The sequence below is a fragment of the Colossoma macropomum genome, unplaced genomic scaffold (assembly GCF_904425465.1).
Source record: "Colossoma macropomum unplaced genomic scaffold, Colossoma_macropomum, whole genome shotgun sequence".
Classification (NCBI taxonomy): domain Eukaryota; kingdom Metazoa; phylum Chordata; class Actinopteri; order Characiformes; family Serrasalmidae; genus Colossoma; species Colossoma macropomum.
Genome location: NW_023496051.1, coordinates 2328405 through 2550793, shown reverse-complemented (window position 1 = coordinate 2550793; position 222389 = coordinate 2328405). Strand labels below are relative to the sequence as shown.

Sequence of the window (222389 nt, the reverse complement as noted above, 5' to 3'; positions counted from 1 at the left end):
AGATTGATAGATGTGTACAATGACAGACAGACTGATAGACAGATAGACACAGACAGATAGACAGAAAGATAGATGGGTACAATGATAGACTGATAGGCAGACTGACATAAATACATAGACAGACACACAGGCAGATAGATATATGGATAAACAGACAGACAGGTGTATACAATGATAGACTGATAGACTAGACACACAGGTAGATAGATATACGGATAAACAGACAGACAGGTGTATACAATGATAGACTGATAGACTAGACACACAGGTAGATAGATATACGGATAAACAGACAGACAGGTGTATACAATGATAGACTGATAGACAGATACACAGGTAGATAGATAGTGTGATGAATCAGGCTGGGTCGGAGGCACGCAGATGCAAAGTGTTAAACTTTTAATGAAAACAGTAAAGTCCAAGTTACACTGTTAATACAGGCCAAGATCAATGCCAAAAAACAGCAATCATGAAAACATGAGGCAAAGAGCAAAAACCAGAACAGTCCAATAACAAACAAGGGAAAAACAGTAAGTTAAAACTACAAAAAGGCAGAGCAAAAATCGAAGTCCAAAAATACAGGCAATGGTCAAAAACATTGAAAAGACCAGCCAGAAAAGAATGCTCAGTATGCACAGGAACGAGATCACTGGGGCATTAAAAGCGCCCATTAATAACAAGCAGGTGAGCCAGATCTCTGTAATGGTTCATGATTGGCCAATAGCTCTGGTGTGTTAGGAGTCCAGGTCGGCTGAGCAACAAGGACGCCCACAGCGACCACCGCCCACACGACTGGAGGCCTCAACAGAAGAACCAATGGAGCGACCACCGACTCAACTGGGCTTGGAATTGAAGGGACAACCCCTGGGATGACTCCAAGGATAGGGAGCAGGCCGGTCAGGGAACCACCGGTCAAAGTCAACTATAAGTGTGGGGTCAAGAACATCTCAACACTGCTCCTCTGGTCTGTATCCTTTCCAGTCCACGAGATACTGAAGGGTCCCTCCACGCCTCCTAGATTCCAACAGCTGTCTGAGCTCTGTCAACCTCAGTTGGTGGGGGTGGCATACCATTGGGTGAGGCCCCGTCCAGGGGACCTGAAACATCAGGTGAAACACAGTACTGAGCAGGTAAGTCTAATTGGTAGGTAATGTCATTGATTTTTTCCTAAATCTTATAAGGACCAATAAACTTGAGGGTCAGTTTTTTACGCCCTTCAGCAAGGACATAGAAAGGTGTTTCCCTCCTATGTCGATCAGAACACTCTTGTAGTGTCGCAGAGTTGATTCAGTGTGTTGATGCGTCTCCTCACAGACTTCTTCACTATGATGCATTCATTCATTTACCGGCAGAACATTCATGCCATGGTCTGACCAAGAAGCAACTGGACATTTCTGTCACAAATTCTGTAATTCCATTCAGCAGGGGTAAGCTTATGTGAATAGCATGCGACTGGGTGTAACTTGGATTGTTATTGGTACGTGGATTGCCTAAGTGCTGGGAAAGAAGAGCCCCGACACCAGTCTCAGAGGTGTCCACCTCGACCATGAAGGGTTCAGCCAGGTCAGGATGTTTCAAAACGGGGGCTGAGGTGAACGCTCCCTTGAGGGTGCCAAAAGCCGCCTTCGCCTCAGGGACCCCTTTTAACAGTGCTGTGAGGGAGGTAGCGATACTGCTAAAATTCTGTATGAATTTTTGATTAGTTAGCAAATCTAAGAAACCTTTGAAATTCTTTGACTAAGGCAGGACACAGCCAGTTAACTACAGGCTCTACCTTTTGGTCATCCATAACGATACCATTTGAGCTGATAAGGTATCCCCGACACGATATTGTCTGCAAATGGAATTACATTTAATTACATTACATAATAATTTAATTTAATTACAATTACATACAATTACATTTCTTTGTCTTTTTGATTCTCCAAGAGCCTTTTCAACACAAAACCTGTGTAATATGCATATCAAAGTCTGGTAAGTAAACTAGAATGTCGTCAATATAAGCGATCACATACTTCCCTGTCATGTCCCTGAGAACATCGGTGATAAAGAACTTAAACACCAAGGGGGTGTCACTGAGCCTGGATGGCATTACACAGCACTCATAGTGCCCCCTAGTGGTGACATGTGGTTTTCCATTTGTCTCCCTCCCATTTGTCTTTACTCCTAATCAGGTTATAGGCACTACGGAGGTCTAATGTCGTAAAATGCTTGGCACCCCTGAGTTGTCCTAGCACTACATGAAAACAAACGTAGTGGATATGTGTATTTCTTGGTGATTTGGTTTAAACCGTGATAGTCAATACAAGGCAGAAGATCCCCTATCTTTTTTTTCGCAAAGAAAAACCCTGAAGCTGAGGGGCAAAGTGGAAGGTCTAATGGGCTAAGGCCTCCTGAACGTACTCCTCCACTGACCGCTCCTACTCCTGGATGAGAGGATAGACCCGCAGACTTGGGTAAAGTAGCACCCTCTATGAGATCAATAGCACAGTCGTAGGGACAGTGTGGTGGTAATTTAAGCCCAATCCCATTTCACCCCTCACCCCTACCACTTAGCCCTTAGCCTTTCATTTTGCGCGTTCATGTCTAGGGGTAGGGTGTCCTGATTCTCGTTGAGATAGAGGGGTAGGGCGAAGTGTTCGAGCTACAGGGCCCTGAGCTTTTTTCAGGCACACTCCAAACAGAGTATTATGTGAAAAAGAAAGAGATGGCTGCACAAGTGACCAAAGAAACCCACAAATGTGAGAATTTTCTCTGTTAAAAAATTACGATATTGATTGTATGATAAGATGAGATAAGATAAGATAAGATAAGATAAGATAAGATAATCCTTCATTAGTCCCACAATGGGGAAATTCTGAATTAACAAGCGATTAACTTTGTTAATTACTTAACATGGTTTTTACAGTTTGTGTTACTATATAGACAATATATACAATACTAAAAATAAAAAATAAGATAAAAATATAAACTCTAAACTCTGTTCTTCACAAAAAATTAACAATATAAAGAATTATAAATAAATGTAAAGGTAAGATCTTAGTTTAAAGCCATTTGAATGTATTATGGTCATTTTCTTCATAACAAGCATAAAAAATCTCTAATAGTATGCTAATGTCTTGATAGCTACCTAGCTAAATTTCCCGTTCCACCTTAAATAGTCTGGCAATACTGACCCCTGAAGTGCCAGAATGGAACTGATCCATCATTTAAGATGGAACGAGAAAATTCGAACAAGCAATTGGTGAATATCTGACTTCAGCTTCATATCACTGAAGAATTAGGGGTGGGTGATAATAAATAATTGCCCCCCTCTTTGAAGGCATATGATGCCCTAAACGTAACTAAAGTCCCAGCAGTGAGGAGCTGAACTTTACCCTCCTCTGCTGTCACTGCAGACTGGCAGGGTCGCCTACAGAGCAGCGCTAGTAGCTGTTAATGAAATGATGATCTTTTTATCTGAGGGTCTCGTTTCATAGAGGAAGATTTCAACCACTACCCATGTAACTCCGTTCTAAGGGACAAGGAGACACTCGGAAACAAGGGGTAGGGGTAAAAGTGAGAAATGGGACTGAGCCTTAGTATCATTATGTTTGTTGAAAACCTCCTGGAGCATAACAGATTGACAGACAGATGTGCAGACAGATGGATAGATATGTAGATAGCACAGAATAATTTCAGTGTTTCACATTTGGATAGATGGATGGATGGATGGATGGCTCTATCTAAAACATGTCAGTATATTCCAAAAGAACATATTGTGACACAGTATATTTCACTCTGGCAATGACAGATGGAGTAAAGGAAAGTGTGAAATATTGTCTGTCTCAGTTGTAAGTGTGTTTCTCTCTCTGATGACAGTGAGTGAGATGGGCAGTTGTAACATGTCACCAGCTGTAAAAAGCCCGGTCAGTCAATCTGGTTAAAGATAGCACTGTGGGGGCTATTTCTGGAAGAGCTGCTTTGGGCACCTCTTCATTCATGGGCCCTTCAGAAGAGCTATTTCTGACCCTGATTACAGTCATGAGAGGGAGACGTGCTCCATGACCTGAGAGAGAGAGAGAGAGAGAGAGAGAGAGAGAGAGAGATACACAGTATAGATTGAAATCCTATAAGCTAGACGTGAGGAGACATTTTAGGACCTTTTATTTAAGATTTCATTTCTTTGGGGAGTGTTGAAAAGTTATCAAGTGGTAAATAATATTCTGTAATTATTCGTTTATGATAATCAAATTCAATTAAATAATATCATATTTGATATTGATAAATCATCGGCCTGAGATTTGAGCACCAGTTTTCAAGGCGTTCTAGATGTTAATTGTGTTATAACTTCGTTCTTTGTCACACCTGCTGTTGACAGTGCCCAGTGGAGAAACATAAATGTTAAACGTTAAATATCAGGCTGAATGTCGTGGGTCTGAAAACGACGTCGTGTTTCGACAGACGTGATTCTGTAAGTTTGCTAGTGCAGTTAGTTCAGAGTTCAGCTCCAGTCCTGAAACCCCTGCACTGCATAACTGTGGTTTCCTGGTTAAAATACCTGATATTATTAGCTAATTAATCCCTTCTTGAGCTGAACGAGGTGAACAGCAGAGAGAAACACTAAACTATACAGTGCAGCGGCTCCAAACCTGGAGTGAAAACACTGAATTAAAGGTCTGCGTGTCTCTCGTCTCTCGGCTTCTGTCACGTCCTGCAGGTGAATCATTCACAAAGCTGATTGAAGGCGCCGCGCAGCGCAGTCACTCCCTGATTCGGTCCTCACAATTATACTATATATTATATGACTATACAGTGTGACGTCACATGAATACCCCGTGTTTTCAGCTACGTCTTGCAAAGTCTTTGTTTGGTTGTCTTCCTTCTGAGCTGTGTTCTCTTGTAGCCTTCTAGTTTTCTTGGATGGTATTTCGACTGCGATTTCTGGCGAGTGTTTTGGGGGACTGTCTACTATTGTTCCATTTTGATATGGTTGGCCTTCCCTGGCCCTTTTGTTCACCTCTCCTGATCTTGCTCTCAATAAATTGCACTTGGTGTGAAGTTCTACATGACAGTTCTAGATGTTGTACAACATCATCAGACATCAAGGAATCATCTACGTTCTGAAAAAATCTTCATTTTCTTTCTTCATTTTTCATGTCTTCATACTAATGCGATGAAACCTGAAGTTCAGAGACTCTAAGGCTATGTTCACATTACAAGCCTCGTTGCTCAAATCTGATTTTTTGCTCAAATCCGATCTCTCTGACAAGATGGTTCACACTCGTTTAGGTAAGTGACTCAAATCTGTCATTAATGTGACGAATCGGCGTCCTGAAATGACCCTCATGACCACATCCTACTCAGTAACGTCACGTGAATGAATCACGTTCATCATCAGCACAAACTAACGAGCAGAACGAGCTTCGCTGAGAAGATCATTAACTCTGATCAGCTCTCAGCTTCATTATTAGAGCGAGACGAAGGAGAAAAAGGTGAGATGAGCTGCTTTTCCACCGTTTACAGGCTTTAACTTCTGTTCGGTGCTGCTGCCATGGTAACGCTGAATGATGGTCACGCGCAGTGGAAAAAGCACATGAATCGGATCTGAGCGTCACATTAAGGTCACATGGCCATAAATCGGATACGTATCCGATCTAGAACCACATATGAAAGTGGCTCAGGTCGGATTTGAAAAGATCAGATTTGTCCACACAGCTCTGAAAACATCAGATCTGAGTCACATTAGGGCAAAAAATCGGATTTGTGCCACTTCAACCTGCTAATGTGAACGTAGCCTTGGTTTCTGATGGTTTTGTAATGTGTTTTGGCTTATGGTTTAACTGGTTACCAGTGGTTGACTCCTATATTGGCAACAGTCTCCCTTCCTGAATGCTAATATATACATGGTGACACATACAACCAGCACAAACAGTCACTGTTTACATCAGAGACATTACAAATGAGGAGACCGGCCACTGGTTGAAACATGAATGGGAATAATCGGGAATAAACAGTGTCCTGTGGGCAGCGTCCTGTGACCACTGATGAAGTACTAGAGGATGACCAACACAAACTGTGCAGCAGCAGATGAGCTATCGTCTCTGACTTTACATCTACAAGGTGGACTGACAAGGTAGGAGTGTCTAATAGAGTGGACAGTGAGTGGCCACAGTGTTTAAAAACTCCAGCAGCACTGCTGAGTCTGATCCACTCGTACCAGCACAACACACACTAACACACCACCACCACGTCAATGTTACTGCAGTGCTGAGAATGATCCACCACCCAAATAGTACCTGCACTGTGGTGGACCTGTGGGGGTCCTGACCACTGAAGAACAGGGTAAAAAAGTATGCAGAGAAACAGACGAACTACAGTCTGTAACTGTAGAACTACAAAGTGCTCCTATATGGTCAGTGGAGCTGATGGTCAATGGAGGAGTTAAACTCTTCAGACGTCTGGTTCCTATCACCACCACTGCAAGCAATTCTGACTCTGGTTTCTCCAGAATGACACATTTCACAGCAAACCACTCTGAATGACTCAGTTTACTAATTCAATTATGCACAAATTTTGAAAGGTTGGTGGAATTCCCCTTAAAAGGCACACTGGAACAGTAGTAAAAAAGCAGACTGTTTCACTCTGATAGCAAATGAAAAGGAAAAGAATTACCTGTTAAATCCAGGCATCTCTTTATGCCATTAAAATAAACAGGTTTATATTGTGCCTCATTCAGAAAACAGTAGGCTGAAACACTCCTTATAACCTCAGCGTGAATGGGCGGGGCTAAACTGCTGTAGGCTGACGGATATATGTAAATATGTTGTTTTTTGTGACATCACAAAAACAGTGACTACACAATGGACATTTGTGTGGAATGAACAGCACATTTAGAAACTTTAAACAGTTCAACTTAAACTGCTTTGCTTCCAAAAAATGAGGACAGTTCAGTTTTTCATGATATGGGCCCTTTAAGCTCGGCCTAGTTACGCTTCCCTTCAACATTGGCTGTTCTGTATTGTGCCTCGTTCATAAAGCAGTCCAGGCTGAAAACACTCCTTATGACGTCAGCGTGAATGGGTGGGGCTAAACTGCTGCAGGTAGAAAAAAAAGCAGATATATAAATTTGCTGGTTTTTGTGACATCACAGGAACAGTGAGCTCACAATGAGCTGTTTTTGCAGCTTAACTTCCCTTTAGACTGTATGGACTGGGGAGTAAACGTTAATGCTTAAATGCTACTTTAAATTCTTTTATTTAAAAAAAAATAGGGGAATATTTAGTTTTCTACGATGTGGGCCCTTCATCAGAGCGCTCGCCCGCCCTCTAGTGGCCTTTGTTAAAAATGACATGCAATGCCCCACATGGCCATTAGATGGCGACATTTGTTTAAAAAAGAGCCATTTCTCTCGCTTTAATCGTCTGCTGCGATGTGAAGCTCTGAAAACACTGAAATGAGCAGCGCTGTGATTTTTTTTTACATGAGTTGAATAAATCGGTTACATTATGATGACATAAGACGTGCATCATCTATGTTTTTTTCAGCAGGGTGTAATGTTGTTGACGGTAGTTATAAATCTGAAAAACTAAGTTTTCTTTGGGGACTATTTTGCCTCGTTGTAAGACAAAATAGTACCAAAAACGAAACTTATTGTTTCAGATTTATGACTATTTTACCATCATCAACATTGCATATATAAACCCAGAAGACACGTGGTGGTTCACTGGTGGTTTTAGACAGTAGATAAAATGGCTATATTTGTGTTGTAGACATGGTGACCCCTGGTTCCCATCACCACCACTGTAAAGACATCTGAGTCTGTAAGGTTCTCTGCAGGGAGCAATTTGACACCAAACCAGAACGAATGACTGTTTACATGTCAGCGACTGAATTATGGAAAATCGGTGGAATTGCCCTTAAGTATGTTTTTGATCTGTTGCGTTTCACTGAGGTGACGACACGTTTACTGATTAAGTCGTCGTTTTTGGGCCCCTTTATAACCTTTTAAACTCACTTTCGCTCCCTAGATACCCTCACTACGCAGCGGTGGTCGTTTCGAGATTAACGCACTCGCTCCTGCTATATTTTACCCCCCTTTTAAATAGCTGGAGGAACAGACGTTGAGTCCTTCCTGCCACAAAAGGACCCTCTGCGCTGATCTGTATACCATCCGCCGCGGGGATCGATCCGCTCGCTCGAGTTTACAGATCGGACAGAACTTGCGAATCGCCGCGAGCCCCAGTTCAAACCCGCTGTGGGACGGCGCGCGCCCGACTCGCCGCGAGACTGAATGAGAGGAACGGACTGAAAAGAGAAGTTTAAAGAGAGGCGCGATCCAGGTAACGGAACCGGCAGCCGGACTGCGCGAGGCTGAAGTCAGCTCCTTATTCGGTGGCTTCTAGTTAGGATTTCCCCGTTCCACCTTAAATGGGGCAGCAGTTACTATTGGTTCTAATTTTCCCGTTCTACCTTAAATGGTGCAGCAGTTACTGCTTGTTCGAATTTTCCCGTTCCACCTTAAATAGTGCAGCAGTTACTACTTGTTCTAATTTTCCCATTCCACCTTAAATGATACAGCAGTTACTACTTGGTCGACTTTCCCCGTTCCACCTTAAATAGTGCAGCAGTAACTACTTGTTCGAAATTTCCCGTTCCACCTTAAATGGTGCAGCAGTTAGTACTGGTTCGAATTTTCCCGTTCCACCTTAAGTGATGCAGCAGTTACTGCTTTTTCGAATTTTCCCGTTCCACCTTAAGTGATGCAGCAGTTAGTACTGGTTCTTATTTTCCCGTTCCACCTTAAGTGATGCAGCAGTTACTGCTTGTTCGAATTTTCCCGTTCCACCTTAAGTGATGCAGCAGTTACTGCTTTTTCGAATTTTCCCGTTCCACCTTAAGTGATGCAGCAGTTAGTACTGGTTCGAATTTTCCCGGTCCACCTTAAGTGATGCAGCAGTTACTACTTGTTCGAAATTTCCTGTTCTACCTTAAATGGTGCAGCAGTTACTGCTTGTTCGAATTTTCCCGTTCCACCTTAAATGGTGCAGCAGTTAGTACCGGTTCGAACTTCTAAATCTTTGCTGTCGGTTTGTGTTCAGTTCGCACTTCGAGTCGACGGAAAGCTCCGGTTTTAGCCGAGGAGAGACGAAGTTCCCAGCGGACCGGGCTTGTTGTCATCGTTTCTAATCGTCAGTAAACCGTTGATGATCCTCCGTCGGGGTCGGGATACAGACTGCGGTGCTGAGGTTTGGCGGTGTGGCTGAGCGGTCAGTGAGCGGAGGGTGAGGTAAAGTCGGTCTAATATAGACCCTTCAACACGGTTTTATGTGAGAAACTTAATGTGTGGTTTGTGTGGAAGCTAAACTGAGAGGTAGACCAGAGTGACGGTAACTTAACTAGTTCGGAGAGAGAGGAGGAGGAGGAGAAGGAGGAGTGCGGGAGGCGGTGTGGATGCTGTGTTGTGGTCCAGAGTTCAGCTGTTTGTCGCTGGGTTCAGCTTTCTGAGGTGAACTGGCTTAGAAATGGCGCAGTTAATAGAGAAAGTAGACCTGGTGTCTCTCTGCTCAGCCTCCACCTCTCTCTCTCTGCCTGTCTTTCTCTCTCTCTGTCTCTCTCTCTCTCTCAAGTTCAGTGTAGCTTTATCGGCATGACTGTAAGGTCCAGTATGGCCAAAGCATTCTAACAGTGACGACGATCACAATAACAACATAAACATATCACAATAATAATATATCAAATATTATTTATAATAACAGCATTACTGACTATGTTAAAAGGTAGAAAATATTAATTATAAATTTTTTAAAAAATGTATACTTATGTGTAGTGTTGGGGGTATGTGGGGTGGGGATCAGTAGAGTGGGGGCATGTGGGGTGGGGATCAGTAGGGTGGGGGTATGTGGTGTGGGGATCAGCAGAGTGGGGGTATGTCGGGTGGGGATCAGTAGGGTGGGGGCATGTGGGGTGGGGATCACAGAGTGGGGGTATGTGGGGTGGGGATCAGTAGGGTGGGGGTATGTGGGGTGGGGATCAGTAGGGTGGGGGCATGTGGGGTGGGAATCAGCAGAGTGGGGGTATGTGGGATGGGAGTCAGAAGAGTGGTGGTGTGTGGGGTGGGGGTCAGAAGAGTGGGGGTATGTGCGGTGGGGGTCAGAAGGGCAGGGGTCCAAAGGGTTGGGGTATGTGGGGTGGGGGTCAGAAGGGTTGGGGTATGTGGGGTGGGGGTCAGATGAGTGGGGATATGTGGGGTGGGGGTCCGAAGGGTGGGGGTATGTCTCTCTCTTCCCCTCTCTCTCTCTCTCTCTCTCTCTCTCTCTCTCTCTCTCTAACGCTCTCTCCCCGTCTCTCTCTCTCTATCTCTCTCTATCTCTCTCTCTAACCCTCTCTTCCCGTCTTTCTCTCTCTCTCTCTTTGTCTCTCTCTCTCTTTATCCCTATCTCTCCCCATCTTTCTCTCTCTGTCTCTCTCTCTCTATCCCTATCTATCTATCTTTCTCTATCCCTATCTCTCTCTCTCTATATTATGTCTCTCTGTCTCTCTCTCTGTCTCTCTCTCTCTATCCCTATCTCTCCCCATCTTTCTCTCTCTGTCTCTCTCTCTCTCTCTCTATCCCTCTCTCCCTGTCTTTCTCTCTCTGTCTCTCTGTCTCCATCTCTCTTTCTATCCCTATCTCTCCCCGTCTTTCTCTCTCTCTCTCTCTCTCTCTCTCTCTCTCTCTCTCTCTCTCTATCCCTATCTGTCCCTGTCTTTCTCTCTCTATCTCTATCTCTCTCTCTCTATATTATGTCTCTCTGTCTCTCTCTCTGTCTCTCTCTCTCTATCCCTATCTCTCCCCATCTTTCTCTCCCCATCTCTCTCTCTCACTCTCTCTCCATCTCTTCTTGTCTTTCTCTCTCTCTCTCTCTATATATATATATATCTCTATCTTTCCCCATCTCTCTCTCTCTCTGATGAGGGTATCTGAGGTCAGCGGTTGGTGAAGATGTGAGAGGGCGAGAGCTGTGAGTGAAACAGATTCAGGCCGGTTCCTCTTCTGCTGTACCCCTCACACACTGCGGGCAGGGGTGTGTCTCTGTCCCACAGCAGAGGAAGTACAAACTCTCTCTCTTCCTCCTTCACATCATCTTTCCCCCCGTCCTCACCTATTTTTCATAAGGCCTGTATGAATATTGCAGATGCTGTGGCTTCTTTTGCTGCTTTAATGCTCCTGTTTTCGTCTCTCCGTGTGAAGCAGCAGAAGCAGCACTAATCGTCCTTCGTGCTGTGGTAAAGGCACTTTTACAGGCTCTTCATCGTCTGTTAGGGGACATCATGAATATCTCATCGGATCGTTGCAGAAAAGTGTGGAATTGAAACTTGGGCAACACGGCAAAAATATAACATCGTGACACCTGAAGACGTTTTCACAGAGTAGACAGCTCTTTGAAGACAAAATCGCAGTTGAAAATAAAATTCGATTAATTGCCCAGCCCTAACGTATCCTCACAGTGAATGCATTTACATGTACTCAGTAATCCGATCTTAATCAGATTTCTGCAGTCATCTGATTATTCAAATGGTCATGTAAACAGCACACTCTGATTTCTTAGATTCCTTCTAAGAAATCTGATAAAGTGAGCTGGATTTTAGCTCAGTAATCAGATTTCTCAGTGCATGTAAACCCTTACTCTGATTTCTTTCAGATTTCTCGGTTATCCGATTATTTTTTCGTTAATAACTTTTTATTAATTTCGATAGTAGTTATCCGATTATTCAAATGGCCATGTAAACAGCATACTCTGATTTCTTAGATTGGAGTAAGGCCTAGAAATCCGATTAAGAAATCCGATAAAGAGAGCTGGATTTTAGCTCAGTAATGAGATTTCTCAGTGCATGTGTACCCTTACTCAGACTTCTTTTGGACATGTGCGAAAACAGGCCGCGGTACCGGAAATAAGCGAGCAGCGTTGCCGCGAGACGCAGCGAAACGTTTTCGTAGCGACAGTGAAACCAAACACAAAATAAAGGATGTAAATATTCTTCATCTTCTACGTGATGTATGTTCACATTATCTGGTAAAGCGGTGCGATGTTAAAAAAAAGTTTCACGTTACGTTTACGTCACGTCTTCTTCTGTGAGTTTACTGGCCGGTTGCAGAGCAGAAATCTGATTACTGCCTGAATCAGATTTTTAAGTGCGTGTAAACACACTGTCTAAGCCTTAGTTGATACAGTCTTGCTTGCTACAGTGTTGGTGAACACATTTTCTCTGATGCGATAACATTCCAGTGTCTTTCTTCCTCAGCGTACGTGTGTGTGTGTGTGTGTGTGTGTGTGTGTGTGTGTGTGTGAGAGGGAGGGAGGAAGAGACGAAGATACGTATGAAACCATTAGGAAAGCATCAGCTCTTCATCTGAACCTGTCCAAGCGGACAGCATGACTCCATCATTAGCCTCCCCCTGTGTGTCGGCCTTATCAGAAACATATGCGGCGCACACTGACGGAGTTATGGAATGGAAAGTTTTCCTTTGTTATGAGGCCGTGCACGTGTGTGAGTGTGTGTGTGTGTGTGTGAGTGTGTGTGAGTGTGTGTGTGTGTGTGTGTGTGTGAGTGTGTGTGTGTGTTGGTGGATTTGTTTTTATTATCGTAGGTTTCTCTCTTTCTCGTCGGTCTCGGGGCTCCATCTGTGTTTGATTTCTGTTTCCTGTGTTCAGGGCTGTTTTCTGACCGCTCAGATGCAGAGCCTCAGTTGTAGCAGGCTTGATTTATGTGGAGTTCCTGGCCCATACTGGACACAGGGGTGCTGACCTGGGGTCAAATGATACCTTTATACTGAAGTACCTACCTGTATTAGCGCTGGGTGTTATGACAGTGTGTTAGCGTGGACTGACCGGTCACAGTTCCAGATGAATGTGTCAGTGGTTTTGAAGGTGTTCATGTGTTGCAGATCAGTCTTAATCCTGTCTGATTAGTGATTCACAGGTGTGCATTTGTGTGCATGTGAAGCCCAACATACATTTCCAGAAATGGTTAATAAAGTTCTATTCTATTGGAATCTTTTCTATTCTATTGTAGTCTATTTTATTCTATTCTGTTCTATTGTATTCTATTCTATTCTGTTCTGTTGTAGTCTAGTCTTCTGTATTGTATTGTATTCTATTGTAGTCTAGTCTGTTCTATTGTAGTCTATTCTATTGTAGAGTAATCTATTCTATTGTAGTCTAGTCTACTCTATTGTATTCTATTCTATTGTAGTTGTCTATTCTATTATATTATGTTCTCTTCTACTCTGTTGTAGTCTATGTTATTGTAGTCTGTTCTATTGTATTCTGTTCTATTCTATTGTAGTCTACTTAATTCTATTGGAGTATATTCTATTCTATTATAGTCTAGTCTACTTTATTGTATTCTATTGTATTCTGTTCTATTGTAGTCAGTTTTATTTTATTGTAGTATATGATATTGTAGTCTATTCTATTTTAGTCTAGTCTCTTCTACTGTCTATTTTGTGTATTCTATTGTATTGTAGTTTATTCTTTAGAACCTTTGAAAGACTTTGTATGATTTGTTATTGTTCAGATTGTTTGGCATATTAAAAAAACTGATAACTTTATTGCTTCTTACAATAATCGTTAGATTAGTTGATTTCTAATATCGTAATTTCTAAACATCTCAAAAATGAGTGCTGCTGATATGGTAAAACTTCTCAGAGCACTGATCTGGGTGAATTTTGGCCTTTTACAGTTTCCTGTATTCAGGGCTGAGGCCTTTTACACGGTCAGGAATACGTTTGGGACCGGGGCCCGGATGGTAGATCAGTTCCAGCCCTGAGACACTTCATAAATACGGGCTCAGATGCTAGATCAGCACTATCACCCAGAGACTTGATAAATATGGGCACGGGCCGAACGACCACACCTAAATGGCTTTCAGATGCTTTCGGCTCAGCGTGTTCGCTGGAGCCCCTGACTTTGGACGGATATTCCTTAATGTGACGCTCAGATCAGAATTCATGTGCTTTGTTTCACTGCGCCATCATTCAGCGTTACCATGGCAGCAGCGCCGAACAGAAGTTAAAGCCTGTAAACAGTGGAAAAGCAGCTCATCTCACCTTTTTCTCCTTCATCTCGCTCTAATAATGAAGCTGAGAGCTGATCAGAGTTAATGATCTTCTCAGCGAAGCTCGTTCTGCTCGTTAGTTTGTGCTGATGATGAACGTGATTCATTCACGTGACGTTACTGAGTAGGATGTGACCATGAGGGTCATTTCAGGACGCCGGTTCATCACATTAATGACAGATTTGAATCACTTAACTAAACGAGTGTGAACCATCGCGTCAGCAATCGGATTTGAGCAAAAAATCGGACTTGAGCAACGAGGCTTGTAATGTGAACATAGCCTTATTTATTTAACTAACTAACTAATTAACTAACTAACTTTTGTGTACGGCGACACAGTGGCTCAGTGGGTAGCTGTCGCCTCACAGCAAGAAGGAACTGGGTTTGAGTCCCCGGCCGGGCAACCAGGATCCTTTCTTTGTGGAGTTTGCATGTTGTCTGCGTGGGTTTCCTCCCACAGTCCAAAGATATGCGGTCAGGCCATTTGGAGATACTAAAGTGGCCCTATGTGTGTGTGTAAATGTCTGTGTGTCTTCCCTGTGATAGACTGGCGGCCTGTCCAGGGTGTTTCCTGCCTTCCGCCCAATGACCGCTGGGATAGACTCCTGCGACCCAGAAGGATAAGCAGCATATGAAATGAATGATTTTTTACGTATGTTGAATATGTTCCCACAGTTTTGCTGGTGCATGTTTGCAAAGGTCAGAATAACAAAACATCACGATAAATATTTTGTATTGTATCAGTGCCCTCGAACATCATGATGTTCTGTTAATGCCATATCACCCACCTCACTGATAGTACAGCTTGATTAGGGCAAGAACTATATTAACTATATTAATAATCACGTAATCCATTGATTATTTTTATGATTAAACCCTTTAATGGCCTCTGGCAGGCCCAAAGTTTTATTACACACTTCTATATCCTAGGAATAGCTCAGGCAGTTTGCATTGAGGTTCCTGTAGTCACTGAATAATAAGCCTTAGTGTGTAATAAACCTAAGATTTTACAGGGTTAATAGCTTAAATAAATGGGCGTGGCTTAGGCTGTTTCTCACTGTGAGAGACCAGAGAAAGGAGGATCATGCAGATTTTGATCATTGATTTTAAAAGTAATGAATTATTAAAGTTAGCTGAGTAATCCTGGCAGTCCTAGTATTGTTGCATCCCTGGTACTGCAATAATCTCTGTAACGTGAGAATGCCAGCGGTCATGGCTGCAATCTTCCTCTCTGACGTCTCTGTGGGCGTGGCCAAAGTTCCCTGCCCAGCTGCCCCGTCCCCCCAACCCTTTCACCAGTGAAATTCCTTCAAGCACAGAACAATTTGCATACATATTGGAAAGCCTTTGGCATGGTTATGAGGTTGCCGAAGCTTTGACCAGAATGAGGTGGGATAAAGAAGCGTTTGATCGCTGTGCCACTGATGTCCTCATGCTTGATTTGAGTGACCAGCCTTTCAGTTTCAGTTAAAAAGTCCTGATGAAGAATGTTGATGTTAGAAATGCTGTAAAGGCCAGGCTGGTCAGGGCTTTTAGTGTTTAGAGGCTTGATCAGTTTGACGAAGCTGCTCAGAGTGGTCTAGTTTGATGAGTTAATGATGTTTTGGGGTGTGCGGTGTGGGCTGAGGGTGGCCCCTTCAGACACGCCAGCAGACATGTTCCAGGTCAGGGGTTTAATGAGCCCAATCACTGTCATTTCACGTCTGCTGGAAGCAGCTAAATGATTCCCATCTGGATGTCTGTCTGTGTTTCTCGCTATCTGAAATGTGGGTTAAAAGTTAATGCTTCCTTATATAAGAAAGTGTAGCATGTGTAATAATAATAATAATGATAATAATAATAATAATAACAATTTTTATTTATATAGCACTTTTCATGCCAGTGGCAGCTCAAAGTGCTTTACAGACAGGTGATAAAACATAGTTATAGAAGAAATCATTAATATTTATTTAGGATCAGAAGAAAATGAAAAAGATCAAATTAGAAGATAATCACCACGAGACATAGAGTTTTAATTAAATGCTAAGTTTAAGAGATACGTTTTTAGATGCTTCTTAAAAGTGAGCACTGAGCTTTCCTGTCTAATAAAAGGTAGAATTGAGTTCCACAGTTTAGAAGCATGATAACTGAAAGAGTCTCTCCATGTTTCTGTATTTTACAGTGGGTATTTTTGAAGGCCACTATCTGCAGATCTTAGATTACGTGCTGGAACATAAACAGACAGACACTCTGCCATGTAAGCAGGTGCTTTAAGGTCATTTTGAGCTTTAAAGACTGGTAGCAGAACTTTAAAATCTATCCTGAATGATACAGACAGCCAGTGCAGATGTTTTAAAACGGAAGTGATCTGATCTCTGTGTTATGTTTTTGTTAGGATGCGTGCGCTGCATTTTGTACAAGTTGTAAGGGATGTGTAGTTTTCTTAGGAAGTTCATTATGAAGATCATTACAGTGATCGACTCTGCTGTAACAAATGCATAAACAAGTTAGAGAAAGGCCGAACTTTAGCGACAGTTCTCAAATGATAAAAAGCTACTTTAGTGACTGTGTTTATATGCGGGATACATCAGAATCTAAGATCACACCCAGGTTTCGTACTTCAGGTTTGGTAGATGAAGCTAAAGAATCAAGTTTCTCATAAATCATTTTTCTCTGAGTTTCTGTACCAACAATCAGTATTTCAGTTTTTTCATGATTTAATTGTAGAAACTTTTGCGACATCCACTGAGAAATATCTGACACACAACTGGTTAGTCTGTCTACAGAGTCTTGATCTTCAGAATGTATAACTGGGTGTCGTCAGCATAGCTATGAAAATTTATATTATGCTTCCTAATGATATCAACTAGAGGTAGCATGTAAAAAGAGAAAAGAAAAGGCCCTAAGACTGAACCTTGAGGGACTCCACAAGAAATGGCTAATCTTTTTGATGAATGATTTCCAGGTGAAACCATGAACTGTCTATTACCTAAATATGATTTAAACCATTCTAAAACTGTGCCCGAGAGGCCGACCCAGCATTCAAGACGCTGGATTAAAATCTTGCGGTCTTGTGGTGTAGGAAATAAAACACTGTATCTAAGCTAGCTGAGTGTTTTTCTCTCCATCAGAGGTGGGAGAAGAAGAGGTGAAACATGATATTAATGATTTTTCCCTACCCGCGGGTGCGCAGTGACGTTATCAGCAATCAGAAGACGTCTTAAGGCCTCAGCATACTTCTTGCGAAATGAAATTCCCGAAGGTTGCATGAAGCCGAACGCACCTTACAGGCTTGCATACTTTCTGCGCTTTCGTGTTACCTGTCACATTAATGCACACTATGACATTTCAGCCCAATCCCATTTCACCCCTCACCCCTGCCACTTAGCCCTTAGCCCTCGTTCTGCACGTTCATGTCTAGGGGTAGGGTGTCCCAATTTTTGTTGAGATAGTATTAAATTTCAAATACTGTACTTTCATAATGCTGAATGCATTAATAAACTGAAAATGGAGACATGAACATTTTAACATAAGGCACATTTTCATCCACTATTTTTGCTGTATCAGAAAGTGAGACACCACTGTAATGTATAGAATCGAATTATAAACTTTGTAAATCGTTACACTCAAAAGTAATATACTTTGTGTTTAGATAAGCTGTTGTCCTCTAATCTTTCGTTAAATCATTCTAGCAAAAATATGCAGTTCAGTACATTTAAGCTTCAGTGAAAAGTCTAGAACTAAGGTAGCTTTGGTGTTTGTCAGTCTGAGTGAAGTGTTTTTGCCCAGAGGAGCAGTCGTTCTGGCCTTTTGTCTGGGGCCGAGCGCTTTGAACCAGGGAGGATCTAACAGAGAAAGCCCAGCCTGCATGTGGTGGCATTTCAGAGAGTACAGTCTGATCTGTGTGGAGCTCTATGGAGCGCTGCTCAGAGCTGGGTGCTATGCAGCTCTGTGTGTGAGCAAGCGAGAGAGAGAGGGAGATGTATGGTGGTTCAGTGACCCTGCCAAGAACATGCCTTTCCCCTGTCTTTCTCTTTATGGAGTCACATCTTTGTGAAATTTAATGAAGGCCATAAACATATCAAAGCTGAGTATAATGGGGCCAAGCGCTGCCAGGCTACCAAGGCCTGAGTTCATCAGGCCCGTGACGGGCCTTTTGTGCAACATGGCACAATTTAAGAGCCAAGCTTGGCGTCTGTGGCTTTTCCCTAGGGGGCAGATTTTTGTGTTTCCCAGTACTCTATTCATAGTTGGTCAAGTGCATTGTGGGGCCAAAACTTGATATGGAGGTCCAAGAGTTTGTACCACTTGCATGTTTTTTGTGAAATCAAGGGTGTTAATAGTGAGTGTTAAATACTCTTTAACTGTATTGGTTGGAACATTGCTGTGAGGATTTGATTGCATTCAACCACAAGAGCGTTCATGACAGGTACTGATGTTGGATGATTAGTTCTGGATCACTCCAGCTCACCCCTAAGGTACTGGATGCAGTTTCACTCACTGCTCCACAGCCCAAGGCTTTATACCCCTCTTGCCCGTGTTAGGCGCTGGGTGACCTCATTAGGGCTGCGCTAGAGCATCCAATTCTACTGGTCAATACTTTTCCATTTTCATTAGAGAAATAAATTAGTTATTAGATGGTAGATGAGTATGTGGTGTTTCTTCATGTGATCGAATCAAGGTTTCTTCTTCTTGCTCTCAGAGAGTTTTTCCTTGTTTCCCTGGCTTGATCATTTGTGGCTTGTGCCTTGAGGCCTGTGGCTTTAAGATCAACAGATAAATGCAAAGCGTCTATTTTCACCTCAGTTAAAGGTGGAGTCGGTGATTCTAGAGAAAGACTGCTGATATTTGATCTCAACAGCAAAACAAATACACCCGTTCCTTTCAGTGCACCTTCAGAAGCTCGCACATGACCAAAGTAAGCAACCCTGGCCTAGCAAACATGTTTTTGGCAATAGAACCCATCGCAAATGTTGTACGGACAGATATGACAACGTTAGAGCGAACGACGACACAGCAAGCAGTGTAACTAACATTGGCAAGGTTGTGGATTAGCAAACTGTTGCTACAGTTGCTGCTGCGAAGCTAACCTGTTGAGATTAGCTGTCACATTTGGAAATGGGACAAAACAATACTGACAAATTGGTTCTGTGAATCAGCAAAAGTTAATATTACTCACCTGTCAAGCAAAAAGAGAGCAGCCTCCTCATCCGTTTTCATACCTTTCACCTCTCAATGAAGCTGAAGTCAGCTTCTTTTTCGGCAGCTTCTTGTTTGAATTTTTTTGTTCCACCATAAATGGTTATATGGTTAACAATTTAAGGTGGACCGCCTCAGAGTGCCCCACCATTTAAGGTGGAACACCCCTGTTGCGTCATTCAGTTCAAACCACTTTTTTAGTTTCCCATTTACAGAGCCAGGGCTGTGTACGAACATGGGATTTTTTTTTATATTGCACACAGAATGGACAGCTAGCAGAGTGAATTTGATGAGAAGTGTACTGGACTAACATCGCTTACTGAACTTTTAACCCTACTCATTTTACTTCATCTCATACCTTTTAGCAGCAGTTAGAGAGTTAGTTAGCTAATAGCAAATGATAAATTCCCTTTCTGCGATCTAGCACTAGGCACCAGAGACCTTCTGGAGGCATGGTGCTTCTCCTGCAGTGCGCAGTAGCCTTTAGCCAGCTATAGTAGACAAAACAGATCAGCTCTAACCAAAACAGAAGGCCGAGGTTCTGCACTGCCCTCTAGTGGATTATACAGGGCCTGAAATTCATTTTTTTATACACTTTGTGGGGGGGAATACTACTTGTGAGCTTAACTATAGGTCTTACCTTGTCCCGTTCTTTTTTGAAAGTGTTTTGAAAGAAGGACACTCCAACAGTTTCATGAATTTAACCAGCCAAATCACCAAATTTTGAATGAGCCAATTCGTTTTCTGCTGTAAAGTAGGTGTTTCTGAGAAGCCCTTCGTTTCCTCCTCACACTGCAACTGCACAGCTTCAGTAGCATTAGCCATCACATTCTGTGCCAAATCTGCCTCACGCTTTCTTTTCAAGGCTGTGGTATGAGAATCGCTGTCTGAGAGACGCGTTAAAGCTGATGGTTTGTAACGTCGGCTGGTAAAAGGCGAAGCACCGTACATTTTACAAATCGAGCAGCTCATTTCACCGCTGTTGAGTTCGGTTCACAGAGATATTCTGAGCCAGTTAGTCTGACACTTGTCTTTGTGCTGCTGCTTCACCTCACTAACGTTACTGTTACCTGACTGAGGATCCTGAGGATTAACACTGTTAGCGCTGACATATCTAGCACTGCTGTTTGCGCACTTTCAGGTTCCGGTGTTTCTTTCTGAGCGGGTTCCGCTTCAGATGATGTAGATTAACGTTTTAGCCAGCGGTCTTTTTGCATGCCTTCAAGTCCACATCTTTGAAACCTGTCTGTAAATGTTAGCGGGAGGTGCTGCAGCAGCGGAGGGCGCTCTTAGGATCTTAGATAGAGGGAGAGCGAACACCAAGTGTGTAGTCCAGAGCGGAAGTTGGTCCGTTCGGCCAGTCGCCCACATTCCACACTGGTGCAAACATTGGCTGAACATTATTGATCATCGCTGTAAACGTCTGGGGGAATTTCCCGCATTGTAAGTGTTAGATTTGCGGAAATCGACGAAATTATGTGCAATACCCACAATCCTGCACTGAAATTTAGGCCCTGAGTACAAAGTTCGGGCATCTCATGGTTCTTCAGTATTTGATTGTAGAACAGTAGAGAGAAGCTTATATGCATATATCAAAATCCATATACTTTCATGCGAGGTATTTTTGATGCAGTATATCACAATCCCAATATCAGTGGTGTCTCAGGGTGGTATTGTCTGTATGCCGCCCTAATGACTGAGCACACTCTGTATTTTGGAATTCGGTTGTTTATACATGAAGCTCCCCAGTGTGAAGCCCTGAGGGTGTGTGTGCAGATGCTGCAATGTGTGTATTCCTCCCTTTTGGCAATAACAGATCAGGTTTCTCAGGAATGTAAAGGCAAATGCTGGCACCTTCAGGTGTACAGTGCAGAGCAGTCTGAGTGTGTCTCAGGAGAACATAGGTGTGCTTATCACACTCATACTGTACAAGCTGAAGAAACACCACTGTTTCTACAGACAAGCAGTGACGCATTTGGCGGCCTCTGTTAAAATCTGGCACTATAAAGTCATCAACAACACTCTGTGATTATTGTTTTTAGCCAGTGAGCGTGTGGTTTTATATGCACAGTTCACTAAATTAGTCCGACTGTGTATGTGTGACCCTCTGACCGTAGCAAAGGGTGTGTGAGGCATCCCTCCTGTGAGGAAATGTGCTGTATCAGTGCGATTGCGAAAAATAAGGGGACTATATATATAACAGCTCACGGGCCTGTGGAGTCACACCCTGCTCTTGGTTCCTGTTTGTGACGGTTTATCACTCAACAGCGAAATAGCTGCAGCACCACATAAACTAAGCCAACCTCAGCTTAGATCCACTTCCTCCTGAAAGAGTTAGGCTTCGTTCCGAGTGACTAGCTGGCAGAGCTGAGTGGAGGTCACCCTCAGAAGGGTGGAGATACATCCATTCTCTCAGTTTCGTGTCTGAACATTCGGTGAGGGTGAAAAACAGCCTTAGAATTAAAGGTGGGCGATCTGGCAAAAATATCACGTCACAATCACCATACACAAAGACATTTTTATCATACACAGAGTCACACAACCATAGATATACAATTCCTATATGCCTCCTTGTCTGTTGTTCTCTATCTAAGGCGATACGTCTGCGCGTCCGCCATGTTGGAGCGGTCACGCTTGTGAACAAATTCACTTGTATTGAGAGACGATGAGTCTCAGGATTAAATCGGCCACAACTTTCTTATTACTTATTGTTATAATCCTCAGACACAGATTAATCTAGGTTGCATGGACGGCTCTCGGTAGCTTTTATATCTTTAATAACCGATTGTGATAATTAGCCGTCCGGACCAGCAGGAAAGTATTCAGTCTGCACCTGACGTTAAAAACCGAGTTTAGTGTGAGTAAAAAAACAAACTCACACACATCAGCAGATCCATCAATGTGTGAATCACTTCTAATCTTAATACACATAACAATAACATAAACCCCCCAAAACACAGTAAGAAGGACGAAGTTTGGCTTCCTATCCGCCAGCTTCTTCTTCGAGTTTTCCCATTCCACCTTAAATGGTGCAGCAGTCACTTTCTGGTGCCTGAAGCTGCATCATTAAAGGTGGAACATGAAAACCTGAACAAGATGCTGGCTGATGCACCGTTTAATGTGGAACTCAAAAAACGTACATACAGTCCTACCCTACGTGATATTAAATTTTTCGGAGGTTGGAATGGACAGAATGTCCCAGACGAACAGCAGTGGCACTGTTACAAAAGGTTATGACAAGCTGAATACAAAGATTGTGTGAACCCCTTAAAATCTCAAGCTTAATACATCCTGAGGCTTATTATTCAGTAGCTACATGGATTAGTTATTCTAATGTCGTAAAAGGTTGGACCCGTCAGTGATTCCAGACAATTTAAGAGCTTTTTATGCTGTCCAGTCCAATCAGTCACTTGTTACTATGCAGTTTATGCAGTTATTAGCTGTCATTTATAGGCTGTTTATAATTGTGTAGTGTAATTTATCATGATAACAATAGCGTCATATTGCCCACCCCAACTCAGAATGTGTTCCCCTCCACAGTAGAGGTCTACACCTCTACCCACGGGACCTGACACGATATCTGGCGGCGTGGGACTAATTTAAAGTGTTGCTTGTGGGAGATGGCAGAGCTTTCAGTCCGACGGCCACAGCTGCCCAGCAAAACACCAAAAATAACCACTCTGGTTAATTCCTGCTTTGTGTTTACTGGGAATAAAATGAATTTTCTGCGGGAGTGGGATGAAATCTCACGGGAGAGGGCGGGAGCGGGACTGAAAAAACAGTCCCATGCAGACCCCTAATCCACAGTATTTCTGGAATGGGAATTCAAACTGTATGTCAGTTCTAGACGTCAATATGAACTCTAGAACTGAAGCTGATTAAGCTGAGAGCACTAAACCACCACTTTGTTGTGTCTGCTGGAGTGTGTACGTCTGGCACAGCTAGAGCTTTGAAATTCTCAACTGTCTGGCTGTGAATACAAACATCAGTACATGACATATACATGTATAGGTCACCTTGAAGAGAGATCTGTCCTATTTTAGGAGTGCAGTGATACATGTGTGTGTGTGTGTGTGTGTGTGTGTGTGTGTGTGTGTGTGTATGCCTGATCAAGGCTGGTATTTGGAGACGTGTTAGTCTGCAGGATGCTCATGTTCTGATGCAGGACCGGGTCAGGTTCACTACTGTAAGCTGAAATCAGATCCTGAAAGCTTAAGCACATGGTGATGCCAAACTATGTCTGGCCTTCGCTCTGTACCCAAATACACGTCACCCCGGTGCTATTAGTGGACGCACGCACCCCACTGTTTACAACAGCTTACTACATGTTGTGGATACCATGTAAGGCTACTGTAGAGACACTCTAAATATATCTATATATTAGTCTGATGGTGGCAATTCAAATGCATTGATTTTGAAATTTCTGAATCGATTATAATTCATTAGGCTTTAAAAAAGTTTAATAAAATACGGTCTCGGTGGGCACCTGTGTGGCGAAACCTTTCAAACGTTGATCCCTGTATTCAGCCACAGCCATCTGTGCAGGGACAGTATATAAAGTGGACCCAGTCACCTCGCTGTTTTCACTGGGGACCAGCCGAGGTCAGTCGTGTCACTTACCAGTCGACTCCTGGTGCAGTGGATAGCAGGAATGTGTGAGGTGCCTTAATGACGCAAATCTCCAGCGTGCAGTTCAAACCACTGTACTGTTTGTAGAAGCTGCCCAACAACATTTTGTGAACGTGTTGATGGGAACATAAATCATCAAAACCATTCAGCACAATAGTACACTTTGACCACATAACGAATTACAGTTGTTGCCTCCTCCTTTATCATTAATTGTATGTGTAAAATATATTATAAACTAGAAAACAGAACAGAGCAAGAGAACGACACAGTGTAGACAGTCTCAAAAAACATAGCTAAGTATTGTAATGATGATCATTATAAAGTAAATAAATAAGTAGTAATAGAAATAATCATAATAACTGCAAAAAATACAATTATTATTATTGTTATTTGACATCCTGCTCAGTGCTTCTGTTACAAACATTACAGTGCAGTCTTTCAAGCCACACTATCACTATCACTTTTTTTTCCCTCCAGTATTCTCCCCAATTTAGTCGTATCCATTTTCATAAGACTCCCCAAATCACACGATACCCCCAGCGCTAGAAGGGCGAGGGCTAGCACAGGCTGTGAAGCGCCACCGCATCTTTTCCAACTGCCACTAACGCAACGTCATTGGACAGCTGAACACTCTCAGAGGAAAGCGCCAACCGTCAGTTCTGTTACGTCAGCTAACAGACGCCTGCGCTGCCTAGCATCGTGCTGAGTGGTGGGTGGAGAACGGGGGTCATCCTACCCACCCAAAGAGAGCGAGGTCAGTTGTGCTCTCTTGGACTCCCGACCACGGATGGCTGTAGCATCCACTTTCACTTTTTATATAGTTTCTGTACTGTCACAGAAACGTGCTCATTTTGAAGCTATAAAGTGACAGACAGACCTGTGGATCAACTGACCGAAAGTCCACTCTTTCTAGAAGAGCACCAGGAAACTGTGGTAATCAGACTGAACCCCCTAGTGGAGGCTGGTCTCGGCCCATGAACCGTGGTGCGGTTCGGGTGAAGCAACATAATAAAGAGCAAATACGTCTTAATGGACCAAACATGGAATGAACCATCACTTTTTTGTGTGTATCGTCTTTGGTAGCTGTAAGTCTGTGCATGCATATGACCATGCAGATAATGTAATGTTTTTGTTCGTTTCATATATGTATATCAATATATATTAAGGCCCAATCCCATTTCACCCCTCGCCCTGCCACTGAGCCCTTAGCCCTCTGTTTTGCATGTTCATGCCTAGGGGTAGGGTGTCCCTGTTCTTGTTGAGAAAGATTGGTAGGGCAAAGTGTTACGACTACATGGCTGAACTTTACCCTCCTCTGCTATCACTGCAGACTGGCAGGGTCGCCTACAGAGCAGCGCTAGTAGCTGTTAATGAAGTGATGCTCTCTTTATTTGAGGGTCCCATTTTTTGCAGAACTTAACGTCAGCTAACATTACTCTGAAAAAGGAATTTGTCTCCTTCACGTCATGGCAGTTTCATGTGGCGTCACTATGATGACCAGCTACACTGAGGGAGTACTGTATCTGAGTCGAGCCGAGTCTTACCATGTAGTGTAAAAGCGGCTAAAGTAAACCTAAACTAAAATGGACCAATGAGTGCATTTGCATGCACGTTTACGTACATTTCTCATTTACATACATTCCTCAGTGCATGTGAACTCTTACTCTGATTTCTTTCGGATTTCTCAGTCTGCGCATGCGTGAGATCAGACGGTGGATGCTGCGAGACACAGCAAAACACTTTTGGAGAGGCACTGAAACCAAACACGAAATAAAGGATTTAAATATTCATCTTCTAGATGATGTTTGTTCATATTTTCAGGGAAAGCAAAGCGATGTTAAAAAAAAACGCGGCATGAAGTTTGAGTTGTACGTTACGTTTACATCACGGCATCTTCTGTGAGTTTATTGGCTGGTTGCAAAGCAGAAATCTGATTACTGTCTGACTCACGTAAACCCGGAGTTTCCACATTATCTGATCACTGATTACATGTAAACGTGTTGATCAGATTAATCACAAAACCTGATTTTCTGCAGTTATCGGATTATTAAGTGCATGTCAACACACTCATTGTACCATGTTCTGCTTTGGTCTTGACCAAAAGTGAACACAAACATAAATTTGAATCCTATTAATTGAATTGAATCGAATTATGGTAAAATTTGAGATTTCTTGCCACGTCGAATTCCTAAAGAGTCATTAGACTCTAAACTAAAGCCCTTTATTTCTGTATTTGAAGTGCTGTGCATAACACCATTCTTGGCTTCAGTGATTGGTGCTAATCCATAAAAAAGGCCGGGATTGTTATCTGGATTATTTGCAATCGTTTCAGTAGCAGTTAATGCTAATGTGGTGTGACTGCATTGTTGACCCTGATCTGCCAGTCACTGCGTTCACTCTACCCTCCCTGTAATCCCGATGGGTTTAATAGCAGTCAGCATTTATCGAGCCAGGCTGTGCGGTTGGTGCTGTGCATGTGGTCGTAGTAAGTGTTGTTGAAAGTGCTTGTGGTTAACACTCTGGTGTTTGTGTGTGTGTGATATGTGTGTGGGTTGCGTGTGGTTAAGGATGTGTAAGTCAGTTTCAGTGGTCTGCTGTTGGTAAACAGTAGCGTGTTGCGCAGCTGTGCTGTTGTGACAGTCCTCTCTGCATGTGCAGGGCAGGGACTCTTCCTGTAGTGAGATGTAAGCATGTGTCCTTTCCTATTTCATCCTTCTGAAAAAAGCACACACAACCCCACACAAGGCACTCATAGAGCAGAGCGGATCCAGTAGAGCATCTTCTCAAGGAGGAAGCTGATGTTGTTCGGAATAAAAAGAAAAAAAAACGTGAATAGTTTAACCCTATGAACTCAGTGAGCCTGGTACCAGGCCCCAGAAGAACAAAACAAAGATGTTCGCATCCCTTTTGGAAACTGTTAACACCATTTTATCAAGCTCAGTATGTGGAGCTGGAGCTTTCTGTGAGCTACGTTGTTGTCTATCAATGCATAAAATATTCCCAGGGCTTCCTTTATTGTTGGATGCACTGTGATCTTTCACTAAGCGCTTCAATAAGCATTTATTATTGTTATTAGAATACCGATAAAGCATGATGTGCCTTACATTCATACCGTTTACTTGTTCAGAAATGTAAAAATCGACAAATTTTCATAAAATTTCAACAGAAATGCCTGAAAAATTGCGTGATTACAAGGCTGAGTACAGAAACGGACCATAATGAAAAACGGACCATTTTTAAACACCTCAGTGTCACTGCTGGACTGAGAATAGTCCACCAACCAAAAACATCCAGCCAACAGCGTCCTGTGGGCAGCGTCCTGTGACCACTGATGAAGGACTAGAGGATGACCAGCACAAACTGTGCCGCAGCAGATGAGCTATCGTCTCTGACCTTACATCAACAAGGTGGACTGACAAGGTAGGAGGGTGCAACAGAGTGGACAGTGAGTGGACACAGTGTTTAAAAACTCCAGCAGCACTGCTGAGTCTGATCCACTCGTACCAGCACAACACACACTAACACACCACCACCACGTCAGTGTTACTGCTGTGCTGAGAATGATCCACCACCCAAATAGTACCTGCTCTGTGAGGGTCCATGGGGGTCCTGACCACTGAAGAACAGGGTAAAAGGGGGTAACAAATTATCAGAGAAACAGATGGACTACAGTCTGTAACTGTAGAACTACAAAGTGCACCTATGTAGTAAGTGGAGCTGATAAAATGGACAATGAGCATAGAAACAAGGAGGTGGTCAGAATGTTATGCCTCATCATTAAATATTCATTTGAAATTTGTTTACTGAGATGAGTTTGGCTACCTAATAACCACGTCCCTCCCTGCTGTACCAAGTATACCTTCTAGAGTTATGATGCAAGGATTTTTTTATTGCTCAATTTTCTTTTCATCACTTCAAGGCTCCATTAGCTGCTGTAGTTTACCATCTAGATCTTACACAAACTTGACACGGGATCAGACTTTAACTTTTCCTGCTGCAATACGATACGAACTTCTCTGTGCTAGTCTTTTTCTTTTTTCCTGCTTCTCTTCTCCCTCTCTCTCTTTCTCCCACCGCCGCTGCCAGTAGCATGCTGAAATATTATTTTTCTGCTCACCCTGAGGGCTGTGCTATGAATGGCTGAACTTTGTACGTTTGCTTTCGCTTCTTAAACCTGCCACCATAAATCAAACCCAGCTTTGGCACATCGCGCTGAAACAGCCGTCATGTTTCTACACTAAACAACTCTGGACGTTGTGCTGAGCTTGTCCCGCTCTCCGAGTGCTTCTGCCTCACCGTGACTCTTTCACGTCTACAGTTTTGCTCGTGTGGGCGTGTGTGGGAAAGAAATATCTCAGGCTTCCCTTATCGTCTCTTACGTTTCCTTATTGGGCGTGTTCGAGCTTGTGATGGAGCTCAGTATGAACCTTTTACAGCGTCTGTTTGTATCTGGAGACACTTTCACACTTCACGCTCGGTCTCTCTGCCAGGCTTTGAAGTGATACACACACCTTTTCATATCATACTCACTCTGTATCAGTCACTTTAGGGTCACGGGGTCATCGATTGCGTACAGAGTGGAAACAAGTAATGCTTTCGAAACTCGAAACCGAGTACATTAGTTGCGTAATGCTTTGCACCATTTAAACTTGCAGACTTTAGGACATTGCATGAGTCCTGTTCAGGACCTGAAATTCATTTTTCAAAATAGGCATTGGGGGGGGTGGGATTCGTATCTGACATGGATAATCTCACATGGCTATTTGTCAGATGGTGCACTGTTTGGATGCAGGAGCCAGTGTTTTAATTCCTGCGTAGTGCACTGTGTTGTGAGCCGTTTGAGATTTGATAGTGTGGGAAAAGAGACCTGAGACTAAATTGATTATAGTTTTAGTCTAACAACCTCCTTATCCAGCATTTCTTCTGAAAACCAGGGTGTTTGTCCCCATTTGCTGCAATTACAGCAGACTTTACACTAGATCTAGGAATATTGCTGTGAAGATTTGATTGCGTTCAGCCACAAGAGCATTAGTGAGGTCAAGTACTGATGTTGGATGATTAGTTCTGGGTCACTCACTCCAGAGGACACGCCAGAGTTTCACTGCTCAACAGCCCAGTGCTGGGGGGTCTCCTCTAGTCAAGCTCCTTGGGCATGATGACCTTAGGCTCATGTTTGGCTGCTCCAGGGCGCCCCCTTTTATTGGTCAGTGCTTTTGTGCGGAGATTATACAACAAGCTGTATGTGGGAAGTTTAGTGCCAGCAATGGGTGCAGCTAAATTCACCAGTTAAAAATTGCGGACATCGCAGATGTCGGATCACGGATCACGTTGGTAATCACTCAGATTGCAGCACCTCCTCAGGTAAAACGAATCCAGGTCGAATAGGGATTTAGATTGTGCGAGTCAAGTAATTGTGTTTCTTTATTTATGTATTTGTTTATATTAATGTGTGAATTCTATAGTGAAATAGTAAAAGTATAATCAATGCTGTATTTTCTCGAATGTATTGCATCAGAAGTGAGTGCGCTGGGTACTGAGAGCCAATGTGGAAGCAATACGGTGCCAAAAAAAAGTAAAAGAATTCTCTGTGGGCTCCCTTAAAAATTTTTAAGATGTCTTGTTCTGGGCTAAGAAGGTAGAATATAAACGCTACAAGAGGCGTCTTACTGCACAACTTCCAATATCACGTAGTCTTCCCACATAAACAGTGTAAGAGTCGTCATGTTAAATTACAGCCTTCCAATTCTCAATAACATTTGAAGCATTAACTCTGAGCTTCAATTCATTTCAATAAGAATTAATTTCTGCTATGTTTAGTAGCCTTTATCCTTCCCTAAGTCGGCTTTTCATTGAAAACCAGGCCTTTCAAAAGCCTTCTTAGCTCCAGGCAGCCGTAGTGGAGACACCCACAGATACCTCAGTGCTGCAGGTCACTGGCTTATCTGACCACAGTCCCCGCTGCATCACTGTTTCCACTGAGGATGTGCATGCTGAGGGAACTGATAGTGTATGCGCGAGGTGACTGATAGTCCCTGTCAGGCTCATTCTCTGCTACACATTTGTCCACTGTTCCCTCAGGAACAGGAAACAGATTCCACATCCTCTTCCACCGAGACTGGATGGACAGGACGTGGCCTTGTTTTTTGCATCAAGGATGGACAGTGATGCTCTCGGGGGCTGACAAGCTAACGGGCGTTTGACACCCCCTTTGAAATGAGAGCGAGTGTGTGGCTCATTCTCATGTCTCTGCATGGTCTCGAGGTCACTTTACATGATATTCAAAGATGAGGAACAGCATTGACTGAGGCTGAAATGTCACACACCATTGTTTGAGGGGAGAGATAAGAACGTTGACCCAGTGATGTTCAGAGCTTCGTCTCCATGGAGATGGAAGTGCTGTGGATAAGTCTGGCAGGGGAGAAGCTGATAAAGCAGTTACATTCAGGGTATATAAAGAAAGGGAAGCACGGCGGCGCTGTCGCCTCGCGGCAAGAAGGGTCTGGGTTCGACTCCCCGGCCGGGTAACCAGGGTCCTTTCAGTGTGGAGTTTGCATGTTCTCCCCGTGTCTATGTGGGTTTCCTTCCTGCCTTCCGCACTGGGATAGGCTCCAGCACCCCCACGATCCAGGAGGATAAGCGGCTTAGATGATGAATGAATATATAAAGAAAAAGTCTAATATTTTAGTTCTAAAATTTGATTGGCTGAGCCACGTTTGAAGCCACTGTAACATATGCTTACCTCACAGTTTTTGTGAGGTGCAATGTTGTGAAGTCTCTGTGCTGTTAATGGAACTGTCTTTGACTCTAATGCTGCTCACCTGGACCACAGAGTGAACTGATAAAGTAACAACCCAGTTCTTTTTAAGCTAAGTTGCTGACAACGGCTAAAAGATTGCTAACAGGCTAAACTGTACTTTAAAAGTACTTACTGCATCAGGGATGTGAAACTAGAGACTTTCTGGGCCAAAGTGCTTCAGATATTAGCATTTACCCTCATCTGACACTGAATTTAGTTCATGAAGGCCCTGCTAATTAGCCGATGAACTGAATCAGGTGTGCTTAATGAGGCAGCGTGCTGAAGTCTGCAGTGTTTTGGCCTGCGAGGACTGGAGCCTGACACATGTGTACAACATGATTCACTGTAAAACTGCATATAAAAAGTAAAAAATGTGTCCTGGATGTCTTACATGCTTCAAATCTTTGTGTCTGATCTGCCTTAAACAGGATTAATCCCAGGGTGAATCTCAAACAGCTCCCTACTCCATATAGTTAACTAGGTTATAAAATTCTACACCCAAACAGTGTGTCCTGTGTTTAATTATACAAACATGGCTATATCTCACATTTGTCAGATGGTGCAGTGTTCGGGTGCAGGAGCCAGTATTTTAATTGCGACGTAGTGCACTGTGTTGGGAGCCGTTTGAGATTTGATAGTGTGGGAAAAGAGACCAGAGACTAAATTAATTATAGTTTTAGTCTAACAACATCAGCAGAGGTGTAACTACACTGTTACACTCATCCAGCATTTCTTCTGAAATCAGGGGCGTTTGTCTCTGTTTGCTGCCTTTACAGCAGACTTTACACTAGATATTGGAATATTGCGGTGAGGATTTGATTGCATTCAGCCACAAGAGCATTAGTGAGGTCAAGTACTGATGTTGGAGGATTAGCTCTGGGTCCCTCACTCCAGGGGGCTTTAGGCCCAATCCCATTTCAGCCCTCGCCCCTAACACTTAGCCCTTAGCCCTCTGTTTTGCGTGTTCACGTCTAGGGGTAGGGTGTCCCAATTTTTGTTGAGATAGAGGGGTAGTTCGGGCTGCATGGCACTCCAAACAGAGGTTTTTCAGAGACTCCAAACGGAGTGTTATGAGAAAAAAAGAAAGAAACGAGCAAGATGGCTGAACAAGAGACCAAAGAAATACACAAATGTGAGAATTTTCTCCGTTAAAAAATTACGATAACCATTATATTATCTTAGTTTAATGCCGTTTCAGTGTATTATGGTCGTTTTCTTCACAACAAGCATAAAAAATCGCTAATAGCATACTAATGTCTCGGCAGCTAGCTAGCTAACTTTCCCGTTCCACCTTAAATGGTCCAGCAGTTCTGACGCCTAAAGCATTTAAGGCGGAACTGGAAAATTCGAACAAGAAGCTGGTGAATATCTGACTTCAGCTTCACATCACTGAAGAATTAGGGGTGGGCGATAATAAATAATTGCCCCTCTTTAAAAGCATATGATGCCCTAAATGTAACTAAAGCCCAGCAGTGAGGAGCTGAACTTTACCCTCCTCTGCTATCACTGAAGACGGGCCGGGTCGGCTACAGAGCAGCGCTGGTAGCTGTTAATGAAGTAATGTTTTTTGTTTTAATTTGATTGCCCCGGGCTGCTTTACTGTTGCTTATACCTGTCGCCTCACAGCAAGAAGGGACTGGGTTTGATTCCCCAGCCAGATGACCAGGGTCGTTTCTTTGTGGAGATTGCATGTTCTCTTTCTTCCCACAGTCCAAAGACATACAGTCAGGCCAATCAGAGATGCTAAATTTCCCCTAGGTGTGAATATGTATGGACTGGCGGCCTGTACAGGGTGTTTCCAGCAACCCCCCCTCACACCCCCCCTCTCCAAAAGGGTCTCAACAAGTAGAGAACAGAGTCTAAAATTAGGTTCCTATGCTAATAGGAACATTTTACAGCTACATGTTTTGTTGTTTTGGCTAGATTATTTAAGTAAATCATTAAGAATTATTACTTAAATTAAGTACCAATACACTTAAGCATTGGCCACCCCCCTCTGGCTAACACTTACTCACTATATAACAGTATCGCTGTTATGAGAACAAGGCCAATACAGTGGTCAGTGTCACTACAAGATGCATCTCTTTTGTCACCAAAGTCTGAAATTTCATTTTGCGCTATAGAGTGAGTGTCACCTGGGTGTGAAGTGTGCTGGGGGTGTCAGAGGTGGGCCGAGAGGGTGATCCGTCAGACCAGTCAACAGGAACAAAGTCTTTACTGTCTTCGTTCAGGTCAGTAACCCGCTGAAGTCAGACGTCCCATACTTTTACAGCGTCTCTGATCTTTGAAGGCCTGGTTATTGGCCTTGGCAAGGAGCCAGGAAGCATATCCCGGGGCATTCGTTTGAAAAGGAGCGAGACGCTGGGGAGCTTTTGATCAGGAAGGTCGTGCAGCTGTTCGAGTCTCATTTCCCTCCATGTTCCGCATTATGGAGCAGAAAGAGCAGAGCTAGGTTCTGCAGGGCAGTGGGGCGAATAAAATGATCACCCCTCTCTAAACAAAGGGAGTAAATGGGGTGACTGAAAAAGTTGTAGCCCAGTGTTTTTATATTATCGTGACAAATAACAAGTAACATGTTGAATCTGGCTAACAGTTGTGCCGTGCATGTAAACTCCTTGCAGTGCTTGTGTTGGTAGTTGGTATTATGTGAAATTATCTACGCTAAAGGAAACGTTTGGCAGGAAAACTTATTTATGTGAGTTTCCACTTAACCCCAAATGCAGCTGATCAGACAGGACACATTTGGTGTCTAGGAGCTGCTAACATTGCTAACAAACAGAGGAAGTCAATAGTCACCCAAACGGTTACTTCCCATTCAAAACTTCCCATTCAAAGTGCATCCAGGTCACACTGACACTTTCCCTGCTCCCCAATTTCAAAGGTTTATCATTATTATTTTGTTCTTTGTTTTATATTCTTCTTCTCTTTTATTCTTATTTTGTCTGTCGGATCGTTGCCGCGTAACTCGTCCTGCAGTTTTCGAGATATCAACACCGTTCCCCCTCCAGATTGTCCAGTCTGATTGTGTGATTCGGGTTTAGATACAGCTTTTTGATCAGATTCACAGCTTTTGTTCAATCTTCGTTAAATTCCGAATTTTTTCCATCCCTCGCTTCTGCCCATAGAGTCCCGTTCATTTTCGTCACCGCACAAACTCTATTACTTCGTTACCCTACAGCCACCAAACTACACGTACTCGCTAAGGGTAGGACCTCAAACTCTACTGCACAGCCACACTTTTCTGTGTGTTATTTTTCATCCCTCGTTCCTCCCATAAAGTCCCATTCATTTTCGCCCAAACCCCAGTGCTGGTTTTACTTTGCCCGACAGACACCAAAATGCATCTACTCACTCAGGGCAGGTCCCCAAGCTCTAATCCACAGCCATACTGTCCCACAATCCTCTATGTCTCGCTTTGTGATGGTATCCCAGGTGGTTGCTAAGGTGTTGCTAGGCCATTGTGATGGTATCCCAGGTGGTTGCCAAAGTTTTGCTGTTATTCCAAGTGGTTCCTAAGATGTTGCCATAGGATATTGCTATGGAATCCAAGGTGGTTGCAAAGGTGTTGCTAGGATATTGCAATGCTATCCCACAAGGTTGCTAAGGTGTCGCTAGGCTGTTGTTATGGTATCCCAGGCAGTTGCTAAGATGTTGCTAGGCTCTTTCTATGGTATCCCAGGTGGTTGCTAAGGTGTTGCTAGGCTGTTGTTATGGTATCCCAGGTGGTTGCTAAAGTATTGCTAGTCTGTGGCTATGGTTTCCCAGGTTGTTGCTAAGATGTTGTTATAGGCTATTGCTATGGAATTCGGGGTGGTTGCCAAGGTGTTGCTAGGATATTGCTATGGTATCCAAGGTGGTTGTTAAGGTGTTGCTAGGCTCTTGCTATGGTATCCCAGGTGGTTGCTAAAGTGTTGCTGTTATTCCAGGTGGTTCCTAAGATGTTGCCATAGGATATTGCTATGGAATCCAAGGTGGTTGCTAAGGTTATGCTAGGCCATTGCTAGGGTATCTCAGATGGTTGCTAAGGTATTGCTAGGCTGTTGCTGTGGTATCCTCTCTGTGTTGTTTTTTCATCCCTTGTTCCTCACGTAGACTCCCATTCATGTTTCAACAACATGTAGCTAACACTTGGCAACTCCCTACAAACAACTAAATAAACACCCCGTACACCATGGCAACTGCCTAGTAGCAATTTAGCAACCACATGGGATACCATAGCAACTGTCTAGCACCACCCTAGCAACCACCAGGGATACTTTTGCAACCGCCTAGCAACAACCTAGCAGGAAGTGGAAACGATTTAAGCTGCACAACCAAGCACAACAACTTCTGGCATGAACTTTCTTGTATTTCTTGTATGTTAAAGTCAGTGTTTCGTATTAAAAAGTGACTAAACGTTTTTCTTTTGGAAGGACTCTTATTTTCACGCCTCATGAATCCACATGTCATATTTGCATCAGTGCAGGTGTTCAGTTTCAGTTCATTTACAGATGTGTAGTCAATGTTACATAAATACTGGAAGTCTAAACTCGTCCTACATTGTCTGACCATTTCATGATGAATGGACCATTAAAAATGATCAAAACTACTTGGAATAAAACTCCTGCACTTACGTAGTTTCAAGTTTAAGCTTGTTTTTTCTTCTCTTATAATAGAGAGATCAAAGAATTTACAGAGATATCAGTGATACGGTAACAAAGACATCATCCAGAAGTTATTACACCTCTGATAAAGATAACGGATGCCGGGCGTACAGGGGAGGACACTGAAAAGGGGGATACTTTAATGAAAAATTGTACAGACATTGTGCAGTGAGTTGACAAATCCAATATTTTGTCTATGGGATTTCAGGTATAACCGATACTTTTTCATTTGGTGGTGAAAAAAATTAGTTTGTGGGGTCGGGGGGGGTGATATGAGGGGCGCTATCCTTGTTTGTTTGGCAGGCTTGCGGGTGCTCAAGAGTGACATTTGGGCTCTGTTCAAGCCATTGCACTGATTTGCATAGACAAAACACAAGAGCGCTCATGCAGAAGGAATTAAAGTGTACAGGAAGAGGACGAGGCCACCACCCTAACCACCGTTATCTCTCTGTGTGTGTGTGTGTGTGTGTGTGTGTGTGTGTGTGTGTGTGTGTGTCATGGTTCAGGAGACATCGATATGTCTCATGTCAGTTCAGTTTTATCTCTCCCAATTGGCTTTGACCTTAATGGTGCTCCCCTTTGTTTAAAGCTCCAATCAGGAATTGCTGACCGAGCGCCGCGGCCACCCTGAGGCTCAGTCTAAGTTTACTAACACAGCACAGGACACAGATTGTGTGTTTTAGTTAGTGAGTGGACGAACACAGCATTCTAATTCTACATATTTCAGCAGTGAAACGTTTGAGGTTTGCCTCTTTAGTTTTGCACTGAAGCCACAATATTTATGTAGCTAACAGTTAAAAGTAGAAGAGAGAAAGTTAAGTTGGTTTGACAAAGCTGTAGCTATGAAAACCCAGGTGGTTGCTAAGGTGTTGCTAGGCTGTTGCTATGGTATCCCAAGTGGATGCTAAGGTGTTGCTAGGCTGTTGCTAGGGCATCTCAGATGGTTGCTAAGGTGTTGCTAGGCTGTTGCTATAGTATCCCAAGTGGATGCTAAGGTCTTGCTAGGCTGCCGCTGTGGTATCCCAGGTGGTTGCTAAGGTGTTGCTAGGCCATTGTGATGGTATCCCAGGCGGTTGCTAAAGTTTTGCTGTTATTCCAAGTGGCTCCTAAAATGTTGCCATAGGATATTGCTATGAAATCCAATGTGGTTGCTAAGGTGTTGCTAGGCTGTTGCTAGGGTACCTCAGATGGTTGCTGAGGTGTTGCTAGGCTGTTGCTATGGTATCGCAACTGGTTACTAAGATGTTGCTAGGCCATCGTGATGGTATCCCAGGTAGTTGTTAAAGTTTTGCTGTTATTCCAGATGGTTGCAAATATGTTGTTATAGGATCTTGCTGTGGAATCCAAGGTGGATGCTAAGGTGTTGCTAGGCTTTAGCCATGGTATCCCAGGTGGTTGCTAAGGTGTTGCTAAGCTGCTGCTATGGTATCCCAGGTGGTTGGTAAGATGTTACTAGGCCATTGTAACGGTATCCCAGGTGGGCCTAAGTTGTTGCTAGGCCATTGTGGTGGTGTCCCGAGTGGTTGCTAAAATTTTGCTGTTATTCCAGGTAGTTTGAACGAATGCTGTGCAAACACTATAGAAGAAGAATTTGAAGAATAATAAAACGAAGAACAGAAAGTTGGCTTCATCAAGCCAACTTAAAAAGGTAACAGCACAGCGCGTCATACTGTATTGAGTTTTTGTCACAGCATACGACTATTGTGTTAGCTTGGAGCTAACATCTTAGCTTGTGGTTAAAGCGTTAAGCACAAATATTTAGTCAGATATTGTACTTTTATAATGTTGAATGGTGTAATAATGGTGTAATAAACTATCAGTGAAAACGTATCGGAAGGAATTATGAGTATTTTGAATCATTACAGCCCTATAAAGTATGGATAAAATCCGGGAATCTCTCTGGGAAATCAGCTACATTTGGGATAATGTATAAATTAGATTATTGCTTGAAGATTATTTTTTTAGCCTTCACAGCTGCCCTGCTTTACTGTAACAGGCCATAAAAACCACAGTGCTGCTAGACTGTGTGTGTGGTGCAGGGTGGGGCTGGGTGAGAAGGGCGTGGAGGGGGGGGGTGAATGGGGATTACAAAGGTCACTACGTGTTTACAACTTTAACAATGACCTTTTCCCCAACAGCAGTTCCTGGCTGGCCTCAATTTATGAGTAGGCTGCTTAGCATGGAAGAGTTTATGTGGCTTAAGCAGGCTTCTGCAGTGTACGCAAGTATTTGAATTCTTCCAAATGTTACTGTCTGGATTTATTTACAAACCAAATCCCAGTTTCATTAATAGTCCAGTCTCTTTAACACAATAGGTAAACATTACTGGCAGTAAAATAGGAAACGAAAGGAAACTCTCGCTAACATGGAGCGTACACAGTTTGTTGCCTCCGGTTCATGAGAAATCCAGCTTGTGTTTTATGTGTGAGAGAGAAGAGGTTGACCTTGCAGGACTTCCTCTGAGCACTCGAACCCTGCCTGAACTCTGAGGAAAGCCAGCGTGAGGTGAATGTAGAGATTGTCGTAAATTACCGACTTTACTGTCAGGGGAACGTGAGTCAATACAGCCGGTAACTGTTAAAGGAAACTACAGTTCCTCCAGTTTCTATTTGGCTGTGCAGATGTAGGGGTGGGCGATATCACAATATATAAGGCTGGCTTTACGCAGTGAAACTTTCATGCAACTAGTTGCATGTCATGAGTTGCCAGCAATATAATTTGTGTACAGCTTGGCAGTTACAGAAAGCAATTCAAAAACAAAGTTGCATGCAACACATTAAGTTATCCTAATAGTATTCTAATAGTTAGCATGTCGTGAGTTGCCAGCAACATAATTTCTGTGCAACTTGACAGTTACAGGATGCAGTTCAAAAACAATGTTGCATGCAACACATTCAGTTATCCTAATAGTATTCTAATAGTTAGCATGTCGTGAGTTGCCAGCAACATAATTTCTGTTCAACTTGACAGTTACAGGAAGCAATTCAAAAACAAAGTTGCATGCAACACATTCAGTTATCCTAATAGTATTATAATAGTTAGCATGTCGTGAGTTGCCAGCAACATAATTTCTGTTCAACTTGGCAGTTACAATAATTATTAATAATAGTTATTAATAATTCAGTTATCCTAATAGTATTCTAATAGTTAGCATGTCGTGAGTTGCCAGCAACATAATTTCTGTTCAACTTGACAGTTACAGGAAGCAGTTCAAAAACAAAGTTGCATGCAACACATTCATTTATCCTAATAGTACCCTAATAGTTAGCATGTCGTGAGTCGCCAGCAACATAATTTCAGTGCAACTTGACAGTTACAGGATGCAATTCAAAAACAAAGTTGCATGCAACACATTAAGTTATCCTAATAGTATTCTAATAGTTAGCATGTCGTGAGTTGCCAGCAACATAATTTCTGTGCAACTTGACATTTACAGGATGCAATTCAAAAACAAAGTTGCATGCAACACATTCAGTTATCCTAATAGTACTCTTGTAGTTAACCAAACTCAGCAGTATGTATTTTTGATACATCACATTTTTCTAACGATAAAGTTCTGATGGTCAAGCTTTGCTATTGTTATATATATAAAACTGACTTATTATTGACTGTTATTATTATTATAAATGAGCTGTTGTGACCTGAATACATTAATATGCTTACCTGTTGTTGTTTTGGCTCACTGTGGCCCATCGTTCTGTGTGACGCTAACCGTTATTCAAATTTCTTCATATTCATAGATTTCAACTATCAAATTTATCTGATTTTATTGATATATTCGGTGTATCTCTACCCAAGACACTACGCTAAGCTGATTCATCGAGAATGTAAATTTGAATCAGTTCTTTTTAATCGATTTTAACTGAGTAATCATGACTGCCTCACTTTTGTCTAGAAGTCATTGCAGGCCTCATTCTGCCTTTTATATCGTGTTTGCCGTCTCTGGTGCCTGACCTGTTTCTGTTTGCCTGCCATGTTGCGTCAGTGCGTGCAGACCGACCATCGTTACACTGTTGCAGCTGTATCTGGCGTATGAGGGTGATGCTGTTTGTCAAGCTCTGTCTCGTTTAAGCAGAGTCAACAGAAACCAGATTAGAGGCTTTTAGCAAGCGCTGCAGAGAACACACGATCGCACAGCAGCGCAGACTAAACCGCTGCTATCAGAGAAGACGGTTTATTAAGCGCTCAGATGTCTTCTTTTAAGTACTCCGAAAAAAGTGAGCAGTTGGAGCTAATGGTGCGTGAATTTCACAAAAGTATGCAGACAGATCCGACTGCCGAGTTTGGAATGTCTGCTGTTTGACCTCCTTCTTGCTTCCTAGGCTTTCATAATTGCCGGAATGGTTTATGAATATGTTTGAAGGTAGAGTGCGTTTATGGGCATGACCTGAATACGCGAATATGCTTGCCCTTTTAACAGCTACCGCAGTGCTTCCTCCTCGGGTTGATGGATGGATGTCTCCGGCGAGAGCAAGAAGGAAGCATATTGAAGTGGTTTAGTGAACACATACCTGGCCAATAATCCTGACCCGTTTGTTCTGCCTGAGCAGACTTCCTCTCTACGCTTTGACGGATCGTCTCTGGATTCAATTTAGCTCTAGTGTCTCTGAATCATTTATGAGCAGGGCCGTTCAAACGCCCAATTAGCTGTTCGATGATGGGGGGCTGGGACACCTCAGCCATGTCCAGGTCAATTTATGACCTCATTTAATGATTATTTGTATCAGAGGGGAACCCTCAGGGCCTTTAGGCCTTCAGAATAGGCCTAATGATTTCTGTTGAATAAAAAAAAATAAATGTCTGTTGTTTTTAGTTTGTTTTTATTTAATAGATTCATATTTAAATTCTGTAGGACTGTTATTTCATTGTTAAGTTTTAGTTGGAAACACAAGGATTATAGTAGTGTCTAGGTAGATACAGCCAAGCAAGCTCTCCCATTGGTTAGGACTTCAGGAGCTGAACTGAAGGCCTGACACATTACATTAACTACTAACATAATTAGGAACTGACGGTGGAATCAACCAATCATGTTTGGATTTACAGTGGTTGGGGCCAGATTTGTGAGAATAGTCATCTTTCTAGGAATTCTTGAAGTGCTAGATACGTCACAGGCTGTGAATACAACCTGTAGCATTTTAATCAGACGTAATCCAGTGACAGCAGATCTTGTGCTAAAGCCCTACTGAAGGACTCCCTGTGAATTAGCAGTAAGGTAAAATATATGTTTGTCTTTTGTAAGCATCACATATAACAAATAGAATATATTTTACAAGCTTTAGACGTTTAATATAGAACAACAAGGAAAAGTTAATATGCATCGCTGTTAGCTTAGTGCTTACATACTATTAGAATCCCATAGGGGTGCTAGAAATGACATTAGCACAGATGGGTTTTTCCTTGTTTTTGACCAACTTTTGACATTTGTGGCTTGAACTGTTGGCCTAGTTCTGATAGTCAAGGTTCTCTACTGATATATATGTATACATAACTGACTAATCTGTTGACTATTATTATTATAAATGAGTTGTTATGACCTAAATACATTAATATGCTTACCCGTTGTTGTTTTGGCTCACTTTGGCCCATCATTCTGTGTGATATGAAACTCTATCACCCCCCCACACCTCCAGTGTTGCGGTCTGTCAGAATGAGTGCATGTATCACTGGAATGTTACAGAGCACTTTAAAGGTGCTGAGAATGTATTCATATGATTTAATATTAATTAATATGAATTAATATAGTAGCAAGTGGAGGTGGGTGATATGGCAAAAATGTAGTATCAAAATACTTCAAGAAGTTTTTATGATACACAATGTTTATGCATTTTAGTCACTTTAAGGTTGCATGGCCACGAATCAGATATGTATCCGATCTAGGACCACATATGAAAGTGGCTCAGGTTGGATTTCGAAAAGATCAAATTTGTCCACACAGCTCTGAAAACATCAGATCTGAGTCACGTTAGGGCAAAAAATCAGATTAGTGACACTTGCCTGGTAATGTGAATGTAGCCATATTCTTACATGAGGAAACAGGCTATAGCTAGCTAGCATTTAACTTCACACACACAGACTGGTGACCCGTCCAAGGTGTTTTCTGCTTTCTGCTCAATGGCCGCTGGGATAGGCTCCAGCACGCCCCATGACCCAGGAGGAAAAGCGGCTGTAAAGTTACCCTTTCAGAGGTTTGTGAGGTTGTGAGGTTTACTTCTGATATTAGTGAAACGCTGGCAAATCTGTTGATTCTTCCCTTCAAAGTATCGCTGCTCTCATCGTCATCATCCAAAACATGGTCTTGATAACACAGCAAGAGTCAGAGATCAGTTTAAAGATCTATAAAATAAACTCCACCATTCTAGCCTCTGTTACTCTGTTCCAGTAATTCATACAATTATTCTGATGTTTGGTGACAAAAAACGTGAGCGTGTAACCTTTCAGTTGAGACCAAGATCATGACTGTAGCCCAAAGTATGTAAGAACAGCGCCCCCTTTTACTTTGGGTCCGCCATTTCAGGCAAAAATGGGGCAACAGTTAACATGTTAAAGATAATATTAAATATTAAGGCCTTTGCCCACCAGGCAAGTTCGAGATCGAGGATGCCTGTTGGAAAAAAAGTGTGCCACTATTCTTGTTTGACTGATCTGAGACTGATATAAGAGAAAGCACTAGCTTAGCCTGGTAGCTACAACACAAGGCCTCAGTGTTTCAATGAACAGCAGAGCCAAGACTTCCCTGGACCTGATGCTTGACATGACTGCCAGCCAGAGCTCTGTATGCGTGTCTGCCTGAAGCTCTAATGATCCACCATTGCGTAAACTGGTGGAGGACATGCCCTTGCGCTTTAATGAAGGCATCTGCAGGCCAGTCCGCACCCCGACCCCGAAACCCCCTCCAGTTCTGACTGCGGCTCGTCCTGTAAAGATAGAAACGCTCATTGTGTTGGGTCACTTCGAAAGTCGAGCGGCTAGCGTTCTTACATAATGAGCGCGGTGGAAACCAGCACACAGCGACAGTAGCCGTCACAACACTGGTCAGTTATGTTACATAAGGGGCGCGGTTATCTAACTGACTCTGACCCCGACCAGGATCTACAGCATCGAGCTATATCTGAGTGACCAGTTAGAGGATATAAACACAAACTCGATCAAACTAATTATGAGTTTATTGTAGCGTTTATTTGCTTGTCTGTTTTAAAACAACAGGCCATCTTTAAAGTTTGACTGGGCGCTGACCTGGACACACGCACACACACACACACACACACACACACAGACTGCTGTCCACAGCATTCTCTGAAAGGCCTGACTGAATTTGCTGAGTGGAGCGCTTCCTGAATGAGTCCCTTTCTGAGCTCTGCTGGCTCTTTCAGCACGACTGTTGAATTTAATCTGTGGTTTAAAGTTTGTGTTGCTGTTTAAATCGAATCATTCAGCAACATTATGCATAATGCTTGTTAGTACAGTTCAAAATACACTTTATGGACAAAAATATTGGGACACTTACACATTACACCCATAGGAGCTTTTATGACGTCCCGTTCTAAATACATAGGCATTAATATGGACTCATCCCCCCTTTGCAGCTATAACAGCTTCCACTCTTCTGGGAAGCTTTCTACAAGATGTTGGAGAGTGTTTGTGGGAATTTTCACCCATTCATCCAGAAGAGCATTTGTGATGTTAGACACTGATGTTGGACGAGAGGGTCTGGCTCACAATCTCCGTTCTATTTCATCCCAAAGGTTTTGGATGGGGTTGAGTTTAGGACTCTGTGAGGGCCAGTCAAGTTCTTCCACACCAAACTCACACAGCCAGGCCTTTATGGAGCTGCAGAAAAGGTTCTTCCCCAAACTGTTCCCACAAAGTTGGAACCAGTTGTCCAAAATGTCTTGGTGCTGAAGCATTAAGATTTCCTTTCTACTAAGGGTTTCTAGGCCAACCCCATATCATCATCCCTCCTCCACCAAACATTACAGCTGGCACAGTGCAGTCAGGCAGGTAACGTTCTCCTGGCATTCGCCAAACCCAGACTCGTCCATCAGACTGACAGATAGAGAAGCGCGATTCATCACTCCACAGAATTTCCACTGCTCCAGAGTTTGTCTTTGGTTTGAGAAATTCGTAACAGTTTAGTTTTTCCACTAATCTCTTGGGAGAATTTGGCAAGTTTTCAGAATCTGAATATTTTGACTGTTTTTGTCAGTGTCTTATTTGAATTTTCTGTTCCACCTTAAATGGTGCAGCAGTTATGTTCTTGTGCCTGACTGCTGCAGCATTTAAGGTGGAACAGAAAATTTCACAAAAAAGTCAACTTCAGCACAGTAACAGCCATTTGACGGCGTTGCTGTTTATACGGCAGGAAGCGAATCCAATCCAGAGTCCTGTCTACAATCAGACTTTCCAGACTTAGAGTCTTTCCAAGTCACGAGGTTCAAGTCCAACTCAGAGTCAGAGTCACTGGTGTTGAAGTCAATGTCGAGTCCCAAGTCTTTCTCGATTTTCTCGAGTCGAGTCTCAAGTAATCAAATTCATGACTTGAGTCCACACCTCTGCAGTTGTCACTCTACGCTGAGCTGAAAACAGTGCAGCGAGCGCTGGAGGTAGACTCATCGGTCCCAGAGCGACCTGCTCTTTGCTTTAAACGGCGACTTTCCTGAGCCTTCCTGAGGAGAAAACCTGTCTCCCGACTGTACAGACATACTATACCCATTATGGTCTGCGGGGGTGGGCTTCACTCAGCGCGTGTTTACACAGATGTGTTTGAGCGCAGATGACACAGATGGTTATCGTAATGTGTGTGTACGTGTGCGTGGTTCCCAGAGCACTCCAGGCATGATCTGGGGGTGGGAATGAGGCTAACCCAGAAAAGAATAGAGCTCTCAGACTGGATGGATGGGAAAGGGAGAGACCCTTACAGTCCTCACCTTTCCAGGCTCACTCTCTGACTCTTATTGGCAGTGCTGCACAGCTAGAGCTGGGAATTCTAACAGAATTTATCGCTATCATGATTAATTTGTCACAGTATGCTTTTCTGTGTATATTGTGAATATTGTCAGTACTTAAAAAACACTTCCCAACTGCATATTAGATGAAAAAGAGGAACATCAGTCCTAATTGGATTTAGAGTAGCACTGAATGAAATGTAGTTTGTTCTAAATTTTGCGCTGCTTCATCTGTTGCAAATGACGTCATAAAAAATAAATATTGCGATATGTCGTGTATCATGAAAACGTATTGAAGTATCGCGATATTATATTTTTGTCACCCACCTCTGTGCACACATGCTAGTATTTGGTACAGTTGTATACACATTTTTAACCCAAGGCGTGTTGAATAATCGTGCAATCATTGAAACAAATATATTATGAATCGCTCAATTACCAAATAACTCTTATGTAACTAGCAGCTTTTAAATTTAGCTTGAGATTGTTTTATGCATTTGCTAACTAACAATGAAGAGAGTAAAGATGAATAACTAATTAAAAAATTCACTGTTTTAATAATACTCTAATACAAAAGATAAATAAAACAATAATATATTCTTCCTGTCAAAATTTAAAATCAAGAATGTTACAGCAATAAAATATAACAAACCTACATCAGTTCTCTTAATCACCAACAACACAGCCTTATCAACACATAAACATCACATAAACAATAAACATCACACAGACATGAGTGTGGATCACTGCGTTCCCTCCATTATATAATCCTACCCCACTTTCTGAGTGTAATATTCTTTAAACAGTGTAATTTTGTACAGTATCTTTCTTAAACTGCCGCTCTGTAATGGTACTGAATGCAGTCCGGCAGCGATGTTGACCTCCCCAATATGGCGGCTCCATTGGCGTGACCGGCTGAACTCTATGTATGTATATCTATGAGCAGCACTATGTCCAGCCATAAGCATGAGTTGCATTCAAATTCAGCAAGCAGTGGTGAACGTTTGTGAACTTGTTCTCTATGAACAGTTAAAATTGAATGATGATTTTTGTAAACATTCCATTTTAACTGTAGCCCTTCGTCCAGCTGCCCTGCGTATTTGCGGAGAATTACCTCCTGAAACTGTTTGCGAGTGGAGGCAGACGTTAGTGGAGAACTCAAGGCTGACAGGAAACTACAGCTGTTTGCAAAAAGTTCACCGAATTTGAATTTGACGTTAAGACAGCGATGCAGTGTTTAAAAACTAGGAACGTTATCTGGAAAGTGAACAGGGTCGCTGTAAACAACAGTTACTTGCTCCTTTGATCCTTCTATTTAACGTGTTAAATAGAAGAACAATATCCGTGTAAACGCCTGTATCTGATTACATTCCCTATCTGAAAGTTTAAGTCCGTTCTGATCATGTTCGTCACGTCATAGTGAAAGTTTATACCGTTCAACAAGGCAGAGCAGAAACTGGTCTGCAGAGGAGACGAAGTTTATGCTCTGATCTTTAAAAGACGGCGGTGGGACGGACGTCCAGCTTATGTGTCTCAGAACACGACGTCTTCCTCTCGGCCTTCTTTAATAAGGACACGTGAAGGACGTTTTCCTGGGTCTGACATCATTTTAAAGTCATTAAAAACACAAGCGCTGCTCACTGCTGCTCATCTCACTCTGACTGGACTCACGTGAAGCTTGTTGTCATGGTAACATCTACACGAAGTGGTTCTCGACGCATGCATGTAATTTTGATCGGATTACTTGTAGTGAGCAAATAAACAGAGATTTTCCATCAGATTGTTGAGTAGAGTGAGAATAAACACCTCAATCTGAATCTATAATCAGAATGTATTTAATTGGACTGGCAAAAATGTAATGAAAGCGACAGACTAACCCTGTATCAGTGCTCCTGCTGCGAAGCCCACATTCTCTCTGTGCAGGGTTTACAGGAAGAGAGAGAAGGAATGTTCTGGATTCTTTGACTATAATCTCCCTCTCAGCTGATAAGTGCCGGGCTGTGTGTGAAAGATGGCACGACTGTGGTTTAAAGTGCTTCCTCCAAACTCATATTTAGGCTTTACAGTCTTTTAATATTCCTGCCTTGTGTTTTGAACTCCGGCTTTCATCTCTGGCATTCCGAAGGTTTGGAAAGATAACAAGGCGGCTCAGAACGTGAGAGCAGGCTTACCTAGTCATTTTGAGCGTGGCACGATATGGCCAGACTCTCAGACGAAAACTGTAGTTGCTGTAGTTTTGCGGTGAAAAAGATCGTAAACGCTACTGCAAACACTACTCTTGCCTTAAGACGTAATTGTGCATGGAAAAGACATGAATTTCCACAACCAACATAGTATTTAAGCAGTAGCGTCTTATTATACTATCACTGACAAAGATTTATTTGTCTGGATGTGGAGGCTTTTCATAAGCTTGAGCTTCATTGTCGCAAGATTTGTAATTATTAAGTTCATCGTAACTTTTGTAATTGTAAGCCGTGTAACTACACTTCATATTCATAACCTTGATAATTGCAAGCTTTGTAATCGTAAGCTTGGTAATTGTGACTGAAGTTTTATAATTGTAAGCTTCATATTCTTAAGCTTAGTAATCGTAAACTGTGTTATCGTAAACTTTGGAATGAAAAGCTTTGTAAGCTTAGTAATCGTAAGCTTTAGCGCAACCTTTTTTTTAGCATAATTTTTGTAATTGTCGGCTTTGTGATGATAAGCTTCATCATAAGCTTTGTAATCGTAAGCTTTATCGTAAGCTTTATCGTAAGCCTTTTCAATATAAGCTTTGTAATTGTAAGATTTATCGTAAGCCTTTTTATCATAAGCTTTGTAATTATAAGCTTTATCGTAAGCTTTATCGTAAGCCTTTTCAATATAAGCTTTGTAATCGTAAGTTTTATCGTAAGCTTTATCGTAAGCCTTTTTATCATAAGCTTTGTAATCGTAAGCTTTATCGTAAGCCTTTTTATTATAGGCTTTTTATCATAAGCTTTATCATACGCTTTGTAATCATAAGCTTAGTAATCGTAAGCTTTAGCGCAAACTTTTTTTAACATAATCTTCGTAATTGTCAGCTTTGTAATGATAAGCTTCATAATAATAAAATTTGTTATTGTATGCTTAATCATAAGCTTTGTAATTGTAAGATTTATCGTAAGCTTTGTTATTATAAGCTTTGAAATCGTAATCTTTATCATAAGCTTGGTTATCGTAAGCTTTGTAATTGTATTTATCAAGAGCTTTATCATAAGCTTTGTAATCATAAGCTTTATCGTAAGCCTTTTAACATAAGCTTTGCAATCGTAAGCCTTATCGTTAACTTTCTTATCATAAGCTTTGTAATCATAAACTTTATCGTAAGCCTTTTTATCATAAGCTTTGTAATCGTAAGCTTTATCGTAAGCTTTGTTATTAGAAGCTTTGAAACCATAATCTTTATCATAAGCTTGGTTATCATAAGCTTTGTAATTGTAGGTTTTAAAATCATACGTTTAAGTATCATAAGCCTTATTAAAAGCTTTCTTATCAAGAACTCGTAATTGTGGGCATCATAATCATAAGCTTTGTAATCATAAGCTTTAACGTAAGCTTTATCATAAGCTTTATAATTGTAAGCTTTATCGTAAGCTTTGTGGTTGTAAGCATCTTTATCGTAACTTTCTTTATCGTGAACTGCAGTTGAAAGCTTAGTAATTGTAAGCTTCGTTATTATAAACCTGGTAATCGTAAGCTTTGTTATTGTGTTTCATACATGTACGCTTTGTAATCATAAACCTCATTAGCGTAAGCTCCATAATCAAGTGCTTCATTTTCATAAGCTTCCCAGTCATAAGCTTTCTAATGGTAGGCTTTGTAAGCTTTGTAATCGTTAGCTTCTTTATCGTAGCCTTTATTTTAAACTTTGCGATTGAAAGCATCGTGATAGTAAGCTTCACAATTTTAAGCGTCACAGTAGTTTTGTAATCTTTGCACTTGTAATTTTTTCAATCATATCTTTGCATCTTTGCATCATCTTCGTAATCATATCTTTATATTCTAATCAATGTGTTTGTATTTTTTTAATCATAATCTGTGTGTTTTTTATCTTATGCTTTATGGGCTCAGACATTACTATCCCACGAACTTTATGTCTTTGTCTGTGTTGCAGGTGAGACAGCATCGCCGGCAGTAGCAGACGGTGGGACAGTCGACCTCTCTCAGCAGGTAGGGCTATATAAAGCTCAGCTTCTACTGAGAGATGACCACCACAGCTTTTATACCTGGGCTCAGGTTTTGCATCTTGTCTGAGCAGAATCAAGTGGACTGTAAATAAACTGAGCCTCGATCAGCCCATTTATTCAGGATGGCTGATGTACATGGACTGAAAGTTTTCGGCAGACCAGATGTGACGGTCAGTGATGGGAATTTGATGATGCCATCAGTCTGAAGCTGGACATTCCTGTATTGGTGTCCTGAGATATGCTGCATGTTGGCCACGTGTTAGGATCTCATTACTTATTTAAATACACAAGGCAAAAATATTCGAAGCCCCACTCGTGACATCCTGCATAAATAAAAATAATGCGTGGCCAGTAAGGCTTAGTAAGGCATGGGAACAAGATAATTAAGCCATGGCCACGACTTAGTGAGGCGTGGGAACGAGATCACGCCTTACTCGTGCCTTACTAAGTCGTGGCTTGCTTTTATATTCAGATATTATTGATCTAAAAACGAAGATATCGGAAAATGATTGAAATGCTTCTTTTGGAATCTCTCTCTCTCTCTCTCTCTGTCTCTCTCTCTCTCCCTCTCTCTTTCTCTCTCTCTCTGTCTATCTCTCTCTCTCTCTCGCTTTCTCCATCTCTCTCTCTCTCTCTCTCTCTCTCTCTCTCTCTCCCTCTCTCTTGCTTGCTCGCTCTCTGACCTCCTCAGTTGTGTTAGGAGACTTTCTGAGTGACGTGGATTTAGTAACGTCAGGCCGGCGAGACGATCGACTCTGCTGGAAAAGCACTAACGACGCTTCTAATGACCACAGCCATGTTCCCCTCCAAAACCGCCAGCTTTATAGACTTTACTCCTCTCTCTCCTGCTCTCTCTCTCCCTTCCATACCCAGCTTAATGTCCTCTATGATTTATTCATACAACATAAACACTTACTTTCAGAGAGATACTTAAAATTGCGTTCCTCCATGTATCAGCGCTCCTCTCTACATGCGTTGGCTCAATCCAGCTGCTGGATTAGTGCTTGCGGTCTTCATCCAGGTGCCGTACGTTAAGAGTGCAAAGCCCGGGGTCTGGACCTCACCCGCTGGGTGAAATGAGGCAGAGCAGAACCTCATTTCACCCACCAGAGGAGGGCCAGATCCTGGCTTGTTAGAAGGCCTGCAGAAGCTCAATCTGAAGTGGGCCTAGAACGGAGCCATGAGGGTCTGATTGCTTGCATACAGCACACGCGAAGGAGGACGGCAGTAAATCCAGGCCTGCCATGTTTCTGCAATTACTTAATTCCTTAGAAGTCACTTTCCAAGAAAATACCACACTTGAATTTAAAGCAAATTCCAAAGCAGTGATGAAGTAGTGTATGTATATACATATATTTATATATTTGGGGGGTCGTTTTATTTTTTTATTTTTTTGAAAATTTCTGGATTTTATTAAACCACCGTCAATTTGAAACAATAAACAGGAGAACACCGAGGAACATTGTGTACAGCTTGCCCTAACTTTAAATAGAATAATGATTTTGAGTGTTATAGTGTTACATGTGTAACATGTAACCCATATGTGCTTGGACATGCCATTTCAAATACATGGGCATTAATTTGGAGCAGAGAAGCCCCTAACAGTGAATTAGATGTGCTGTAATACTGGTATTGACTTCGACCAAATAAAGCTTTAGCCTATTATGGATTGAGCTATAATGCTGTCACAATATCAGGTTCAGCTAAGCTTTTCCAGATCAACTTGAATGTTATTTTTGTTACAGCCAGTCTGTAAAGCATTTCACAGCTCATCTTGTTTGTTGAATATTCTATTAGTTTTTGGTTAATTCCAGAAAATGTTGGTTGATGTAGTCTTTGTATGTAGCCTTTTGATGTAGTCTCCCAAAATTTCAGCATAACTCAATCAGTTAAGAGGACAAACTCATTCAAAGTGGTTTGATGTGAAATGGATCACTGCGATTTTTGCCAATCCGATTGAATACATTCCGGTTATAGATTAAGACTGAGGTGTTTATATAACCTACTCACTCTACACAACAATCTGAACCCCTACTCAACCCCCTGCACGTACCTCTCCACCATAAATACGTTTAAAATATGTTTTAGGCCGAAACATGATGTCAAAACTATCATAAAACAGTGTCTCAGGTCTCAGGCAATGTATTCAAACTCTTCAGACGTCTGGTTCCTATCACCACCACTGTGAACAATTCTGAGCGTAAGAATGGAGCATGTCACTGACGTTGTTTACATCTTAATAACAGAATTCTTTAAAAATTCAAAATTTCAGTGGAGTTTCCCTTTAAGCCAGTGTGGGAGAGAGAGATGTAGCGTGCTGTTGACACACTGAGGCCTTTAGATAGTGTTGCTAACCACAGAAGGTATCTGTGCTAGTCTGTTTGTCTGTGTGTGTCCATATGGTCTGTCTCCCACACTGCCACATGCAAACACTCTTTAAAGGGGAACTCCACCCATTTTTCAAAATTTTCTACTTAATTAAATGGTTGAGATGTATACAAAGTCAGTCAGAGTGGTTTGGTGTGAAATGCTCCATCCTAGAGTCAGAATTGTTCACTGTAGTAGTGATAGGAACCAGACGGCTGAGGTGTTCAATGCGTCTAAAAGCTTCTTTGCAGAAAGTTATTGTGCAGAATGGTTATAAATGCGCTGCCTGATGTCTGGGATATTGTTTTGTTATCATTTTATGGTAAAGTTTTGGCCTAAAATGTCTTGTTAATCCATTTATTTGAATCCATTTATGGTGGATGGATACAAGCAGGGCATTATAAGATAAAATAGTCCCCAAAAATAATAATTTTTCAGATTTTCTAGCATTTTAAGATCATCAGCATTACATCTAAACTCTCAGACACATGAAGGCTCACTGGTCCAAGTCTGTAATTTTCTCTTTAACAGACCGTTTCATATCCAGCCACTCTGAACGACTTTGTTCACATCACAAAGACCGAATTATAGGAGGTTTGAAAATCAGTGGAATTCCCCTTTAACCCTTTCAGTTCCCACTCAGCTCCTCACAAACACTGGAGTTTCTGTGGTGCCTTTAAAATATCGGACTTTCAACTTGCATCCAAAAAGAGTCTGTGAAGTTTGTGCTGTGTCTACAGAATTAATAGTAGTGTAATAGAGGCTTTAGACTCCGACGGTAATCTGGCTAAGTGTAATGGAGGCAGAGTAATCTGGGTTATGAAGTGGATTTGAGCTGTATTTGTTGTTCTAATCCAGTAAATCAGGCCCGTCTGCAGTGTGGAGCTTTCCCTGCTCCAACACGCCTCCTCCAGCTAATCAAGCCCTTCATGAGGTAACTCAGTGCTGTCAGAGCAGGGGAAGATCAAACCATACAGAACGGGGGTCCCCCAGGGCCGGGGGGGCTGAGAAACACAGCTCTAAATCATCGCTCTGTCGCCGGGGTCACCGCTCCGTTCTGGAAATCTGAGAGAGGTGCAGGGAGAGAGGGGAGAGAGAGAGAGAGTGAGAGAGAGAGAGAGGAAGAGAGAGGAAGAGAGAGGGGGAGAGAGAGAGAGAGAGAGAGAGAGAGAGAGAGGGAGAGGAAGAGAGAGGGGGAGGGGGGGGGGCTGTTTTTCACCTTTTGGCTCTGCTTCATGCAGAATTCTGAAGCAGTGATGCAACTTAAAAATCATCTCACAGTGAAGAACAGCAAGATTTCCTCCCTAAAGAGACCCCCGCCCTCCCTCTCTCCCACCCTCCATCTCCCTCTCTCTCTCTCTCTCTCTCTGCTTTTCTGTCTCTCTCTGATTTTCTGTCTCTCGCTCTCTTTGAATTTGTCTCTCTGTCACTCTTCCTCTCTTTTTCTCTCTCAATTGTGTGTCTCCCTTCTTCTCCCATTTTCTCTCTCTCTCTCTCTCTCTCTCTCTCTCCCTCTCTTTCTCTCATTTTATCCACCACTTCAATTCAATTCAAGCTGCTTTATTGGCATGACAAATATGCTACATTTGTATTGCCAAAGCTTGCCAGAGACTTTCTCACTTTCTCTCTCTCCCTCCTTTGCAGCCTTTTTCATTTTTTGACTTTCTCTATCTCTCTGACTCTTATTTTCTGTCTCTCTCTCCTTCACTTTTTTTTCTCTCTCTCTCTCTGACTCTTATTTTCTGTCTCTCTCTCCTTCACTTTTTTCTCTCTCTCTCTCTGACTCTTATTTTCTGTCTCTCTCTCCTTCACTTTTTTTCTCTCTCTCTCTCTGACTCTTATTTTCTGTCTCTCTCTCCTTCACTTTTTTTCTCTCTCTCTCTCTGACTCTTATTTTCTGTCTCTCTCTCCTTCACTTTTTTTTCTCTCTCTCTCTCTGACTCTTATTTTCTGTCTCTCTCTCTCTGACTCTTATTTTCTGCGTCTCTCTCCTTCACTCTTATTCTCTCTCTCTCTGACTCTTATTTTCTGTCTCTCTCTCCTTCACTTTTATTCTCTCTCTCTGACTCTTATTTTCTGCCTCTCTCTCCTTCACTCTTATTCTCTCTCTCTCTCTCTCTCTCTCTCTCTCTCTCTCTCTCTGACTCTTATTTTCTGTCTCTCTCTCCTTCACTTTTATTCTCTCTCTCTCTCTCTCTCTCTGACTCTTATTTTCTGTCTCTCTCTCCTTCACTCTTATTCTCTCTCTCTCTCTCTGACTCTTATTCTCTCTCTCTCTCTGACTCTTATTTTCTGTCGCTCTCCTTCACTTTTATTCTCTCTCTCTCTCTCTCTGACTCTTATTTTCTGTCGCTCTCCTTCACTTTTATTCTCTCTCTCTCTCTCTTACTCTCAATTTTTATTTTGAATTATTTTCTCAGTTCCTCTCATTTCATGCTAAAACGTAATCCATTTAATACATTGAAAAACAAATCTATTGCTCTCTCTCTCTCTCTCTCTCTCTCTCTCTCTCTCAGATTAATTTGTTCCATTGCTCTTGTGAATGTGATGTGAGTAATGGCAGAGGGAGGATGGAAGGAGGAGAGAGAGAGAGTGAAAGAGAAGCGAGAGGGAGGGAGACAGTTCAGCATTGCAGAGGCATTCTGTGACCACAGCACTGGTCAGACAGGAGTAAAGGTCCAGAGGGAAAAACACCCACACACCATCGCTAAAGCTTTTAACAGCAGAGCAGAGTGAAGTTACAGTCTCGCAAGGTCTCTCTCTCTCTCTCTCTCTCTCTCTCTCTCTCTCTCTCTCTCTGGCAGGTCTATAAAGACTCTCCCACTGCTCCTCCTCTGGCTGGCCCTCAGACTCAGGCCTCCTCTCCACCCTCTCCTCTCTCTCTCCTGAGCCCTTTGTAAAACCTCAGGCCTCCTCTGTGTTTTCACGCATGGCATGATGTCACTCATGTGGGGAAAACGGCTAATTCCGCTTTAATGATGTCATTCAGAGCCGAACCCCAACAATGCGTCTGATCTTGAAGCTGCAATAAGCGGATTTTTCTGGGAGAGGAGGAAGCTGTGTGAGGAATCTGGTCTAAATAAAACTTTTTAATGGTTTCTCCTCTGCTTTATGACTCCTATATTAGATTTCAGCTCACCCGTTGTTTCAGAACGGCGTTTCTGGCCCGAGAGCGTCTGTGCTTCTGTCGTCTGAGAGGGTCTGTCTGCGTTGCACTGAAGTCGTCCCAGTTTAAAATGCTAAGCTAACCGCTTGCACTGCTTTTCTTGAGTTAACTCACCTTCATAACTGAGCCAAAAGTTCACCCAACTCTCTTTTCTAGTTCTGCACCCGAGGCTACGTTCACACAGCAGGTAAAAGTGGCCTGTAGCACGTCGTGTGCTACCCCGGGCTTAAGGAGGACGCTGGAGGCAGGGCTCAAGTTCGCAGCAGCCATTTCAGTTTATTTACAAAGACAAAACAAAGCAAACAAACCAAAACCTGTGCTGGGCACTTTTCAGTGCCCTTTCAAGCACGTTAAGGGCATTCAGGGGTCATTAAGGGCAGCGTGGGCGCCTGAGCCGAGAGGGAATGGGAGCTTGTTGCTCCATCTCTTTCCTTTACGGGCCCGGAGGCGGCGTCCAGGAGGTGGGAATCGGGACTTGCACGCTGTACCCCACTCACTCGCTGTTCTCCTCTCACCGCTGTCCTGGCTGGGGTTCGTCCTTGCTCTCAGTTCGGGCCCCACCTTCCTGCCGGCTCTGGCGGCTGTCATCGGGGCCCGTGGGACAAGCGCGTGCCATGTGGCCCAAATCTGATTTCTCACCAAATCCGTAAACATTTACTGCCAATGTTAGCACAACCCACGTTACAATATATTCTTCCATAAGTTGCGTGCAGTTACACATTTCCACCAGAGGGGTCTCCAAATCCTCAAAACTGACATAGTGTAGCTCTAAGGTGTAGCATTGTTCAGCTACATTATTACATGCGTGTGTGCGTGTGTGCGTGTGTGTGCGTGTGTGCGTGTGTGTGCGTGTGTGTGCGTGTGTGCGTGTGTGTGTGTGTGTGTGCGCGTGTGTGTGTGTGTGTGTGTGTGTGTGTGTGATTATCCCGTCTCCCTCACCTGGAGTGGGACCGGCCTGTGGATCTTATCTCATGAAAACAGCCGACCCATGCAGACTGGATCACTGCCCACACAGCTACCTCTTTCCTTCTCTCTCTCTCTCTCTCTCTCTTTCTCTCTTTCTCTCTGCTCTTTCCCTTTCTTACCCACTTTTGTTCTCAATCACTCCTGCCCCCCCTCCCTCACTCTTATTTTCTCTCTCTTTCTGTTTGTCTCTCTGTCTCTCTCACACTCCTTGTTTGTGTCTCTCTCTCTCTCATTTTCTCTCTCTCACTCTTTACCTTTCGCTCTGTTTCTTTCTCAGTCACTCTTTTCTTTTAGCTCTCTTTCTCTCTTTCTCAGTTTCTCTCTCTATCACACTCCTTCTCTCTGTCTGTCCTCTGTCTCTCTTCGTCATCACCTGTCTCTGTCTCTCACTCTTTATCTTTCGCTCTCTCTCTTTCTCACTCACTTTGTTTATTCTCTCTCTCCCCCTCTCTCTCCCTCTCTCTCCCTCTCTCTCCCCTCCTGTCTCTTTCTCTCTCTCTTATGCTATCTCTGTCTCTCCCCCTGACCCCCTGTCTCTGTTTCTCTCTATTTATCTCTCGCTTTCTTTCTTTCTCATATGCTTTGTTTACTCTCTCTCTCTCTACTCTCTCTCTCTCTCCCTCGCTGTCTCTCTCTGTCTCTCTCTCTCTCCCTCTCTCCCTCTGACAGGTCTATGTTCTCTGTGTTTCTCTCTCTTCTGCTATCTTCCCCCCACCTTCTCTCTCTCTCTCTCTGTCTTTCTTATGCTGTTTCTCTCTCCACCCCTGCCCCCCTCTCTCTGAAGGTTAACTCCAGTGTGTTGGTGGTGTTGATGTGGAGTGTGAGGCTGTGGTGAACAGTGGACAGTGGACAGTGAGCTGGTGAGTGGTTTTAGGGTTAAGTCGGAGCAGCAGGATGAGATCTAATAACTCATTCAACTCAGGGCCTGATGATGGACGAATCTCTGGTCATTTTATCATGAGGTCAGAGTCGTGTGGAAAACAGAGAATGTCTAACACTGTCAAGCTTCTCTCAGTCTCTCTCGGTCTCTGTCTCCCTCTCTCTCTCTCTCTCTCTCTTTCTATCTCTCTCTCTCTCTCTCTCTCCCTCTCTCTCTCTCTCTCTCTCTCTCTCCTCTCTCTCTCTCTCTCTCTCTCTCTCTCTCTCTCTGGTAATGTAATAAAGGCTGTGCTGTAGGAACGCTCCCTTCCAGCACGCTATCTATAGACTGACCTCACGCTCACAGAATGTGCCAAAATAATGCTCACTCTGTGTGTGTTTGGAGTGAAGATCGAACTCTGTATGTGTGTGTGTGTGTGTGTGTGTGTGTGTGTGTATATGTGTGTGTGTGTGTGTGTGTGTGTGTGTTTGTGCTCACTAACCAGTGGGTGTTTCCCTGATAAACACCAGCTGTACTGACCGTGGTCTGTCCTGCTGTTACATTAGCTGAACTGTGTGTGTTTGTGTGTGTTTTGAGTGCAGCTTCATGTTCGTCTTCTGTAGGAAAGAATCTTGTTGTAAAGTTGGGGTCATGACCCCCTATTGGAGATTTTTTATATTGTTTAAAGACCTTTTGACACTCCTCCCTTCTCCACACCGCTGTCATAGAGAATTCTGGGTTAACGATCACTGGTCATCATGATGTAATCATGAGTGGGTTGACCATAGAGGGAATCATCCAAACCGCAACATTAGCCAGCAAGCAAGCGGTGTGAAGATCGAGCTGTGTGTGTGTGTGTGTGTGTGTGTGTGTGTGTGTGCGCGCACTCACAAACCAGTGGGTGTTTCCCTGATAAACACCATCTGTACTGACCGTGATTTGTCCTGCTGTTACATTAGTTGTGTGTATATATATATTTAGCTACACCGATCAGACATAACATTCTGACCACCTCCTTGTTTCTACACTCATTGTCCATTTTATCAGCTCCACTTACTATATAGGTGCACTTTGTAGTTCTACAGTTACAGACTGTAGTCCATCTGTTTCTCTGATACTTTGTTAGCCCCCTTTTACCCTGTTCTTCTGTGGTCAGGACCCCCATGGACCCTCACAGAGCAGGTACTATTTGGGTGGTGGATCATTCTCAGCACTGCAGTAACACTGATGTGGTGGTGGTGTGTTAGTGTGTGTTGCGCTGGTCTGAGTGGATCAGACATAGCAGTGCTGCTGGGGTTATGCCTGATCAGTGTGTATATGTACAAACATGCATACGTGTACTTAATATGATCAAGAACATAACCTAACAAGTAAAAAAAGGTCAAATCATTCTTGAATGCCTGACCTGTGCGTTTAGAGGAGTGACCCTACAGAGCCGTTCAGCAGGTGGAGATGCCCTTTGACCTTTACTCTCTGTATTGAAATATTGTCTAATGTCTGGAGTGGGTTTTTTATGTCTGGTGACATTTAGGTTGGTCTCACGCTCTTTCTCCCCCCTTGCTTGGCCGTGTTGGGCCGTTTCCCCTATCAACAGACTCATTGTGCTGTGCTGACCTGGTGTGCACTGGGCCGTTGCCTCTCCACGACTGGGAGAGCACAGCAGAAAGAGTTTGTGAGCTAAAGCTGTCACTGTACCAGAATTCTGACTCTGTTACTGATATCAAGAGTGTTATCACAATACTCGATACAGAAATAGTTCTAGGGCAACACATTCAACACTTAAACGCTCAGAGCTTAGTGAATATAGAAAATTAGACTGTTACAGCTCAGTTCTGATTTTTGGACTGGTGGACCACCAGTTACGGCGTGTCGTCGCAAACAAGAAAGAACACTACTCTCGCAAAGACAATTGCTCGCAAGAGGAAAAGCACACTCACACACATGAAAAGCACACTCACACGAGGAAAAGCACACTCACACGAGGAAAAGCACACTCACACACAAGAAAAGCACACTCACACACATGAAAAGCACACTCACTCGAGGAAAAGCACACTCACACAAGGAAAAGCACACTCACGAGGAAAAGCACACTCATGAGGAAAAGCACACTCACACGAGAAAAAGCACACTCACAAGGAAAAGCACACTCACATGAGGGAAAGCACACTCACTCGAGGAAAAGCACATTCATGAGGAAAAGCGCACTCAATCAAGGAAAAGCACACTCACACACATGAAAAGCACAGTCACGAGAAAAACCACACTTACACGAGGAAAAGCACACGCACAAGAAAAAGCACACTCACACACATGAAAAGCACACTCACATGAGGAAAAGCACTCTCACAAGGAAAAGCACACTCACACGAAGAAAAGCACACTCACATAAGGAAAAGCACTCTCACAAGGAAAAGCACACTCACACGAAGAAAAGCACACTCACAAGGAAAAGCACACGCATGAGGAAAAGCACACTCACAAGGAAAAGCACACTCACACAAGGAAAAGCACACGCATGAGGAAAAGCACACTCACACACATGAAAAGCACACTCACAAGGAAAAGCACACTCACATGAGGAAAAGCACACTCACGCACATGAAAAGCACACTCACGTGAGTAAAAGCAAACTCACGCACATGAAAAGCACACTCACGCGAGGAAAAGCACAGCCTTGCGAGGAAAAGCACACTCACACACGTGAAAAGCACACTCACAAGGAAAAGCACACTCGTGAGAAAATGCACACTCACGCACGTGAAAAGCACACTCACACAAGGAAAAGCACACTCGTGAGAAAATGCACACTCACGCACGTGAAAAGCACACTCACACAAGGAAAAGCACACTCGTGAGAAAATGCACACTCACGCACGTGAAAAGCACACTCACACAAGGAAAAGCACAATCATGCAAGAAAAAGCAGTCACACACATGAAAAGCACACTCACACACGAGGAAAAGCACACTGACGCGCAAGCAGTTCCCTTCGCATACGCGAGAGTGGTTTTGTTGATGCGACTACGGTCTTCCTTGCTTGCAAATTTTGAATTGGATTTGACACCATAACTAGTGAAGCTACACATGCCTTCACAACAAAACCTCATTAAAAAAATTAGGGCATCTCAAAACTATTTTAAACAATGTCTCAGACATCAGTCAGTGTATTCATAATTCATAACCATTTCATGGAATGACTTTCTGTGAGGGAGCTTTTAGAGGTGGACGCCTGGTTCCTATCACCACCACTGTGAACAATTCTGACTCTGAGGTTCTCTAGAACAGAGCACTTCACACCAAACCACTCTGAAAGACTCTGTTTACATCATAATGATGTAATTATTCAGAAGTTTTGAGAATGTAAACATCACCAGGATGTATTCCATATGCTAATTAGCTCATCTCTGCCAATTCAAGTCAAATTAGCATATGCAATTTGATTCGTCTACAGTCTGAACATAGTGTCAATGCATTGTGAGGCAATTTGAATAAAGCACTGAAGGTTAGACTATTGGATTGTTTTCCATGTAAAGCACTGAACTTTTAACATATCTCATCTCTAGCTGAGCTGCTTCCCCCTCAGAGGCTGACCCTGGCAGAGCGCTGAGCCTGTGTGGTTGTCAGGAGAGGAGTGGACACTGGAATGTGAGCCTCTCTCCCCTCTGGAGAGCTCCACGCTCTGTCTGATAGAAGATGGCTCTAAATTCTCCCCGGGCTCAGGGCTTCACTCCTCACTGGCACTGTCAGCATCTCTGCCCGCATTTGATTGACTGCAGTGAACCACCACACTACCCACAATTCCTTTAGATTCATCACCAGAAGCTTGTGCCAAGAGGATTAGTAGCATTACAGCCCTTATCTGGATATCGCAATTACTGTGTTTTCCTTTACTGTAGCTTTATCTTCTGTTTCTCACAGTCCAGAGACGCTGGATTTATTAGCGTGTCGTAACAAAACTTCATACCTCTGGATTGGTAGCTTTAAAAACTGTTAAATGTAGTTAAGTTAATGTAACCAAACTTTATTTGAAGTAAGTTTCTGTTGGTTATGAATTGCTCAATGTAATGTAATGAGTTGGTGGAATTTTTCAAATGATGTAAAAAATAATTAAACTTTTATTATGGTGGTGAAAATGTACTATAGATATGAAAACATTGTAACTCAACTGATCGTGTGTTTTTGTCTTTTCACCACCAGCTGAGCTTAATTCATGACGAGTGGACCAATAGAAACGGTGAAAAAAGCAAAACGTGAAAACAGTTTAAGGTTTAACATGTTAAAACCCCGGTTTATTCATTCTCATAATGTTTTTAATATGAACTGGCAGAGAAAGAATGACGTTGGTCTGTTGAGCGACTTTTTTTTCTTCAAATCCAAGACAAAACACCCAAAAAGCAGCTAATTTAAAGGGGAATTCCACCAATTCTTCAAAAAATTCGGAGTAATTCAGTCTGTAAACAGTCATTCAGAGCGGTTTGATCAGAAACGGTTCATTGTCGAGAAACTTACAGACTGATTTCTTTGGCTACGTTTACATTACCAGGCTGAAGTGGCACGGATTGGATTTTTTGCCCTAATGTGAATCAGATCTGATGTTTTCAGAGCTGCGTGGACACGCAAATGCAACCTGAGACACTGTCAAGTGTGGTCCTAGATCGGATACGTATCCGATTCATGGCCATGCGACCTTAATGTGACACTCAGATTGGAATTTCTGTGCTTTTTTTTACTGCATGTGGTGAATTCACACGGGTGAATTTGTTCATCTTGACCGCTCCAACATGGTGGACGCGCAGAATCGCCTCGGATAGAGAACAACAGACAACGCGGCATCTAGGTATGGATATCTGGATAGTAGCTGTGGAAGGATTCCCAATGATTGCATGACGTACATGTGCAATGCACTCTGGGTATTGTAGTGAGATAACAACCTTGTATTGATGTAAACAAAAAACGGTCAAATTCTGTGAAACTGTTGATGCCGAGGGACTTCAAAACATGGCAGATAGCATGTCTAATGCAAGTTTTAGGCCCGTTTAATGAGTCAGTGGCTCAGTTATCAGCTGTTTGTGCTATTTTTCTCTGACACTGCGTTGACTGTGTACATAAGGCCTCTTTTATCTGGAAGAAAGATTCATGAGAATTATGTAAATAGCATTAAGAACGTATTGCCTTAGGTGAAAGTCGGTGAACCTAGTTTGGTGGTTGTTCTCCTGCCTTGGAAGACGTGTCTGGTACAGCATTGGAGCTCCAATGCTGGCTGTTTTTGCCAGGTGTGTTGCATAATTAATGGTTCATAACTGAGCTTGGGCCGTGAGAACGGTGCCAAAACACACAGCTAAAAGCACAAATCCAGTCCAGCTTTTTCACACAAATGCGCTGCCGGCCAAGACAACGTTATCAGGTTTAGTAAACCGTGTTTGTCTTGGATGGGCCTGCAGAGATGTTACACTTAAAGGTATGCACTCTGGCTCTAGATAGAAGTGCAGTTCTTGGAAAGGAGCCAGTTCCGCATGCCGAAGTGTTCGCCAGACCCGTCGCCTGAGTGACCCTCAGGCTGTACGTTTGCTCTGTTAATGAGGCTGACCAGTCCAAAGCTGTCAACAAGTATAAACGTTTAAAGCGTGGTGCTGCAGGAAGTGGGGCAAGGTGCTGCCTTTAGGCAACAAGTTTACACTGTGCTTCAAAGCAAAACCACAAAATTAGTCAGATGTGTGACTAAAGTGCAACCTTAAAGGAGTTTGGCAGCTAAAAATAATGGAATGTAGCGAACAAGAAATGGAAGCTTATACTCTGCAAATTAGCATCGGGCTAACTGCATACCTACATCAACACTAGTGTCAGACGGTGGCGTAGGGCCGCCACCCGCTGCCCTTTACACTGTGGGCACAACACATGATGAATAGACCAATAGAAACTGATATAGCAACCATTGCAACCATAGCAACCTGTTGTAAACTTGCCTACTCACCTCCTACAGCAGATCTTTAAGGCTGCGTTCACATTAGCAGGTTGAAGTGACTCAAATCAGATTTTTTGCCCTAATGTGACTCAGATCTGATGTTTTCAGAGCTGTGTGGACAAATCTGATCTTTTCAAATCCAACCTGAGCCACTTTCATATGTGGTCCTAGATCGGATACGTATCCGATTTATGGCCATGTGACCTTAATGTGACGCTCAGATCGGAATTCATGTGCTTTTTTTCCCACTGCGCGTGACCATCATTCAGCGTTACCATGGCAGCAGCGCTGAACAGAAGTTAAAGCCTGTAAACGGTGGAAAAGCAGCTCATCTCACCTTTTTCTCCTTCGTCTCGCTCTAATAATGAAGCTGAGAGCTGATCAGAGTTAATGATCTTCTCAGCGAAGCTCGTTCTGCTCGTTAGTTTGTGCTGATGATGAACGTGATTCATTCACGTGACGTTACTGAGTAGGATGTGGTCATGAGGGTCATTTCAGGACGCCGGTTCGTCACATTAATGACAGATTTGAGTCACTTACCTAAACGAGTGTGAACCATCGCGTCAGAGAGATCGGATTTGAGCAAAAAATCGGATTTGAGTGACGAGGCTTGTGAACCTAGCCTAATAGTTGCTAGAGCAGGATTTCCTGGTGTTTTACCCAACGTGGGAAAGTTAATGTACACCACCGTTAGCTTGGCACTGACTCAACACTGCATATTGAAAAGAATGCTAGCAGAAATAAGCATTACTGTACTGTATAGTGTTGCAGAGTGAAGGGTTCTAGCGCTTGACGTTAGAACTAGTGAGGGAACAAATTACAATGACAGCGCTCTACTATCTCACCTCTCCCACTCCAGGCCTTCACTCCACAATGACTTCATGCTCAGTGTGATGTCAGAGGGGGTTCAGGGGAGGGGCTGATGGATACTTGGTTTGCTGTGATTTAACATTTAAAGTGAGCACATTGTAGCAGTAATTCTAGGCTGGACAGCCTGTTTGGAGCATCTGAGTATTCAAGACTGAAGCCCTGAAGATGCAGCTGTAACAGCACCAGCGGTGAGAAATAAAATACTGGAAATCTCACAGTGTAAATAACTTCTTTGGCACTGACTGTATAACATGTTAATAACACTACTTATAATGCATTATATTAACAATTCATAATGTATAATAAACATGGCTGTAAAGTGTAATTCAGTGTAATTATTTTTTATAAATATTTATAACCATGTTTATAATGCCTTATGAATGCATAATAACATGTTATAAATGTGTTTATAGACGCTTACAAACGCAACATTCATAGAACGCGTTACCGAATTACATTATTTCTCTAGTTTAAAGACACATAACTCCAGTAAGTACCACATCAAGTGAATATCAGACATCCCCAAACGTTCATGCTGTAATAAACCAGTGATTCTCAGTGGCAGCATACTTAGCATGTAAAGGGGGCATGTTTTGTGTTGTAGAGGGGAAATGGGGGAACCTTTTTTGTGGTTTATAGAACCCTTTTCAAAAGGGTGCTATTAGGTGCTAGAACCATCTCTACCAATCTTCATGATGCAAAGAACCCTTTAATCTTTAAGTGTTCATGGTTCTATATAGATCCATTTTCGTTACTAAAGAACTCTTAAAGAACCATCTTCTTTAAAAGTGTAGAAGATTAGGCTTTTTGCTTATCCTGCATATCAGTGATAATACAGTACCGTTCGGTACCATCGTTCAATAAGGCTGTACATCTTTGTGCATACTTGTACTTTTTCAGCTCCACACTTTCACACGTTGGCTGTGTTCCAATGTGCAACGCTACAATTCATCCCTTTATTTGTAGTGAGTGGAACTCATGACGGGGTCAAGCAGTGCATTTCTAGGTTATTAGGGAGTGTCTGCAAAATGTAATGTTCCTTTTCTCGGAAATAACTCCTTATCTCCCTCTGTATCTGAGCTCTCTCAGAGCTTAATAATTACACACATTCCAAAATTATCATTTACGTATTATCCGATATCTGCCCGCAAAATCTTAGCCCTGATGTGGATATGAATTCTTTTCATTCACAGGTAGAGTAGGTTCACAAATGATCAAAGCTTGGAGTGTTTGAGTACTAGTTTCTGTAGTGGACACTGTTTATTAGCTGCTGGGTGGTGCTGTATCCAGCTCCAGGTATGAATTTTGGCCTCTACCTCAACTCATGTCCAGCCTCCTGAGTGCTCCCTGCAGCTGTGGAGCTCCTCTTGCTCTCTCGAGGTCATAAATTCTGGCTCAGAGACCTTGGCCTGCGCACCTGTCACTGAATGGTATGTAGAGACTGACCAATCAAAGTCAGATCCTGTGCTATGCTGGAAGCCTGCCTTGATGAAGGCCTTGCCTTTGGGATAATTAGAGGATAAGCATCTACAGAGCTGTGTAGTGGTTCACAGTGAGTGGTCGCCAGACATAATCACTGAACACGGCTCTTTTAGAGCCTACAGTGCTAATGTCTTAGCTATTTTTAGCTAATATCGGTACAAATTCTCCATTGTGGCTGGTCTAATAGACTGTCAGCCCTATCATATATTAGTTAACGCTAATATAACTAGCCAGAGTAACTAATGGCTGTTTGCTAGATAATGCTGAAGCTTCAGCCTCAAGGCTGTCATGGACACAACATGCAAAGCATGTTTTTCCTTGTCATGGCAAAGTTTTCGTTTTCATTATATGTTTTTATTCAAAATATTACCTAAATATTTGTTAGGTATAAAAATGTCATTGAATAAATTTAGGGTTAGATGTAGAGTACTGTGCAGAGGTCTGAGACCACCCATTTTTGAGGTCAGACACTGATGTTGGACAAGAGGGTCTGGCTCACAATCTCTGTTCTAGTTTATCATAAAGGTGTTTGATGCGGTCAGGGCTCTGTGAGGGCCAGTCTAGTTCTTCCACACCAAACTCACCCAGCCATGCCTTTATAGGCCTTGCTTTCTGCACAGGGGCTCAGTGATGCTGGAACAGGAAAGGTTCTTCCCCAAACTGTTCACACAAAGTTGGAAGTGTACAGTTGTCCAAAATGTCTTGGTGCTGAAGCATTAAGATTTCCCTTCACTGGAACTAAGGGTTCTAGGCCAACCCCTGAAAAACAACCCCATATCATCATCCCTCCTCCACCAAACTTTACAGCTGGCACAGTGCAGTCAGGCAGGTAACGTTCTCCTGGCATTCGCCAAACCCAGACTCGTCCATCAGACTGACAGATAGCGTAGCCTGATTCATCACTCCACAGAATAAGTTTCCACTGAGTCCATTGGCGGCGCTTTACACCACTCCGTCCGACGTTTGGCATTGTGTATTTTGATCTTAGGTTTGTGTGTAGCTGCTTGGCCATTTCATGAAGCTCCAAATGCACAGTATGAGCTTCAGTATGACCTTCTACTGCCAGTTTGTGTCTATCGAGATTTCAAGGCTGTGTGCTTAATTTTATCCACCTGTTAGCAATGGATGTGGCTGAAACACCTGAACTCAGTGATTGGGAGGGGTGTCCCAATACTTTTGTCCATACAGTATATGTTTACTGCTTTTTTCCCGATGCTGAAAAGCAAAAAACTTGGTGATTACTGGCTTGATAGGGAAGAGTGGTCTCTGATTGCACAACAGTATATACAACAGTACGTCATTCACCGTATTCATCATGATAGGGTGGGTGACTTTGATACCAATTCCTGAACTACTTTTATAGATAAAATCTTTTAAATTACAAACCAAACCTGAATACCTTAAATGGCCAGGGCCCAAAGTTTTATTACACACTCCTATAACCTAAGAACAGCTCAACCAGTTTGCATTGAAGCCCCTGTAGTTACTGAATAATAAGCCTTAGTTTGTAATAAGCCTTGGATTTTAAGGGGTCAAACAAATGTGTGTGAGGTGCTGGAAGTGGATATATATCCTGACCACAGTGGACTGCAGACTAATCAAGAAGAGCTACACAATACAGTGTGATCTGGACAACCATCCAGCAGTCTAGATTTGGGATCAGGCCTGCTTATTGGCTCATGGATGCTGACACTGGTTTTGAAGTTACTCGGTCGGCACCATAAAGGTCCTGAATTTCAGCAACCAGCCTTAATTAATGAGGCTAATTGTGCTGGAAGAAGTCTTGGCTTTGGTTCAAGACTTCCTTAAATTGCGCAAGAATCTTTGTAACCCAGACGTAATGCTGTGTAGCTTTTTTTGCAAGCATTTGGATCATCAGGTCCCTCAGGCCAGAGAAGTGGCCTTCGCTAATGCTAACCTACTGAAATTCTTAAGCTGATGTAACTGACAGCTCAGGGTTTTCCACCATCCGTTTCTCTGAGTGCTTATTCGAAGCAGGTGCATGGGATTTTTCCTGGCAGATGAATGTCATAAATGGCCAAAAAAGACCTCCCTGTTTAAGTCCAGCGCCCACGCTCTCCTAGCAGAAGTGTGCTAATGTTAGGCCGGGGGGGATGTGTGGAGTTATTTCAGGCAGGTATGTGCTGCGCTGTGTGTGTTTTAATGGCCGGGTTGCCGTGTCCAGCGACTGCAGTGCAGAGTGGCTCGAGCTCGGATTCTTCAGGATCTTATCTCCGCTTACCGCCAGCCTGAAAGCGGTCCAGGTTCTACGCGTCCAGAATTCGAGCGCGTGATTTTTCAGAAACCAAAGCCCGGGGTGTGCTCAAGATCTGCTGGAATAGACAGAATCGCGGAAACGAAATGAGGGTTTTCAGCTCCCTGCCAGACAGCGGAGTCCGTGCCAGACGGGGCCTCGCTGCGCCTGAATAATTGATTAGATATTGACTTTTTTAACGTTGCTCGAGGGACAACACGCAAAGCTCTCCAAGGCTCTCTGGTTTGAGCGTCTGCAGAAAAGCGTCCACGTCCATATTTTTTCCCCTCCCATAATTATTGTTTGTTCTTTTTTTCCTTCCTTCCTGGGTCAGCACTGCTGGCCTCAGCTCTGTCCTGCACCCAGCAATTAAAAAGGCATCAGAGGACAAGGCCGCTGCAGTGGGGTTTTGCTCTATGATTTATTAAGCGTGTTTATGCAGAGTGCTGGGGACTACCCTCCGAGCTCTGAGCTTTTCTGATTCACTGTAAGGCCTCTGTTCACCTCCACTGGACTAATCTAGAACTGGGATTGCTGGGGTTCTTGAGTCCTGGGCTCGATTTGAATGGCTGTGAAACAGTGGTCCACATGATGCTTTCAAAGCAGGCACAACCTCAACTTACTCTTCATTTGGCAGGCTTTAATTATTAATTGAAGGACTTTCATAGTGAATCATATACATATATATTAAAAAAGGGGTCCTCAGCCTTTTGCACATAAAGGCCCACCTATTTTTCACTAAAAAGCAGAGGTGTGGACTCGAGTCATATGACTTTGAGTCACAAATTTTATGACTTTAGACTCGAGAAAATCAAGAAAGACTTGGGACTCGACAGTGACTCGGACTCTGACTCGGACTTAAGCGTTGTGACTCGGAAAGGCTTGAATTCAGTAGTACTTTTCAAATTCTTTTCATATATAGTTGCACTACTCTTTGTGTATACAGTGTGCCTGTCATGGTTATCTGTGTACCATTTATTTTGTATTTTAGCTGGAAGGGTAAAAAAAATAATAATAATAAATTAATATACAGCCATACACTGCTAACATGCTGCCATTAAAAGGCTTTAGCACTGCTGCCGTTATTCAGTGTTGAGGCCTTAAATTGGCTGAAAAATGCAGACTGACTTGTTTAGGAGTGGAAGATTAGGACTGTTGACTTGGGACTTGACTTGAGACTTGCCTCCACTGACTCAGGACTAGAATCGAGACTCGACTGACTTGTGGTCCACAGCCCATGTTTCAGGAACATTGTATTAAAACTCATGTATCACACTGTATTAAAACTCATGTATTTCACAAAATATAATATTTTGCAGTTTTATCTAATTACCTGTGAGATAAAACATTGCTGCATTACTACATCCATGCTAATCCTCCTGTGCCTAACACTGACGTAACACTGTATCAAAGTAAGTCTACTATTTAGCATAACAAACTATTTCATAATAATACCAGCTTCTCCTAATGTACTATAATCTACTAATGCAAAATCAACTTAACACACCAAAGTTTGCTGGTTTGTGTGGGGCATTTTGGTGAGGTTGCCATTGTTGTAAGACATTAGTAGGGCATGCAGCAAATTTGTGTGTAGCAGAATTCATATTTTGACTCCTTAACCACCTTGTAATTCAGAGGATCCGGTGACATTCAGTGGAAAAATGGACCAAAAATATTAGATTTGCAACCATTTTTTTAACCACATTTATTTTTGCCATAAAAAAATCCAGCTTAGACCTGGACCAAATATGTCCTTATGACAACACTAATTCAGAGGTACACTGCCAAAAACCTCTCAAAATTGAGGAGCTCACAAAAAAAAAGTAAAACGTAACAATCTTACAGAAATTCTGTCAGTTCGGAATTAATTATGAGCTCTTTTTCATGACCAAATACAAACCCAATTCTAAAAAATGAAATGCAAGTATAAACAGAAAGCAGTAGAAATCAAAGATATCAATGAAAGCTCATTCTGAAACTGATGCTTGCAACACATTCCAAAAAAGTTTGATGGGGCAGTTTAAGACTAGGAACGTGGTTAAATGTTTAGAAAACGTTTTCAAAGAGACGATGTAATCATCTAATGAAAAGGTCGTCTATAAAAGACCTGGTCTTTCATAAGCAAGGATTGGCTGACGCTCACTACTTTGCCAAAAATAGACTGTTTAAGAACAATGTTCCACAACCAGCGTTTACAAGGATTTTATGTGCTTCACCGTCTACCATGCGTAATATTATCAGAAGATTCAGGGAATGTTGTGTGTAAAAAGTAAGGCCTAAAAGCGCAACTGAATGCCTGTGACCTTCAACCTCTCAAGTGGTGCTGCATGCTTCTGTGATGGACATCACCACATGGGCTCAGGAAATCATTGATGATAAACACCGTCCATAGTAGACTGTACTATGCACAGTGGAAGTGACATGTCAACAGTGTCCAGAAACGCTGCCGACTTCTCTGGGCTCGAGCCCATTTGAAATAGACTGTACTATGCACAGTGGAAGTGACATGTCAACAGTGTCCAGAAACGCCGCCAACTTCTCTGGGCTCGAGCCCATTTGAAATAGACTGTACTATGCACAGTGGAAGTGACATGTCAACAGTGTCCAGGAACGCCGCCGACTTCTCTGCGCTCGAGCCCATTTGAAATAGACTGTACTATACACAGTGGAAGCCACATGTTAACAGTGTCCAGAAACGCCGCTGACTTCTCTGGGCCCGAGCTCATCTGAAATGGACTGATGGACAGTGGAAACACGTATTGCGGTCTGATGAGTCCACTTCTCAGATTTATGAAACTAGTGGACATTGCGTTCTCTGGGCCAAAGAAGAAAGGCACTATCCAGATTGTTACCAGCATAACATTCAGAAGCCAGCATCTGTCAAGGTTTTAGGGGGTATTAGTGGACAGTTTGCATAGTTCAGTAATCAATGCTGAACACATTTTGGAGCAACATATGCCTTTTAGATGCGTTGCAGGCATCATATTTAGCATCTTGTTTCTGTACTGTTTTCAATTCAGTACAGGTCAAACATAATTTACTAATCACGGTTTTGATTGACATTTTACTTACTGTCCCAACCTTTTTGGGGTTTTTTTGGGTTTGTCGCTCCACTAAAATAACCAGGCAACACTTTCATGAAGGCACAAATTAAACTATCCTCCTTCAAAAGTTAGAGAGAACTCTTTCTCATTGGGAGTAGAAATAGTTTCCTCATTCCTCGTTCCTGTGATTAGCTTTGACAGGAGCATTTTGTCCAGCTAGGCCGTAGGCAGCTGTGGAGAGGAAGAAAAGCTGCATGTTGGGTTGCTGTGGAGGAGAGGAAGGAGAGATTTGGAGAAGTCTGTGAGAGGGGTCACTGACGGCCATTCACATGCTAATGCAGCGTCATTCCTACTGGGTTGCTTTGTGCCTCCTCGCTTAACAAAGTGACCTTCATACAACCGTTCAGGAATATTAGGAAACCATTACGGGACCACAACGAGCGGTCAATCCAAATCCATAATTCGTGTAGAAATGCCGGTTAACTCTGCCAAAACCTTGAGCCGAAAAATGATTGCTTCTGCACTTTAGATCCCGTTTTTTATGTAGCCTTCCATGGACGTTTAAAAATTTCTGCCTAATTAAATGTTCACATTTCATCATTTTGAGTGGTTTGATGTGTAGAGAACCGACCGAGTTCACAGCGTATACAGACTCCGAAGATTTACTGGTGGTTTGGGAAAGTTAATAAAGTGGCTTTATTAGCATTGTAGATGTTGTAGATCCCTGGTTCGTATCAGCACCACTGTAAAAAACATCACTGTAAAAGATCTGGTTTCTCTCCGATGCACTATTTCACATCAAACCTCTCTGAATGACTTTGTTTACGTCTCAACCACTGAATTATGCAGGAAATTAGACAGAATTCACTTTTAAAAATCACAGTTTTGATTATTTTAATCCTATTTAATTGAATTGTTTTTAGCTTGCAGATCGTTGAAACAGGCTGAGAAACTGTGTTCTGTGAGTAATGCTGTGCTCGTAAGTAAAAAGGAGATGTTTTATTATGATTTGTATTTGATTTAAAAAGTTGCTGTTATGTGCACGGCGTAGCTTTTGTGGAAAGCCCTGTTTTTGGCACTGTTGAACATTCAACAAAGTCAAAACCTGTTGATGCAGAATCAAAATCAAATGTAAACATAATTCATCATGTTATATAATGCTATATAATTAGTCATGTAGTTATGTAAATAAGCATGGACTGTAAGGGAAACCTATAGCAAAATGAAAATAACTAGACAGTAAAACAAAATGTACTTTAACTGTCAAAGTGCTGTAAAATTTGACAGTCAGTAACCTTGAAGAATTAAGAAATCTAATCGAGAAAATGAGTAAATGCATGTAAATAAACCATACGTATACTGTATTTTAACAGACATTTGCAATTATATTAATGGGTGTTCTGTTGTTATTATGGTAACTGTGTATCAGAATAACTCACGAGTTACAATAGAAGACAGTGCGTCTAAGAAATTAAATGACTAATTTTACAGATGTTTACCATTATTGAGAGAACATACTTTTTCCTGTTAATTAACGGGTTTTGTCTGTTATTGTACAGATTTATTTATTTTTTTACAGTGTAGAGTTTATAAGGGCTAAACTTTCTCTTGACGAGTAGCATAGGCAGCTGATGAACGTTTTTAGTGCCGCAGTGCATGTTTGAAGTGATAAGCAGCCCAGCATGTGAACGAGAGAAAAGAGAGAGAAAAACAGGGGGGGTAAAGGGGGCAGAACAGAAAGTGCAGAGTGCTTTGAAAGAGCAAATTTATGTGTGACCCACAGTGGCGTGTAAAGGTTACTCCCGGCCTGAACCTGCTTTGGTTCTGTGGTGTTCTCTCTCTCTGTCTCTCTCTCTCTCTCTCTTTCTCGCTCGCTCATACAAAGCAGGAGATTCCAACCTGAAGTGGCCTACTCGAGCTCTCCTTAGGGAGGGGTTCCGGATGGTCCAAATGAGCTGATCCGGGGTCAGTTTTTCTTCGTTAAAGGAACGCTCCAGCAATCTTCAGTCGAGTCCGTAGCATGCGATCGGTTACCACAGACCTTTCCCTGTATTTGGAAAAGAACAGAAAACCTGTCGACTCAACTTACAGCGGAAGCCAATTGGCAGATGGACGTTCCTTTAGCCTTGAACTTGCTCGGTCAGTGTTGGAGCCCTAGGCTGATCCCGAGTCAGTCCTGTTCCAGTGGGCTTTTTCATTGCTGGAGTAAGCAGCTGTGGCTTTGTTCTGCTCTGTTGCTGCTCATTGTTCAAATCTGGCCCTTTTTGGAGGCCAATGAATACCACATCCAAAAAGAAAGAGAGAGGATGAAAGGAAAGGAGGGAAAAAAGAAGAGATAAAGTGGGAGTGGGTGAGGGAGGTGAGCTTTTCAAGTTACATGAGAAGTTGTTCGTTCCTCTCTTCTGTGTGCAGAGAGAGAGAGAGAGAGAGAGAGAGAGAGAGAGAGAGAGAGAGAGGGAGGCTTAAATGTGAACAAAGACAGCCAGCAGCGAAACTGTAGTGGACGTCAGTGTGCCTGGAGAATTCTAATCACACTCTCTCTCTCTTCTCTTTCTCTCTCGCTCTCTCTGTGAGAAATCCTTGCTCTGTGTAGATAAGTTGTGTGCTATCTGCTGTGTGTGTGCAGTGCAGGAACAGATAAGGCTCCTGTGTTAAACAGGACTCTCCTACAGCTGCAACAGTTTGAGAGAGGGGGAGAAAGTGCGGGCTGGTCCAGTCAGAGAGTCAGGACGACTTGCATTCTGTACAGTGGTTGAGAATGCTAAAGCGGCAGGCTTCTTTCATTTTGCACTGGAGCTACAAGTCTAATGTAGCTAACAAGTAATAAAAGCTCATGGCCAACAGGGGCATCATCCCTAAGGACCCTTGATTTTCTCATTGAAACCACCCATTGTTTCCAGACAGCTATGTTCTAGAGGCCTTTGTTTCCCTCCTTATAATTTTGGAAACAGTCCTGGAGTTCCAGGGCACTGTGTTCCTGAGGCTTCTGGTTCCCTCTTTATAATTTTGGAAACAGTCCTACAGTTCCTGGGCATTGTGTTCTTGAGGCTTTTGGTTCCCTCTTTTCTTGGAAACCACCCTCTCAAGAACGTAGGGCCCCTTTGGTTTGTTCTTGATCATTTTGAAAAACAGTCCTAGAGTTCCAGGGCACTATGTTCTTGAGGCCTTTGGTTCCCTCTTTTTAATTTTGAAAACAGTCCTAGAGTTCCAGGAAACTATGTTCCCGAGGCTTTTGGTTCCCTCTTTGTAATTTTGGAAGCAGCCCTCTCGAGTCCTTTTGGTTCTTGCTTGATAATTTTGAAAACAGTCCTAGAGTTCCAGGGAGCTGTGTTCTCAAGGCTTTTGGTTCCCTCTTTTTCTTGGAAACCACACTCTCCAGAACGTAGGGCCCTTTGGTTCTTTCTTGATAATTTTGAAAATAGTCCTAGTTCTAGTCCTAGAAACAGCCCTAGAGTTCCAGAGCACTATGTTCCTGAGGCCTTTGGTTCCCTCCTGTATAATTTTGGAAACAGCCGTAGAGTTCCAGGGCTCTGTGTTCTTGAGGCTTCTGGTTCCCTCTTTATAATTTTGGAAACAGCCCTGGAGTTCCAGGGCACTATGTTCCCTGACTGAAATTTTCATGGGAATTTCAGAGGTGGTCAGGGACGCATACGACTGTGACAGATCTACCTTAAGCAGTACTGAACTCCCACAAAATGAGGTAAGGATTTGGCCATAAAACCAAGGACTGAGCGATAATGCGAAACCTCAAGGTTTTATTAAGCAATAAAATTCTTAATTCTCTCAGTTTAAGCCTTTCAGCAGTCACCACTTTGCTGTTGCCTCTTATACATAAAAAGAATATAAAGAGGTGTAATATTCAGCAGAACCCACATTCACATGACATAACATTCAACTAACTGGACCACTAGACAAGGCACACATTTATAGAATGGCGACCAGCACCATTACTACACAAGAGGGGAAAACTAGTAGTGCAAACATACAAAGCGACAGCAATGAAGGACCACCTTAGTCAGCTGCATCATCACAGCTGCATAGCTTCTTTATTCATTTCCTTTACTGGTGGTTTTAGTTGTGCGAGCAATCTCTGCAATCTTAACATGTGTAACACTACGTACATTTAGAAGAACATGGACTCGGGGACATTTTTGTCCCACATAACAAGTGCAGTGAGAGACTAAGGTGCGCAGTAGAAGTGGACAGTATGGCCCAAAATTTACATTACAGTACACATCAAAATATGTTACTTTCAAATAAAACTATTTTGGATATTTTAAATATTCTGAAACCTATTTGGTTCCCTCTTCATCATTTTGGAAGCAGCCCTAGAGTTCCAGGACACTATGTTCTCGAGGCTTTTGGTTCCCTCTTTTTAATTTGGAAACAACCCTCTCAAGAACATAGGGCCCTTTTGGTTCTTTCTTGAGAATTTTGAGAACAGCCCTAGAGTTCCAAGGCACTGTGTTCTCGAGGCTTTTGGTTGTTTCAGCTTTTTGTTCAATTTTTATGTTCCACCTTAAGCAGTAAATTCTGGCATGTGTACATGTGCCTGATTGTAACTGCTGCACCATTTAAGGTGGAATTCATTTCAATAAGAAGCTTTGTCAAATTTCATACATGCAACCAGTAAACATGCATTGGACCTTCGGTCACTACCGGAAATATTACAGTCATTTGTGCTTTAGTACCAGCTTGTCCACGGCCTGTTTCGCACACAAGGCCCCGACGTTATCTGCAACCGAGTCAGGTGGCTTCTTAGGCAGTATGAGAGAAAACAGATGCTTTAGTGTCCATGTTAGGCTAAGGCTAACTTCAAAAGACCAGCCATTCTTTTATGTCTGCTGCTGAGAGAACAAAGTGGACTTCTTCAGCTGATTGAGAGACCGCTGTATTTATATTTTCATTGGAAATGTGATTGAAACATCCCTGGCTCAGCCACTCAGCTAAACGGGATATCGTTTGCGTGGTTTGCACTGTTTGTAAGTTGCATTGTCTGTGCTTGTTAGTGGCATATCAGCAATGACAAAACTAGCACCTGAGGAAGGATTTCAACCAGTGTACCTGTTGATCCGGTATACCAACCACTACTACACTTCCTCCAGTCCCTAAAGGTCTCAGCGTGCTTCTTGCGGAGATGATTTTTGCCTGGCTTTGGCGAACAATATGACGTACAAACAGAGAAAGCAAACAATCGCAGACATCACGCGGAGGCTTCGCTCGCTGTATCGTGCACATGGCCGAACTCTGTGGATGAAGCCACTATGCAATGAAGCCTGTGATTGGTGGGTGAAAAAAAAAGGCGTGCCATGAAACAAAGATGGATTAAGTTCTTTTCACAAGAATTATGAAAGTTCTTTTCACAAGAATTATGCTGAGCACTTCAGCAGAGACACCTAAACTACACTGTTAAACATGCATTTGTTAAATAAACAGTAAATACTTCTTACATGTAAGACGTTAAGTGTGCTAAATAGTAGTGAGCACTAAAACATATTGGTTATCTTATGTTTAGGTTCATAACAGGACGAGCCTGAAGTTGGCTTTGTATTCGCAAGCTTATGGTTCAAATTTTCCTGTTCCACCTTAAATGGTGGCAGCATTCTGAACTGTGATAAAACCATTTTCCACTAGTCATGGGACGTATCATAAAATGTCATAGCGTCACCTGCATTAGTGGAGCATCAGCAACAGGCAACACGAGTATGCGAGCTTGTAAGCTCTCAAAGGCGCTTTCGGCTTTGCGCAACCCTCGCAGACTTCGTTTCGCAAAAACTATGCTGAGTGTTTAAATCTGATCATAAGAGATCACTGGAGATGCATTCGAGATGCATGGAAATGCTAGGTGTAAATGGCTAATGTTTCACTGGCCACTTGAGATCAGGTCACTCAAGGTAGATGTTTGAACAGGTTCTGGTCAGGTTTCGGTTATAGGCATTCGCCAGAGTTAGAGTTCAGTGGTAAGTCTCCATATGGGTGTGTTTATATTTTTGTCCTGGAGTGTTGTTTACTGTTTTGAACAGAATTTTTGCGGTTGTCATCATGCGCCTGACCGTATAAATAATGAATTAGCACTCAGGGAGCCTCTGCTGTGTCTCGCTCCACTGAACACAGAAGCCCACTCAATCGGGGTGGCCTCAGGGAAGAGCTTGCTTCCTGCGTATGAGAGAGACAGACCTTTGTTTAGGTCACAGGTTGTGATGTAGACAGTGGGCTTCAGTGCTGCCCTTTGCTTGAGAAATGTTGTGCCTGTGAGTTTGTCTGTCTGTGTTTGGCTTGGAAGCAACACAAACTTTACAGAAATAAACAGAAAACTTCCTTTTTTAAGGGATAAAGAACGGTATCATTCACCGTAGTAGAAAAGGGTTTGACTAAACGTGTGCAGTAGGTGATTGTTAATAAATCTGCAGAGTAACCTGCAGAGTTTTACTGCAACTCCACCTGATTCCCTCATTCCGACACTCCTGAAGACTACATGAACTCAGGTTGGGAAGGTGTGAAGAGTTAAAAACTATTTTGCGTAAGAAAATGTGAACATTTGCAACATTAACAAGTGCCTTCAACAACACAACCAACCTCGACTCTACTCATCTCGCCTTTTTTGGTTTTCCACTGGGCGAATCTGGTACTTGGTACCTGAAACTGTTTTTGGCACCACCTCTGTCGAGGTTCCAGGCGAGTACTGATTGGTTGGAGAGAATTGCTAAACACATATGCAAATGGTGGCTACCCAGGTTTGTGCAACCTATTGCCTTTTTTGAGCAACCAGAATTGTCTCATTGTCTGAGCTCTAACGCAGGTTTTCCCAAATTCTCCTGTTTTTGTCAGCAGTTGTTTGTCTTGCTTCCATCAGCCCCTTCTGAGCAAAGTGTGTCCCCTTCACATCTTGGCAGTTTCAATCGGTGTCGCTGCGATGACCAGCTACATTGATGGGGTACTCGTATGCAGTGGAAAATGAAATAGCTGGAACCATAAGCGAGTCAAGTCGAGTCAAGTCAAGTCGAGTCAAGCCATACCATGCAGTGGAAAAGTGGCTTTACTCACCAAGTTACGGTGGTGAGGAGTACTCCTTGTCTTCTCTTCCTCCAGGTCTTTCGGCAAGCAAATTTGTCCTCAAACTGAATTTTTCTAATTGCACATGCAAGCAAAAGTGTCGTACAGCTCAGCCCTGTGTGCGCTCTCCATTTCAGTTTTACCGCCCTCTAAGCAATTATAACGGCAACAATGACGAGTTGAGCATGTACAGCTCACTCAAGTATTAGAGCTTGAAGCAACACAGCCTTATCTCAGTTTTAATGGTTTGTCAGCTGACGATGAGCAGAGGAAAACGAGTTTGTGGAGTTAATAAAGAAATAAACATTGTCATACAGCGTTAATGAACAGCAGCTGAGAGAGCGAGAGCTCGGCGGAGAGTCGATGTTCATTCACTGGTGCCGGTGGTTCCACCTTAAATGGTGCCTGAGCCACCAGAATGTAACTGCTGCACCATTTAAGGTGGAACGGGAAAATTCAAACGAAAAATCAGCCTCGCGACTTTGCAGTCTTTGACCGTTTCTCTTTGCAGATTAAACGTATCAGGAAACCAGCTGAGTGCTCATAAATACAAACAAGAAAATGTCTACAGTGGCGCTACGGACCCTGACGACCCGGTCGCCCCCCTGCCGGGATGTGTGCATGTTTAGCTTATTGTTTCAACATCTCAGGCTAACATGGCTAATCTAGCGTTTTTGGTAATAGTTATTTTCACCAGTCCATCAATTTATCACTCTATAGATGTTAGCTGGTTCGTTGGTTGTGTAACAGTTCTGGACAAATCCTCAAATTTCAATCTTGGCAACTATGACAAAGAAAAAGTGAGACACCTTTCTGTGGCATGCTGAAGTGATACGAACGCCTGTATTTCTGAGGTTAGTAACTGTCCGTAAGGCCACAGTGGAACTTCCGTTTCTTGTGAAAAGGGCCTATTATGATGCATTTACAAGGACATTTTGGCGTCCTTCAAAAACACATCATTGATTGTAAAGAAGATGGTGCGTCGATGGGCGACAGACACCAGAGCACATCACAGTGTGTGAAAATTCCACTCTGTTTTCTGTTGAAAAAAATTGAGTTGAATTTTTGACAGCAAGTATTTTGATGTACTCAGTCACATCAGTACCATCAATCACACGCCTACAACAAACCAGCGGGTAATATCAAGCTAGTGTTTTTTTGATGGCTGCATTTATTGTGATGTTTGCTTTGTAAGAGTGTTATTAGCCTAAATAGAAGCTGCTATAGGCTGTAGGCAGAAACAACTGCCTTAGTGTGACAGTCAGGCGTGTTCAATGTAGGACGTGCATGTTTAGTTGTTGTTTTGGTTGAAATTCCCTCCCAGATGCCTGTACCGAGTGCAGATTTATACGCTAAACAAATGGAAAATTAGTCAGCTTGCACTGACTCACCCTCTTCAAGTCTGTTGATTGACAGCTGCGTTCATGTTCGTGTTTGTGTCCAGACCGTGCCTGCTTGTGTTGCGGCATCTTTCCGCAGGCTTTAGCTGTAAATCTCTCTCATATCCTCTCTCCAGCTCTGAAGACGCCACAATGCGCCTTTACAAAACCCACCCTCATATCCCACAACCCCCAGAGCCAGTCAAATGTTTACACAATCGCCTTTAAAATGACAGTGAGAAACAGAGTCCGCACTCCCTCCTCCATTTCTGAAATTCCTTACGGTCTCCGGACTGAGATGATGCACTTGAGGAATCTTCATCCCCTCCTCTTTCAATAAAAAACAGAAATTAAAAAAGTTTTAGCAGCGTCTGGTAACAGAAGTGCTAGTTTGGAACTTCTCGGTGGCTTTACATGGTGAAACTTTCATGAAGGCACTTGAGAACCAGTGCAACTAAATTACACTTGTGTTACATAATGTAATGTCTCCTGTAGTTCACTTGAAACGTTTGAAACTTTAATAAAAACTTTACTAAAACAACAGTGAGACCTGCAATGACATCATATAGTCATGTCATATTACATCATTTCATTTAACTGATGACTATATCAACTATATAGAAAGTGCTCAAATACTGAAATGAAAAATGAAATGAACCTTTTAGCCACCTGTGTCTGAACACATCGGAATTAGACCTCCGCATTCAACCCATCCGTGCACACACACACACACTAGGGGGCAGTGAGCACACTTGCCCAGTGCAGTGGGTAGCCCTATCCACAGTGCCCGGGGAGCAGTTGGGGGTTAGGTGCCTTGCTCAAGGGCACTTCAGTCACGTACTGTCAGCTGAGGGGATCGAACCAGCAACCTTCCGGTCACAAGGCTGGTTCCCTAACCTCCAGCCCACGACTGTAACAAATCTGCCCTGAAATAGCACTGACTCACAATCTTTGATGTGATGTTGTTAGCTGTGTAGTTCTTCCTGTGGGGTAGTAGTTCATTTGAGTAGCTTCATGGACAAGAAAAAACTGTATTGGAATACGGTTGCCTGTTTGCTGGTTAACAGTTAGCATAACTAGCTATATGGCTAGCAGGCTGGGAGTTAACATGTGCCTGTGCTCGTTCCTCTTTGTTAGTCTATATAACTATATCCTGATCTATGTGGTTTATTAATGTTCTCTTGTCTTGACGTAAAACAATCCAAAGATGCGGATGAGGGATCGCAAATGATTTTATGTAGCCAAAATGATATGATGTGAAAATATGAAAGCACTAGCTAATAATGCTGCCAAATAGGGGAATAAACAAATGTATTGCTTGCAATTGTGTTGCAACTTGCATCTATCAAGTCACTAGTTGGGTTACTACTGTAGTGGTGCGTATACACATGTATATAGCATAAACCCACCTCTTGGTGGAGATTGATTTACTGTATACACACCAAAACATGGCCTGAGATACATCTGTAAATATATATTATGTGCTTGACTTCCACTATAGTTCATTTTCCTACCATTCAGCTAATATATAGGCTTGTGGGGGCTGTAGTGGTGTTGTATTGCAACAAAATCCACAAGGAACAGGGGTACACCCCCAAATTCCTTTAGTCCATACTCTTTTAATGTCCAGAGCAGTTGACAACAAAAGCAGAATGATATAGCTAGCAAAACACTGTTGTCGGCTAACTGAATTGTTTTTGTCTTGCAGGAGGTTATGTTAAGTTTTACCACATATTATGTATCACTGCACACACAACACACATCTATGTGCTTAATTGGAGCCATGCTAACTTAAGTAACATCCATGGGCTAACAACAGGCCTTTTGGCAAAAATCATGTTTGGCCTCAAAAGACTATATATTCACTAGTCTCATAGGGCCAGACATTTCGGTGCTTGTCAACATTGTCGAATGAACATAAGTTAGCATGGCTCCAATTAAGCATATCTTTCTTGTTGGAAGAAAACCTCGTATCTCCAAACTGGTGACTTTACAGGAGAAGGAAAAAACCTACTTTACTTTTAATGTAAGTCAATGGAACCAGACTGTTTCTCAAGTCATTTTGGGCCGTTTCTTTTGGTCCATTCTTCATGAAAAACTGAAAAACGATGAAGATACGAGGTTTTCTTCCGACAGTAGCGATATAGATGTGTATCATATAGTCAGCATATAGATGTGTAAGCATGTAGATCTCGTAAAGAGAACCTGTTGAACAAGAGTAACAACAGTATGTTAACTACAGCTAAAAAGAGTACGCCCCTCTAAAATCTGCCCCCACATACTACTACTGCATGCTCTGCGTGTGTCGGAGTACAAATCTACAACACAAGCAAAACAAGCTAATTTTTATCTTCATAGTATTATATTGGCTAATAGCAAAGTCTATTTAATTTATGTTGACATTCTTTTTTATTTAGAAAAGATGTTTTATTCCAGATTTAGGTCCCATAGAACTAAGAAACTGTGTGTGTTCACAGAGGATGGTTGCACACATGTTGAGGTGGGGGTCCCTAAGATGGTGCAGCATACCTACCAACTCTGACACCACTGCACCATGAAAGTCTGACCCTAACTTGAACTTATTGTACAGGTATAGGTGCAGTTGTGGTGAGCGGTGCGTGTTACTGTGTGGAGGAGCAGCTGTGTATCTGCAGCAGAGCAGGTGAAAGTGTGTGTGTTGTGGTTGTATTTGCTGTGAGTGAGTTGTTTTCTCTCAGTGTGGGTACGTCTGGCACTGACCGCAATTACATCATTCTACACACAGCCTACAACTGCACTTACTCACTTACACACTACGGATAAGCAAGAGCATGTGTGTGTGTGTGATTTCTGTGCAGAGACGCATGTTTCATTGCGTGTGTGTGTCTTGGCAAGCTCTCGTCCCCAGTGCGTGTGTGTTTGTGCAGATTAATAGTGTTGGGGTCTGTAAGGAATGGGCCGTACTGAGTGAGTGTGGTGTTAAATGAAACCAAATGCTTTTGGATCTTAATCCATCTAGGGCCGTGGTAACAGTATGGAGAGCAGAGAATTCCAGATCACCCTGTCCCCCACAGTTTCCTCCAGCTCATTCTGGGGGACTCCAAGCTGCTCCCAGGCCAACTTGGCGATATAGTCCCTCCAGCAATTCCTAGGATGACCTTGAGGTCTTGTCCCAGTAGGTCGTGCCTGGTAAACCTCAAACGGGAGGTGGCCAGGGAAGCATCCTGATCAGACGCCCTAACCATGTCAACTGGCTCTGCTCAATGTGGAGGAGTATCGTCTCTACTCTGAGCTCCTCCCAGATGACTAAGCTCCTCACCCTATCAAGTAGAGTGTAGCCCACCACCCGGCGAAGAAAGCTCATTTCTGCCGCTCGTTTCCACAATCTCATTCTTTCGGTCATTACCCACAGCTCATGACCATAGGTGAGGGTTGGGATGTAGACCACTTCTGAGATGTTCACCGCTACAGTTCAGTACAGCTGTTAGTATGAATATGAGAAGAGCTCAGAATATTGTAAGCCAGGTGAAAGAATGTCTATGATGAAATAGTTTGAGTCAGTATCATCAGGAGGGGGAGTGGCATGCAGGTGAGGCTTTCAACACAGTACTGGACAGCAGGAAGCTTCATGGTGATCAAGCTGGTCCAGAAGGCAGGCAAGCAGGGGCACCCGATCAAGGCAGATGGCCACGATGGGCAGAAAGACTCAGGACACAAGAGTGAAGGAGGACAATTTCTTATGTCCTCAGTGGAATTTTACAAGTTCAAAGATAACAGTTCAGCAGAAATTAAAGAGTCTTTGGCATAGGCCCCGTCCTCGGTTCAGGTCTTGGAGCGTCGAGACCCTCACTGGTCCTGTCGGATAGAGATTGCAGGGGCAGAGCCTACCCCCGGACAACCAGACAGGGAACCAACTGGTGGTGGTGGGGAGGAAGGAGGGTAATGTCAAAACGTAGGCACCTGAGAGCAGCAGAATAGGTACGTAAGTCAAGTCATTTTAAAGACAGGTGTAGGCCCTGATTGGTCAGGATCAATGAATGAGTGATGTAGCATTAGAGTCTTCCTGGCAGAACTTTCACTAAAGCTTCCATTTCAGCAGAGAAACACACAGACAGTTCTGTTTCAGAAACAATATATAGACCCTATTTACACCTGGTCACTTCATGTGATTTGTTTCTGGTTTGTATCTTGATAAGATTATAGCCACATACATTTGCACTAGGTGGTCAAACACATCTCTGGTTTGTCGGACTAAAATCCGATTGCAGTGTGGGACCGAATATGCAAATCTGCATGTTACACAGCAAGCAATTACCAGTTGTTTGTTCTTTAGGCCTCTTGCTATGCTGAAGATGGTTGCTGCCTCAAAATTCATCTGTCCAGATTGCTATTAAGCAATTTGTTTTGTCCAGTCCCCAACCATGTGCATCCGCCATGATTATCGCCCTCGCAGGCACAGATCACGTGCCCAGTGAGGTACTGCAGGGGAAGGAGTTTGGGTTGTACTGGTGGGGTTTAGTGGTCGAAAGTGTCTTGGGGAGATGGATCCGTATACGCTGCTATAACATGTTGCTGAAATGTGTCTCAGTCCACCTCCTGAAGTTGTTTGAGCGTTCGGATTTGTATCTGTGTTGGGTGCCTTTACAGGTGCCAGATATAATCCTGATACTGAAGATGCGTGAAGTGACCAGGTGTAAACAGGGTCATAGTGTTAACAGAGTGGAAGCAGTGAGTCCAGCAGGCCTAGCTATTACAGCCTAACCAAAAGGGAGAACCAGAAGTTAGCAACACATGAGGACTCCACTGTCAACAAACCTGAGTGAGTGAGTGAGAGTAGTGGGAGGACAGCACCGCCATTCTCAGTTTACTATAATACTCTCAGTGAACCGCCTAGATTTTCACCCTTATCTAAGAAGAAAAAACTAAATAGCGACGGCTTGACTAAACAAGTAGGGTTGTAGGCTGAGGCTGTGTCTGAGTCCCAAACACTAACTGAAGGGCCATTCCGAAGCTGGTGGGCTTTGTGTGAGTTTTCCATTATTTAAATGTTAAAAAAGCTGCTGAGCTGCACTAACATCTGTGAACCACGGTAAATGCAACACGTCTGAAATGCACTTTTGTTGGGTTTATAAGATGTATTTAAAGCTGCACTATGTTTGTTTCGTTTGGGGATTTGGAGACCTCTCTGGCTGAAATGTGTCATTGCACGTATGGTGCAGAACATTTTGTAGCGTAGGTTGTGCTTCGGTCCCCTTCCCTGAGTGGATGAATCTGATGATCACAAGTGTGTTGACAGAGAATTCAAAGAGAACTCAGTCAGAACTTGATGAAGGACGTGTCTGCAAAGGTGTGAGTCAATTAACTACCATTGCACTGCAAAAAATAGTATCTTGTCAAGGAAAATGATCTTAAATCTCGTCAGTATATCCAATACTTCTACTGTTGAGATTGCTGTAGGCTTATTGCAAGATTATTTAACTTATTTCCAAACAACAAGCTAAACAAGCTAAATTATCTGCCAGTATATTGAGATAAATTTATTTTACTTAATAAAATTACTTAAAACAGGTAAAAAATTGTCTAGAAATAAGCTAAACAATCTTGAAATAAGTGCACAACCATCTCAAAATAAGAAATATTAGATATATCGACTAGAATTTAGATCATTTCACTTGACAAGATACTATTTTTTGCAGTGTGTCATCTTTGTCAGTAAAAAGTTGATTTCAGCATTTGAGGCCTAAACATTGACCTGGACCCTCTTTTTGAGCCTGTGCGTGTGACGTCAGTACGTAAAAGTGTATGATGCCTCTGACTTTTAAATTAGTATTTCAGGCTTTACAAGGCGACTCGCAGAAGTGCACACACACCTTAGTTTAGCCTGTTTCTTTTCTCCTGACTCAGTAACAATACTGGTTTCAATTTTAACCACGAATCTTACATAGTGCAGCTTTATTTGCGCATGTTTAGCATATCCATGTTATGGAAAATTCTGTATTATGAGACAAGAATTCTGTTTTATACCAGTGTACCTCCCAGCCCTGTCGTCATATCGCCCAGTTCTACTCTGCACCAGCTAATGTTAGTAACATGCTGAAACCATTTGTGTCTTTTGGCAGCCGTGTGGTTGTGTACTGGAGTCTGATCTTGCTGAACAGTGATTTAATCCTTGAGGAAGAGTGTGTGTATATGTGTGTGTGCATGCATCTGGTTTTGGTTTAAACTCCTTTGGGGGACTCTGCCCTTTGTCCAAACTGAGTTTTAATCAGCCACACCTCTCCAGACCTCTTCCTTCCACACACCAGGCTCTCGCACAGTGCACTGTCGGCCTGAACCGCACTTTCATCTAACTGTGTTTTAAAGGAATAAAACTCTAATCAGATTTGCAGCTCAAGCGTAATCGATCAGCCCGGGACATGTTTGGCTTATTACCTGAGTTTTGCACCAGAGATACAAGGCTAATGTCCGGTTTGGGCTCCCCTGGTCAAATGACCTGTTTAGGTGGTTTTCTATGTGAAAATGTGTTTACATGTCTTCTACACTTATGCACACTTTAATACATCATTACTTTTAAACATATCGGGTTTATATGTGTTGTATTTTCAATTAGAATATCACCAAAACATGTAACTTAAACAACTTTTGCATAAGACTCAACGCAGTTTGGGGTGAGTGTGGCCTTCAGCATGTTGTCTAGTAAGTGAGAGACACCATGTTCAAACTTTTGCATACGGCTGTAGCTACTTAGTAATTTTTAAGCTAACAAAAGTACATAGCACAGATAAAAACAGTAGCAGAATTGTGTCTCATCACAGTTTGGAGGACTAAACTGTGTTAGCAGCATTAGGCTCGTAGCTCCAGGACAAAACTAAAGAAGCAAATTTCAGACACCAAACATGTCTTGGCTAATCAGCTACATTTCGGGAAAACTTTGCAAATTTGATTTTCACAAAGTTGCTCTTTTAACATTGTAGGATGAGCATGTTGTAAACTTAACACTTCAGGTCGTTGAGTCCTAAAGGTCTGACTGTCTGTTTACATTAGCAGGCAACAGAGCGACAGACGACTAGGCATTTCCTATGGGAGTACAGGGTTTGTAGCCATGATTTCTTTACGAAACAGTGTCAGGGTGACAAGAGACAAGTCAAATTAACATTTTCAAGTGAATTCCTTGGACCAATCTGAGACACGGGGGTCCGAGGCCCCCATCTTGTTCCAAACATTGACCCCTACGTTTACACTTAATAAAAATATTAAATACTTAATTTTTTCTTTTTTTTTAAAGTGAATTTGAAAGACATAGGGTGTGTCTCAAAACCTAGTGAGCTCTCTAAGTAGACGCTGTCTACATAGGCAGCTGTCTAAGTAGGCAGCGTTCCAACCGTCATCTATCCTTATAAGATAGATAAATGAGACGCTCTAGTTAGACAGCAATGACGTTGCCACTTGTTCCTGCCCACTGCACGAGACCGGTGTTTACTGACCTCAGCCGTCAGAATCACATTTAGCCAAAATGGATCTGCTCTGGTGGTTTATATAGTGATTTTAATTGTATTTGCTCTGAATGAAACAGCAAAATAGACAATAGTTGTGGTCAAACGCGGAAAGTATAGGCTATTTGTGCACCTTTATGACTAGAAAACAGATAAATACCCCAGAAAATCAGAATAACTTACATTTGAAGATGACGTCGCTGCTTGGTGAAGCGCTTCTGCCCGCCATCTTCAAACAAAAGTTGCGCCGCGCTGCATCGCGGGATTGCCTCAGCGGCTGAGGAAACATCCGATGCTCTCTCGATATTGGGCCAAAATGAGAGACCTCAGTAGGCAGCATGTTTGAGATATCTAAGAATTGGGATGGCCTTCTTGTCGGGAGCGCATATTGTGACGTAAAATGCTGTCTATGTAGAGCTCACTAGGTTTTGAGACACACCCATAGACTTACCATGAATAATGCACACCCCTGCATTTTAGAGCAGGAAGTGAGACTGCATCCCTGTCCCTCATGGCCACATGGTGAGCAGTTAGATCACATTGTTTTGAAGTAAATATGTCACGAAATGTTCAAATCAGTGTGGAAAATTAAGAATTGTCACTACCGAAACACACATTTTATGTTATTTGTGTTTTTATTAAAGCTATATGGTTTTATGTGTGTACAGCTGTTCAAAGCTGTTTGCTGGTCATGTCCTGGCTAGCGTTTTTGAGTTCGGCCCAAAATGAGATAAAATTGTCACCACCGAAACAGTCAGTACTGAAACATTTGGTATAGTTTCTGAGGCGTTGTAGTTGTATGGATAGTGCCAAATGGAATGTTCAGTCATGTATTTTAATAAAATAAACATATTTAAGGTGCAGGGTCACTCGAAGCAAAATCATTTTAGTCTAAAATCCACGTCTGAAATGGGATATTTCGGTAGAACGAGCAATATAAGAGTTATTTTTTACATTTTCTCACACCCACTTCAGACCAACTTGCCTCCGAATGTGAATGCACTGAAAAGGGGTGGAAAGCAGTGGAGAAAAAGGGATGAAAAAGAGAGAAACAGGAGTTGGTGGGCTGCTAGACTCTAAAGGAGGATATTGCTGTGCGTGTTTTTTGAGAGTTCCTGGATAACAATGGATATTCCATTTCCCTCCCAATAGAGCAGCCAGTGACGGAGGCCCACTGCTCAGCTCAGGAACTCTGACATGACTTCATCTCTCGCACACACACTCCGCTTCCCTCCCTCCATCCGTCCTTCTCTCTTTTTTCTCTTTTCGCTCAGGCTGTTGCCTCTTTTCCTCCGCTAATATTGACCTTATGGGGTTGGTTCACATAGCGCATGTGTGGCTTCATAACCTTACATTTCCTGCCCTCTCTCTCTCTCTCTCTCTCGCTCTCTCTCCTGTCACGTTCACTCAGATCAGAAGTTGGACGTTAAAACGTAAAAGCCGTGAGACGCCCACTAATGCGAAACACGTATTTCCTTTCGATTGAGAAGCAGAAGAGTCTGTGTATCTGAAGGGCATTTCCACTTCGCCTTCATCTCCCTTAACGCCTTAATCTCCGCACCATTCTGCGAACTGAACACTCGTTCATCTGTTTGGACACTTGAAATATTGTCTGCTGCTTTGTAATGCTCAAAATCCATACCAACCAGTTGGCGGAGATTAAAGACAGGGCTCACAGGCCAGCTGTTGAAATCCACAAGGGAGTTAATGTTTACGTGAAAGGCTGAGGAGTAATCTGAGTGAATGATAAATCCCTCAACTGGTTCGACAAAAATGCCAACAGAGCTAGTGTGTCGTTCCCGTTCAGCCTAATGTTGTTTTCTTAAGGGTAACTGAGAGACCTTGTGGCGTTCACCATGTTGTCTGAATTAGATTTAGACCAGAGTAGCCCTGTAGATTTAGTAGTAACGCCCAACTGAAATGAATATGGTCAACGGTACCAATTTAAAAAAAAAGGTAAAGATTCTGCAAACCGATAACAGCTGATATATTTCTGCTCAGATATGACAGGAAAGTTTGTGAAAATGTAATATCGTCTGATTTTATCAGCCAAACCACAGTTAGGTTCATCCTTATTCTCATCACCATCAACCTCATCAACCTCGTCACCCTCGTGCTGATCAACCTCTGTCTTCATCCTCATTACCCTTCTCTTGATCAACCTCATCCTAAGCTTCATCATGCTCATTATTCTCACCATCAACCTCATCATCCTCACCCTCATGTTAATATTATTCTCATTCGCATCATCCTGATCAACCTCATTAACCCCCTCCTCATCGTTCTCATCGCCATCAGTTTCCTCATCATCAACCTCATCCTGATCAACCTCACTAACCCCCTCCTCATCATTCTTATCACCATCAACCTCATCCTGATCAACCTCACTAACCCCCTTCTCATCATTCTTATCACCATCAACCTCATCCTGATCAACCTCACTAACCCCCTCCTCATCATTCTTATCACCATCAACCTCATCCTGATCAACCTCACTAACCCCCTCCTCATCATTCTTATCACCATCAACCTCATCCTGATCAACCTCACTAACCCCCTTCTCGTCATTCTCTTCACCATCAACTTCATCATCAACCTCATCCAAATCAACCTCATTAACCCCCTCCTCATTTTCATCACCAACTTCATCATCTTCATTACCCTAATCAACCTCATTAATCCTCTCCTCATCATTCTCATCACCATCAACTTCATCAACCTCATTAATCCCGTCATTATTATTCTCATCACCAAGTTCCTCATCAACCTCATCCTGATCAACCTCATTAACCCTCTCCTCATCGTTTTCATCACCATCAACCTCATCCTCATCAACCTCACTAACACCCTCCTCATCATTCCCATCACCATCAACTTCCTGATCCTCATCAACCTCATCCTGATCAACTTCATTAACCCCCTCATCATTCTCATCACCAACTTCATCCTTATCAACCTCATCCTGATCAACCTCATTAACATCCTCCTCATGGTTCTCATCATCAACCTCACCCTCATGAACCTCATCCTGATCAACCTCATAAATCCCCTCATCATTCTCATCACCAGCTTCCTCATCATGCTTGTCCACCTCATGTTGATCAACCTCATTAACCCCACTCCTCATCATCCTCATCACAAACCATCATCCTCAGCTTCATCTTGACCCTCATCAGCATAATCATAATCATTTATCTTTACTGTCTGCTTCAGCAGCACTTCTTAAACTGAACCTCATCAACCTCATTGTCCTCATCCTCACACCCCTTATCCTGATCATCCTCATCATGCTCATCTTTATCACCACCATCATCCAACTCATCATCAACTGCTTCATCTTCATCATCATCATTATTCTCAGTACCATCAACCTGATCCTCCACAACCTCACCCTCGGTCATCTGCATCCTCCTCATCACTCTCCTTGTCCTCCCCTCTCTTGTACCTCGGTGGGTTTTGGAGGGGCTGCAGACCTGCTGGAAAACGGAGAACAGGAAACAGTGGAAGGTGTAGTGTAGAGTGAGTGTAGAAGTGTGATAGAGTGACAGATTGATGGAGGGAGGGAGAGAGAGAGTCTGAATCAGATCAGAGCTGCTGGCAGTGTGTGTTTAGTGTTTTAGCAGGTGTGGTGCTAACAGAGTGTGATGAAAGCTGTTTAGCACACAGAAAAATCTGGTTCACATGAGGAGAGAGAGAGACAAAGAGAAAGAGAGGGAGAGAGAGAAGAGAGAAAGGAGAGGAGAGAAGAAAGAGGAACAGAGAGAAAAACAGAAAAAGAGAAAGAGAAATGAGAAACAGAAAGAGAAATCGAGTGAGAAAAAAGAAACAGAGAAAGAGAAATAAGAAACAGAGAGAAAGAGAAACAGAAAGAAATGGAGAGAGAAAAAAGAAACATAGAGAGAAACAGAAAAAGAGAAACAGAGAGAAAATGACTAACAGAGAAAGAAAAGAGAAACAGAAAGAGAAACAGGGGGAAAAAGAGAAACAGAACAAGAGAAACCGACAGAGAAAATGTGAAACAAAGAACAGAGAAGGAAAGAGAGAAAGAGACAGAGAGAGTAAAAGGGTCAGAGAGAAGAAAAGGAGAGAGGGGAGAGGAACAGAGAGAGTAAAAGTGATCAACGGAGAGAAGAAAAGGAGAGAGGAGAGAGAAACAGAGAAAATGAGAAACAGAAAAAATGAGAAACAGAAAAAGAGAAACAGACAGAGAAAATGAGAAACAGGAAGAAAAAAATGAGAAACAGAAAAAGAGAAACAGAGAACGTTTCCAAGAGAGAGAGACTGAGAGAAGAAAAAGAGAGGAGAGAGAGAGAGAAAGAGAGAGAGACAGAGAAAAAGAGAGAGACAGAGAGAAGAAAAAGAGAGGAGAGAGAGAGAGAAAGAGAGAGAGACAGAGAAAAAGAGAGAGACAGAGAGAAGAAAAGGAAAGAGGAGAAACAGAGAGCGAAAGAGAGACAGAGAAGAGAGAAAAACAGAGAGAGACTGGACCGTTTACTCTCCCGCTGTGTCTCCTCCTGTAAGACACTGTTAGCTGATGACGCTGATGAAGCTTCCTCTTTTTCCTTCTCACACGAGCATTGAACACATGCAAACACACACCCAGCCCCTCTCTGTGCTTGACCTTCGACCCTGACTGTCTCTTTGTGTCTCATCCTGATTGGTTGTGGTATGGGGCGGGGGGGTGTTCTCATTGAGGCAGCTGGATTAAGTTCAGTCTGGATTATCAAAGATTAAATCTCTATTCTATCGTTCACGGCGTCTTCCTCTGCCTCTCCGCAGGAGGGCTGACTTTAAAGGGCCGCATCCTGAAAAACACTGACTGTCCTCCGTTTGATGGGTTTAGAGTAAGAAAACACTGTAAACACTGTTAAAGTCCTCGCTGAGTCTTCTCCACTAAACTACAAAACCAGCCTGTTTTAAATTCATCGCTTTCGTGATGTCACAAAAACCAGCAGCCACCTGTTCAGCCTACAGCAGTTTAGCTGTGTTTTAGCCTAGACTGCTGTCTGAATGAGTGCAGCCCAATCAGAACAGAGCTCATTTGCCTATGTCAGTCTTAAAGGCGCAGCGACAATACAGTACAATTTAGAAAATATAATCTCAATGGATTATGGTTCAGTTATGTTCCCTGACTAAAGGTGCTGAGAGGTACCCTCGAGGGTCCCACCCCAGTGACAAGAGAGGGACTGCCCCAGTCACAGTTTCGTACCTCTTTTTTGGAAAAAGTTGTAATTTTTCACATCACCAAATCCTGACCACCAGTTGTTTGCGGTTGGGTCGTAACTGGTAGCTGGTATGTTTATTATCTGAACCAATCACATTGCTCGATCTACTTGCCTGAGTTGACCTCTTGTGTTTATAACTTTTCGCCATTCGAACTTCTTTACGAGGCGCCATCCAAATGCAAAAAAGCCAGCATCGGTGGCGACCCAGTGGACGCTCTCCTGAGCCAGCCTCCCGAGTGGCGAAGCTCTGAGAGAGGGCTTCGTCGTCACCTCCAGGCCTCTGGTCTGGAGTCTGGATCTCATTTTCTCATTTCGGGGGTGCGGCTCGACTCGGTTGGGCTGGGACGGGCGAGGGACTGCAGGATTTTTGCAGCGTTATGTCAGAAAGCTGACCCAGGCCAGAGCCTCTGACTGCACGTTTCATTTCATTACAGCGCCCTGGATCGGTTTCTTTTGTCGGGACCCCATCACAGTCCAGGAAACACCCAGCTTTCAGCATGACAGCTGGAGGAGAGCGGGGGGAGGGGGGTATACAGTTATAGATAGATTGTTGGACTGCAGCTAACAACTAGATGAGGAAAGTTCATGAATGAACTGTGTTGGCTTGACGAAGGCGGCAAGTAACGCTTCAGAAGTTAAGCTGCCGCACACTGACGATTGTTTTTGAGAACTTTTATCAGACTTTTGGGTTTATATTGTAATTCCAGGCAGTTGCTTTAATGGTTTTTATGGTACTCCAGCTTGTTGTTAGACATTGCTTGGTGGTGGTTAAGTGATAGCTAAGCTGTTGCTAGGCTGTTGCACTGTACATTTTCATTCATCATCAAGGTACAAACAAAATGTACCCTCAGAGGTACAACAGTGGTTTTAAGGTCTGATTGTGAACCTTAAATAAGTTTTTCCAGGTGAAAAGTTTCGTATTTGTACCTTTTTCATAACCGAATGTATTAAAACAGAACAGTAAAATAAAAGCCTGGAGACGAGACGGGGTGTGTGGAGTCAGTACAGCTTAGAACATATCATTTCAGTGGATTATGATACAATTATGTTCCCTGACTAAAGGTACCAGGATGTACCCTTGAGGGTCCCACCCCAGTGACAGAGGGTGTGTACACGGCTGGATCGGGGTGGAGTTTGTACAGTTCGAAATCCAGTGGGAAATAAAACATTTGGACCAGAAACAGACTGTATTTACATTCACTTAATAATCCGATAACTGCAGAGAATTAGATTTTGTCAGTAAACCAATCAGCGCGTTTACATGCACTTGAATAATCAGATAATGTTGAAACTCCAGGTCTACATGAGTCAAGCAGTAATCGGATTTCTGCTTCATGCTGCAGCTTTTTTTTAAATCATCGCGCCGCTTTATCTGAAAATAGGAGCATACATCATCTAGAAGATGAAGAAAATTTAAATGCTTCATTTCGTCAAACATGTATTTGGTTTCAGTGTCGCTCTGAAAGTGTTTTTTGCCGTCTCGCAGCAACGCTGCTCGCAGACCGGTGCCACGGTCTGTTTTCGTGCCTGTGCAGACTGAGAAATCCGAAAGAAATCAGAGTAAGAGTTTCACATGCGCTGAGAAATCTGATTACTGAGCCAAAATCCAGCTTGCTTTATCTCATCTGGTTGCTAAGGTATTGCTAGGCCATTGCTATGCTATCCCAGCTGGTTGTTAAGGTGTTGCTAGGCCATTGCTATGGTATCCTAGCTGGTTGCTAAGGTGTTACTGGGCCATTGCTGTGGTATCCCAAGTGGTTTTTAAGGTATTGCTAGGCTATTGCTATGCTATCCCATCTGGTTGCTAAGGTGTTGCTAGGCCATTGCTATGGTATCCCAGGTGGTTGTTAAGGTTTTACTAGGCCATTGTTATGGTATCTCACCTGGTTGCTAAGGTGTTGCTAGGCCATTGCTAAGCTATCCCAGCTGGTTGCTAAAGTGTTTCTAGGCCATTGCTATGGTCTCCCAGCTTGTCACTAAGGTTAAGGCAATGCAATCTCACCTGGTTGCTAAGGTGTTGCTATGCCATAGAAATGCTATCCCAGCTTGTTGCTAAGGTGCTGCTAGGCCATTGCTATGCTTTCCCAGCTGGTTGTTAAGGTTTTGCTGGGCCATTGCTATGCTTTCCCAGGCTTGTTGCTAAGGTGTAGCTAGGCAACTGCTATGCTATCTCAGCTGGTTGCTAACTGGTTGCTATGCCATTGAAATGCTATCCCAGCTTGTTGCTAAGGTGCTGCTAGGCCATTGCTATGCTATCCCAGCTGGTTGTTAAGGTGTTGCTAGGCCATCTAATTTTCTCATAAATGTCTCCTTATTAAAAACTAAATACTTAATGGTTGTTTTAACTGGAAACTAAATGAAAGGTGGACTTGGAAAAAAGAGACAGAAAGAGATGAAAGATGAGACAATCAGTGGAGAAAAGGCATCGAGCAAAAGAGTGAGCGAGCCAGAGAAAGACCAGAGAGAGAGAGAGAGAGTAATGGTAATTATTCGCAGAGCTCTGTTGTTTCTCGTTGGTTCTAGTGGTGTCATTTCCTGCACAGCTGGAAAACAAAAAACAGTGACGAGAAGGACGGAAAAGTAAACATTTTGGGTGTTCCTCTCTGGAGCATCACCAAAATCACACAATAGCAGCTGAAGAGGAGAACGTTGTCCTCAGCGCTGCGGAGTCAGAGCTCTGTCTTAGTCTTTTATGTGCTCTTCAAACATCACAGTGTCATCATTTTCAAAGAGACACCAAACAAACAGAACCAACTCGTCCTGTCCTGGAGATGAACTCTCAGGGCGGACGCGCTCCAAACGGCAGAGCTGGAGTGCACAGCGGAGTGCGCACTTATCCCCAGCAGTGCAGTGGGCTTTGCTTGAGTGGTGTGGAGTTAAAGTGCAGCTGTGATCGGACTGAGGCCAGCAGGACCTCCATCCACACCAGCCTGAGCACTCAGCCGCCTCTCACTGCGTCTCTTTCTTTCTCTCTCTCTCTCTCTCTCTCTCTCTGTCTCTCTCTATCTCTCTCTCTCTCTCTCTCTCTCTCTGTCTCTCTCTCTCTCTCTCTCTCTCTCTCTGCCTCTCTGTTCTCTTTCTCTGTCTGTCTCTCTCTCTCTTCTCTGTTTGTCTCTCTCTCTTTCTCTAATTTCTATTTTCTCATGCTCTTTATTTTCTCTCGCAGTTTCTCTTTCTCTAATTCTTACTCTTAAGTTTCTCGCTGTCTTTATTTTCTCTCCCCCTCTCTTCTTTTCTCTCTCACTGTTTTCTCTCCTTCTGACTCAACTTCTCTATTTTCTCATTTGCCTTCACTGTTTTTCTTTCTCTTTTTTCACTCTCTCTACTTTCTCCCTCTCTCTGTCTCACTTGCTTTATTTTCTCTCTCTACCCCTCCCTCATTTTCTCACTCGCCCTCTCTGTTTTCTCTCTGTACCTCGCCTGTAGTTCTGAACAGTGATGTACTATGCTAAGCTAAAGGACACTGTACTTCTGGACAGCGGTGCGCTGTGCTAAGCTAAAGGACACTAGTTCTGGACAGCAGTGCGCTGTGCTAAGCTAAAGGACACTAGTTCTGGACAGTGGTGTGCTGTGCTAAGCTAAAGGACACTGTAGTTCTGGACAGCGGTGCGCTGTGCTAAGCTAAAGGACACTAGTTCTGGACAGCAGTGCGCTGTGCTAAGCTAAAGGACACTAGTTCTGGACAGCAGTGCGCTGTGCTAAGCTAAAGGACACTAGTTCTGGACAGTGGTGCGCTGTGCTAAGCTAAAGGACACTGTGTGTAGTTCTGGACAGCGGTGTGCTGTGCTAAGCTATAGGACACTAGTTCTGGACAGCAGTGCGCTGTGCTAAGCTAAAGGACACTGTGTGTAGTTCTGGACAGCGGTGTGCTGTGCTAAGCTAAAGGACACTGTGTGAAGTTCTGGACAGCAGTGCGCTGTGCTAAGCTAAAGTACACTGTGTAGTTCTGGACAGCAGTGCGCTGGGCTAAGCTAAAGGACACTGTGTGTAGTTCTGGACAGCGGTGCGCTGTGCTAAGCTAAAGTACACTGTGTAGTTCTGGACAGCAGTGCGCTGGGCTAAGCTAAAGGACACTGTGTAGTTCTGGACAGCGGTGCGCTGTGCTAAGCTAAAGGACACTGTAGTTCTGGACAGCGGTGCGCTGTGCTAAGCTAAAGGACACTGTGTGTAGTTCTGGACAGTGGTGCGCTGTGCTAAGCTAAAGGACACTGTGTGTAGTTTTGGACAGCAGTGTGCTGTGCTAAGCTAAAAGACACTGTGTAGTTCTGAACAGTGATGTACTATGCTAAGCTAAAGGACACTGTGTGTAGTTCTGGACAGCGGTGCGCTGTGCTAAGCTAAAGGACACTGTGTAGTTCTGAACAGTGATGTACTATGCTAAGCTAAAGGACACTGTCTGTAGTTCTGGACAGTGGTGCGCTGTGCTAAGCTAAAGGACACTGTGTAGTTCTGGACAGCGGTGCACTGTGCTAAGCTAAAGGACACTGTGTAGTTCTGGACAGTGGTGCGCTGTGCTAAGCTAAAGGACACTGTGTGTAGTTCTGGACAGTGGTGCGCTGTGCTAAGCTAAAGGACACTGTAGTTCTGGACAGCAGTGCGCTGTGCTAAGCTAAAGGACACTGTAGTTCTGGACAGCGGTGCGCTGTGCTAAGCTAAAGGACACTGCAGTTCTGGGCAGTGGTGCGCTGTGCTAAGCTAAAGGACACTGTGTGTAGTTTTGGACAGCGGTGTGCTGTGCTAAGCTAAAGGACACTGTGTGTAGTTCTGGACAGTGATGTACTATGCTAAGCTAAAGGACACTGTGTGTAGTTCTGGACAGTGGTTCACTGTGCTAAGCTAAAGGACACTGTGTGTAGTTCTGAACAGTGATGTACTATGCTAAGCTAAAGGACACTGTGTGTAGTTCTGGACAGTGGTGCGCTGTGCTAAGCTAAAGGACACTGTGTGTAGTTCTGAACAGTGATGTACTATGCTAAGCTAAAGGACACTGTGTGTAGTTCTGGACAGTGGTGCGCTGTGCTAAGCTAAAGGACACTGTAGTTCTGGACAGCAGTGCGCTGTGCTAAGCTATAGGACACTGTGTGTAGTTCTGGACAGCGGTGCGCTGTGCTAAGCTAAAGGACACTGTAGTTCTGGACAGCGGTGCACTGTGCTAAGCTAAAGGACACTGTGTAGTTCTGGACAGCAGTGCGCTGTGCTAAGCTAAAGGACACTGTGTGTAGTTCTGGACAGCGGTGCGCTGTGCTAAGCTAAAGGACACTGTGTGTAGTTCTGGACAGCGGTGCGCTGTGCTAAGCTAAAGGACACTGTGTGTAGTTCTGGACAGTGGTGCGCTGTGCTACGCTAAAGGACACTGTGTGTAGTTCTGGACAGCGGTGTGCTGTGCTAAGCTAAAGGACACTGTGTGTAGTTCTGGACAGCGGTGCGCTGTGCTAAGCTAAAGGACACTGTGTGTAGTTCTGGACAGTGGTGCGCTGTGCTACGCTAAAGGACACTGTGTGTAGTTCTGGACAGCGGTGTGCTGTGCTAAGCTAAAGGACACTGTGTGTAGTTCTGGACAGCGGTGTGCTGTGCTAAGCTAAAGGACACTGTGTGTAGTTCTGGACAGCGGTGTGCTGTGCTAAGCTAAAGGACACTGTGTGTAGTTCTGGACAGCGGTGCGCTGGGCTAAGCTAAAGGACACTGTGTGTAGTTCTGGACAGCGGTGCGCTGTGCTAAGCTAAAGGACACTGTGTGTAGTTCTGGACAGCAGTGCGCTGTGCTAAGCTAAAGGACACTGTGTAGTTCTGGACAGCAGTGCGCTGTGCTAAGCTAAAGGACACTGTAGTTCTGGACAGCGGTGCGCTGTGCTAAGCTAAAGGACACTGCAGTTCTGGACAGTGGTGCGCTGTGCTAAGCTAAAGGACACTGCAGTTCTGGACAGCGGTGCGCTGTGCTAAGCTAAAGGACACTGTGTGTAGTTCTGGACAGTGGTGTGCTGTGCTACGCTAAAGGACACTGTGTGTAGTTCTGGACAGCGGTGCGCTGTGCTAAGCTAAAGGACACTGTGTGTAGTTCTGGACAGCGGTGCGCTGTGCTAAGCTAAAGGACACTGTGTGTAGTTCTGGACAGCGGTGCGCTGTGCTAAGCTAAAGGACACTGTGTGTAGTTCTGGACAGCGGTGCACTGTGCTAAGCTAAAGGACACTGTGTAGTTCTGGACAGCGGTGCGCTGTGCTAAGCTAAAGGACACTGTAGTTCTGGACAGCGGTGCGCTGGGCTAAGCTAAAGGACACTGTGTGTAGTTCTGGACAGCGGTGCGCTGTGCTAAGCTAAAGGACACTGTGTGTAGTTCTGGACAGTGGTGCACTGTGCTAAGCTAAAGGACACTGTGTGTAGTTCTGGACAGCGGTGCGCTGTGCTAAGCTAAAGGACACTGTGTGTAGTTCTGGACAGCGGTGCGCTGTGCTAAGCTAAAGGACACTGTGTGTAGTTCTGGACAGCGGTGCACTGTGCTAAGCTAAAGGACACTGTGTGTAGTTCTGGACAGCGGTGCGCTGTGCTACGCTAAAGGACACTGTGTGTGGTTCTGTACAGTGGTGCGCTGTGCTAAGCTAAAGGACACTGTGTGTAGTTCTGGACAGTGGTGTGCTGTGCTAAGCTAAAGGACACTGTGTGTGGTTCTGTACAGTGGTGCGCTGTGCTAAGCTAAAGGACACTGTGTGTAGTTCTGGACAGCGGTGCGCTGTGCTAAGCTAAAGGACACTGTGTGTAGTTCTGGACAGCGGTGCGCTGGGCTATGCTAATCACTCTGTCGTTTTCCTGGCAGGTTAAGCACAGAGCTATGGAAGTTATTAACATTCCAGTACAACATGTGCTCTTGTGTTTATTATTCCACACATGTGCAGCGCTAGCACAACGCTGGAATGTCCTTTACTGTGAGAAAGAGAGACGACAAGAAAGAGAGAAACATGCGTGTCATGGGGTGACGGAGAGATGCTGTGAAAGAGAAAGAGAAAGAGAGTGATGGAGTGAAAGAGTGAGAGACAAAGTAGAAACAGAAATGGAGAAAGAATATTAAAATTAGAGAAAGCAGTAAACAGTGAGAGAGAAATGAGAGAAACACAAAGTGAGAGAGAGAGGTGGACAAACTACTGGAAATGAGAGAGAGAGAGAGAGAGAGAGAGAGAAACACTGAAAGTGAGAGAGATAGACATACACTGAAAATGAGAGAGAGAGATAGATAAACAAACTGAAAGTGAGAGAGAGAGATAGACATACACTAAAAGAGAGAGAGATAGACACACTGGAAGAAAGGGAGAGATAGACAAACACTGGAAGAGAGAGAGAGATAGATAAACACTGAAAGAGAGATAGACAAACACTGAAAGTGAGAGAGAGAGATAAACAAACACTGACAGAGAGAGAGGAAGTTAGACATGCACTGAAAGAGAGAGAGGGAGTTAGACATATACTGAAAGTAAGCGAGAGAGAGAGAAGCACTGAAAGTGAGACAGAGAGAGAGAGAGAGAGAGAGAGAGAAGCACTGAAAGAGAGGGGGGGAGAGACAAGCACTGAAAGTGAGAGAGATAGATATACATTGGAAGAGAGAGAGAGACAAGCATTGAAAGTGAGAGAGATAGACAAGCGCTGAAAGTGAGAGAGGGAGTTAGACATACACTGAAAGTGAGAGAGAGACAGAGAGAGAAATACTGAATGTGTAAGAGAGAGACAGACAAACACTAAAAGAGAGAGAAATAAACACCGAAAGTGAGAGAGAGATAGACAAACATTGAAAGTGTGAGAGAGAGAACGACATACACTGAAAGAGAGAGATAAGCACTGAAAGTGAGAGAGAGAGATAAACACTGAAAGTGAGAGAGAGATAGACATACTAAAAGAGAGAGAGAGAGAGACGTATACTAAAAAAGAGAGAGAGACACGCTAAAAGAGAGGGATAAATACTGAAAGTGAGAGAGAGAGAGAGAGAGATAGACAAACACTGAAAGAGAGAGCGAGAGAGATAGACAAGCACTGGAAGTGAGAGAGGGAGAGTCATGCGCTGAAAGCGAGAGAGCAAGAGAGAGAGAGAGAAGCTCTGGAAGTGAGAGAGAGCGAGAGAGAAGCTCTGGAATTGAGAGAGGGAGAGTCATGCGCTGGAAACGAGAGAGCGAGAGACACTTGATCTGAACACCATGACTGTCTCCATTCCATGGAACAAAAGATTGGACAAACGAGTGTGCAGAGCCAGTGGGGCGGAAGGAGAGAAGAATTAGGCCTGGTTGGATGGATAGAGATAGACGACAGCAGAGAGAGAGAGATATGGAGGGAGCAGGGCAGGGAGAAACGATTATGAGAGGAGACATCAAAGCTCAGCGTTCTCTCCATCTCTGGCCGAGAGGAGGAAGAGATGGAGACGGGAGAAAACGATGGGAAAAAGCAGAAAGAAAGAGAAGGAGGCTGAAAGGGAGGCTGAAAGGAGGCCAGCACATTGCTTCATTTTGGTGTTAATGTGTCCCAGAGAGAATGAAAGTCAGAAAACAATGTTTTATATTTTAGAAAATGATTTTAATCCACTCTTGATTTGCTGTCAGCAGATTGATTTGGGGAAAGAACTGGTCAGTTGAGCTCGCGTCCCAGAGAAAGGGCACTGTTCAGAGACACTGTTCGTACTGTAATAATACGTGGTAATACTCTTATTTCATTTTTAAGCTTTGGTTGGAAACAAAAGGGGTGAAATACTTAAATGCCTTATGGAAAAATGTCCAATCAGGAGTTTTTCTATGGTATGTAGGCAGATACAGCCAAGCAAGCTATTCCATTGGTCAGGCCTTCAGGAGCTGCACAGAAGGCCTTACGCACTAAATACTAATATAATTAGGATCTGACAGTGAAATCAACCAATTACCTTTTATTTACAATATGTTTGAGCAATTTTGTGAGAAAATAATGTCACTCTGCACTCTTAAAAAAGTGTTCCTAGGGTTCTTTAGTAAAGAAAATGGTTCTACATAGAACCATGAACACTCAAAGAACCTTTGCATGATTAAATGGTTCTTCCGATTGAGGGGGAATGTGCTGTAGATGGTTTTCAATAGAACCTTTTTGAAAAGGGTTCTATATAGCACCAAAAGTGTTCTTCTATTGTTAAAAACTTGCCGTTGTAACAAGAGCAGAACCATTTTTGGTGCTATATGGAACGATTTTCTTTACTAAAGAACCCTTGAATAACCATTTTTAAGAGTGCAGGCCTTCTGGAAGTTCACTGACTGGTTGACTGCAAACACGAGTGGTCATCTAACCAGGTTTTAGTCAGGTATTAGAAATGGAGAACAGTAGCAGTTCTATGCTAGAACCCTTTCCTGAAAGAACATGAACTGCTGCACGGTAAAACGTCCGTTACAGGCTTCAAATAAAACATGGAATGTCTTTTAGAAGCTTAAAATGTTTGTGTTTGGTGTAGAACCGCTAAAAAGTTATGTGTGCTAGTGTTAGCTTAGCCACAGAAGCACTAGCAGAAACTACTGTTATCATTTTTATGGACCAAAATAAAGAACAAGCTCTTTGGTTTATGGATCTAAAATGAATATATATATTTATATTTATATATATATATATATATATATATATATATATATATATATATACATATTTGCAGTTATATCTGTGTGCATTATATATCTTAAATATATTGAGCGTTGTCAAAGCTTTTAATTGGCTGTTTCAGTTATTAAATTGTGCCAGTCTGGTTGCACCACTTGACTTACTGGTTGTGCCACCTGACCTTTCACACTAATTTCAAATTGAACAGGCAAATTAAACATCTTTATCCTTGAACTTGAGTTTATACTTACAATCTGTCAAATAAATAAATATTATTATAATAATCACACATTTTTGTGGTTTTCCAGATCACACCCCATGAAACTGACCCGTTCTAACTCAAAAATCACATTTTTTCCAAAAATTTGTAAAAGCACTTTTATTTACAATTTTATCTAACTACATTGCCTTTTTTGATAGCTTACTTAGTCAACATATATATGGTTGGATGGTTGCACCACATGACACAGGAGGCAGAAAGAAAATAAAGTGAATTTTATACAAATATAATTGTTTGATAATTCTGTGATAATTGTTTCACAGTAAAGAAGTGCTGTTGACTAATTTGATATGTCATGTATTTATTACATAATTTTTGGGGAAAATAATAGACTTGTACACAAAAAATGCGCGACATGTCATTGACCTGTATTTGTATATTTAGCTTCAATGTTCAGCTACATGTTCATTAAAGTGTTTTCCTTGGTTTTCTTTTCCTAACTATTGTTAAAGGCACATATTGGAACTTCGTAAGTTGGATAAAAAGTGTGGGCTTTTACATTTTACCCAACGTTTGATCTAAAAGCTGTTCTACTTATCCCAGTCACGTGATGTTTCTGTTGTGGCCGCCATATTTGGGAACGAATTTCTGGCTTCGCTGCTCCGTACGAACGTAACAAGAGGTGAAAGACGACTAAAATTACTCTCCTTACTTTGGAAGAGAAAAAACGTTTCTCAACAAAATGGATAAAATAGGCTGAGATCCTTATAGTTTCCCCTGAACTCCTAGTTCCACTTAAGCTGACGGAAAAGTTTTCCTGACATTTATATTTATCTCACACTCAGCCCTTCTCACTATTCTGGAGAGTCTCTCACAGCATTTAAAAGCACAGAAGCCCACCGGCTCTTCACGTCAGGGTGGGTAAAGGATCCCATGGTGTTGCATAAAGAGGAGATAAACACTGTGATCATAGGAGGGTAACGACATCAGCTAATTAACACAGATGTGATCAATGCTGGCCTTTAGATAACTTTAGCTGATGTTAACAGCTGAGAGATGAACAGTCGCCCCCTAACGGAGCTGCAGACAGCTGGTATAACTTCACTCTCTGTTTCTGGAGAATTAAATGAGGTCTGAATGGAGAAACATTACGTTAAATATCAGACTGAATGTCGTGGGTCTGAAAACGACGTCGTGTTTCGACAGACGTGATTCTGTAAGTTTGCTAGTGCAGTTAGTTCAGAGTTCAGCTCCAGTCCTGAAACCCCTGCACTGCATAACTGTGGTTTCCTGGTTAAAATACCTGATATTATTAGCTAATTAATCCCTTCTTGAGCTGAACGAGGTGAACAGCAGAGAGAAACACTCAACTATACAGTGCAGCGGCTCCAAACCTGGAGTGAAAACACTGAATTAAAGGTCTGTGTGTCTCTCGTCTCTCGGCTTCTGTCACGTCCTGCAGGTGAATCATTCACAAAGCACAGCTGATTGAAGGCGTCGTGCAGCGCAGTCATTCCCTGATTCGGTCCCCACAATGGCAGCGACTATACAGTGTGAAACACAAGAATTGAGGGCTATCAAACTTTTGACTGGCAGCAAACATTCATATTAGTGCACACAGCAACTCCCATCTCTGAGATTATATACAGCTGGAGAGAGGAGCTGATGCCTAAAACAGAGAGACGAATAGAGAGAGAGTGAGGGAGAGAAAAGAGGAACCGGGGTGGGGGATGGAGAACAATTGCTGCTGTCATGATGCTCCAAACTCTTTTGGAATGTGCGAGGTGGCTGGATGGAAGGAAAGAAGGAAGGGAGGAGGGATGGAGAGAGAGAGTGAAGAGAGGACGTGGAATCTGTGCTATCCTGACTTGGCCTGTCGAGCCTTATTTCACTGTTATTAGGCTTATTATATAATAGAATGAATGGACAAAAGAGAGATCAGGGATGGGCCAATAAAAGGGTGGTCAATATGACGATATTTCATCGTTATCATGATAAATGATGTCACTACATACTCTTCTGAGCATATCTTGAGTATCATCAGTACATAAAGAACTCTGACCAACTGCATGAGTCGTTCCAATAAGGGCATAATTGGATTTAGTGCAGTGCAGCTTGTGAAACACTAAATAAAAATCAGTGTGTAATCATTATATTCATAGTTTTTGACAGTATTCTTTTAAATATAGCACAACTGGGGCTTTTTTGTCTGTTCTAACTTACCAAACCTAATAAAATAGCAATATTGTGATACGTATCACGAATTTTCAAGTATCATGATACTGCATTTTTGCCATATCGCCCACCCCTATGACAGTATGGAATTTCTGGACGGCTATTATTAAGTTCCTTTTGTGGCTAATACCAAAATCATTCATTAATTCAAGCCACTTATCCCCCTGGGTCGCAGGGGGGGCTGGAGTCTATCCCAGTGGTCATTGGGCGAAGACAGGAAACACCCTGGACAGGTCGCTAGTCCATCACTTTATTGCACGTTATTTCATATTATATTCTGTATATTATTGATGTTAGAACAAAACCTTGCTGTGCCAGGCACCCATCCCCCGGGCTGCGATGTAAAGCGGGGAAGGGGGGGTAGAGTGGACAGTGGGGTCCGAACCTCGACTGCAGGTGGAGCATGATAACTGCAAAGGCTGGGTGGACGGCATGCAAGTCCCAAGCCCTGCATCCTGGACACCGCCTCTGGTTCCAGACTGAGGCCACAGGGATCAAACATGGTTCACCCCATGGTCATCGGGGGCTGTCGTCTGCACTTGGGGTTTGGGCCCCACTTTCCTGCCGGCTCCCTTGGCCGTGATCGGGGCCTGGGGTACTGAAGCCTGGCACACTTATATCTCCATATTTGAGTTTTTTTAAACAAGATTTTAAAAATGTCAGCAGTCCTACAATGCGTTCAAACTTCAAGTTACCAGTTTTTGATTACCAGGTTTTACTGGGAAAACTGGGTAACTGGCTTCCTCTTCCTCGAATTTTCCGTTCCACCTTAAACAGTGCAGCAATTACAGGCGCCAAAATGTAACTACAGCACCATTTAAGGTGGAACGGAAAATTAGAAAGAGAACCTGGCGAATAAGAAGCTAACTTCAGCTTCGTAGTTTGTGCAGTAAAGGAGAGATGATGAACAGCAGTGCGTGAAGTCGCTGACTGACGGTGACGGCGTGTAGAAATTCATTAAAAGCAAAGGTTTTGAGTTTTTGAGTTCAGGGCCCACGAGCAGCTTAAAGTGCCTCTGCGTAAATGTATTGAATTTAGACATCAGGACCATAATGCCATAGCTAAGCTTGAATTTCCATATCCTAAGTAGCCTAGCCATGAAATTAGCTAAATCAGTAATTGTAGTTATTTTACAGACACTCAGAAAACGCAATATACCAGTTAATTATCGGCTGTAATTACAGTATTGGACTTATAATAATTATTAAGGCGATACGATAAATCATATTTTTATTGTTATCACAGTAAACACATGGTTAAGAGCTGCGATGACAGAACAGATCGAATTCCCTCATATGCACAGCGTCAGAGAGACGTCATTAAATTGCAGCACGAACTGTTATAAAGCTAAGGAGTGCTTCACTATGCTGGGATGGGGGGAACTTAACCATTTGGCTATACAGCCAATTATAAAACCTAAAGTACAAGTCTGTAAAAATGCATCAAACATTAGCATTGTTCTCACACCCAGCCCTGTGTTTTAAGTGTCTGAGGCAGTAGTCACTACTGTCACAGCAAACATATTTATTAAATAAATAAACAAACAAATGTATTCATTCTTGTGTACTTATATAGAAATAAAGATATATTGTTTTTGTAGCCTTTATAGAAAAGCTGTTGACTGTTTTTTGGCTTTTCAGTGCACAAAAATCTGCTTGCAGTCCTGATATTAGCAGCTTTTAGTATTTATTTTCTCTTTATTTTGCCTACTAGCGTATGATGCTTTTGTAATTGTATATTTTTCTATTTGTTTAAATAAAATTTTAGTTATATTTCTGCTTACACATCCAAAAAAAGCACTTGTGACACATTCAGTCAGAGCCGCACTATTTTAATAACATTATAGCCGCACTATTTTAATAACATTGTAGCCACACTATTTTAATAACATCATTAGACTCCCTTTGATTACCTGTTTTAACAGAGGTCTGGAAATCGAAACACATACTGCATCACCTTCTAAGAATTCTCCAGTGTGCCTCTCGCTCTCTCACGCCCACTCTGTTCGCTTTTTCAGTGCGACTCTGTTCTCAGTCGTGCATTTTCTTCGGCAGAGTTTGGTCACAAAGGAGTGGTCATTGTCCTGATCAGCAGTCCGTTGTTGGTATGGAGAGAAACAGTGGGTGTTGTTCTCTTACCGTTATTGTGATTGAGTTAACCATAATTGTAACGATGTGACTCTAGCGTTCATGCTAAACAGCGATGGTGTGGTGATTTTTCCAAAGTGCACAGATGATGTTCAGATTTAGTTGCACTTCCCAGGCCAGAGGGGATGAAGTAACACCTACAGTGTGGTCCCGCTTAGCCCATATGTACTGTAGCCAAAGCTGACATTTGCTTCTTTAGTTTTGTGCTTGAGCTACAAGGCTAACAAGCATCAGAAGCTTATGCAGCACCATTTAGCAAACTAGTTAATAATATTAGGGCAAACTGCAAACCTAAGCAGTTCGGAATTCTCTTTCAGTGCACTCACAATCATCAGATTCATCCTCTTGGGGAAGGGGTCCGAAGTACAGCCAGCGTGACAAAACATTGCATGCAATTATCCAAATCCCCAAATCCTACATAGTGTAGCTTTAATGTCAAGTAGACTTGCTTATCTGGTTTCTAACACTGTATGACACACTGTTATGTATAAAAATGGACAAAAGTCTGGACAGAATTCACAGTTTAAGATGACCGCTGTATGAAACTGTTTTTCCTATGCAACATACTTTTGTCCATTTTTGTAGGTATGGATAGCATAGCTAAAACCAGTGGAATTAACCATCCAAAAGCCTGAACCAGACTTTGCCCACACTTCTGTCCATTTTGTAGATTTTTGTATGATTTTGTTTGATTTTTCTATTCATTGTAAGCTTCCATTACTTGTTAGCTACATTAGCCTTATACTCAGCCGCAGTGAGACTTGTTTTCAGTCCGGGAGTTACATAATGCAGACCACCCCACCCCAGACTTCACACACGCAGATTTGCCTTCTTCATGCAAAATTTCTAAAATTTGCATTTTCAACTTACTTATGTGCTACAATGAGATAAGCAAGGTGGCTCGCTAGCGATAAACTGAAAACTGCCTAAAGCTCTTAAATGCGACATAATCATGAGTCAGTATGCTACAAATTAATGCTAAGTAAGTTTACATCAGTGTCTCTCACTGCCCACCTGCTCGGATATGTCCCCGTCCTCTTTAAGTAGCTGTTTTTAGTAAAGTTGTCTTATTGAGATAATTGTTCTATATATGTATATATTTATATATATATATATATATATATATATATGTATATATATATATATATATATATATATATATATATGTATGTATGTACATGCTTGTGGCCCTTTCCATTGTGTGTATGGACCAAAAGAAATGGCCCCAAATGACTTGGAAAAATGTCTGGTTCCATACATATATATATATATATATATTATATATATATATATATATATATATATATATATATTCTGGCCTGTTGGCCTATTTAAAAGGATTTCACGAAAGTATTATTGAAAAATTGTGTGTGTGTGTGTGATGGAATGTGCCCAGCCCTGTAGTGGAATATCTGTTACACAGCTGGGAAACACATCACTTCTAAACCCCCCACCCCCCCAACCCCCCCATCTCTCTCTCTCTCTCTCTCTCTCTGTCTGCCTGTCTCTCCCTCTCTCTGTCAAATTCAGATAACTCTGTTGGCCTGAATTGTAATGAGCACTTGTTGCTGAAGCAATTAATAAAATACTTAATATGGAGATAATGTTGAGGTAGAAAAACATCTATAAAAGAAAGAGTAAAAAAAATATTAATATGTATTAATATATATCTATATACATAATGTAAAATGACACATCCATACACCCATATAAACAGAGATGTGTACTATATCTGTACATACACATATACATAAAATATTAAATCACTAAATTTCTCCCTGATCATGATCAGTATAATCTGATCAATAATTGATCAGTTATAATCACTTCTGTCTCTCTTTGTCTGTCTCAATGTCTCTTACGCTCTCTCTCTGTTGTTTGATCTCTGATTGAGTGTCCTCCCTGTGACGGCTCACTGTACTCGACAAATGGGCGTTTAATTGAGGAGAAACCCAAAACTCCTCCACGCCTCTTCGCTGCTTCTTTTATCTCTCTCTCGTGTTGATGTTGTGTCACGCTCCGCCCCTCCTCATCGTTGGTGGTTGTCCTGCTGAAATAGCCTCTGAAGTGGGCTGTGCGGATGTAAGTCCAGTGCAAGGTCTGTGTTGGACGTAGACGTGGCCCTCAGCATGAAGTTCAGTTTCTGACGCTATTGCAGGATCTTCAGATGCCATATCGTAGATTCCTCTTCTACTAAGGTTATCGCTGTGTGGACATGACATTTGTTGCAGGCATTATAGGTAATCCAGCAGTTTTGGTGTGTTGTTGGGTTATAAGCCAGGAATTTGGCGTTGAAAAGCTACACTCACTGTTCACTTTATTAGAAACACCTCCACTCTTTGACCACTACATAGGTGTACAGTTGATCTATTCATGTCCATAGTTACTCTTGCTAGAATGGACAAGCTTTGTCCTTGTGTGTTGAAGGTGGTAGTAACTTCAGGCTCCTGCAGATGGTGTTGCACGAGGATGATCGGGCTATAAATATCTGCAGGGTGTGCAATGGGATTCATAGATTGAGAAAAGGTGGTACAGTGCAGTGAATGTCTCGTTCGATGTATGGAAAATGGGATGCAAGCGGGTGTTAATTTTTGGCAAAAAGTAGCTGAATTTGCAGGTGTATCTGGACTGGACTGTTCATGACTGGAAACATGTCATCTGGTCAGAGGACTGCATGCAAGGTGTGGTTCGAGCTGGAGGAGCTCTGAGATGTTCTGGGAGTGTTTTAATTATGTGGAAATGGGTCCTTTGGTTGAGGTGACAGTAAATTTTAACAACAGTGCCTACATTGAGCTGCTGGACAACCAGTTTTTGAGACAAAAGGAGCATCCAGGAAAGGCCTGTTCTTTTATGAGTGAGTGTGGGTTGAGGCTCGCCACTCTGCCAAAAACACATCAACAAAAAAATCTAACAGTTTAAAAATAAAGTTCCGCAATCAGGGAATGGATTTAAGGCATTTGACCCTCTATGGTACAAAATACCATCCGAAGATTCAGAGAATCCAGGGAAGTCCCTGTGCGTAAAGCAAAAGGCCAAAAACCACAGCTGAACATGCATGACCTTTCAGACAGCGCTGCATTAAAAATCTTTGTGCTTCTGTGATGGACATCACCACATGGGCTTGAGAAGACTTTGAGAAATCATTGTAAATAAACACTACTGTACTGTACACCATGGTTTGTACAGGGAGGGGTTTCTGATAAAGTGGCCAGTGCCGTTAGACTTTGAGATTTGTATTTGTATTACTTTTACACAGAGGAAGTTTCTCTGTACCTTGACTGTTGATGTCCTTCAATTGTTTGTGCTGTTTCAGTCCTGGACAGTGCTCTAAGCTCTGACTCACAGCCACGCCCATTCAGGCTGAACCCTTTAAACATCTTTTGTCCGTTTCTCCTGTGACATCTTTGCTTTGTTCTGGAAACGGGCTTTTCTTTACTACAAAGGCGGCAATACAAAGGCTGTTACATCATCCGTGTGTGTGGTGTAAGTATAGAAACAATAGGAGGTGCTTTGAGCGGTCAGTGTTTTCCTGAAAATTCAGGGTTGCTGTTCCTGTGCCAGGCAGCATTTCACTACTGCGTCACTTCACAGGATGTGGGAGGAAACTGCTTGTATGCATGCGTCAGTGTATGAGGAGGATCCCATGTTATTGCCTGTTCTGTGTTTCTCTTTATTATTGATTATTGATTAGGACATATTGTCTACTTTGTCTCATTTAGCCTCTTAATTGCTCTGACGTTGAGTGTTTGAAGGCGTGGTTTGACAAAAAAATCAAATTTACACAACTATTCACTCACCCTAGATGTAGTTGATCAGCCAAGACGTGTCCAAATTTTGTGTCTGAAGTTGAAGCTATGAGGCTAGTGTTGCTAACACCAGAAGTCTATAGTCACCCAAATCTTTTCCCCAAATACATCCTCGAAACGTCTCTCAGTCTGCTCAAACCGCATCCAGGTACTCATTAAAGATAAGCAGACTTATCGATCTTTGGACGCTAGATTTTGGTCACAATTTCTGTTGTTTCTATTTTTAAATAGAAATCATCTGCTATTTGCAGATGATGTTCTTTTGGCTGGATCACATGGATGCCTCCAGCGCTCACTGGAGCGGTTTGCAGCTGAGTGTGAAACGGTTGGCATGTAAGTCAGCACCTCCAAGTCTGAGTCCATGGTCCTAGCCCGGAAGAGGATGGCATGCCCACTCCAGGTAAGGGAAAGGACCTGCCCCAGGTGGAGGAGTTTAAGTATCACTGGGTCTTGTTCACGAGTGATGGGAAGAGGGATTGTGAGATCGGCTGCAGGCTGGGACAGGCGGCAGCAATAATGCGGTCACTGTACCGGACTGTAGTGGGGAACAGGGAGCTGAGCCATAAGGCAAAGCTCTCTGTTCACCGGGCGGTCTACATTCTGACCCTCACCTATGGTCATGAGCTGTGGGTAATGACCGGAAGAATGAGATCACGAAATACAAGCGGCTGAAATGAGCTTTCTTCACAGGGTGGTGGGCTACACTCTACTTGATAGGGTGAGGAGCTCGGTCATCTGGGAGGAGCTCGAAATAGAGCCGCTACTCCTCCGTATTGAGAGGAGTCAGTTGAGGTGGTTCGGGCATCTGATCAAGATGCTCCCTGGACGCCTCCCAGTGGGGGTGTACCAGGCACAGCCTACTGGGACGAGACCCTGGGGTCGTCCTAGGACCCGCTGGAGGGAATATATATCCAAGTTGGCCTGGGAGCGGCTTGGGGTCCCCCGGAATGAGCTGGAGGAAGTTGCGGGGGACAGGGTCGTCTAGGATTCTCTGCTCTCCCAACTGCTACCGCAACCCTATCTGGATTAAGTGGTTAATGATAATGAATGAATGAATGAATGTATGAATATTTTTGAATAGCCAGAAACTGAGCAGTAGTAAAGGGTTAGAGGATGACTTACACAAACCGTGCATTAACAGGTGAGCAGCAAGGTTGCGCTACAAGAAGTTTCCAATAAAGTGGACAGTTGATCAGCCAAACGTGTTTGGTGGCCACATTTGCTTCGTCGGTTTAGCGCTGGACCTACAAGGCTAATCTTCTCCTTGAAAGTTCCGACAGTGGTGATACACTAACGCAAAGCCACTGTACAGCTCAACATGCTTGGAGGAGAACCCTTAGCGTCAGTTCTGTTATGTCAGCTAACAGACGCCCACGTTGGCCAGCATAATCGAGCATCTGGACCGGATCCACTGAGTAAAGAGCAGCCCTGGTGAGGAGCTCTGGGGTCTGTGTGTCAGTGACAGGCCTGAGAGGGACGCTGATCTGGGGGTCCTGAGCGTTAACAGTGAGCGAGAGTCAGTGTGGAGTTCACTGTTCAGTGAGTGGAGCTCTGTGTTCAGTCTGATCTGTCAGTGTGTGTCTCCACTGGGACGGTCCTGGCTCACAGCCCGCGTCCCCCTGCAGGGTCCTCACATCCGGGCCTTAAAGATCTGCTGACTTTTCCAGCTTCATCGTCTCTCCTTCTCACGCCTCTCTCCTCTCTCTCTCTCTCTCTCTCATTCTTTCTTTCTCACTGTGTTCTCTCTCCTCCCTCGCTCTCTCTTTGTTCCATTCTCTCTGTGCCTCTCTTATTATTTCTTTCTCTCTCTCTATCTCTCTGTCTGTCTCTATCTATCTATCTATCTATCTATCTATCTATCTATCTATCTATATTTCTCAATCCTGTTCTCTCCTTTTTCCATCTTTTCTCTCTCCCCCTCTACCTATCTATCTGTCTGTCTGTCCCTCTCTTTTTTCTTTTCTCTCCTCTGTTTTTCTTGCTTTCTCTTTTCCTTTCTCTTTCTTTCCTTGTCTCTTTGTCTGTCTCTCTTCCTCTCTTTCCCCTTTCTCTCTCTCTCTTTCTGTCTCTCTCTTTCACCTTCTCTTTCTCCTCTCTTCCTCTTTCTCTCTCTCTTTCCCTCCCTTCTCTCTCTCTCTTGCTCTCTTTCCCTCTCCTTCTGCCTCTCTCTCTCTCCTTCTGTCTCTCTCTTGGCTTCTCTTTGCCCTTCTCTCTCTCTCTTTCTCTCTCACTTTTTCCCTTCCTTCTCTATCTTTCTGTCACTCTCCCTTTTCTCTTTCTGTCTTTTTCTTTCTCTCTTTTTCCCTCTTTTCTCTCTCTTTCCCTCTCCTTCTGCCTCCCTCTCGACTTCTCTTTGTCCTTCTCTCTTTCTCTCTCTCTCTTTTCCCCTTCCTTCTCTATCTTTCTGTCACTCTCTCTCTTCTCTTTCTGTCTTTCTCTTTCTCTCTTTTTCCCTCTTTTCTCTCTCTCTTTCTGTCACCTTCTGCCTCTCTCTCGACTTCTCTTTGTCCTTCTCTCTTTCTCTTTCTCTCTTTTCCCCTTCCTTCTCTATCTTTCTGTCATTCTCTCTCTTCTCTTTATGTCTCTCTTTCTCTCTTTTTCCCTCTTTTCTCTCTTTTCTCTCTCTCTCTTTCTGTCTCCTTCTGCCTCTCTCTCGACTTCTCTTTGTCCTTCTCTCTCTCTGTCTTTCTTTCCCTCCTTCTCTATCTTTCTGTCTCTCTCTCTGTCTTTCTCTCTTTCTCTCTCCACTCTTTCTTTCTTTCTCTTTCTTTCTTTCTTTTTTCCTCTCTTCTCTCTCTCTTCTCTCTCTCTCTCTCTCTCTCGTTCTGTCTGTATTAGAGTGAACCTCACTCAGACAGTCCTGCAGGCTGAATAGAAGTATCTGGAACACCGGGACGTCCTGCAGTGAGGCGTCTGACCCTCAGCTCCCTTCTGCAGGGTTCCGGATGGTTCTGGCTGGCGTGGAGAGACCCTGTCAGCCCAGAGAAAGAGAGAGAGAGAGAGAGCAGGGATGCGTGTGTGAGAGAGAGACAGTGATAGAGGAAGGGAGAATAAAGATGTGTGAGAGGGAGTCTGGGACTGCGTGTGGGAAAGAGAGAGTGAAAAAGAGACACAGCAAGTCGAAAGAGCTCCAGAGGTCACTTCCTGTGTGTCCAGCTCAGATACTGTGTCCAGACTGCAGCAGAGTCTTACAGAATTCACGCTGTGGCTTTATACACTCCATCAACACAGGCAGCACTGTTACTCTCTCGCTGTGCAGGATTACAGTGGAGCTCGTGTTCATTATTCTTTGGCGAAAAGTCAATCGTACAGTTTCCCTCTAACTCAGATGTAGTGGATCAGCTGAGACGTGTTTGGTGTGACGTTTACTTCTGTAGTTTTGAACGGGAGCTATGAGGCTAATGTCGCTAACAAGCAATGGAGGTTCGTACAGCACCAGTTAGCATTGTGCAAACTGCACGTCTGAATCATCACTGAATGGCCTCAGACTGTGATGAGTACTTCAGTAATCTATAATGGACTTGCTTATATGGTCTTTGATGCTGTTTGACACACTGAGTGCGTTTGCAGTAATAATCCGATCATAATCGGAATTCAAATGGTCATGTAAACAGCACACTCTGATATCTTAGATTGGAATAAGGTCAAGAAATCTGTTAAAGAGAGCTGGATTTTTGCTCAGTAATCAGATTTCTCACTGCATGTGTGCTCTTACTCTGATTTCTTTCGGATTTCCCAGTCTGCGCATGTGCGAAAGCATACGGCGGTACCAGAAATAAGTGAGCAGTGTTGCCGCGAGACGCAGCAAAACACTTTTGTAGCGACGCTAAAACAAACTACATGCGCGACGAAATGAAGGATTTAAATATTCTTCATCTTGTAGATGATGCACGTTCATAGTTTCAGGTAAAGCAACACGATGTTTAAAAAAAAAAAGTTTTATGTTACGTTTACGTCACGTCTTCTTCTATGAGTTTATTGGCTGGTTTTAAAGCAGAAATCTGATTACTGTCTGACTCGTGTAGACCTGGAGTTTCCCTATTATCTGATTACTCAAATGCATGTAAACATGTTGATCAGATTACTGACAAAATCTGATTTAACTTCGCACCACTTTACCTGAAAATATGAACATACATCATATAGAAGATGAAGAATATTTAAATCCTTGAATTCGTGTTTGGTTTCAGCGTTGCTCCAAAAGTGTTTTGCTGCGTCTCGGATCAGATTTCTAGATCGGAGTACAGTGTTTACACGACCATTTGAATAATCAGATAACTGCAGGAATCCGATTATGATCATGTAAACACACTCACTGAAACCCTGATATTACATTTAGTTGTTGAGCATCTTTTTCTATTAAATACATTTTCTGCTTTTTTCCTGATTCTGCAAAATGAATAACTTGGACTTGTTTCTTTTTCCCCTCTTGTGTTGTTATTAGCTTGTGCGCAGTTAGTGCTACACTGTCGTGCCAAGTTTTGGATAATGGCATTGTGGGATTGCAGGATCAGCTGCTTTAACTCTCTAATCAGAATTCCTCCAGATCGCTTGTTCTCCAGCCAGAGGTCCACTGATCACTTAATGCACTGTGTGTGTGTGTGTGTGTGTGTGTGGTGTGTGTGTGTGTGTGTGTGTGTGTATGGGGTGTTTTAAGACAATGCAGGGAACAATGCTGTGTTTGCACACGCGTTTCTATAGCCAATCACTTCCTTAATGGAGTAAAATGGTGTTAATTAGAGATCAGATGAGTCAAGCAGGGGCAGAACTGATAGTAAGTGGACAAGACGTGTCCAAAACCAGCTAAAACTGGACAGAACATGTATTCCATGTAGTTATGTGAGAGTCTCTACAGGAGTGTCTGCAAGTAGTAATTTGTTATGTGTTGTAGATTTTCATATTTGCTGTATTTAAGTTATTCTTGTGTCAGAAAAAAGCAGAAAATATATTTTACAGAAAATCCCACAGAGGCCTCGACACCTAAATATCATTTTTTTCAGTATTCAGTATCTCCACTCTTTGCCTTCCGTTTATTTGGGACACTCACTTTCAGATTATCAAAGAAATCTTTTCCACATCTCCAAAGTCTGAGAAGTTGTTTATATTTCTGCTTATTATAAAAAATTTGAAACATCAAAAAAGTTTTGATGGCTGAAATGTAGGTGTGTCCCTGATTTGATGTTAATTGCTACAGATTGCTACTGAATACTGTGTTATGCCCTTAAAAAGGGGTTCTTCAGTGGTTCTTTAGTAAGGACAGTAGTTATAATATCATAGATACGTCAAAATGTCAGCTGCCAAAATTTGTAATCCAAAAATGGTCGAAAGTGCTACTTTTGTGAATCCAGGCACTTCTAGGCTTTTAGACCTACAACAAAGTGCCAAATCGAAGATTTTAAAAGTCATTTTAATAGGAATGTAAATGATAAATAGTAATTAAAAACAATGTTCACTTTGATTTCCTGCACCCGTCAGTACAGACGTGTTCAAACAGTTTGAGCGGCAGCAGATCAACAGTGAAAATATGGGCCGTGTGGAACTACTTCATGGTTTTATGAGGGACATTAGCAAACTGTAATCGCTATTCATGCTGAGTATCAAGAGGCAGTGCAGCTTCTCCACTGTTTTATACCATTTAAAAAAGCTTCATCCACAGAATACAGTAAAACAGCAGAAGCAGTTTATCTTCGCTGTTCAGACAAAACTTTGTATCTTCTTTTTTTTTCGTTTTCTCACAGAATTTGAACTCGCCAGAGGCCTTTTCATTGTGTCAACACTTGATGATGAATTGATCCATAGAAAAGGTCCAAAATGACTTGAAATACATCACTTCTCTATTAACTTTCAATAAAAGTTAAGAAAACATTTTGGCTACATTCACATTATCAAGCTGAAGTCACAGAAATCTGATTTTCTGCCCTAATGTGACTCAGAGCTGTGTGGACACAAATCTGATCTTTTCAAATCCAACCTGAGCCACTTTCATATATGGTCCTAGATCGGATACGTATATTAATTTGACGCTCAGATCAGAATTCATGTGCTTTTTTCCCACTGCGCGTGACCATCATTCAGCGTTACCATGGCAGCAGCGCCGAACAGAAGTTAAAGCCTGTAAACGGTGGAAAAGCAGCTCATCTCACCTTTTTCTCCTTCGTCTCGCTCTAATAATGAAGCTGAGAGCTGATCAGAGTTAATGATCTTCTCAGCGAAGCTCGTTCTGCTCGTTAGTTTGTGCTGATGATGAACGTGATTCATTCACGTGATGTTACTGAGTAGGATGAGCTCATGAGGGTCATTTCAGGACGCCGGTTCATCACATTAATGACAGATTTGAGTCACTTACCTAAACGAGTGTGAACCATCGCGTCAGAGAGATCGGATTTGAGCAAAAAATCGGATCACAGCAATGAGACTTGGAATGTGAACGTAGCCTTTTCCTTTTAGCCTTTTGTTCCAACCACGACAGCATTTATTTTGCTTAAACTTTGTCCGATTGTGATCTAAGCTTTGATTTTGGCCAAGAATCTTCATTTCAGTGCATCGCTGCTGTATATACAACCTTGCCAACTCAAAGAACACTGAATGTTTTCCTTGTTCTTTGCGTGGTTCTTCTCCATGATGGAGGATCTGCTGTATGTTTGTACTAAAATGGTTCTGTACAGCATCAAAAAGGCACTGTACTATTGTTACAGGTCATAGAACCTTTTCTGGTACTATATATATATATATATGAGCTGTATATATGAGAATTGAATAGGGTGAGTTGTGTTGATTTGAAGTGAGTTTAGTGGAGTTGAATAAGGGAAGCAGTGCGAGTCTGTTTAGTGCCCCCCCGTCGCTCGTAAACACCGCCCTCGCTCTTGCCTGGAGGGTACGGGGGTCAAGGTCACAGCCTCGTTTCTGTGAATTGTAGTAGGGAGGTGATTTGGAAAACATTAACCTCTGACCCCTCTCATGTCCCAGGTGGCTGGTGATGCTGTCTCTATTTGCAGGGTGTTGGAGTGTCGAGCACACAGGAGTCTGATTACACATGAACGTGAGAGGCCTTCATATGATGCTATTCTTTCTTAACTCTTAATAGATACGTATAGGTACTTACATATAGTTAATACATATGGGACATATTGCTACCTGTAGGCACTCACACAATGTATAACACACAAGGCACATAGTATTATTACATATGGCCACTACATACTATTACATGTGGGCAATTAGACATGTTAAATACATAAGGACATATTATTATTATCATTATTATTATTATTATTACATGTAGGCACTTGTATATATGCCTCATCCAAAAAAATATGCCCAAGCCCAAGACATATTAATGTATAAATGTATAAAAACATGTGTATGTATAAATATGCATGTATATAAATACAAATATATATTCAAATGGTCATGTAAACAGCACACTCTGATTTCTTAGACCTGAGTAAGGTCTAAAATCCAATTAAGAAATCAGATAAAGAGAGCTGGACTTTAGCTCAGTAATCAGATTTCTCAGTGCTGTAAACTCTTACTCTGATTTCTTTCGGATTTCTCGGTCTGAGCATGTGCGAAAACAGACGGTGGTACCAGAAACAAGCAAGCAGCGTCACGGCGAGACGCAGTAAAACACTTTTGGAACGGTGCTGAAACCAAATACATGCCTGATAAAATGAAGGATTTCATTTTCTTTATCTTCTAGATGATGTTTGTTCATATTTTCAGGTAAAGTGGCTCAATGTTTACAACAAAAAAACACAGAATGAAGTTACGTTTACGTCACGTCGTCTTCTGTGAGTTTATTGGCTGGTTGCAAAGCAGAAATCGGATTACTGTCTGACTCGTATAGACCTGGAGTTTTCCCATTATCTGATTACCCAAGCGCTTTGATTGGACTGCTGACAAAATCTGATTTTCTGCAGTTATCGGATTAGTAAGTGCATGTAAACACACTCAGTGTTATTACATTTAGGTAATTATGACTTTTTAAAGTCAACAGTTATGTGATGATGATTAATTAAAGATGACGTCATGAACAAAAACACAAATTTGTATGCCTAGGCAGCCTTACTGAGGTTATTTTAACCCCTACTCCTTGTTTTCGAGGGTCTCCTTGCCCCTTGGAACTGAGTTACAGGGGTAGTGGTTGAAATCTTCCTCTATGAAATGGGACCCTCAAATAAAAAGAGCATCACTTCATTAACAGCTACTAGCGCTGCTCTGTAGGTGACCCTGCCAGTCTGCAGTGACAGCAGAGGAGGGTAAAGTTCAGCTCCTCACTGCTGGGCTTTAGTTACATTTAGGGCATCATATGCCTTCAAAAAGGGGGGCAATTATTTATTATCACCCACCACTAATTCTTCAGTGATATGAAGCTCAAGTCAGATATTCACCAGCTTCTTGCTGAATTTTCCCCGTTCCACCTTAAATGGGACCATGAAATATATTATACATATGGGACATTTGTGTGACCCCACATCCTGGTATTGTGTGAACCCATGTGTGCGTGCGTGTGTGTGTGTGTGTGTGTGTGTGTGTGTGTGTGTGTGTGTGTGTGTATGTGTGTGAGACGTGCTGTATGTGAGGGAGTCTCATGAAGGCAGTAAAGGGAAACGTGCAGTGTGTAGAGAGATGAGGGAGGGGACGTTCAGGGCTTCAAACAGCACTGACCGCTCTCTCAGGGTGGAGCCCCACTGCTGTTTGTGTCCGTCTCCTTGGCAACTCATGATAATGCAGGGACACCAGAGCCTGTGTGTGTCGGGGTGGGGGAATCCGGGGTGCGGGGGCGGTCACACAGAGTGTGTGGGAGAGAGAGAGTGTTGTCTGTCTGTTCCTTCTTTTACACACTTCCTGTATTTAAATCACTGAACATCACTCGTTTCCAGCTCAGCGTCCTTCAGACTGACCACTGAAACGGTCACAAGTTCAGACAGTCACAAGCTCCAGCGCAGAGCTCGGCCCCCGGCTCGTTAGACGGACAATAGGTGGACAGTAAGTGTGTTTGTCCCCCAGTGTCCAGTGGAAATGACATGATCTCCAAACTCGATTTACTTCTGGAACTGGAACTGATTGTTCATTTACTATAGCTCGCTCGCTCACACTTTCCTCTCTCTCTCTCTCTCTAACTCACCCCATCTCTCTCTCCCTCTCTCCCTCGTTCTTCATCTTTCTTCTCTATCTCTTTCCTTTCTCTCTCATTCCATCCCCTGCCTCACTCTTTTTTTGATCTCTCTCTTTCTTTCTTATTCTCTCTCTCTCTCTTGTTGTCTTCCTACCCTCTCTCTTTGTCTTCCTCATCCTTTCTTTCTCCCTAATCCCCTCTCTCTCTCTCTCTCTCTCTCACCCCATCTCTCTCTCCCTCTCTCCCTTTTTCTGCATCTTTCTTCTCTTTCTCTTTCCTTTCTCTCTCTCACTCCATCCCCTGCCTCACTCTTTTTTCTTGATCTCTCTTTCTTTCTTATTCTCTCTCTCTCTCTCTCTCTCTTTGTCTTCCTCATCCTTTCTTTCTCCCTAATCCCCTCTCTCTCTCTTTCCTGTCATCTCTCTCTCTCTCTTCTCTCTCTCTTTCTCTATCCTTCTCCCGCTCTCTCTCTTCCTTTCTTTCTCCTCATCTCTCTTTCTCTTCCTTTCTCTTTTTCTTCATCCCTTTCAGTTCTCTCTTTTTCTCTCTCTGCCTCTTCCTTTCCCTTTATCTCTCCCCTCATCTCTCTCTCTTTCTTTCTCTCCCCCCTCATCTCTCTCTCTCTTCCTTTATCTCTGTTTGTTTCTCTGTCTCTCTCCTCACTTCTTTTCTCTCTCTTTTTTCTCTGTATCACTTTCTCTTCATTCCGTTCTCAGCCGGGCTGAAATGGCGATATAGGTTATCCAGGAGGCTTTTAAAGATGTGTGGTGCTGTGAGGAGGCTGTGTGTTCAGTGCTTGATGATGAGCTCTGCTGATACACTGATGTTCTCAGGGCTTTAATGTTGTTTTCACTTACATATATGGTGTCTTATTTTATTTATCCGATTTGACTGGCTGAGATGATCTAGTGTGACTGCTAAGCTCTCTCACTCCCTCAGAATAAAGGTAAATAACTCTGCTGTTCTGACTGTGAGAAATATGTCTCTGTCTCGAGGCGTTAGAGCTCATGTGGTTGTGAGGAAGAGACGGCGCCAGGAGTGTGTGATCCATCCCATAACACACACACACACACACACACAAACACACACACAAACACACACACACAGAGTAATTTGTTTACTAACAAATGTGCTAAACATGAGACAGAGAGAAGCTTGCGGAAGTGTGTGTGATGTGGACCTGATAGTCAGTTGATGGTGTGTGACTGCTATTTTTAAAATTCCTCATTTAGTAGTTACCATAAATTTATTACAGAGTTACTGTAAAATGTATGCACAAAAAAGTGCACAACAGTGCATGCACAAAAGTGATAACTACAGCAAAGTGTAGGCCAAAAGTAATAACTACAGCAAAATGTAGGTGCAAAAGTGATAACTACAGCAAAATGTAGCCTCAAAAGTGATAACTACAGCAAAACGTAGCCTCAAAAGTGATAACTACAGCAAAATGTAGCCTCAAAAGTGATAACTACAGCAAAGTGTAGGCGCAAAAGTGATAACTACAGCAAAATGTAGGTGCACAAGTGATAACTACAGCAAAATGTAGCCTCAAAAGTGATAACTACAGCAAAGTGTAGGCCAAAAGTGATAACTACAGCAAAATGTAGGTGCAAATGTGATAACTACAGCAAAATGTAGGTGCAAAAGTGATAACTACAGCAAAATGTAGGTGCAAATGTGATAAATACAGCAAAACGTAGGTGCAAATGTGATAACTACAGCAAAATGTAGGTGCAAAAGTGATAACTACAGCAAAACGTAGGCGCAAAAGTGATAACTACAGCAAAATGTAGGCGCAAAAGTGATAACTACAGCGAAATGTAGGCGCAAATGTGATAACTACAGCAAAACGTAGGCGCAAAAGTGATAACTACAGCAAAACGTAGGTGCAAAAGTGATAACTACAGCAAAATGTAGGTGCAAAAGTGATAACTACAGCAAAATGTAGGCGCAAAAGTGATAACTACAGCGAAATGTAGGCGCAAAAGTGATAACTACAGCGAAATATAGGCGCAAAAGTGATAACTACAGCAAAACGTAGGCGCAAAAGTGATAACTACAGCAAAATGTAGGCCAAAAGTGATAACTACAGCAAAATGTAGGCGCAAAAGTGATAACTACAGCAAAACGTAGGTGCAAAAGTGATAACTACAACAAAATATAGGTGCACAAGTGATAATTACAGCAAAATGTGGGCCAAAAGTGATAACTACAGCAAAACGTAGGTGCAAAAGTGATAACTACAACAAAATGTAGGTGCACAAGTGATAACTACAGCAAAATGTAGGCCAAAAGTGATAACTACAGCAAAATGTAGCCTCAAAAATGATAACTACAGCAAAATGTAGGTGCACAAGTGATAACTACAGCAAAATGTAGGTGCAAAAGTGATAACTACAACAAAATGTAGCCTCAAAAGTGATAACTACAGCAAAATGTAGGTGCACAAGTGATAACTACAACAAAATGTAGCCTCAAAAGTGATAACTACAGCAAAACGTAGGTGCAAAAGTGATAACTACAGCAAAATGTAGGTGCAAATGTGATAACTACAGCAAAACGTAGGTGCAAAAGTGATAACTACAGCAAAACGTAGGTGCAAATGTGATAACTACAGCAAAATGTAGGTGCAAAAGTGATAACTACAGCAAAATGTAGGCCAAAAGTGATAACTACAGCGAAATGTAGGCGCAAAAGTGATAACTACAGCAAAACGTAGGCGCACAAGTGATAACTACAACAAAACGTAGGTGCAAAAGTGATAACTACAGCAAAATGTAGGCCAAAAGTGATAACTACAGCAAAATGTAGGTGCAAAAGTGATAACTACAGTGAAATGTAGATGCAAAAGTGATAACTACAACAAAATGTAGGTGCAAAAGTGATAACTACAGCAAAATGTAGGCCAAAAGTGATAACTACAGCAAAATGTAGCCTCAAAAATGATAACTACAGCAAAATGTAGGTGCACAAGTGATAACTACAGCAAAATATAGCTGCAAAAGTGATAACTACAGTGAAATGTAGGCGTGAAAGTGATAACTACAGCAAAACGCAGGTGCAAAAGTGATAACTACAGCAAAATGTAGGCGCAAAAGTGATAACTACAGCAAAATGTAGGCGCAAAAGTGATAACTACAGCAAAATGTAGGCGCAAAAGTGATAATTACAGCAAAATGTAGGCGCAAAAGTGATAACTACAGCAAAATGTAGGCGCAAAAGTGATAACTACAACAAAATGTAGGCGCGAAAGTGATAACTACAGCAAAATGTAGGTGCAAAAGTGATAACTACAGCAAAATGTAGGTGCAAAAGTGATATCTTTCTCTGTCTCTCTCCTCACTTCTTTTCTCTCTCTTTTTTCTCTGTATCACTTTCTCTTCATTCCATTCTCAGCCAGGCTGAAATGGCGATATAGGTTATCCAGTCGTTTTAAGTTTTCAGTCATGAACCTCGCGGGTCAGCAGAGGGGCACAGATGTATGTGCTGTGTTCGTCGATGTTTTTGGGTTAAACGTCAGAGATCAGAGTGGGTGTGTGGTGGGAGGGGGCTTTATTCTGCCAGGGCCGTCTCCTTCACATCTGGCTTTTGCCTCCAAGCAGGAAGGATGGCCTGATTAACAGGAAATTTCACCTTTTCACTCTCTGACCAGGACAAATGGCTTTTGGCCAGAAAACGTCTGTAAAAATCAGTCTTTTTTGAGAAGTTGGCTTCCCATACTTTTAAAAAACACATGCATTTCGTGCGTTTGAAACTGAAACATCTGTGCTGTCATAAATGTTGCTTGTGCTGGTACAGTTTTGAAGAATTTACATTTTATGTCCTGTGATGTCACTCAGCGCACCATCATAAATCATGAAGTCCCAGCACAATTGTCTGGCTAAGTTTTGCTGGTTTGAGCTGTCCAAAAAAAAAAGTGGTATTTTATTTCTCAAGTTGTAATTAAGCCTTAAGCTTTTGTATTCGGAGTGTTTTGAAGCCAAAACTTGTTTGCCCAGATCCTCTCTGCGCACCCTCACAACATAAAAAACAAAAAATTCTGTAAATGGCTGACTTTACGTGTGAGATGCTCTCTGTTTACAAAATCTAGGAATATTTTCAGAAGCTATTGTCAGTAAACACTGTCTATCGCCCCATCTACAAATGCAAAAAAAAAACCCAAAAAGTTGACTGTAGCATGCACAGAGAAATGCATGCATCCAGAAACACTGCCGACTTCTCTGGGCTCAAGCTCATCTGACACAGTGGAAAGATGTGTTGTGGTCTGACATGTCAATCTATCAGATTGCTTATGCAAATACAGGATGTTTGGTCTTCAGGACCAAAGAAGAAAAAGTCCATTCAGATTGTTACCAGCATAAAGTTCAAAAGCCAGCATCTCTCATGGTATGGGGGGGGTATTAATGGGTAACCTGCACATCTGTGAAAGCACCATGAACACTGAACACATTTTGGAGCAACACATGCTGCCTTCTAGATGACGTCTATTTCAGGGACGTCCAGGCTTATTTCAACATGACAACCGCAAGAAACATTTTGCACATGTTCTGCATGCCTTTTATCCCATTAAATACAGGTCAATTGCAACTTACTAGTCACTGCTTTCTGTTGTTATTAGCATTTCATATAATGTGGAATTGAGGTTTGTAGAATGAATGCAGCAAGATAAAAAAGACAAATACATAAGATAAGAAATAAATGCAGTGTATGACCGTAGGCTCCTGAATAAGGCGCCGTTGCTGTGACTCAAACAGTGGAGAATGTGGATCGGTGGCATTGATATCGCTCTGATATCTGATTCTTTTTTAATAGTAAAGTTACTGATCCATTATATCAAATCTGCAAACTGATAAATACAAGGCATCATTTCTCAAAAACTGTCCCAGCACAAACAATGATGACACAAATCAGCACCAATGCAGCACAAACTGATAGAGATATTTTTATTCTTTTCCTGATTGCAGGGGGTGCTGACCTCACACAGGTCCTGACCTACTTGTCTATTACACACTGCACTGAGTGGAAGGCGAGAGCAGCTTCTTACTCAGGTACGTAATGTTTATCTGTTCGTTGCTACCTGCATTCTGTTCTTATCGTACCTGAGGCATCTGATAAAAACATGACGTTTCTGCTCAAATTAATAAACAAGTTTACCGTGTATGTGTGTTGTTGGGCAGGGCGACACGCTTTCTACACTCCTGGAATGCTCTGATGGCTATCCAGCAGTGTCGTAGTCCAGGGCCCAGCATGCTTAACCCTTAGATGAGTTGAGTTGTTGTTGTTTTGCTATGCTTGTGGATGTATTCTGTTCCGATTGAGCTAGTTGGATAGTTAACGGATAATTAGTCAGATAATTAACGGATTATCAGGCTGCATGTAAACATGGCTACTGAGAAAACAGATGAAAAAGAACATTTGCACTAGAACGCCAAACCTGGACATCTGAGATATGAAGAAAGGTTGCTGGTTAAGGTTTTTGGGATAACTTGCAGAAAATGCAACCAACTTCTAAGACTGAACTTTGAAGGTGCGTATGCAGATTTCTTTGAAAAACTTCAATGTGAGTCTCCTGAAAAGAATGGAAGCTGTAACAAAGAGTGGACAAACTTTTCCTGGAGAGAAATAAACTTGTACTTAATGTCTAGTTTGACTGGAAATGTATCCAACTTTACGCAGCAGAGTATCTGGGTATAAACGCACATATCTGAGGGCTCAGACGGAGTGCATGAGCAGGAGTGGAGCTTCGCTCAGGCATTTTTATAGCAGGAGCTCTCAGCGAGTCGAATCTGGCCGCAGCTGTCGGCCTGGTTTGGATTCAGCGTCAACACCAGCTTTCAAACAACAACAAAACCACAAGCACCAAACCACACTCACCACGCTGCCTGTTAGCAACCGCAGCACTGTTCCCCGGGGGCAGCCGCAAAGCCCTCTCAGCAGTTCCTCCTCTGGCCTTTTTAAATCAGTATCAGATATCTGGTGGTTCATTTCGGAGACTCCTTGTTTCGAGCACAAGTGAATGGGCTGCATAGAGAAACAGGGACAGCAATGGAAGAAACAGGGTTTGTAGCTGAATGTGGCCTCACAGTTACAAGGGGTCATGAAATCACCCTCTAGTTGAGTGGTTACTAATCAGTTATGATCTGTATCTCACAGGCGAATGATTGCTGCTCAAATCCTTCACATTATTCTTGTTTGTTTAGCTAACATGCCTTGCTACATTAGGAAAACATTTGTTTTAGCCCGTTTTAAGCACACAAACATAATCACAACCAACTACCCAATACGTATGGAGACACGTAGGTAGGGCTGGGCAATAAGACGATAACAATAATTATCGCGATTTCCTCAATAGAAATATAAGAAATGTTCAATAAATGTTCGATATAATAGACCATTCCCACGCTTCCGTGTTCTAGCCACATCCCTGGTGGCATTTTGTACTGTAAGAAAGCGGCACTACTCTGTTTTCGCCGTGAGAGGGCGCACATCTGGGTTTTTCGACATGATTTAAGGAGGGAGATGATGGGGACTAAAATGGGCCACCAAATATACTTAGACGGAAATGTTTGAAACGTGGGTTTATACCCTCCCTGTTTGAATGGAGCAGTCGGCAATCTGTTCTCAACATTGACCAGAATAATCATTCTAATGATTATAACCATAATTGAGCAGCCTATTGAAACTATATTAACATCGTTAATTTTAAAGAAAAAAGGGAAATTTAGGCCACTATAGGCCGCTAATAAAGCTACAAGCCCATCTCCAAAAAAAGTTGGGATGCTGTGTAAAATATAAATAAAAACAAAATTCAATGATATGCAAATCATTTAAACCCTATATTTAATTGAAAACAGTACAAAGACAACAAATCAAATGTTGAAACTGAGAAATTTTACTCTTTTTTGAAAAATGTGTGCCCATTTTGAATTTGATGCCAACAACACGCTCCAAAAAAGTTGTTTCATCACCTCTTCTTTTAACAACACTCTGTAAGTGTCTGGGAACTGATGAGACACTGCTGTAGTTTTGAAAGTGAAATGTTTTCCTGTTCTTGTTTGATATAAGTTTTCAGCTGCTCATCAGTTCGGGGTCTCCTTTGTCGTATTTTTCATTTTATAATGTGCCAGATGTTTTCAGTGGTGACAGGTCTGGACTGCAAGCAGGTCAGTTTAGCACCCAGACTCTTTTAATACAGAGCCATGCTGTTGAAATACATACAGAATGTGTTAAGCAGGTCCTTCCCTGAAAAAGACGTCATCTGGATGGCAGCGTATATTGCCAAAACCTGTATATGTCGTTCAGCATTAATTGTGCCTTCACAGATGTGCACGTCACCCATGTCATGGGCACTAATGCTCCCCTATACCATCATGAATACTGGCTTTTGAACTGTGCACTGCTAACAAGCTGAGTGGTCTTTAGCCCAGAGTCCATGATTTCCAAATAGAATTTCAAATGTTGATTCATCGGACGACAGGACACTTTTCACTTCCCCTCAGTCCATTTTAAATGAGCTCGGGCCCAGAGAAGGTGGTAGTGTTTCTGGATCCTGTTTATATGTGGTTTCTTCTTTGTGTTTTAGAGTTTTAACTTGCATTTGTGGATGCAGCGACGAACTGTTTTCACAGACAGTGGTTTTCAGAAGTGTTTCTGAGTCCATGCCGTGATTTCCACTACAGAATCATGTCTGTTTTTAATGCAGTGCCTCCTGAGGGCCCAAAGATCACTACCAGCGAACACTTTTTTGGTTTTTGGCCTTGTCCCTTACATACAGAGATTTCTCCAGATTCTCTGAATCTTTTAATGTTATTATGTACCGTAGATGATGAAAAGCAAAAGCACTCTGCTATTATATATTGAGAAACGTTATTCTTGAATTGTTGCACTATTTGCTCGTGCAGTCTTTCACAGAGTGGTGAACCCCTCCTCATCTTAACTTGTGAGAGACTCAGCCTCTCTGAGAAGCTTTTTTTATACCCAATCATGTTACTGACCTGTTGCCAAATAACCACCAGGTGTTTTTTTAAGCATTACACAACTTTACCAGCCTTTTGTTGCTCCCGTCCCAACTTTTTTGGAACCTGTTGTTGGCATCAAATTCAAAATGAGCAATTACTTTTCAAAAAACAATAACATTTCTCAGTTTCAACATCTGGTATGTTGTCTTTGAAGCATTTTCGAAGAAATATAGGGTTTAAATGATTTGCACATCATTGCATTTTGTTTTTATTCACATTTTTCACTGTGTCCCAACTTTCTGGGAAATGGGGTTGTATTATAATGTTAAGAAAGCTGAATTATGGACAGAAGCTGGAACAGAGCTCTGCGTCTCTTTGAAGCTGCGTTTGTATGAGGAGTATAACAATATAACAGACAGGCTTCTTCATGTTAGAATGCCCACACCCAAATCCCTGAGTCAACACCGCGAGTCCTGCATGAGTACACACTCTTTATGAGCTCACTTAGCTCCAGGTTCATGTTCTTCTGTTCCCATGTGTGTGTGAGGAGCAGACAGTGTGTGGATTGTTGAGTTTGAGGAACTGCAGAGGTGAGTCTGGTTAAATATTAGCTTTTACACAGCGATTCTGATGGATTACCCAGCACTTCATAACTCTGGGACAGGAGGAAGATGAGGGCTTAAATGGTAGCTGTGTGAGTGTGTGTGTGTGTGTGTGTGTGCTGTGACTCTGACCAAATCTTTGACCAGCTCATCTACATATCATTGCTGTTGTGAGATCATATTGTTTAATGCAATAAGACATTTCTGTTGTATGAAATTACACATTACATAAAGAGCAACTAGCATTTCTAAACAGTACTGGCATTTTTAAAATGGACACACAAGATTTTATGACCGTTAGTTTATACTACAATGTCTCCCCAATCAGTCACACTTTATTTGAAGGTCTTAACGATTTGTAAACTATTAGCACGCAATTAATAAGGTGCTAGTAAACAGAGCCACATTACTTGTAAGCAAGCTTGGAAATGTGGTATAAACGTGTTTATATGATGCGATAATAGAGTCCAGGTGTTCCCTGGTTGTTGTGAGTTAAATGTTAATGGCTTTCAGTTGCTTGTGTGTGCTCATCAATGAATATCAACATGCAATAATTATCTGAATTCACAGACCAAACATGATAGTAAATGCTGGTAAATGGTCACATTTCATTTGTAAGCATAGAATAGAAACGGCCTACAGCCATCGGTATGATGGTTAAAGGAGGAGGAGCTTATAAATGTTGTTACATTCCTTAAAAATAGTGATAAAATCCATTTATTAATTCATTTTTAAGACCAAAACGGAAGTGGAACAAGTTCATACTTAAATACCAATAGCATACTCTTAGTACATGCTTATAAATGACCTGAAAGATCTTAAGATCATAACTAAAGTGGAACATCATTCTTGATAACCTCTATGTTACTGATAAAAATTAATATTTCTATTTGGGGCTGAACGATTTGGGGAAAATATGTAATTGCGATCACTACAGTGACGAGTTAAAGTAGAAAAGTGATTGCTAGGCTGTTGCTACGTGGTTACTATGGTTCTTTCACTGTAAAAACTTTTGCCTGCCATTCAAAAACTCTATGTCTGATCAGAAAGATGTACGTCACTGCCGATCAGATCGGGCATTCGAAATTGGAGTGGCATCAATATCTCGAAAACTGCAGGATGTGATAGCGGTCAAATATCTTAAAAAATAAAATAAAAAAAAGAGGAATGTACTGTTGGATTACAATAGTATGCATTGCTTTGCAAAATCAAGGCTGTACACTCACATATCTCGGTTAATATGCTTTAAATTGAGTTAAAATGAATATTAAAGAAAAAATGTGTTTTACTGACTTTGCTGGATCAGTTATGGCTTTGTTATCTTATAACAAACTGCCATTGCACTGCTGAATGAACTTGATGTTGCCTACTAAAATGGAGGTAGTGCGATTGCGTGACATCATCAGCAGACATCATGCTACTCCAGCCTGGGCAAAAACACTGGCGTCCTTGAAAGTTCTACCACCCGGCCTGAAACGCTGCGCTACTTTTAGCCGGCAAGAGTTCTTTTTTAGCATTTCACACATCGAGAAAGCTCCGCTCAGAAATCAGGCCGTCTGATTTCACCTAGTAAACATATTAACAGCCCTATTATTCTTCTTTATTGTTAGTGTTATTGCTAATCACTTTGCTTGCCTGTGAAGTGAGCACTGAACTGAGAATTGCACTCAAAGAAAGGAGAGAAAGGAGGGAAGGGAGTGGGAGAGAGAATAGGCTGGTGAATGTAGAAAGAGAAAAGAGAAAGAGGTGAATGGAGAGATTGAGTACATGTGGAAAAACAGAAAAGGAGCAGATAAAAAGGGGGAGGAGGAGAGAAAAGAGAGAGAAGGAGTGTTTACAGGGGAATAAACAATGATACGAGGGAGTATACACACACACAAAGAGGTGGTGTTGGGTCATGGGCAAGTCAGAGAGAGAGAGAGAGAGAGAGAGAGAGAGAGAGGGAGGCCCAGACGGTTCACTCAGACGGTAAACACACGGCTGTGTAATTGCTGTCGGAGTGCCAGCAGAGCGAGGGACTGTCCGCTGCTCCACTTTTTCAGCTGAGTCACTGCAGGAGATGAGGCCTGGCCCGTTCACATGAGCCCTGAATGAGTGTCTGTTCTTAGCCATTAGCTGCGCAGGCACGCTGCCCTTACTGCTGTCTGATTTTGCTGCTCTCAGCCTCAGACGCTCCACCCACTGAGGCACACACAGCGTCTCATACCTACTGAATGCTAAGCTGGCTATTGAGACTGCGTCAGTTGCGTTTTGACTGGCTTTGCTCATGTTTACCCACTTCCAGGCACTGCTTTTAATCGGTCTGTTGGGAAGCATAGTTTTCCTATTAGCTGCCCACTCTTGAGTCCAGCTACGAGTCTTTTAGAGCAAGATATGGATTAAAACTTTTAAAAAGTGATGGTTTACTTACTAAGTCTTATTATTCAGTAATTACAGGGACGTCAATGCAAACCGGATGAGCTTTTCTTAGGTTATAGAAGCGTGTAATAACACTTTGGGCCCACCGGTGGGTTCTGGTGTTTAAAGGGTTAATGGCATCCCGTCGTCCTCAGCAGTTATCCAGCCATTTTCTTTGAAGCATTCAGAAGCTAGTAAGTGAGATATCTACACATTTCATGACACATACCGCTCTGTTTCTCTACACCCTTAGCAAAAAGGGTTCTGTTTAGTACCAAAAAAGGGTTCTTTGGCTTGTAACAATAGTGGAACGATTTTTTTTTTTCAAAAAAGGTTCTATATAGAACCATCTACAACACATTCTCTATTAATCTGAAGAACGCTTTCATGATGCACAGAACCATTTAAGCATGCAAATGGTTCTTTGAGTGTTCCTGGTTCTATATAGAACCATTTTCTTTACTAAAGAACCCCTCGAGCTACTATTTTTTTTTAAGTGTGTACTGCTCTAGGACCAGCGAGCTGATTGGCTGTTTTTCCTGAAGGGCGGGGCTTTCCCCGCAAACAGAATATTACAAGCTTTCCCATTTATATTCCAACAAGTGACCAGACTCCTCCTTTATAACATCCCTGTTTGCTGAGTGTTAGCATATTAGCGTTGGAATGTTAGCATTATAGCAATGTTATGCACTTAAGGGCATTTAAGCTTATTTTGAATATTAGCATTTTACCTTTTTACAATGTCAGTAGTTTTTGTTGACACTTAGCACTTTTAGCCTTTGTTTATTGTCAACACTTTTAATGTTTTTAAACTTTTAATAGCTTTTTTTTAATGTTATCAATCAAAAAGCTCTCGAGAAACACTTTTGGATTCCTAAAGAACCTTTCAAATAATGGTTCTTTAAAGACCATTGTTTGTAAATGAGATGAACCTTTTAAAGCTAAAAAACCTTCAGATAATGTGAAGGTCATCCAAGCCAAGAACACTTATTTTTAAGGGCGTGGGCCTACAGAGAGCGAGTGAGCGAGAGAGAGAGAGAGAGTAGATGCTGGAGGATATGATGGTGTTTCTTGACACACCTCTGTTGGTGTCAGCAGGAGATGGCATGAGTGGACTTGATTTGCAGCGCTCCATTCAGTTTAACAGCAGTCAGTGGGAATGAAGGACAGTACAGTTTAGCTGGCCAGACAACTTAAGTACATTTTCTAGTATTTCAGATTCCTCCAGTGTCCACTTCTAGTATTTGTGTGCTTTAATGTAGCAAAAGCAGTCATAATGTATTTTACATAATCACTTTCTCTCTTTTTCCTCTAAAATTAAACTGTTTTGGCTACAGTGCCTTTAGGACTGATATATGTCCAGTCTAGGATGAAATGTACGGAGCAAACTGTTAAGTTTGGAGTGAAATTCTTAGGCATGTTGGATGAAATTAACTCCAGCCCGTCTTTTAGGATGTGCGTTTCCTTTAAAAGGCTGCAATGATACATCTGCTTCCCGACAGCCATGAACAGCACAACGTTTGATTGTTTTCCACTTCAGCCATTTTTTTCAATGTTTCTGAATAGTTTAATCACTAAAATATAGATATATAGGACACAATGGTGGTGATGGGAACCAGACATCTCTCTCTACCTCTAAAAGCTCCCTCACAGGAAGTTACTACATGAAATGGTTATAAATTCAGTCTGATGAGATCAGATTTTGGCCTTAAAGTATATTTTTCAAAATCAGTTCATGGCGGAGTAACACGCAGGGTGTTTTGAGGCAAAATAGTTCATTGTTTCAGATTTATGGCTATTTTACCATCATCAACATTACATATGTAACATGTCTCCAAAGACATGTATGGGTTCACTGGTGGTTTGGGATAGTTAATAAAATGGGAGCAAAGAGCCGACAGAGAGAAGCATCTCCAGCTCTAATAAATGAAAAAATAAAACAAAAATCAAAGTTTGTGGCTCCGTCTTTAAAGAACTTTAAAAGAACTTGACAGGAGCGGCGTTTCGTGATGCAGCGGTGAGGGTGGGAACAGCGGTGCTGTGACGCAAACAGGAAATCTGCCGTAGAGCAGGCCATCTCATTTCAGTTCAGCCTTCGTGGGTCTACGCAGCCTTCGAAGGACATGCCTTCATAGACCACATTCTTAGAAGGATGCAGCCCCTGAATTGGGACACAGCTATAGACATACACAGTCACACTGCTTTTCTGTGGACTGAGGGAGGAAACCAGAGCACCAGGAGGAAACCCATGCAAACATAGGGAGAACATGCACTCCACACAGAAAGGGACCCTGGTTGCCCGGCCGGGGAATCAAACCCAGGCCCTTCTTGGTGTGAGGCGACAGGGCTACCCACTGATTATTCTCTCCTCAATGAAACAGTTGTTCAGTGTTCAATGGACACTGTGCACACTATAAGGGCCTGTTGGCCATCCCATTTCAAAACCATGTTAATTAACATGGAATTGCCCCCCCTTGTGGCTATACAGCCTCCACTCTTCTTTACAGGCTTTCCAAGATTTTGGAGTGTATCTGTGGGAATTTGTGCCCAATCAGTCAAAAGAGCATTTGTGAGGTCGGGCACTGAAGACATGTATGGGTTCACTAGTGGTTTTGGATAGTTAATAAAATGGCTATATTTGTGTTGTAGACGTTGAGTCCCTGTTTCCTATCCCCACTGTGAAAAAATCAGAGTTAGTTTCTCTAGATTGAAGCATTTTGCATGAAACCATGATTCTGTTTTACATGTCAACTGTTGAATTATACTGAAAGTTGGAAGGTTTTGGTGGAAAAGCTTCCTCTTGAATTACATGGTCAAGAGATAAATATGGATAAATATGGCCAAACTAACAACACTGCAATTACAGTGTGGCTAAATAGTGGTTCAAATGTTGCAGGCTGACCTTTGGTCCATAACAACACAGCAGCAACGGAGAAGAGCAGAGCTGGGAAACTGATCCCGGATCAGATGAAAGAGGAAGTAGGGTTGGGAAAACTAGACTGCCTTATCAGATGATCTCGGAGCCGAGCTGTTTGATAGATGTGTTGACATTGTGTATCATGTGTACATCTCTAAAGTGGACAACAGAGGCTCTGTGTGTGTGTGTGTTTGTGCGTGTTTGTGTTAGAGAACATGTGAAAGGATATGTCGAGGATGGGATTGAGATTAAGGCCCTGCGAACATGAGGAAAAGATTACGCTGTGAGATTAAATATTGACAAACACATACGGTCAGGAAAGCGCTGGTCAAACACAGCTCGGCTTTACAGCTCACAGGGCAGCGGAGTTCAGAGTTTTCCTGTCCGGTCTGTACAGTAGCACAGAAAGGTAGGTGAGTATGTTGCGCTAACACCATTGCTGGCATCCCTTCCTCCATTTCATTACCTGAAAGCAGCTTATCCTCTTATCCTCTGTGTATGAGTTTCCATTTAGTTTGATTTAATTATTACGCCTGATTGAAAGCATGTGCTCAGTTTATGGCTCTCTTTGGGAGAGAACCGCAGCAGTGGTCTGCAAGTGCATGCAACATTATGCTTGTTAGGCCCAGATAAGGTGGTGAAATGTATTAACTTCTCTTAAATCAGATTTGCATAATAAACAAGACACTTATATGAATGTCCTCGACAGCAGGGGTGGGCGATATGGCAAAAATATAACGTCACAATACTTAATGACATTTTAACGATACATACCAGGCATCACAGCGGTTTGGGAAGTTGGACATAATGCATCAGAAGTGCCACAATTAAAAACTACCTTCAAAAACGATTCATTTGTCATCTAAACCGCTTATCCTCCTGGGTCATGGGGGAGTGCTGGAGCCTGTCCCAGCGCTCATTGGGTAGAAGGCAGAAAACACACTGGACAAGTCGCTAGTCCATCACAGGGATGACACGAAGGCTGCATCCCAATTCAGGGGCTGCATCCCTTAGGTGCTGCATTTGAAGGCCGACCGCGTCACAGCTGCGTGACTAGGCTGTCCCATTTCGAAGGCTCCTTTATATGCGGCCAAAAAACGTGTCCGCCTTCATAGACTGCATCCTTAGAAGGATGCAGCCCCTGAATTGGGACACAGCTATAGACATACACAGTCACACTGCTTGTCTTTGGACTGAGGGAGGAAACCCAGACAAACACAGGGAGAACATGCAAACTCCACACAGAAAGGACTCAGGTCGCCCGGCCAGGGAATCGAACCCAGGCCCTTCTTGGTGTGAGGCGACAGCGCTACCTACTGATTATTCTCTCCTCAATGAAACAGTTGTTCAATGTTCTTTAAGTGCTGTCAATATCCATGATATGGCCAAAAGTATGTGGACACCATCATACTATATGAGCCTGTTGGCCATCCCATTTCAAAACCAGGTCCATTAACATGAAGTTGCCCCGCGGCTATAACAGCCTTCACTCTTCTTTACAGGCTTTCTAAGATTTTGGATTGTATCTGTGGGAATTTGTGCCCAATCAGTCAAAAGAGCATTTGTGAGGTCAGGCACTGATGTTGGACGAGAAGGCCTGGCTCGTAATCAACGTTCCAGTTCATCCCAAAGGTGTTCAGTGGGGTTCAGAGGTCAGGGCTCTGTGCAGGCCAGTGGAGTTCCTCCACAACAAACTTGTCAAACCTTGTCTTTATAGAGCTTGCTCTGTGCTCAGGGGTCATGCTGGAACTGGAAAGGGTCTTCCCCAAACTGCTGTCAAAAAGTTGGAAAAATATCCTTGTCTAAAATGTCTTTGTTTGCTGTAGCATTTGTTTCACCCTTCACTGGAACTGAGGGGCCCAAACCCTGAAAAACAGCCCCAGCTCATTATTCCTCCTCCACCAAACTTTACTGTTGGCACTATGCATTCCGGTAGGTAGTGTTCTCCTCTCTCCTCGCCAAACAAAGATTCATCCATCAGTGTTTGTCTGTGGGGGTTGCATGGCTATGTGCTTGATTTTATGCACCTGTTAGATATGGGTAATTGCTTCGGTTTACTACTGGTGGGAACATGTTTTTGTGACACCAAATGAGGGAACTCAGCATCAGAGCCTGCTGGTTGTCAGCATCAGAGCAACGTGGCTTCCTGCCTTCTATGCTGTCGACTGGGGTTCAATCAAGCACCCTACTCTATACCAATAAGAGTCCTTGGGCAAGACTCCCAACACTACCTTCGCCTGCCTGTGTTCAATGATCAAATTGTATGTCACTCTGGATAAGAGCGTCTGCCAAACGCCATAAATGTAAATGCTTTCATCTTCTTCTAGCAGAACCTCAGTGCTGTACCTTATGCCTGGTTTAACGTCTGAGTCTTTACAGATGAGTAACGGCAGAGCAATAAAATGTCTATTGCCTCAGTGACCTGGTTACATTCAAATTGACAAACCAATCATAAAGGACCAGATATCAAGTAAGGTTTATTGGTATTGTTCTGACTGTGATACATTTTATGGAAATGGTTCAAACGGCGGCACATGTGGGAGTAAAAGAGCACTTGTGTAATTTGGAGCACTTTAGCCATTGCAGTGCGAAACCAGACAACCCAAATGAGAAAGATTCAGTGTCGTAAAAACCCCAACTCTGGTTCGGACTTCAGCAATCGCACAAATGAAGAGAGAGGTAGTTTGAAGTTTCCTGCTGGATTCGGGAGAAGAGCTCACACTGTTCCTTCGGGTATTTACTCTGTCAGAACTGTGTCAGTCTCACTATTCCCACACAAAAGCTGACTTTATAGGTTAACTGATAAAGGGCAGAAGCTGTAGCAACAGTGTAACGTGTCCTGTCCCTGAGGACTGCAGGAAGGTTTCCATAGTCTGCTTATTGTACTGGTATAGAACCAGAAATTTGGTGGAAGGCCTCTCGTTCTAAACCAGATCTGACCAGGACTGAGAAATGAAATGTAACGGGCCTTATCTACGAGTTTAGCTCTTGGCTGTATTTCCTGCACTTTTTGTCCTTTTGACCGCCTGTTTAATATTGCAGCTTATATCTGTTTTCAAGTCATGTGGAACGCAGTCGGAATTCCTCACAAGGCCAGGATGTTCTGCAAGGTCTTCAAGTCACGCTTCCTGCACTGAAGTGCTTTATCAGCGGCCAGAGAATAGAGATGGTGGCCTTACTGTGTTGGACAGTAATGAAAAAGCAGTGTTTATGTTTAGCTCGTTGTAGGGACCAGGCCTGTCTTACCAAACAGGGTTTCTGGCTTAGCCAGCGAACTCCAATCTCGGATCTAACTCTGGATTTTCCGTCTCATTACGGTGGATCACTTTAACTGGACTGCACTGCCATGGCAACTTACGCTGCACGCTTAGGGAGTTTGTCTCGAATGCTTGAGTCCACACTGAGGTCCGATTCTGGGCTCGTTACATGCTAGTGTGGGCATTAATATGGGCAATACACCAGCTGCTAAATGACCCGTGACTTCATTGGTCAGTTGAATTTAGTGCTGGATGTGAAACGTTAAATAAAAATCACTGAACTCACTGATCGTATTTTTAAATGTGGCACTTTTTTTTCAAGCCTCTGAAAGATGAAATATTGCTATACATATTGTGTATCGTGAAGGTATGGAGCCCCTAAAGTGACATGGTGATTATATTTTAATAAGGTGTGGCCACAAATTAATATATTGAGTCCACAAGTTACTTTATTGAGGCCATAATTTACTATATTCAGGCTACAAATTAGTATATTTCTAGGCCACAAGTTATATATTGAGGACACAATTTACTATATTGAGGCCACTAATTAATATACTGAGACCACAAATGAAGACATTGAGGCCATGAATTATTACAGTAAGGCCACAAATTAATATATTGAGGCCACAAATTAATATACTGAGCCCACAAATGAATATACTAAAACTACAAATTAATACATTGAGGCCATGAATTATTATATTAAGGCCACGCTTCACTATATTGAGGCCACAAATTATGATAGTGGGGCCACAAATTACTATATTGAGGCCACAATTTACTATATGCAGGCTAAAGGTTATATATTGAGGACACAAATTAATATATTGAGCCCACAAATTAATAGATTGAGGCCACAAATTAATATATTAAGGCCACAAATTAATACATTGAGGCCATTAATTATTATATTGAGGCCACAAATTAATATATCGAGGCCACCATTTACCATATTGAGGCCATAAGTTACTATATTGAAGTAATAATTTACTATATCAAGGCCACAAATTAATATATTGAGCCCAGTTCTGAGTTCTGAGAACTTTAACTCGTGGCTTCAATACATTAATTTGTGGCCTCAATATAGTAATTCGCGTCCACGCCTTATTAAAAAATAATCAATAATGTTATCTTAGGGACTCGGTATTACAGCGCGTTGAAGCATTTCCGCCGTATCGCCCACCCCCACCCCGACAAGGACAGCGCAAACCCCTTGCGCGCGAGAGAGGGATGGTTATGATTATTCGCGGTGATGTTGCACCAAACCTAACTTCACAGTGCGGATCTGTCGCGGCTGCGCACGAACACTACTGTAAACACTGACCTTTTAGTTCTCCTTGCACACGCACATACATACGGAATGGGCGTGGCTCCGTCCAGTGCCTGTGCTCCGATTGGTCAGCGCGGCTGCGCGCTCAGAGCTCGTGGGTGGATTATCAGGTCACGTGCGCGCTTCAGCTTCTCCGCAGCCAGAAGCATTCCTGCAGTCAGTCGCTCAGGCGGCGCTCGCGCTGCTCCGGTCCTCAGTTCTCCTCGCGCGCTTTGTCTGTTCACTCTCGCGACTTTTTGTGTTCTGTGCGGTGGAGTCCAGCGGCCGAGCCGAGCATGTGTGGCCGGAGAGAGTGAGCCCGAGCTCGGTGTGGCGGGTGCGGGCTCTCCCGCTCTCCCTCACTCACTCAGCGCGGAGCGTGAGGACTATGCGCGCGCTCTGAGACGGAGCTCACGGTTCGCACGGCTGGATTTAGGATCGGTTAGGAACACACACAGGTGGGTGCTCGGCCTTTCTCTGGCTTCATGCTCTTTCGGGCGGGTGGGTTTGTTCTGGGGGAGGTCGGAAACCCACCTTAAAGGGTGAAAAACCGACCACGTGCTGAATGAAGGAGACCCGCGGGAGGAATGAGGGCGATACTAATGTTAGAAGCGGCTTTACTCCGCTCTTTATCCAGCAGAGGTGCAGCTTAAAGCCTCCGCGCTCCAGTAAATGGTTGATATTTAGTGAAATAACGAAAGAAAAGCAGCTTGAGTTAAAGGGCAACTCCACCGCTTTTTCAAAAAATTCTGCATAATTAAAGCGTTGATATGTAAACAGAGCCATTCAGAGTGCTTTGCTGCGAAAAGCTCCGCTCTAGAGAAACTTGCAGAGTCAGGATTGTTCACAGTGGTGGTGATAGGAACCAGACATCCACCTCTGAAAGCTCCCTCACAGAGTTAACGTTACTACATGAAACGGTTATGATTTCACAGCCTGGTGTCTGAGACGCTGTCTTAGGATAGTTTAGTGACAAAGTTTGGGCTTAAAATGGATTTTAACCCATGCATGGCGGCGGAGGGGTACATGTAGGGCGTTGTGAGGCAAAATAGCCCCCAAAGAAAACTTATTTTCAGACTCTTGACCATTTTAACATCGTTAACGTTACATATAAGAAACGAGAAGGCACGTGTAGCTTCACTGGTGGTTTTGAGTGGTAAATAAAATGGGTATGTTTGTGTTGTAGAAGATTTGGTTACCATCACCGCCACTGTAAAGAAATCAGAGTCTGTAAGTTTCTCTACAATGAACCACTTCAGATCAAACCACTCGGTTTACATCTAAAGGAATGAATTATTCAGAAATTTCAAAATTTGGTGGAACTCCCCTTTACAAAAACAAATAAATGAGGTCCCAGATCTCTCTCCAGGGACCCTGTAGAACTGAACTGGAGCTTCTTTAGCATCTGTTCACCTCCATTTTTCTCTTTTAAAGCAGATCTGAGGGGAAAACAGTTCGGTTGTTTGGATAAATTACCTACAAAGTGTGAAACTAAGCTGATTTAGGATCAGCGATTGCGAAACTTAAGGAGAGTTTGGTAAATATTCAGTTGAATATAAGTTACAGGCAAGGCAGGCGAAGCATATACAGCAAGAGGCTGAAGTTGGTTTTGTTTTGAATGTTTCGTCCCACCTTAAATGGCGCAGTCGCTCCTGTAGCCTTTAAGGTGGAACGGAAAGTTCGTAAATTCACCTTGGGCTGAAGTGTTACCTAAAAGTACGAAGCTGAATTCTGCTGTTTTCCAGCTTCTTGTTAGAATTGTCCCGTTCCACCTTAAATGGTGCAGCAGTTACGTTCTGGCGCCTCCGAACGCAGCTTAACTGAATGTAACTGCCGCACTATTTAAGGTGGAACGGGACAATTCTAACAAGAAGCTGGCATAGGATGCAGACTTCGGTCTCGTCTTGAAATTATTATCTAAAATAGATCAGAGTTGGTGTTAAAGTGCAGCACGCTGAGTAAATTAGGTCAGTTCGTCTCTCAGTGTGTACAAACTCACTGGCCCTTTAGCATTAGCATTAGCATTTCACTCGCCGCAAATACAAACGGTTTAAACTCGTCGAGTGAAGTCAGTTTGCGTTAAGTCCTGCATTAAGAGCTTAGTGTAAGAGCTCCGTGTAGCTGTGGTTCACTCTGAGTCCCCGAGTTCTCCATTAAAGCTCCGGAATCGTAAAACTTCTCTCACTCGACGAGTTTAAGTCGTTTGTGCTGCAGCGACCCGAATGCTAATGCTAAAAACCGCGGCGCTTTGAGCTCTGCGTGTCAATGAGGTATTAAAGGGCTGCTTCACCGAAAAATCAAATTTCCACGCTTTCCTCAAATTTAATCGATCAGCAAAGACACATTCTTTAGTTTTTTAGTTTCAGGACTAATATAAGATAAGTATAGATCACAATATATCGAGGCCACAAATTAATATACTGAGCCCACAAATGAATATACTAAAACAACAAATTAATACCATTAATTATTATATTGAGGCCACAGTTTGCTATAGTGGGGCCACAAATTACTATAGTGGGGCCACAAATTACTATATTCAGGCTAAAAGTTATATATTGAGAACACAAATTAATATATTGAGGTCACAAATTAATATATTGAGGCCACAAATTAATACATTGAGGCCAAAACGATTAAGGAGTCCGGGTTAGAAACTTAAATATATTGAATATTCATATTTGTTCTTGCCTTTGTCAGTCTTTATGGCTACAAAGTGTGCATCATATTAAATGTAGTGTTTTTGTCGCAGCTCTTTAACCAAACAATAGAAATCCGTAGTTGATTATGAATAAAAGATAAAAAGGTGCAAAAATTCTTCCTGAGAATTTATCTTACTAACTTTATTTGTGGGCAGTAGTTAAATGAGCCGAAAAGTTCCACCAAAAGTTCTGAATAATGCTTGATTAACTCCTGAGTCCTTGAGATGTAAACAGAGCCTGTAAGAGTGGTTTAATGAGAAACTCTTCATTGTGGAGTAAATTACAGATTTTTTAGTGGTGGTGATGGGAACCACAAGGTCTACAACACAAATATAGGCGTTTTATTTACTATCCAGAGCCACCAGAGAACCTACATGTCTGCTGAGTTTCTGTATGTAATGTTGATGATGGTAAAATAGTCATAAATCAGCAAAACTAAGTTTTCTTTCAGGACTATTTTGCCTCATAACACCCTGCATGTATCCCTCCACCACCATGAACGGAATAAAATGCATTTTAAACCAAAATGTTATCACAAACCTTTTATAAATCGGTGTCTCAGACATCAGACGGAATATATCTGACCACTTCACCCTTTTAGAGTTGGACGTCTGGTTCCTATCATCACCACTGTGAACATTTTTGACTCTACGTTTCTCTAGAATGGAGCATTTCACACCAAACCGCTCTGAATGACTCTGTTTACATCTCAGCGCTTTAATTATACACAATTTTTTAAAAAATAAGTTCCTCTTTAATAGTTAGGGTTGAGAACCACTAGAGGCCCCTCAGTGTGATATTACAATACTGGAGCCAGATTAGTGAGATGCCAGGGTCCGATTTATGCTTCCAACTGCAAATTCTGCCTCCAAACACTTTTTAAAAACTTTCTTGGATCATCTAACTTGATGTTTTAGGGTGATGAAGTAGACGAAGCAGCATTCAGGCCTCCTTAACATGCACTTTTCAGATTAGCTGCGATTCTTTCCCAGCGCTGGTGTTGTGGGTGTTGGGGCTGAAACTGGATCTCTAAACTGCTTCACTATTAATAGCGGCTGTGGTATTAAAGAGTGGGAGAGGCAGTGCTGATTTGGAGGCACGCGAGGGAAACATTAGAGGAGCGCCGGAGGGGTCGCACTGGGAGCGTGAGCCAAGAGTATGAAGTGCCGCCCTGCCCCCAGCGATGGGAAGGCCATGGGTGGTGGTCTCCTGCAGCTTCACAGCTCGGTTTTAGTCTGAGTGTGAGATCAGCACACGAGAGGATGTTGATTCTGTCATTTTTGAGCCAGACGTTGAAGAGAGAGTTAAGAGGATGTACAGTCACCTCTCCACCCCCCACCACCACCCCACCCCAAGTGTAATTAATCAAATTAGGCCTGTCACAGTTATTACATGATCAGTTATTTGAGAAGATCGCAGTTATCTGTCCATTTTATCAGCTCCACTTACTATATAGGTGCACTTTGTAGCTCTACAGTTACAGACTGTAGTCCATCTGTTTCTCTGATACTTTGTTAGCCCCCTTTTACCCTGTTCTTCAGTGGTCAGGACCCCCATGGACCCTCACAGAGCAGGTACTATTTGGGTGGTGGATCATTCACAGCACTGCAGTAACACTGATGTGGTGGTGGTGTTTTAGTGTGTGTTGTGCTGGTCTGAGTGGATCAGACACAGCAGTGCTGCTGGAGTTTTTAAACACTGTCCACTCACTGTCCACTCTATTAGACACTCCTACCTTGTCAGTCCACCTTGTAGATGTAAGGTCAGAGACGATAGCTCATCTGCTGCTGCGCAGTTTGTGTTGATCATCCTCTGGTCCTTCCTCAGTGGTCGCAGGACGCTGCCCACAGGACGCTGTTGGCTGGATATTTTTGGTTGGTGGACTATTCTCAGTCCAGCAGTGACACTGAGGTGTTTAAAAACTCCAGCAGCACTGCTGTGTCTGATCCACTCAGACCAGCACAACACATACTAACACACCACCACCTTGCAGTGTTACTGCAGTGCTGAGAATGATCCACCACCCAAATAGTACCTGCTCTGCGAGGGTCCACGGGGGTCCTGACCACTGAAGAACAGGGTAAAAGGGGGCCGATTGGGAATGTAATCAGATACAGGCGTTTACATGGATATTATTCTTATTTACAGGATTACCCACCTCGTTTAATAAGATAGAAACTGTATTCCGATTCTTATTAGGTTGCATGTAAAAGTGGCCACTCTGGCTGGACTCTCATGGTGCTGGTTGTCATGGTAACATCTACACTAAGCGGTGGTCTATCCATGCGCATCTTTTCGGATCGGATTACTTGTAGTGAGCATGTAAACAGAGATTTTCCATCAGATTGTTGAGTGAGAATAAACACCTCAGTCTGAATCTGTAATTGGGATGTATTCAATCAGATTGGCTAAAATCTCTGCATGTAAACACAGACAGTCATTGAGCTGTGCAGTAATCGGGAGTGGAATTCCCGTTTAGGCCGCTATTACTCAGATTTGACCTCAGCGCTGTGGCTTCGTGTTCTGTTCTGATACGTCTTGAGGCCTTTGAGGTGTGTGTGAAGCACTGTGGACCCACTGGGCTGAGAACCGGCGATTTCGTGGCCCATTTCGTTCCTCTTTTTCAGCCAGATACGTCGCCGTGTTGAAACTCTAGACGCAGAGCTCGGTCAGAAAGTTCCTCCAAGTGCGCACGCTAGGTCCAAGCTGGCGTACAACTATTACTGTATTAAAGCTTATCCACTCAGCGTTTCTGAGGGAATTCATCTTTATAGGGCGGTCACTACTGAGCGTATTAGTGGTCATATAATCTATCGGGTAATTTGATTGAATAATCAGAGTCTGTAATTTAACGGTTTACTTCACTGGGAAAAGCAACTGAAGCCTTTACAAGACGAGGTTGGAAGAAAACCTCGTATCTCTATTTTTGTCGTTTTTCAGTTTTTGACGTAGTTTGAAAATGCCTGTTACCGTTTACGTTGTCTGTAAATTTCATGATGAATGGACCAAAAGAAACGGCCCAAAATGACTTGGCAAAAATCTCTAGTTCCATTGACTTACATTAAAAGTAAAGTATGTTTTTTCCTTCTCCTGTAAAGTTACCATTTTGGAGGAACGAGATTTTGTTCCCACAACAGCGAAATGCATTATTGTACAAGCTAATCGCTTCTGCTTTACACTTAAAGGTGATTCTTCAAGGCTTCTTTAGTAAAGAAAATGGTCCTATATAGAACCATGAACACTCGAAGAACCCTTTGCTTGATTAAAGGGTTCATTGCATCACGAAATGGTTCTTCCGATTGATGGAGAATTAGCTGTAGACCTTTTTGAAAAGGGTTCTATATGGCCCCAAAAAGAGTTCCTCTATTGTTACAAGCTTGAGATCGTCACAATAGACTTTTTGGTGCTGTATAGAACCCTTTTCATGAAGGTGCTGTATAGAACCATATACAACACTGTTCTCCATCAACCTGAAGAACCTTATCACGATGCAAAGAAACTTTTAATCATGCACAGGGTTCTGTAATGGTTCTGTAATAGTCGTCAGCTCAGATACCTTTTCAGAAATAGTTAGGCTGCACTCTTAAAGATGGTTCTAAAAGGGTTCTTGGGGTAAAGAAAATGGTTCTGTATAGAACCATGAACACTCAAAGAACTCCTTATGTGATTAGAGGATTCTTTGCATCATGAAAGGGTTTTTAAGAATGTGCTATAGATGGTTCTAAACAGAACCTGTTTGAAAAGGGTTCTATATAGCACCAAAAAGGGTTCTTCTGTTGTTATGACGTCAGGCTTGTTACAGGAAAAGAGCCCTTTTTGGTGCTATATAGAGCCTTTTTTTTAAAACAGGTTCTGTATAGCACCATATACAGTGTTCATGGCTGTTACTGCAGTCAGAATTGAGTCACACTCTCGTGTGTGTGTGTTTTTGTGTGTGTGTGTGTGTGTGTGTGTGTGTGTGTGTGTGGTGCTCTCTCTCTGGGTGAATCCTGTCTCTGGGTTCTCCGGGTGAAAGCGGCTGCACAATGAGGCATTGATGGCATTGACGGAGCCGGACGCTGTGTGGGTCTCATGACTGTCCCACTGTACTGCGGGTGTCCCCACCGTGTGTGTGTGCAGCTGTCACATCAGTTGCACAAGCATATTCTCTCTCTCTCTCTCTCTCTCTCTCTCTCTCTCTCTCTCTCTCTCTCTGTGGCCAGGTTTCCATTCAAACATAATTTCAGCAGGGAAAAAAGTGAATTACGTTGTGTTTCCATTCACCACAGTGATACAAAGAAACTTTAGATGCCGTGATCAGGAGCTGCATCAACACACTATCTGTGTTTACATGCACAGATTTTCTCCAATCCGGTTAAATACATTCCGATTACAGATTAAGACTGAGGTGTTTATTCTCACTCTACTCAACAATCTGATGGAAAATCTCCGTTTATTTGCTCACTACAAGCAATCAGATCCAAAATGATGCTCATGCGTAGAGAACCACTTAGTGTAGACGTTACCATGACAACGAGCATCACATGAGTTCCAGTCAGAGGGAGATGAGCAGCAGTGAGCAGTGCTTGTGTTTTTAATTGCTTTAAAATGATGTCAGACTCAGGAAAACGTCCTTCACATGTCCTTATTAAAGAAGGCCGTGAGGAAGACGTCGTGTTCTGAGACACATAAGCTGGACGTCCGTCCCACCGCCGTCTTTTAAAGATCAGAGCATAAACTTCGTCTCCGCTGCAGACCAGTTTCTGCTCCCGCCATGTTGAACGGTATAAACTTTCACTATGACGTGACGAACATGATCAGACCAGACTTAAACGTTCCGATAGGGAATGTAATCAGATACAGGCGTTTACACGGATATTATTCTTCTATTTAACTGATTATTTACAGGATTACCCACCTCGATCAAACTGTATTCTGAATGGCCTCAATCAGACTAGTCTATTCCGACTGAGGTGTTTACATGGACGTATTCTATTCCAATTGAGCTATTAGTTGGATCATTAACAGATTATTAGGCTGTAAATGTCGCTAATGATGGACAGATTTGACTCAGATGTAACTAACAGTGTTTTCACATGTAATTCTTTTTGAAAGAACCAAACTGAGTTCTGTTAAAGTCAACCTGTAAGGGAACCAGCTGCAAATGACCTCAGTTCTCTTTGTGTTCATAAAGTAAAAGAACTATAAAGAGGACTCAGTTTTCTTTCTGGTCCTCTGAGATCTCAGACCACAACTCCATTAGAACTCAGACCCCTTTCACAGCACTCACGGTGTGCGCAGTGCTCGTAGAGTGGGCAGCGTTATGTGATCAATCTGACCTTTCAGGTGGTGAGAGGAGCCACCAGACACGCCTGCTGCTCCCCGATTGGCCGCTCCGAACTGCATGTGGGCTCTGTTTTGGGCTGTACTCCACACTGAGCTCCACCCGACTTGTTAAGTGACCTTTATTAGTCCCACAACAGGGAAATTTCACCTCCACATTTAACCCATCTGTGCAGTGAAACACCACACACACACTAGTGAACACACATGCTAGGGGGCAGTGCGCACACTTGCCCAGAGCAGTGGGCATCCCTATCCTCAGCGCCCAGGGAGCAGTTGGGGGTTAGGTGCCTTGCTCACTCACGTACTGTCGGCTCAGGGGATCGAACTGGCAACCGTCCGGTCACAGGGCTGGTTCCCTAACCTCCAGCCCACAACTGCCCCCAATGCTAAATGATCCTTGGTGGTCTATTTTTACCTGCTGAAGTGCCAAAGACTGTGGCTGTGCTCATGATAAGCCTCGAGGTCTTCACCGTAAAGCTAAAGTTGACTGGGGCTGCTTTGTTTTCACAATGCGCAAATCAGTCGAACCACAAAATGAACTACAAAGGAACTGAACTGAGACCCCCTCGAGAGATGGTCTGAGTTCTGTTTGTTTTTGGGGCTGTTTTGAGGGGTCTTGAGTTCATTTGAGGTACATATGCACAGAAAACCATGCTTTGGCGACCTGAGTCCACTTCAGACGCTGAAACGGCCTAAAAGTGTGAAAACGCCCTAAGTAGAGTCTTCTTTATCTTTATCTTTACAGCCATTTGCCATTTTTTTTATGATTGTTCAACTCAGAGGCGCCGGGCAGGACGAGCAGTGGCCCTCTTAATAAGGACCGAAATCTCAGACCCACCCTGACAACGTCCACCTTGCGTCTGGGAATGAAAACACACCAGACAGTTCTGGGAGCACGTTGTGCAGAACCTTTTTAAACAGGCTTTGATTCAGCATTTCGGACCACGGTCGGACCGTCTGTAGGGCCAGTCGTTTCTCATGGCTTGATGATCATTCTTAAATCGAAAAAACGTTTTCCATCATCCTTTTTTGCATTTTGGCTTTAGCAGTACTCTTACTTTTCCACCTTGTAGTAGCGTAAAATTTTATTTTATTTTATTTTTTTTGCTAAATTTATTTATTTATTTATTCATTCATTCATTCATTATTGTTTTAATCTCCATTTTCCATCCAGTTTTTTTTAAACACATTTTCAAAATTCACAAAAAACTGTTAGATGGAAAACCCTCTTCAGTCTCTCTCTCTCTCTCGTTTTAGTAACTACTTCCTTTTTCAGTGGACCTCTTCACCTCTTCTAACACTGTTGGCTGAAGACATGAACCAAAGCTGAACTCGATGCATGCAAAATTGGTCCAGTGCAGTTTAACTGACCATCGCAGCAAATTCCACTGAAACAAATGTAAAAATTCACGCTAGAAAGCTGAAGTGGACTGACCTGAAAGCTGCAGACCAGAGTGTGGCTCTGGTTTTCTGACCGCCTCTGTGTTAGCGGTGTTGTTTTGGGTTAAAGAGCTTTAGCGTTGTGTATAAGCAGCCTGTGTGTTTGTTCCCACTAATGCGTTTAGGAGTGTGTGTGGGTGTTTGTGTGTCACTGGCGTTCATCCGTGCAGTGAACGCTTTTATGGCACCAGCTGTGAACACGCGTGTGTGTTTGTGAGCTGTTGCTATGACGGTGAGATAAAGCAATGCCACCAAACAAGTTTAAGCCCCGCCCACCCGTAGGGGCACGAGAGGTCCGGCGGTCAGTGACACGCAGGAACGTAGAACAGTGTGTGTGTTTGTGTGAGTGTGTGTTAAAGAAGTTTATTTGCCACATACTTTCATCTGTATGTACAAATTTATAATAGTAAACAAAGTTATTCAGTAGCAGTTGAACGAGGTTGTAGTTCAGATTATCAATCAGAACATCTTTTTATGGCTTCTGTAGGTTTTGTATTAGCGCTGTGCTGCTGTCGTGGCTGTTTATCATTATTCTAATAAACTACATCACAATTAAATCAGGAGTCTATTAACATAAAGCATTGTGTAGTAACTGCATAGTAACAGGTAGCAGATTGGATGATCATCCATTATGACATCTTGCCATAGCAACCGCCTAGCGATCACCTGGGATACCTTAGCAACCACCTAGCAACACCCTAGCAACCACCTAGGCAACAGTACAGGATATCATAGCAGCACGCTAGCAACAATACAGGCTACCATAACACCCTAGCAACCAGCTGCAATGCCATAGCAGCTGCCTTGCAATCACCTAGGATATCATAGGAACCGCCTAGCAACAATATAGGATACCATTGCAGCACCCTAGCAATAATATAGGATACCATAACAACCTAGCAAGCAGCTGTGATGCCATAGCAACACCCTAGTAACTGCCTAGCAACAATACGGTATACCATAGCAACCACCTTGCAACAATATGGGATACCATAGCACCTTAGCCACCACCTATGATGCTGTGGCAACTGCCAAGCGATCACCTAGGATATAAGCAACCACCTAGCAACTGCCTAGCAACAGTACGGGATACCATAGCAACACCCCAGCAACAATACAGGATACTATAACACCCTAGCAATGCCCTGCAGTGCCATAGCAACCACCTAGCAGTCACCTAGGATACTGTAGCAACCACCCAGCAACAATACGGGATACCATAACACCCTAGCAACCACCTAGCAACAGTACGGCATACCATAGCAACACCCTAGCAACTGTCTGCGATGCTATAGCAACTGCCTAGCTACATCCTAGCAACCAGCTGGGACACTGCCTGACAACATAGCTAGCTTAAGCTGTGCAGTCGCTCTGCATTTTCTTCAGGAAAAGAACTTTTTTCATGTTTTAATATTTTAATTGTGGTACTGGGCTTGGGCAGTATGACGATATCGTCATCATGATGTCACAATATGCTTTTCTGAGTATATCATGAATATCATCAGCAGGTAAAGAAGACCTGTTTTATTGCACACTCAGCATAATTAGTCCTGTTTAATTGGATTTAGTGCAGTATGTGACGCATTGAATGAAATCATTGAAGTTATAGGATTATCGTTGGTGGTGTTATTATTATATTATATTTTTATAATAGTTCCTGTTTTGTTCATTCCAACTTATTAACTCTCATAAAAATGAAATATCATATCTTGAAAATGTCTTGAAGTATTGTGATATAACATTTTTGCTGTATCGCCCACCCCTGTGGGCCAGAGAAAAAATAATTTCATTTTTAATTTTAATGTTGTGCTGTAACCCAAACTGGCTGTTGTTTTATTCATAATACGCAAAAACTTCAGCAGTAAAATACAGGCACTTGTAGTAGACCCTGAAATACTGCATGACTACTTGAAATATTCCAAGTTTAAATGTCCCCAGTTGCTCTGCCTGTTTGCTTGAACTAGACCCAGTCCTGTTTCTTCTTTTTACCCTACCCCTTGTTTTCGAGTGTCTCCTTGCCCCTTGGAACTGAGTAACGGGGTAGTGGTTGAAATCTTCCTCTATGAAATGGGACCCTCAAATAAAAAGAGCATCACTTCATTAACAGCTACCAGCGCTGCTCTGTAGGCGACCCTGCCAGTCTGCAGTGACAGCAGAGGAGGGTAAAGTTCAGCTCCTCACTGCTGGGCTTTAGTTACATTTAGGGCATCATATGCCTTCAAAGGGGGGCAATTATTTATTATCGTCCACCTTAAATGGAGCAGCAGTTACATTCTGGCGCTTCAGGCGGCAGAACTGCTGGACTATTTAAGGTGGAACGGGAAAGTTAGCTACCGAGACATTAGCATGCTTCTAGCGATTTCTTATGCCTGTTATGAAGAAAAGGACCATAATACACTGAAACGACATTAAACCAAGATAATTCAGTGGTTATTATAATTTTTTTAACAGAGTAAATTCTCACATTTGTGGGTTTCTTTGTTCTCTCGTTCAGCCATCTGCCAGTTTTTCTTTTTTTCTGATATCACTCTGTTTGGAGCCTCTGAAAAAGCCTCCGTTTGGGGGGCCGTGTAGCCCAAACACTTCGCCCTACCCCTCTATCTCAACAAGAATTGGGCCACCCTACCCCTAGACGTGAATGCGCAAAACAGAGGGGTAGGGCTAAGAGGTGGGGCGAGGGGTGAAGTGGGGATTGGGCTCTAGACACCTGACATCCTTTCTTTCAGTTCATTAAGACTTGGGCTCAGTGAGCTGCTGACCTGATGTTGGGTGTTTAAACTGGCTGAACTGCAGGTGAAATGCAGCTGGTGTGTTTGGTGGTATGACTGGAGTGGAACTGTGTAGAACTGAGGTGGAACCGCTGTCCCATAGATTGCTACTGGGGTAGGAGAGTTGGAGCACACATAATGTTGCAGTGCATGCTGGGGATTGTAGTGGCATTGTGAAACAGGCTAATATTAATAGAAAATTAAAGCATTTTGTGATATTTAAGCGGTTTCGTTGCAGACGTCTTCAGGTTTGCGTCCAGACCACAGAGTCCACCATCAGCCTGACGCTGTGCTGAAGGTTTGATGACGTATAGATCCTTATTGAGGTTTATCAGTAGTTAAAGTCCAAATACGTTTTTGTGCCACTATCTTTATTTTTGTTTTTGCCGTATCTCCCACCCTCAGGAATTCTGCTCTGTAGATGTGGGATATCAGTCTCGTCTGGAGTCGGAGTCGGTCGGTCTGGTCTCCCTCTCTCTCTCTCTCCCTCTCTCCCTCTCCCTCTCTCTCTCTCCCCCGTGTCTCAGAGGCAGAGCTGCGTCACTAATCTGAACATCTTTTTAAATGCCATTTGACCCCCGTGAGCAGCTTAGAGCAAGAACTGCCCAGGAACTCATCAGAACAGAGAGAGGGAGATATCTTACTCCTTGGCTTTCACTCTCTCACTCTCTCTCTCTCTCTCTCTCTCTCTCTCTCTCTCTCTCTCTCTCTCTCTCTCCCCTCTCTCTTGTGCTCTCTCTCTCACTCTCTCACTCTCTCACTCGCTCCCAGACCATCTGGTAAAGCTTGGTGTTCTGTGGCCGTCTGTAATGCTCTCCGGATTAACCCTTCAGAGAGAGGGAGGGAGGGAGGGAGAGAGACACTGAGAGCTGCTGTAATGGAGTCTCAGTGTCCTGATAAAATCTAGCTAAATATTAGAAAGTGGGGGAAAAAGACTCGAAGGATGGAGTTCCTCTCATTGTTCATGACATCTCTCTCTGTCCGTTCTCTCTCTCTCCCCTCTTCTCTCTCCCCTCTTCTCTTTACTCTCTCCCCTCTTCTCTCTTTCCTCTCTCTCTTACTCTCTCCCCTCTTCTCTCTTTCCTCTCTCTCTTACTCTCTCCCCTCTTCTCTCTTTCCCCTCTCTCTTACTCTCTCCCTTTTTCTCTCTTTCCGCCTCTCTCTTACTCTCTCCCCTCTTCTCTCTTTCCCCCTCTCTCTTACTCTCTCCCTTTTTCTCTCTTTCCGCCTCTCTCTTACTCTCTCCCCTCTTCTCTCTTTCCCCCTCTCTCTTACTCTCTCCCCTCTTCTCTCTTTCCCCTCTCTCTTACTCTCTCCCCTCTTCTCTCTTTCCCCCTCTCTCTTACTCTCTCCCCTCTTCTCTCTTTCCCCTCTCTCTTACCCTCTCCCTTCTTCTCTCTTTCCCCCTCTCTCTTACCCTCTCCCTTCTTCTCTCTTTCCCCCTCTCTCTTACTCTCTCCCTTCTTCTCTCTTTCCCCCTCTCTCTTACTCTCTCCCTTCTTCTCTCTTTCCCCCTCTCTCTTACTCTCTCCCTTCTTCTCTCTTTCCCCCTCTCTTAGTCTCTCCCTTCTTCTCTCTTCCCCTCTCTCTTTCTCCCTCATTCTGTCTTTTCCCCTTTCTCTCTCTCCCCTCTTTACCTCTTCTTCCACCTGTTTCTCTTTCTCTCTCCCCTCTTCTCTCTCTCTCTCTCTCTCTCTCTCTCTCTCTCTTTCTCCCTCATTCTGTCTTTTCCCCTCTTTCTCTTTCTCTCCCCTCTTTACCTCTTCTTCCACCTGTTTCTCTTTCTGTCCCCTCTTTCCCCCTCTCTTTCCCCTCTTTGCCTCTCTTCCCCTCTTTCTCTTTGTCTCCCCTCCTTACCTTTCTTTTCTCCTCTTTCTCTCTCTCTCTCCCCTCTTTGCCTCTCTCTTCCACCTTTCTCTCTCTCCACTCTGTCCCTCTCTTCTTACCCTCTCTCGCTCTCTCCCCTCTTTGCCTCTCTCCCCTCTTTCTCTCTCTAACCTTTGCCCTATATCCCTCCCGTGTTTCCCCTTTTTTCTTTTTCTCTCTCTCCCCTCTTTCTCATCACTCCTCTCTCTCCTCTTTGTCCTCCCTCCTCTCTCTGAGGCGCGCTCTCTCTCTCTCTCTCTCTCTCTCTCTCTCTCTCTCTCTCTCTCTCTCTCTCTCTCTCTCTCTCTCTCTCTCCCTCTCACATCTCAGGATGTGTCTGTAAGAGCAGTTCTGTTTCTCTGATCTCTCTCCTGTGCAGGTGTCTGTGTCTCTGGGTGTCTGTGTCTCTGGGTGTCTGTGTGCGTGTCTGTGCTGCAGTAGTAGTAAAAGATTCCGTCTGCTTTGCCTGCCAAATAAGCTGTTTTCAGCCCTGAGTACTTCTTTCAGCGCCTCATTTATCTGTTGATCTGTCTCTCTGTTTGTCTGTGTGTCGATCTGTCTCTCTGTTTGTCTGTGTGTCGATCTGTCTCTCCGTTTGTCTGTGTGTCGATCTGTCTCTCCGTTTGTCTGTGTGCCGATCTGTCTCTCTGTTTATCATTGTTTAGGGTGGTTTCTGTTGTAGTAACCACAGTTGTTGTGCAGAGCTGTGTGTACCTGACTGACTCAGTCTGCTGTAGTACTGAAAGTCATAGGTGGCTCCTGTACAGAGTCTCTGTTCTCAGTCACACTTGCTGAGATGTTTTCTGTCATCTTCTCTTTCAGCCTTTACACTTTTCGTTAATCAAAGTACAGACAATGTAAACGTTCCCTCAAAAGTGCAGCAGTGGTTTAAAGGTCCAGTTGTGAACCTTAAATGCGTTTTTCTAGGTGAAAAGTTTGTATTTGTACCTTTTGATAACCAAATGTTTTAAAACAGAACAGTAAAATAAAAAGCCTGGAGACGAGACGGGGTGTGTGGAGTCAGTACAACTCAGGCTACATTCACACTGTCAGGCTGAAGTGGCATAAATCTGTGTTTTTGCCCTAATGTGACTCAGATCTGATGTTTTCAAGGCTGTGTGGACAAATCTGATCTTTTCAAATCCGACCTGAGCCACTTTCATATGTGGTCCTAGGTCGGATACGTATCCGATTCGTGGCCATGTGACCTTAATGTGGCGCTCAGATCGGAATTCATGTACTTTTTTTCACTACACGTGCGCCATCGTTCAGCGTTACCATGGCAGCAGCGCCGATCAGAAGTTAAAGCCTGTAAACGGTGGAAAAGCAGCTCATCTCACCTTTTTCTCCTTCGTCTCGCTCTAATAATGAAGCTGAGAGATGATCAGAGTTAATGATCTTCTCAGTGAAGCTCGTTCTGCTCGTTAGTTTGTGCTGATGATGATTGTGATTCATTCACGTGACGTTACTGAGTAGGATGAGCTCATGAGGGTCATTTCAGGACGCCGGTTCGTCACATTAATGACAGATCTGAATCACTTACCTAAACGAGTGTGAACCATCACGTCAGAGAGATCAGATTTGAACAAAGAGGCTTATAATGTGAACGTAGCTTTAGAAAATATCTCTGTTCCCTGACTGTATGTAGAGATGTACTCTTGAGGGTACCCAGGGATGAGAGGGGAACTGCCCCAGTGACGGTTTTGAACGTTTATATCTGAGAGTGTTTTAGGGGTGTAACGATTCTGGAACCGAGACTGAAACCACAATATAAATGTCCTCGGTCTCGTGACGTGGTTCCGGACAACGAAACCACACCGCTCCCAACCACGACCACAACCCACTGCTGCAGCCTGATGAGCTGTCATTACATTACTAATGTAACAAAACTCATTTTTCACTTCTCACCAGGAATGTTTTGACATTAGATTAAGATTAATTAGATTATTTATTAGTCCCACAATGTAGGAATTTCACCACCGCAATCTAACCCATCCATGCAGTGAAACACATACACACTAGCGAACGCACACTTGCCTGGAGCGGTGGGCAGCCCTATCCGCAGCACCCGGGGAGCAGTTGGGGGTTAGGTGCCTTGCTCCTCGAGTGTTCTACTGCTTTTATACAACAGTTAAATAAATAAAGTAATAAATTAATAAACTGGGCCGTAAACGCGGCGTTTAATATGTTTTAATGTTCGCAGTTCCTTCACCAAATTATAGTTCCTTAACAAGCAGCTTGTTGCTACGTCAGAGTAATGAACGCCGCCCACTCGCTGCTCAGTCTGCTGTAAGCCTCGCCTTTTGAAGGACAGACTGAGCCATAAAACTGCCACAATATCAAGTTCAGCTCAGTTTTGTCAGTTTTTGCCAGATCAGTATTAATGTTGTTTTGTTCCAGTCAGTCTGTAAAACATCTTACAGCCCATTTAGTTTGGCAAATGGTGTTGGGTTCATTTCTGGCTGATTCCAGGTTGTTTAGCTGTTCTTCTGTCTCAGCTGCCGACTGAAAAGCTGCTCAGTGGTGATGACAGTTTGGGAATTTAGTGTCGTCTCATCTTCAGAGTCTGACCAAATCGGCTGTCGGTCAAATGTGATCTTAAAAGTGTCCGTTTTCTGTTTGTGGCAAAGTAAGAAGTAAAAACGTTCAGATGGCTTGAGCGTCTCCTACAGCTGTCAGTCGTTGCTTAGCAACAGCGTCTCAGCAGAGTGATAGTGTTTGTGAAAAACCTGTGACGTTATGGTGAAATAACAGCAGTCAGAACGCTTCTCAACCAATCAGCTTGCGTGGCCGGAACTAACTGTTGTATAAAATCTGAATAATCGATTATTCGTTTCAGTAATCGATAGATTATTCGCCTATCAAATTAATCGTTTGTTGCAGGCCCTATTATTAACATTATCACACATGTCAATCACAAAATTATTGTTCTATTTAAATCTAGTCCCCATCTCTGCTGTTTAATGTTCACATCTAGTTATGGTTAGACTGCAGGACAGTGCTGGGAGTGTAGTGGTGATACGGCTTCGTTCGCGTTGTTCACCGTAAACAAATAAATCTCTCACGCAGACAGAACTTTGACCTTCCTGGGAGACGTAATAATCAGATTAATCAGTTATAAGTATAATTGTCAGTGACAGATTCAGCTGCAGTAAGAATCTCAATAACAGTGACTGTAATGTACAATAATAAGTCTCTCTCTCTCTCTCTCTCTCTCTCTCTCTCTCTCTCTCTCTCTCTCTCTCTCTCTCTCTGCAGGTGAAGTGTAGAACAGTACAGGTGCTGATATGAGCAGAGAGGTGGTGACGACCCCTCCTCCGCCCAGCGCGGGTCAGAAGGAGAGGTACTTCGACCGAATCAACGAGAACGACCCGGAGTACCAGCGCAGCCGCAACATGTCGCCCGACCTGCGCCAGGACTTCCACATGATGGAGCAGAAGAAGAGAGTTACACAGATACTCCAGAGCCCTGTAAGAATCCTTCCCCCCTTCCGGACCACCAGATCCTTGCACGCACGTCTGAATGCAATTGCTGCACCATTTAAGGCTTGTCTCATACATGCATCCCACATATTTGTGGTGTATTTTCACTGTTAAAAGTTTTTAGAAAACCACTGTATTATCTTAGTTTCACGTTGTTTCAGTGTATTATGGTCGTTTTCTTCAGTGAAGAATTAGGGGTGGGTGATTAATAAATAATTGCCCCCCTCTTTGAAGGCATATGATGCCCTAAATGTAACTAAAGCCCAGCAGTGAGGAGCTGAACTTTACCCTCCTCTGCTGTCACTGCAGACTGGCAGGGTCGCCTACAGAGCAGCGCTGGTAGCTGTTAATGAAGTGATGCTCTTTTTATTTGAGGGTCTCATTTCATAGAGGAAGATTTCAACCACTACAGCTTGTAACTCAGTTCCAAGGAGCAAAGTCACACTTGAAAACAAGGGGTAGGGGTAAAAATAAGAAGTGAGATTTGGCCCAAATGACCCTTCCAAGCATTCTGACCAGTCATAGCTCCAGATGAGTTTCTGTGGGAGTTTAGATGAAAATAAAAAAAACTGTTTTGCAGGCCGATCTTTGACCACATCACTGTTTTAATGTGAGTAATATGATTAAAAGCGTGTCATGGTCACAGTACTATTATGTTGTTCACACTGTGCAGCTCTAATGATGCTGAACGCCAGAGAATAACAGCTGCAGTACAATCATAAACCCAGTGTAACCAGCCTGGCCTACCACACCCACCTTTCACACACACAGTACAATACTAGTCTCTCCAGCAAGACCCTGAAGTGTGTCTGTGGGCTGCGGTGGAGGGTGATTTACTGCAGTTCAGAGAGCACTGCAGTCTCACTGCTGAGACCTACCAGAGCTGACCAGTGAGGGCGAGAGGAGGAAGAGAAGAGCTGCTGTAGAAAATAACAGCTCTGTTTTTGATTTGTGTGAGGCAGATTTGAATCTGGACTCTTGTTGTGACGGCTATGCGAGAAAAGCTGAACCTGTCCTTCCTCAGGGTATATTTAGGCCCAATCCTCTGTTATTTTTACCCCAACCCATTGTTTTCGAGTGTCTCCTAAACCCCTTAGAACTGAGTTACAGGCTGTAGTGTGCCCCTAAACGTGAACACCCAAAACAATAGGCTAAGGGCTCGGTGGCAGGGGCGAGGGGTGAACTGGGATTGAGCCTGACTGTCTGAAGTTTGCTTCTTTAGTTTTGCACTGGAGCTGTGAGCCTAATGTAGCTAATTATTATTTACACTTGAGTTTCTGATGCATTTCCTTGGTTTTGATGTGTGTTTGGGGTCATTATCCTGCTGAAAGGTCCACCCACAGCAGCTTTCTGGCACAGGCTGACAGATTTTGGGCTAAACTCTTCTACTTCTATTTATCATGCCGTTGAGCCCCTGGAGCAGGAGCAGCGCTAAAGCACCGGTGATCCACCACAGTCCTTTTTTCCACCAAGTGTGATGGTGCGCATGACTAGACAGTTTTTTTTTGTCTCATCAGACCAAACCACACGATTCCATTTGTAGTTGCAAAGTTTAGGTGCTGCTGCTCCTCCAAACATTATTGAGGAACATTTAAATCATATAGATTGTTTGAATGTGTTTGTTCAGTTTTTAAGAAGATCATTAACTCTGATCAGCTCTCAGCTTCATTATTAGAGCGAGACGAAGGAGAAAAAGGCGAGATGAGCTGCTTTTCCACCGTTTACAGGCTTTAACTTCTGTTCGGCGCTGTTGCCATGGTAACGCTGAATGATGGTCACACGCAGTGGGGAAAAAGCACGATTTCCGATCTGAACGTCACATTAAGGTCGCATTGCCACGAATCAGATAGGTATCCGATCCAGGACCTCATATGAAAGTGACTCAGGTTGGATTTGAAAAGATCAGATTTGTCCACACAGCTCTGAAAACATCAGATCTGAGTCATATTAGGGCAAAAAAAGATTTGTGCCACTTCAGCCTGGTAATGTGAAGTCGATTATTCGTTGCACCCCTCTGTTAGTGTTTCTGTGAGATCAGACAAGTAATTCTTTATGGCCTGTTGTTGCAGCTTGGTGTCCATATATGTTCAGGTTTCTGTGACGTGGCTCTGTAAATCAGAAGCCTTCCGGGTCCGTGTTGTTGATCTTTAGGGGTGTGTGTCTGTCTGAGCTTCGTGTCGTGAGCGGTTGAAGCAGCAGTGTCTTAATTACATGTTGTCCGATGGTCTGTAAGCTGTAGTTGAGGCCAGGAGGAGTTTACTGGGCTTGAGGCTCGTCTGTCTTTTCTCAGCTTCTGAAGGAACAGAGAAAACCAGCAGTGTTAAAGTGAGCGGCATTATTTCTGTATATTTTTATATATATATTTTATATGCTTATATACACTTCGGTATTACTGAATGAAAGGAAAGCGGCGACATCAGTAAAGCAGTAAACGAGTGCAGTAAGTTCAGTCTAATCAGACTGAAGTGAGTGTAGATGAATGGAGTGAGGAAAACCGCAGGGCTAAACTGGTTTATGAGCAAAACTAAATTTACTCTGTGGTCACTCATTCAAATTAGGGAAGTCTTGTCTTGGACATTTTTCTTCCTGGAGTGTTTCTTTTCCCTGTGGTGTAAATCTCTGAGCTGAGTTACAATCCTTAGGATACAATTCAGTCCATCATGAAAGATTTTATATAGATATAGATGTTTTATGTTCTATAAATTCCATAGAATAAAGACAATAAAAAGTTAGAGTACTTTATTAGACGCTATAATAAATAATCATTGATTTTTTCTTTTTTTTTTGGTCTATGTAAATAAGAATGCTATAAGTTGATTTAATAAGTGGGTCATTCTACAGAAACGTCCACTTTATCTCTCCACAGGTGTCACTGGTGTTACTGATCCACATTGGTGTTACACATAATAAAGGGAACACCAGAGAGATTTTTAAATGCATTTTACTAAACGGCTGCTACAGAGCATCAAACCACATGTTGTCAGTCATGGAATATCCACTAAAATATGTAATTTAATCCATTTGTATTCTATTTTTTCACAATTACCTCAGAATAAAGTCGGTCACACCAGTGACTTCAGCTGAAAGCTTCATATGAAATCATGAGCTAAATGAGAAAATCTCTGATAACTGAAAGACTCAGTGGACTCACCATGAGCTTTTCTTCATAGATCCTCAGAAAACAGGTAAAAGGAAGTCAAGTGATGTCATCAGTGTGATTTTTATTTCAAAATAAGAGATTTTTTGTTGCGCAGTAACACCAGTGACACGACTCCTGGGGACCACAGCTTTATTATATATTTTATAATATTTATTTGCTATTTGTTTTCTTTGTCATTTAATTTATATATTCCATAGTCATGTATAGATTATTGTAGTTAAAATGGCAGAAAAACATTTTTTTCTTCAAAATATGGCCTCAGCCTTCACACATGACTGTGAGGACGAGCTCTTCTGTGGTGCTTGGAATTCTATATAATTGATTTAAAAACAAATATTGATAAATTGAGGCTCAAGAAGGTGTAATTGTTAAAATAACTTATTGTTTTATTTTCAAATATAAATAAATTGTAACCCAAACATGATTTTCAGGTGTAATATATCTGTAAACACCAGGGACACAAAAATGGACGTTTCCATAGAATCCATAGAGTCAAATACATGACGCATAACATAACATAATACTGCAGCACTTTCTTTATCTGAATATATTTTCATTGCGTCAAAATAAAATTAATTTAGGCACTTATTCCTCCCTAATGCTAGAAATGTCATGCGATATATGCAGATGAACTATTAAGCTATTAAAAGGCTAACTTTCTTCGAATGTCATGTGGTGCAACGGATGATAACGGGGGGGTTGATACAGGTTCTCAGTAGACGTAGTAAGTAAATATTTTACTTTAAAATACTTTTTTGTTACAGTAATGTGTGGGTGTCCCACCTGACATTTTCTGAATGGTAACATTTTGAGAATCCTGTTCAAAAATAAATGTAAACCATTATGAAAGCTGTGAAATCAAATGATTGAATAGATTCTTGCATCTTTTTTAATTCTTTTTATTAGGATTTTTTTAAATTATCATTATCTTTCAAATCCTCATTCATAATTGACACTTAAAACATTCTGAAGTTTGTGAAGCTCACTTTTAGAATGATGCATTTCTAGTGCTAATCTAGCCCACAATTTGAATATGTAACTCTGCCTGAGAAAATAGACTCAAACTTAAACTCAAATCTTCTGCGTTCACACACACACACCTGAAATGGATGGAAAGAATCAGAACCTGAATCCACATGTTTATCTTGCGCTTTCTAGCGCTAATCTAGCCCACAATTTTCATAATCTCTAACTTTGCTTGAGGAAAAAAAAAGACACAAACTTAATTACTTAATAAACCCAAATCTCCTGCGTTCACACACACATGAAATGGATTGAAAGAATCTGAATCCGTATGTTAATCCGCATGTTTGAATGAGTTCTGAGTGGTAATATTAACTCTGGCAGGCTGTTATTGCTGGTGTTGACCGTGACTGCTAAAGGGGTCAGCCAGGGTTCTCTCATGTGGACGTCGTCTAAGGCTCTGTGACAGTGGGTTTGGGGGCGAGAGGTGGGCGGGGCTTCTTTTAGCCAGTACCTGCTTCATTTATTTAAGCCTGGATCAGTTCTGATCCACTGGATCTACATCCGTGTTTGAAACCGTAGATTTTTTTCGTTTAACGTTAACAAACCTGTCTGGGGGGAAAATCTCTGAAGTAAACTGTCTCGTTTTTTATCCGCCAGTTTTATGATAATAACAGCCTGTGTTACTGCTGTGTGTGTGTGTGTGTGTGTGTGTGTGTGTGTGTGTTGTGATGAGGTAACTATCACTCCAGCTGTGTGTGAGTGTCGAGTGTGGGCGTGTCCAGTTGTTTGTGTGTTGGTCAGTGTTGATGTTTCCCACGCTCAGTGTTACTCAGCGCTGCCGGCTCTAAATCAGAGAGAAGAGCTCAGTCTGGAGGCGTCTGAACTGGTTTAGCTCTTTCAGTGTCAACAAGCTTAGAAGAGCAGTCTTAAACATGTTTAAAGGGGGGGCGGGGTGTGGATGCACTTGGGGGGGGCTCGGACCCCTGAGTGAGGTGCGAGGAGAGAAAAACTTCAGCTTTAGATCAACATGAATTTCACTGGAAACACAAGCAGCTCAAGATGCTCTCAGTGATTCACAGTAGTGTTTCCAGTTATTTCTCCCTCACTCGCGCTCTCTCTCTCTCGCTCTCTCTCTCTCTCTCTCTCTCTCTCTCTCTCTCTCTCTCTCTCTCTCTCTCTCTCTCTCTCTCTCTCTCTTCTCATTTCCTCTCTTTCTCTCGCTTTGCTTGATTTCTTTCTCACTCCTTTTTTTATTATTCGTCTTTTTCTTTACACTCCTTTTTCTTTCTTTCCTTCCTTTTTCTTTTTTCTTAACCCTTGTTTCTTTCTTTCTCTCCTTTGTTTTTTCTTCACACATTACTTTCCCTCTGTTTTCTCTTTTCTTTCTCACTTTTTCTTTGTCCTTCTTTTCCTTCTTTCTTCCTTTTTCGTTCGTGTTCGTTCGTTCTTTCTTTCTTTCTTCACTCATTTTTCTTTTTCCTTCTTTCGTTTGTTTCTTTCCATTCTTTTCCTTCTTTCTTTTTGTTTCTTTTGTTTCCTTTATTTTCATCTCTCTCTCTCTCCCTCTCTCTCTCTCTCTCGCTCTCGCTCTCTCTTTCTCTCTTTCTCTCTCTCTCTCTTTTTTCTCTCTCTCTCTTTTTCTCTCTCTTTCTCTCTTTTTTCTCTCTCTCTCTTTTTTCTCTCTCTCTCTCTCTCTCTTTTTCTCTCTTTTCTCTCTTTTTCTCTCTCTCTCTCTCTTCTCTCTCTCTCTCTCTCTCTCTCTCTCTCTCTCTCTCTTTTCTCTCTCTCTCTTTTTTCTCTCTTTTTCTCTCTCTTTTTTCTCTCTCTTTTTTCTCTTTTTCTCTCTTTTTTTCTTTTTTTCTCTTTTTTTCTCTCTCTTTTTTCTTTCTCTCTCTTTTTTCTTTCTCTCTTTTTTTTCTCTCTCTCTCTCTCTTTCTCTCTCTCTCTCTTTTCTCTCTCTCTCTCTTCTCTCTCTCTCTCTCTCTCTCTCTCTCTCTCTCTCGTTTGACAGTACAGGATCCTCAGTTAAAGCTCTATAATCCTCTGGCCAGTTTGATGTGATTTTGCTGCTGTGTTGTTTACGTCATCTTGCGTAGGTAATCAGGCCGACCCAGCCAGCTAAAACACACACACATACGCGCGCGCGCGCGTGTGTGTGTGCGCGCGCGTGTGTGTGTGTGTGTGCGCGTGTGTGTGTAAGCTGTCTGTGAGCTGCGGGACGTTTGCGAGCGCTGCCGTTTTGTCCCCCGTCTCTCGGTCTGGTTGTGCTGCGGTGTTGATGACTCTAACCACTCCAGCGAGGGTGTTTAGAGGAGCTCAGGGTGACGGTCGCCTCAGAACACAGTCCTAAAACATTCACGCCGCTCTCGATCTCACCTCCTGCTCCCGTTTCACTGACTCCTCCTCACCCTACATAACACGGGGGGGTCACCTTCCGAGGACATGTTTAAAAAGTTTAAAAATGTCTCAAGCATTTAAACAAAGACTGTGGCCCTGGTGGTCAGTATGCAAAGTAGCCAGACAGGATAGCGGTCTGCGCTGAGCTCTGTGCTGTACTGCTGTCGGAGTAACCTGGTGTTTTAGCTGGCTGGGTCCTCTGGTGCCAACTTGATTACCTAATGTAAGATGACGTAAACAACACAGCAGCCACAAATCAAACCACACTGGCCCGAGGCTGGTTTAGCTAAAACCGCGTCCTCCTGTCCTGTCAAGTATGATGTTTTTCTGACTGATATCTGATTTCACTAGCAGCTGCGTTATTTTGACGACATTACAGTTTACAGAAATAAGCTTTCTTTCTTTCTTTCTTTCTCTTTCTTTTCAGGCTTCTCTCTCTCTTTCATATTCTTTCTTTCTCTCCTTTCTTTCTTCGTATTTCTGCCTTGCAGCCAGTAAACTTACAGAGGAAGACGTGACGTAACTAACATAAAACTCAAACTTCATGCTGCAGCTGTTTTAAACATTGTGCAACTTTATCTGAAAATATGAACGTACACCATCTAGAATATGAAGAATATTTAAATCCTTCATTTCATCAAGCATGTAGTTTCAGTACTGCTCCAAAAGTGTTTCGCTGCGTCTCGCTGTGCTGTGTTAAACGCTTCTCGCTTATTTCCGGTACCGCCGTCTGTTTCGCACATGCTCAGACTGAGAAATCCGAAAGAAATCAGAGTGAGTTTACATGCACTGAGTGATCTGATGACTGAGCTGAAACCCAGCCTCTTTATCAGATTTCTAGATCTTACTCCGATCTAAGAAATCAGTGTGCTGTTTACACGACCATTTGAATAATCAGATAACTGCAGGAATCTAATTATGATCGGATTATTAAGTGCATGTAAACACACTCATTGATTTCAAATCTGTTTTTGAACCATTAATTTGACCTTCAGTTTCGAGTATTTTGTTCTTTTCTCATTCAAAGAGAAAAGCCTGGTCTTGTATGGCTGGAAAAGACTGCCCGGCAGTGCTGCCAAGATGGCCACCAAGTGGACAGACTTTGCTATAAGGACTTTGACGCTCAACAGAGCAGCTGTATTATGGAGTTTTTGTCCTCTTATTAGAGTAAGACCTTGTAGTAGAGATGCACGTGCTTAGTAACTGAACAACCTGGAAAATATATATATTTTTGAGTGTTATTTGAACTTAACTGTGAAACGTTCGCCTGGCTATGAGTTTTGGATTACCTCTCCCATTTTGAGGTGTCTGTGGATACTTTCCTGTAAGCCCTCAGTAGTATCTCCTCCCTCCTCTGTCTCACAGCTGTCAGCATGTAGGTTTAAATGCTAATTTTGTTGTGTGTTTTTTTTTTTTTGCTTGCTCGAATGGGTAATGGGCAATTCTTTGCTCGTTCTGCAAACAGTGCTAGCAAATATAGCGAACACTGAAGCCTTTCAGACCACCCTAATCGATCTGAGAGAACGCTGGAGCAGCTCAATACATACTTTAAGCTGAATGAACTGGTGTCGGTCTGTGCCGGCCTGCCTTCCCAAACACTTAACCGTTGCTATAGAAAAGCAACCAGAGGCCAGAGAGAGTGTCGTGCCCAAGGCTCCGCTAATGCAGGCACAGAAATGCATACTGGGATACCCCAGCGTGAAGGTTTACGGGGCTGCATGGTTCAGCCAAGCTCAGCAGCAGCTTCCGATGGCTTTCAAGTGGGTGGATGAAGGTCAGCAGTGTTTGGCTGGCAGTAGTTCATTCTGGAGGCCTGAAATGATACTCAAATCTTGATTTTCATTTGACAGTATGACTGTGACGATTACAGGATCTTCTCCCTTTACACCCAGCATTCTCCCCATTTTAGTCATGCTGTTGAGGGTAAACAAACATGTTGTGCTCCTTTACTAATTATGTATTTTTCATCAGTGTAAAATGGATGTTGATGTAACTTTCTGCTCCACTGTGTGTATGAATGGCCAGTGGATGAGACCATGTGCGAAGCAGGCCTTGTTGCCAATTCTGTTGGCACCTAACAGACTGCCATCATGCTGAGTTATGGCAGAGAGGGAGGGCCATCATACCCACCCAGAGAGACCAAGGCCGTTTATGCTCTCTTAGACTCGTGGTTGGGGCTGGGCAGCATGGTGATATTTATCTTTTTTATTGTGATAAATTGTCATATGCTTTTCTGAGCATATTGTGGATATTGTCAGTATTTAAAAACACTGCGTTTTATTACTAAGTGAGCATAATTAGTCCTGTTTAATTAGATGTAGCGCAGTGCAGTTTGTGAAACATTGAATAAAATCACTGTAGTTGTAGGTTTGTTGTTGGTGCTATTGGTGGTGTTGATGGTGGTGGTGTTGGTTATGTTTTGTCTGTTGTGACTCTTTTTAAATTTCAGAAAAACTGTTTAACTTGATGCATATTGTGCATCATGAAAATGTCTCGAAGTATCGTGATATGATATTTTGCTGACATTGCCCACCCCTGTCCCCAGCTATGGATGGCTCTGGCGCCCCCTTCAATTGAACTATCAATTTTCTGAAAATAGGCTAAACGTTTGGACAGTCCAGCCTTTGCAGAGCTTAAAGTACCGATATGTAGAGCTGTGGAATAAAATTAGGCTTTGGTTATTGAGCTGTTGGTGGGGATGGCATAGATTCGAGAGCCAGTATCCAAAAGAAACTGCTGGATTTCAAATCAGAGGCAAAAAAAGATCTGCTCAACACGCTTAGAGGTGACAACTGCCAATTCTGTTACGTCACTAAACAGATGCCACTGTTGATGGGGGAGTGCGGGAGGCCCATCCTACACACCCAGAGAGAGCGAGGACCAGTATGCTCTTCTGGACCTCTTGCCATAGATAACTTTGGCTGACATCGGCTGATAACTTTGTCCTTATGATGTAGAATTTAATTTTATTTCCCCATAGTTGTAAGTAAACAGTGCTAAACTGACTGATATGGTTTGTCAGTTCTCATTTATCACGATTTTTAAACTTAAATAATCAGCAGAAACTCTAAAATGGTCTTAAATAGTTTTTGATTTTAGAGCTGATACCAGAGCTCCCCAGGATTATTCTGTTTCATTAGTTCTGTTCATAAATTTTCTTTTTCTTTTTCTTGCCAAAGGTTAGATTTGAATTAAGGTTAGTTTTCTTTGTAAAGCGTATAACGATTCACAAATTCAGCTTGTGTTTTTACCATATGGATGAAAAAGTGCTAATTATCGTCAGCAATGTTGATGGTCACTAATATTAGCTGATATCAGCCAACCGATATGCCAGACAGACCCTTTTTTCCCCACACAGGATCTGGTTTCTGATGCATTTGGTGAATGTTCCTTCCTGACTTGGTGTCACTAGATCTCCATGCCAGCTGTGGTTGTTGTGGCATGTCAGAGTGACTTGTAGCATATTTGCGAAATGGGAGTGCGTTCATGTGGTGTGGCTTCAAGTCAGACATCAAAAGGCTCTACAGATACTGTACTATTTACACATACTCTCTAATTATTAGTTGTTGGAGCATGTTTACAGTAGACGCTGGCTGTGATCTTGACCGTGAGGTCACAACACTCACCTGACACCTATCATTACGGTCTCTGAGCAGGCTGTCATCATCCCGGAGTCACAGGACAGGCAGGACGGCTGATCTGAGATCAGGTTCCCTGATTACCTTTCAGTCTTTAAAGTATGTGTAGCAGAAAGTAGAAGCAGCCACTGCGCTATGACTGTAAAGCGAGTGTCTAAGTTGCTGTTAGAGCTGCAGGGCAAGTATGCATCTCATACTTGGGGTGTAATGCGGCAGCGTTCATGCTAGAACCACAGAACTTTTACTCGAGTAGGTTGCTCGTTTATCCAATTCGCTTTGTAATCTTGATACAGCGTTCATTCATACATTTTTTTTTAACATAGGAATGAATGGGGGAAATGCGTTAACATTCTGAAACATTTTACAAATGTTTTTGGACGCTTATGTCACAATCCTGCAAGTATGCTAGCAACACCTTGGTAACCACCTAGGATACCACAGCAATGGCCTCATGGCACCCATCTGGGATACCACAGCAATGGCCTCACGACACCTTAGCACCCACTTGGGATTCAGCAGTGGCCTTGTGACAGCTTGGCACCCACCTGGGATACCACAACAATGGCTTGCGACACCTTAGCACCCATCTGGGATACCGCAGCAATGGCCTCACAGCACCTTAGCACCCACCTGGGATACCACAGCAATACTTCGTGACACCTTAGCACCCACCTGGGATACCGCAGCAATGGCCTCACAGCACCTTAGCACCCATCTGGGATAGCGCAGCAATGCCTCACAACACCTTAGCACCCACCTGCGACGCCACAGCAGTGGCCTCACAACAGCTTAGTACCCACTTGGGATTCAGCAGTGGCCTTGTGACAGCTTGGCATCCACCTGGGATACCACAGCAATGCCTCAGGACACCTTGGCACCCAGCTGGGATAGCACAGCAACAGCCTAGCAACACTTAAGCAACTACTCATATACTGTGGCAATAGCCTCGCGACACCTTAGCACCCACCTGGGATAGCACAGCAATACCTCGTGACACCTTAGCACCACCCTGGGATAGCACAGCAGTGGCCTCGCAACACCTTAGCACCCACTTGGGATACTATAGCAGTTCCCTCGTGACACATTAGCACCCACCTGGGGGACCACAGCAGTGGCCTCGTGGCACCTTAGCACCCCCCTGGTTTAGCACAGCAATGCTTCATGACCCCTTGCCACCCACCTGGGATACCTTAACAATGGCTTGCGACACCTTAGTACCCACCTGGGATAGCACTGCAATGGCCTAGTAACAGCTTAGCACCCAGCTGGGATACCACAGCAATGGCTCGCTACACTCAAGCATCGACCTTGGATACAATAGCAATGGGCTAGGAACACCTTTGCAACCACCTGGGATACAGCAGTACAAGCCTAGCAGCCACCTGGAATAACATAGCAACAGCCTAGCAACCACATAACAACTGCCAGGTTACGCCCTAACAAGCTGGAGTACCATAGCAATCTCATAGCAACTGCCTGGACTATATAAATCTAATAAAGTTATCAGAAACAATCAACGTTTTCTGCCCTGATTTCTAGTTGAATTTGCCTTCTGTTCTTTTGTATCTGTGTGAGGAGACAAGTAGTTGTGCAAACATGCATTGGAGATTTAAGCCACACTGCTGTGTGTGTGTGTGTGTGTGTGTGTGTGTGTGTGTGTGTGTCTGTCAGTCACTGACTCACTGGCCAACTACTTTGCAAGACTATGTGTGAGGAAACAGTAAGTCTGGCTGCCCAGCACTTAAGATTAACCTCTCTCTCTCTCTCTCTCTCTCTCTCTCTCTCTCTCTCTCTCTCTCTCTCTCTCTCTCTGTCTCTCTCTCTCAGGCGTTTAAGGACGAGTTGGAGGGTCTGATCCAAGAGCAGATGAATAAGGGCAACGACCCAGCCGGCCTCCTCGCCCTGCGCCAGATCGCAGACTTCTTCATGACCAGCTCCGTCGCCGGCTTCTCCACCTCCCCCCTCAGTGAGTAGCTGGGTGGTACCTTCCGTCCCCATGGCAACAGACGGCGGCTTTCCGCCAGTTTCCTCTTCTCTCCTGTACCTGCCCTACATCCACACAGCTCTCTGAAAAAAGATCCTTCCAGAGACGTGCATGAAGACAAAAGAGGAAGCAGTCAGGAAAGGCCTTGCATTCCTGCATCTCTCTTTTTTTTTCATCCATCACTCTTTCCAGCTCTCCACATGTGGTTCTGTTCTTCATCAGGCCTCCGCAATGCGGAACTAATCAGTGGAGGGTACAGTGACTTGGAGAGAGATCCCATTCACTGCTCCCCAAACAGATCGGTATGCCGCTATCAGCATAACATCCATTCTGGAATTCAGATCCGGTGGAGCTCTAGAATTCTGGAGACCTACATAAGCTGCAGAATTCCACAGGTCTTTTTTTGAGTTCTGGAATTTTTGAGGCCTGTTAAAGTTCTGAAGTTCTTGAGATCTCCATGGGCTCTGGAATTCCTGAGTTCATGGGCTTCCAAATTACACTAGAATTTCAGAGGTCTATATGAGCAGGGGGGGGTGTGGTTTGAGCTCTAAAATTCCTGAGATCTCTGTCGATTCTAGAACTCTCGAGAGCTGCTGTAGTCATGAATGAGCTCCAGAATTCCAGAGGTCTGTTTAAGCACTTGTATTCTGGAGGTGCGATTTGAGCTCTAGACTTCTAAAGATCGCTGTTCAATCTAGAATCCCAAAGTTTTGTATGATCTCTAGAATTTCAGAGGTCTATTTGAACGCTTGTATTCCGGTGGTGTGTTTGAGCTGTAGACTTCCAGAGGTCCGGATGAACTATAGAATTTCAGCTCAGTTTGAACTCTAGAATTCCTTAGAATCCTTAGAGATCTCGAACTCTCAAGAGTTGCTGTAGTCGTGTACGAGTTCCTGAATTCCGGAGGTCTGTTTGAGCACTTGTATTCTAGAGGTGTAGTTTGAGCTCTAGACTTCCAGAGGTCCAGACGAACTATAGAATTCCTGAGCTCAGTTTGAGACCAGAATTTCTTAGAATCCATGGAGATCTCGAACTCTCCAGAGTTGCTGTAGTAGTGTATGAGCTCTAGAATTCCAGAGGTCTCTGGTCTATTTGAGCACTTCTGTTCTGGTGGTGTGTTTTGACCTCTAGAATTCTCTGGATCTCTATGGACTCTAGAATTCCTGAAGTCACGTAGGAGCTCTAGAAGTTCCAAAGTCTATTTTGTGCACTTTTACCAGTATTCTGGAAAGGGTGTTTCAGGAATTCCAGAGGTGCAAATGAGCATTAGGATTATTGGTTTGTTTTGAGCTCTAGAATTCCTTAATTTTAGAATCTGAAGGTGTTTTGAGCTCTAGAAGTGCTAAGGTCTAGAATTCAAGGTCCACTTGAGAATTTTTTTTGGGTGAACTCTCCAATCTAGCTTGGCATGAAGGCTGTTTTAAGGTTAGAGCGTTGACTTAGTGACTGAATTGACAGTGGATTTTTTGGGACTGCTGTCGACGCTCCCTAAAAAATTAAACAGATTAGATCAGCAGTGATTGGCTGTGCTAACTGAACAGTGGCTGTAAGTAAGTTAGAACAGCACAGAACATTATTCCATCATGTGGTTTCGCCTGTGGTCTGTTAGTCAGCTATTTAGAGCATGTGTCTCAATTAGATTAATATTGAAATGTTGATCCTGGCCAGTATTGACATGCGTGTGTCATTCTCAAGGTCAGTGAGACTCACTATGCTAGATCTGTGTACAGAGTGTTTACTGAGCTTGTGTTTGACCGCTTGTACATAAAGCAGTAGTGTGGCACAAGGTCAGATTTACAGTTTTCTGCTTGGCTTGAATGTTGATCAGTCAAGATATGTTTAGTGTCTGAAGTCACCAGATAGCATCGTGCTAACCAACATGCCTGTATCTCCATTCCCTCAAACTGCATTAAATAATCTAATTGTATGAAATACTTTATATAAATTTATTTATATTTAAGAGGGTCACTGATTGGTGTGAGAGCTCACCGATAGGTGGCGCTAATGGAAGAGGCTAAAAATCAGAGTCAGGAAAAACCTCAAACTAAGCATGATGGCGGTTCAGCGACGGCTAAGAGCTACACTCACCACAGAACGTTTGATTCCAGCTTTCACTCGAACACCAGTCCCTCAGCGTTTTGCTCTTAGATATCCTCTAAATGTATTTTAGAATATCGGTCCACTAGCTTAATAAGGTCGGCACCTCACCGACTGTTTGCCGCTGCTGGTCCACCCTCGGACCACCCAGATTACTGTCCTACAAACAAGCTCTAACTTTTTAATGTTCCTGGACAAATTTTAAATGTACAGAGACTTTTATTTTGGAAAATAAACAAATATTACAAACAACTGAGAGGAAAAAAAAATGACTAGGCGTAATAGAAAATTATTTTATAGAAAATGTTATTGGTACAAATCCAGACACCACAGAAGAGGCTGAGTTTCTCCTTTCTGTCTTTTCAGCACCAGCTGCTCGACTTTACTCACTCAGACCTGAATTATATCTATCTAAATCTATCTATCTAAACTATCAGTCTATCTTATTATATCATCTAAACCTGTGTCAGGGCTTTAGTTAGCCAGAACTGAACATGTTCTGTTTTGAGCAGAGCTGTTATGCTAGCTAAGCTAATGCTGTCCAGCTCCTCTCTCCTAGTTAGCAGCACTATTACACATTTAGCTTTAGGCAGATGGCTTAATCCTTAGATTTTTCGAAGGATGCCTTAAAAATTTGTGCTGTGTTCTCTTATTGGGTGACCATGTAAGCGATTGCAACATTTTTGATTATTTTTGATTTTGAATTCTTATGCAAATATTACGTTTGGAGACGGTTTAAAGCTATGAAACAAGTGGATACCGCCCAACTTTGTCCAGTTAAAATGGACAAACGTGTGTCAGGTAGCTAAAGGAGTAGTAGCCGTCCTGAAGCTTGAGTTTTGTTCGTTTTTAGAGAGAAGTGTGTACAGAAAACTGTCTCTTTAGAGGTTATTTCTCCAGAAAGATATTGTCGTTAATTGCTGAACAGTCAGAACTAGATATAGTTCAGATTCTCAAAGCTTATTTCAACAGCTATAGCTTTTGATCTGGAACAGTACTTTGGGTTTTCATGCTATAGATGAACTAAAATCTTTCTTATTTGCTTTCCTTGCTTTTTCCCTGAACTGTTTATATCAGGTGAAATAAAGGAAAGCAGATGGGAAAGACGGTTAGATTTGGGATAAAGTTTAAATTTAAGATCCGAGCTAGGGTTAGGAATAGGACAAGGGCTCATCTTAGAGCCAGAACTAGGGTTAGGGTTAGGAAAATGGTTAAATGTAGGTCCAAAGTGAGGGTTGGGATTAGGTTTTGATTGTAACATAGGATTTTTGGTTAGTATTGGCATAAGTTCATATAATTGGACGCAGGTCCGATTTCTCTCCTAATGTTGCCCATCTCACCTCTCCAGGTCTGGGCATGGTGACCCCCATCAACGACCTGTTCGGCGCCGAGTCCGGCAACATGGTGAAGGGCGAGAAGCAGACGCGCTGCAAGCTGGCCAGCCTGTATCGGGTAGTGGACCTGTTCAGCTGGGCTCACTTCACCAGCTCCTACATCACTGTGAGAACCACACCACATCACGTTCGCTGTTATTGCCGAGAATTAGTTTTTATTCAGAGTTTTGGTGATTCTTGAACATTTTAAGCACTCATTCACGTCCAAACGCTGTGGCACAGAAGTCATTGTTAAATGGTAGAGTTTTACTCTCCACTTCAGACAACTGTGATGCATTTCGGGCTGAGTAGTAAAGCAGTAAAGCTGCACTGTAATAAAGCGATTTTTATGGACACTCAGCAGGAAATCAACTTAATCTGCTTTATTTAGCAATAGAACAACACAGCTGTTCATAGATGTTCTTGGACAGAAATACTCAAGTGTGTTTTTGCTTGCGTAGGTCCGGGTCAGTAAGGAACAAGACCACATTCTCATCATCCCCAGAGGACTGTCCTTCGCTGAGGCCTCTGCTTCCAATCTGGTAAACACACAGCTCTGCTTTTTATTGCCCCAGACTAGAGATGTGCCTTGTGACTAATTTTGATACTTAATTATCCAGAAAAGGGAAAAACTGTAGCCTTTGTCCCACTGTGGTCAAACTCCCTCCAGTTGGTGACGTACGTATGTGTTTGTATCAGAAGTGATATTAAAAAGACAAATATGAAACTTTGTACAGCAAATGCACATGTAAGGCAGTCACGATTGTTGTACCTGCCTTGTTATCTCAGTGTTTAGTTGGTGATGTGTTTGATTAGGGTTGGCGCGATACCACTTTTCCATTTCTGATATTGATATTATTGAAACCTTGAGTGTTGGTCAGTATCAATATTTGTTGTTTAAAAATTACTGTGCTTTAAAATAAGCAGCACTTCAGTTAAGATTATTAGATCAGCATCTTCGTTCTTTTTTTTTCCCCCTTCTGTCCAATTTGTGGTACAGCATTTTCTGCTAATATTATATATAGTATATATATTTATCGCTGCTGTCGGAACAAAACCTCATATCTCCATTTTAGTCGTTTTTCAGTTTTTGACATAATTTGAAAATATCTGTTGCTCTTTATATTTTGTGTAAATTTTGTGTAGAGTGGACCAAAAGAAACAGCCAAAAATGACTTGGAAAAATGTCTGGTTCCATTGACTTACATTAAAAGTGAAATTGTTTTTTTTTCCTTCTCCTGTAAAGTTACCATTTTGGAGATACAAGGTTTTTTAGATGCATCACGATGCAGACATGGAACATTATAAAATTTTATATATATATATATATATATATATATATATATATATATATATATATATATATATATATATATATATATATAACAAACTGTTTCATTTGTTTTCCCATGTGAAAATAAATTCACTTCATCCTCACACTTCTGCACGTCTTAATGCACAATTGCTGTTTATTTGCTGAATTTAACATATTTTTACAATTTTTTGTATCTTTTTTTCCAGTATGTTAAACTTGGCGAACAAAAAAATAATGCACTAACTTCAGCAGAAAAATGACCCGTTTTAGTTTGTTCCCTTTGGAGGATCTTAACATTTTCATTTAGACTTTCTAATTAGTCTATCAGGGGTTTTTTGGTATTGTTTTTAAACTTAATTGCTTATTACTAATATTCATGACAGCACTGAACAGAACACATATATATGAAGCCATATTTTTTTCCCTGCTTTCCGGTGCAACATTTTGAACGATAAAATCACCATTCGGCTATTCTTACCTGGAGTATTTGATTACCAGTGAACTCTGCGCTGACCTTGTGTCCTGCCCTATAAAACAGGAAAGAACAGATCTAAATCTGCACCACACCAGTTCACCTTCAGTGACTTCTTCTCCACACCAGCACACATGACTGACCTCATTGAGGGCTCGGTGATTAGCTGATGCGTCGAATCAGGTGTGCTGGAGCAGAAAAATATTTAACTCTTTAAATACTTGCCAGACCTGGAATTGCCCGTCCCTGGATTAAGAATCTGAGCCTGGAGGCATAAAAAACACAAGCATTTCCTTTCATTCTGCACTTCTCTGGCATCCTAATCTGAGGCTTATATCCTGTTTACCCACAGACGGGGAGTTGATACAGTACAGAATCTGATAGCTTTGAGCGCAGAGGGCTGCGTAGGTGTGTGCGCTTTGTGGCATGATTTGGAGGGTGAAGTGTTGGCAGACCTTGAGAGAGCCCTGCGCCGTGTGTGCCAATGCTTGGCTTGCAGTTAATCAGCCGTGAGTTTCTCCAAAATGCCGGCGCGTCTTTGATTACCTGCAGGTCGACATGCCGGCCAGGCATGTGTGTTCATGCCTTTCATTGCCTTTCATTGTATTGTAACTGTAGATGGTTTTAATCTATGGGAGCTCAAAGACGCTCTTATCTAGAATCAGCTAGAGGGCTGGAATCAGCACAGACGATTTGATCAGTTTTGCTCTTTGAACAAGAGCTGCAAAAACAAATATTGTGCTATTAGATTACTCGCTTGAATTAATCGACTGATAATCGAATAATCAGTAAACCTGAGGAGCTGAAACAGCAAAATGTTTGCGAAGGTTCTGTTCATCAAGAACTAAAGTACCTGGTGGTGCTTTGATTAGGGCCGGCCCATAATTTTGAACTAGTTAATGGATGAAAGCAGTAGCAGAAAAATAAATGATATAATAATAAATATGTATATCAGTGTTTGTTGTGCTGCAGTTTAACATTTTTACAGTGCTAGTCCACTAGAGGAGCCGTGCGTGAAGTTCAGATGTCTGTATATTTGTATATTTTATACACCGATCAGGCATAACATTATTTCTACACTCATTGTCCATTTTATCAGCTCCACTTACTATATAGGTGCACTTTGTAGTTCTACAGTTACAGACTGTAGTCCATCTGTTTCTCTGCATACTTTGTTAGCCCCGTTTTACCCTGTTCTTCAGTGGTCAGGACCCCCATGGACCCTCACAGAGCAGGTACTATTTGGGTGGTGGATCATTCTCAGCACTGCAGTAACACTGATGTGCTGGTGGTGTGTTAGTGTGTGTTGTGCTGGTCTGAGTGGATCAGACACAGCAGTGCTCCTGGAGTTTTTAAACACTGTGTCCACTCACTGTCCACTCTATTAGACACTCCTACCTTGTCAGTCCACCTTGTAGATGTAAAGTCAGAGACGATAGCTCATCTGCTGCTGCACAGTTTGTGCTGGTCATCCTCTAGTCTTTCATCAGTGGTCACAGGACGCTGCCCACAGGACGCTGTTGGCTGGATATTTTTAGTTGGTGGACTATTCTCAGTCCAGCAGCGACACAGGTGTTTAAAAACTCCAGCACCACTGCTGTGTCTGATCCACTCAGACCGGCACAGCACACACTAACACACCACCACCACGTCAGTGTTACTGCAGTGCTGAGAATGATCCACCACCCAAATACATACTGGATTTAGTGCAACACAGTATTGCAAATATTGAAAAAAAATCTGGGGGGCTCTCGAGCGGCGCAGCCATGTAAGTGTTGGCCCAAGGGTCTCAAACTCTGCCATTGAAAGGTCCACATTACAAAAACTCAGCAAATCTGTGGGTCAGCTATTTTATTTTTATTTAACATTTTGCCATGGCCTGAACGGGCCATTGTTTTTTCAAAATATGCCAAAACTGCAACAGCAAAACAGGCAACGAATAACTTACTCAAAAATAAATAATTCTAAATAAAAATATATATATAAAAAAAAAAACCTGCCTATTTGCTCGATTAAGACACCTCAGACTGTTGTAGGAGGAAGGGGTTCGGAACGCACACTAAGTTGCAGTGCATGCTGGGGACTGTAGTCCATCTTAGCGTGAAACGGGCTGATGGGAATAGAAAATTGAAACGATTTGCAGGCCGAATAGGACTGTCACGGGCGTTGATCTACACATGGGGCTTGGAGGGATGCTAGACAGCACAGGCGTCTGTTAGCTGATGTAACAGAACTGGCGGTTGGCGCTTTCCTCCGAGCGCGTTCGGCTGTCCAATGACGTTGCGTTTAGCAGTTTGAAAAGATGCGGTATCTAGCTTTCGCCCACCTAGCGCTGGTGGTATTGTGTGATTAGTGGAGTCCTAACTAGTGGGTGGAATTGTGCGACGACTAAATTGGGTAGAACTGATCAAATTTCTGAATACATAAATATCGTGATACATCATGTATTGGAAAATTTCGTAAAGTATTGCGATATTATTTTTTGCCATATCGCCCAGCTCTGAGTCTAGAAGCATTGTGACTGGCTCTTCGGCCTTACTGCAGATTTGAGGTCAGCTGCTGTTTTAAACGTTGGCTCAGGACTCTTGAACATTGTTAGAATTGCAGTAAGATTGATTCGATTTTGAAACAGACGCTTGTCTCTCGTGTTTCAGCGTGACAGCAGTTCCTTATTCTGTTCAACTTGACCTTTTCACCCTTTTGGCAGCTGCTGCTGTTTTGGTAGATTCTCGCTAGTCAGATGACGGCGGAACACAGAGTTTTAAAAGTCGTAAAAGCCTCAGGCGTCTGATAACCTTCAACAAGGGCCCTCCTTTCACGACTGAAATACTATTCAACACGGTTCCACTTTCTGTTGCCATGACGATCACGTTTGCAACAGTCGCGCATTCACCTTCATAAATACGTGGAGTTGCTGGAAAGCTCAGACTGATAAAGATCAGTCCAAGTATGAATGCTTGGGTTCTGCCAGGTGCTTTTTTATGAAAGGCTGCGCAAGTCGAGCTGGTTCCACATCTGTTGTCACACCTCTGCACAGTTGTCAGGTGTGACAGGTGTGTGTAATACATACCTTTTATAATGCTTTGACAGCGTATCAGCATTGCTGGAAATCTGAGCCCAGTCCCATTTCTTCTTTTTACCCTACCCCTTGTTTTCGAGTGTCTTCTTGCCCCTTGGAACCGAGTTACAGGGGTAGTGGTTGAAATCTTCCTCTCTGAAATGGGACCCTCAGATAAAAAGAGCATCACTTCATTAACAGCTACTAGCGCTGCTCTGTAGGCGACCCTGCCAGTCTGCAGTGACAGCAGAGGAGGGTAAAGTTCAGCTCCTCACTGCTGGGCTTTAGTTACGTTTAGGGCATCATATGCCTTCAAAGAGGGGGCAATTATTTATTATCGCCCACCACTAATTCTTCAGAGATATGAAGCTGAAGTCAGATATTCACCAGCACTTTGTTCGAATTGGGCGACAACTGTACGACAACTGCATTCTTTTCTCAGGTGCTGTTAAGTAGAGCCACCAGTGTTCTTACAGTTTGACATCATGGATTCCTCTTATCTGCCGTTTTACCCGTATCTAGATCACTGTACCGGTACCGGCACGCTTCCCTCTAAGCATTCATTTCTGGTTTTTATACATCATTTTTATGTATTATAATATAGTGATGCAATACATCGTTAGAGAGCTCGAAATCTCAAGATTCGATTCCCACAAACCATTTTAGGATGCGTCGTTCACAGCAGTCGTCCATAGCTTTTGTATTTACTTTAAAGGTTCTGTTGCTCATTTGAGTTGAACTAAAATTGTCTTGGCTAATATCAGTCAATGTTAAGCTCAGTATCAGTAACAGTCTTGTTCTGTCAGGCTCTAGAGCACGCAGGAGTTTACTGTTCTAGTCTGCACTGGTGCAGGAGTACTTTGGCACCCTCTGAAAGAGGCCAGTGAGCTAAGAGGGACACGTTGAGAGGAGACTTACTGTCCAGGTTACCCTGCTACCTGCAGTCCCTAAACCACCAACACTGACTGTCCTGATCTTTGGAGGAGCTCAGAGGAGCTCAGATGCAGATCTGTCAGGACTAAAGCTGACTTGGCTGTTGAAACTGGCTGCAGGCTGAGGTGGGATCACAGCAGCACAATTAACTGTGTTCCCTACTCCAACACTCCTAAACCTGGCAGTGAACTTGAATCAGTTGAATCAGGTTTGTTTGGGCCAGAAAATCACTAAACTGTGCAGCCCTTCGAGTCAGAGTTCCACCAGCTGTACACACAGCGGTCATGTCAATGTTTGACGACTAGCTTTCATGACTGCGATGTCATCATGTAATGTTGTAGTCAGGACCACAGTCGTGGACACATAGTCAAGACAGAGACTGATACAAAACCAGATTGTGTTTTAAATGTATGATTTTAAAAAAATCTTTTTTTGAGACAATTTTTTTTAATTGTTTTCGCTGTATTTCTGTATGTATGCTGTAATCATTGTGTGTTAGGAGAATAGCATTTTAATCCATTGCACCTATCAGAAACATTTGGTACTAGCACATCTACAAGAATAGACATAAAATAAACAAAAAAAAAACACATTTTATGATGGGGAAAATGACGCATGCACCAACTGGAGCTCATTGCGTTCTTTCTTTTCTTTTTTCCCTTCCGGAAGGCCTACACACTTAAAAAATAATGGGTCTTCAAGTGTTCTTTAGTAAAGAAAATGGTTCCCTTCAGTCGTGCATGTTCATGGTTCTGTATAAACGTTTTGTTAACACTTTATTTGGATAGTCCACTTTAGATGCTTTATAGATACTTAATAGACTTTCAGGTAACATTCAGCTAAATATCCACTAAATTGACCATTTTCTTTAAACCTGGCTCTAACCCGAACCTAAAACCTAAACCCAAAACCTAAACCCAACCCTCACCCTGGTCCAAATCCTAACCCTAACCCCACCACTGTTTAGAATCAGCTGAGTTTCACAGATAGTTTAACAGCTGAACATCTGTAGATGATCTATAGGGGACTATACTGGACTGTCCAAATAAAGTGAGACCAACGTTCTCTTTACTGAAGAACCATTGAAGAACCATCGTTTTTAAGCGTGTAAACAAAAGAGAACTGTGAATGTGTACTCACCATCTCCACCACTGCTCATGAGCGCTGCTGAGATCCCTATCTGATGTTTTGACAGCAGCTCTTGGCCTGGTGTGGGTAGATCCGGGTGGTTGAGAGCGCGAGGCAGACGGCGAGAGGTCGTTTTGGGTTCAGAGTGGAACTTTGGCATGCGGTGTTCTCCACGCCGTCTGCAAGCGGAGGTGAAGTAGAGGACGACTGCGGGAAGCTGAGGGAACCCATGCTAATATACTGTACATACACACTCCCCCTCGTGAAGGCCTCTTCAGACTTCATACTCTTATTTGTGTTCTGCGTGGAGAAGAACCTGTTTGGCTGAGCTCGGGTCTGCAGTGTTGGCTGAAGGCCAGGCAGGTGCTCTTCAGCGCTGCAGTGTGCTGACAGTGTTCAGGCTTCAACTCGGCTGCTACTGTTTAGAGCTGTGCAGAGTAAGAGTTCACTATTAAAGATGGTGATCCAAGGGTTCTTCAGTAAAGAAGATGGTTCTATATAGAACCAGGAACACTTAAAGAACCCGCTGCATGATTAAGGGGTTCATTGCATCATGAAAGTGTTCGTCAGATTGATGGAGAATGTGCTGTAGATGGTTCTATGTAGAACCTCTTTGAAAATGGTTCTGTATAGTGCCCAGAAGCGTTTTTCTTTTGTTACTTTTTGGGCACTAAATGGAACCCTTTTCAAAAAGGTTCTACATGGACCCATCTACAGCACATTCTTCATATAGAAGCTTTTTGTAAATCGTTCTGTATAGCGCCCAAAAGCGTTCTTCTGTTATGCTCTCAAGCTTAACAATAGAAGAAACCTTTATAAAAAGGTTCTTTTATAGAACCATCTATGGCACGTTCTCCATGTAGAACCTTTTTGCAGATGGTTTTATGTAGCACCCAGAAGCGTTCTTCTGTTGTTACGGTGTTAAGCTTGATACAATAGAACAACCCTTTTGGGTGCTGTATAGAACCCTTTCAAAAAAAGGTTCTATATAGAACCATCTACAGCACATTCTCCATATAGAACCTTTTTTGAAAATGGTTATATATAGCACCCAAAAGCATTCTTCTATTGTTATGCTGTCAAGTTTGTAACAATAGAAGAAACCCTTTTGGGTGCTAAATGGAACCCTTTTTAAAAACGTTTTATATAGAACCGTCTACAGCACATTCTCCAAATAGAACCTTTTTGAAAATGGTTATATATAGCACCCAGAAGTGTTCTTCTATTGTCATGCTGTCAAGCTTGATACAATAAAAGGGTGCTAAGTAGAACCCTTTCTGAGACAGTTCTATATAGAACTATCTACAGCACGTTCTCCATATAGAACCGTTTTGTAAATGGTTCTATATAGCACCCAAAAGCGTTCTTTTGTTGTTAGTGTTGAGCTTGATCGCTTGAATCACTGTGTTTTTAAGTGTGAATGGATGCAGGATTGGCCTTTACTCTGATTTCTTTCCAGCTAGTTTTGCTGATGTTTTTGTTGTTTTTTTTTTGTTTGTTTGTTTTTTTTTCTCCCCTTTTCTTCCATAAGCATTTTTTCATTACCCTAAATCAGGGATATTTAATTACAATTCAATAAGCTCCAGTTAGAGGAAATTTCCTCAAGCAAAGGTCCAGAACATCATAATGTCTAAGTTGCATCATGATTCAGTGCCATATACTGTTTACTGAAGTAGCCTAGCAGGTATATCAACATCTTATACAGTCAACAACTGAATATCAAATCAAATAAAGTCCAATTCAGTCATATTTCAACAACATTTGTCAGTTTTCTCTTTTTAGAGCAGCCATGTAAAACAACTTCCCTCTGACTCACTTTCTTCTCTGACTGCTGTTTCTCGCCTCGTCCCTCCTCTGTGTGTGCGTCACTCACTCGAGTCTCAGTGCTAATCGTAATGCACAGATCTGATTGGCTGAGTAGCGTCATGTGTCATATTTACAACGCATGCGATTGGTCTGTGAGTCTCAGGGGCCACTAAAACTACCGTAAAGGCTAGAAAAGTTGCAACAGTTAAAATGGGACCACCCCGTCGAAATTAAACCATTCTCCATAGTTTGCCGGTTAAAGGTCCACGACAGCGTCTGGGTCCGGACTCGGACTGCGGTCCGCCTATTAGTGACCTCTGCCCTAAAGCGTACAGCGTGTGTGCGGATATACACACCTGCATATTTGCAGTTCATTCTCTTAGCCACATTAAAGGGACATTGTGGCCTAAAGCTGGTATTTAATATTATCCGTTGTGTTATGTAGTCGCAGCATTGCAGCCTCATCAGTTTCACATTGTTGTGTGAAGAAGAACTCGATCCCTCTAAAATCCTGGTTCCCGGTATCTGAGACGTGTGGGGGTCTGATATAACAGTTAGCTGAAACTGCGCTGGTGTCGGGTCCCGGTCGCCCCGAGGAGGAGAGGAGCCTCTAATCAGGTCCTGCTATCGGGCCGTTATGAGCCCGAGGCCTGAGGCAGCTCAACTGCAGGACTGTTCATCTTTAAAGCACATGATCTGCTTCGTTACGTAACCGAGCGCTGCAGCTCTGAGAACGGCCTGCAGCTCCAGCTGTGGCTCTGAGGGCAGCGGATGGTTATTGATGAGGTATTGACGGACTGTGAGGGGCGGGTCGGGGGTCTGTTAGTGTTAATGAGACTCAGCATTCAGTAGGTTCTCTATAGAGACGTCACTGAGCTCTGACACACTGTCTGATTCTCTCTCTCTCGCTCGCTCGCTCGCTCTCAGTCTCGCTTTTTCTTGCTGTTGCTCTTTCGTTTTCATCTCTCTCCATTCTTTCTTATCTCTCTCCATCTCTCATCACCCTCTCTTTTTCTCACTTTCTCCTTCTTTCCTCCTTTTTATCTTCCTCCTCTCACCCCTTCTCTCTTTATTCGTTTTCTTTCTTTCTTGTTCTGTTTCTCTCTCTCATCCTTCCACTTTTTCTTTCTTGCTTTTTTTCTCTGTTCTTTATTTTCATCTTTATCGGTGGCTTTTTCTTTTTCTGTCTTTCACTTTTTCCTTCTTGTCATTTTTATCACTTTCTTTGTCTTTCTTGTTCTTTTACTTTTCTTCCCTCCACTTTTTCTTTCTTGTTTTTTGTTTTTCTTTTCATCTTTATCTCTTTCTTTCTTTTTCTTGTTCTCTCACTTTCTTTCTTCCCTCCTTTTCTTTTTTTTCCCCTGTTTTTCATCTCCGTCTCTCTCCCTCTTTCTTTCTCTCACTTTCTGTCTTACCTCCTTTCTGTCTTCCTGCTCTCACCCCTTTTCTCTCTATTCTTTCTTTCTTTCTCTCTTTTTTGTTCTCTTTCTGTCTCTTTCCACCACTTTTCTTTCTTTTTTCTCCTTTCTTTTTAATCTTTGTCACCCTCTCTTTTTTCTCTTACTTTTCTGTTTACTCCTTTGTCTTCCTTCTCTCATCCCTTCTGTCTTTATTCTTTCTGTGTTTCTTGTTCTCTTTGTCTTTCCTCCGCTTTTTCTTTCTCGCTCTCTTTTCTCTTTTCTTTCTTTTAATCTTTATCACCCTCTTTCTTTTCTTTCACTTTCTCACCTTCTTTCTTTCTTTCTTTCTTTCTTTCTCATACCCTCTTGCTCTTTTTTCCTGTCTTTCGCTTTTTCCTTTTCTTTCCCCCTTTCTCTTTCTTTCTTGCTCTTTCTTTCTTAATTTTTCTCCTTCTATACCACCACCTGTCTTTCTGTCTGTCTTTCTGTCTGTCTTTCTGTCTGTCTTTCTGTCTGTCTTCCTGTCTGTCTGTCTGTCTCTCTCTCTCTCTCTCTCTCTCGTTGGCTGGGTGATTTATGAAGGGCGTGTCTGTACGTTGTTGAATGTTCAGTCTCTGCAGGACGTATTTATAGAACAGCTTTAAACTAAACTACAGCACATTCAGCTCTAAAGGAGGAATATTTTCCGTCCACTTTTTCCATCATCTCTCCTCTGGATCTCACAACAGCTCTCACAGCTCTGACCCACTGACTGCCCTTCCGTCCAGAGCTGATCTGAGATCAGTTGTTGCTGTTTCTCTGTCATTAGCTTCACTCTTAGGTTAAATAAAGCTGGTCGTGGATGTGTATGAAGCTCTGTGCTGTAGTCTGTGGGTGGCTAAACCTGATAAGCCCCCTAATCAGCCCACCAGCAAGGAAGCATCATGGCTAATTAGCGCAGTAATGTCCCAATTAACTGTGATTTCCTCTGTGTTTGTATCCTGAGAGATAATTTCTGATAGAGTGCTGGTGGTCTGCAGCGCTTCATTAGAACAGTGGGAATAACTCACTAATATCCCCCCATTTCTCTGTCTCTCTCTCTCTCTCTGTTTCTCTCTCTGTGTCTCTCTCTCTGTAGGTGAAGGTGAACATTCTGGGTGATGTGGTGGATCAGGGGTCCACTAACCTGCGGATCGATCCGGCCGGGTTCAGCCCTCACGCTGCCATCTACTCCATGAGGCCAGACGTGCGCTGCATCATCCACATACACACCCCCGCTGCAGCAGCCGTGAGTAGCCCTGGACTGTTGCTGACCGTCAGATGTTCCCTTCCTGTTTCATTTCCATTGAACTCCCACTCAAAAGTGTGAAAGCGGCTTAACGTTTTCTCCCTTAACTGGTAGTTACAGATGTAAGCAAATGCTCATTCAGTGACAGTTAAAAATACGTTTCATTTAGAAAAGTAGAGAACTCACTGCCCTCCACCCTCCACCATGCTAAACAACTGAAGGTGGACTTTTTGGTCAAGAACTCATATTCGACGCCGTTCTGAAGGCAGTGTTGTTTCGCCCTGCTCTCGTTTCATGAGGTGTCTCTCCATCTCCCTTTAGGTTTCGTCTATGAAGTGTGGTCTGCTGCCCATCTCTCAGGAGTCCCTGATTCTGGGGGATGTCGCCTACTTAAACTACCAGGGCAGCCTGGACGAACATGAGGAGAGAGTGGAGCTCCAGAAAGCGCTCGGCCCTTCAGCTAAGGTACACAAACAAGAAGTAGTGCGTCTACATGTGCTTCGGTTTAGGGCTGACTATTTTTTATTCACTTGTAATCCAGATTTTTTTGGTCTTTAGAATTGAAATTCTTCCTTTCACACACCGATTTTATGTATTTTTACCAGAGATGGCACCAGATGGCCACTTTGTTCCTTTTTCAGTACCAGTAACTCTGTAAAAGCTGAGCATCGGTCATTATTATACAGTTCAGTATTAGATCTTCTAAAATCTGCTTAACTTAAGATGAACATGTAAAAGTTGTCTAGAATCCTCAAACTCCTCAAACACTATACAGTGCGAGTGCTATTTCACGACAGATTTGTTACAGTATTAAATCACATCCGTTCTCTTTTTCCCCTCTCATATCTAATCCAATACCTTCTCATACCCGTTGATACAGATATGCTCAAATATTTATTCAGTTCTTATATTGCACGACTTGCAATATCTCAGTAAGTAAAGGAAACACTCTGTTTTATGCGCTAGATGTTAAGGTGCAAGTGAAAACCGTGTGTCTGTGTTTTGCAGGTGCTGGTTCTGAGGAACCACGGTGTGGTGGCTTTGGGGGAGACCATTGAAGAGGCCTTCCACTACATTTATACTGCCCAGCTTGCCTGCGAGATCCAGGTTAGGCACCCAACACAACATGGCAAAAATATAACATCATCTTGTGATGTGGGGAAAAAAGCACATGAATTCTGATCTGAGTGTTACATTAAGGTCGCATGGCCATGAATCGGATACGTATCCGATCTAGGACAGGTTAAAATGGCACAAATCCAATTTTTTGCCCTAATGTGACTCAGATCTGATGTTTTCAGAGCTGTGTGGACAAATCTGATCTTTTCAAATCCGACCTGAGCCACTTTCATATGTGGTCCTAGAACATATGGGTACGTACCCGATTTGTGGCCACGTGACCTTAATGTGACGCTCAGATCGGAATTCATGTGCTTTTTTTCACTGCGCGTGACCGTCATTCAGCGTTACCATGGCAACAGCGCCGAACAGAAGTGAAATCCTGTAAACGGTGGAAAAGCAGCTCATCTCACCTTTTTCTCCTTCGTCTCGCTCTAATAATGAAGCTGAGAGCTGATCAGAGTTAATGATCTTCTCAGCAAAGCTCGTTCTGCTCGTTAGTTTGTGCTGATGATGAATGTGATTCATTCACGTGACGTTACTGAGTAGGATGAGCTCATGAGGGTCATTTCAGGACGCCGGTTCGTCACATTAATGACAGATTTGAGTCACTTACCTAAACGAGTGTGAACCATCGCGTCAGAGAGATTTGAGCAAAAAAGTCTGATTTGAGAGATGAGGCTTGTAATGTGATTGCAGCCAAAGAAGCTCAGGTCGGAGCTGAAAAGATCAGAAAACATCAGATCTGATTCACATTAGGGCAAAAAAATCGGATTTGCGCCACTTCAGACTGATAATGTGAACGTAGCTTTTCTGATATTGGAAATAATCAAAACTTATTTCAGTGTAAAAAATGAAGTATTTTTTGAAAATAGGAAAAGGATGAAAAGTTACAGTTTGGAAAGAATAAATGAATTAAATAAGCTCTTGGCTACCAAGCTTTGCAGTTATTGTTTCTCTTTATGATATGATTTAAATGTACTGAAAATAACCCATAATATTCTCAAAAAGCTCATTATTATGCCATTTCTCACATAAACAATAACATAGCCTCGTACTGCCCACCCCTAGTGTCCTGTTTCTAGTGCTTACGATGGATGAGGGCATTGCATAATGTGAGGTGTTAGTGCCAAGATTTTTCTCTGGCTCTTTTCCTCACTTCTTTCCCCACCTCCCTTTTTCTCTCTCGCTTCTTTCTGCCTCTCATTTCTCACATTAAAAGAACAGACACAAACAGTGTGTGTTCACTACAGAGGAATGCACAAGCGTGTGCTTTGTTAGAGAATTTTGGGGGAATTTTGTCTCTTTGCTAACAATCAGGCAAAATCCCAGCCTGGAACCGAAGCTCTGGGGCAAAACAAAACTTTAGAGTACATATCTAAGCCTGCTGCGTTTCTACAACTAAAAATAAACTCCGCAGCTGTGTTTATGTGGCTGAAGAGAGGCGTTTTGATTCCATTCACATGTACATGGTTAAATGTGAAGGTGCCAATAACTGTTCTTTGGAGTAATGCGATGGAAGAACCACTTCGCTTCCCTAGAGAACCTTCAGATTTAAGTAAACGAGATGCGCAACTGTGAAAAACCTTTTGAACTTGCCAAAAAAAAGGTTCTCTACCAAATCTCTCCAAGCTAAGAACCATTTAGAAGCCTTTTTCTTATGTATGTATGTAATAAGTGTATGTATAGTTTTCCTTATTCGTCCCCCTCTCCTCCCTCTCCGTAGGTGAATGCGTTCTCCTGTGCTGGTGGAGTGGAGAACCTGATTGTGTTGGATTTAGAGAAGTATAAGTCCCGGACGCAGGGCGTGGCTGAGGTCGGCGTCAACATGGGCTCCCAGCACAAGTGGAAAATTGGAGAACTGGAGTTCGAGTCCCTCATGAGGATGCTGGACAACCTGGTATGTGTGCTGACACAGTTTCACTTTGGCTAAAGCAGCACTGCTTCAGTCTCATAATGACTGTAACTATAGCGGCATTCATGGAGCTGAAACAAGGGAGCAACAGCAGACTGAGGCAGCTGGATGCATCTCAGATGAGTCAACTGTGTCTGTGTTCCTAGTAAGGGCGGCTCTGCAGGCTGCAGTTTACCCCTTTTTTCCTTGGTAGAGGTGAGGAGTGGCCCACACAGAGCAGGGAGTGTATACACAATTCACACAGTTACTGATTAGACTCACCAGCTAATTACACAGGCTTTAATGACTGAATTGGAAAGCCACAACGCTGAACCTTGGAGGGGTAAATGGTGGCACATCTGTGGACTGAACCTTTTTGCCCCTTGGAACTGAGTTACAGGGGTAGTGGTTGAAGTCTTCCCTATGAAATGGGACCCTCAAATAAAAAGAGCATCACTTCATTAACAGCTACCAGCGCTGCTCTGTAGGCGACCCTGCCAGTCTGCAGTGACAGCAGAGGAGGGTAAAGTTCAGCTCCTCACTGCTGGGCTTCAGTTACATTTAGGGCATCATATGCCTTCAAAGAGGGGGGCAATTATTTATTATCACCCACCCCTAATTCTTCAGAGATATGAAGCTGAAGTCAGATATTCGCCAACTTTTTGTTCAAATTTCCTGTTCAGGCAGTTCTGATGCCTGAGGTGCCGAATGTAACTGCTGCACCATTAAGGGTGGAACAGGAAATTTAGCCAGCTAGCTACCGAAAGATTAGGATACTATTAGCGATTTTTATGCCTGTTATGATGAAAAGGCCCATAATACACTGAAATGACAGCACTCTGTTGTGAGTGAGCCTCGGAAAAGCCAGAAATCCGGTCCCAAATATGGTGGCCGAGAACATTATTAATTCCTTATTATCTTTGAAGCTGTGTAGAACTCTGAGAGACTCTTCCTCTGATGTGTTGACTCTGCCTGTTTTCTTCGGCAGGGTTACCGGACGGGCTACGCTTATCGGCACCCGATCGTGCGGGACAAGCCGAGGCACAAGAGCGAGGTGGAGATTCCGGCCACGGTGACGGCTTTTTCGTTCGACGAGGACGAGGTACCGCGCCTCCCCTTCAGGCTTCTGCAGCAGCGGCAGCAGAGGGAGAAAACCCGCTGGCTCAACTCCCCCAACTGCTACACCAAGGTCAACGTGGCTGACAGGAGCAGTGAGGAGAGCGCACGCGTCAGGACCATGGTAAGGTTTTCACAAGGCCTGATTTTCAGCAACAGGTCAACTAATCACCCAACAAAGCTTAGCTTGCACCCTTAATTGAAGCTTTTGTTTTGGTGTACATGTTATTAAGGACACTCTGAATGCACTCCTTCTGTTTCTTTACTAACAAAGAGACACCATAAGTATTCAGACACCCCTCAGTTACTAAACTCTAGCTGCTTAGCTACTTTTAAGGTGTACCTCTTGCTAAAGAAGGAGTTTAGCTGTGCACAAACAGCTCCGTAGAAAAACATTGACCAATAGAACGGCAGCACATGAGCCTTAGGTCACTGTGGCCAATGCCAAGCATCACCGAGAGGGATGTAAAGCCTCCCAGCATTGGGAGTGAAAGGGCTCTGTCCAGTACCTTTAGCATGAGCTGGAATGATCCAGAACTGATCATCCAACATCAGTACCTGACCTCACTAATGCTCTTGTGGCTGAATGCAGTCAAATCCTCACAGCAATGTTCCAGCATGCAGTGTAAAGCCTTCTCTGAAAATTAGAAGCTGTTACTGCTGCAAAGAGAGGACAGACTCACTAGTAACACCCTTGATTTCAGATGAAATGGTGGTTTAGCAGGTGTCTACAAACTTTTGGACAGTGTGTTTGTTAGCTTAGTTTATTACACTCTAATTGGTAAGTTAAGAGTGAAACTAAGCATGCAGAGCTAAATGTAGCAGGACTGACGAAGCAGTTTCATTTTGAAGTGGTTGGCCTACATCTTATGAGATTGTGCTCAGAGGTTGAACGTTAAGCAGTCACTTCAAGTGTAATTTACTTGTAAAATAAATATATAAACCGAAAATAAAATGCAATTTTGGGACATTCTTAGTATGAATGTTGTGAGTTTGTGTGCTTGTAAGCATTAAAGCTGTCTCCAGAAGGACCGTCATGAACTGTTCAGCTGCACAGACTGGTTTGTGGGCGTGTCTGGCAGTGTGTCAGTGTGCACATGTCATTTAGGCTGGTTTACTGATGCCCTCTAGTGGCTTCTAGTGGAATTGCATTGATTTTCCAAAATCCCTACGTAAGTAAATAGTTAAGATGTAAATTCAGAGTGGTTTGATGTGAAATGGTTCATCGTAGAGAAGCTTACAGATTTGGATTTCTTTACAGTGGTGGTGTATACAAACAGTTGCATGTATACAAGTTAGATGTATATATGCAACTGTTATGTAACCTTGTTTTTGTATTTTTTATGTAGTTTTAATGAGTTTGATCCCAGTTTTTACCCAAAGTATTGAAGTCCAAACATGATGGAGAGGTACATGCATGTATTATACATCAAAATAGTACCCAAGACCTTTTATTTTAATACATTATTTTTAAAGAAGTAGCACTTTCCTACCATCAACATTACATATAAAGACTCGTGTAGGTTCACTGGTGGTTTTGGATAGTAAATAAAATGGCTATATCTGTGTTGTCGACATTGTGACCCCTGGTTCCTGTCAGCACCACTGTAAACAAATCTGAGTCTGTAAGTTTCTCTATAATGAACCACCTCACACCAAAGCACTCTGAATGACTTTACATCTTAATGGTACCAATTTAAATTTGGACTACCTTCATAAAGTGTTTATGAATATTGAGCTTAATGGTTATTAGTTGATAAGCAGTTATACCACATTAATAAAAAGGGCAAAATTGAGCTGTAATATCTGATGGATAAGAATTTGTGATGAGGCTGACCGGTTTCATGCTGACTGATGGAGAAGACAAAGTAAGATCAGTAAACATCAAAATCAGGTTTAAACATATAAATGAATGAGGTTTCTCTATTATTGTAACTGCTGATGAATGATTTTAAGGTCTTTATAACCTAATTAGTAACCATTAATAAACCCATTTTAAACAATCCATGAGTGCTTTATAAGGGAAGCCTTATTTTAAAGTGGTACCATCTCAACCATTGAATTATGGAAAAAAAAAAATTGTAAAATGGGTAGAATCTGATGTGTTCCTTTATAATTAAAGCCTGAATTTCTTCTCGCTCTGTCTTAGTGGATGAAGTCTGAAGACGGCAGCTCCAGCAGTGGCACCCCGATTCGCATCGAAGACCCCAACCAGTTTGTCCCTCTCAACACGAACCCCAGTGAGGTTCTTGAGAAGAGAAATAAAGTAGGTCTCTCTTTCTGCTGTGCTGTTTCTCCAGCCGTCTGTCCTTTTCGACAGTTCTTTTTGAATTTTAAATCATGCCTGAGCCTGTTAGGTTCTCTCCAGAAACAGCTGGTGGTGTCTAATATAGTACTGATTAGCTCATGTAGTGTATATTGATTCTGAACCTTTTTCTCTCTCGTGGTGCTGATCCCATTTTCCCTTTCAGATCCGAGAGCAGAACCGCTATGACATGATGTCTGCTGGACCGCAGTCTCAAAAGCTGGCTGGCATTGTCGTGGAGAGACCGCCGGTATGTACTGCAGCACTGTTAAAAGCACTACATTACCCAGAACTCTCTTCTCCCACTTGCTTTTAGCTAGTTCTGGATTGGGACAAAGTTCTGAGCCTGCAGTTCTCATGTCCTCTGCTAGATGGAGCCAAACTCCAGCTTTCAGAAGCAATTTCAAAGGGTTGTTGGTGTTAAGTCAAGTCTGAAAAATAAACACAGGCTGCTCAATATGGTGAAGTATTATAAGTGCATTTGTGGCATGCCTGACAATATATTAAAGACATTGGTAAACTGGCCTGCTTTATTTTGAGCGAAAATATTTATGCTTGTTAGATGTGACTCAATATAATTCAAAAGGAACAACTGTGATTGGTCAGAATGCTCCCAGTGCACAATAAAACTTTCCGTCATTGGTTATAGACTCATTTGCATGTTGCAGACTTTATCTTATCAGTTTTGCAAAGAGCTTTATTGAGATAGCGATTAAATACAGGGTGATCCAAAAAGATTCACCTGATTTCAGAATGATTTATTTCACTTGTAAATCATTACAGATCAATGCAGTGAACTGTAAATGGTTTAAATGAGCATAAAGTTTATGTAATTGTACAAGTGCTCAATATGAACCTCCTCCAGCTGTACAGACGACATCAACGCCATAGCCAAACTCATCCCATACTGGATTGAGCATGTCGGGTGTCGCTGCACTCACGGCTCTTTCAGTGAGATTTCGGAGATCATCCAGTGTTGTGTAACCAACGCCGAATGCTCTGAGCTGTTGGAGCTTCACTGCCCACGAAAATCACGTTATGATGGATTCACTCTTATTGAAGTGGAGAACACAAAACACTTTCTGCTCAGGGGGTCCCTCCTCTTCTTACAATTGGATTGTGATTGGTTCCTAGGCGCCTCACGGTTGTAAAAATATGGCACTTTTAAATCTGATGAATCTTTTTTGAATCACCCTGTATTTGTGCAGCCTTTATTATTTATTAAGTTGCTGCTAACTGTGGCTTAATGACCGAGCGAGCGCTAACGTGGCTGTGTTTTGCCTTAAAGGAGCCGTCCTCTGCAAAGGTAATGTGGCTTCAGAATTTTTGTTGGATGCTGCTTGCAGTGTTTTTATGGCTGTTTTTACGACTCTGCTAACTGAAGGGTCTTTTGTTCGTTTTTGCCGGGCCACCAGCCAAGAATGTTGAGTGTACTGTCTGAACTCTGGGGACTGACAGTATTAACAGTAGTGTTTGTTTACTGTAGCTGCCACAACCACAGAGAGAGGAGTAGGTTAATATTGCAACACTAAATAAGCGGCTCAATGATCGCTTAATCATTGATGGGTATTGATGCACATAGATCATCTGCATAAAGAAATCAGATGTTGTCTGACTTTAGTTAACTGGCTTTGTTTGTGGATAAATGTTTACATCCAGCTTTCATGAAAAAGTGTCAGTACTGTTTATGAAACTCGAGGGTCGAAGTTTACAGTTTCTGACTGTGGTCTCCCCCTGGCCGCCTTGGCGGTCCGGCTAAACTAGGCTTGTGTTCCAAGTCTCAAATCGGGAATTGCTGAAACTGAACTCTTAGATTTCGGTAAGAGTGCACTATATCAAGCGTATATCTTTAGCATATATGATTGGCTAAAATGAACTGATGGATGGAAAGATAGAATTATTATACTTGTTGCAATATTGAAATAATAGCTGATAATTGCAGCCTGCAATTTAGCATTGTTTTCAGCTAGCATGCACTTTCATTCACGCTGAGCCTTATCTATTCTTTTAGTGAGCATCAAGTGGCAATCTTAGGGGTCCAAGCACTCCTCTCTTATAGAGCCAAAAAACCCTTTCAGCAGATAGAACATAAATGATGGGCCAAGTTTTTAGAATTTCCTCTATGAATAATAATTGTTGTTGAGGTGTCTTAGAAGATGGCTGCATAGTTTCATACACAGACTTTTTAACCTTGATATGGTAAGCAGATTAACAAATACATCAAAATACCTGGAGAGCAGAACAGATTTTTAACGTGGCTTCTTTTTGTGATTGAACTTATACTTCTATAGTAATTTATTCACTATATTTTGGTCTCAAAGTGCACCAGAATGCTTAATCTTCTGGTTAAAAGTGCTAAACTTTCTGGCTCTAAACTCCATGTTGATGGATTTTCAACTTGCATGTCAGAAACATTGAGCCATCTTTAGGGTTCCTATAAGGATTGTATTGCAAAAATAATTTAATTTTTTTCTATTTTGAATTCATAACGATCATAATTATGTAAATATGTGTTTTTTATCGGCCTAGAGGTTCTATGAGAGCACAAAGTTTAGATACTGCAAAAATAAAAGTGCTCGGACACAGTACAATGTTTTCTGTTTTCACTGCTAGCAAACACAGTTTCAGCAATCCCTGTGAATGTTGGACGTTTGCATGGTGTTCACTATGTTTATTAGTTGACCATGTTTGATATCTGCCACTGATGTTGAGCCTGAAGTTTGGAATGCAGCAGTGAAAGTGTACAGTGTTTTTAGCTTTGGTTGTTTTTCCTCATTATTGTTTTTTCAGCTATTTTGTCTTAAGTAATGTTCACTTGCATAACAAGTTTTGTTGGGTGATTTTTGTTTGGTTTTGTGTAAAACAGCATGATGGACTGATTGGTTGGTTTTAACTGTGTGTTTGACTGTATTTGACAGAACCTGATTATCAAGCAGGTGTGTGTGACAGAGCACTGTTATTCCAGTGGGTATTGTCTAACTGTTTGTTCTCTACCCCCACGCTGTCTCTCTCAGCCATACACAGGTGGAGATGAGGATCAGGCAGAGCCTCTCCCGCCCAACCCCTTCAGCGAGCTGACCGAGAGGGAGCTGGAGGACTACAAAAAACGAGTGGAGGGCCAGCAGCTGGGACTTGATGGTATAAAAACATGCCCACACTGCTTCTTCAGCACTCTCGTTTTGTTTCTCTCACAGATGCAGTGCTAAAACATAGGGGTGTAAAAATGACATCAATGAAGGCTGTGATTCAGTCACGCAGATTTTTGGACTGTTAGTCTATGAAGTATGCGCTCGTTCTTTGGCCAGAATATTGAGCTATTGACTTAGATGTATTTTTTCTCCCTATATTCCACTCCTCCTCCAGTCTTGTTTGTGTATAAAGTTTTATGAGACATAATTCTGATCCAAAATAATATAATCAGGGGCTCCTATGTGGGGCAACTGGCCCTATTGTCGGGAGATTGCGAGTTTGATCCCTGGCGATGCCACAGCCATCCAAGGAGATCATAATTGGCCCTCTGTCTTCTTTCGCCATCCAAAATTGATGTCTGGTAGTTGATGTAAAAAGATTAGTGGTTAATGTTCTCCTGCAAGCGTGTTGAGCTGTCTGATGTTGCGTAAGCAGCAGTTTCAAAAGATATGATGAAGCTTAACGTTTCTCCGAGGAAGCACATGCTAGCCTTCAGCCTTCCCGCTTGGTAGGATCATGCAATAGAGGTCTACACGGGCTCCCGACCTGTACCAGCAACTTCGAGACAAAGCCTGACAGTATTGAAACCTGAACCTGGACAACCCAAATAGAGACGCGTTATTGCAGACAGCTTGATGGTGCTTTGCTTTGTTACAAAGTTCAGCGTCAGAAATTGTGATGTTGAGAACTGATAGTGTTTATTATCAGTGTATTAGTGTGGAATTGCTGATCGTACCAAACAGAAAAGCATCCACCCTCCGCTGATCAACTAAAGCCTAAAATAAAGCTAAACCCAACTCATCGCTCATTTGCTGTGGTGTTGAACTTCCTCCCCAGATTTATTTAGGGCCTCGTTCACCCACTCCTCAAACTTAGGAGCTATTCTAAATGCAGCCGTGGACTATAACATAACCGAAGTGTGTGGAATTCATGTACAGTCATATGCAGAAGTTTAAAACCCCCAAATGATATATATATTTTAGATTTTCTAAGAGAAAATAAGTAAACACATCCTCTACAGCAGTGGTCACCAACGCTGGTCCTGGAGATCCACCTTCCTGCAGAGTCTAATTCCAACTGTAATCTGCCACACCTGCTCCATCTTATAAGCTTCCTCAGATGTCCTTGATTTAAATCAGAAGCATCAGTTACTATGAAATTCAGGCCATGTTTTGGGCTTTTTTGTGCTTTCTATGTCGTTTCCATTGGTTTTCTTAACTATTACACCTGATTTGAAGGAGGGGTAAATATTTAGTAACGTCTGAGCTCAACATGACAAGTAGTTTTGATTTAGTAATGCTTTAACCTTAACTTAGTTACACTTAGGCTATAACTAACCTACACTCGAACTCGTACAGCTGGTAAAACGGAAATTAGCCCTGACCGAATTGTGAATTGGGTTTAAGTAACTAGAACTTATGGGATCATTAAAAGTGTCCCGATGCTCTGAATCTTCTCCTCAAAGAAGCCTAATCAATATTTCACCCTGAGCTAATCGCACAGTTATGCTTTGCCTCTTACAAATTCCATGGTCACATAAACACACAACACACTCCCAGTCACTCTACCGTACACATTGTGCCCTTTTTCCACTCAACAACACCACATACGTACCTCTCCCTGCCTCCTCTCCCTCTCCTCTCTCTGAGTGAGCCTGAGCTGAGGCAGGATTTCTGAGTTAACCCTCACATGTGACTCACTCTCTCAGCAGTCAGTGCTAATTACATAGCCCGCAGGACCTAGCGTCTTAAACAGGCCAGAATCAATACAGCAGTCCGCAGCTTAGCCCGGCTACACTCACTAATCTTGCGCTCGGGGGTCACAGGAGCCCGTTTTAGGCCACATATACACCGATCAGGCATAACATAATGACCACCTCCTTGTTTCTACGCTCATTGTCCATTTTATCAGCTCCACTTACTATATAGGTGCACTTTGTAGTTCTACAGTTACAGACTGTAGTCCATCTGTTTCTCTGCATACTTTGTTAGCCCCCTTTTACCCTGTTCTTCAGTGGTCAGGACCCCCATGGACCCTCACAGAGCAGGTACTATTTGGGTGGTGGATCATTCTCAGCACTGCAGTAACACTGACGTGGTGGTGGTGTGTTAGTGTGTGTTGCGCTGGTCTGAGTGGATCAGACACAGCAGTGCTGCTGGAGTTTTAAACACTGCGTCCACTCACTGTCCAGTGCCTGATCGGTGTATATCAGATGTATGTGAATGAATGACTTACAGGCTCAGGCTGCTTTTGAAGTTCTGCACCGAAGCTCCTGATTTACGATGCCTGATAACATGACTCCTCTAATTTCTGTCTGTGTGCTCTGCTCACGCATACAGCATGAATGACTGTTGGCATCCTGAATGTGAATGCTCACTATTCATGAGTGACTGAATTAAATAACCTTGTTAACTGCAGTAATGCTAGTTAAAATGTATGTTAAGCACACAGAAGTTAAACGTACAGTTTTACCCTTTACGCCAAATGCTGTTGATCAGCCAAGACACTGTGCACTTTTGATGTTTCCAGCTTTGGCTCTCAAGCTGAGATACACACACACACATATATATATATATATATTTATATATATATATATATAGACAACTGTTAACTTGTTAACTGCATCAATTTGACTATATTAATCTATTCTTTGTGTGTTCTGTATTTTTTTTTATCGATTTGCTCGATTAAAGCAAGCAAAAGATGATGACTATGCCGTTTTCATTTGATGGAAACATTAACTTTTATTTGATAAAGCAAATTTAAAGCAAAACAAGACAAATGAAAGTATTAAAGCAGCCAAATGAAAGTGTTCTTTAACTAAAACGCACAGTCGGAAATCCAGCTAATGACCCCTTTGCATGTCTTCCTCTAACCTGTTTACCTCTCTAACTGTCTGCCTGTCTGTCTGTCTCTGTGTTCACTAATTCTCTCCCCCCCTCCCCCCACACTCACTCTCCTGCAGAGGAAGAGCAGGATCAGCTAACGTCTGACGATGCTTCCACGCTCTCCCAGTCTGTGTCTCAAACTCAGTCACCACAAAACACACCTGCTAAAGAAGGTAGAGCACCGTTTCACTGCACACGGGCCTGTGTGTGTGTGTGTGTGTGTGTGTGTGTGAGTGAGAGAGAGAGAGAGAATGAGTGTCAGTAGTTGACTGTCCGTGACTGAAAGATGTGGGATTCGTGCTAAAGGTGGTTCTCTCGTATAAATCTCAAGCGGTCTCTTGCTGTTAGCTCATTTTTTCAGGAATAACCCCAAGGACACTGCAGCCAAAACGTTGTGTGCCGCTTTATCATGTGCCGTAATGTGAATAATGTCTTATCACCAGCTGAGTTAGTACATCATGAACCATGATAGGAGCCCAGCTTAAGGAGAAATGCCACAGATTTAATTCTGCAGAATTAAATGGTTAAACAGTCATTCAGAGTGGTTTGGTGTGAAATGCTCAGTTGTAGAGAAGCTTACTGAGCCAGAATTGAAACAGCGGTGGTGATAGGAACCAGACATCCACCTCTAAAAGCTCCCTCACAGAAAGTTATTACATGAAACTGCTGTCTGATGTCTGTGACAGCGTCTTTCAATAGATTTGAACAGGTTTTGTCATAAAATATATTTTTAAAATACGTTCCTGATGTAGCGATACATGGAAGGTCATTTTAGATGTTAAATAAAATGGCTAATTCGAGAAATGGTGGTTCCTATCACCACCACTGTGAAGAAATCAGTCAGTGAGTTAATTTACAATTAACCATTTTGCATCTGAATGACTTTGTTTACATCTCAGTGATAGAATTGTGCAAAAGCTGTTTTGGAAAATTATTGGAAATCCCCTTTTATTGGACACCATGTTTTCTTTAGGTAACACAGATTAACTCGCAAAGACAAACGATCGCTGCCAAGACATTATAAAGGAGGAGGACGGTTCACTGGACAGCTAGTCACATCCAACTAATACAGCTACCATATTACAGAAAGTCCTGCCCTTTTAATAAAAGCATGCGCAGAAAATGTATCCTGAAAATAACTGTCCAGGGCATTGCTAAGAAAGCCGGCGAGTGGACAGACATTCCTATAAAAGCATTTTAATCATAGCTAGACTAATATTAGTGGTAGCTCTGTTCATTTACTGGCTGTTTGAACCCACCCATGATGACTGAATGGCAACCAGTGGCCCTCAACCCAAAACCCCTGAAGGAGAGCGGAGAAGGCAGGGCTTGTGAAACAGTGCTGCTCTTTAAACGTCTATACGTCTGGTGACGTAGATGGCCTGATGTTGCAGACACCACAGGAAGCTGGTGCTCAATAACATCACCTGGCTCTCTTATAGGCTTCCGTTAGTCAGGAGGGTTGAACAATAGCCTTAGAATAACCCAATCATGGGAACAAAGAGAAGCCCTCAGGGGAGAAGCTCAGGCATGACATTTCGTCTGGCGTCATGCGCTTTCAGTGACCCAAACAAAGGCTTCTGACAAACAAGGCTCAATAATTAAACAGTGATGTGTGTATATCATTGTTTATCTGCAGTTAGATGCTAGAGTAGAGAGCAGTAATTCAGTTCCAGCTCTTAGCCCTGCGCTATGAGCCTGTTAAAACGGCCCAGTGAAATAAGGAGCCGTGGGCGGTGGGCTGATAAAGTGCTTCCGGCCCGCTCATACGGCTGCGGTTACATCATTTCAAAAGGTGAGTTACACAATCTCACCGGGTATCTGACTCAGTTGTGATACCCAGACTTGAGCTCATCATGGGACCAGACCCTGTTCACACATCATTTGCACTGTATTGTCTAGAGAAAAACTGTATTGCCTATATGTTTATTAAACTTTACACTACAACAGTTACAGTGTGTTTAATGCATAGAAAGGACGTGGGCTTAGTGTGTAAAGTATAATACCAGTCTCTTGGACTTTAAGAGCGCCAGCCCAGGTCAGATTTTTGGTAAATCCAGATTGTATCCAGTGGGATTTTTATAGTTTGGATTAGGGCTGAAAGATTAATCGTTTTTATATCGAAATCGCAATTTAAGACAATGCAGTTTTCAAATCGCAAGAAATTTTTTTGATTATAGCCTACACTCTTAAAAATATTGTTCTTCAAGGTTCTTAAAAAAATGGTTCTTTAGTAAGAGTCAATCTATATAGAACCATGAACACTCAGACCCATTTGCATGCATAAAAAGTTCTTTGCATGGTGAAATGGCTCTTCAGATTGGAGAATGTGTTGTATGTGGTTCTGTATAGCGTCAAAAAGGGTTCTGGTATTGTTACTTTGCTGCTTGTTGATGTCAAGCTTATAACAACAGAAGAACATTTTGGTCCTATAGAGAACTCTTTTTGAAAAGGTTCTATATTGAACCATATACAGCACGTTCTCCATCAATCTGAAGAACCATTTCACCAGGCAGAGAACTTATTATGCATGCAAATGGGGTGCTGAGTCCTTATTGTTCTACATAGAAAAACTGTCTTTACTAAAGAACCCTTGAAGAACCATCTTTATTAAGTTTTAAGAACCATCTTTATTAATTGTTTTAAGTTTTAAGAGGGGAAACGGAACCTAATAAGAGTTTGTGAACTGCCTGTGGGTGAGTTAGAGAATCGGGTTTTTGGCCAAATCAAATCAGGCCTGAATCTCAATTTTTTTATTTTTTTTTTTAAATCGCAGTTTCAATTGCAATCGCGATATTAGTTGGAAAAATCGAGATTAGATATTTTCCACAAATCGGTCAGCCCTAGTCTGGACAGCAAAAAAACATCAAATCTGATTTTTGAAAATTGGAATCAAACCACATTTGGAGGTGTTTTGAAGTGTGAATCGGATTTTAACAGATGCGTCTCAGTCTGGAGGCTCAGATCAGATTTCAAAGTCCCTTTTGCGCCACTCGCAAAGCGGCAAACAACGACCGTGTCAAATCCACTGTGACAGAAGTGCTGGGATTCAAGAAGAGCGCCAGAGATTCATGCTTATGCCAGAGAATTTTGAGGAGTTTGAGGGTGAGATGATGCACCTCCATCTCCTTCTGTATCCACGTTTGAAATCCACATCACCTGCGTAGCTATGTAGTTACTGACGCCTACATCGTTACCACGGCAACATCATTAACCACAGGCTGCCGATGTCTGGACATACAAATCAGATCGTATCACTTGCAAATAACAGTACGGACAGTCATCTCAAAAGACCTGATTTAAGAAATCTGATTTGGATGCAGTCTGAACTGCTTTCAGCTGAGCTGGAAAAGGATGTCACACGTTGAGCAGGAAAACGTTATTTTAGATGGGTCCAGAATGATGAACAGCTGGTGGTTAATTTGAAAATAACTTCAAAAGCTGTGAAACAGCAAAAAGAACATTGTAATAAAGTTAGACTTGGTGCCGAAGAGTTAGCATTAGCTAGAAGCTGTTTACTAACTTAAGTTTACACTACAAATTTTGCTGCTCTAAGCCTGTTGTAGTAGATTTAGGCTAGATTTAGACACAGCAGGTAAAAGTGGCCCAATTTTGGCTGTATCTTTTAAATGTGATCTGTATGCGACATCAGTCTGAACAGATCAGCTCCCTGAACTGGCCTGCGTGCGAAAAAAAACTGCTTAACGTTGCTTCACGTGGCTCATACAGAGGTAAACAATCATAACTGCCAATGAACGCCAGTCGCTCCCGGAGCTTTCAGATACCTCTTCACCAGCATCACAGGAGCCATCATGAAGCTTGATTGACTGACAGCTGGGCTCATCAATATGTTCGAGCTCGCTGCAAAAAGGGCGCGGTCCCTTCTTTGGTTCGTTAAACTTGCTTTAATACTTTTAACTGTTCTTTGACGCTGCAGCCTCGTTCTCTCTTTCAAAATGGCCGAAACATCAGCCTTGTTTGAGTCTCACCAGCGCGAAATTATGAAGAATGTCGAGTTGGATTGATGTAAAAGTTTCAGGAATTCCGATCTGGCTGTTCAGACTGATTCGTGTTGCTGTGTATCGGAAGTACCACATATAAGCATCTCAAATCGGAATCAGATTCAGTGTGTTTATCTGTTCACACTGACACACAGATACACATCTGCGTCACTTATGAAGAAGAAGATCGGATTTGGGCCACTTTGACCTGCTGTGTGAACAAAGCCTTACGCTGCGTTTACACTGTACCGGCGCCTCAGCGGACGTGAACGCACACTCCCCCTCTTCAGTGGCTGTTAACAAAGACGTTCCTTGCGTCGTCCAGTTAAATTACGTCCTGCTAAGTCAAATTTTAATTAACAAATGTGCTGATTTTCTAATCAAAAACGAAGTTTAGTATGTTATTAATTACAATGTGACACAAAATCCATGACAGTGTATTACGTGACCCTGTTTTTCAGCAAAACAGAAGGCAGTGATGGGTGATCCAAGCAGAATGTGGTCATTGTCCTCATAGATCCATCAGAACATGCATCCTTAACTGATGCATTATTCCAGTTAGTCCTGACCTCGCAGGCCGCTTGGCCGAGAGGCCGTCTGCGAGTCCCAGATCTCCTGCTAATGGCACGCAGAAGGTGTCGCTCCAAGAAAGAGCGTCACTAATTGTAGAACGGCACTGTATGAGTGTTTGATTTTGGTCTCGTCTTCTCCACACAGAGAACCACACGAACATCCTTCTGAACGGCAAAGATGACCACGGCGAGGAGGAGGAGCTGAGCAAGCGCATGAGTCAGCTGACCACCAGCGTGGAGAGCGTGGAGATCACGGTGCGCTCAGGGGAGAAGATCGAGGAGGCCCTGTCGCCCGAAAGCTCGCCCTCCAAATCGCCCAACAAGAAGAAGAAGAAGTTCCGAACCCCGTCGTTCCTGAAGAAGAATAAAAAGAAAGAGAAAGTGGAAGCTTAAGAAGGTTGTCGGGGAGGGAAGAGCACCCACAACCTGTCTGTCTGTCTGTCCGTCTGTCTGTCTACCTGTCTGTCTGTTTACCCTTTTGTTTTTAAGTTTTGTTTTTATGATGTCCTTTTTTTGGATTTTATTTGAATTTTTAACAAATCGTTATTTGAAAAAAAAAGATTTTGGCACATGTTTTGGGAAGGGAAGCGGACAGGGCAGGCGTGAGATACTGCACACGCGTTTCTTTTGCTAGAGGCGTGTCACGTTTCGGAATATGTGAAATGAAATGTGGGCTTAAAACAGGGAGAATTAGTCCTGGGAAACTGGCTCTTCCTTGAATCCATCTCAGCTTTGGTAGACTGAACACACACACACACACACACACACATATATATACATACACATATACATGGAAACAGACCAGTAAACATCTGGTGGACACCATCTCTGGGCAGGTACTGCAGAAGTCCTGTTAAACTTGTTTTTGTTTGTTTTTTCCTTCTTTCTCCTCCCACCTTCCTCCTGTTAGCATATCAAGCCTTTTTTAGCCCCTCAAATAGCCGCCATGCTCTTTGTTTCTGCCTCTCCTGTTGAGTTTACCCAGTTTAAACCACACAACAGAGACACAAGACACACTGGACACTTGTTTTGGGATTTTTCTACAGGGTTTTTTTCCCCCCTTTCTTTTAAACAGTTTTATTTGAATCAGTCTCTGTTTCTCTAGTGATGAGCAGCAGTGCCGTCTGGGCTACAGGCGTCCGTCTGCACTGACTAGTCTGATAATCCTGTGTAGAATCTCTATTGAACTGCTCTTGCCAAACAACACAGAAGGTTAACACCGAAAAGCAATCACGTTTTAGTGAAGTGTAATTTCATTCTTTTACCTTTAGACATCAGCTCATCTCTAGAAACCAATTTTTTTTCATTTCTTTTTTTGAGAAACACAAAATTTGGTATTTGTCTGCTCAGTTTTGTACTCATTTCTACACTTTTACAGCGAATACAAATGTTTAAGCATGTTTTTGTTAATTTTTTTTTTTGCTAGAGTCTACGTTTCTACAGCTGATAATGTAGTGATGCTTGATTTCTCAGCTATATTATAACTCTGATTACTAAACACACAAATATATTAAAAAAAACTGGATGAGTGATGACATAATGATATTTTATTTTTGTGCTGCACTTTTATTGTAGTGTATGTATGTATATATATAAATATATAAATGCATATAGATGATTTCAGCTTTTGAAGGCGTCTGGGAGATTGCAGAAAGTTGGAGGCAGGTGGATTTCTGGAGCAGGTCGTGGTAGGGACAGAGACGAGGAAGGCAAGTGCAGTGGGATTATGGTTCATCTGTGTTATGCTAAAGGATATGCTATATATATTTGTAGCTTTTATTACAGTTAAAAAAGAATCCTAATTCCCAGAGCAAGGAAATATCACTAGTGAAATCCAAGCCAGCATGGCAGTTTTGTTTGTTTTTAAAGGCATGTTTGAAAGCCATATATTTCTCGATATAGCAAGACAAAGGTCGTTTAACTCCTGTTGTTTTTAAACTAGTCCTAGGATAACCCGGGAAAGGTTTTATTCCATTGGAATGGCATGGGTTATTCAAGGACTAGTTTGAAAAACCCTGGGTTAACTAGACGCCTGCATGGTTGGCCTGTGCCCTGAGAGTGCTCTACCAATCAGAAGGACTATTATGACACTCTTAAGTCGACCTTATGACAGCCGTATGTCACGTCGCCCAACGATGGGCTCCCAGCTGTGTTCCTGTGGCATTAGTGTTGGTCACCTAAGGTCAGCTCTCACTCTTCCGGAGAAGACGAAACGAGTGAAAAGGGACTGATTTGTACTCGTGTTGTTTTAAGCTGAAAGCCAAATGATCATGAAGACGCAAGATGTAGTTCAGAAAGTCCCTGAGCCTCAAGGCAGCTTTCTTAAAATAAAAATTAAAAAAAAAAAAATTACTAAACTCCCTAAACTAACGTCTGGATAGTGTCAGGATTATATACTTCAGATTGAACCCTGCTGAAGCAGTAGTCTACGTTTCCACAGGTGTCTCAGAGTTTGAGACATTCAATCCCAGCGAGCAATGTGAAACAGAGACGTGGAGAGAGGGATGTTTGTTTTTGTTTTGTTTTTTTGTTTTTTTCCTGCCCATGACGAGCCTCGCCTCGCCTCGCCTCCTGAGCTAGTAGTTCATACTCCCAAACAGTTTGGTTCTAGAATGCTTCACTGAAGACACGCCTCACCTCCTGCGCTAGGATTGGCTAGTAGTTTTGTACGTTCAAGCAGTCCGCTATTCTAGAAAGCTTTAATCAAGACAAGCCCCGCCTCCTACGCTTGTCCAGTAGTTTATTCACTCAAGCAGTCCACTATCCTCGAATGCTTCTGTTGAGACAAGCCCGTCCTCATGTGCTAGGACTCGTTAGTAGTTCACACTCCCGAACTCTGCGGTTCTAGAATGCTTAGTTGAAGACAAGCTCCACCTCCTGTGCTAGGATAGGTTAGTAGTTTTGTACACTCAAGCAGTCTGCTATTCTAGAAGGCTTTAATCAGGACAAGCCCCGCCTCCTGCACTAGGATTGGCCTGTCGTTCAAATCTCCGAGCAGTCTGCGATTCCAGAATGCTTCATTCAAGACAAGCCCCACCTCCTACGCTACCAAACAATCTATTTTAGAATACTTTCAGAGAAGCCCCGCCCCCTGCTGCAATTGAGACAGGCCCCGCCTCCGGTGCTAGGATTAGCTTAGTAGTTCACACTGTCAGTTCAAGACAAGCCCAGCCTGCTAGTAGTTTTGTATGCTCAAACAGTTTGCTAGTGTAGAGTGTTTCACTCGAAACAAGCCCCGCCTCCTAGGCTTTTCTAGCATGCTCTGAGTCAAGTCCCTCTTCGGGCACCAGGATTGGCTAGTATCTCATACCCTTGAACTCTCTGATATTCTAGAATGCTTAAATGAATACAAGCCCGCCTCCTGCACCAGGATTGGTTTGTAACTCTTGAACTGGCCGATATTCTAGAATGCTTCAGTCCCACCTACTGTGCTAGGATTGGCTAGTAGCTCATACTATTGAACTGTCCACCTTTCTGGAATACTTGAGACAAGCCCGCCTCCTGCACTAGGATTGGCTAGTATCTCATACTCTTGAACTGGCCGATATTCTAGAATGCTTCAGTCAAGACAAATCCCACCTGCTGTGCTAGGATTGGCTAGTAGCTCATACTATTGAACTTTCCACCATTCTAGAATGCTTTAGTCAAGACAAGCCCCGCCTCCTCTGCTAGGATTGGCTAGTATCTCATACTCTTGAGCTATTCACCGTTCTTGGAACATTTAAGTGAAGACAGGCTCCGCCTCCTGCACTAGGATTGGCTAGTAGCTTAAACTCTACTGCATTCTACTGTAATGGCGTGTGCGAGTATAAACCGTTGGCCAGTTCTGGCGCAGGAGGCGGGGTTTCGTCAGGATTTGGCTTAAAAAAAAAAAAAGGAGATAAAGTAAAAAGCATGTAGCTTTGAACGGGCAGGTTTGAAGGAACAGGTCAGTCCAAAACGCTAACATGGCTAACAGCATATGGTGCAGGTAGTTGCCAGTCATTGGTGCCCTGCTAGCTCCTGTTTGTTTTTAGCTACGTTAGCTTTTTTTTAGGTGGACCTTCACGTCTGACCATGTCTGGGCATGGTGGTATGTAATGGAGAGGTTTAGAAAAAGCAGGGTTGGGGATCAAAAACAGATGCTCGTTTTCTTTTTTATCGCTTCAGTTTTATTTCATTTTCATACCTTCTTTTCTGTTTGCAAAGGTCTTTGCTCCCTTCATATTGTACCACAGTATTTTTCTGTTTTTCTTGTTTAGTTTACAGAGATTTACACTTTATTAATCCTTTTATGAGCGTTAATGGCTCCCAACTAAAAGAATGTGCATTATTTCTTTTCTGTTTCATTTCCTCCGACCGTTTGCACTTTTTTTTTTTAAATTGGTTAACTAATGCTTCTTTTCTCCATGTAGTCCTCCATTCCAGAGGAGTTGCTTTGGCATGCGAGTGTGAGCCAAGCCTCGATGTGACCTGTGAAAAAACGTATATGAATTGTTATCTAATGGAATTGCTTTAGATTGTACTGCTAATCAATGTAAATTCACAAATAAAAAGCTATTTTAAGAAACAAACACTGCTCTTAATCTGTGGCGCTCAAGGCGCTCGTGTCTTAAACGTAAGGAGAAAAGAATCGCCTGCGCAGCTCCATGTCTTCATCATTTGATTTCGCTTCAGCGTCACTTTATTTTACACATCCTCATTCATGATTTGAGTTTCCAGTGTCAGACAGTGAGTTTTAAGTCATATTGCATGATTACAGCATTGCAGCTTTTGTTTTGGGTAAAAATGAGTAAAAATTTAGACACTTTTAGGTTAGAAAGCCAGTTCAGTAGTGAGCACTGCAAAGTGTCCCTGCGGCTAAATGGTTCTTACTAGCTGAACAGTTTGATCTGATAGGCTACTATGCTGGTTCAGTAGTGCAGCGAGTGAGTTTATTGGAATGTTTACTCAAAAGGGGAATTCCACAAATGTTTAAAAAAAAAACTAAATAAAATAAAACTAATAAAATGAAATGTTTAATAAAGTAAAAAGAAAGAGAAAAGCACTGATTTAGAAAGAAAATGGAATAAAAATGAAAGTTTAAACAGTAAAAGATTCTAAATAAATACAAATATTGAATTTATATATTCTAAATATATAAACATTTGTTATACATATTTTATGTATGAACTAATAGACTTTTTTTTTAATAGCTAGTAGGTGTAGGTGCCTGATGAACACTAATAGCTTGAGAGTTCTAGATCTTCAGTGCGTAGTAACAGACGGTGGCTTCTCCAGTTTTTTAATGCTTCATTCTGGGAACATCCAATAAAGCAGCACTTCAGCTTTAGAAGCCAATCTGGAACACAGTCAGTCAGGGATTCTGAAATGTGTGAATGTGCTGAAGCTTCAGCTTTAAAAACCAGCTAAAGAATCTTAAAATCAGTTCCAAATGAATCAGACCGCTGGGTAATGATGCTAAAACAGATGGAATATGTTCTTTTTGGATGTGTTGGTTCTCTGGCTGCAGTATTCTGAACAAGCTGAACTCAGTAGTGGTTTTAAATGGGGCACAGAACTGGTCTCGTACAATCCCCAGCGTGGAAACAGTTAAAAATAATAACGTCATCAGGTTCCGACATCAATTAAAGTGAGGACGTACATCAGCCATGCATACTGCAGCCATTACAGTGTCTAAAACTTCTTGTGCTCTCATTGGATGCAAACATTTAAACAGTTTTCTTCATTTTAAATGAAAATAAGTTGAACACACTTAAATGTGTCTTTCTTTGCTAATTTTGGTGCACAATTTCTATTTGATGAGACTAAAATTTTGGAAAAAGAACAAAATCTAACTTTTACACAGACCATTTTTTTCAGTCTGTTAAACTCAGCGAACAGTAAATATTCAGAAGTGTGTTCTCTGAAGGGCATGTTAACTTATTTTTACTTAGAAAATCAACAAAACGTCTTTTGACCAGGGGTGCTTAAATTTTTGCCAGTTGGAGGTATTTTTGACAGAACTTTCGGTAGAAACTTAAATTTCATTAAAAAAATGCACCAAAAACAAAAACACAAAAACATTAAAATACTCCCAAAATTGGACGTAAATCAGAAGTAAAATGAAGCTGAATATCTGAAAGTGGAAATTGTCAGTTCTAGTAAAATCGCCACCCAAACTTACGTCATTTATGTCAGTTTGTTAAGACGAAACTTACCAATTTGTTTTTCTTGAACACTGACTTATTCATTGTTTTCTTTGCGGTAGCAATTTATCATGAAATACTTCATTTAACATATAAAACAATCTCTTATGCAAAAAAGGAAAAAGACCCAGCTGGTGCACTTGAATGTGTAACTGATAATGTTCGTCACATTAAGTTACATTTACGACTAGTTTTTGCGTGATCTGATTGTGGTCTTGTTTTCAGTGGGTTGGGTGAAATAACACTGGATTGCTGCACTTTTCCCCTTTTTAATATCCTAAATATTTGAATGCCGAGACCCAGTAGGACAATCACAGTAGGCCTTTTTTCCTCTTAAGAAGAATTTGAATATGCATTTGACTAAGGCCCTGCGGCCTCTTGCACAAATGTTGGACTGTTAGGTTGAGTGAAGGCGCTGTGACACAGGGCCACTTTGTGCCGTTGTGCCTTTTTTGCATTTCTGCCTCCAGTGCAACACCTTAGAAATATGCAACGAATGGGGAGAGGACAGAGGAGAGCTTCATGGCTGGGCTGAAGTGTGTAGGCGCCGGAGTACAGGACAGTTCAGGGCTCGTATGCGTCACTTACCAGCACCTTTCTGTGTATGTAACTGTCTCAACGGTGGTGTAGTGTAGTGTAGTGGGAACACTTACCCCGTCTATACTGTAGACTTGGGTCCAAGCACTCTACACTATATCAATAAGAGTCCTTGGGCAAGACTCCTAACACTGCCTTCGCCTACCTGTGTAGAATGATCAAACTGTAAGTTGCTCTGGATAAGAGTGTCTGCCAAATGCCGTAGATGTAAATGTCAATCAGGAAATGAAATGCTCCAAGGACAGCCCCACGTTGGTATACACTGTATTTATTTGTAGTGTTCCTGTTAGGGATGGTAATGATTAAGCGCTAACCGACAAATACTTAAAGGTTCGGCTGAGGCTTTTTGGTTAGAAAGTTATTTTAAATTACGTTAAACAATGTTTGAACAGGATTTTTGTTAAACTTGAGGACCGTTTTTGACCCTAGCTAACAAGCTGCTTCTGTTCTGTGTTTAGTTTATATGCGTTTTTTTTTTTTTTAAACAAACAATTGTAATGAAAATTTTCAATAAAACTCATATAATCAATAAATAAATGCTCAGTAGTCCAGCATCGGAAATCTACTTCACCTCTTGCTTTAATAGTTACTAGTGTAAACATGCATGAGCTCCTTCTGGTGTGGGTTCATTTAACTTGCATGCTAATGTTTCCCCCTTGCTGGAAAACTTACACGTACTTGATTCAAAAAAATTTTCTGTCGTTACAGTGGAGTCAGCCTGGAATTCAGCTATTGGTTTTTTGTTTGTTTGTTTGTTTTTTGTGAAGCAAGTTGTGTTGTTGCGTATTGTTCTAGTAGCCCAACTTAGTCATGTTCACATGCTACAGTGCTGTTTGAGGCTAACTAGGCCTGGGCAATATCTAAAATTATTTAGCACAATATTTAAAAAAACAATCATTTGAATAAATCTTTAATAAATATCACATTACATAATTTAATACTAACCCATCTTCTGAAAATTACTTCACTTGTCATTTTAATAGATGTTAGGCTACATTTATGCTGCTCGTTCGTTTTCAATATGAAGCCTCAGTTCCATCAGACGTGGCTGTGCCATGCATGACAAGTCCAGCACATCGTAAAGTTGAACAGAGTGGACGTTTATGCAAATTAAGTCGACACAATGCATCTAACCAATCAGGTTGCAGATGGAGTTTGTGCAGTTTGTGTCTGCATGTCAAGGTATGATGCGCTAGTTCTGCTTTTCATGTGTTCCCACACGACATGGAAGACCAACAGCCAAAGCCAACACACTTAAAAGTTGCTGTTTACCTCCAAAAATCTAATGTCCAGCCAGGAAAATGATGGATGTTAATAAACTAAATGACTGATGTTGACTGCAAGTGGTAAACAATGACATAAATCCTAATCAGTCCACGTTTAACCTTATTAACGGTTTGGACAGCATTAGTATAATGATGCGTACTACTGTTTCTGATTATTCAAAAATATAGAAGCATTACCTAAATACTGAAATGCAAGTCTAGATTTCAATTGGGTTTCTTAAGCCGCTTCCTCATGACATCCACATGCAGTCAATTGAAGACGGAAGAAGCCTCATTCAAGAGCTCCTTCTGGTGTGGATTCATGTCAACTTGCATGCTCATAGCACTCTGCTGGATAAAAGCAACACATGCTCCTAATGAGTGAGTTACAAAGCCAAAACAAGGTGTTTTCCGTTATTATAGCACTCTGTTACTCTGGAGTTTAGCTATAAAGGCTTTTGGAAAAGCGAGTTGTATTGCATTAAGTCATCTGAACCACCGGGACACTTAAAACTATACGGAAAATATGGTGGGACGGTGTGTCACACTGGGGAAACTGACAGCTGAGACAGTGGTGAATTTTCAGTTTCATAGTGACTTTTAAAGGCCCTATAATAGCCCAATGTTTTAATAGTCAAAGTGGACAAAACATATGTACTTATTTAGCAAGCTATTTTAACGGTAAACTAGTTCTCTCTAGTTCTACGTCAGTTTTCCTAAATGGCAATTATCGCCTTTTAAGCATAGGCATTGGGTTACTCTGCAATATCCGATTACATCGCTCTGTTGGCCAGGCCTAACTACAAACATCTTTAACGTCTTCTTGGTTCTGTTGAGTAGCTTTAAGCTATACCCTGCAAATGTGGTTTTTAACAATTAGCCTGTGTAGCTAGTCCCATGACAAAGTCGCAAAATACTGGCTTTACGTTGGTTGTTGATTAAGCTATGCATATGAACCTAAGGCCAGCTCCAGTCAAGCCATATATTTTGTCAACTTAGGTTAACGTGGTAAATAGACCACGTTATGTTAGTCATATCTGTTATGTTAGGCTGTGTTATTTCATCCAGTAATACTTAAAAGCTTTTAGATATGTTAGATTTTTATCATAGTTTTAGGCTTGTCGATTAACGATTAATCACCTAGTAGTGGTTGGTCATCAGTCAAAAGATTTTGCCGAAATTCACATCCCTAGTCTCTGTGTGTCCTTGTGCTTTAGCTTCCCACAGTAGTCTGTAACCCCTTTCAGATATAAAACCTGTGCCATTTCCAGATTAGCTTTTCTGGTAATGCTGCTGAATTCCCCCCCTTCACGATTGCAGCCTATAACAATATTGCAGTTATGCACACAGAGTGGAAGACACTTTATTTCAAAAAATGGTGAGACAACAGGTCATTTTAAGTGTTTTGTTATTTACAACAGGTTTTGTAGACAGTACGGGTCTAAACATCTCACGGGTGACTTCTGTGAAATACAGTTGATCATGTTCAGGTCCTTTAGTTTCTGCCACTGAATGTAACGAGCACACTTTTGTTTTGTATCAATTGCTGTTGATGTTTCCATCATTGACATCTTAAGCATCCGACATTAAAGAAGTACCAACATCAGTGAATCTCTGCGTGTTTCTTGTTTCTGACCTGATTTTAGCTTTAGGCAAATAATTTTTCATGTACTTGTGTTATTTGCACTTTGGGCTGGGCAAACAAAACACCAAACATTTTCTAATCCCAGATTTTGTGTCTGAAAACTGAGTGCAGAACAAAACAAAATGTATCTGATATATAAAAACCAAATTCCAGACAGCAGATGTGTATCCTTTAATTTCTAGACCAATAATATCCTCTTGTTCCAGGACCTTTTCCTCTAACTGGTCATTTTTTTTCTCTCCATAATTTCAACACTGAAAATAGCTAACATAAGCCAACTGATTATAGAATGGCTATACCAGAGCATCTCATTGTTCCAGTGAGGAATCTCTACACTGATTGACAAGCTACAATCACAACAGAAAACGGACAAACAGACTGGTTCCATATCGGAAAACAAGCAAGACAAGACTGTCCATTATCACCATCCTTGTTCAACCTTTATGCTGAACTTACAATAGGAGAAAGTTGGTGGAAGAAACATCAGCAACCTTTGATATGCTGATTAGACAACACTCCTAATGGAAAATCAGGAAGATCTAAAGGCCCTATGATGTGTGGAAAGATGGGATGTCAGCCCAATATGAAGAAAACAAAAGTTTTTGCAATGAGAAAAGCTACTAACTTTGTCACTGATGGTGAAAATGTTGACATGATGGACAACACAGGTTAGCACAAGGTAGAACAAGGACAAATGGGCTTGAAAAAGATATTCAAACGTAATAATGTGTCTCTACAAAAAGATTGGATTCGTCCAGGCTGTGGTCAATTTCTGGGTTTCTTTATGGATGCAAAAGGTATCAGTTATATTGACAAAATATTGATGCCTTTGAGCTTGGGTGTTGGTGAAGACTTTTGAGAGTCCCTTAAATTGCAGAGAAAACAAGTGGATCCTTGATCAAATCAAGCCTCGCCTCTCAAAGCCAAGAAAACCAAACTGAAGCTCTCTAATTTTGGGCATGTTATGAAGAGAACAGTGGAAAAGATGATTATGTTTGGAACAGCTGAAGGTAAAAGACTAAGAAGACAACCGGCCGTAAGATGGATGACAATAATCAGAGGAATCAAACAAGCCATGAAGAAGAAGACAGGATATTCCGGAGGAACACTGGTCATCAGGAGTCAGAACCAACTTGACGGCACTAAATAAATGAAGAGCTTACTCTCTACTAACTGTCACCTCTCCGCATCTAGCACATCACAACCTGGTGTACCAAAGCAGCAGGTGTTTAAAGTTCAAGCTTCTGCTGCTACCTGAGGAAAAACATATGTATGTCCAGCGTGCACTACTAATATAAAATCCTAATTATTTATATAGTTTTATTGTCCAGGGCAAACCACAGGAAGATGTAGCAGAGCATAAATGTTGCTTCAGTTTGCCACCGGGTGTTCCCTGCCTGAGGGGTCCTGGATTACGGCCATGTGTTTAACGTCCCTCCTACACCCCCAGGACAACCGTGCGTATGCTGCCACCCCCAGCCATGCTGCAGGCTGTGAGCTGATGACCGCGGGAGCGATGGGAAGCTGGTCAGTAGGGTGAAATGCCAGCCTGCGCACAATGCAGCCATTGACAGGCAGGGCTGTGCTCAGAAAGAGAGAAGAGCTTGTGTCATTTGAAGAGGCTGTTGTGAGCATTGAGGTGGGGACAGAAAGGGAGGAATTGAAAAAGAGAAATCAGTGGTCCAAAGACCAAGAGTGAAAGAGAGACTTTTCTACAGTATCTTTGAATAGGGTTGTAATAAGATAGGGGTGTGTTGGGAGAGGACTGTGAGAGAAACTGGGCGGGGTTGAGGGCCTCCAGATGGACCCGTGCTGTGTGTGTCAAACAATGAAGCAGCTTCAGTCCATGTGGATGCACTGCCTCAGGGTGGAAATGGACCTTAGATGCTCCCCCCTACAGGCTTCTGATACCACTGCAGGACAGAGAAAGGCTTTACCTCTGGCACTACTACATGAGGAATAGGGACAGGGTCTGAAATCATACACTCATACTCTAAGTCAGGAAAATTAATGGAACAAGATTCTTGCAGAAGTAATTTGAGTGTTTTTATGGCTCTGTTCATCATGAAATATCAACATACTGTAAAGGACAGCATGTACTGTCAAATTCTTGAAAAAAAAAAGCAACAAAAATGGAGATATGATTTTTGTTCATCAACCATATTCTTAGCGTATTTTTGAAACTGGAATAATAATTATGTAAGTTGAAGAAAGGCGGCTTAAAGGAGTTTCTGAAGTCTTAAAGAATATCCCCAAACGAACCCATCCCCACGCCCAGTACACAAAATACTCCCTTGTATTCGGGAGGTCCCACGTTGGCTGGCTACTCCAGCGTTGGCTGGCTGCTAACTCGCCATAGCAGTGCTGATTTAGAGACATTCAGGGCATCTGAGAGGTTAATTAGCAGGTCCTGGACCCCTGTTTTTTGCACCTTGCCCACACTCACAGTCTTCTAACTCTCATTTCACCTTCTTTCAAATGATGCCTGCTTTTTTCCGAAGGGACTGGCACTTGCATCACAAAGAAGACAGCAATGGAAGGCTCACCTAAACAAAACCCTTTTCAGAATGAACCAAGTCTTGAACTCTCAGTGGAGTAAAGCAACATTAGATTCATTTGAGGTGAAGACCTTCTATTATCTACCTTCCTAGTGATCTGGAGCTACCCCGGCTAAATAACCAAAAGAAAGAGGATTAGAGGTAGTTCTTGTTTGATTGCAGTCTTTGTGAACATTTTTCCCCATCATTGTTGGAATGGCATTCCCTCAGCTGGTCCATTTTGCACTCCTGACCACCCACCAGTGGGTTACCACTTGTTTAGGCCCGATATGGACAAGGTTCTTCTCATCTCCGGTGGTCAGGAAAAGGATACCCTTCCTGACTTCAAAAGAGGAGGATGCAGTCTGACAAAACTAGAATAACATGCCCCCATCTCAGCTAAAGTTCAAATCCACTTCTTTGGTCAATAATGAGTTGCCTCTGGTTTCCGTTCAGGAAGGCCTTGTCCGGCACAGTTGGGCAATTTCCCTGCTCAAACACACTTGATTCTTCTCAGCTGGTAGTTACCAGGTTTAGTAGATGTGTTTGAGCAGAAAAAATGGCCAAAATGTGCTGGACTAAGTGTCCTTGGAGCTGGGCAGCCCTGCTCTAGGTGCTTCAGATCTTCTACCCTTCCATCTCACTATGAGGAACCATTACTAAATTGTGTGTCCTAGAGGTACAAGTAGTTGGAAGAGCAATTAGAGACTGCTGGACCAACATGAGTCATATGCGGCTACCACTGGTACAACCGATTTAAACTTGGCTGTCTGTTTATGTTGACTCAAACTTTGAATATATTTGAATACTCTTGGATGGAGAAGGAATTTAATGATGTATGTATAGAACTGGGGAATCTAGTTCTGGTCCTAGATAACCAGAGGTTGGCACAGTAACTGTAGAGTTGAATCAGGTGTGCTTGAACAGGGAACAGGGAACAGGGAATTGAGACTTACTAGGCCTGAAGCCTTGCCAGTGTTTGTTGTAGAATCTTTTTCTCAGGGATCCACCATATTATAAGGTTCAGGCTTCAGAAAAGATGCTGAGATAGTTTCCACCGTACACATTTTTACCATTGTCTTATACCTGGACATCTTCCGTCTACTATTTGACAAATACTATGGTGGAAATGATTTAACCCTGGAAGTGCAGTTTGGTCATAGTACTTAGAACAGGGGTGCACAGCTCCGGTCCTGGAGGGCCAGTGTCCAGCACATTTTAAAGCGAGTTACATTTGGCTGGCTATTTTTTCCCTGTGAAGGAAAAAATTCCCTGTTCTATTTTTTCCCTGTGAAGTTGTCTTTTTTGGGGATGTTATTTTGTAACATCAATAATCCGCTATGCTAATATGTGTTCCTTCTTTGGTTCTGTGGCTGTTGTTTCGAGTATAAGCTCTGATATCTCTTGAACAGCGGCAGATGAATAAGGCGAATGTAGGAGTGTTAGTCAAAAATGTGGGTACGTTGGCGGTTTCTCATCGTTCTTTCCTCATGTCTTCCTGCAGGAACAGTCCGTCCGTCCGTCTGTCTGTCCACACTTCAGGTCATGGCCTGTTCTCCACTTCACTCCCACTCTAGACTTCTATGGTGGAGTCTGGATCTAGTGCAGTTTTGCCATGAAAAATTCTTGTATGACCTTGAGAAATCATGCCTCATCTTGTTTTTTGAAACATCCGACCCCCCTCATGTAAATTAGACTAATTTCTGCTCTATGAAAAGATAATAATGTCCAGATGATACAGCTGCCTGGAGGTTGGAGTTACCTTAATCTTACCCTGAAACACAGGCTGTTCCACAAACAGCTGATTGGAAGTACTCCTGCAGAGATTAGAGGAACAGTTTGACCAGAACTGTAAAGGCTGCTAGCTGAGACAGTGCTAATGTGGCTAACCATGGCTATCTTTCACTGTTAGCCACATTAAAGGAACCACTAGAGGACTGATTCATACCTGCATGAATAAAGATCAGTTTTAGCCACTTGATAGTTGATTATAATGTGACATTGTTTTCTGGATTTCATACTGGAATGTATCAGTAGCCAAATCATGCTAATTTCAGCCAGCCTGATCCAGCCATCATGCAGATTTGGCACCAGTTGGATTCACTGTTCACATAATCATAGTCTCTGGTGCCATCTGGTCACCCTTCATTGTCATGCTGGTTGACCAGCATACCAGTATCCAAAACACAACATGTGCTGGTTTTTCCTGGTGATCAGCCATGCTAGTCTGATACTTGTTTTGCTAGCAGGGCTGTTAGGTTGCAAAAGGCTGGGATCAGCACCGTTCCTGCTTCTAGAACTTATGCAAGTCATAATATGTGGTCATGCAAACAGATCCACAGTTAGCTGTGCATTCATTATTATCCGCAATAGCATTTTTTTATGGAATATTTGATGACCAAATGTGGATAGAGAACACATGAACTGAGTAGCATACTGCTGTCCATGTAATCATACTGGTTACACTACAAGAGGCTAAAACTGATCCAGGGTCAGCGCTGTCCCTGCTGCTAGAGAAGAAGCCTTATACAAATATGATCATGCTAACATTTCCAAAGTTACACATTTATGATTGATATTAGCATTTTGGAGTCAAGTATTTGGGCTTTCTAAGTGGCAAAATGTGAAAAAAGGAGCATATTTTGAAGTGAGTTTCATTCAGCTGGCCAAGTCCAGGTTTAGGACCAGTATGATTGTCCATATAATCGCACTGTTAGGCTACAAAAGACTAAGACTGAACCTACGTCAGAACTGCACCTGCTGCTAGAGCCCATAAAGGCCATGGGGGGTTTTATGTAAATATGGTCCCCAGTTAGCTTTCATTGCTTACTAGCCATGTTAGCATTTTTAATAAAATATTTGTGCTTTCTAAATGACAAAATGTGGAAAAGCTGCACATTCGAACTGAACTCCAGCCCATCTGCATGAGCTTTCATTCATTATTAGCTCTATTAACATTTTTGGATGCTTTTTAAGTTGCAAAACAAAAAAGGAGCACATTTGGAGTTAAATTGGGCAGCCTGACACAGTTCATGTACATGTCTTTGACCAGTGTGATTCATTGCCCACATACTATTTTTGAATGAATGCCATCATTGTGGTTTAATAATGACGCTATTATGGTCCACGATTAGCTTTCACTTATTAGCATTTCTGAATTGAGTATTTGGATTTTTAAAGTGACAAAATGTGGAAAAGCAGCACATTTGAATTTACATCGGGTCAGTCTGGTACAGCCATCTGCGTGAAGATTTGGAGCCAGTATGATTTACTGTCCATGTAATTGTCTGGGTTACTGCAAAAGGCTAAAACTGATCCAGGGTCAGCGCTGTCCCTGCTGCTAGAGCAGATGCCCACGTAGGTACTCTTGAATGAGAGCCATCAGAGGCCTGAGGCAAATGTGGTCATGCTAACTGGTCCATCGAAAGCAAAGTTGGCATTTTGGGATGGAAATTTGGTCTTTTTGTGGTACAGAATTTTGAAACAAAGCACTTTTGAGCTGAGTTACTTTGGGCCAGGCTATGCCAGCATGCAGATTCAGGACCGGTATGATTCATTGTTGATGCGTGTAGTCTACACAAGGCTAAAACTGATCCAGGGTCAGCGCTGTCCCTGCTGCTAGAGCAGATGCCCACGTAGGTTCTTTTGAATGAGAGCCATCAGAGACCTGAGGCAAATGTGGTCATGCTAACTGGTCCGTCGAAAGCAAAGTTGGCATTTTGGGATGGAAATTTGGTCTTTTTATATGAAACAAAGCATGTTTGAACTAAGTAACTTTGGGCCAGGCTATCCTAGCGCGTGAATTTAGGACCCATATGACTCATTGTTGATATGTGTAGTCTACAAAACTGATCCAGGGTCAGCGCTGTTCCTGCTGCTAGAGCAGAAGCCCACGTAGGTGCTTTTGAATGAGAGCCATCAGAGGCCTGAGGCAAACATGGTCATGCTAACTGGTCCACAGTTAACTTTCATTCAGTGTTAGCCACGTTAGCATTTCAGATGGAGTGTTTGGGCTTCCTAAGTGACAAAAGCTGCTGGTAGGTCGGCACTTCCCCCTGCTGCTAGAGCAGATGGCGCGCTGAGGGCAGTGTGTGGTTGAGTGACTGACGGCACGTACATGTCGTTGTGACCCTATAGATGACAATACAACACCACACAATAGTGAAGGAGACAATACGCTCACTCGTGCACTGGGGGGGCTAGCAGAGGGGCATTCGTTGGGCTGGAGGGGGGGCTGGGGATGACACAGACTCTGTCCCAGCTTTAAAAAAGAGGTCAGCGGGTCGAAGTGAAGATGGGAATGGAGGAGGTACGAAGTCAGGGACAATACCTTTAATGGAGTCGACCGAACTGAAGATACGCTCTGATTCACACTCTGATTCACACTCAGACAAAGAGCGTAAATAACATGCATTTTAGCGCAACAGGGCTACAGATTGGGTGCTATATGTAATATATGGGTCTTCCTCTGGCTATTTAGGCCAGGAGGTCACACTGAGCTCCATTTGTTGTGGTATTGCCTCTGAAAGGGGCCAAATGCTAACTGATCATAAGTGGACAGTGAGACGTATAGACGTTTACACCCGGTATTTCCATCCATACGTCTTCAATGTCCTGATCACAACTTCCTCACCCAGTTCTTATAGTCATATAATCCTGAATAAGGTGTTTGTAGGACAGTCAGCTGACCCTGACCAGCGCACTGCTTTCACTCAGTGTGACATCATCACCTACATCACCTGTGTGTGTGTGTGTGTGTGGTGTGTGTGTGTGTGTGTGTGTGTGTGTGCTGGCTCACATATCCTGAGAGTTTACAGGACAGGATTACTCTCACAGTGTAACATTACTTGGGGAGGGAGAGAGAGAGAGGGAGAGAGAGAGAGGGAGAGAGAGTGAGAGAGAGGGAGGGAGAGAGAGAGAGGGAGAGAGAGAGGGGGAGAGAGAGAGGGGGAGAGAGAGAGAGAGAGAGTAAATGAGTAACTAATTTATTTCTAAAGCACATTTCATACATAAATGCCACTCAAAGCTCTTTACACAAAGCAAAATAAATACAGCATGAAGAACAAAATTAAAATACATTCAGATCAATTTAAAAGGAAGAAAGTGTAGAGAAAAAGAAAGGTGGAGAGAGAGAAATGTAGAAAGTAAGAGAAGGAGGTGTGGAGAGAGAAAGAAAAAGAAAGGTGTAGAGAGAAAAAAAGAATGAAAGATGAGAGAGAGAAAAAGAAAGTTGTAGAGAGAAAGTGAGGTGTAGAGAGAAATTAAGAAAGAGAAAGGTGTAGAGAGAGAAAAAAAGAAAGGTGTAGAGAGAAAGAAAGAGAAAGTGAGGTAGAGAGAGAGAGAGAAAGAAAGAAAAGTGTAGAGAGAGAAAAAGAAAGTGAGGTAGAGAGAGAGAAACAGAAAGAGGTGAGAGAGAGAGAAAGAAAGAAAAGTGTAGAGAGAGAAAAAGAAAGTGAGGTGTAGAGAGAGAGAGAGAGAGAAACAGAAAGAGGTGAGAAAAAGAAAAAGGTGTAGAGAGAGAAAGAAAGAAAAGTAGAGAGAGAAAGAGGTGTAGAGAGAGGGAAAGAAAGGTGTGGAGAGAAAGAAAGAGAAAGAGAGGTGTAGAGAGAAAGAAAGAGAAAGAGAGGTGTGGAGAGAGAGAAAGAAAGAGAAAGAGGTTTGGAGAGAGAAAGAAAGAAAGAAAGAGAAAGAAAAAAAGTAGGTGGAGAGAGAGAGAAATGAGGGCTGTTAGGGTGAAACACACTGAAACACTTGCATTACAGCCTCCTATACTATCTCACCCCCCCACCCTGTTTTTCTCCTTTTTTCTTTCTCTTTTCTCTCTCTCTTTCTCTCTTTTCTCTCTCTCTCTCTCTCTCTCTCTCTCTCTCTCTCTCTCTCTCTCTTTTACATCTCTTTCTCTCTCTCCTCCTTCCTTCACCTCTCCTCTCAGTTCTTGGCAGCAGGCCGTCACGCTGTTCCTCTTATTTTCACTCTGTTTCTCTGTCTCTATCTGTCCATCTCTCCGTCCGTCTCTCTGTCTGTGAAGTGTCCTACCAGGATGCAGGAAATTGCTCTCTGTTGTTTTCAGCACTTTAATCCCTTTTTAATATCAGGCTTACCAGAGAGAGAGAGAGAGAGAGAGAGAGAGAGAGATAAAGGCTGAGTTTGAGCCAAGACTCCCAACTGCAGCATGACCATCACAATTAAAGCGATACTTTAACAAAAAAGTCTAATTCTAACTCCGTTTCCTTCCCCGGGTGGATCTGCTGAGCCGGGCCTGCAGTTCAGTGTGTGAGACCTCATTCTGTAGGTCTGGTCTGGAGCTGTGAGGCTAATGTAGCTAATGTAGCTAACAGGCAGTGAAAGCTTCCACCCCAGCAATCAGCCCAGTGCCCAGTGCCCGTGTGGGTCATCACACTCTCTCCTCACACTGTGGAGCTGCAGCGTCTCTGACTGACCTGCTGACACAGAGACGCACTGATACCCTCACACTGAGACTCACGCAGAGCTGCTGTGTTTACACAACCGGTCAGATACAGACTTTGTGGGTGACAAAGTCTGTATCTGACCGGTCGTGTAAACACAGCAGCTCCCCCCCCCCCCCCTCCTCGCGCTCTCTCTCTCTCTCTCTCCCCCATCTCTCTCTCTTACTCTATCTCTTTTCTTCTTACCTTTGTTTCACTTTCTCTCTTTCTATCTCTCTCACTCTTACTCTTCATTCTCTTCATTTTCTCTTTCCTTTCTCGCTTTCCTGCCTCTTTCTCTCCCTCTTCTCTTCTTTCTATTTCTCTCCACTCCCTTTCTTTCTCTTTCACTTGCTCACTTCTCTTTCCCTCTCTCCTTTTCCTTTCCATTCTCTCTCACTCTTCTCTGTTTCTCTCTCTCTCTCTGTTTCTCTCTCTCTCTCTATTTCTCTCTCTCTCTGTTTCTCTCTCACTCACAAACTCTTTATTCTATCTCTCTGTTTCTGTCTCCCTCTCTCTGTTTCTCTCTCTCTCTAATCTATGTTCTCTTTCTCTTTCTCTCTCTTACTCTTTATTCTCTCTCTCCTTTTATTCTTCTTTCTCTCTTGCTCTTTTCTCTATCTCTTTCTGTCTCACTCTTTATTCTCATCTCTCTCTCTCCCCTACTCTTTATTCTCTCTCTCTGTCTGTCTCTCTCTGTCTTCTACTCTTTATTCTCTTCGTCTCTCTCTCTGTCCCCCCAACACCCCACCCCTTGCTGCCCACTGAAGACCATCTGCGCTCTTTGTCTGACGGCCCCCCTCACAGAGACACAGTGATGTAAAATAACTCAGAGCCGCTTAAAGAAAATAAATCAGTCGTCCTGAAGGAAAGACTTTTGTCTCTCTGAGGACCGTCTTACACACACACACACACACACAACACACACACACACACACACAGACACACACACACAGACACACACACACTCACACACACACACACACACTCACACACACTCACACACACACACACACACAGACACACACACTCACACACACACACACACACACAGACACACACACACTCACACACACACTCACACTCACACACACACACACACTCACACACACTCACACACACAGACACACACACACACACACACGTGTGTGGGGAGTGTTCCGGAAGTTCGGGGGAGTGTGTGTGTGTGTGTGTGTGTGAGTGTGTGTGAGTGTGTGTGTGTCTGTGTGTGTGTGAGTGTGTGTGTGTGTGTGTGTGTCTGTGTGTGTGTGTCTGTGTGTGTGTGTGAGTGTGTAATATTTGGTCAGTGTGGTTTTGGGAGCCGTTGTGAATTATGAATGATCTGTTACTGCAGGTAATATTACAGCTGTGTATCTGCTCCACTCTACTGTACTCACATTGTGTGACTTTACACAGGTTCAACTCCTCACTCACAGAGGCAGGAGCTCCTCTGAACGGACAAATTGGAAAAGCGGAATTAAAGCTCCTGTACCCTACATGTTTGTGAGCGTTCATGTACCAAAAACACACATAATTAATTTTTACAGACCATTTCCAGCCTCTCTTTATCCTTTACAGTCATCCGGGCTGGTTTTGTTACTGAGCCTTTAAGGTGATATGTAAATGAGCTCTGTTCTGATTGGCTGCTGTGTATTGTGCCTCATTCAGAAAGGAGTGTGGGCTGAAATACTCCTTATAGCTTCAGCATGGAGCCAAACTGCTACAGGAGCTGAATTGGCAGTTACATGTGAATGTTTTGGCTTTTGTGACAACACAAAAGCAGTGAATTCAAATCGAGCTGTTTTTCACAGCTTAGTTTGGATTTTTAGTTGCATGCAACTCTCCTCTTCAGACAACACACTACTGCACAGTGTTACGTTTAGGGAAAAAAACACATAAAATGTGGCCTGTTTGTTTTTTTTTCTAATATGTTAAACTCAGTAAATAAATATAATTTGGGAACTGAAATTTGAAGAAAATGCCATGTTTTTGGGTTCTCTGTAGAGGGTGGGTCGGCTTATTTTCACTTAAAAAATTCAAGTTCTTCAGTGGTCAGGACCCCCATGGACCCTCACAGAGCAGGTACTATTTGGGTGGTGGATCATTCTCAGCACTGCAGTAAAACTGACGTGGTGGTGGTGTGTTAGTGTGTGTTGTGCTGGTCTGAGTGGATCAGACACAGCAGTGCAGCTGGAGTTTTTAAACACCTCAGTGTCACTGCTGGACTGAGAATAGTCCACCAACCAAAAACATCCAGCCAACAGCATCCTGTGGGCAGTGTCCTGTGACCACTGATGACCTCTGTGAGGGTCCATGGGGGTCCTGACCACTGAAGAACAGGGTAAAAGGGGGCTAACAAAGTATCAGAGAAACAGATGGACTACAGTCTGTAACTGTAGAACTACAAAGTGCACCTACATAGTAAGTGGAGCTGATAAAATGGACAATGAGTGTAGAAACAAGGAGGTGCTCATAACGTTATGCCTGATCGGTGTTTATGGCTGAAATTGAAGGCCTAGCTCTAATAGTCACTGTTCACCACTGGTGATGTTGTAAAACTTCAGGCACGCCTGCTCAGGCCTGTTTCACAAGACGCAAACGGTGAACTTCTGGTGTGAATGTTTGTTTGTCAGAATTCAGTCATCACTATTGTATCAAAACTCTCCAAACCACCCCACACTGTGTGATCCGTATGCCCTGACCCGGTGGGGCTGAATGGGGTAAATGTGGGTAAAGTGAGGACTCAGTCTGGGGCGTTTGGGGGGGCTATTGTCTCTGATGGCCTTGGAGCAGCTGGGGGAAGCCCTCGGGAGGACATTGATTCGGGATGAAAAACTGATGGTATTTTACTCTGTGTGTGAGAGAGAGAGAGAGAGAGAGAGAGAGAGATATAACATCTGCGGAAGAATATGGAGGAATGTGGACGCTGGACCAGACAGTTATGAAAAGGTCGTCCGCTGTTTTATGACCATCTGCTGACCTCAGTGTGTGTGAGGTCACAATGACAAGTAGCTGCTGAAGAAAGGATTACGGGGCTTTTAGAAGCTGGAGGTGGAGAGTCATATATCTGAGCGAGTGCGCTAAGTGGGGTGGTTAAATCGTCACAGCTGATCTGGGGTGGACTAAAGGCCAGTGGTGATGATGTCACCGTTGCTCGCGGTCACACACATGCACTCGTGTTTCAGCTGAGGGTGATTAATAGCTGCTGTGTAGCTCTGAAGAAAGTGCACACATGCCTCTGTAGGATGAGCTAAACTGGCCTTCAATGAAAGGAACAATGCCTAAGTGTGCGGTGACCCCTAGTTTGTACTGAATTACTATCTAAGGGACGAAACAAGTGACCTAATTAGGTCATAAAGGGAACTAGATTTACTGGACTGTTTGGACACTTCTGATTTTTCAACATTTCTGCATAACCCAATCACAAACAAATGCAACGTCATTCAGAGTGGTTCAATGTGGAGAAGCTTACAGTGGTGGTGATGGGAACCACAATGTCTACAACACAAATATAGCCGTTTTATTTACTATCCAGAACCACCAGAGAACCTACACACGTCTTCTGCACACATCACTGTAATGTTAACACCCTCTATGTATCTTACTGCCGTTGTCGGATTAAAAAAATACATTTTAGGCCAAAACTATAGTGCCATAGTGCCTCAGACAGCAGTCTGAATATTCATAACCATTTCCAGTAATAACTTTCTGTGAGGGAGCTTTTAGAGGTGGACGTCTGGTTCCCATTACCACCACTGTGAACAAGTCTGACTCGCTAAGTTTTTCTAGAATGAATCATTTCACAGCATGACTTTGTGTATATCTTATCCATTTAATTATGCACACATTTGGAAAAATTCCCAGAATTCTCCTTTAACAGTTCTGGACATCACAGGAAATTAAACGATACATTTGACCACTGAATAGCAATGTTACTTAAAGTTTTATAATATCTATTGTGATACTATTATATACTATTACATATTATATACTATTATATTAATAGCATTTGTTTTACTGTGAATATCATAAATGAAATTTACAGTGGGGGTTTAATATAATTAGTGATGAGCATTAGATGGTAAATAGACATGCATTGTGCTCTCTTGGACTGTGGGTGTGTGTGTGTGGGTGTGTGTGTGTGTTCTAACTGCTTCCAACCAGATGTGGTTAACCTTAACCACAACCCCTGACACCCTCCATACACAGGGCGCATTAAGTAGGCCTCTATCTGATGTTCTACTGGTGGATTTGCAGCTACAGCGTGACGCGTCCCATACCCAGCAGCCCCTAAAAACCCAGAGTAGGAAAACAATGCAGACATGCAGCATGACGCAAAAAACAAGCAGGCCGAAGAACAAAGGAGGGCAGAAGAGAGGGAAACCCCTGGGAGTGGTGGGTTGGGGTGGGGTGTGGGGTAGGGTGGACAGAGTGTAAATGTAAGTAAAGAAGGGAAAGGAGGGATGAGAGGGAGAGAGAAAGAGAAATGAGTGATAAAAAAGTACAAAAAGAAAAGAAAAAAGGAAGCAGTGGACAGAAAGTCAGAAAATAAAGAAGTGAAAGGAAAGAAAGAAAGTAAGTCCATGTCTTAGGCCATCCATGCTTTGTAGACGATCTGCTGTTTTTACTGCCGCCGCCATGTATCACAGTCGGGATTAGCTATGATTCTATACTTGTAAATAGCCTAGATTAGTTGCTGTTATTTATCTGAAGTAATTCCAAAGCGTTCTTTGCAGATGTAGCTGTATTTGCGTAGCCACTGACACAACCGAGGAAACTAAATCTAATATTGAGTCATAGAGCAGGCCTGTTCAGCATTCTCCTAATACAGTCCTGAATTTATAGCTTCACCAAATTACGGCAACTCTTGGTCCAATAGCAGCAAAACACCTCACACCTGCTTGTCATCCAATTCATTGCACCTGCTGACCCTAAATACCCCCATAACAAACAATTATTTTACAACTTTTTCAAATAATTTTACAATTATTTAAACAATTACAAATAATTCTACAGGTTTACATACTTTTGCCAAATACAGCATATCAAGCTGAATCACTTTGTTCAATAAATAAATGAAAAACAATATAATTGTGTGTGCTCTTTGTTTATTGGATACTCTTTATCTATTGTTATGACTAAACTGGAAATCTGATCCTGTTTTAGGCCAAACTTACACAGAAATGCACATAATGCTGAAGCCTTCACAAGCTTTCAAGCTGCCCTGTGTATTAGCCAGGATTAGAAGGAAGAAAAACACAGGCGAACAGATGTAATTCCATAGAAGGTGTATTCTAAAAGTGTATTTACAATCAGACCAGTGAACCTTGTGAACTTCTTCTTCTACCAATTTTCACACAAGTATGTATTCCAGCCTTTAGTGCCGTTTCATTGTGTTTTAACTTGCTTAAGAAATTTGTTGATTGGACATCAACCTTTACATAGCCTAGAAAGAAAGTCGACGTCTTAGGCCATCCATGCTTTGTAGACTATCGGGTGTTTTTAGGGTTGTTGTCCTTCTGCAGGACCTACTGTTGAGATTCGGTTTGTGGATGGGTGCCCCAGCATTCTCCTGATACAGTCCAGGATTTATAGCTTCACCAATTTATGGAAAGCTGTCTTGGTCCAATAGCAGCAAAACAGCCCCAAACTGTGATACTGCCACCGCCATGTTTCACAGTTGGGATTAGGGTTTCGTGCTGGAATGCTGTGTTTGGTTTTTGCCAAATATAACATCTCATTTCAGCCATACAAATCTATTTTTGCCTTATTTGTCCATATAACATTATTTCAGTAGTCTTCTGGCTCATCTAGGTGGTCTTTAGGAAACTTTAAACAGGCAGAAACACCTAAGCACCCACTAGGAATACCATAGCAACCACCTAACAACAGCTTAGCAACCAATTGGGATACGTAAGTAACCACTTAGCAACACCTTAGC

The 222389-nt window shown here is 42.6% G+C and overlaps 2 protein-coding genes across 10 annotated transcripts; one reads left to right on the top strand and one right to left on the bottom strand.

Moving 5' to 3' along the window:
* The first annotated feature begins 8192 nt into the window (after positions 1-8192).
* Positions 8193-202344, top strand: add3a (adducin 3 (gamma) a). 9 transcript variants are annotated; one of them, XM_036565150.1, is made up of 19 exons: positions 8193-8321; positions 9081-9263; positions 48406-48461; positions 122652-122735; positions 153490-153701; positions 165702-165840; positions 169304-169455; positions 169790-169870; positions 180558-180707; positions 181029-181172; positions 181716-181814; positions 183553-183726; positions 184709-184960; positions 186986-187102; positions 187308-187391; positions 188430-188447; positions 190156-190279; positions 193296-193391; positions 197937-202344. In XM_036565150.1, exons 5-19 carry the CDS (start codon positions 153519-153521, stop codon positions 198182-198184), a joined length of 2061 nt encoding a protein of 686 aa, XP_036421043.1. In that variant the 5' UTR covers positions 8193-8321; positions 9081-9263; positions 48406-48461; positions 122652-122735; positions 153490-153518; the 3' UTR covers positions 198185-202344. The 9 variants fall into 9 exon arrangements, with proteins under 9 accessions (XP_036421043.1, XP_036421042.1, XP_036421041.1 ...); XM_036565149.1 differs by having other exon boundaries at positions 9081-9268; XM_036565148.1 differs by lacking the exon at positions 9081-9263 and having other exon boundaries at positions 8210-8321.
* On the bottom strand, positions 87056-88482 carry LOC118804568 (uncharacterized protein DDB_G0290685-like). Its single transcript, XM_036565068.1, has 2 exons — positions 88075-88482; positions 87056-88017 (listed from the first exon to the last, which is right to left on the bottom strand). The coding sequence occupies exons 1-2, from the start codon at positions 88480-88482 to the stop codon at positions 87286-87288; spliced, it is 1140 nt and encodes a 379-aa protein (XP_036420961.1). The 3' UTR covers positions 87056-87285.
* Positions 202345-222389: the final 20045 nt, after the last annotated feature.

What these genes read in the sequence shown, in the direction of transcription:
- LOC118804568 (XM_036565068.1), bottom strand. Translation starts at nt 88,482, where the DNA reads ATGAGGAGTGGGGTTAATGAGGTTGATCAACATGAGGTGGACAAGCAT. An exon ending in ATAATGACGGGATTAATGAG is followed by an intron (nt 88,018 to 88,074) that starts GTTGATGAAGTT and finishes GAGGTTGATTAG; the next exon opens with GGTAATGAAGATGATGAAGT.
- add3a (XM_036565150.1), top strand. Translation starts at nt 153,519, where the DNA reads ATGAGCAGAGAGGTGGTGACGACCCCTCCTCCGCCCAGCGCGGGTCAG. An exon ending in AGGCCTCTGCTTCCAATCTG is followed by an intron (nt 169,871 to 180,557) that starts GTAAACACACAG and finishes CTCTCTCTGTAG; the next exon opens with GTGAAGGTGAACATTCTGGG. An exon ending in ACACCCCCGCTGCAGCAGCC is followed by an intron (nt 180,708 to 181,028) that starts GTGAGTAGCCCT and finishes ATCTCCCTTTAG; the next exon opens with GTTTCGTCTATGAAGTGTGG.